The following is a 267550-nucleotide window of genomic DNA, read 5'->3' as shown; positions in this document are numbered from 1 at the left end:
TCACACCTGATGGTAGGCATAATTCAAAACTACAAAACAAAAACAAAAACAAAAAAATGCCCTAAGTTGTGCATGCATACCCTTGACACGACGTGTCATGAACGAACGTAGGTCTTTCGCGTTTCCACTTGCAGACAGACAACATATTGTGTACAAGATACTATGGAATAAATCTTGAATTCTTTTGGCAAGTGGTCCTACCCATGCGATCCACTGGTGTCCGTAATTAAATGCTGGTTATAATCGCTTGTTTACTGCTATCGTATCACAGGATTCCTGCAACTTTAATTGAAGATTCATTGAAGTACTAATGTTTATGAACTCCACCATTAATCATGATATTACGTTCCATAGAACACTTGCCAAGAACTGACAAGATCTACGGATTGCTGCTGATCTTTGAGAACTACACGTTAATATATACTTTGATATTGTCCTGATCTGCTACTGTTCTCTGTTATTGCATGATCATATTCTTATCATTTTATCATGTTGTAGGATTGTATCTTTCATATATTATTCCAGTTTGCTGTTTCCCACCTAATCGAGGTTTCAGTTTCAGACACGATTTATGTGCCGTAATAAATCGTGTAAATTCTCTTTAATACTGAAGAGAATTTTAAATCATTGAGCCGCGGGTCTCCGTGAATGCTGCATTTCGATTAGTACACATTTTTTCTTAATTGTGACCTAATTCGTAAATCTTTGAATATCTCAAGTCATTTAGTTTATACCTCTGCAAGGATTATCACGACAGACCATATTAATGAAGGTAATCGAAACTTTTAATTTAGATATCTTGAAGGATTTACTCCGTATCTTTGGCGGGAATCACGCCTATCGGCGTCTCTGATACCATATGACAAATAATCATCCGCGATGCACCACCTGGCCAGGCAACCTCTGAGAGCCTTCGAAGAGCTAAGATACAACATATTGAAGTCTAAGTTAGAGGTTATTTAGTTTAAATAGCAGGGAGGTTGTCCTGTGCTAATTTTCGGTAGACATCTTGCGTTGGATAGACGCTAGACTCCGCATGATGCTTACGTAACTAGGGGCAGCCTGATGACGCATGTTGATTTTAAACTGCATGGGATTCGCACCGGCAGTAAAGGACGGTCCAAACCTGTACATTTGTGTACAAGTCATTCGAACAAAAGAAACATCAGATCTAGCTCATGGTAATGGTGCCGCTATTAAGTGCATGGGACTCTTAAGTAGAATTTGTTTATTCTGAAATGCTTTCTAAGTCTCTCTATTGTGATTATTTACAAATGTCTAGAATGGCGGGTTTAAATCGCAAATACCTGTTTGTAATAATGTATTCCGAGTTACTAGTGTTGATTGATTTGTGTATTAACTACAATATTTTTGTCAGGACTACAATTTCTGTTGTAATTTCCTTTTAGTAGTTCATCGTAACAGAGTCAAACCTACCTTGATCAAAGTGGAGCCACAGTTGACGAAGGTCTGGGATCATAGCTGGTCGATTAGTTATCACACATTGGTCAGTCCTATGAACCAGACGCCATCCCGGATGGCTAACCAGCCGTTGGACTCAGGAACGTTTTATATAACACATGGTCATAAATTACCTAACGTTCCGCTTTTCTCAGGAAGAGTTGTCGTTAATAATGACTCTTCACTTTACTAAAATAAAGGAATGGCTCATGCTTGGTAGGTTACCGATATCAACGATGACCTTCGCTGCGGAGCAAGACTATTGCTCTAAAATGATACTCCTGTCATGGGGAAGGAACTTGTAATAGTGTTCATAAATCTGGTTAATTAAGAGATTCGAGTCATCTTGATCACACTATTCTGAAGTGGACAGTTGCCGGAGAATTAGGTGTTTAATCATTTAGAGCGACTCTCCTGTAGAGTCCTATATTTTTTTTTGTCATGTTGGGGATTCCAGTCACAGAAGAACGTCCACATTAATGCCGGGCCGTAAATGAAATATAGAGAAACTTATGAAAGGGGAAAAAAAGGACAAAGGAAAGTATTTACGAAATCTTGAGGAAGTGAAAAACCTGTCATTTAATCGTTCCAGGTCATAGTTATTGGGAAAGACATGAGAGAGTAGAGAGTTCCAAAGCTCCGAGATGTAGGGAAAGAAGTTATCTAAACGGCCCACCCTTGAGTTGCCAATGGCCACACAGTGATCAAGTGACTCAGCAGCTTGCCGAGTATTGCGTGGTCTAGCTAGTGGTGGGAGCACACAAGCAGCCAGCTCTCTGGAGCAAAATCCAAAGTAATACGTATAGAAGAGGAAAATTGAACCAATATTAAGATACAGAACAAGCGGGTCAAATTCTAAAGTTAGCGTGGAGATTTTATAATTCGGACCGCTTCGACTCGACTCTCTCAAGTAATATAAAGCTCGAACCACCCCAGATGTGAGAGCTGTACTCTATACAACTATGGATTAACTCTTTGTATAAACGGAGAAGTGTTCGGAAGACAAATTTCGACATGAAAGCAGGACTCCCATTTTCTATAATGTGGGGTTTCCAAGGCAGAGTATATGTTCATTGAGTTAAGAGGTGGAATTACAGAACCTTCTTAGAGAGGAAAATTGTTAGGGATTTTCGTTAAAGAGATGGGCAAAAACTGGGTCTTGGGGGCATCTAACTTAACCAGATTTCGTTTACCCCACTGAAATATCCAGTCCAAGTCTGAGTTTAGTGAGGAAGTTGTGTCAAGACGAGATGTAGATCGAGTGAGAGAAGCAGAATTGAAGGATTTGGAGGAATGCAGTGTTGAGTCGTCAGCAATTGATTATTTGTGGAGAGGAAATCGTTGATAAAATGGGAAAAAGTGTAGGGAGACAAGGAGAAAACCTCGAGAAACACCTCAGTTGATGGAAAAAGGGAGTTTCCGTACTTTTTTGTGTGTTAGCCGAGTCAGCACGGGCTATTGAATGCCTCAATCAAGATCACCTTATTAACTACACACGCACACACACACACACACACACACACACACACACACACACACACACACACACACACACACACACACACACACACAAACACACACACACACACACACACACACTACTCCTGAAGCAGGAGTTGTGGGAGTATGTGACAGCGTGTAAGAAAGTAAACTTTAGATTAATATGGGTGAAACTGAAAGTGGATGGAGAGAGATGGGTGATTATTGGTGCTTATGCACCTGGTCACGAGAATAAAGATCATAAGAGGCAAGTGTTTTGGGAGCAGCAGAGTGAGTGTGTTAGCAGCTTTGATGCACGAGACCGGGTTATAGTGATGAGTGATTTGAATGCAAAGGTGAGTAATGTGGCAGTTGAGGGTATAATTGGTGTACATGGGGTGTTCAGTGTTGTAAATGGGAATGGTGAAGAGCTTGTAGATTTGTGTGCTGAAAAAGGACTGGTGATTGAGAACACCTGGTTTAAAAAGCGAGATATACATAAGTATACGTATGTAAGTAGGAGAGATGGCCAGAGGGCGTTATTGGATTACGTGTTAATTGATAGGCGCGTGAAAGAGAGACTTTTGGATGTTAATGTGCTGAGAGGTGCAACGGGAGGGATGTCTGACCATTATCTTGTGGAGGCGAAGGTGAAGATTTGTAGAGGTTTTCAGAAAAGAAGAGAGAATGTTGGGGTGAAAAGAGTGGTGAGAGTGAGTTTGGAAAGGAGGCTTGTATGAGGAAGTACCAGGAGAAATTGAGTGCAGAATGGAAAAAGGTGAGAGCAAATGACGTAAGGGGAGTGGGGGAGGAATGGGATGTATTTAGGGAAGCAGTGATGGCTTGCGCAAAAGATGCCTGTGGCGTGAGAAACGTGGGCGGTGGGCAGATTAGAAAGGGTAGTGAGTGGTGGGATGAAGAAGTAATATTGTTAGTGAAAGAGAAGAGAGAGGCATTTGGACGATTTTTGCAGGGAAATAGTGCAAATGACTGGGAGATGTATAAAAGAGAGAGGCAGGAGGTCAAGAGAAAGGTGCAGGAGGTGAAAAAGAGGGCAAACGCGAGTTGGGGTGAGAGAGTATCATTGAATTTTAGGGAAAATGAAAAGATGTATTGGAAGGAGGTAAATAAACTGCGTAAGACAAGAGAGCAAATGGGAACATCGGTGAAGGGGGCAAATGGGGACGTAATAACAAGTAGTGTTGAAGTGAGGAGATGGATTGAGTGAGTATTTTGAAGGTTTGTTGAATGTGTGTGATGATAGAGTGGCAAATATAGGGTGTTTTGGTCGAGGTGATGTGCGAAGTGAGAGGGTCAGGGAGAATGATTTGGTAATAGAGAAGAAGTAGTGAAAGCGATGCGGAAGATGAAAACCGGCAAGGCGGCGGGTTTAGATGGTATTGCTGTGGAATTTATTAAAAAAGGGGGTGACTGTGTTTTTGACTGGTTGGCGAGGATATTCAATGTATGTATGGGTCATGGTGAAGTGCCTGAGGTTTGGCGGAATGCATGTATAGTGCCATTGTACAAAGGCAAAGGGGATAAAGGTGGGTGTGCAAATTACAGAGGTATAAGTTTGTTGAGTATTCCTGGGAAATTATATGGGAGGGTATTGATCGAGAGGGTAAAGGCATGTACAGAGCACCAGACTGGGGAGGAGCAGTGTGGTTTCAGAAGTGGTAGAGGATGTGTGGATCAGATGTTTACTTTGAAGAATGTATGTGAGAAATACTTAGAAAAGTAGATGGATTTGTCTGTGACATTTATGGATCTGGAGAAGGCATATGATAGAGTTAATAGAGATGCACTGTGGAAGGTATTAAGAGTATATGGTGTGGGAGGTAAGTTGCTAAAAGCAGTGAAAATTTTTTTTTTGGAGAATGTACGGCATGTGTACGAGTAGGAAGAGAGGAAAGTGATTGGTTCCCAGTGAATGTCGGTTTGCGGCAGGGGTGTGTGATGTCTCCATGGTTGTTTGATTTGTTTATGGATGGTGTTGTTAGGGAGGTGAATGCAAGAGTTTTGGAGAGAGGGGCAAGTATGCAGTCTGTTGTGGATGAGAGGGCTTGGTAAGTGTCAGTTGTTCGCTGATGATACAGCGCTGGTGGCTGATTTATTGACCAACCCCGAGGGAAGGATGAACAGTGAGATTGACTGTGGACCGATTGCCGCGACCAAGATTCGAAGCTATGCTGGCTTGACCTGTAAATGAGTGGTGGTCAGCAACGCTAGTCGCTTAATATATTTGACTTAGAAAACTTAGCGCACTTTGAGGAAGAGAACCACAGAAATAGCACACTTTGAGCGAGAGAAAGAGAGAGATCCACAGGAATAGCATACTTTGAGCAAGGGAAAGAGAGAGAACCACAGGTGTGAGGGCTGAGAAGGTCCACGTCATCCACGTAATTAACGAATGTTTCCGACTCGATTGACGATTTGTAATTGGCAGTCTAAACTTCCCGAAAGAAGTGGGAGGATTGTCTAGATCTTTTTTGATCATTATGAAAACTAGCAAGTTCAAAATAGAGCTTGGGAAGATTTTGTACAAGAATCTGAAACCTATTTGAAATATAAAAAGGTCTTTAAATCGCTAACTACAGACAGCAAGCCACAACTTCAGACTTGAAGTCAAACATGAAATTCTGATACTGATAAACTATCCAGACCAAAACTGCACTGAACACAAATTTGGAGGAGAAATTTTACACTGGTTTTACATTCGGAATTTCCTAAAGTCTTAATGTCGTCGTGGCTTTCAAGAAAGTTGCTGAGATAATTTGCCTTAGTTCCTGCTTCACAGGATCAACCTACGAACAGCATAGGAAAGTAAAAGACGCCTTGGCTATCTATCTAAAAAGTATATGCCGAAAAGGATCGAATTAAACACTTTTTCATTGACTGTTGGACATTAAGCCTCAATTATACCTGTCAGGACCTCAAGCAGCACAACCGCAGGGACTCGAGTCCAGGATGCAAACACCTTGCCTTACCCGCAGCAGCTACCTCGTCTCTCCTCCTCCTCCTCCTATAGTATCAGAGGCAGCCAGACCATGAGCTTCACTGCTATTCACATATTATTACAGCACTCTTGCGTTACTCGTGTTTTTGTATCAGACTGTCAGCCTAGATGTGTTTTTGAGATGTAACCTGCGGTGCATTTTGATGTATTCTTTGCATTTTTAATGACTGCTCACTCCCACATATATGTATTTACGTTTGTTGTTGGAATTAGTGGCTACTGAATACTGGATAGTCATAAGGTGAGAACAATTGTGCACATCCGAGTTATGGTGACAAAGTTTCAATTTCGCCTCTCGTCTGCCGCTCCTCATCAGTTTGATTTCACAAACACATAACTCGGTCTTAGATTATCGTATGTAAGCTTTTCTCTAAACTTTACACACCAGAAAACTTGATATGCTACAGACCTGTTACCCAGCGGCGAGGTATCCTGTGTCAGCCACAGACGTGGAGCGAATCACTTGCAGTTACTCAGCCAGCCGGATTTCATAGAGATAAGGCAGTGAGTTTGAAAATTAGACATTCACATGGAACCCGAACTGAAGAAGAATACTGACGTCACATTTTGTATTGCGTTTTAACTCATATGACTTCCAACAAAGGACTGGCAGTTTATTATATCTTCATAATGTACCCCGGGGTGAAATATTTGCATCATTTTATGTTGGAGTGAAGAAGTATGATAGTCACAACACACTATGTAGCAGTTCTCGGACTAAATCTGGATCTGGCCAACTCTTATTTTAAAGTCACACCTCTTGTAATATGTGCATCCATGTCCTTTAAACTTTAAATTGGTATATGGTGATTTCATATTCATTTATCATATATATATATATATATATATATATATATATATATATATATATATATATATATATATATATATATATATATATATATATATATGTATATATATATGTATATATGTATATATGTATATGTATATATATATATATATATATATATATATATATATATATATATATATATATATATATATATATATATATATATATAATATATTTCTTTCATACTATTCGCCATTTCCCGCATTAGCGAGGTAGCGGTGAGAACAGAGGACTGGGCCCTTGAGGGAATATCCTCACCCGGGCCCCTTCTCTGTTCCCTCTTTTGGAAAATTAAAAAAAAAAGTGAGAGGGGAGGAGTTCCAGCCCCCCGCTCCCTCCCCTTTTAGTCGCCTTCTACGACACGCAGGGAATACGTGGGAAGTATTCTTTCTCCCCTATCCCCAGGGATAATATATATATATACATATATATATATATATATATATATATATATATATATATATATATATATATATATATACACATACACATACATACATATATATATATAAGAGCAAGGTCACCAGGCACAGCAGGGCTGAGGGCCAAGTCAACTGGGAGGCGAGCTTGAACGGAGAAAAACTGGAGGAAGCGAAGTGCCCCAGACATCCGGGAGTGGACCCGGCAGCGGACGGAACCACGGAGGCGGAAGCCTCATCATATATATATATATATATATATATATATATATATATATATATATATATATATATATATATATATATATATATATATATGGACAGAGTTGTGCGCAGGAGGATGGATGTGCTGGAAATGAGATGTTTGAGGACAATGTGTGGTGTGAGGTAGTTTGATCGAGTAAGTAACGTAAGTGTAAGAGAGATGTGTGGAAATAAAAAGAGCTTGGTTGAGAGAGCAGAAGAGGGTGTTTTGAAATGGTTTGGGCACGTGGAGAGAATGAGTGAGGAAAGATTGACCAAGAGGATATATATGTCGGAGGTGGAGGGAACGATGAGAAGAGGGAGACCAAATTGGAGGTGGAAAGATGGAGTGAAAAAGATTTTGTGTGATCGGGGCTGAACATGCAGGAGGGTGAAAGGAGGGCAAGGAATAGAGTGAATTGGAGCGATGTGGTATACCGGGGTTGACGTGCTGTCAGTGGATTGAATCAAGGCATGTGAAGCGTCTGGGGTAAACCATGGAAAGCTGTGGAGGTATGTATATTTGCGTGTGTGGACTCGCTGTCTCCTCGCAAACGCGGGAGACAGCGACAAAAAAAAAAAAAAAAAAAAAAAAAAAAATATATATATATATATATATATATATATATATATATATATATATATATATATATATATATATATATATATATATATATATATATATAAAGAATTATTTTCCAGAAGCTCTGGTAACATTTGAACCTTATGTAGAACTAGTCTCAGTAATGCATTTATTTTTCATTTCATTTAAAGACTGGTTCATAGAGATTCATTACGAGGCAACATATACTGGAGTCACTCTCAGGAGCTTTGTCACCTGACAAGAACTTTCCCGGGCTGACTTAACCTCACCTAACGAAGGTAAGGTTGAAAAAGCTTCTGGTTAACCGAATCCTGTACTCCTCCCGTAGTGTATCACCATCTACGGATAATGTTTTACTCTTATTCATGTTTACCTTCATTCCGTTCATATATGTGTAATACTTCACTAGAATGCCACCAACTACACGCTACCCAGGTACTATATCCTATAGCCTGTGTTTTATTATGGATTTCATGATAATGGGACCAGACGGAGCTTCCAAAGATTGTGGTCTATATATAAATGTTTACACAGAATTGTGCGGCAGTTAGGACGATAATCACTCATTAAGCAAGCAGAGAGAGAGAGAGAGAGAGAGAGAGAGAGAGAGAGAGAGAGAGAGAGAGAGAGAGAGAGAGAGAGAGAGAGAGAATGAAATTAGTATTCTAAGAGATAGCGCCAGAGATCCCAAAGATTTTATGGTTATCGGTAATAACAAGAAACATGTAAAGATTGCGAGGCCAACTTGGATGATCAAGGCAACAAACCTATTTTTTTTCTTTTTATATATTGATACAGCGCTGGTGGCTGATTCATGTGAGAAACTGCTGAAGCTGGTGACTGAGTTTGGTAAAGTGTGTGGAAGAAGAAAGTTAAGAGTAAATGTGAATAAGAGCAAGGTTATTAGGTACAGTAGGGTTGAGGGTCAGGTCAATTGGGAGGTGAGTTTGAATGGAGAAAAACTGGAGGAAGTGAAGTGTTTTAGATATCTGGGAGTGGATCTGGCAGCGGATGGAACCATGGAAGCGGAAGTGGGTCATAGGGTGGGGGAGGGGGCGAAAATTCTGGGAGCCTTGAAGTATGTGTGGAAGTCGAGAACATTATCTCGGAAAGCAAAAATGGGTATGTTTGAAGGAATAGTGGTTCCAACAATGTTGTATGGTTGCGAGGCGTGGGCTATGGATAGAGTTGTGCGCAGGAGGATGGATGTGCTGGAAATGAGATGTTTGAGGACAATGTGTGGTGTGAGGTGGTTTGATCGAGTAAGTAACGTAAGGGTAAGAGAGATGTGTGGAAATAAAAAGAGCTTGGTTGAGAGAGCAGAAGGGGGTGTTTTGAAATGGTTTGGGCACATGGAGAGAATGAGTGAGGAAAGATTGACCAAGAGGATATATATGTCGGAGGTGGAGGGAACGAGGAGAAGAGGGAGACCAAATTGGAGGTGGAAAGATGGAGTGAAAAAGATTTTGTGTGATCGGGGCCTGTACATGCAGGAGGGTGAAAGGAGGGCAAGGAATAGAGTGAATTGGATCGATGTGGTATACCGGGGTTGACGTGCTGTAAGTGGATTGAATCAGGGCATGTGAAGCGTCTGGGGTAAACCATGGAAAGCTGTGTAGGTATGTATATTTGCGTGTGTGGACGTATGTATATACATGTGTATGGGGGGGGGGGGGGGTTGGGCCATTTCTTTCGTCTGTTTCCTTGCTCTACCTCGCAAACGCGGGAGACAGCGACAAAGTATAATAAAAAAAAAAAATAATTGTTTTTTACTAGAAAGCAGCGCCACAAATTTTGAGACTGAGAAATAGCATATATGGGATCAAGAATTTACCGTCACACAATTACTAACACAGATAGAGAGTTGAAGATTTTGTATACATGAGAAAAAGCGTCAAAGATGATATTGCCAAACCGGTAACCTATTTTTTTCAATATGGAATAGTTCCCAGGACTGGAGACTGGCAGACGTTACCCCTGTATTCAAAAGGGTAGCCGTAAAATGCTTTGCAATTACCGTCCAATTAGCCTTACTTCCATTAGGTTTAAGCTACTAGAGTCCATTATAATTGATAATATCGTGCTTACTCTAAAGAACGCATTCTAATCGAGAATAAATAGCGTGAATTTAGAAGGCACAGATCATGCCTTACAAACCCCTGGAATTCGTGTTATTCAATACTCGTAAGACTTAACCAATAGATATCATATTTGTGGACCTAAAAGAAGCATTTGAAAAAAGTTCCCCAAAATTAAATGCTTAAAGATAGGACCACAGAGATTACTTGTGGTTGTGGTTAATGACATAACATCCGCTCCGACTTCTGCTTCCGCGGACTTCCGCACATTTTTCACTTTCGACATCACTTTATGTACGCGAATTTCGGATGTATATGAAACAAACACTTTTAGCTGGTCTACAACAAGTATGAACTTAACCCGTCCAACCCCAGACTTACAGCATCTATTTCCACTGCTGAAGTAGCCAGGTGCTCAAGCTAACTGCAGATTATGTTACAACCAATATGATACGTGATCGGTCTACAGAAATATGTTTAAATTCTTTAGATATTTTCCCACCAAATCTAGTCGACACCTGGTAGCCTCTTCAACCGTATCAGAGCGTCAGTACCTGTACAGAAAAGGACTGCTTTGCTTTCTGGCTGAGCGCCAACGATTTTCTGTTGTTATTGCTGTTTGGAGCATTATCGCGCACCGTTATGGCTAGGTAGCGAGATAGATCTTTATTAGTGATGCAATATTCATTCAGAAACATTGTTAAAACTTCAGAGACAGAAGATTTTCTAGACCTCTGAAGATCTCGAAACGTATTAGGAGGCCGATCAGAGGCGGATTAACTATGGGGCGGATGAGCTTGCAGTCCCAGGCCAGCAAATAACTGTAGTGGGGTTGAAGCGGGATATAAGGCTTCCCAAATAGGCTTGATATTATTAACAATAGGCGAGGAAAACCAGGACCGAGCGGCACATTGTATGGGTCGGCATTTGGGGAATCTGATAGACTGCAACTTGAGCAGATCCAACAGGAACGGCCGTATGCCATGTTATGGACAGAAATGTGCATATATCAAGGAATCTGATATTGTTGTGTTACCAGAACGAGAACATAAACCTTATTTTGGTTCAGAATTTATACTTTCTTTGGTAAAAAAATTGGATATGTTTTCATAGCGCGGTTGGTTACGCAGTGAACGTATACATGATTATACTCAGTTCTTTTTGGATCACCTAGCTTCAGGTTCATCACCAGGGAGGCGACCTACCCCATTTCAGCGACCTTGAGGACGGTGTTGCTACCCTGTGACAATAGATGATGGGTTGCTACCCTGTGACAATAGATGGTGAACTGATAATCTCGGTGTCGTTTCTACGGAGATAGAAGGTATCGTTCTAAGGCTAGCATTGTAAACCCACAGTTTTATTTTACTCTATCATGATTCTTTTTTTCGTTAAATACAGAAGGCCACCCTCTTCCTCCGCCCCCCTTCCTTGTGTTCATTTGGACAAGTGGGTTAGGTCGCCGTTGTGCCCTGCAACATAATGTGCGCTGCTATAAACGTTTAAGATTAACCAGAGAATTCCATATATATATATATATATATATATATATATATATATATATATATATATATATATATATATATATATATTATTATTGTTATAACATTTAATCGCCGTCTCCCGCGTTAGCGAGGTAGCGCAAGGAAACAGACGAAAGAATGGCCCAACCCACTCACATACACATGTATGTGAGTATATGCCCACACACGCGCATATACATGCCTATACATTTCAACGTATATATACATATGAATACATACACACATATACACATGTACATATTCATACTTGCTGCTTTCATCCATTTCCCGTCGCCACCCCGCCAAACATGAAATAGCATCCCCCGCCACCCCCCCCCCCCCCATCCCCCGCGCGAGGTAGCGCTAGGAAAAGACAACAAAGGCCACATTCGTTCACACTCAGTCTCTAGCTGTCATGTTTAATGCACCGAAACCACAGCTCCCTTTCCACATCCAGGCCCCACAAAACTTTCCATTGTTTACACCGGATGCTTCACATGCCCTGGTTCAATCCATTGACAGCACATCGACTCCGATATACCAATTCGTTCCAATTCACTCTCATCCTTAGACGCCTCTCACCCTCCTGCATGTTCAGGCCCCGATCACTCAAAAAATTTTTCACTCCATCCTTCCACCTCCAATTTCGTTTCCCACTTCTCGTTCCCTCCACCTTTGACTCATATCCTCTTTGTCAATCTTTCCTCCCTCATTCTCTCCACGTGACCAAACCATTTCAACACACCCTCTTCTGCTCCCGCAACCACACTCATTTTATTCCAAAAGAAGAAACAGAGAAGGGGGCCAGGTGAGGATATTCCCTCAAAGGCCCAGTCCTCTGCTCTTAACGCTACCTCGCTATCGCGGGAAATGGCGAAAAGTATGAAAAAAAAAAATCTATCCCAGGAGATAGGGGAGAAATAATGCTTCCCACGTATTCCCCGCTTGTCGTAGAAGGCGACTAAAGGGGGCGGGAGCGGGGGCTAGAAACCCTCCCCTCCTTATATATTAACTTAATAAAAGGGGAAATAAGGAGGGTATATATATATATATATATATATATATATATATATATATATATATATATATATTCCTGGCAAATTATATGGGAGGGTATTGATTGAGAGGGTGAAGGCATGTACAGAGCATCAGATTGGGGAAGAGCAGTGTGGTTTCAGAAGTGGTAGAGGATGTGTGGACCAGGTGTTTGCTTTGAAGAATGTATGTGAGAAATACTTAGAAAAGCAAATGGATTTGTATGTAGCATTTATGGATCTGGAGAAGGCATATGATAGAGTTGATAGAGATGCTCTGTGGAAGGTATTAAGAATATATGGTGTGGGAGGCAAGTTGTTAGAAGCAGTGAAAAGTTTTTATCGAGGATGTAAGGCATGTGTACGTGTAGGAAGAGAGGAAAGTGATTGGTTCTCAGTGAATGTAGGTTTGCGGCAGGGGTGTGTGATGTCTCAATGGTTGTTTAATCTGTTTATGGATGGGGTTGTTAGGGAGGTGAATGCAAGAGTTTTGGAAAGAGGGGCAAGGATGAAGTCTGTTGTGGATGAGAGAGCTTGGGAAGTGAGTCAGTTGTTGTTCGCTGATGATACAGCGCTTGTGGCTGATTCATGTGAGAAACTGCAGAAGCTGGTGACTGAGTTTGGTAAAGTGTGTGAAAGAAGAAAGTTAAGAGTAAATGTGAATAAGAGCAAGGTTATTAGGTACAGTAGGGTTGAGGGTCAATTCAATTGGGAGGTGAGTTTGAATGGAGAAAAACTGGAGGAAGTGAAGTGTTTTAGATATATGGGAGTGGATCTGGCAGCGGATGGAACCATGGAAGCGGAAGTGGATCATAGGGTGGGGGAGGGGGCGAAAATTCTGGGAGCCTTGAAGAATGTGTGGAAGTCGAGAACATTATCTCGGAAAACAAAAATGGGTATGTTTGAAGGAATAGTGGTTCCAACAATGTTGTATGGTTGCGAGGCGTGGACTATGGATAGAGTTGTGCGCAGGAGGATGGATGTGCTGGAAATGAGATGTTTGAGGACAATGTGTGGTGTGAGGTGGTTTGATCGAGTAAGTAACGTAAGGGTAAGAGAGATGTGTGGAAATAAACAGAGCGTGGTTGAGAGAGCAGAAGAGGGTGTTTTGAAATGGTTTGGTCACATGGAGAGAATGAGTGAGGAAAGATTGACCAAGAGGATATATGTGTCGGAGGTGGAGGGAACGAGGAGAAGAGGGAGACCAAATTGGAGGTGGAAAGATGGAGTGAAAAAGATTTTGTGTGATCGGGGCCTGAACATGCAGGAGGGTGAAAGGAGGGCAAAGAATAGAGTGAATTGGAGCGATGTGGTATACCGGGGTTGACGTGCTGTCAGTGGATTGAATCAAGGCATGTGTATGGGGGTGGGTTGGGCCATTTCTTTCGTCTGTTTCCTTGCGCTACCTCGCAAACGCGGGAGACAGCGACAAAGCAAAAAAAAAAAAAAAAAAAAAATATATATATATATATATATATATATTTTTTTTTTTTTCAAACTATTCGCCATTTCCCGCGTTAGCGAGGTAGCGTTAAGAACAGAGGACTGGGCCTCTGAGGGAATATCCTCACCTGGCCCCCTTCTCTATTCCTTCTTTTGGAAAATTAAAAAAAAAAAAAAAAAAAAAAAGAGGGGAGGATTTCCAGCCCCCGCTCCCTCCCCTTTTAGTCGCCTATATATATATATATATGTGTGTGTGTGTGTGTGTGTGTGTGTGTGTGTGTGTGTGTGTGTGTGTGTGATTACTTTTTATAAGCATTAGTTGTGAGTTATGGGGAGAATTTTACACTCTTGTCGTCTCTAAACTGTAAACCTTGTATGTATGTTGTATATATGTACCAAATCTTTACACACACACACACACACACACACACACACACACACACACACACACACACCACCCTCAGTCAGATATCCATATATCTAACAGCCCGGAGCGAGGGATGAACACCTTGGTTATACGTGGGCCGAATGTTGCGCCAAAGATTCGAGTACGTGTCAGTAAAATGCAGCTGAATCCACTTTTGCAGCCACGTGTTCCTTGGTTGAGCGTTTCATCAAGTGCCGTCTGGTGGTCAGGGAGTCATCCATCTGGTGGTCAGGAAGTCATCCGTTTAGTGGTCAGAGAGTCATCCACTTGGTGGTCAGGGAGTCATATGTCTGGTGGTCAGGGAGTCATCCGTTTAGTGGTCAGTCATCCATCTTGTGGTCAGAGTCATCCGTCTGGTGGTCAGGGAGTCATCCATCTGGTGGTCAAGGAGTCATCCATCTGGTGATCAGGGAGTCATCCATCTGGTGGTCAGTCATCCATTTGGTGGTCAGAGAGTCGTTCGTCTGGTGGTCAGGGAGTCATCCGTCTGGTGGTCAGGGAGTCATCCGTCTGGTGATCAGGGAGTCATCCATCTGGTGGTCAGGGTGTCATCCGTCTGGTGGTCTGGAAGTCATCCATTTGGTGGTCATGGAGTCATCCGTTTGTTGGTCAGGGAGTCATCCGTCTGGTGATCAGGGAGTCATCCATCTGGTTGTCAGGGAGTCATACACCTGATCAGGGAGTCATCTACCTGGTGGTCAGGGAGCCATCCATCTGGTGGTCAGGGAGTCATCCACCTGGTGGTCAGGGAGTCGTCTGTTTAGTGGTCAGGGAGTCATCCATCTGGTTGGTGATCAGGGAGTCATCCATCTGGTTGGTGATCAGGGAGTCATCCGTCTGTCTGGTGTTTTAAGTAATCACTTACCGTGCTATGTTCTCCAGTTCGGCGGTTTTCGTTAATCTTAATTCTGTGTTCAATGTACATATATGTATGTTCCCTGCCGTTGGTATGGTCGCGGGGCGTGGACTGGATAGAGTGTGCTGAAGTGTTGTGGTAAATGGGAGACGACGTATTGGCACGGGCACATTGAAGCAGTGAAGATAAACCATAGAATGGTCTGTAGGACTTGATTGTGGAGGGTAATACCTGGTTTCGTTCCTAAATACATGACGGCTGGAGTGTGTAGATACGTGCAACTGAGGCCGTTGTTCTTTTGCTCTTAACACATATTGGCGAGGTCAGAAAGGCAATTAGGTTTACAAAGATATGGCTTGATTGTGGGTCGTCCTTAACATGGCTCTTCATGAAGCCTGAACGTGTGAAAAGCAACACACAATTTTGTTGTCGAGTGTTATCAGGAGCAGCATTTTGCCTTACACTTTTCCAGTGAAAATCAAAACGCAGTTACCACCTGACACATCATGTTTGAATTGATGCTTGGCTGTAATTTTTGTGTAGAACGACATTCTTGTGGTGCGGATTAATGTCCTAGTACTGTAGAGAAGCATCCAGTGACAGCCTTGAAGCATTCCTGTCTTACCTTCTGAGTGCAGTTTTCGACCGCAGTCATAACACAGAAGCTACAAGACACACAATACTGGAACGTCCTCGATTTGTTCCCAGGAGTATGCAAGACACCGGATATTAAGAGGCACTACACATTGCTAGTATAGAATATTTCCCACATGTTTTTAACTTTATTCTATGCCTTTTATTATGGCCGATAACGTGTGGTACAAAGGTTCCGCATCTTATGGTTAGTTCGTGGTAAATCTTTTGTCTTTTCTGGAGGGAACAAAAATATTTTTTGCCTTGTGGCAACGTGGTATGTCGTGCTGCTGGGTCTCATTCTGCCCCATCTCGGCTTCAGTATATATTGAAATTCCTCTTTTTTTTTCTTCTTGTCAATCTCATAACAATTTTCCTGAACAGTGAACAACTAGTAAATATAGTTCATTTATAGTGAACACGTTTTCTTTGCAATATGAGCAAGTTTCACTTTGCAATATTTGTAAGTTTCACTTTGACTGAAATACACTTTCACAAGAAAGATTTCGTAAATGGAACGTAAAATAACTTACAGTACTGTAAAGTGAAATATAACAAAATGAAATTCATTGCTGGTATTGTGTTGTGTCGATACACAAGCCACAACACTCATCGAGCAAGGCTCCAAAGTCAAAACGGTTGGCTTATCCTAGATAGGTTAGGCAGTGACGGCACGTGGGGAAAAGGGTCATGCCCTGGGTAGCGATTAGGGTCAGTGCCCTAGGTAGAGATTATGGTCAGTGCCCTGGGTAGAGAGGAGGGTCAGTGCCCTGGGTAGAAAGGAGGGTTGAGTGCCCTGGGTAGAAAGAAGAGTTGAGTGCCCTGGGTAGAAAGGAGGGTTGAGTGCCCTGGGCAGAAAGGAGGGTTGAGTAGAAGGGTGGGAGGACATTGTTTAGCTTGTGCAGACGCACGACGCCATTGCATAGGTTGTGATGAGACAGGTTCAGTAAATAGTTAGTAGGAATACACTGGCTCAGTTCCAAGCTTGTTCGGACACAATGGGCCAGTGTCTAGGCTGTGAAACGGGTCATTTCCAAGTTTGTGAAGACACATGAGGTCACTGAAGCTGTATATTCGCATGGGGTCAGTACTACTAGGGTCACGTGATACGTGGGTGCTGAAGGTTATGTTTCCTTCCCCTATTATTGACGAGTGTTGGTGTATCATGGGGGAGAGAGTTTTACATTAGTGTTGCCCATCTCTTAACCTCACATATGCAGACACACACACACACACACACACACACACACACACACAGATATATATATATATATATATATATATATATATATATATATATATATATATATATATATATATATATATATATATCCCTGAGGATAGAGGAGAAAGAATACTTCCCACATATTCCCTCGTGTCGTGGAAGGCGACTAAAAGAGGAGGAAGCGGGGGGCTGGATATCTCCCCCCCCGCTTTTAAATTTTCCAAAAGAAGGAACAGAGAAGGGGCCCGAGTAAAGATATTCCCATTTAAGGCTCAGTCCTCCGTTCCTAACGCTACCTCGCTAACGCGGGAAATGGCGAATAGGTATGAAAAAAATGGAAGTGGAGATGAGTCATAGGGTCGGTGAGGGGGGGGGGGCCAAAGTTCTGGGAGCGCTGAGGAATGAATGTGTGGAAAGATAGGTCGTTAACTGGGTGGACGAAAATGGGTATGTTTGAAGGTATAGTACTCACAACGATATTCTATGAATGAGGATGTGCCGAGGAGAGTGGATGTGTTGGAAATACAGTGTTTGAGGACAATATGTGGTGTGAAGTTTGATAAAGTAAAAGACAGGTGTGGCTAAGAGGACTAAAAAGGGTGTGCTGAAATGGTTTGGACATATGGAGAGAATTAATAAGGACAGGTTGATAAAGAGGATATATGTGTCAGAAGTGAAGGTCGATAGGAGAAGGGAAGACCAAACTAGAAATGGAAGGATATATTGAAAAGTAATTTGAGTGGTTGGGGCCTGATATGCAGGAGGGTGAAAAGCATGCACGTGATAAGGGAAACGTATTGTCACGACTGAACTAGGGTATGTGAAGCGGCCGAGGAAACTATGGGATGGTTTGTGGAGCCTGGTTTTGGACACTGCACATGACAGGTAGAGAATGAATATGTGAGAATGCGACTTTTCTTCGTCTGTTTCTGGTGCTAACTCTCTAACATGGGAAACTGCGGACAACTAATGTGGCCTTTTTTTGTCTTTTCCTGGCGCCACCTCGCCACAGTCCCCTTTCCACATCCAGGCCCCACAAAACTTTCCATGGTTTACCCCAGACGCTTCACGTGCCTTGGTTCAATCCATTGACAGCACGTCGAACCCAGTATACAACATCGTTCCAATTCATTCTATTCCTTGCACGCCTTTCACCCTCCTGTATGTTCAGGCCCCGATCGCTCAAAATTTTTTTTTACACCATCCTACCACCTCCAATTTGATCTCCCACTTCTCCTCATTCCCTCCAAGACTGACACATATATCCTCTTTGTCAATCTTTCCTCACTCATTCTCTCCATGTGACCAAACCATTTCAATGCACCCTCTTCTGCTCTCTCAACCACACTCTTTTTATTACCACACATCTCTCTTACCCTTTCATTACTTACTTGATCAAACCACCTCACACCACATATTGTCCTCTAACATCTCATTTCCAACACATCCACCCTCCTTCGCCCCCTTCCCCACCCTGTGACTCACTTCCGCTTCCATGGTTCCATCCGCCGCCAAATCCACTCCCAGATATGTAAAACACTTCACTTCCTCCAGTTTTTCTCCATTTAAACTTACCTCCCAATTTACTTGTCCCTCAACCCTACTGAACCTAATAACCTTGCTCTTATTCACATTTCCTCTCAGCTTTCTTCTTTCACACACTTTACCAAACTCAGTCACCAACTTCTGCAGTTTCTCAGCCGAATCAGCCACCAGGACTGTATCATCAGCGAACAACAACTGACTCATTTCCCAAGCCTCTCATCGACAACAGACAGCATACTTGCCCCTATCTCCAAAACTCTTGCATTCACCTCCCTAACATCCCCTTCCATAAACAAATTAGACAACCATGGAGACATCACGCACCCCTGCCGCAAACCGACATTCACTGGGAACCAATCACTTTCCTCTCTTCATACTCGTACATATGCCTTACATCCTCGATAAAACCTTTTCACTGCTTCTAGCAACTTACCTCCCACACCATATACTCTTAATACTTTCCATCTGTTTTTCTAAGTACTTCTCACGTGCATTCTTCAAAGCAAACACATGATCCACACATCCTCTACCACTTCTGAAACCACTCTGCTCTTCCCCAATCTGATGCTCTGTACATGCCTTGACCTCTCTCAATCAATATGTATATATATATATATATATATATATATATATATATATATATATATATATATATATATATATATATATATATATATATATATATATATATATATATATATATATATATATATCAGCATATATATATATATATATATATATATATATATATATATATATATATATATATATATATATATATATATATATATATATATATATATATATACATACATATTGATTGAGAGAGGTCAAGGCATGTACAGAGCATCAGATTGGGGAAGAGCAGAGTGGTTTCAGAAGTGGTAGAGGATGTGTGGATCATGTGTTTGCTTTGAAGAATGCACGTGAGAAGTACTTAGAAAAACAGATGGAAAGTATTAAGAGTATATGGTGTGGGAGGTAAGTTGCTAGAAGCAGTGAAAAGGTTTTATCGAGGATGTAAGGCATATGTACGAGTATGAAGAGAGGAAAGTGATTGGTTCTCAGTGAATGTCGGTTTGCGGCAGGGGTGCGTGATGTCTCCATGGTTGTCTAATTTGTTTATGGAAGGGGATGTTAGGGAGGTGAATGCAAGAGTTTTGGAGATAGGGGCAAGTATGCTGTCTGTTTGGTAAAGTGTGTGGAAGAAGAAAGTTAAGAGTAAATGTGAATAAGAGCAAGGTTATTAGGTACAGTAGGGTTGAGGGTCAAGTCAATTGGGAGGTGAGTTTGAATGGAGAAAAACTGGAGGAAGTGAAGTGTTTTAGATATCTGGGAGTGGATCTGTCAGCGGATGGAACCATGGAAGCGGAAGTGGATCATAGGGTGGGGGAGGGGGCGAAAATTTTGGGAGCCTTGAAAAATGTGTGGAAGTCGAGAACATTATCCCGAAAAGCAAAAATGGGTATGTTTGAAGGAATAGTGGTTCCAACAATGTTGTATGGTTGCGAGGCGTGGGCTATGGATAGAGTTGTGCGCAGGAGGATGGATGTGCTGGAAATGAGATGTTTGAGGACAATGTGTGGTGTGAGGTGGTTTGATCGAGTAAGTAACGTAAGGGTAAGAGAGATGTGTGGAAATAAAAAGAGCGTGGTTGAGAGAGCAGAAGAGGGTGTTTTGAAGTGGTTTGGGCACATGGAGAGAATGAGTGAGGAAAGATTGACCAAGAGGATATATGTGTCGGAGGTGGAGGGAACGAGGAGAAGAGGGAGACCAAATTGGAGGTGGAAAGATGGAGTGAAAAGGATTTTGTGTGATCGGGGCCTGAACATGCAGGAGGGTGAAAGGAGGGCAAGGAATAGAGTGAATTGGAGCGATGTGGTATACAGGGGTTGACGTGCTGTCAGTGGATTGAATCAAGGCATGTGAAGCGTCCGGGGTAAACCATGGAAAGCTGTGTAGGTATGTATATTTGCGTGTGTGGACGTGTGTATGTAAATGTGTATGGGGGGGGGGGGGGGTTTGGGGATTTCTTTCGTCTGTTTCCTTGGCTACCTCGCAAACCGGGAGGACAGCGAGAGTATAAAAAAAAAAATAAAAAAAATATATTATATATTATATATATATATATGTATATCTATAACCTAACAGCAGGATCGAACGGGGACCTGTGCAGAGGCAGGAATGTAACCGCTAGGCTTTTGGGGATTGTATAATAGGAAAAATAGTCATATGCACTTTATCGTATTCATGTTACCTTCCGGTATGTACGGTTAGGTTCGGTAAAACGCTATCAGCTTGGTATGTGAGTTGTTCGGGGAAAAAACAAAGTATAGACCTCGTTGCTCCCCTTGGGGAAGGGGGGGAAGGGGATTCGAGACTCAGTATTTCGAATTTGTTTTTTCCTTTTATACAGGCCCATACCCAGCGGTTAGCAAGCCTGCCTCTTGGGAAAAAGGGGTCCCAGGTTCGATCCCGGCCTTTTTTGGGGGTTTTTATGTTCTATGAAGGTTTTGGGGGTTCATATGCACTTTATTGTATTAATTTTCCCCCGGGTTTTTACAGTTAGGTTCAGTAAAACGCTTTCAGTGGGATGTGGGCCCGTTCGGAAACAACCAAGTAAAAACCCCCTTGCCACCATTTTGGGGACGAAGGGTATTTAGGGACTCAGTATTTCGAATAGTTTTTTTATCCCGTCCCCTAGCCCAGCGGTTAGCATTTCCTGCTTCTTGACAGGGGTCCCCGGGTTTGATCCTGGCTGTTGGAGGTTTGTATGTTCTTTTGAAGGTGCGGTTTTAAGGATGTGTACGTGTAGGGAAGAGAGGAAATTTGATTGGTTCTCAGTAAAATGTGGCGCGGCAGGGGTGTGTGTTGTCCCCCAAAATGGTTTTTTAATTTTTTTTATGGAGGGGGTTTGTTAGGGGGGTGATGCAAGAGTTTTGGAAAAAAGGGGGAAAAGGATGAAGTCTTTTTGGGGGAAATGGGGAAGTTTGGGGAATTTGAGGTCGAGTTGTTGTTCGCTGATGATGTTTTAAAAATTAATATATTTATTTTTATATATTAATATAATTTATAATATATATATTTTATTATATTTTAATATATATATAAAATTATATATTTTTTATTTTTCCCCTGGAGATGGGGAGAAAAAAAAATTCTTCCCACGTTTTTCCCCTGGTCGTAGGGGGGCGACTTTTAAGGGGAGTAGGGGAGGGGGGGGGGGGGGGGGAATCCTCCCTTCCCATTTTTTTTTTTTCCAAAAAAAACGAACAAAAAAAAGAGGCCCAAGAGGGAAAATTCCCTCTAAGTCTCTTTTCCTCTGTTTTTCACGCAACCTCCCTACGCGGGAAAGGGGGAATTTGGGAAGTTGTGTGTTGTGTTTTGTGTGGGATTTTAAAATTTAGGGAACCCCTTTAAAAATATTTTTATGTTTTTTTATTATTATTATTATTATTATTATTATTTTTAAATTAATTTTTATTATTTTTTATTATTTTATTTTGTTATTATTATTTATTTTTATTATCGTTATTTTTATTATTATTTTTTAAAAATTATTTTTATTTTATTATTATTATTTTTAAATTATTATTATTATTTTTACCATTTTGGGTGTTCTGTCGAAAAGCGGGAGTATATATTTTTTAAAATATATTTTATATAAAATTTATATATAATATTTATATATATATTTATGATCACACTTGTCCATGATGATAGTGTAAAGGTGAAATTAATTTCAGTGGGAAATTTCATCTTTTTTCATTTCCCGTATTTTTTTTTAAATTTACATGAGGCACACATTTTTTCGTGGCGACACCCCACCCCCCTTTTGGTCCCAGTACTTAAATTTTTTTTAAACCCCAAAACATAAACATTTGAGCCCCGGGTTTTTTTCCAACCCCAAAACTGTTGGAGGCGGGACTAAAAGTTGTGGCTATTATAAAATTATATATAAATATATATATTTATATTTATTTATATTTTATATATTTTTATATATATATATATATTTTATAATATATATGTTGTATATTTCATTTATTTATTTAAAAATTTTATTTTTTTATTTTTTAAATTTTATTTTGCTTTGTGTTTGTCTCCCGGTTTGCGAAAAAAAGCAAAAAAAAAAAACGACGAAAGAAATGGCCCAACCCCCCCCCCAATAACATGTATTTTAACAAAAATTTCCACAAAAACGCAAATTACATACCTAAAAATTTCAATGTAAAACAAAAAAAATTTTACCACAACAGAAAATTTACATATATACCCATGCACACAATTCACACGGGTCGGGCCCTTTTTTCATTCCCACCCCAAACCCCCCTCACCAAAACAGGAATACCATCCCCCCCCCCTCAGTGTCCCGGGGTTTAGGGGCTGGGAAAAAAGCCAAAAAAAGGCCTCTTTCTTTTAAAAACACTCTTTCTCTAGCTGTCATGCAAAAAATTGCCCAAACCCACACCCCCCTTTTGGGCACATCCAGGCTCCCCACAGCCCTTTTTTTTTGGGTTTTACCCCGACCTTTCACGCCCTGATTAAATCCACTGACAGCACGTAAACCCCCGGGTTTTTAAAACCACTCGATCCAATTCACCTTTTTCCCTTTTGTCCCCCTTTTCACCCCCCGCAGTTCGGGCCCCCCCGATCACTAAAAAATCTTTTTCACTCCATTTTTTCCACCCCCAAATTTTGGGTTTCCCCCCACTTCTCCTCGTTCCCTCCCCCTCCGAACATATATCCCTTTTGGTAAATTTTTTCCTCACTCATTCTCTCCATGTGCCCAAAAAATTTTCCAAAACCCAACCCTTTTCCCCTGCCCCTCTCAAACCACGTCTTTTTTTTTTTTCCACGCACTCTTTTAACCCTTACTTTTAAATTTTACTCGAATCAAACCCCCCCCAACCCCAACATTGCCCCCCAAACATCTCATTTCCAGCACACCCACCCTCCTGCGCAAAACCAAACCCCAAACCCCACGCCTCGCAACATACAAATTGTTGGAACCACTAATTTTTTAAAACCCATCCCATTTTTGCTTTCCGAGATAATGTTCTCGACTTCCACACATTCTTAAAGGGCCCCCGGGGTTTTTGGGCCCCCCTCCCCCCCCCTTTTTGATTCACTTCCCGCTTCCATGGTTCCATCCGCTGCCAAACCCTTTTCTCCCAGAATCAAGCACTTTACTTCCCCGGGTTTAGTATGAAGTCTGTTGGGGATGAGAGAGCTTGGGAAGTGAGTCAGTTGTTGTTCGCTGATGATACAGCGCTGGTGGCTGATTCATGTGAGAAACTGCAGAAGCTGGTGACTGAGTTTGGTAAAGTGTGTGGAAGAAGAAAGTTAAGAGTAAATGTGAATAAGAGCAAGGTTATTAGGTACAGTAGGGTTGAGGGTCAAGTCAATTGGGAGGTGAGTTTGAATGGAGAAAAACTGGAGGAAGTGAAGTGTTTTAGATATCTGGGAGTGGATCTGGCAGCGGATGGAACCATGGAAGCGGAAGTGGATCATAGGGTGGGGGAGGGGGCGAAAATTTTGGGAGCCTTGAAAAATGTGTGGAAGTCGAGAACATTATCTCGGAAAGCAAAAATGGGTATGTTTGAAGGAATAGTGGTTCCAACAATGTTGTATGGTTGCGAGGCGTGGGCTATGGATAGAGTTGTGCGCAGGAGGATGGATGTGCTGGAAATGAGATGTTTGAGGACAATGTGTGGTGTGAGGTGGTTTGATCGAGTAAGTAACGTAAGGGTAAGAGAGATGTGTGGAAATAAAAAGAGCGTGGTTGAGAGAGCAGAAGAGGGTGTTTTGAAATGGTTTGGGCACATGGAGAGAATGAGTGAGGAAAGATTGACCAAGAGGATATATGTGTCGGAGGTGGAGGGAACGAGGAGAAGAGGGAGACCAAATTGGAGGTGGAAAGATGGAGTGAAAAAGATTTTGTGTGATCGGGGCCTGAACATGCAGGAGGGTGAAAGGAGGGCAAGGAATAGAGTGAATTGGAGCGATGTGGTATACAGGGGTTGACGTGCTGTCAGTGGATTGAATCAAGACATGTGAAGCGTCTGGGGTAAACCATGGAAAGCTGTGTAGGTATGTATATTTGCGTGTGTGGACGTGTGTATGTACATGTGTGGGGGGGGGGGTGGGCCATTTCTTTCGTCTGTTTCCTTGCGCTACCTCGCAAACGCGGGAGACAGCGACAAAGTATAAAAAAAAAAATATATATATATATATATATATATATATATATTTTTTTTTTTTTTTTTTTTTTTTGTTTGTCGCTGTCTCCCGCGTTTGCGAGGTAGCGCAAGGAAACAGACGAAAGAGATGGCCCAACCCACCCCCATACACATGTATATACATGCGTCCACACACGCAAATATACATACCTACACAGCTTTCCATGGTTTACCCCAGACGCTTCACATGCCTTGATTCAATCCACTGACAGCACGTCAACCCCGGTATACCACATCGCTCCAATTCACTCTATTCCTTGCCCTCCTTTCACCCTCCTGCATGTTCAGGCCCCGATCACACAAAATCTTTTTCACTCCATCTTTCCACCTCCAATTTGGTCTCCCTCTTCTTCTCGTTCCCTCCACCTCCGACACATATATCCTCTTGGTCAATCTTTCCTCACTCATTCTCTCCATGTGACCAAACCATTTCAAAACACCCTCTTCTGCTCTCTCAACCACGCTCTTTTTATTTCCACACATCTCTCTTACCCTTACGTTACTTACTCGATCAAACCACCTCACACCACACATTGTCCTCAAACATCTCATTTCCAGCACATCCATCCTCCTGCGCACAACTCTATCCATAGTCCACGCCTCGCAACCATACAACATTGTTGGAACCACTATTCCTTCAAACATACCCATTTTTGCTTTCCGAGATAATGTTCTCGACTTCCACACATTCTTCAAGGCTCCCAGAATTTTCGCCCCCTCCCCCACCCTATGATCCACTTCCGCTTCCATGTTTCCATCCGCTGCCAGATCCACTCCCAGATATCTAAAACACTTCACTTCCTTCAGTTTTTCTCCATTCAAACTCACCTCCCAGTTGACTTGACCCTCAACCCTACTGTACCTAATAACCTTGCTCTTATTCACATTTACTCTTAACTTTCTTCTTTCACACACTTTACCAAACTCAGTCACCAGCTTCTGCAGTTTCTCACATGAATCAGCCACCAGCGCTGTATCAGTTTTTGTCGAGGATGTAAGGCATGTGTACGTGTAGGAAGAGAGGAAAGTGATTGGTTCTCAGTGAATGTAGGTCTGCGGCAGGGGTGTGTGATGTCTCCATGGTTGTTTAATTTGTTTATGGATGGGGTTGTTAGGGAGGTGAATGCAAGAGTTTTGGAAAGAGGGGCAAGGATGAAGTCTGTTGGGGATGAGAGAGCTTGGGAAGTGAGTCAGTTGTTGTTCGCTGATGATGATGATATATATATATATATATATATATATATATATATATATATATATATATATATATATATATATATATATATATATATATATATATATATATATATTATCCCTGGAGATAGGAGAGAAAAAATACTTCCCACGTATTCCCTGCGTGTCGTAGGCGGCGACTATAAGGGGAGTGAGAGAGGGGGTGGGGGAATCCTCCCTTCCCATTTTTTATTGTTCCAAAAGAACGAACAGAGAAAGAGGTCAAGAGGGGATATTCCCTCTAAGTCTCATTCCTCTGTTCTTCACGCAACCTCGCTGACGCGGGAAATGGGGAATGTGTGTGTGTGTGTGTGTGTGTGTGTGGATATGAAATTTACGTAACCAATAAAATATTATTATGATTATTATTATTATTATTATTATTATTATTATTATTATTAATATTATTATTATTATTATTATTATTATTGTTATTATTATTATTATTATTATCGTTATTATTATTATTATTATTATTATTATTATTATTATTATTATTATTATTATTATTATTATTATTATTATCACCATTAGTAGAGTGTATCTGTCGTAAGCTGAGTATATATATATATATATATATATATATATATATATATATATATATATATATATATATATGATCACACTTGTCCATGATGATAGTGTGAAGGTGAAATTACACTTCAGTAGGATTTCATACAATTTCATTTACGTACTTTTTTCAATACATGAGGCACGACATGTTTCGTGGCGACAGTCCACCTCATTAGGTGCCAGTACTTAAAGTTATTTAAATCCCAACATCACACTTGAGTCCCGCCGTCCAACACCAACTGTTGGACGGCGGGACTCAAGTGTGGCTATATATATATATATATATATATATATATATATATATATATATATATATATATATATATATATATATATATATATATATATATGTATGTATATATTCATTTATTTATTTATATATTTATTTATTTATTATTTATTTATTTATTTTGCTTTGTCGCTGTCTCCCGCGTTTGCGAGGTAACGCAAGGAAACAGACGAAAGAAATGGCCCAACCCACCCCCATACACATGTATATACACACACGTCCACACACGCAAATATACATACCTATACATCTCAATGTACACATATATATACACACACAGACACATACATATATACCCATGCACACAATTCACACTGTCTGCCTTTATTCATTCCCATCGCCACCTCACCACACATGGAATACCATCCCCCTCCCCCTCATGTGTGCGGGGTAGTGCTAGGAAAAGACAACAAAGGCCTCATTCGTTCACACTCAGTCTCTAGCTGTCATGCAATAATGCCCGAAACCACAGCTCCCTTTGCACATCCAGGCTCCACACAGCTTTCTATGGTTTACCCCAGACGCTTCACATGCCCTGATTCAATCCACTGACAGCACGTCAACCCCGGTATACCACATCGATCCAATTCACTCTATTCCTTGTCCGCCTTTCACCCTCCTGCATGTTCAGGCCCCGATCACTCAAAATCTTTTTCACTCCATCTTTCCACCTCCAATTTGGTCTCCCACTTCTCCTCGTTCCCTCCACCTCCGACACATATATCCTCTTGGTCAATCTTTCCTCACTCATTCTCTCCATGTTCCCAAACCATTTCAAAACACCCTCTTCTGCTCTCTCAACCACGCTCTTTTTATTTCCACACATCTCTCTTACCCTTACATTACTTACTCGATCAAACCACCTCACACCACACATTGTCCTCAAACATCTCATTTCCAGCACATCCATCCTCCTGCGCACAACTCTATCCATAGCCCACGCCTCGCAACCATACAACATTGTTGGAACCACTATTCCTTCAAACATACCCATTTTTGCTTTCCGAGATATTGAGATCAATATGTGGTGTGAGGTGGTTCGATCGAGTAAGTAATGAAGGAGTAAGAGAGATGTGTGGTAATAAAAAGAGTGTGGTTGAGAGAGCAGAAGAGGTTGTATTGGAATGGTTTGGTCACATATTATCATACTTTGTCACTGTCTCCCTCGTTAGCGAAGTAGCGCAAGGAAACAGACGAAAGAATGGCCCAACCCACCCACATACACATGTATATGCATAAACGTCCACACACGCACATATACATACCTCTACATTTCAACGTATACATACATATACATACACAGACATATACATATATACACATGTACATATTCATACATGCTGCCTTTATTTATTCCCGTTGCCACCCCGCTACACATGAAATAACAACCCCCTCCCCCGCACGTGCGCGAGGTAGCGCTAGGAAAAGACAACAAAGGCCACATTCGTTCACACTCAGTCTCTAGCTGTCATGTGTAATGCACCGAAACCACAGCTCCCTTTCCACATCCAGGCCCCACACAACTTTCCATGGTTTACCCCAGACGCTTCACATGTCCTTGTTCAATCCATTGACAGCACGTCGACCCCGGTATACCACATCGTTCCAATTCACTCTATTCTTTGCACGCCTTTCACCCTCCTACATATTCAGGCCCCGATCGCTCAAAATCTTTTTCACTCCATCCTTCCACCTCCAATTTGGTCTCCCACTTCTCGTTCCCTCTACATCTGACACATATATCCTCTTTGTCAATCTTTCCTCTCTCATTCTCTCCTTGTGAGCAAACCATTTCAAAACAGCCTCTTCTGCTCTCGCAACCATACTCTTTCTATTACCACACATCTCTCTTACCCTTTCATTACTTACTCGCTCAAACCACCTCACACCACATATTGTCCTCAAATATTTCATTTCCAACAAATCTGCCCTCCTCTGCACAACCTTATCTATATCCCATGCATCGCAACCATACAACATTGTTGGAACCACTATTCCTTCAGACATACCCATTTTTGCTCCGAGTTAACGTTCTCGCCTTCCACACATTCTTCAACGCTCCCAGAACCTTCACCCCTTCACATATATATATATATATATATATATATATATATATATATATATATATATATATATATATATATATATATATATGTGTGTGTGTGTGTGTGTGTGTGTGTGTGTGTGTGTGTGTGTGTGTATGAATGGTTGGGTCATTCTTCGTCTGTTTCCTTACGCTACCTCGCTAAAGCGGGAAACAGCGCTTAAGTATAATAGATGTATTAAGTATTATAATAATAATGATAATGATAATGATAATAATAAGAAGAATAATGATAAGAATAATAATGATAATTCATTGGTTACGTAAGTTCTATGAAATTTGTTTAGTGCATATTCACAGACAGTAATAAAACATTAATTTAAAGAGATCACATTTACGTAGGTATAAGCATTTATCACATCCCTAAGCATATAAGAATATCATAAACACATGGGATATAACTATTTTAGGTCTTCAAGCCTTAAGGAGCCAGGATTATAATGAGAATAAATGAACTTTTGATAATGATAATTATAAATGATCGAGTAGTTGCAGCAGGTGAAGGTCGTTGTGTGGCAGGGGTGTGTGATGTTACCATGGATGTTTCATTTGTTCATGGATCGGGTGGTGAGGGAGGTAAATGCAAGGATCTTAGATAGACGGGCAGGTTTGCAGTCTGTTTGGGTAGGGAAGCTTCGGAGACGTCAGTTTTTTTGTTTCCTGATGACACTGCTGTGGCAGATTCGAGAAAGAGGTTGGATGAAGTTGAGAGTAAACGTATTAAAGCAAGGTTATTAAACTCATCAGTGGAAACAGACTGGTTAGTTGGGGGTTTCATTTTGAATTGAAAAAACTCGAAGGAAATGGGAGTAAAGATGGCAGCAAGTTGAACGATGGAAGCAGAAGTGAATTATGGGGTTGGTGACGAGGCGAATGTTTTGGGAGCATTGATGAATGTATGGAAGAAGTCACTATCTGAGAGAGTGATAATAGGTATGTTTGAAGTATAGTAGTCCCGCCGATGTTGTGTGGATGCGAGACATGAGATATATATATATATATATATATATATATATATATATATATATATATATATATATATATATATATATATATATATATATATATATATACACGAATAACGGTGGATTGGTTGAAAATGAAATGTTTGAGGACAGTATGTGGTGTGAGGAGGGTTGAACGAGAAAGTTATATTAGGGTATAATAGAGGTTTGGTGATAAGAGTATGGATAAAAGTTGAAGAGGGTTTACTGAAACAGTTTGAACATATGGAGATGAAGAGAATGAGTGACGAGAGGTTGACGAAGAGGATATAAGTGTCAGAAGTGGGAGAGACAATGGGAAAGGGAAGACCGCATTGTAGATGGATGGATGGAATGGAAAAGATTTTGAGTGCCTCTGAACCTAGACATGTAGGAGGGAGAAGAACGTCCATTGGATCTGTACAGTGAATTGGAGGAATGCGATAGACAGGGGGCGACGTGCTGTTCTGGACTGAATCAAGGAATAAGAAGCCAGGGGAAACCAAAGAAAGGTCTGTGGAGTCTAGTCGTGGTAGAGGTTTGTAGTTTCGGTGCATTACACATGACATGTAGACATTGGACATGAGCAGATGTGGCCTTTCCCTTGAATGTTTCTTAGGCGCTACCTTGCTAACGCTTGAAACGGCGAACAACCATGAAAACAAAAAGAACAGACGAAATCAAGGAAAGTGAAATCTTAACACTTACGATTCTTGGTAACTATTCAGCAAATATTTTTCCTCTGAATAATAAATCCCTTTTTGTCCATCAAAAGTGCCTTCTGATTCTGTCAACCTACCTTGTTCCACCATCCGCGATATGGATTGTAAAGAAACACATCGACTCAGTGTCAAGGTTGTGAAAATAGGATGTCGTTGCTTTGGCTGTGAAACTCAAATGGTTAGACTAATGTTGTAAAGACGTGTGGTCATTGCCGAGATCATGTCCCATAGAGTAGTCAGTTAATCTTAAGTGACCTCAGGCCCTCTTCCTCTCTCCTGTGTATACAGCACGGAAATTAGTTTAAATTCAAAAGAAAGCAAAAGTAATAGTTACTCATTGTAGCCAATAGGAATCTGCCTTATAAATGACGTCATAAGTCAAGGAAGCTTACCGAACATGTTTATTACGACAATATCTTTTAACACTGTCAAATGAAAACTGGTGAATGTAGATATAAACTATATCCTCTAATGGCCTCTTCAGTCTAAGAGTTTAAGATTAAAATAACACAGACTAGAACGGACAAGATTAACATATGTACTGTCAAGAGCACAAATGTATTCTGTTATTGTCATGGGAGTGGGGAAGAGATTTGTGATCCCGTGACGACGACGACGCTGACTATCACTGGCTGGTCTTGTAAACAAACTCCACCTACCTGGGAGGAGTGAAGGCAAGGTATTGCTTCCCTACTGCAAGGGAAGAAGCTCCCTTCACACCACAGGATATGATCGAAGGTAGATAGCGAAATAACGCTGGTAATGCAGTTGTAAATGGGGGATATCATTGTGTGTGTAGGGTTGGGATAAGGTCGTCAGCTGGGGGGGCGCAAACAGGTTGTGATTCAGGCCCCAAACAAAGGTCACCATCACATGGGTTATGTTCTTTGTAAACACGGGTGCCTGTGTTCCACGTGTTAGGAACTATTGAAGTACTTTGGTGGTAGAGCTGTAGATTTTTTTTTTTTGACGATATTGGACTTGGTTCAGGTTCAGACATTTTCTGTTAAATGTTAATTGAACGAATTGCTAGAATGACGAGTGTCACTGTACTTTGAAATCATATTTCACTCTGGGTGTTACACCTGAGTAGATGTAGATTTTAGTATTTAATACAGTTATTGGTTGAATACCAGCTAAGGGTTTTTGATGACATAACCTATGCATTTTGATAGAATGCCAATCAGTGGACTCCTTACACTTCATACAGTTGTTATGAAATGGGAAGCTCATGATTCTGTCTTAAATGTGACAGGGGTAGTGTTCACAAAGTGGATAGGCTTTGAATTTAAAGGAAAATTGCAAAGTAAAATTTACCAGCTGTTCAAGTAGTAAAGAATCAGCATATACCACTTGCCTAGATCTAATTTTTTTTTATGTATGGACAGTCCTGCAAAGAGCCAAAGACAAAACATTTACCTGCCACTTGTTTAGAGTTTATAGAGCTTTATTTGCTCTGTAAATCAGTTTGCAAACCAAATGAATCTGTAAAAGGTAAGATAATTTTCTTGTGGGGTGATAAAGCCCCAAACTTGTTCATTCACACCCCCACAGTTGTTCCTCGTAATGAGAATAACAAAGAATCCCTTCAAAAATATTTGTGATTACTGTATAACACATGCAGTAACAAGTATATAATTCCTGATCAGTAAATATATTATTTTGAATACTGTTATCAAAAAGATATGATAATAAATCTCATCCATTAGTATCTGACACATGTATCATATGTATCAAAGTTGTTGTAAAACAGAATATGAATCTAAGAAGAAAAGTGGACATTTATAGAGATGCATTGCAAGTTCATAAAGAAGAATCTGAGCTATACATTTGTTTCATTTCCTGAATTAGAGGATCCGTATATATATGTGTATATATGTGTATATATACTGACTTTGATAAAGTGTGTGAAAGAAGAAAGCTGAGAGTAAATGTGAATAAGAGCAAGTTTATTAGGTTCAGTAGGGTTGAGGGACAAGTAAATTGGGAGGTGAGTTTGAATGGAAAAAAACTGGAGGAAGTGAAGTTTTTTAGATGACTGGAAGTGGATTTGGCAGTGGATGGAACCATGGAAGCAAAAGTGACTCACAGGGTGGGGGAGAGGGCGAAGGTTCTGGGAGCATTGAAGAATGTGTGGAAGGCGAGAATGTTATCTCGGAGAGCAAAAATGCGTATGTTTGAAGGAATAGTGGTTCCAACAATGTTATATGGTTGTGAGGCATGTACTATAGATAGGGTTGTGCGGAGGAGGGTGGATGTGTTGGAAATAACATGTTTGAGGACAATATGTTGTGTGAGGTGGATTGATGGAGTAACTAATGAAAGGGTAAGAGAGATGTGTGGTAATAAAAAGAGTGTGGTTGCGAGAGCAGAAGAAGGTGTTTTGAAATGGTTTGGTCACATGGAGGTAATGAGTGAGGAAAGATTGACAAAGAGGATATATGTGTCAGAGGTGGAGGGAATGAGGAAAAGTGGGAGACCAAATTGGAGGTGGAAAGATGGAGTGAAAAAGATTTTGAGTGATCGGGGCCTGAACATGCAGGAGGGTGAAAGGCGTGCAAGGAATAGGAGTGAATTGGAACAATGTGGTATACTGGGGTCGACATGCTGTTAGTGGATTGAACCAGGGCATGTGAAGCGTCTGAGGTAAACCATGAAAAGTTGTGTGGGGCCTGGATGTGGAAAGGGAGCTGTGGTTTCGGTGCATTATACATGGCAGCTAGAGACTGAGTGTGAACGAATGTGGCCTTTATTGTCTTTTCCTAGCAAAATAAAATTTTTTTATATTTATTTTGCTTTGTCGCTGTCTCCCGCGTTTGCGAGGTAGCGCAAGGAAACAGACGAAAGAAATGGCACAACCCACCCCCATACACAATGTACACACACACACGCCCACACACGCAAATACACATACCTATACATCTCAATGTACACATATATATACACACACAGACACATACATATATACCCATGCACACAATTCACACTGTCTGCCCCTATTCATTCCCTTCGCCACCTCGTCACACATGGAATACCATCCCCCTCCCCCCTCATGTGTGCGAGGTAGCACTAGGAAAAGACAACAAAGGCCCCATTCGTTCACACTCAGTCTCCAGCTGTCACGCAGTAATGCCCGAAACCACAGCTCCCTTTCCACATCCAGGCCCCACACAACTTTCCATGGTTTACCCCAGACGCTTCACATGCCCTGATTCAATCCACTGACAGCACGTCAACCCCGGTATACCACATCGATCCAATTCGCTCTATTCCTTCCCCGCCTTTCACCCTCCTGCATGTTCAGGCCCCGATCACTCAAAATCTTTTTCACTCCATCTTTCCACCTCCAATTTGGTCTCCCAGTTCTCCTCGTTCCCTCCACATCTGACACATATATCCTCTTTGTCAATCTTTCCTCACTCATTCTCTCCATGTGCCCAAACCATTTCAAAACTCCCTCTTCTGCTCTCTCAACCACGCTCTTTTTATTTCCACACATCTCTCTTACCCTTACATTACTTACTCGATCAAACCACCTCACACCACACATTGTCCTCAAACATCTCATTTCCAGCACATCTACCCTCCTGCACACAACTCTATCCATAGCCCACGCCTCGCAACCATACAACATTGTTGGAACCACTATTCCTTCAAACATACCCATTTTTGCTTTCCGAGATAATGTTCTCGACTTCCACACATTCTTCAAGGCTCCCAGGATTTTTGCCCCCTCCCCCACCCTATGATCCACTTCCGCTTCCATGGTTCCATCCGCTGCCAGATCCACTCCCAGATATCTAAAACACTTTAATTCCTCCAGTTTTTCTCCATTCAAACTCACCTCCCAATTGACTTGACCCTCAACCCTACTGTACCTAATAACCTTGCTCTTATTCACATTTACTCTTAACTTTCTTCTTTCACACACTTTACCAAACTCAGTCACCAGCTTCTGCAGTCTCTCACATGAATCAGCCACCAGTGCTGTATCATCAGCGAACAACAACTGACTCACTTCCCAAGCTCTCTCATCCAGAACAGACTTCATACTTGCCCCTCTTTCCAAAACTCTTGCATTCACCTCCCTAACAACCCCATCCATAAACAAATTAAACAACCATGGAGACATCACACACCCCTGCCTGCAAACCTACATTCACTGAGAACCATCACTTTCCTCTCTTCCTACACTTACACATGCCTTACATCCTCGATAAAAATCTAAATATTTTTTTTTTTTTTTTTGCTTTGTCGCTGTCTCCCGTGTTTGCGAGGTAGCGCAAGGAAACAGATGAAGGAAATGGCCCAACCCACCCCCATACACATGTATATACATATGTCCACACACGCAAATATACATACCTACACAGCTTTCCATGGTTTACCCCAGACGATTCACATGCCCTGATTCAATCCACTGACAGCACGTCAACCCTGGTATACCACATCGATCCAATTCACTCTATTCCTTGCCCTCCTTTCACCCTCCTGCATGTTCAGGCCCCGATCACACAAAATCTTTTTCACTCCATCTTACCACCTCCAATTTGGTCTCCCACTTCTCCTCGTTCCCTCCACCTCCGACACATATATCCTCTTGGTCAATCTTTCCTCACTCGTTCTCTCCATGTGCCCAAACCATTTCAAAACACCCTCTTCTGCTCTCTCAACCACTCTCTTTTTATTTCCACACATCTCTCTTACCCTTACGTTACTTACTCGATCAAACCACCTCACACCACACATTGTCCTCAAACATCTCATTTCCAGCACATCCATCCTCCTGCGCACAACTCTATCCATAGCCCACGCCTCGCAACCATACAACATTGTTGGAACCACTATTCCTTCGAACATACCCATTTTTGCTTTCCGAGATAATGTTCTCGACTTCCACACATTCTTCAAGGCTCCCAGGATTTTTGTCCCCTCCCCCACCCTATGATCCACTTCCGCTTCCATGGTTCCATCCACTGCCAGATCCACTCCCAGATATCTAAAACACTTTAATTCCTCCAGTTTTTCTCCATTCAAACTTACCTCCCAATTGACTTGACCCTCAACCCTACTGTACCTAATAACCTTGCTCTTATTCACATTTACTCTTAACTTTCTTCTTTCACACACTTTACCAAACTCAGTCACCAGCTTCTGCAGTTTCTCACATGAATCAGCCACCAGTGCTGTATCATCAGCGAACAACAACTGACTCACTTCCCAAGCTCTCTCATCCACAAGAGACTTCATACTTGCCCCTCTTTCCAAAACTCTTGCATTTACCTCCCTAACAACCCCATCCATAAACAAATTAAGCAACCATGGAGACATCACACACCCCTGCCGCAAACCTACATTCACTGAGAACCAATCACTTTCCTCTCTTCCTACACGTACACATGCCTTACATCCTCGATAAAAGCTTTTCACTGCTTCTAACAACTTGCCTCCCACACCATATATTCTTAATACCTTCCACAGAGCATCTCTATCAACTCTATCATATGCCTTCTCCAGATCCATAAATGCTACATACAAATCCATTTGCTTTTCTAAGTATTTCTCACATACATTCTTCAAAGCAAACACCTGATCCACACATCCTCTAACATTTCTGAAACCACACTGCTCTTCCCCAATCTGATGCTCTGTACATGCCTTCACCCTCTCAATCAATACCCTCCCATATAATTTACCAGGAATACTCAACAAACTTATACCTCTGTAATTTGAGCACTCACTCTTATCCCCTTTGCCTTTGTACGATGGCACTATGCACGCTTTCCGCCAACCCGCAGGCACCTCACCATGAATCATACATACATTAAATAACCTTACCAACCAGTCAATAATACAGTCACCCCCTTTTTTAATAAATTCCACTGCAATACCATCCAAACCTGCTGCCTTGCCGGCTTTCATCTTCCGCAAAGCTTTTACTACCTCTTCTCTGTCTACCAAATCATTTTCCCTAACCCTCTCACTTTGCACACCACTTCGACCAAAACACCCTATATCTGCCACTCTATCATCAAACACATTGAACAAACCTTCAAAATACTCACTCCATCTCCTTCTCACATCACCACTACTTGTTATCACCTCCCCATTTGCGCCCTTCACTGAAGTTCCCATTTGCTCCCTTGTCTTACGCACTTTATTTACCTCCTTCCAGAACATCTTTTTATTCTCCCTAAAATTTAATGATACTCTCTCACCCCAACTCTCATTTGCCCTCTTTTTCATCTCTTGCACCTTTCTCTTGACCTCCTGCCTCTTTCTTTTATACATCTCCCACTCAATTTCATTTTTTCCCTGCAAAAATCGTCCAAATGCCTCTCTCTTCTCTTTCACTAATAATCTTACTTCTTAATCCCACCACTCACTACCCTTTCTAATCAACCCACCTCCCACTCTTCTCATGCCACAAGCATCTTTTGCGCAATCCATCACTGATTCCCTAAATACATCCCATTCCTCCCCCACTCCCCTTACTTCCATTGTTCTCACCTTTTCTCCATTCTGTACTCAGAATATATATATATAATATATATATATATATCTTTCTTTCTTTTAAAATATTCGCCATTTCCCGTGTTAGCGAGGTAGCGTTAGGAACAGAGGACTGGGCCTTTTTTGGAATATCCTCACCTGGCCCCCTCTGTTCCTTCTTTTGGAAAAAAGAAAAAAAGCGAGAGGGGAGGATTTCCAGCCCCTCCCTCCCTCCCCTTTTAGTCGCTTTCTACGACACGCAGGGAATACATGGGAAGTATTCTTAATCCCCTATCCCCAGGGAGACAGCGACAAAGTATAATAAATAAATATATATATTGAATCAAGGCATGTGAAGCGTCTGGGGTAAACCATGGAAAGCTGTGTAGGTATGTATATTTGCGTGTGTGGACGTATGTATATACATGTGTATGGGGGGGGTTGGGCCATTTCTTTCGTCTGTTTCCTTGCGCTACCTCGCAAACGCGGGAGACAGCGACAAAGTATAAAAAAAAAAAAAAATATATATATATATATATATATATATATATATATATATATATATATATATATATATATATATTTTTTCTTTTTTTTTTTGCTTTGTCGCTGTCTCCCGCGTTTGCGAGGTAGCGCAAGGAAACAGACGAAAGAAATGGCCCAACCCACCCCCATACACATGTATATACATACGTCCACACACGCAAATATACATACCTACACAGCTTTCCATGGTTTACCCCAGACGCTTCACATGCCTTGATTCAATCCACTGACAGCACGTCAACCCCTGTATACCACATCGCTCCAATTCACTCTATTCCTTGCCCTCCTTTCACCCTCCTGCATGTTCAGGCCCCGATCACACAAAATCTTTTTCACTCCATCTTTCCACCTCCAATTTGGTCTCCCTCTTCTCCTCGTTCCCTCCACCTCCGACACATATATCCTCTTGGTCAATCTTTTCTCACTCATTCTCTCCATGTGACCAAACCATTTCAAAACACCCTCTTCTGCTCTCTCAACCACGCTCTTTTTATTTCCACACATCTCTCTTACCCTTACGTTACTTACTCGATCAAACCACCTCACACCACACATTGTCCTCAAACATCTCATTTCCAGCACATTCATCCTCCTGCGCACAACTCTATCCATAGTCCACGCCTCGCAACCATACAACATTGTTGGAACCACTATTCCTTCAAACATACCCATTTTTGCTTTCCGAGATAATGTTCTCGACTTCCACACATTCTCCAAGGCTCCCAGAATTTTCGCCCCCTCCCCCACCCTATGATCCACTTCCGCTTCCATGGTTCCATCCGCTGCCAGATCCACTCCCAGATATCTAAAACACTTCACTTCCTCCAGTTTTTCTCCATTCAAACTCACCTCCCAATTGACTTGACCCTCAACCCTACTGTACCTAATAACCTTGCTCTTATTCACATTTACTCTTAACTTTCTTCTTTCACACACTTTTACCAAACTCAGTCACCAGCTTCTGCAGTTTCTCACATGAATCAGCCACCAGCGCTGTATCATCAGCGAACAACAACTGACTCACTTCCCAAGCTCTCTCATCCCCAACAGACTTCATACTTGCCCCTCTTTCCAAAACTCTTGCATTCACCTCCCTAACAACCCCATCCATAAACAAATTAAACAACCATGGAGACATCACACACCCCTGCCGCAGACCTACATTCACTGAGAACCAATCACTTTCCTCTCTTCCTACACGTACACATGCCTTACATCCTCGATAAAAACTTTTCACTGCTTCTAACAACTTGCCTCCCACACCATATATTCTTAATACCTTCCACAGAGCATCTCTATCAACTCTATCATATGCCTTCTCCAGATCCATAAATGCTACATACAAATCCATTTGCTCTTCTAAGTATTTCTCACATACATTCTTCAAAGCAAACACCTGATCCACACATCCTCTACCACTTCTGAAACCACACTGCTCTTCCCCAATCTGATGCTCTGTACATGCCTTCACCCTCTCAATCAATACCCTCCCATATAATTTGCCAGGAATACTCAACAAACTTATACCTCTGTAATTTGAGCACTCACTCTTATCCCCTTTGCCTTTGTACAACGGCACTATGCACGCATTCCGCCAATCCTCAGGCACCTCACCATGAGTCATACATACATTAAATGTGAAAGATGTGAAAAAATGAGAGATAGGTAGTATGTTTGAAGAAAGGAACCTGGATGTTTTGGCTCTGAGTGAAACGAAGCTCAAGGGTAAAGGGGAAGAGTGGTTTGGGAATGTCTTGGGAGTAAAGTCAGGGGTTAGTGAGAGGACAAGAGCAAAGGAAGGAGTAGCAGTACTCCTGAAACAGGAGTTGTGGAAGTATGTGATAGAATGTAAGAAAGTAAATTCTCGATTGATATGGGTAAAACTGAAAGTTGATGGAGAGAGATGGGTGATTATTGGTGCATATGCACCTGGGCATGAGAAGAAAGATCATGAGAGGCAAGTGTTTTGGGAGCAGCTGAATGAGTGTGTTAGTGGTTTTGATGCACGTGACCGGGTTATAATGTTGGGTGATTTGAATGCAAAGGTGAGTAATGTGGCAGTTGAGGGAATAATTGGTATACATGGGGTGTTCAGTGTTGTAAATGGAAATGGTGAAGAGCTTGTAGATTTGTGTGCTGAAAAAGGACTGATGATTGGGAATACCTGGTTTAAAAATCGAGATATACATAAGTATACTTATGTAAGTAGGAGAGATGGCCAGAGAGCGTTATTGGATTACGTGTTAATTGACAGGCGCGCGAAAGAGAGACTTTTGGATGTTAATGTGTTGAGAGGTGCAACTGGAGGGATGTCTGATCATTATCTTGTGGAGGCTAAGGTGAAGATTTGTATGGGTTTCCAGAAAAGAAGAGTGAATGTTGGGGTGAAGAGGGTGGTGAGAGTAAGTGAGCTTGGGAAGGAGACTTGTGTGAGAAGTACCAGGAGAGACTGAGTACAGAATGGAAAAAGGTGAGAACAATGGAAGTAAGGGGAGTGGGGGAGGAATGGGATGTATTTAGGGAATCAGTGATGGATTGCGCAAAAGATGCTTGTGGCATGAGAAGAGTGGGAGGTGGGTTGATTAGAAAGGGTAGTGAGTGGTGGGATGAAGAAGTAAGAGTATTAGTGAAAGAGAAGAGAGAGGCATTTGGACGATTTTTGCAGGGAAAAAATGAAATTGATTGGGAGACGTATAAAAGAAAGAGACAGGAGGGCAAGAGAAAGGTGCAAGAGGTGAAAAAGAGGGCAAATGAGAGTAGGGGTGAGAGAGTATCATTAAATTTTAGGGAGAATAAAAATATGTTCTGGAAGGAGGTAAATAAAGTGCGTAAGACAAGGGAGCAAATGGGAACTTCAGTGAAGGGCGCAAATGGGGAGGTGATAACAAGTAGTGGCGATGTGAGAAGGAGATGGAGTGAGTATTTTGAAGGTTTGTTGAATGTGTTTGATGATAGAGTGGCAGATATAGGGTGTTTTGGTCGAGGAGGTGTGCAAAGTGCGAGGGTTGGGGAAAATGATTTGGTAAGCAGAGAAGAGGTAGTAAAAGCTTTGCGGAAGATGAAAGCCGGCAAGGCAGCAGGTTTGGATGGTATTGCAGTGGAATTTATTAAAAAAGGGGGTGACTGTATTGTTGACTGGTTGGTAAGGTTATATATATATATATATATATATATATATATATATATATATATATATATATATATATATATATATCTTTCAAACTATTCGCCATTTCCCGCGTTAGCGAGGTAGCGTTAAGAACAGAGAACTGGGCCTTTAAGGGAATATCCTCACCTGGCCCCCTTCTGTATTCCTTCTTTTGGAAAATTAAAAAAAAATAATAAGAGGGGAGGATTTCCAGCCCCCTGCTCCCTCCCCTTTTAGTCGTCTTCTACGACACGCAGGGAATACGTGGGAAGTATTCTTTCTCCCCTATCCCCAGGGATATTCATATACATATAAACATATTCATGCTTGTTTGTCTTCATTCTCGGTACCATCCCACCTCACAGGAAACACGAAAAAAGGCTATATCCACTCACACTCATTCTCAAGCTGTTGTGTAATGCACCAAAACCACAGCTCCCTATCCAGGTCCCACAGGCCTCTCCATGGTTTATTCCGGATACTTCACATGCCCTAGTTCAGTCCATTGACAACATGTCGACCCGAAGTAAACCACATCATTCCAAACCATTCTATTTTTTGCACGCATTTCACCATTCTGCATGTTCAGGCCCCAATTGCTCAGAATCGTTTTCACTCCATTCTTCCCACTCCAATTTGGTCTCCCACTTCTCCTCGTTCCCTCCTCTCTGACACATATCTTCTTGGTCAATCTTTCCTCACTCATTCTCTCCATGTGACCGAACCATTTCAAAACACCCTCTTCTGCTCTCTCAACCACACTCTTTTTATTACCACACCTCTCTCTCACCCTATTATTACTTACTCAATCAAACCACCTCACATCTCATATTGTCCTCAAACATCTCATTTCCAGCACATCCACCCTCCTCCACACAACTCTATCTATAGCCTATGCCTTGCAACCATATAACATTGACGGAACCACGATCCCTTCAAACATACCCATTTTTGCTTTCTGAGATAATGTTCTCGACTTCCACACATTTTTCAACGCTCCCAGAACTTTTGCCCCCTCCCCCACCCTATGATCCAATTCCGCTTCCTTGGTTCCATCCGCTGCCAGATCCACTCCCAGATATCTAAAACACTTCACTTCCTCCAGTTTTTCTCCATTCAAACTCACCTCCCAATTGAATTGACCCTCAACCCTACTGTACCTAATAACCTTGCTCTTATTCACATTTACTCTTAACTTTCTTCTTTCACACACTTTACCAAACTCAGTCACCAGCTTCTGCAGTTTCTCACATGAATCAGCCACCAGCGCTGTATCATCAGCGAACAACAACTGACTCACTTCCCAAGCTCTCTCATCCCCAACAGACTTCATACTTGCCCCTCTTTCCAAAACTCTTGCATTCACCTCCCTAACAACCCCATCCATAAACAAATTAAACAACCATGGAGACATCACACACCCCCGCCGCAAACCTACATTCACTGAGAACCAATCACTTTCCTCTCTTCCTACACGTACAAATGCCTTACATCCTCGATATATATATATATATATATATATATATATATATTGTTTTTTTTTTAACTTTCCAAGAGAAGGAACAGAGAAGGGGGCCAGGTGAGGATATTCCCTCAGAGGCCCAGTCCTCTGCTCTTAACGCTACCTTGCTAATGCGGGAAATGGTGAATAGTTTGAAAGATATATATCATATATATATATCATACTTAGTCACTGTCTGTCGCATTAGCGAGGTAGCTCATGGAAACACGAAAGAATGGCCCAATCCATTCACATACACATATATATACAACACTTATCCCTCGGGATAGGGGAGAAAGAATACTTCCCGTGAATTCCCTGCATGGCGTAGAAAGTGTCTAAAGGGGATGGCAGCAGGGGGCTAGAAACACTCCCTTCCTTGTATTTTGATTTTTTGAAAGGGTAAACAGAAGAAGGAGTCATGTGGGGAGTGCTCATCCTCCTTGAAGGCCTATGTTTCGGTGTCTAAATGTGTGTCGATGTAATCTTTTGTCCGTTTCCTTGCGCTGCCTTGCTAATGCTGGAGACAGCAACTTAGTATAATAAAATATATATAACTTGCCACTCAACCCTAGCGAAAGGTAGCACTAGGAAAAGACAACACAGACCATATTCGTTCACACTCAGTCTCTAGCTGTCGTGTAATGCACCAAAACCACAGCTCCCTTTCCACATCCAGGCCCCACAAAACTTTCCATGGTTTACCTCAGATGCTGCACGTGCCCTGGCTCAATCCATTGGTAGCACGTCGACCCCGGTATACCACATTGTTCCAATTCACTCTATTTCTTGTATGCCTTTCGCTCTCCTATATGTTGAAGCTCCAATCTCTCAATATCTTTTTCACTCCATCCTTCAACCTCCAATTTCGTCTCCCACTCCTCATTTCCTCCACCTCTGACACATATATCCTCTTTGTCAATCTTTCCTCACTCATTCCCTCTATGTGACCAAAGCATTTCAATACACCCTTTTCTGATCTCTCAACCATCCTTTTTTATTACCACACATCTCTCTTACCCTTTCATTACTTATTCGATCAAACCACTTCAGACCACATTTTGTCTTCAAACATTTCATTTCCAACACATCCACCCTTCTCCGCACAACCCTATTTATAACCCATGCCTCGCAACCATATAACATTGTTGGAACCACTATTCCTGTAAACATGCCCATTTTTGCTCTCCAAGATAACATTCTCGCCTTCCACACATTCTTCAGCGCTCCCAGAACCTTAGCCCCTTCCCCACCCCGTGACTCGCTTCCACTTCCATGGTTCCATCCACTGCTAAATCCACTCTCAGATATCTAAAACACTTCACTTCCTCCAGTTTTTCTCCATTCAATCTTACCTCCCAATTTTCTTGTCCCTCAGCCCTACTGAACCTAATAATATTGCTCTTATTCTTATTTACTCTCAGCTTTCTTCTTTCACACACTTTACCAAACTCAGTCACCAACTTCTGCAGTTTCTCTGTCGAATCAGCCACCAGTGTTGTATCATCAGTGAACAACAAGTGTCTCACTTTCCAAGCCCTCTCATCCCTAACAGACTGCATACTCGTCCCTCTCTCCAAAACTCGCATTTACCTCCTTGACCACCTCATCCATAAACAAGTTAAACAACCATGGAGATATCACGCACCCTTGCCGCAAACCGACATTCACTGGGAACCAATCACTTTCCTCTCTTCCTACTCCTACACATGCCTTACATCCTTGATGAAAACTTTTCACTGCTTCTAGCAACTTACATTCCAGTCCATATACTCTTAAAACCTTCCACAAAGCATTTGTATCAACCCTATCATATGCCTTCTCCAGATCCATAAGTGCTACATACAAATCCATTTTATTTGCTAAGAACTTCTCACATGAATTCTTTATAGCAAACACCTGATCCACACACATCCTCTACCACTTTTGAAACCACACTTTCCCCAGTCTGATGCTCTTTACATGCCTTCACTTACTCAGTCAATACCCCCCATATAATTTCCCAGGAATACTCAACAAACTTATACCTCTGTAGCTTGAACACACCTTTATCCCCTTTGCCTTTGTACAATGGCACTATGCATGCATTTTGCCAATTTTCAGGCACTTCACCATGGTCCATACATACAGTAAATATCCTTACCAACCAATTAACAACACAGTCACCCCTTTTGTTTTGTATAATCCACTGCAATGCCATACAAACTTGCCGCCTTTCCGGATTTCATTTTCTGCTATGCTTTCACTACCTTTTCTCTGTTCACGAAATCATTCTCCCTGACCCTCTCACTTTGTACACCACCCCAACCCAAACACCCTATATCTGCCACTCTTATCATCAAACACATTCAACAGACCTTCAAAATACTCACTCCATCACTGTCTGTTATCGCTTCCCCACTTGCTCCCTTCGCCAATGTTCACATTTGTTCTCTTGTCTTACGCACGTTATTTACCTCCTTCCAAAACATATTCTTATCCTCCCTAAAATTTAATGATACTCTCTCACCCCAACTTTCATTTGCCCTCTTTTTCAACTCTTGCACCTTTCTCTTGACCTCTTGTCACTTTCTTTTATACATCTCCCAGGCATTTGCACTACTTCCCTGCAAATATCATTCAAGTGCCTCTTTTTCTCTTTAACAATCTTACTTCTTTATCCCACCACTGAATACCCTTTCTAATTGGCCCTCCTCCCACCTTTCTCATTCCACATGCATCTTTTGCACAAGCCATCATTGCTTCCTTAAATACATCCCATTCCTCACCCACTCGCCTCACGTCATTTCCTGTCACCTTTTGCCGTTTTACTCTCAATTTCAATTTCTCCTGATACTTCCTCACACAAGTCTCCTTTCTGAGCTCACTTACACCACTCTCTTCTCCCCAACATTTTCTCTTCTTTTCTGAAAGCCTGTACAAATCTTCACATTTGCCTCCACCAGATAGTGGTCAGACATCCCTCCAGCTGCCCCTCTCAGCACTTTGATATCCAAAAGTTTCTCCTTTACACACCTATCAAATAAGACAGTCCAATGATGCCCTTTGACCATCTGTCCTACTCACATACATTTACTTTTAAGCCAGGTATTCCTAATCACCAGTCTTTTTTCAGCACACAAATCCACAAGCTCTTCACCATTTCCATTTACGAGACTGAACACCTCATGTACACCAGTTATACCCTCAACTGCCTTATTATTCACCTTCGCATTTAAATCACCCATCACTATAATCCGGTCTTGTGCATCATAGCTGCTAATACACTCACTCTACTGCTCCCAAAACACTTGCCTCTGATGATCTTTCTTCTCATGACCAGGTGCATATGCACCAATAATCACCCATATCTCTCCACCCACTTTCAGGTTTACCCACAATAATCTATAATATACTTTCTTACACTCTATCATGTACCCCCTCAACTCTGCTTCAGGGTTGTATGGAGGAGGGTGGATGTGTTGGAGGTGAAACGTTTGAGGAAAATATGTGGTGTGAGGTAGTTTGATCAAGTAAGTAATGTAAGGGTAAGAAAGATGTGTGGAAATGAAAAGAGTATGGTTGAGAGAGCAGAAGAGGGTGTGTTGAAATGGTTTGGACATATGGAGAGAATGAGTGAGGAAAGATTGACAAAGAGGATATATGTGTCAGAGGTGGAGGGAATAAGGAGAAGCAGGAGACCAAATTGGAGATGGAAGAATGGAGTGGAAAAGATTTGAGTGATTAGGGCCCAAATATGCAGGAGGATTACAAGTGTGCAAGGAGTAAAGTGAATTGGAACTATTTGGTATACCAGGGCCGACATGGTGTCAATGGACTCTTGTTTGTATTAATAATGGCTAGATATCCTAGTGTTTGTTTCTATAATGGCTGGATATCCTAGTAATGATGTTTTAGAAGTAAGTTTTAAGTGTAATGATGCATTTTTTTTAACTAGAATTGGTATGGGCTGCCTCTACTAATTTTTTTAATTTTTACAGGTTCACCATATTTATTGTTTAATGATTTGACCTTTTTTTTTTACAGGGAATTAAATTCTAAGCTGATATTAACAACTTGCAAGACTGAGCAACTATGTCTCGACATGGACACATGGCATCTTTTGGTAATATATTATTTTGCATGTTTGACTGGTGTTTACTACAGTTTAGAATAATTTTCCTTCTAGGTATCTCTCATGATGGTAGTAGTTGGTAGGCAGCCATGACTAGGGAGGTATATAACTGGTACTGCAATGGGTAGCAGGGGGATTAGTTACGGCTGCATAGTGAGCGAGCACTTCAATAGTTGTCACATTGTACTCCCCTGACCCAGGTAGTTGTCTTTTCTTTCTGCTCACCACACTTGGACTGGTTGCATTTTGTCCACAAACTTAAAATCTTTCCATGTCACACATAACGCTTGACAACACTTAACTCACACAGCTCATTCTTCTTACCTCTAGATTTTCCTGTGATGAGCACTAAGTGCTTGCCCTTCTTTTTGGCAAAAAGGTAGAAGTACAGTAATAGAATTAGTAGGTAGGAACATAATGTGGAAGTAGTTGGTAGGAAAATTAGATAGGAGCCTTTGGAAACATTGTGCTAGAGTTGCCATCTGCCAGTTGTTTGTTAAGGGTGAGGCACTAAAAGGTTAAGAAGTGGTACTGAAGTTCAGTTATGGAGACTTTTTCCTTAGCCACCCATCAGAGGGAATTCCAGAAGGGATTGGACATCAGAGATAAAGATAGATAAATAGGTATCTCTTATATGAGAATGATAAAGAAATACACTGTATTTTCAGAACTCTTTGAATTAAGCTCATCAAGGGTGATAAAGAAATACTTGTTAGTGTCTCCTGGGTAGCCATGTATGATTATAACATAGATAATTCTAATTTTATTTTTATTTTTTTTTTATTGTACTTTGTCGCTGTCTCCTGCGTTAGGGAGGTAGTGCAAGGAAACAGACGAAAGAATGGCCCAACCCACCCACATACACATGTATATACATACACGTCCACACACGCATGTATACATACCTATACATCTCAACGTATACATATATATACACACACAGACATATACATATATACACATGTACATAATTCATACTGTCTGCCCTTACTCATTCCCGTCGCCACCCCGTCACTCATGAAATGACAACCCCTCCCCGCGCATGTGCACGAGGTAGCACTAGGAAAAGACTACAAAGGCCACATTCGTTCACGCTTAGTCTCTAGCTGTCATGTATAATGCACCGAAACCATATCTCTCTTTCCACATCCAGGCCCCTTACAACTTTCCATGGTTTACCCCAGACGCTCCACATGCTGTGGTTCAATCCATTGACAGCACGTCGACCCCGGTATACCACATCGTTCCAATTCACTCTATTCCTTGCACGCCTTTCACCCTCCTGCATGTTTCAGGCCCTGATCACTCAGAATCTTTTTCACTCCATCTTTCCACCTCCAATTTGGTCTCCCACTTCTCCTCGTTCCCTCTACCTCTGACACATATATCCTCTTTGTCAATCTTTCCTCACTCATTCTCTCCATGTGACCAAACCATTTCAAAACACCCTCTTCTGCTCTCTCATCAACACTCTTTTTATTACCACACATCTCTCTTACCCTTTCATTACTTACTCAATCAAACCACTTCACACCACATATTGTCCTCAAACATCTCATTTCCAACACATCGACCCTCCTCTGCACAACTTTATAGCCCATGCCTCGCAACCATATAACATTATCGGAACCACTATTCCTTCAAACATACCCATTTTTGCTTTCCGAGATAACGTTCTTGCATTCCACACATTTTTCAACGCTCTCAGAACTTTCGCCCCCTCCCCCACCCTATGACTCACTTCCGCTTCCATGGTTCTATCTGCTCCCAAATCCACTCCCAGATGTCTAAAACACTTCACTTCCTCCAGTTTTTCTCCATTCAAACTTACCTCCCAATTGACTTGTTCCTCAACCCTACTGTACCTAACAACCTTGCTCTTATTCACATTTACTCTCAGCCTTCTTCTTTCACACACTTTACCAAACTCAGTCACCAGTTTCTGCAGTTTCTCACCTGAATCAGCCACCAGCGCTGTATCATCAGTGAACAACAACTGACTCACTTCCCAAGCTCTCTCATCCATAACAGAATGCATACTTGCCCCTCTCTCCAAAAGTTTTGCATTCACCTCCCTAACAAGCCCATCCATAAACAAATTAAACAACCATGGAGACATCACACACCCTTGCCACAAACCTGCATTCACTGAGAACCAGTCACTTTCCTCTCTTCCTACTCGTACACATGCCTTACATCCTCGATAAAAACTTTTCTCTGCTTCTAACAACTTACCTCCCACACCGTATATTCATAATACCTTCCACAGAGCATCTCTATCAACTCTATCATATGCCTTCTCCAAATCCATAAATGCTACATACAAATCCATTTGCTTTTCTAAGTATTCCTCACATACATTTTTCAAAGCAAACACCTGATCCACACATCCTCTACCGCTTCTGAAACCACACTGCTCTTCTCCAGTCTGATGCTTTGTACATGCCTTCACCCTCTCAATCGATACCCTCCCATATAATTTCCCAGGAATACTCAACAAACTTATACCTGTGTAATTTGAACACTCACTTTTATCCTCTTTGCCTTTGTACAGTGGCACTACGCAAGCATTTCGTCAATCCTCAGGCACCTCACCATGAGTCATACATACGTTAAATAACCTTGCCAACCAGTCAACAACACTGTCACCCCTTTTTAGTAAATTCCACTGCAATACCATCCAAACCCGCTGCCTTGCCGGCTTTCATCTTTTGCAAAGCTTTTACTATCTCTTCTCTGTTTGCCAAATCATTCTCCCTAACCCCTCTCGTTTTGCACACCACCTCGACCAAAACACCCTATATCTGCCACTCTATCATCAAACACATTCAACAAACTTTCAAAATACTCACTCCATCTCCTTCTCACATCACCACTACTTGTAATCACCCCATTAACCCCCTTCACTGATGTTCCCATTTGTTCCCTTGTCTTTTGCACTTTATTTACCTCCTTCCAAAACATCTTTTTATTCTCCCTAAAATTTGATGTTACTCTCTCACCCCAACTCTCATTTGCCCTCTTTTTCACCTCTTGCACCTTTTCTTGACCTCCTGCCTCTTTGTTTTATACATCTCCCACTCATCTGCATTATTTCCTTGCAAAAATTGTCCAAATGCCTCTCTCTTCTCTTTCACTAATAATCTTACTTCTTCATCCCACCACTCACTACCCTTGCTAATCTGCCCATCTCCCACGCTTCTCATGCCACAAGCATCTTTTGCGCAAGTCATCACTACTTCCCTAAATACAACCCATTCCTCCCCAACTCCCCTTATGTCCTTTGTTCTCACCTTTTTCCAATCTGTACTCAGTCTCTCCTGGTATTTCCTCACACAAGTCTCCTTCCCAAGCTCACTTACTCTCACCACTCTCTTTACCCCAACATTCTCTCTTCTTTTCTGAAAACCTCTACAAATCTTCACCTTTGCCTCCACAAGATAATGATCAGATATCCCTCCAGTTGCACCTCTCAGCACATTAACATCCAAAAATTACATAGCATTAAATAATCTTGCAAAAATGTTCACTCCCAAGTACAGGTAATAGTTAACCTGTTTTTTTTTATTTTTCTGGCTGACATGTAGGGATTAATCAGAAATAGGAAACACAAAATCAGGAAGAGAACCCCCACCCACCCAATTCAAGATTGAAGGGGAAAAAGAAGATAAACTGCAATTTCTTGATGTGTTTATAACTAGGGAATCTGATCACTTGTCTTTCAAGATCTACTGGAAGTCTACCAACTCTGAGAGCTGTATTCAGTATTTTTCATGACATGATTCATCTGTAAGAGTGTTTGTACTTTTATGTTTTTAAGAGCATTATGGATATGTGGTCCCATAAGTCTGGTAGATGAAAGACATATCTTTAGGCAGATATGTTATGCTAAGTAGTTTATGAATATGGCTTACTGGAAAGCGAGGATGACATTTTATGCATCAAGTAACAAAAATGTGGAAAATGAAGATATATCCAAATGTTTAGTGGTGCCCTATTCTAACTTAGCTAGTGTAAGACAGGTACAAAAAAAAAAAAAAAACAGACACTGCTTTTAATGTTGCCTTCCAGTACAATAACACTATCAGTAAGACCTTAATGAAAAGTAGGCCAAATTATCTGAAAATTATGAGTGTGTACACCATTAGATGTGAATCATATAAAGATGTTTACATTCTTCAGACCAGTAAGACAGTTGTTGAAAGATGCAGTTGGCACTGTCATTCAGTACAAAGGTGATGACCACAAAAATGCCATTGCTATACACTGCCATGAAGATGATTACTTATATTTTACCCCCCTTCTGATTATGCTACCTGTAACATCATAGGTAGCAACGTCATTGAAGCTTTCTTAATTGTTCCTAGGTAACTTTAAAGCACATCTTATTATCAACCAAATCATTATGAAAGAATTATCAAGAAATGATAACATAAGAATAGTTGAACTCACATCTTACCTCCCCCTCCCCCCATGACAGCTAGAGACTGAGTGTGAACGAATGTGCCCTTTTTTTTTCTGTTTTCCTGGTGCTATAGAGATACATGTATACATGTATACATATTCATACTCGCTTGCCTTCATCCATTCGTGGTGCTACCCCACCCCATAGGAAAGAGCATTGCTACCCCCTGCTTCAGCGAGGTAGCACCAGGAAAACAGACAAAAAAGACCACGTTTGTTCACACTCGTCTCTAGCTTTCACGTGTAATGCACTGAAACTACAGCTCCCTATCCGCATCCAGGCCTCACAGACCTTTCCATGGTTTACCCCAGACGTTTTACATGCCCTGGTTCAGTCCATTGACAGCACGTTATCCCTGGTATACTACATCATTTCTATACACTCTATTCCTTGCACACTTCTCACCCTCCTGTATGCTCAGGCCCCGATTGCAATCTTTATCACTCCATCCCTCCACCTCCAATTTGGTCTCCTGCTTCTCCTTGTTCCCTTCACCTCTGACTCATATATCCTCTTTGTGACTCTTTCTTCTTTCATTTGCTCCATATGTCCAAACCATTTCAACACCCTCTTCTGCTCTCTCAGCCACACTTTTTATTTCCACACATCTTTCTTACCCTTTCATTACTTACTCGATGAAACCACCTCACATCACATATTGTCCTCAAACATTTCATTTCCAACGTACTGAACCTGATAACCTTGCTCTTATTCACATTTACTTTCAACTATCTCCCTTCACCTACTTTTCCAAACTCAGTCACCAACTTTGCTGTTTCTCACTTGAATCACCCACTAGAGCTGTATCATCGGCGAACAACAACTGACTCAGTTCGCAAGCCCTTTCATTCCCAACCGAGTGCATACTCCCCCCCCCTCTCCAAAACTCTTGCATTTACCTCCTTAACCACCCCATCCATAAACAAATTAAACAACCATGGGGACACATACACAGACCGACCTTCACTGGGAACCAATCACTCTCCTCACTTCCTGCTCGTGCACATGCCATACATCCTTGGTAAAAACTTTTCACTGCTTTTAGCAACATACCTCCCTCACCCTATACTCTAAAGACCTTCCACAAAGCATCTCTATCCACCCTATCATATGCCTTATCCAGATCCATAAATGCTACATACAAATACATCTGTTGGGGAAAAGAGAGTGGTTAGAGTAAGTGAGCTTGGAAAGGAGACATGTGTGAGGAAGTACCAGGAGAGATTGAGTGAAGAATGGCAAAAGGTGAGAGCAAATGACGTGAGGGGAATGGGTTGTATTTAGGGAGGCAGTGATTGCTTACGCAAAAGATGCATGTGACATGAGAAAGGTGGGAGGTGGGCAGATTAGAAAGGGTAGTGAGTGGTGGGGTGAAGAAGTAAAGTTGTTAGTGAAAGAGAAAAGTGAGGCATAGGCATGTTGATGATACTTGCAAGAAGTAGTGCAAATGACTGGGATATATATAAAGGAAAGCGGCAGGAGGTCAAGAGAAAGGTGCAAGGATTGAAAAAGAGGGCAAATAAACGTCGGGGTGAGAGAGTATCATTTGATTTTAGGGAGAGTGAAAAGATTTTTTGGAAGGAGGTTGATAGCGTACGTAAGACAAAAGAACAAATGGGAACATTGGTGAAGGGGGCAAGTGGGGAAGTAATAACAGGTAGTGACAAAGTGAGAAGGACATAGAATGAGTATTTTGAAGGTTTGTTGAATGTGTTTAATGATAGAGTGGCAGATATAAGGTGTTTTGGTCGGGGCAGTGTGCAGAGTGAGGGGGTTCGGGGAGAATGGTTTGGTAAAGAGAGAAAAGGTACTGAAAACTTTGCTGAAGATGAAATCTTGGAAGGCGGCGGGTTTGATGGTATTGCATTATTTATAAAAAAAAGGTAGAGATTGTGTTGATGGTTGGTTGGTAAGGATATTCAGTGTATGTATGGATCATGGTGAAGTGCCTGAGGATTGGCAGAATGCATGCATAGTGCCATTGTACAAAGGCAAAGGGGATAAAGGTGAATGTTCAAACTACAGAGGCATAAGTCTGTTGAGTATTCTTGGGAAATTATATGGGAGGGTATTGATTGAGAGGGTGAAGGCATGTATAGAGCATCAGATTGGGGAAGAGCAGTGTGGTTTCAGAAGTAGTAGAGGATGTATGAATCAAGTGTTTGCTTTGAAGAATGTATGTGAGAAATACTTAGGAAAACAGATGGATATATTTATTTATTTATTCATTTGTTATACCTAGTCACTGTCTCTTGTGTTAGCAAGGTAGCACAAGGAAACAGACGAAAGAATGGCCCAACCCACCCACATACACATGTATATACATAAACGCCCACACATGCACATGTACATACTATACATTCAATGTATACATACATATACATACACAGACATATACATAAATACACTTGTGCATATTCATACTTGCTGCTTTCATCCATTCCCATCACCACACCACCACACATGAAATGGAACCCCCTCCCCCCACGCGCACGAGGTAATGCTAGGAAAAGACAACAAAGGCCACATTCATTCACGCAAATATTCTAAAAGGTCATCAACTGGAACTTTAGTGAAAAGTGAGGAAACATCAAAGCTAACTAGTTTGAAATAAAAATAGATATTGTTTAGCTTGTTGACTAAATCTACATTGTTCATGATATTAGAATTTGATACCTTACCCACTAAAGTGCTTAATAAGGATATCTTACCTTCTAATGCAATTTGGTTTAGGTATGTAGATGATGTTCTTTGTGTTTGGCCAACAAATGAAAATTTACAAATATTTCTCCCCTTAACAATTTAGTACCTTCCATCAAATTTACTGTAGAAAATGAAAAGAATGGTATGTTACCATTTTTAGATTGCATGATCCATAGACAAGGAAACAAGTTTAAGTTTAGCATATACAGAAAACCCAACAATGTATGCTCATATATCCATTATTACTCATCTCAACATGACAGAGTTAAATTATCATCATTTCAATCTGTGTTCCCAAGGGCATTACGTATTTGCAGTCCAGAGTTTATTGATGATGAGTTTGAGAAGATATATTCTATTGGATCTAAGTTAAAGTACCCTAGATCTTTCATTGATAAATCCCTTAAGTTAGCAAAGAAATCATTTTATAGAGTTGAGCCCAAACCTCCCATTGACACTGAAGAATCTTTTAGTTCTCCCTTTTAATACTAATTTCACTTTGCTTCCCATGTTGCTTAAATCCTTTAATGTAAATGTTGCCTTTAGCAACAATAATACTATAAAGAATATCTTAATCAGGAATTCACCAGAAAATTCTCTTGGTTGCATCTATAAAGTTCCTTGTGGAAACTGTGATAAATTTTATGTTGGTCAGACTGGTAAAGGATCTTTCTGTTAAACTTCAGCAACATAAATATAGTATAAGAATGGGACAAGAATCAAATGCCTTGTTTAATCATGTTAAAAACCATGATCATTGTATTGACTGGAGTAACGCCATCTCAGTTGTTAACTCTAACTCTATTACCAAGAGAAATATTGAATCTTCTATTATTAAATACACAAAGAATTATAACCTTAATATTAGTGATGGTCTGTACAAATTAGATAACTTTATTGTTGATAAGATTTGTAAAATGATAAGTTTATGAATGCTCGTTGTATGTTTTGGACAATCACATGTTTACCAAATGGTGTCCTAGCTTCGTCTCTTCGATGTATATCAACTGACTGTTGTATTTCTCTCTTGTGTCTCCCCTGATGATGTGATTATTACACGAAAGTGCACTTGGGAACTTTCTGTGTTTCATTTGCCCCTTGAACTCATAGGAATATGTATATGTGTGTGTGTGTATATATATGTATACGTTGAGATGTATGGGTATGTATATTTGCATGTGTGGACGTGTATGTATATACATGTGTATGTGGGTGGGTTGGGCCATTCTTTCATCTGTTTCCTTGCGCTACCTCCCTAACGCAGGAGACAGCAAAAAAGCAAAATAAATGAATAAATAAATAAATATGTATATATATATATATATATTTTTTTTTTCCATACATATTCACTATTTCCCGCATTAGCAAGGCTGTGCTAAGAACAGAGGACTGAATCTCGAAGGGAAAATCCTCACTTTGCCCCATTTTCTGTTCCTTCTTTTAGGAAATTAAGAAATAGTTGACGATGTCCCTAATGTTGATAGTAGTCTCTATGTGATTTCACTGCTAGTGAGAGCAAAGGCTCAGGTAGTAGAGTAATGGCCCATGCCACTGCCCAAGCAGATTTGATGTATACTTATTCATTTGACCACACTTTCTTTTGTAACTCAGCTGCCAGCTGGAGGGAGGGTTCAGGGTGGTAGTGTATTGGCCCCTCCCAATACTTCAGCTAATTAAAAGATATCTTAGTCCCGCCACTTGGAGCAGTTCCTTAGACAGTAGGCTGTTGACAGTATGGCGCAAGGTGATACTACTGTCCTGACTCTGGAACATTACAGTGGTGCCCAGAATGATCTTACACTCTCCATGTTAGGATTGTTGGTCTTACTTTCTGTCTCATCAAAATGGGACTATCTAGCTAGTCTCTCCATCATCTCCTTACAAGCACCACACGCTACTCAGACCTCCCTTATTCTCACAAAAGTTCTCTTGCCATCTCCTGTCTGCACAGTCATTTTTTTTAGGTGTAATCATGATAGAATCTAACATACCTACGGCCCCAGGTCCCTACATCATGGGTTGCCAATTATCTCTGGTTTCCTGCCTGATGCTACTGCTGATGAGAGAAAAGGCTTAGACAGTACTAGTACTAGCTTATCCCATGACCTTTCCCGCTCTTGTAGACCTGCCCCTTTCTTTATTCACTATACCAACATTCGTGATCAATCTAGCAACCTCTCTTCCGTTGAACACCATGTCTAATACCTCTTGTAATATCTCACTTCTCTCTGAGACCCAGTAGTCTAATGAGGTTCTTACTAGCTCCTTTCTCATATCCAACTATAATCTCCACTCAAGATTCTGGTTCCGTTATGTGAACACTTGTCGCATGCCTTCAGGACCGTAAGTCCCCACACTTTGAAGTTATTTGGCTCAGGGTCTCTTTCCTAGCTACAACACTTTTCATTTGTTCTGCCCACAGCTTTTCTAATTTTACAAATTTTACATCTTTCTTCAGCAGACTAAACACTTACAATGAGGTGGAGATCCTCTTCCCAGGGGATTTCAGTGTTCGCCATAGGGAATGGTTGAGTTCTTCCCATATTGATGGTGGGGGCATTGAAACCCTCATGTTCTCCATTCTCACTGATCTTGAGCAAATTACCACACATCCCACCGACATTCCTGACTGCAATGACCACTCTTCTAATATTCTGGATCTCTTTTTCACCTTTAATCCTTCACACTACATTTACACAGTCTCGCCCCCAATTAGTTTGTCTGAACAATCTCTCTTAGATGTATCGTATGTTATTGGCTTTTCCCCTTCCAGCAGCCCGTCTAAACATAGATATTGGAACTTCAACAAAGATGACTGGAATAACTTAGAAAATTTGTCTCTGACTTTCCTCGGGTAAACTGCTGTCTCTTATGTGGTAATCCCTCTATCTCCACCAAATGCATAGCACAGGCTGTTGTTGCTGGAATGGAGGCATTTATTCCCTCTTCCTCCAAAATGACCTACAATCCATGGCTCAACCATTCCAGTTCTGAGTCCAGTCAGGTGTAATAGGCTTGGAAAACTCTCCTTTCTCTGACTCCCTCTCATCATGTATCACTTCCCATAATCACTGCAAATACATTATCTGTGTGGCAGAGCATTCCTTTGTTCAAAGGAAGTGCAATAACATCTTGTCATCCACTGATAGGCTCTCTGATCTTTAGCTAAGGGCTATGCTAACGACTTCTTTCGCTCTACCTTTCCTTCACTTTTGTGGTATTATAGGTGTCTCTTCCAGAGACAAAGCAACTCTCTTTAGTCCTCTTTTTTTTGCTCTACCTCTTCCTTGGATGAGTTTAACATTGTTTCACCTCAGATGCCCTTCTAACTAATCCTACACCCCTTCCTGTAATCTCTTTTCAAACTATCCAAGAAATGGTCCTTACTCTGGACACAAGCAAGGCTTATGGTCTGGATGGCATCCATCCCTGTGTACTGAAAGTGTGCCTCAGAACTTGCACCAATGCTTGCATATCTTTTTCTTTTCTTCTTAAAAACCAGAATTTTTCATACTTCTTGGAAGCATGTGTTGATACATCCCAGCTCTGAGAAGGGTGAGCATTCTAACCCATCTAATTATCGTCCTATTGCTTTGGCATCTACTTTCCCAAATCCATTGAATCCATCTTCTGCTTCCATTTGCGTAGACATCTTGAATCTCACCGTCTTCCCTTTGATCACCGGTATGGCTTCTGTAAGGTGAGATTCACTAGTGATATTCAGATATATCTTACTAATGTCTGGTCATCATCCTTGAAACGGTTTTGGGAATCCAGTGTAGTTGCCCTTGATATATCCAAAACTCTTGACAGGATATGGCACAAGGGTCTCATTTCTAAGCTTCTCTCATCTGGCTACCCTCCCTCACTTTGCTCCCTCATATCTAGCTTCCTCTTTGGCTAATCTATCTCTGTGATGTTGATGGATTAACTTTTCCCACTTTTTTATCAGTAGTGGTGTCCCTTATGGTTCTGTCTTGTCTCATACTCTTTTTCCCCTTTGTATCAACAATTTCCTTTCTTCTCCAGATAATACAGTCACATGCTGGCAACTCAACACTACATTCTTGTACATCTTTCATTTCTTATCCTTCTCTTACTCAATTTCCATCTCATCTAGATGCAACTTCCTCCCTAGATTCAGACTTGGAGTAGATGAAATCTGGTTAAGTTTAGTGCCTCCAGGACCTACTTTCTACCCATCTCTCTTTCAAAATTTCTCACAGCTTTCCTCTCTTCCTTCTATGGTTCTGTAATTCCACCTCTTAACTCAGTGAACTTACTTGGTATTACTGTAATTTCCACTCTATCTTGGAAACCCTACATTATGGAAATAGCTGAGTCTGCCTCTAAGACACTGGGAGTCTTGATTAGATGTTGAAATTTTGTTCCTCCAAATAGTTACTCTGTGTTTGCAAAGGATAGATCTATCCTTGTTTGGGGTACTGCTCTGACATCTGGAGTGATTCAATCTCTATATCCTTGTGTGATGGAGTTGAGTCAAAATTGGTCAGACTTATCAACTCTCCTAGCTAACTTAAAACTTGAACAGGTTACTCTATACTACAATTTTGGTTCACTTTTCTTCTTTTATATGAATTAGTTTAGTTTTTGTTCCAAAGAGCAGGCTGCATGTGTACCCCCACCACTTGCAAGACCATGCATTACTTGGCAGGCTGTTGCATCATACAGTTACTGTGTGGCCATTGACAACTCGTGGATGGGCTGTTTTGATAACTTTCTTCCTCTATACCTCAAAGCTGTGGAACTCTCTACCCTTTCATTTCTTTCCCAATATCTATGACCTGATATATTTTAAAAGACAGGTTTTTCACTTCCTCCAAAATATGTAAGTACTTCCTCTTTATTTTTCTTCTTTTATTGACCTTTTGGTATTTCAGTTAAGGCCTGGCCTTGATGTGAACTTTTGTTCTGTGACTGGAATTTCCAACATGAAAAAAGAATTTTGGCTGGATAGAAAGCACTGGCTACAGTGATAATGTGTTTGCAGGGAAGTATGTTTGCGTTAAGCAGGAAGAGTATGCTGGCATTATTGGAGGGATGAAGAGATAAAATGACAGGGATGAGTAGTTACACCACTGAATAGTGCTTTCCATGGGATCAAGTAGATGAGGGTCTGAATAAGCTAATATCAATAATTTGTACTTCATTGCTGTTGGAAAGGGGTCTCAGTTTAACTGTGTATTAACCAGACTAATGTTGTAGTTAGATTTCACTTGAAAAATAATTTAGGTTCTGCTGTTGAGTATATAAAACCAAAGCATTTAGTCAAGATTCTGGTTTGACCATCCTGTTTAGAGTGGGACAAAGGACATTAACCAAAGCAGATAATTGCCATTGCCCTTTTTATTTCAGAGATGTTTGTGGACAAAATGCCTTTGATGTTAATCTGAATTGCAATTATGAAATGCTGTAAGACTTTCAGGCTATCAGAATATTATGAGATGATCCAGTATGTCATTGTATAGGAAGAGTGATAATAAGAAAAATCATGTTTGAAAATTTCCTTATGGACATCCATGATTGGTCATATTTGTACATTGGTATTGGGAGAATGTGAATCCCTTTTTATTATTCATATCTAGAATTTCAAATATTTTTGCAGTTATGCTTATTACGTTTAGCAACTACCACAAAAAGATATTTAAAATCCATAAGGAGATTGAATGTTTGTAGATTGTAGAAGGAAAAGTTATGGATTGGAACTAATGTAAAATTTACCATACAGTACTTATGTTTGTGAACCATCAGTGCTTGCATTTTGTGGATTTTTTGAGTGTAACAGTTAATGTTTGGCATAGTATTTTAAAACTCATTTTGGTTTTGCAGGGGGGCATGGAAGTATCAATTCAGTGTCAACAGATTTCTGGTTGGCCAATCACTTTCCTGGAATGCAGATCAATGGACGTATGTCAGCTGTACGCCGCTTCTTCTGTCTTTTTGTGACCTTCGATTTTCTCTTCACCAGTTTATTTTGGGCCATATGTGTGTTGGTAAGTTTAACTGTAGTTTAAAGCATGTGACTGCAGAGTCATGAACAAGGATTTATCTGAGCAGAACGTAGAATTTTGTAGCATTGGTGTTTTTAATGTTTGTACTTTTACCTCACTGCTTATGATAGTCATATTATATTCAGAATGTTCATTTGAGTTTGCATAGATACCATATTACTTTCTCTTATCAGATCTTTTATGTTTGGTTGTAATACTTTTACCATTATGATTTTGACTAGCAATATTTGAATTGAAATGTTTACATCATATGGGTGATGTAAAGTATCTTGCCAGAAAATACCAGGATAATGAATTTTGTATCAGGTTATTTGGTGATAATTGTAGTAGCAATATTTGAATTGAAATGTTTGCATCATATGGGTGATGTGAAATATCTTGCCAGAAAATACCAGGATAATGAATTTTGTATCAGGTTACTTGGTGATAATTGTAGTATATAAACATTGGCAACTTTAGTGAAGGGGGCTAATGGGGAGGTGATAACAAGTAGTGGTGATGTGAGAAGGAGATGGAGTGAATATTTTGAAGGTTTGTTGAATGTGTTTGATGATAGAGTGGCAGATATAGGGTGTTTTGGTCGAGGTGGTGTGCAAAGTGAGAGGGTTAGGGAAAATGATTTGGTAAACAGGGGTGAAAGAATACTTCCCACGCGTTCCTCGCGTGTCGTAGAAGGCGACTAGAGGGGACGGGAGCGGGGGGCCAGAAATCCTCCCCTCCTTGTATTTTTAACTTTCTAAAATGGGAAACAGAAGAAGGAGTCGCACGGGGAGTGCTCATCCTCCTCAAAGGCTCAGACTGGGGTGTCTAAATGTGTGTGGATGTAACCAAGATGTGAAAAAAGGAGAGATAGGTAGTATGTTTGAGGAAAGGAACCTGGATGTTTTGGCTCTGAGTGAAACAAATCTCAAGGGTAAAGGGGAAGAGTAAGGGAAGGAGTAGCAGTACTCCTGAAACAGGAGTTGTGGGAGTATGTGATAGAATGTAAGAAAGTAAATTCTCGATTAATATGGGTAAAACTGAAAGTTGATGGAGAGAGATGGGTGATTATTGGTGCATATGCACCTGGGCATGAGAAGAAAGATCATGAGAGGAAAGTGTTTTGGGAGCAGCTGAATGAGTGTGTTAGTGGTTTTGATGCACTAGACCGGGTTATGGTGATGGGTGATTTGAATGCAAAGGTGAGTAATGTGGCAGTAGAGGGAATAATTGGTATACATGGGGTGTTCAGTGTTGTAAATGGAAATGGTGAAGAGCTTGTAGATTTATGTGCTGAAAAAGGACTGGTGATTGGGAATACCTGGTTTAAAAAGCGAGATATACATAAGTATATGTATGTAAGTAGGAGAGATGGCCAGAGAGCGTTATTGGATTACGTGTTAATTGACAGGCGCGCGAAAGAGAGACTTTTGGATGTTAATGTGCTGAGAGGTGCAACTGGAGGGATGTCTGATCATTATCTTGTGGAGGCTAAGGTGAAGATTTGTATGGGTTTTCAGAAAAGAAGAGTGAATGTTGGGGTGAAGAGGGTGGTGAGAGTAAGTGAGCTTGGAAAGGAGACTTGTGTGAGGAAGTACCAGGAGAGACTGAGTACAGAATGGAAAAAGGTGAGAACAATGGAAGTAAGGGGAGTGGGGGAGGAATGGGATGTATTTAGGGAATCAGTGATGGATTGCGCAAAAGATGCTTGTGGCATGAAAAGAGTGGGAGGTGGGTTGATTAGAAAGGATAGTGAGTGGTGGGATGAAGAAGTAAGATTATTAGTGAAAGAGAAGAGAGAGGCATTTGGACGATTTTTGCAGGAAAAAAATACAATTGAGTGGGAGATGTATAAAAGAAAGAGACAGGAGGTCAAGAGAAAGGTGCAAGAGGTGAAAAAAAGGGCAAATGAGAGTTGGGGTGAGAGAGTATCATTAAATTTTATGGAGAATAAAAAGATGTTCTGGAAGGAGGTAAATAAAGTGCGTAAGACAAGGGAGCAAATGGGAACTTCAGTGAAGGGCGCAAATGGGGAGGTGATAACAAGTAGTGGTGATGTGAGAAGGAGATGGAGTGAGTATTTTGAAGGTTTGTTCAATGTGTTTGATTATAGAGTGGCAGATATAGGGTGTTTTGGTCGAGGTGGTGTGCAAAGTGAGAGGGTTAGGGAAAATGATTTGGTAAACAGAGAAGAGGTAGTAAAAGCTTTGCGGAAGATGAAAGCCGGCAAGGCAGCATTTTTGGATGGTATTGCAGTGGAATTTATTAAAAAAGGGGGTGACTGTATTGTTGACTGGTTGGTAAGCTTATTTAATGTATGTATGACTCATAGTGAGGTGCCTGAGGATTGGCGGAATGCGTGCATAGTGCCATTGTACAAAGGCAAGAGGGATAAGAGTGAGTGTTCAAATTACAGAGGTATAAGTTTGTTGAGTATTCCTGGTAAATTATATGGGAGGGTATTGATTGAGAGGGTGAAGGCATGTACAGAGCATCAGATTGGGGAAGAGCAGTGTGGTTTCAGAAGTGGTAGAGGATGTGTGGATCAGGTGTTTGCTTTGAAGAATGTATGTGAGAAATACTTAGAAAAGCAAATGGATTTGTATGTAGCATTTATGGATCTGGAGAAGGCATATGATAGAGTTGATAGAGATGCTCTGTGGAAGGTATTAAGAATATATGGTGTTGGAGGCAAGTTGTTAGAAGCAGTGAAAAGTTTTTATCGAGGATGTAAGCCATGTGTACGTGTAGGAAGAGAGGAAAGTGATTGGTTCTCAGTGAATGTAGGTTTGCGGCAGGGGTGTGTGATGTCTCCATGGTTGTTTAATTTGTTTATAGATGGGGTTGTTAGGGAGGTGAATGCAAGAGTTTTGGAAAGAGGGGCAAGTATGAAGTCTGTTGTGAATGAGAGAGCTTGGGAAGTGAGTCAGTTGTTTTTCGCTAATGATACAGCGCTGGTGGCTGATTCATGTGAGAAACTGCAGAAGCTGGTGACTGAGTTTGGTAAAATGTGTGATAGAAGAAAGTTAAGAGTAAATGTGAATAAGAGCAAGGTTATTAGGTACAGTAGGGTTGAGGGTCAAGTCAATTGGGAGGTAAGTTTGAATGGAGAAAAACTGGAGGAAGTAAAGTGTTTTAGATATCTGGGAGTGGATCTGGCAGCGGATGGAACCATAGAAGCGGAAGTGAATCATAGGGTGGGGGAGGGGGCGAAAATCCTGGGAGCCTTGAAGAATGTGTGGAAGTCGAGGACATTATCTCGGAAAGCAAAAATGGGTATGTTTGAAGGAATAGTGGTTCCAACAATGTTGTATGGTTGCGAGGCGTGGGCTATGGATAGAGTTGTGCACAGGAGGGTGGATGTGCTGGAAGTGAGATGTTTGAGGACAATGTGTGGTGTGAGGTGGTTTGATCGAGTAAGTAATGTAAGGGTAAGAGAGATGTGTGGAAATAAAAAGAGCGTGGTTGAGAGAGCAGAAGAGGGTGTTTTGAAATGGTTTGGGCACATGGAGAGAATGAGTGAGGAAAGATTGACCAAGAGGATATATGTGTTGGAGGTGGAGGGAACGAGGAGAAGAGGGAGACCAAATTGGAGGTGGAAAGATGGAGTGAAAAAGATTTTGTGTGATCGGGGCCTGAACATGCAGGAGGGTGAAAGGAGGGCAAGGAATAGAGTGAATTGGATCGATGTGGTATACTGGGGTTGACGTGCTGTTAGTGGATTGAATCAGGGCATGTGAAGTGTCTGGGGTAAACCATGGAAAGTTATGTAGGGCCTGGATGTGGAAAGGGAGCTGTGGTTTCGGGCATTATTGCATGACAGCTAGAGACTGAGTTTGAACGAATGGGGCCTTTGTTGTCTTTTCCTAGTGCTACCTCACACACATGAGGGGGGAGGGGGATGGTATTCCATGTGTGGCGAGGTGGCGATGGGAATGAATAAAGGCAGACAGTGTGAATTGTGTGCATGGGTATATATGTATGTGTCTGTGTGTGTATATATATGTGTACATTGAGATGTATAGGTATGTATATTTGCATGTGTGGACGTGTATGTATATACATTGTGTATGGGGGTGGGTTGGGCCATTTCTTTCGTCTGTATCCTTGCGCTACCTCGCAAACACGGGAGACAGCGACAAAGCAAAATAAAAAAAAAAACAGAGAAGAGGTAGTAAAAGCTTTGCGGAAGATGAAAGCCGGCAAGGCAGCGGGTTTGGATGGTATTGCAGTGGAATTTATAAAAAAAAAGGGGGTGACTGTATTGTTGACTGGTTGGTAAGGTTATTTAATGTATGTATGATCCATGGTGAGGTGCCTGAGGATTGACACAGTGCTTGCGTAGTGCCATTGTACAAAGGCAAAGGGGATAAGAGTGAGTGCTCAAATTACAGAGGTATAAGTTTGTTGGGTATTCCTGGTAAATTATATGGGAGGGTATTGATTGAGAGGGTGAAGGCATTTACAGAGCATCAGATTGGGGAAGAGCAGTGTGGTTTCAGAAATGGGAGAGGATGTGTGGATCGGGTGTTTGCCTTGAAGAATGTATGTGAGAAATACTTAGAAAAGCAAATGGATTTGTATGTAGCATTTATGGATCTGGAGAAGGCATGTGATTAAGTTGATAGGGATGCTCTGTGGAAGGTATTAAGAATATATGGTGTGGGAGGTAAGTTGTTAGAAGCAGTGAAAAGTTTTTATCGAGGATGTAAGGCATGTGTACGTGTAGAAAGAGAGGAAAGTGATTGGTTCTCAGTGAATGTAGGTTTTTCGGCAGGGGTGTGTGATGTCTCCATGGTTGTTTAATTTGTTTAAGGATGGGGTTGTTAGGGAGGTGAATGCAAGAGTTTTGGAAAGAGGGGCAAGTATGCAGTCTGTTGTGGATGAGAAAGCTTGGGAAGAGAGTCAGTTGTTGTTCGCTGATGATACAGCACTGGTAGGTGATTCATGTGAGAAAGTGCAGAAGCTGGTGACTGAGTTTGGTGAAGTGTGTGAAAGAAGAAAGTTGAGAGTAAATATGAATAAGAGCAAGGTTAGGTACAGTAGGGTTGAGGGTAAAGTCAATTGGGAGGTAAGTTTGAATGGAGAAAAACTGGAGGAAGTGAAGTGTTTTAGATATCTGGGAGTGGATTTGGCAGCGGATGGAACCATGGAAGTGGAAGTAAATCATAGGGTGGGGGAGGGGGCAAAAATTCTGGGAGCCTTGAAGAATGTGTGGAAGTCGATAACATTATCTTGGAAAGCAAAAATGGGTGTTTGAAGGAATAGTGGTTCCAACAATATTGTATGGTTGCGAGGCGTGGGCTATGGATAGAGTTGTGCGGAGGAGGGTGGATGTGCTGGAAGTGAGATGTTTGAGGACAATATGTGGTGTGAGGTGGTTTGATCGAGTAGGTAATGTAAGGGTAAGAGAGATGTGTAGTAATAAAAAGAGTGTGATTGAGAGAGCAGAAGAGGGTGTTTTGAAATGGTTTGGTCACATGGAGTGAATGAGTGAGGAAAGGTTGACCAAGAGGATATATGTGTCGGAGGTGGAGGGAACGAGGAGAAGTGGGAGACCAAATTGGAGGTGGGAAGATGGAGTGAAAAAGATTTTTGAGTGATCGGGGCCTGAACATGCAGGAGGGTGAAAGGCGGGCAAGGAATAGAGTGAACTGGATCGATGTGGTATACCGGGGTCGACGTGCTGTCAATGGATTGAATCAGGGCATGTGAAGCATCTGGGGTAAACCATGGAAAGTTGTGTGGGGCCTGGATGTGGAAAGGTAGCTGTGGTTTCAGTGCATTATTACATGACAGCTAGAGACTGAGTGTGAACGAATGTGGCCTTTGTTGTCTTTTCCTAGCGCTAACTTGCACACATTAGGGGGGAGGGGGTTGCTATTCCATGTGTGGCAAGGTGGCGATGGGAATGAATAAAGGCAGACAGTATGAATTATGTACATGTGTGTATATGATTATGTCTGTGTGTATATATATGTATACATTGAGATGTATGGGTTTGTATATTTGCGCTGTGGACGCGTATGTATATACGTGTGTATGTGGGTGGGTTGGGCCATTCTTTCGTCTGTTTCCTTGCACTACTTCGCTAACGCAGGAGACAGCGACAAAGCAAAATGAAATTAAAAAATATTTTCCAACACCATGACCCTATAGATGAGACACCTGCAGTTTCAGGATTGCTCCTCCGGAGTGATGATTGACTCTTTTGGAGTAAGAAGGTCCTTGACAAGGTTGTGCTTCTTTCATCCACTGACGGTGATACAGCCTTGTTGAAGGTGTCTTTTTGCTTGCAGGCAGCATCTGATAATGCATTGCTATTTATACATGTACAAAAAATGTATATTTTTGCAGTTCATGATTCTTCGATTCTTTTTTCTGTGATAATTCAGCTGTTTTTTGAGCAACTGAAATTTTGAGAATTTGCAATAATTCAGTGAGGGACTTGCTTATTATGAATCTTCCATATTAATTCACATGAGTGAGTACATGACTTGAGAGGGGAGCATGCTACTTGGGCCAGTTAATGTTGGTATCTCACTGCAGTCTGAGGAGGTCCTCCACTTTAGATCCTTTGCTAACTTTTGCTTATTCATTGATACATTGTGGCGTTTAAGGCAGGACCAAGTGACTTCAAGTGCCTGACAAGAAAGGTATTGTGAAAGCATGAGGAAATTATAAGGGTTTACTCATTGGTTAAAAGTGAAAAGTGCTGGACCACGTTTATGCTGGTGCTTCTCACCAGATTTTTATAAAAAGTTCAAGATAAGCCCCATCACATTCCATGACATTAAAAAGAGCAAGGAAAGGCTCTGAGGATATGCCAGTAAACTTGAGAACTGACATCAGTGAGGAAACAAATGAAGTCAATAAAACACAGTCAGTTGGAAACGATAGTATAAGAGTGGTATAAGTAGGAAAAGGCAGCATAGATATTCAGTCAGCAGCTAAATGTTTCAGTATTCATTCAAATTTAGGAGGATTCTGTGCCATTGCTTGTTGGCTCTAAACTGAGAAGTTAGCATCACTTAAGAAGCAGTAAAGTGGTTGGGGGAGTCAAAGTTTTGATATGGGGAGTGTTCAACCACACAGGCAAAAACTTGACTTTATCAGATGAGAGTGAAGTTTTGCTCTCTCAGATATATGATACAGATGAGATTAGACTGTATTAGAAAGTCGTGTCAAAAAGTACTTAGGCTACCAAGAGTGAGGCTAATACTTTAGACAGGAAAATGAACAAGAAGCAAGTTTAAGCACTTATTATACCACTGCTAATTATCTGAAACCCATGCTTGTTGGCAAGGATTAAAACCTTCATACCCTGAATAACATTAGAGACAATCTTACTAAAGATCTGTTTTATATCTGTTCCTATACTCAGTTGGTTCCTGAAGTGAAAAGTTTTCCAGGGAAAAATTGAAAATTCACCTTAAGAACGGTAGGGCATTTCTCCTGTCAGACAGTGCCCTTTCTCATTCTGTAATAGGAGAACTCAGTTCTCGGATGGTTAAATGAGGTGCTGGTTTTTGTCACCAAGTTACTCATTTGTTGTCCTTCCTATGAATCAGGGCACTACAAGAGGAAGCACATGGAAGAGTGCTTAGTGATGACAGAGGAAACTGGCAGTGAAGTGAGTGATACAAGGAAGCTCATGCTTTAGAAAATTATAGTAAGATGTAATATAAGAAATGCTATATATAATTGGACAGAAGGCTGGTAACAGTTCAAGGCTCAGATTCTATGCATTGCTTAGAATAAAATTTTTGGAAGACACTGATATTTTGTAGTCTTTAGGAGGTGTGGCACTGAAGATTACTTGACAGTTTTAGACAAAGTGGTGGGAGTAAAGTGACAGATGAAAATGTGGAATGATGAAGAAGAAACTGCCCACCATCATCAGACAGCAGAAGAGGATACACAGTAAACCCTCGATTTGACGGATTGATAGGGGGGGAAAGAGTGTCCATTAATGCCATAAGTGATTTAAATCAGATGTAACCTATTACTGTTCCACATTTAAGTTCACTTGCTTTCCTTTAACTCATGTATCACCATAGGCTTTAGTGTGTGGTACGATATTTGGGTGGTGGGCACCTGGCAGCATGGTATGCTTGCCGGGCAGTTGGAGGCTGGAGTCAGACCGAGATAGAGGTGATGCCACCCCTCTCCTGTGAAAGGATACTTCTTTATAATAAACTGAGGACAGACTACCTGCTTTCATTGCCTCTCTTACATGGCACAGTGATTAGGATTCAAATCTACATGTGAAATCCCAAGCTATAGCAAGGCTGCTCACCTTCTTCAGATGTGGTGTGCCTAAGGAAATCGCCTCAGACGGGGCAACCAATCTAGACAGCAAGAAGATGGAAGCTTTCTGCAAAAAAAATGGGATATCATGGCCTGCATCTCCTCAGCCCACTTCCCCCAGTCCAATGGACATGCTGAAGCAATGGTAAAGGCAGCCAAATGAATGTTGAGGGGCAACACGGGTGTTGGAGGTAGCTGGTACAACAGCAAAGCACCTCAGGTTATGCTCCAATGCAGGTGCTCCCCAACTTATGGTTGGGTTATGTTCGACAAATAGATTGTAAGTTGAAGATATCATAAGTCGAAAATCAGTTTAGTACATTTAATACTGTACATCTGACCTACCGAACATCATAGCTTAGCCGAGCCTACCTTAAACCTCAGAACACTTACAGTTCTCATCCACAGTTATCATATGCAGCTCTTCCTTAAAAGCTTCAGCTCCTTCTATGTTGGTGCTAGTTGCCTCCTGCTAAATTTACAGTATGAAAATTTGATGCCTTTTGAAGTGTTGGAACCACCATTTGTGTATAGATAGGATGATCGGTACGCTGTTTTAGTGCATCGAAAAAACTTCTTGCTTTAGCCTGGATCGTAATTTTTCCATATCTTCAATTGCCCGAGCTCTTTTCTTTGTGATGACAGTGGATTTAACCAATGCTGAAAATTTCACTGCATCACTGATTCACTTCTTATCCTTTAAGATGGTTGAGACTGTTGATTGCAAAAGTCGTAACTCACGTGTGATGGCCATAACTGGCTTGCCGCCTTCATGTTGGGCAATTATCTTTGATTTCATCTCGAGCAAATGCTTTCCTCTTCTCACCAGAGACAGGAGAGACAGATGGGCATTTTGCAAACAAGATGGGATGCAAAAACACAAAACCCAAAAAATGCCAGCAGCACAGTACACTTTAGAGTAATGGTTGTTTGCACTTGTCATCATGTGTCTGACTGTAAGCTGCGGCTCGCTGCTGCTGCACAGCATCACAAGAGATTATCGAACTGCATATTGCTACCCTGGGAAAAGATCAAAATTAAAAATTTGAAGTACAATTTCTCCTGAATGCGTTTTGCTATCACACCATCGTAAAGTAAAAAAATCACAAGTTGAACCATCATAGATTAGGGAGCACCTATATCTCAACACCCCCTTAAGAGAGAGGATAAGTCACCAGCACAGCTAGAAGCAGGAAGCAAGATGTGAGATGGTATCCTGGTGCCCCAGCAACATTATCTGATAAACCAGTGTTGGAGAACTGTGCTGCAAAACTAGGAGTGGCCCATATCAGGCTCACATGCAGGGTGGGCCAGCAAATGACACCGCTACTTTGCCCCAGCTGTTTGTAGGCACCCCTGTCTGTGTGCCGGCAGCATAATACACTGTAGAGTAACGGTTGTTTACACTTTTGATCATGTGTCTGACTGTAAGCTGCGGCTCGCTGCTGCTGCGTAGCATCACAAGAGATTATCAGACTGCATATTGCTACCCTGGGAAAAGATCAGAATTAAAAATTTGAAGTACAATTTCTACTGAATGCGTTTCACTATCGCACCATCGTAAAGTTAAAAAATCGTAAGTCGAACCATCATAGATTAGGGAGCACCTATATCTCAACACCCCCTTAAGAGAGGGGATAAGTCACCAGCACTGCTAGAAGCAGGAAGCAAGTTGTGAGATGGTATCCTGGTGCCCCAGCAACATTATCTGATAAACCAGTGATGGAGAACTGTACTGCAAAACTAGGAGTGGCCCATATCAGGCTCACGTGCAGGGTGGGCCAGCAAATGACACTGCTACTTTGCCCCAGCTGTTTGTAGGCACCCTGTCTGTGTGCGGGACATTGCTTCGAAGGTATGTGACAGATCGTGTGTGGTAGTGAAAGTGAAGCTGAACGGCAGTGGCCACCTGTGTTTGTGAAACCAATGTCTCCTATTTCCCAAAGTTTTGTCGATCCCTATGACACCCGTGGATCAAGGGAAATACCCACCAGCAGTGGCTTCACCTCCAGTTTTAGTGACACCCAGCCTGAGGCACTGGTGCCCTTGCTGTGTGAGACACCGCCTCACACACTTGCAAGATTATGTTTGTGGTGGCTCCTGTTAAGAGTGAACACACCGATATATGTGATTTTTGTTCTGCATGCACGTAAAGGAAGTGTATTGTTGCTGAGCAGTGATTTGTATATATATTTGCCTTATACCTTGTTGAATTTTAATTTTGATTTTTTTTTTTCCTTGTTTTTAGTTTTGTTTTTGTTGTAACAAAATGTCACATTTAGCTACCAAAATCTTGTGAAGGGGTGGTACAATAGTTAGGTGGCTGGCACCCAGCAGCATGGGAGCACTCGTGGCTCGCTGGGCAGTTGGAGGCAGGAGACACATCAGACCAAAACAAAGCGAGTCTACCCCCATGCCACCAAAAACAAGTACTAAATGAAATGCACATGGTGCAGCATTTGAGATTTTTTTATTTTTTAAACTATTATTAATGTACTGTATTTTTTTTTTTTTTTTTTTTTTTTGCCTGGTTGTATCGGAGTCTGTTAAATTGAGGGTTCACTGTAGTAGCAGATTTCCCAGGCATTGACGATGAACTACCTTAAGTAGACAGTGAAGACTCTGCAGGGAAAGCATTCTCAGTGAAACTCAAAGATTCAGGAAAGTATCGTCAACATCCCTCAGTGGATTTGTCATTTAGGTGCATTATGTGCAGAAACATTAAGAAACAAAGAGAAATAAAGGGGAAAATCATCATAGATAGTATATCAGTTTTGTTAGACCAAATTCCATTAATTTTTTTAACATTCTCTGTAGAGATTCATGGCTTCACACTAGTATCTACTTTAGGAAGGCAATTGCTGATCCTTAAACCTTTGACAGTAATGCAGATCACTCACTCAAAGTGCTCATTCTAAGACAGTCCACACCATTCACCTCAGACTCTGACCTGAGTTGGCTTACACCAGAATTTCCTGGTGTTCTAGCTACAAATGTAAATAGTTTGCAGTTTCAATATGCTTGCCTCTTAGAATTATAATGAGACAGTAAATAAATGCTCTACCTACAAATGTAGATAGTTTACAGTTTCACTATGTGTGTCACTCAAAGTTAGGTGTATAGTATGTTACATGAGTATTAATACTTAATGTACATTTTATTGGATTGAGCCCCCTGTACCTCATGGCCACTGCCACCCACTTCAGAAAAACTCAGAACCATCTGCTTATGGTAATTAAGTACATGGAAAGCAGTTTTTATTTATTTTTTCACTTATACCCATGTTTTTGAATTTCCTTCTCATAATTTGGTGCACAGCTTAATTCCGCAAGGGAAGGGTAGAGTCCCGTTTATGCTGAATTGTGGAAGTTTGTGTGTATATATGTGTATGTGGGTTTTACTTAGATTCTACCTGTAGTTGCACTGCTGGTGAAAGTTCACCTTCGGTAAGGTTATATCATGGTCAGTGGGTGAAAAGGAATACATTCTCATCGAGAAACTTCTTGCTCAAGGGGAGTTATCTGCTCCTGATAGGAGCATAACCCCAATGCTGCAGGAGTCCCTTAAAATGGCCCTTGGGGTCTCTCTTTGGTTTGGTGCATTTTCTGGCACAACCTTGCTAACATGTGAAATGGTAGATGTTTATGAAAAAATTATAAAGAAACCCCCCAGACTCCCCGTTCAAGGGCTCCTGCTGCTCCAAGGCTGTTGTACACTCAGTAGTAGGGGCAGGATGGATTCCTTTGAAGAAAGGAGTTCCTTGATGAGACTGCACTCTTGTTTCATCAGTTGATGATGTTACAGCCTTGCAAGAGCCTTGCAAGAGCTGACTCGTTTAAGAGGCCAAGTGCATGAGTGGTGGGGACATAGGCAGAGAAATCCTGGGTTGGCCTTCATCCTCCATACCCCTTGTACAGTCACCCTCTGAGTCACTTATTTCCTCGCATTTTTCCTTCTCTTCTTCATTTTGTCACCAGCTGATATTTTTATTACTATACTTAACCACTGTCTTCTGCGGCAGCAAGGTAGTGCAAGGAAACAGACGAGGAATGGCCCCCAACCCACCCACATACATATGTATATACATAAACACCGTTACATGCACATATACATGCATATACATTTCAACGTATACATGCATATACATTTTTTTAAATTATACTTTGTCGCTGTCTCCCATGTTAGCGAGGTATTACAAGGAAACAGACGAAAGAATGGCCCAACCCACCCACATACACATGTATATACATACACGTCCACACATGCACATATACATACCTATACATCTCATCGTATACATATATATACACACACAGACATACACATATACACATGTACATAATTCATACTTTTTTTTTTTTATACCTCGTCACTGTCTCCCGTGGTTGCGAGGTAGCGCAAGGAAACAGACGAAAGAAATGGCCCAACCCCCCCCATACACATGTACATACACACGTCCACACACGCAAATATACATACCTACACAGCTTTCCATGGTTTACCCCGGACGCTTCACATGCCTTGATTCAATCCACTGACAGCACGTCAACCCCTGTATACCACATCGCTCCAATTCACTCTATTCCTTGCCCTCCTCTCACCCTCCTTCATGTTCAGGCCCCGATCACACAAAATCCTTTTCACTCCATCTTTCCACCTCCAATTTGGTCTCCCTCTTCTCCTCGTTCCCTCCACCTCCGACACATATATCCTCTTGGTCAATCTTTCCTCACTCATTCTCTCCATGTGCCCAAACCATTTCAAAACACCCTCTTCTGCTCTCTCAACCACGCTCTTTTTATTTCCACACATCTCTCTTACCCTTACGTTACTTACTCGATCAAACCACCTCACACCACACATTGTCCTCAAACATCTCATTTCCAGCACCTCCATCCTCCTGCGCACAACTCTATCCATAGCCCACGCCTCGCAACCATACAACATTGTTGGAACCACTATTCCTTCAAACATACCCATTTTTGCTTTCCGAGATAATGTTCTCGACTTCCACACATTTTTCAAGGCTCCCAAAATTTTCGCCCCCTCCCCCACCCTATGATCCACTTCCGCTTCCATGGTTCCATCCGCTGACAGATCCACTCCCAGATATCTAAAACACTTCACTTCCTCCAGTTTTTCTCCATTCAAACTCACCTCCCAATTGACTTGACCCTCAACCCTACTGTACCTAATAACCTTGCTCTTATTCACATTTACTCTTAACTTTCTTCTTCCACACACTTTACCAAACTCCGTCACCAGCTTCTGCAGTTTCTCACATGAATCAGCCACCAGCGCTGTATCATCAGCGAACAACAACTGACTCACTTCCCAAGCTCTCTCATCCCCAACAGACTTCATACTTGCCCCTCTTTCCAAGACTCTTGCATTTACCTCCCTAACAACCCCATCCATAAACAAATTAAACAACCATGGAGACATCACACACCCCTGCCGCAAACCTACATTCACTGAGAACCAATCACTTTCCTCTCTTCCTACACGTACACATGCCTTACATCCTCGATAAAAACTTTTCACTGCTTCTAACAACTTGCCTCCCACACCATATATTCTTAATACCTTCCACAGAGCATCTCTATCAACTCTATCATATGCCTTCTCCAGATCCATAAATGCTACATACAAATCCATTTGCTTTTCTAAGTATTTCTCACATACATTCTTCAAAGCAAACACCTGATCCACACATCCTCTACCACTTCTGAAACCACACTGCTCTTCCCCAATCTGATGCTCTGTACCTGCCTTCACCCTCTCAATCAATACCCTCCCATATAATTTACCAGGAATACTCAACAAACTTATACCTCTGTAATTTGAGCACTCACTCTTATCCCCTTTGCCTTTGTACAATGGCACTATGCACGCATTCCGCCAATCCTCAGGCACCTCACCATGAGTCATACATACATTAAATAACCTTACCAACCAGTCAACTTTTGGATGTCAATGTGCTGAGAGGTGCAACTGGAGGGATGTCTGATCATTATCTTGTGGAGGCTAAGGTGAAGATTAGTATGGGTTTTCAGAAAAGAAGAGTGAATGTTGGGGTGAAGAAGGTGGTGAGAGTAAGTGAGCTTGGGAAGGAGACCTGTGTGAGGAAGTATCAGGAGAGACTGTGTACAGAATGGAAAAAGGTGAGAACAATGGAAGTAAGGGGAGTGGGGGAGGAATGGGATGTATTTAGGGAATCAGTGATGGATTGCGCGAAAGATGCTTGTGGCATGAGAAGAGTGGGAGGTGGGCTGTTTAGAAAGGGTAGTGAGTGGTGGGATGAAGAAGTAAGAGTATTAGTGAAAGAGAAGAGAGAGGCATTTGGACGATTTTTGCAGGGAAAAAATGCAATTGAGTGGGAGAAGTATAAAAGAAAGAGACAGGAGGTCAAGAGAAAGGTGCAAGAGGTGAAAAAAAGGGCAAATGAGAGTTGGGGTGAGAGAGTATCATTAAATTTTAGGGAGAATAAAAAGATGTTCTGGAAGGAGGTAAATAGGGTGCGTAAGACAAGGGAGCAAATGGGAACTTCAGTGAAGAGCGTAAATGGGGAGGTGATAACAAGTAGTGGTGATGTGAGAAGGAGATGGAATGAGTATTTTGAAGGTTTGTTGAATGTGTCTGATGACAGAGTGGCAGATATAGGGTGTTTGGGTCGAGGTGGTGTGCAAAGTGAGAGGGTTAGGGAAAATGATTTGGTAAACAGAGAAGAGGTAGTAAAAGCTTTGCGGAAGATGAAAGCCGGCAAGGCAGCAGGTTTGGATGGTATTGCAGTGGAATTTATTAAAAAAGGGGGTGACTGTATAATTCATACTGTCTTCCCTTATTCATTCCTGTCGCCACCCCACCACACATGAAATGACAACCCCCTCCCCCGCATATGCATGAGGTAGCGCTAGGAAAAGACGACAAAGGCCACATTCGTTCACACTCAGTCTCTAGCTGTCATGTATAATGCACCGAAACCACAGCTCCCTCTCCACATCCAGACCCAACAAAACTTTCCATGGTTTACCCCAGACGCTTCACATGCCCTGGTTCAATCCATTGACAGCACGTCGACCTCGGTATACCACATCGTTCCAATTCACTCTATTCCTTGTATGCCTTTCACCCTCCTGCATGTTCAGGCCCCGATCACTCAAAATCTTTTTCACTCCATCTTTCCACCTCCAATTTGGTCTCCCACTTCTCCTCGTTCCCTCCACCTCTGACACATATATCCCCTTTGTCAACCTTTCTTCACTCTTTCTCTCCATGTGACCAAACTATTTCAAAACGCCCTCTTCTGCTCTCTCAACCATACTTGTTTTATTACCTCACATCTCTCTTACCCTTTCATTACTTAGTCGATCAAACCACTTCACACCACATATTGTCCTCAAACATCTCATTTCCAGCACATCCACCATCCTCCGCATAACTCTATCTATAGCCCACGTCTCGCAACCATATAACATTGTTGGAACACTATTCCTTCAAACATACCAAATTTTTGCTTTCCAAGATAAAGTTCTCGACTTCCACACATTTTTGAACACTCAGAACTTTCGCCCCCTCCCCCACCCTATGATTCACTTCCGCTTCCATGGTTCCATCCGCTGCCAAATCCACTCCCAGATATCTAAAACACTTCACTTCCTCCAGTTTTTCTCCATTCAAACTTCCCTCCCAGTTGACTTGTCCTTTAACCCTACTGTACCTAATAACCTTGCTCTTATTCACATATACTCTCAGCTTTCTTCTTTCACACACTTTACCAAACTCAGTCACCAGTTTCTGCAATTTCTCACTCTAATCAGCCACCAGCGCTGTATCATCAGCGAACAACAACTGACTCTCTTCCCAAGCTCTCTCATCCACAACAGACTGCATACTTGCCCCTCTTTCCAAAACTCTTGCATTCACCTCCCTAACAAGCCCATCCATAAACAAATTAAACAACCATGGAGACATCACGTACCCCTGCCGCAAACCAACATTCACTGAGAACCAATCACTTTTCTCTCTTCCTACTCATACACATGCCTTACATCCTCGATAAATCTTTTCACTGCTTCTAACAACTTACCTCCCACACCATATATTCTTTATACCCTCCACAAAGCATCTCGATCAACTCTATCATATGCCTTCTCCAAATCCATGAAAGCTACTTACAAATCCATTTGCTTTTCTAAGTATTTCTCACATAAATTTTTAAAGCAAACACCTGATCCACACATCCTCTACCACTTCTGAAACCACACTGCTCTTCCCCAGTCTGATGCTCTGTACATGCCTTCACCCTCTCAATCAATACCCTCCCATGTAATTTACCAGGAATACTCAACAAACTTATACCTCTGTAATTTGAACACTCACTTTTATCCCCCTTGCCTTTGTACAGTGGCACTACGCAAGCATTCCGCCAATCCTCAGGCACCTCACCATGAGTCATACATACATTAGATAACCTTATCAACCAGTCAACAATACAGTCACCCCCTTTTTCAATAAATTCCTCTGCAATACCACCCAAACCCGCTGCCTTGTTGGCTTTCATCTTCCACAAAGCTTTTACTACCTCTTCTCTGTTTACCAAATCATTCTCCCTAACCCTCTCACTTTGCACCCCACCTCGACCAAAACACCCTATATCTACCACTCTGTCTTCAAACACATTAAAAAAAACCTTCAAAATACTCACTCAATCTCCTCACATCACCACTACTTGTTATCACATCCCCATTAACCCCCTTCACAGACATGTACATATATACACATATACATATCCATACTTGCTGCCTTTATTCATTCCTGTCGCCACTGTTCATTCCTGTCACCACTGTGCTACACACGAAATAGCATCCCTTCCCCCTTTTCTAGTGAGGCAGCGTCAGGAACGAAGTAAAAAAGGCCACATTTGTTCACACTCAGTTTCTAGCAGTCATATGTAATGCCCCAAACCACAGCTCCCTTTCCACATCTAGGCCCCACAGACCTTTCTATGGTTTACCCGAGGTGCTTTACATGCCCTCGTTCAATCCATTGACAGCACGTCGACCCTGGTATACCACATCGTTCCAATTCACTCTATTCCATGCATGTCTCTCACCCTCCTGTATGTTCAGGCCCTGATCGCTCAAAATCTTTTCACTTCATCCCTTCACCTCCAATTTGGTCTTCTGCTTCTCCTTCTTCCCTCCACCTCTGACACATAGATCCTCATTGTCACTCTTTCCTTAATCATTCTCTCCATATGTCCAGACCATTTCAACACACCCTCTTCTGCTCTCTCAACCACACTTTTTATTACCACACATCTCTCTTACTCTGTGATTGCTTATTTGATGAAACTACCTCACACCTCATATTGTCCTCAAACATCTCATTTCCAACACATCCATCCTTCTCTGCACAACCCTATCTATAAGCCATGCCTTGCAGCCATATAACATTTTTGGAACCACTATTCCTTCAAACATCCCTATTTTTGCTCTGAGGTAATGTTCTTACCTTCCACACATTCTTCAGCACTCCCAGAACCTTTGCTCCCTTCCCCACCCTGTGATTCACTTCCACTTCCATGGTTCCATCCACTGCTAAGTCCACTCCCAGATATCTGAAACACTTTACTTCCTCCAGTTTTTCTCCATTCAAACTTACCTCCCAATTATCTTGTCCCTCAACCCTACTGAACCTAATAATCTTGCTTTTATTCACATTTACTCTCAACTTTCTTTCACGCACTTTACCAAACTCAGTCAGCAACTTCTGCAGTTTCTCACCCGAATCAGCCACCAGCACTGTATCATCAGTGAACAACAACTGACTCACTTCCCGAGCCCTCTTGTCCCCTCTCATTCAAAACAGACTGCATACTTGCCTCTCTCATCCAGAACAGACTGCATACTTGCCCCTCTTCCCAAAACTCTTGCATTCACCTCCCAAACCACTCCATCCATAGAGACATCACGCACCCCTGCCGCAAACCGACATTCACTGAGAATCAATCACTTTCCTCTCTTCCTACTTGTACACATGCCTTACTTGCTTGGTTAAAACTTTTCACTGCTTCTAGCAACTTACCTCCCGCACCATACACTCTTGAAAACTTCTCTAGCTGATGTGTCTGATTAGTAGTGTCCCTCCTTATCACAGGTCTTCCAACAGCCTACTTAATTTCCCCAGGGTCACTGTATGTACAACTAGAAAGGTTGATGTATCTATAGCGGTAATTTTTGGGGTACTAAGGAGATTAGAATTTTCTTGCACCTGGTAGACAGCAGAAGACACCTCAAAAGGATATTGATTTTATTGTAAATCAGCTGAATATTTAAACAGAAGTGGGAAAATTTCAAATATTATATGATGGTTGCTATGTGAGGGTTAGTTATTTTTTTTTTTTTGAAAATGATTTATCCATTGCTACACACATATATTTTCTTTAATCATTAAGATTTGTTTTATTGGACTCCAAATATTGATACAAAATATTCATATCACTCTAACTACCACTTTTTTTTACTTGTCCATTTTATGTATCACCAAATAAGTTGAGCTTCTTTGTATCCTTTTCCTTTGTTGTTATAGTCAGGTCATTTCAAAAGCACCCGGACTTGGAACTCCGTACTGTTAGTGACAGAATTATGTGTTGCTTTTGCCATGGAGTACTTCTCTGTTTATATTGATGTGTAGTAAATAAAGATTAAGGAGAGGTTGCTGTATGTCATAAAGCACTGAGAGCTGAAAACACCATGGGGAATTAAGTGGATTGATTGTAAATATTTTTTGTAATCTGATATCTACATGACAGAAGTAAGAAAATTTTGTTTGTTTCAGATTGAGAAAAAAGGGAGGTATGAGGCGCTGGTGGAAGAAATAATATGTTATAACATACGATCTTCAATATTTGATGTGGTGGTAAGTATGTTGATTGCAGATTAATGTTGATTACCATTACACAGAATGTTTTCATAAATTGATATGTCTATAATGTAAATGATATTGTGAAAAACTCTTGACAGAAAAGATTGAATTTCCCATGATTTGCAGGAAGTTTATATGGAGTAAAAGAGTTGATAGAGTGAAGAACAGGAAAATTAGTGGATGGTGTACTATCATGGAATAGTTGTTGGAGAAATTGAAGCATTAAGGTGGTGTGAATGTTTGAGGACAGTGAACAGTGATTTAAACTGAGAAGTAGAAAGATGGAGAGGATAGCCAAGAGAGGGATTGTAGGACAAAGTGAATAAGTGTGAAAGGGATATCTTATGATAAGAGTGTGCTAAAATTGGGTGATATTCTGGTGTATTTTTTTTTTCATGTTACATTGTTACACAGCAGTTAAAGATTTAATTCCTGAAGTTCTAGATTCATTTTCTTTCCAAATGAAAACATTTTATACAATATGATGTATTGTGCTGTAAAAGCCAATTGCATTCTTTTTATTTTTCAAAAACTAAGTTCCTAAGCATAAAACAGTACATGCTATACTTGTTTCATTTCATTGGTTTTGCTTGTATGTTTCAGCTTCAGTTGTTAGGTTGGATTGGCTTGTTTGTTACCTTCATATGGTGATTTGAGGTTGATGAGATACATGTTTTTGACGATGGACCTCCTTTCCGTAATGTTTTTGATGATGGACCTCCTTGCCATAATGTTTTTGATGATGGACCTCCTTGCCGTATTGGTGAGCGTCCCTGACGGTGATGCATTCATGGGCCTCGGGTCGAGCTCATAGGTTTGAATCCTGTCTGTGACAGTCAGTCCACAGTCAGCCCTGCTGTTAATCCACCCTGCCTCAGGGTGGCGTTCGTTGCATTGCACATGACAGTAAAAAAAGTGGATGTGAGCTGATGTGGCCTTTCTTCTTATGTTCCTGGCACCATTGTGGGAAATGGAGATTAAATATAAGTATAATTTTACCCCCTTTCATCTTGTATTTCAATTTTCAAAAGAAGGAACAGAGGAAGGAGCCAGGCAGGAATTGCTCATTTTCCAGGAAGGATCAGGCTTGAGTGTATGAATGTGTGTCATGTAACCAAGATGGGAAGAGATTTCATATTTGATGCTAGATAGGCATGTAAAAGAGTGACTTTTGGATGTATATGTGCGGAGAGGGGCAGCTGGTGGAATCTGTGATAAGTATCTTGTAGAGGTTAGTGTGAAGATTTGTAAAGGTTTTTGGAAAGGGAAACAATGTCAGTGAGAAGAGAGTGATGAAAGTAAATGAACTTGGAAAAGAGACTTTTGTGAAGAAATACTGGGAGGGATTTAGTTTAGAATGGCAAAAGGTGAGAGTAAATGAAGCAAGGGGAATGGCATGCGAAAGGTGGGAGTTGGGCAAAATAGTAAGGGGAGTGAGTAGTAGCATGAAGAAGGAAAGTTGGTAGCAAAAGAGAAAAGAGAGGCATTTGTGCAGTATTTACAGGTAAGGAATGCAAATGATGGGTGGATGTAAAAGAGAAACCAGAAGGAGGTCAAGAGGAAGTTGCATTGGTTGAAAAAGATTGCAAATGACATTTTGGTTGAGTGGGTATCAGTAAAGTTTAGGGAGAATGAAAAGGAGTTTTGGAAGGAGGTAGATAATATGCAAAACACAAGAGAACAAGTAGGAACATTGGTGAAGGGGGCAAAAGGGGAAAAGGTAACAGGTAGTAGTGAAGTGAGAAGGAGATGGAGTGAGCGTTTTGAAGGACTATTAACTGTGTTTGATGATAGAATGGCAGATATGAAAAATGGTTTGGTGAAGAGAGAACAGGTGGTGAAAGCCTTGTGTAAGATGAGATGTGGTAAGGCAGCTGGAGTGGATGATACTGCAGTTTGATTTATTAAGGGGTGACTATGTTTTTGATTGGTTGGTTAGGATTTTCAGTGTATGTATCATGGTGAGTTGCCTGAGGATTGGTAGAATGCATGTATAGTGCCATCATGTAAAGGTGAGTGTTCAAACTACAGAGGTATATTTTTGTTGAATATACTTATTAAGTTATATGGAAGGGTATTAATTAAGATGGTTAGGGCATGTACAGAGCATCAGATTTGGGAGGAGTAGTATGGTTTCAGAAGTGGTAGAGGATGTGTGCATCAGGTGTTTGCTTTAAAGAATGTTTGAGAAATACAGCAACAGATGTATTTGTATGTGGCATTTATGGATCTGTGGAAAGTCTTAAGAATATATGGTGTGGAAGGAAAGCTGTTAGAAGAAGTGAGAAGTTTTTATCAAGGGTGTAAGGCATGTGTACAAGTAGGAAGAGAGGATAGTGATTGCTTCCAGTTGGAGATTGGTTTATGGTAGGGGTGTGTGATGTCACCATGGTTGTTCTATATGTTTATGGATGGGATGGTATGGGAGGTAAATGCAAGAGTCTTGTAGAGAGGGAGGGGAATGTATGCAGTCTGTTTTGGATGAGAGGGCCTCAGAACTGATTCAGTTGGTGTTTGCTGATGACAGAGCACTGGTGGCAGATTCAAGTGTGAAACTGCAGAAGTTGGTGATTGAAAGTGTGTGTGAAGGAAGAAAGTCGAGAGTAAATGTGAATAAAGGCAAGGTGATTAGATTCAGCAAGGCAGAGGAACAGGGTAGTTGGGGGTGTGAATTTGAGTGGAGAATTATTAGAAGAAGTAAAGTGTTTTATGAGCCTGGGAGTGGAAATGGCAGGAAGTGGAAGCATGGAGGCAGAAGTAAATCATAGAATGGGTGAGGGGGCAGAGGTTTGAGAGCTCTAAGAAAAGAACTTTATCTGGGAAGGCAAAATTGGATGTGCTTGAGGGAACATGCAGGAAACACCAATCAGATATAAAGGTACCAGGAGTGATGAAGAATTTGTGGAAAGAAAGAATGTTATTTCGAAGGGCAAAAATGGGTGTTTGAAGGAATAGTAGTTCCTACAATATTACATGATTGCAAGGCATGGGCTGTGGATAGGGTTGTGCAGTGGAGGGTAGATTTCTTGGAAGTGTAATGTTTGAGGATAATATGTAGTGTGATGTAGTTTGGTCAAGTAAGTAATGAAAGGGTAAGAGAGAGATGTAGAAATAAAAAGAGTGTGGGTGAGAGAGTAGAAGAGGGGGTTTTGAAATGGTTTAGACTTATAGAGAGAATAAGTAGGGAAAGGTTGACAAAGAGGATATATGTGACAGAAATGGAGGAAACAAGAAGTGGGAGACCAAACTGGAGATGGAAGGATGGAGTGAAAAAGATTTTGGGCCATTGGGGCTTGAACATACAGGAGGGTGAAGGGCATTCATGGAATAGAGTGAATTGGAATGATGCGGTATTCTAGGGTCGGTGTGTCATCACTGGACTGAACCATTGCATATGAAACATCCAGGGTAAACCATGGAAAGGTCTGTGGGGCTTGGATATGGATAGGGAGCTGTGGTTTTGGTGCATTACACGTGACTTCTAGAGAATGAGTGTTAGTGGATGTGGCCTTTGTTTGTTTCCCGGCACTACCTTTTTGACACAGGGGAAGGTGATCTGGTGTGGGGGAAGAGAAGAGCATGTTTATGTTATCTTTCTTCCTTTCCTTCATGCATTAGTGCTGTTCCCTCTGGGGTAGGGTGGTGTGGCGTTGGGAAAGGATGAAGTCAGACAAATATGAATATGTTTCCTTGCGCTATCTCACTGACATGGGAGATGGTGGTTGGGTATCATGAATAAAATGATAAATAAATAGTGGTTCCAACAATGTTATATGGTTGCGAGGTGTAGGCTATAGATAGGGTTGTGTTGAGGAGGGTGGATGTGTTGGAAATGAGATGTTTGAGGACAATATATGATGTGAGGTGGTTTGATCGTGTAAGTAATGAAAGGGTAAGAGAGATGTGTAGTAATAAAAAGAGTGTGGTTGAGAGAGCAGAAGAGGGTGTTTTGAAATGGTTTGGTCACATGGGGAGAATGAGTGAGGAAAGATTGACAAAGAGGATACATGTGTCAGAGGTAGAGAGAACGAGGAGAAGTGGAAAACCAAATTGGAGGTGGAAAGATGGAGTGAAAAAGATTTTGAGTGATTGGGGCCTGAACATGCTGTAGGGTGAAAGGTGTGCAAGGAATAGAGTGAATTGGAACAATGTCTCGTACTGGGGTCAATGTGTTGTCAGTGGATTGAACCAGGGCATTTGATGCATCTGGGGTAAACCATGGAAGGTTTTGTGAGGCCTGGATGTGGAAAGGGAGCTGTGGTTTCGGTGCATTATGTATGACAGCTAGAGACTGAGTGTGAATGAATGTGGCCTTTGTTGTCCTTTCTTGGCGCTACCTTGCGTGTGTGTGGGGGGGGGAGGGGGATGTCATTTCAGGTGTGGCTGGTTGGCGACAGGGATGAATAAAGGCAGCAAGTACGAATTATGTACATGTGTATATATGTATATGTCTGTGTATGTATATATATGTATACGTTGAAATGTATAGGTATGTATATGTGCGTGTGTGGACGTGCATGTATGTACATGTGTATGTGGGTGGGTTGGCCCATTCTTCCTTGTGCTACCTCGCTAATGCTGGAGACAGTGACAAAGTAAAATAAATAAATAAATAGATAAATTATTTTTCATACATATTCGCCATTTCCTTCGTTAGTGAGGTAGCGTTAAGAACAGAAGACTGAGTCTTAGAGGAAGTATCCTCACTTAGCCCCCTTCTCTGTTCCTTTTTTTGGATGATTAAAAAAGGGGAGGGGAGGATTTCCAGCCCCCAGCTCCCTCCCCTTTTATTCACCTTCTACGACATGCAGGGAATATGTGGGAAGTACTCTTTCTCTCCCATCCCCAAGATAATATATATATTTATATATTTATTGTATGTAGCATTTATGGATCTGGAGAAGGCATATGATAGAGTTGATAGAGATGCTCTGTGGAAGGTTTTAAGAATATATGGTGTGGGAGGCAAGTTGTTAGAAGCAGTGAAAAGTTTTTATCGAGGATGTAAGGCATGTGTACTTGTAGGAAGAGAGGAAACTGATTGGTTCTCAGTGAATGTGGGTTTGCGGCAGGGGTGTGTGATGTCTCCATGGTTGTTTAATTTGTTTATGGATGGGGTTGTTAGGGAGGTGAATGCAAGAGTTTTGGAAAGAGGGGCAAGTATGCAGTCTGTTGTGGATGAGAGAGCTTGGGAAGTGAGTCAGTTGTTGTTCGCTGATGATACAGCGCTGGTGGCTGATTCATGTAAGAAACTGCAGAAGCTGGTGACTGAGTTTGGTAAAGTGTGTGAAAGAAGAAAGTTAAGAGTAAATGTGAATAAGAGCAAGGTTATTAGGTACAGTAGGGTTGAGGGTCAAGTCAATTGGGAGGTAAGTTTGAATGGAGAAAAACTGGAGGAAGTAAAGTGTTTTAGATATCTGGGAGTGGATCTGGCAGCAGATGGAACCATGGAAGTGGAAGTGAATCATAGGGTGGGGGAGGGGGCGAAAACTCTGGGAGCCTTGAAGAATGTGTGGAAGTCGAGAACATTATCTTGGAAAGCAAAAATGGGTATGTTTGAAGGAATAGTGGTTCCAACAATGTTGTATGGTTGCGAGGCGTGGGCTATGGATAGAGTTGTGCGGAGGAGGGTGGATGTGCTGGAAATGAGATGTTTGAGGACAATATGTGGTGTGAGGTGGTTTGATCGAGTAAGTAATGTAAGGGTAAGAGAGATGTGTGGAAATAAAAAGAGTGTGGCTGAGAGAGCTGAAATGGTTTGGTCACATGGAGAGAATGAGTGAGGAAAGATTGACCAAGAGGATATATGTGTCGGAGGTGGAGGGAACGAGGAGAAGTGGGAGACCAAATTGGAGGTGGAAAGATGGAGTGAAAAAGATTTTGAGTGATCGGGGCCTGAACATGCAGGAGGGTGAAAGCGCCGGGCAAGGAATAGAGTGAAGTGGAACGATGTGGTATACTGGGGTCGAGGTGCTGTCAATGGATTGAACCAGGGCATGTGAAGCGTCTGGGGTAAACCATGGAAAATTGTGTGGGGCCAGGATGTGGAAAGGGAGCTGTGGTTTTGGTGCATTATTACATGACAGCTAGAGACTGAGTGTGAACGAATGGGGCCTTTGTTGTCTTTTCCTAGTGCTACCTCGCACACATGAGGGGGGGGAGGGGGTTGTCATTCCATGTGTGGCGAGGTGGTGATGGGAACAAATAAAGGCAGACAGTGTGAATTATGTACATGTGTATATATGTATATGTCTGTGTGTGTATATATATGTGTACATTGAGATGTATAGGTATGTATATTTGCGTGTGTGGACGTGTATATATATACATGTGTATGTGGGCGGGTTGGGCCATTTTTTCGTCTGTTTCCTTGCGCTACCTCGCTAATGCGGGAGATAGCGACAAAGCAAAATAAATAGATAAATAAATATTTATTTTATTTATTATACTTAATCGCTGTCTCCCATGTCAGCGAGGTCGTGCAAGGAAACAGACGAGGAATGGCCCAACCCATCCACATGCACATGTATATGCATAAATGCCCATACACACACATATACATACATAGACATTTCATCGAATACATATATATACATACACAGGCATACACATTTATACATATATACATATTCACACTTGCTTCCTTCATCCATTCCCATCTTCACCCCACCACGCATGAAATAGCATCCCCCCTCCAGCGAGGTAGAACCAGGAAAAGACAAAAAAGGCCACATTCATTCACACTCAGTCTCTATCTGTCATGTGTAAAGCACTGAAACCACAGTTCCTTTTCCACATCTAGGCCTCACAGACCTTTCCATGGTTTACCCCAGATGCTTCACATACCCTGATTCAATCCATTGATGGCACATCAACCCTGGGATACCACATCATTCCGATTCACTCTATTTCTTGCACGCCTTTCACCCTCTTGTATGTTCAGGCCCCGATCGCTTAAAATCTTGTTTACTCCATTCTTCCACCTCCAATTTGGTCTCCCACTTCTCCATGTTCCCTCCACCTCCGACACATATTGTCAATCTTTCCTTACTTGTTTTCTCCATATGTCCAAACCTCTTCTGCTTTCTCAACCACACTCTTTTTATTACCACACATCTCTCTTACCCATTGATTACTTATTTGATGAAACCACCTCACACCACTTATTGTCCTCAAACATTTCATTTCCAACACATCCACCCTCCTCCACACAACTCTATCTATAGCCCATGCCTCACAACCATATAACATTGTTGGAACCACTATTCCTTTAAACATACCCATTTTTACTCCGAGATAACGTTGTCTCCTTCCACACATTCTTCATCGATCGCAGAACCTTTGCCCCCTCCCCCACCCTGTGACTCACCTCCGCTTTCATGGTTCCATCCACTGCTAAGTCCAATCCTAGATATCTAACACACTTCACCTCCTCCAGTTTTTCTCCATTTAGACTTATATCCCAATTAACTTGTCCCTCAACCCTACTGAACCTAATAACCTTGCTCTTATTCACATTTACTCTCAACTTTACTTTCTGCTTTCACACACTTTTCCAAACTCAGTGACCAACCTCTGCAGTTTCTCCCACAAATCAGCCACTAGAGCTGTATCATTGGTGAACAACAACTGACTCACTTCCCAGGCCCTTTCGTCCAGAACATACTGCATACTTGCCCTCTGTCCAAATTTTTTGCACTTACCTCCCTAACCACCCCATCCATGAGCAAATTAAATAACCATGGGGACATCACCCACCCCTTCCGCAAAACAACCATCACTGGGAGCCAATCACTCTTCTCTTCCTTCTTGTATACATGCCTTACATCCTTGGTAAAAAATTTTTACTGCTTCTTGCAACTTACCTCCCGCACCATATACTATTAAAGCCCTCCACAGAGTATCTCTGTCAGCTCTATCGTATGCTTTCTCCAGATCCATAGATACTACATACACATCCGTTTGTTTTTCAAGTATTTCTCACACATTCTTCAAAGCAAACATCTGATCCACACATCCTCTACCACTGTGGAAACCACACTGCTCTTCCCCAATCTGATGCCCTATACATGCCATCACCCTCTCAGTTAATACCCCCCAATATTGTTACGAACTCAATACTTATTCGAGCAAGGTCGCCAATAACATATATATGTTACAAATATTATACTGATCCTTGTCTTTGCAGGGATGTTAGATTTGTTATGTTGCACAACACTGGATAACACTATCTTAAAGTCATGGGATTAAATCAAACACCAGCATTAAAACCACAAAAATGAAAGAACTACTGTGTACAAAATAAGCACATAAATCAGGCATGAATCATTTACGTTAACACTGAACATGAGTTTAACATCGAACATGAATTTAACATTGAACACATGAGTTTAACATTCCAGATAAGATTTCAAACCAGGAGAGCTCTTTCCTTTATGACAATTTCTTCAGTAACATTATACTTAATTAGACCCTTCTATGACAAGTTACAACTCTGTGATACTCGAAATTATGACAGAGGTAAAACAACGTAGAGTCTGTATCGTGCGCTTCACTTGGATAACGGGCTTAGTGACGGGGGACACCGCTTAACTCGCTGGGCTAGAGAGAGAGAAATCGAGGCTCAGCGGGTGTCAGGGGTATTTATTACAAGTAAGAACGAGCGTCCGCCCTGTTACTATAGCGTTACTCTTGATTGGCTATGGGCCTAAGATCCAATTGTGATTGGTTGGGGGATCGTAAGTCCATCCCACATTTTGCCTAGAGTCCAACCTCCTTTGTTCTCTTGTTTACGACAGTGGTGATGATGTACGGGATGACATACCCCGTACGCTGACTGACAACTTAATCTCATGCCTCTGATATGGGTCCGGATGCTCAAGGACAGGTCGCCATCTGACTTTAAAGCAGGATTATTAAGCCTAATGCTTGGTGGGAAGTGAGGTCCGAGCCAGTCTCAGAGGAAGACCTTAATCCTCGTCCTGATAAGAAATAACAACAACACCATACACAAGGGCACATGCACGTTATATACATGAACATGTGGGCACATGCAATGGCATTGCGCATGCATTCTGCCAATCCTCATGCACTTCACCATGATCCATACATACATTGAATATCCTTACCAACCAGTCAAGAACAGTCACCCCCTTTTTGAATAAATTCCATTGCAGTACCATCCAAACCCGATGCCTTGCCAGATTTCATCTTCCGCAGAACTTTCACTTTCTCTTCTCTGTTCACCAAATTATTCTCCCTGACCCTCTCACTTCGTACACCACCCCAACCCAAACACCCTATATCTGCCACTCTATCATCAAACACATTCAACAAACCTTCAAAATACTCACTCCATCACTACCTGTTATCACTTCCCCACTTGCTCCCTTCACTGATGTTATCATTTTTTCTCATGTCTTACGCACGTTATTTACCTCCTTCCAAAACACCTTTTTATTCTCCCAAAAATTTAATGATACTCTCTCACCCCAGCTCTCATTTGCCCTCATTTTCAAATCTTGTACCTTTCTCTTGACCTCTTGCCGATTTCTTTTATACACCTCCCAGTCATTTGCGCTATTTCCTGCAAATATCGTCCAAACGCCTGTCTTTTCTCTTTCAATAACAATCTTACATCTTCATCCCACCACTCGCTACCCTTTCTAATCTACCCACCTCCCACCTTGCTCATACCACTTGCACCTTTTGCACAGGCTATCGCTGCTTCCTTAAAAAAAAATCCATTTCTCCTCCACTCCCCTCACGTCATTTGCTCTCACCTTTTGCCATTCTTCATTCAATCTCTCCTGAAATTTCCTAACACAAATCACCTTTCCAAAGTCACTTACTCTCACCACTCTCTTCTCTCCAGCATTCTCTCTTCTTTTCTGAAAGCCTTTACAAATCTTCACCTTTGCCTCCATAAGACAGTGATGAGACATCCCTCCAGCTGCCCCTCTCAGCTCATTAACATTCAAAAGTCTCTCTTTTACGTGCCTATCAATTAACACATAATCCAGTAACGCCCTTTAACCATCTTTCCTACTCATATATGTCTACTTTTGTATATCTATATTTCTAAACATACACAAACATATACATACATATACATTCCTATGATTCCACGGGGAAATGAAATAGGAGAAGTTCCTAAGTGCACTTTCATGTAATAATCACATCATCAGGGGAGATATAAGAAAGAAATATAACAGTCAGTTGATATACAACGAAGAGATGTAGCTAGGACACCATTTGGTAAACAAGTGGCTACTCAAATGGAGGTCAGGTAGTCACTTGTTTACCAAATGGCATCCTAGCTATGTCTCTTCATTGTATATGAACTGACTGTTGTTCTATTTCTTTCTTGTATCTCCCCTGTTGTACTTATTACATGAAAGTACACTTGGGAACTTATTGTGTTTCATTTTCTTGTGGACTCAAAGGAATATACTTGATCTCGTGCACAATTGTGATCCTTTCCATACATAAATATATCATCATATACACATATACATACATACACATGCACAGATATATACATATATACACATGTACCTATTCATACTTGCTTGCCCTCATCCATTCCCTGTGCCACCCTGCCCCACAGGGAACAGCATCACCACCTCCTGCATCAGCAAGGTTGTGCCAGGAAGGCAGCCAAAAAAAAAAGAAGGCTACATTTGTTCATACTCATTCTCTAGCTGTCATATATAATGCACCGAAACCTCAGCTTCCTGTCCACATCCAAACCCTACAGACCTTTCCATGGGTTACCTTAGACATTTCACATGCCTTAGTTCATTCCACTGACAGCACATTGACCCTGGTATACCACATTGTTCCAATTCACTCTATTTCTTTCCTTGCACGCCTCTGACCCTCCTGCATGTTCAGGCCCCAATCACTCAAAATTTTTTTCACTTCATCTTTCCACCTCCATTTTGGTCTCCCACTTCTCGTTCCCTCCAACTCTGACACATATATCCTATTTGTCAATCTTTCCTCATTCATTCTCTCCATATGTCCACACCATTTCCACACACCCTCTTCTGCTCTCTCAACCCCACTCTTTTTTATCACCACAAATATCTCCTAACCTTTCATTACTTACTCGATCAAACCACATTTTGTCCCCATGAATTTCATTTCCAACACATCCACCCTCCTCCATACAACTATATGATATTGTTGGAACTACTATTCTTTCAAACATACCATTTTTGCTCTCTTAGATAATATTTTCTCTTTCCACACCTCATTGCTCTCAGAACCTTTGCCCCCTCCCGTACTTTATGACTCACTTCCACTTCCATGGTTCCATTTGCTGCTAAGTCCACTCCCAGATATCTAAAATACTACACTTCTTCCAATTTTTCTCCTTTCAAACTTGCATCCCAACTAATTTGTCCCTCAACCCTGCTGAACCTAATAACCTTGCTCTTCTTCACATTTACTCTCAACTTTCTCATTTCACACACTAGGGAAAGGGGATGCAGAGATGGGGTGTGGCAATGAGATATGGTGGCTAGTGGTAATCCTGTTTGCAGATGATACTATATTTTTTGCTGAGAATGAAGAGGAATTGGAGAAGGTTGTGTGTTTTATGATGTATGTAAGCATAAGTGATTGAAGGTAAATGCATGTAAAAGTAAAATAATGATGTTTGAAAGGAAACAGAGTGAAAGTATAGATTTTGCAAAATTGTACAGAGTGAGAGAAGAAAGTGTACTAGAGTTATGTAGATGCATAGACCACACAAACCCAGGGTCCAATCGAAGTGAATTGGCTGTAACACTTAGAAAAAAGAAAAAGCAGTAAAAGAGAAGGATAGCAAAACAAAGGCTCTCTCCCCACCTTCCACTCCCTTTGAAACATGCCAGAAGGAAAACAGGCAGAAAAATACCTTGCAGGATAAGGTAGAATGAACATGAATATGTCATGCATTCCATCACCAATGACATGCATCCCTTCACCTTTTCTTATAAAGGTAATAGTAAGGATGAAATTGAGCTCCAGTCTCTCTACTGACCATGCCTATATTATTCCTGATGTTGAAGAATTTTGCAATAATTCTCAATTACTTTATCAAAGCTGGTGACATGGGTTGATCAGTGTTAGTATGATACTGCAAAAAGACTAGAGAGAGATCAGTGGTTGAGAAGGTAACATGATATACCACTGTATTATGATAACAGTATATGAATTATTGAGTAGTGAAGAGTGACAAATGATGATCAAGCCTATTTTTGAAGATATTAAGGGTGTTGCTGTGAACATCATTTTCTGGGAGCTTATTCCGTGCATTTATAATGCCGGGAAAAAAATATTTCCTACAGTAGAGAGTAATTTAAATTTTTATCCATTTCCACTCGTCAGTGATGTTGGTGCTGCTGTTAAGAAATTATCAGTATAATATTGTTGAGTCCTTTAAGTATTATGAAACATTCTGTTAATTTGCCCCAGAGGCATTTCTTGCTTAGGGAGAACAAGTTTAATTCATGCAGTAAACTGTGTTTTGGAGATGGGGGAGAAAGATTGGATGACGTTAGAAAATTTAAATATTTTGGAGCTGTATTGGGTAAGTTTGGTGATATGGAAGGAGAGATAAGGGAGAGAGCTGTACAGGGTAGAAGAGCCATTGGGTCCAACAATGAAGGGTAGAGGTGTAAGTATGGAAGTGAAGAGAGGATTAAAGGACAGCATAGTCTTCCCTGTCGGTAGTAGTTGGTAGGCAACTTGCGACCAAGGAGGTATATTACTAGTACTACCTGCCCAGGTACAGGGAGGGTTAGTGATGGTTGCATAGTGAGCCAGCACTCCAGTGATTGTCAAGTTGCATGCCTCTGACCCAGGTAGCCATCTTTCCTTTCTATCACACCCACACATGGACTACTGGCATTATGTTCACAAACATACAATCTATCCATGTTACACATAACATTTGACAACACTCCGCTCACACTACTCATTGTCGGTAGCTTTAGATTTTCCTGCAGTGAGCACTCTGCGGTAGCCCTGCTTTTTGGTAAAATGTTATGAGCAATAGGTAGATGTAGTAGTTAGGAACATATTGGCATGAGCATTAAGTAGAAACATTAGGTAGAAGTATTAGGTAGGAGCATTAGGTAGACATATTATGTAGAAGTATTCAGTAGGAACATTGCATTAGAGTTGCTCTCTGCCAGTGGCCTAACAGTGTTAAGGGTGAGTCACTAAAGGCTAAGAAGCAGCACTGGAGTTCACTAGTAATGGAGATTCATTTGCCATGGCCACCCCCTTGATGGGAATTCTCATAGGGAATGGCATCAGAGATATAAATAGGTAGATGTAGGAAAGTATCAAGTATTGGTGGTTGGCTTGAAAAAATAGAGAAATGATGTCGTTGCCACTTTGTCAACTAAACTACTCAGAATACTTTGAGTGGTGAAGATATTAAGAATATCCATCAAGAAAGTTCAGTAAGGAGGTAAGTTTGAATGGAGAAAAACTGGAGGAAGTAAAGTGTTTTAGATATCTGGGAGTGGATCTGGCAGCGGATGGAACCATGGAAGCGGAAGTGGATCATAGGGTGGGGGAGGGGGCGAAAATCCTGGGAGCCTTGAAGAATGTGTGGAAGTCTAGAACATTATCTCGGAAAGCAAAAATGGGTATGTTTGAAGGAATAGTGGTTCCAACAATGTTGTATGGTTGCGAGGCGTGGGCTATGGATAGAGTTGTGCGCAGGAGGATGGAGGTGCTGGAAATGAGATGTTTGAGGACAATGTGTGGTGTGAGGTGGTTTGATCGAGTAAGTAACGTAAGGGTAAGAGAGATGTGTGGAAATAAAAAGAGCGTGGTTGAGAGAGCAGAAGAGGGTGTTTTGAAATGGTTTGGGCACATGGAGAGAATGAGTGAGGAAAGATTGACCAAGAGGATATATGTGTCAGAGGTGGAGGGAACGAGAAGTGGGAGACCAAATTGGAGGTGGAAAGATGGAGTGAAAAAGATTTTGTGTGATCGGGGCCTGAACATGCAGGAGGGTGAAAGGAGGGCAAGGAATAGAGTGAATTGGATCGATGTGGTATACCGGGGTTGATGTGCTGTCAGTGGATTGAATCAGGGCATGTGAAGCGTCTGGGGTAAACCATGGAAAGCTGTGTAGGTATGTATATTTGCGTGTGTGGACGTATGTATATACATGTGTATGGGGGTGGGTTGGGCCATTTCTTTCGTCTGTTTCCTTGCGCTACCTCGCAAAGCGGGAGACAGCGACAAAGAAAAAAAAAAATGAAACTGACATACATATAATGTTGTAATGAGTAGTGATTCATATGTGAAGGTAATTCCAACTAGCTCAAAATATTGGTCGAGTTCTGATGATCTATATTTTTATGTTGTATTTTCTCTTTTGAATAGTCAAAGCTATCTTGGATGAATTGAAAAAAGTAAAAGGAAAGTATTGGTAGAAAATTTCATGGCACTGCAGTGTCTGTATATCTGATTCTTAAAGGCAGAAAGGTTGCAAGAAGAGATAAGAGTAATGAAGGAAGAGAATTTTGCAGCTTTACTGTTCAAAGAAAGAAGGTTTCTTGGCATGTAAAGAACTGAATAAGACCCCATAACTTTGGTTTGGATTTTACTCGAGTTAGGCCCCATATGATAATGTGTAATTTGGAACTTAACCAGACATATGAATTAATGAAATTTCCACCTTTGGTGATGGAATTTAATAGAAATTTATTTGGTATTTTTCAAACTATATATTCAGTCATTTCTATTTCACTTATGGTAACTCCTACACTGCAGAAAACAAGTGATCTATAGAACACCCTTTAATGGTCGCATAGTTGATTAAAAAGTTTGAGGTTTTCATTGGGTTGTGTATACATGGGGTTTTTGAAGTTGATGGTTCCTTTTAGTTCACTCATATTTTCTCAATATATGCCAACTGTGTCATTGTCAAACATAGGTTTCCATGTTGTAAGTGCCTCATACTTTTTCACTTTGTATGCTGAGTTGATTCATCACGTGGGTGTTTCCAGACTGCTAGCAAGTGGTAACACCATGATTAGGAAGCCACCTTTGATGCAGCTGTCATATCAGGAAATGAAAAGGGACAACATTGTCAAGGGTGTTTCCACTTAAGGGAGACCACCATATCCTGTTCATGTGTGAAGTGCAGGCCTCTTGCATGAGTCCCATGAAATATGTCCTGAGGTTGCATGTGTTAATGATTCATTATATGAAACAAAGTTTCCATTCCTGCCTTTACCTTCATGTGCAAAACTACGTCTTTGAGTATTATGAAAAATTGTTCCTCTCTCCTCGTCTTAGATAGCTCTAGTCCGAATCAGTTCACGCTCTGCATCTGTTTATCATTTGCATTTTTGTTTTCTTCATCCTCAGTTATGTTGTTCTACCATAGATCCTAACCAGCCTTTGTCTTTTGGTCCACAAAGCCATGCCATCTTGAGGAAATTTTCTTTTCATGTGGCTTTCTAATGACTACTTCAGTTTCAGTTTCTCTATTTGGCAGCCACAGTGAGGGCATACTTTTTTTGTGTGAAAATGTATGCTATGCTTATTGTTCATGAAAGTTGCCTAATTTTATATTACAGGGATACATGCGAGAGTGCAAGGCTTCGATGTCGGAAATGAATGAATATAGTCTGTCAGTTTTTAGTTAATGGTTGTGGAATGTATACATTTTTAGGGAATGGGGCTAAATCTTGGCAGGTGAGAAATAACCTAATGATATCTTCTGTTCATATTTTCCAAATATTTTAATGTCTGATATTATCTCTTAACTTATGCCTTGATATTGTCTCTTAACTTATGCCTATTAGTTGTTTTTAAAGATCTTGATTTATATTTTGTTGCTTTCATTAATTTAAGTCAGCATACAAATTGGAGGTGGAAAGATGGAGAGAAAAAGATTTTCAGTGATCGGGGCCTGAACATGCAGGAGGGTGAAAGGCATGCAAGGAGTAGAGTGAATTGGAACGATATGGTATACTGGGGTCGACGTGCTGTCAATGGATTGAACTAGGGCATATGAAACGTCTGGGGTAAACCATGGAAAGTTTTGTGGGGCCTGGATGTGGAAAGGGAGCTATGGTTTCGGTGCATTATACATAACAGCTAGAGAATGGGTGTGAGCGAATGTGGGCTTTGTTGTCTTTTCCTGCTCTACCTCGCACACATGTGGGGGAGGGGGTTGTCATTTCATGTGTGGTGGGGTGGTGACGGGAATGAATAAGGGCAGACAGTATGAATTGTGTACATGTGTATATATGTATATGTCTCTCTGTGTGTATATATATGTATAGGTATGTATATGTGTGTGTGTGGACGTGTATGCATATACATGTGTATGTGGGTGAGTTGGGCCATTCTTTCGTCTGTGTCCTTGCGCTACCTCGCTAACGCAGGAGACAGCGACAAAGTATAATAATAAATAATTATTAATTTAGTGTTCTTTTTTTGTTACAGATGGTTGCTGCATCAAGATTTATTATCCTTTTGCTTTTCTATGCCCTCCTTCACATCAATCATTGGTGGATGGTTGCTGTAAGTTTTGTACTTGAAAAAAGGTGTTTGTGTTATAGAACAGGCTGAAAAAAGTTGGTGTGTATAGTGTGTTTGAAAGGATATGGTTGGGATTGAAAACTGAAATCAGGGTTAATACTGAACATTGGTAGTTATTTAAGAAATGGCATAGGAATTTTACCTGTTGGCAGAATATTTAAAGCTGGTTGATTTTAGATGGATAAACACTTGACATTACTTACAGAATTAAGATTGAGAGAAATTGACAGAGTTCCTTACATACCATATGGTGAAAGAAATAGTGCCCTAGGATGAGGTCTAAAAACAATTTGAAAGGTAATTGTTGGAGTTGACCTAAAGAGGTTCTCTCTTTGTGGTAGGTGATAGGCATGGTAGTGTTGGAAACAATGAAGGTTCAGAGTTCAAGGAGATTACATAGGTGAATGGATATATGGATGTTTTCAGCCCTAAAATTAAGTGATGATAGCACCTGTTCTAAGCACAAGTACATGCATGAATACATTGCATATTGGTATATATAATTCAGTGAGGACAGAAGGCTGAAGAATTTGATTGCTCTGATTTTGGTAAGAAGGAATGTAATGAATTCATGATTTGATATGTTTGAAGATAGGGACCAATGAATCTCATAAAGAAAGAATATGTAGATTAACATTTTACTCTAGTGTTCAGAAATAAAGAGGTTGAATTAACAAGCATGGTGAATATGAACTGAAAAGCTGAGAGAGAAATTGTAAAATTCAGATGTGAAGAGGAGGGGAATGGAAATAAAGAGGGATTTGCAATACACTGCATAAGATGATACAGAGGCTTCTGAGGAATGTATTGCTAGAAGTTGCCAATTATGTACTTGGAATTTCAAGGATAAGTGGTGGAATGAAAGAGGAAGGCACCATGTGGATTTTGAAATAAAGATATAAGAAATAAGCTGTGGAGAAGCTGATTCCTTTAGAGAATAGTTAGAAATGAAAAGAAGAGATTGAAGAGTACAAGGTCCTGAGTGATAGAGTTAAAAAGATGGTGACTTGGAAGAAGGGAAAAGTATTGTGGACATTAAGTGAAGCCCAAGTGAAAATATGTAAAATGATGCTTGTTATGAAAAGAGATGAATGGATGCTGGCATTGGATTGAAACAGGGCATGTGAAACATCCAGGGTAAACCATGGAAAGGTCTGTAGGGCCTGGATGTGGATAGGGAGCTTTGGTTTTGGTGCATAACGCATGACAGCTAGAGAATGAGTGTGAGCAGATGTGTCCTTTCCTCATCTGATTTTTGGCACTACCTCACTGACGCAGGGGTGGCAGTGCTGTTTTTTCTGGGGTGGGGTGGTGCTGGGAATGGATGAAGGCAAGCAAATATGAATACGTAGATATATATATATATATATATATATATATATATATATATATATGACTTGACCCTCAACCCTACTGTACCTAATAACCTTGCTCTTATTCACATTTACTCTTAACTTTCTTCTTCCACACACTTTACCAAACTCAGTCACCAGCTTCTGCAGTTTCTCACATGAATCAGCCACCAGCGCTGTATCATCAGCGAACAACAACTGACTCACTTCCCAAGCTCTCTCATCCCCAACAGACTTCATACTTGCCCCTCTTTCCAGGACTCTTGCATTTACCTCCCTAACAACCCCATCCATAAACAAATTAAACAAACATGGAGACATCACACACCCCTGCTGCAAACCTACATTCACTGAGAACCAATCACTTTCCTCTCTTCCTACACGTACACATGCCTTACATCCTCGATAAAAACTTTTCACTGCTTCTAACAACTTTCCTCCCACACCATATATTCTTAATACCTTCCACAGAGCATCTCTATCAACTCTATCATATGCCCTCTCCAGATCGATAAATGCCACATACAAATCCATTTGCTTTTCTAAGTATTTCTCACATACATTCTTCAAAGCAAACACCTGATCCACACATCCTCTACCACTTCTGAAACCACACTGCTCTTCCCCAATCTGATGCTCTGTACATGCCTTCACCCTCTCAATCAATACCCTCCCATATAATTTACCAGGAATACTCAACAAACTTATACCTCTGTAATTTGAGCACTCACTCTTATCCCCTTTGCCTTTGTACAATGGCACTATGCACGCATTCCGCCAATCCTCAGGCACCTCACCGTGAGTCGTACATACATTAAATAACCTTACCAACCAGTCAACAATACAGTAACCCCCTTTTTTAATAAATTCCACTGCAATACCATCCAAACCTGCTGCCTTGCCGGCTTTCATCTTCTGCAAAGCTTTCACTACCTCTTTTCTGTTTACCAAATCATTTTCCCTAACCCTCTCACTTTGCACGTACACTTTGCATGTGTATGTGTAGGAAGAGAGGAAAGTGATTGGTTCTCAGTGAATGTAGGTTTGCGGCAGGGGTGTGTGATGTCTCCATGGTTGTTTAATTTGTTTATGGATGGGGTTGTTAGGGAGGTAAATGCAAGAGTTTTGGAAAGAGGGGCAAGTATGAAGTCTGTTGGGGATGAGAGAGCTTGGGAAGTGAGTCAGTTGCTGTTCGCTGATGATACAGCGCTGGTGGCTGATTCATGTGAGAAACTGCAGAAGCTGGTGACTGAGTTCGGTAAAGTGTGTGGAAGAAGAAAGTTAAGAGTAAATGTGAATAAGAGCAAGGTTATTAGGTACAGTAGGGTTGGGGGTCAAGTCAATTGGGAGGTGAGTTTGAATGGAGAAAAACTGGAGGAAGTGAAGTGTTTTAGATATCTGGGAGTGGATCTGGCAGCGGATGGAACCATGGAAGCGGAAGTGGATCATAGGGTGGGGGAGGCGAAAATTCTGGGGGCCTTGAAGAATGTGTGGAAGTCGAGAACATTATCTCGGAAAGCAAAAATGGGTATGTTTGAAGGAATAGTGGTTCCAACAATGTTGTATGGTTGCGAGGCGTGGGCTATGGATAGAGTTGTGCGCATGAGGATGGATGTGCTGGAAATGAGATGTTTGAGGACAATGTGTGGTGTGAGGTGGTTTGATCGAGTGAGTAACGTAAGGGTAAGAGAGATGTGTGGAAATAAAAAGAGCGTGGTTGAGAGAGCAGGAGGGTGTTTTGAAGTGGTTTGGGCACATGGAGAGAATGAGTGAGGAAAGATTGACCAAGAGGATATATGTGTCGGAGGTGGAGGGAACGAGGAGAAGAGGGAGACCAAATTGGAGGTGGAAAGATGGAGTGAAAAAGATTTTGTGTGATCGGGGCCTGAACATGCAGGAGGGTGAAAGGAGAGCAAGGAATAGAGTGAATTGGAGCGATGTGGTATACCGGGGTTGACGTGCTGTCAGTGGATTGAATCAAGGCATGTGAAGCGTCTGGGGTAAACCATGGAAAGCTGTGTAGGTATGTATATTTGCGTGTGTGGACGTATGTATATACATGTGTATGGGGGGGTTGGGCCATTTCTTTCCTCTGTTTCCTTGCGCTACCTCGCAAACGCGGGAGACAGCGACAAAGTATAATAAAAAAAATAAATATAATATGTATATTCCCTGGGGATAGGGGAGAAAGAATACTTCCCACGTATTCCCTGCGTGTCGTAGAAGGCGACTAAAAGGGAAGGGAGCGGGGGGCTGGAAATTCTCCCCTCGTTTTTTTTTCAATTTTCCAAAAGAAGGAACAGAGAAAGGGCCAGGTGAGGATATTCCCTCAAAGGCCCAGTCCTCTGTTCTTAACGCTACCTCGCTATCGCGGGAAATGGCAAATAGTATGAAAATGAAAATATATATATATATATATATATATATATATATATATATATATATATATATATATATATATATATATATTCCCTGGGTCATAGTGATGGGTGATTTGAATGCAAAGGTGAGTAATGTGGCAGTTGAGGGAATAATTGGTATACATGGGGTGTTCAGTGTTGTAAATGGAAATGGTGAAGAGCTTGTAGATTTATGTGCTGAAAAAGGACTGATGATTGGGAATACCTGGTTTAAAAAGCGAGATATACATAAGTATACTTATGTAAGTAGGAGAGATGGCCAGAGAGCGTTATTGGATTACGTGTTAATTGACAGGCGTGCGAAAGAGAGACTTTTGGATGTTAATGTGCTGAGAGGTGCAACTGGAGGGATGTTTGATCATTATCTTGTGGAGGCTAAGGTGAAGATTTGTATGGGTTTTCAGAAAAGAAGAGTGAATGTTGGGGTGAAGAGGGTGGTGAGAGTAAGTGAGCTTGAGAAGGAGACCTGTGTGAGGAAGTACCAGGAGAGACTGAGTACAGAATGGAAAAAGGTGAGAACAATGGAAGTAAGGGGAGTGGGGGAGGAATGGGATGTATTTAGGGAATCAGTGATGGATTGCGCAAAAGATGCTTGTGGCATGAGAAGAGTGGGAGGTGGGTTGATTAGAAAGGGTAGTGAGTGGTGGGATGAAGAAGTAAGAGTATTAGTGAAAGAGAAGAGAGAGGCATTTGGACGATTTTTGCAGGGAAAAAGTGCAATTGAGTGGGAGATGTATAAAAGAAAGAGACAGGAGGTCAAGAGAAAGGTGCAAGAGGTGAAAAAAAGGGCAAATGAGAGTTGGGGTGAGAGAGTATCATTAAATTTTAGGGAGAATAAAAAGATGTTCTGGAAGGAGGTAAATAAAGTGCGTAAGACAAGGGAGCAAATGGGAACTTCAGTGAAGGGCGCAAATGGGGAGGTGATAACAAGTAGTGGTGATGTGAGAAGGAGATGGAGTGAGTATTTTGAAGGTTTGTTGAATGTGTTTGATGATAGAGTGGCAGATATAGGGTGTTTTGGTCGAGGTGGTGTGCAAAGTGAGAGGGTTAGGGAAAATGATTTGGTAAACAGAGAAGAGGTAGTGAAAGCTTTGCGGAAGATGAAAGCCGGCAAGGCAGCAGGTTTGGATGGTATTGCAGTGGAATTTATTAAAAAAGGGGGTGACTGTATTGTTGACTGGTTGGTAAGGTTATTTAATGTATGTATGACTCATGGTGAGGTGCCTGAGGATTGGCGGAATGCGTGCATAGTGCCATTGTACAAAGGCAAAGGGGATAAGAGTGAGTGCTCAAATTACAGAGGTATAAGTTTGTTGAGTATTCCTGGTAAATTATATGGAGGGTATTGATTGAGAGGGTGAAGGCATGTACAGAGCATCAGATTGGGGAAGAGCAGTGTGGTTTCAGAAGTGGTAGAGGATGTGTGGATCAGGTGTTTGCTTTGAAGAATGTATGTGAGAAATACTTAGAAAAGCAAATGGATTTGTATGTAGCATTTATGGATCTGGAGAAGGCATATGACAGAGTTGATAGAGATGCTCTGTGGAAGGTATTAAGAATATATGGCGTGGGAGGAAAGTTGTTAGAAGCAGTGAAAAGTTTTTATCGAGGATGTAATGCATGTGTGCGTGTAGGAAGAGAGGAAAGTGATTGATTCTCAGTGAATGTAGGTTTGCGGCAGGGGTGTGTGATGTCTCCATGGTTGTTTAATTTGTTTATGGATGGGGTTGTTAGGGAGGTAAATGCAAGAGTTTTGGAAAGAGGGGCAAGTATGAAGTCTGTTGGGGATGAGAGAGCTTGGGAAGTGAGTCAGTTGTTGTTCGCTGATGATACAGCGCTGGTGGCTGATTCATGTGAGAAACTGCAGAAGCTGGTGACTGAGTTTGGAAAAGTGTGTGGAAGAAGAAAGTTAAGAGTAAATGTGAATAAGAGCAAGGTTATTAGGTACAGTAGGGTTGAGGGTCAAGTCAATTGGGAGGTGAGTTTGAATGGAGAAAAACTGGAGGAAGTGAAGTGTTTTAGATATCTGGAAGTGGATCTGGCAGCGGATGGAACCATGGAAGCGGAAGTGGATCATAGGGTGGGGGAGGGGGCGAAAATCCTGGGGGCCTTGAAGAATGTGTGGAAGTCGAGAACATTATCTCGGAAAGCAAAAATGGGTATGTTTGAAGGAATAGTGGTTCCAACAATGTTGTATGGTTGCGAGGCGTGGGCTATGGATAGAGTTGTGCGCAGGAGGATGGATGTGCTGGAAATGAGATGTTTGAGGACAATGTGTGGTGTGAGGTGGTTTGATCGAGTGAGTAACGTAAGGGTGAGAGAGATGTGTGGAAATAAAAAGAGCGTGGTTGAGAGAGCAGAAGAGGGTGTTTTGAAGTGGTTTGGGCACATGGAGAGGATGAGTGAGGAAAGATTGACCAAGAGGATATATGTGTCGGAGGTGGAGGGAACAAGGAGAAGAGGGAGACCAAATTGGAGGTGGAAAGATGGAGTGAAAAAGATTTTGTGTGATCGGGGCCTGAACATGCAGGAGGGTGAAAGGAGGGCAAGGAATAGAGTGAATTGGAGCGATGTGGTATACTGGGGTTGACGTGCTGTCAGTGGATTGAAGCAAGGCATGTGAAGCGTCTGGGGTAAACCATGGAAAGCTGTGTAGGTATGTATATTTGCGTGTGTGGACGTATGTATATACATGTGTATGGGGGGGGGTTGGGCCATTTCTTTCGTCTGTTTCCTTGCGCTACCTCGCAAACGGGGGGAGACAGCGACAAAGAAAAAAAAAAATGAAATTTGACATACATTAATGTTGAAAATGGAGTAGTGATTCTTTATGGAAGGTAATTCCAACTAGTCAAAATATTGGTCGGTTCTGAGGATCTTATTTTTATTTTGTATTTTCTCTTTTGAATAGTCAAAGCTATCTTATAAATTAAAAAAAGAAAAAGGAAAGTTTTGGTTTAAAAAATTTCATGGCACTGCAGTGTCTGTATATCTAAATTCTTAAAGGAAAAGGAAAGGTTGCAAAAAGAGATAAGAGTAATGAAGGAAGGGGAATTTTGCAGCTTTACTGTTCAAAGAAAAAAGGGTTTCTTGGCATGAAAAAGAACTGAATAAGACACCATAACTTTGGTTTGGTTTTTTACTCGATTTGGGCCCCCCTTTATGATAATGTGTAATTTGGAACTTAAACCAGAATATGAATTAATAAAAATTTCCACCTTTGGTGAGGGAAATTTTAATAAAAATTTTATTTGGTTTTTTTTAAAAACTATATATTAAGTCATTTCTATTTCACTTATGGAACCCCTAAACTGCAAAAAACCCAAGTGATCTTTTAGAACCCCCTTTAAAGGGTTCCCCTTAGTTGATTAAAAAGTTTGGGGTTTTTCATTGGGTTGTGTATACATGGGGTTTTTGAAGTTGATGGTTCCTTTTAGTTCACTCATATTTTTAATAAATGCCAACGTGTCATTGTCAAACATGGGTTTTCCATGTTGTAAGTGCCTCTTTACTTTTTCACTTTGTATGCTGAGTTGATTCATCACGTGGGTGTATTCCAGACTGCTAGCAAGTGGTAACACCATGATTGGGAAAAGCCACCTTTGATGCGCTGCCCTTACCCAGGAAATAAAAAGGGACAACATTGTCAAGGGTGTTTCCATTTAAGGGAGACCCCATACCCTGTTCATGTGTGAAGTGCAGGCCTCTTGCATGAGTCCCATGAAATATGTCCTGAGGTTGCATGTGTTAATGATTAATTATATGAAAAAAAGGGTTTCCATTCCTCCCTTTTAAATTCATGTGCAAAACTACGTCTTTGAGTATTATAAAAAATTTGTTCCTCTTCCTCGTCTTAGATAGCTTTGTCCGATATCTGTTCATGCTCTGCTTCTGTTTATCATTTGCATTTTTGTTTTCTTCATCCTCAGTTTGTTGTTCTACCATAGATCTAACCAGCCTTTGTTTTTTGGCCCAAAAAGCCATGCCTTTCTTGAGGAAATTTTTTTTTCATGTGGCTTTCTAATGACTACTTCAGTTTCAGTTTCTCTATTTGGCAGCCACAGTGAGGGAAATACTTTTTTTGTGTGAAAATGTATGTATGCTTATTGTTCATGAAAGTTGCCAAATTTTATATTACAGGGAACATGCGAGAGGTTTGGAAAGGGCTTCGTTGTCGGAAATAAATTGAATTTTTGTCTGTCGGGTTTTTATTTAAAATGGTTGTGGAATGTATACATTTTTAGGGAATGGGGCTAAACCCTTGGAAAGTGAAAAAATTAACCTAATGATATTTTTGTTATATTTTCCAAAAAAATTTTAATGTCTGATATTATCTCTTAACTTATGCCTTGATATTGTCTCTTAATTATGCCTATTAGTTGTTTTTTAAAGATCTTGATTTATATTTTGTTGCTTTCATTAATTTAAGTCAGCATAAAAATTTGGGGGAGGTGGGGAAAAATGGAAAAGAAAAAAATTTTCCAAGTGATCGGGGCCTGAACATGCAGGGGGGTGAAAGGCATGGGAAGGAGTAGAGTGAATTGGAAGATATGGTTTTTACTGGGGTGACGTGCTGTTTTAATGGATTGAACTAGGGCATATGAAACGTCTGGGGTTTAAAACCCTGGAAAGGTTTTTTGGGGGCCCGGATGTGGAAAGGGAGCTATGGTTTTTGGTTTTCATTATACTTTAAAAGCTAGAGAATGGGTGTGAACGAAGTGGGCTTTGTTGTCTTTTCCTGCTCTACCTCGCACACATGTGGGGGAGGGGGTTGTCATTTCCCTGTTTTGGTGGGGTGGTTTACGGGAATGAATAAGGGCAGACAGTTTTGAATTGTGTACATTTTTGTTATATGTATATGTCTCTCTGTAGTGTTATATATCTGTATACGTGGAGATGTATAGGTATGTATATTGGGTGTGGACGTTGTTATATACATGTGTATGTGGGTGAGTTGGGCCATTCTTTCGTCTGGGTTTTCCCTTTCGCTTTCCTCGCAAAAGCGGGGGACAGCGACAAAGTATAATAATAAATAATTATTAATTTAGTGTTTTTTTTTGTTACAGATGGTTGCTGCATCAAGATTTATTATCCTTTTGCTTTTCTATGCCCTTCTTCACATCCCAAACATTGGTGGATGGTTGCTGTAAGTTTTTTACTTGAAAAAAAGGTGTTTGTGTTATAGAAAAAAGGGTGAAAAAAATTGGTGTGTATAGTGTGTTTGAAAGGATTTGGTTGGGATTTTGAAAAATGAAATCCCGGGTTAATAATGAACATTGGTAGTTATTTAAGAAATGGCCCTAGGAATTTTACCTGTTGGCAGAATATTTAAAGCTGGTTGATTTTAGGGTGGATAAAAAACTTGACATTACTTACAGAAATTTAAAATTGGGGAGAAATTGACAGAGTTCCTTACATACCATATGGTGAAAGAAATGTGCCCTAGGATGAGGTCTAAAAACAATTTGAAAGGTAATTGTTGGAGTTGACCTAAAGAGGTTTTTCCCCTTTGTGGTAGGTTTATAGGATGGTTTGTGTTGGAAACAATGAAAGGGTTTAGAGTTCAAGGAGATTACATAGGTGAAAAAGGATATATGGATGTTTTCAGCCCTAAAATTAAGTGAGGGTAGCACTGTTCTAAGCACAAGTACATGATAAATACATGCATATTGGTATTATAATTCAGTGAGGACAGAAGGCTGAAAAATTTGATTGCTTGTTTTTGGTAAAAGGATGTAATGAATTATGTTTTGATATTTAAAGATGGGGACCAATGAATCATAAAAAAAGAATATGTAGTTTAACATTTTACTCTAGTGTTCAAAAATAAAGGGGTTTAAATTTAACAAGCATGGTGAATATGAACTGAAAAGTGAGAGAGAAATTGTAAAATTCAGATGTGAAGAGGGGGGAAGGAAATAAAGGGGATTTGCAATACACTGATAAGATGAACAGGGCTTTGAGGAATGTATTGTAAAATTTGCCAATTATGTACTTGGGAAATTTCAAGGATAAGTGGGGGAAATGAAAGAGGAAGGCCCCATGTGGATTTTGAAATAAAGATATAAGAAATAAGTGTGGAGAGTGATTCCTTTAGGAATAGTTAGAAATGAAAAAAGAGATTGAAGAGTAAAAGGCCTGATGATAGATTTAAAAAGATGGTGACTTGGAAGAAGGGAAAAGTATTGGGGGACTTAAGTGAACCCCAAGTAAAAATATGTAAATGATGTTTGTTATGAAAAGAGATGAATGGATGCTGGCAGGGATTAAAAGGGCAGTAAACATCAGGGTAAACCATGGAAAGGTTGTGGGCCTGGATGTGGTAGGGACTTTGGTTTTGGGCATAACGCATGACAGCTAGAGAATGGTGTGAGCGATGTGTCCTTTCCTCATTGATTTTTGGCATATCCTGACGCGGGGTGGCAGTGCTGTTTTTTTGGGGTGGGGGGTGGTGTGGGAATGGATGAAGGAAAGCAAATTGAATACGTAGAATATATATATAATATATTATATAATTTATAATATATGATTGACCTCAACCCTACTTACCTAATAACCTTTGCTCTTTTCACATTTACTTTAATTTCTTTTTCCCAAACCACTTTCCCCAAACCAGTCACCGCTTCTGCAGTTTCTCCTAAATCAGCCACCAGCGCTGTATCATAGCGAACAAAAATGACTCATTTCCCCAAGCTCTCTCCCCCCAACAGACTTCATACTTCCCCCTTTTTCCCAAATCTTGCATTTACCTCCCTAAAAACCCCACCCATAAAAAAAATTTAAAAAAACATGGGAAACACACCCCCTGGAAAACCTAATCACTGGAACCAATCACTTTCCTCTTTTCCCTACAGTACACTCCTTACATCCTCATAAAAATTTTCACTGCTTTAACAACTTTCCCCCCAACCCCATTATTCTTATCCTTCCACAGAGCTCTCTATCAACTTATCATATGCCCTCTCCAGCGAAAAATGCCACTAAAAATCCATTTGCTTTTCAAATATTTCTCACTACATTTTCAAAGCAAACCCCTATCCACACATCCTCTACCATTCTGAAACCACATGCTCTTCCCCAATCTGATGTCTGTACTGTTCACCCCTAAATCAATCCCCTCCCATAAAATTTACCAGGAATATCAACAACTTATACCTCTGTAATTTGAGATCACTCTTATCCCCTTTGCCTTTGTAAAAATGGCATATGCACGCATTCGCCAATCTCAGGCATCCCCTGAGTCTACATACATTAAATAACCTTCCCAACCAGTAACAATACAGTAACCCCCTTTTTTAAAAAATTTCCCATGAAACCCCACCCAAAACCTGCTGCCTTGCCGGCTTTCATCTTTGCAAAGTTTCACTACCTCTTTTTGTTTAAAATCATTTTCCCTAACCTCCATTTGAGTACACTTTGCAGTGTATGTGTAGGAAGAGAGGAAAAATGATTGGGTTTTCAGTGAAATTTGGTTTGCGGCGGGGGTTGATGTCTCCATGGTTTTTTAATTTGTTTATGGATGGGGTTGTTTAGGGAGGTAAAAGCAAGAGTTTTGGAAAGAGGGGGAAGTATGAAATCTGTTGGGGATGAGAGAGTTGGGAAATGAGTCAGTGCTGTTCGTGTGATACAGCGGGTGGCTGTTATGTGAGAAACTGGAAGCGGTGACTAGTTCGGTAAAGTGTGTGGAAGAAAAAAGTTAAGAGTAAAAGTGAAAAAGAGCAAGGTTATTAGGTACAGTAGGGTTGGGGTCAAGCAAATTTGGGGGGGTTTGAATGGAGAAAAATGGAGGAAGTGAAGTGTTTTAGTATTGGGGGTGGATCTGGCAGCGGATGGAACCCTGGAAGCGGAAGTGGATATAGGGTGGGGGGAGGGGAAAATTCTGGGGGCCTTGAAGAATGTGTGGAAGTCGAGAAATTTTCCCGGGAAAGCAAAAAAAAGGGTATGTTTGAAGGAATAGTGGTTCCAACAAAGTTTTATGGTTGCGGGCGTGGGTAGGATAGAGTTGTGCGCAGGGGGGGGATGGTGGAAATGAGATGTTTGAGGCAATGTTGGTGTGAGGTGGTTTGATCGGTGAGTAACGTAAGGGTAAGAGGATGTGTGGAAATAAAAGAGCGTGGTTGAGAGAGAGGGGGTGTTTTTAAGTGGTTTGGGCACATGGAGAGAATGAGTGAGGAAAAGATTGACCAAAAGGTATTGGTCGGAGGTGGAGGGGAAAAGGAGAAGAGGGAGACCAAATTGGAGGGGGAAGATGGGGTGAAAAAGATTTTGTGTGATCGGGGGGCCTGAACATGCAGGGGGTGAAAGGGGGGGCAAGGAATAGAGTGAATTGGAGCGATGTGGTATACCGGGGTTGACGTGCGTCGTGGATTTAATCAAGGTGTAAGGTCTGGGGGAAACCATGGAAAGTGTGTGGTATGTATATTTGGTGTGTGGACGTATGTTATACATGGTTGGGGGGGGTTGGGCCATTTCTTTCCTTGTTTCCTTGCGCTACTCGAAAACGCGGGAAAAGCAAAAAGTATAAAAAAAAAAATAAATAAAATTGTATTTTCCCCGGGGGATGGGGAGAAAGAATATTTCCCCACGACCCCTGCGTGTCGTAGAAGGCGACAAAAAAGGGAAGGGGCGGGGGGGGTGGAAATTCCCCCCTCTTTTTTTTTTTTCAATTTTCCAAAAAAGGAAAGAGAAAGGGCCAGGGGGATTTTCCCCTCAAAGGCCCAGTCCTCTTTCTTAACGCTACCTCCTATGCGGGAAATGGCAAATAGTATGAAAATAAAAATTATATTTTATTTTTATATTAATTAAAATATATTATATTAATTTAAAATTTATATATTTTCCCTGGGAATAGTGTGGGTGATTTAAATGCAAAGGTGAGTAAGTGGGTTGGGGGAAAAAATTGGTATCAGGGGGTGTTCGTGTTGTAAATGGAAATGGTAAAGAGCTTGTAGTTTATGTGCTAAAAAAGGATGATGTTGGGAATACCTGGTTTAAAAAGCGAGTTTATAATAATATACTTTGTAAGTAGGAGAGAGGGCCAGAGGCTTATTGGATTACGTGTTTTTTAAAGGCGTGCGAAAGAGAGACTTTTGGATGTTAATGTCTGGAGGTGCAACTGGGGGGATGTTTGATCATTATCTTGTGGAGGCTAAGGTAAAGTTTGTATGGGTTTTCAGAAAAGAAGAGTGAATGTTGGGGTGAAGAGGGTGGTGAGAGTAAGTGAGCTTGAGAAGGAGACCTGTGTGAGGAAGTACCAGGAGAGACTGAGTACAGAATGGAAAAAGGTGAGAACAATGGAAGTAAGGGGAGTGGGGGAGGAATGGGATGTATTTAGGGAATCAGTGATGGATTGCGCAAAAGATGCTTGTGGCATGAGAAGAGTGGGAGGTGGGTTGATTAGAAAGGGTAGTGAGTGGTGGGATGAAGAAGTAAGAGTATTAGTGAAAGAGAAGAGAGAGGCATTTGGACGATTTTTGCAGGGAAAAAAGTGCAATTGAGTGGGAGATGTATAAAAGAAAGAGACAGGAGGTCAAGAGAAAGGTGCAAGAGGTGAAAAAAAGGGCAAATGAGAGTTGGGGTGAGAGAGTATCATTAAATTTTAGGGAGAATAAAAAGATGTTCTGGAAGGAGGTAAATAAAGTGCGTAAGACAAGGGAGCAAATGGGAACTTCAGTGAAGGGCGCAAATGGGGAGGTGATAACAAGTAGTGGTGATGTGAGAAGGAGATGGAGTGAGTATTTTGAAGGTTTGTTGAATGTGTTTGATGATAGAGTGGCAGATATAGGGTGTTTTGGTTGAGGTGGTGTGCAAAGTGAGAGGGTTAGGGAAAATGATTTGGTAAACAGAGAAGAGGTAGTGAAAGCTTTGCGGAAGATGAAAGCCGGCAAGGCAGCAGGTTTGGATGGTATTGCAGTGGAATTTATTAAAAAAGGGGGTGACTGTATTGTTGACTGGTTGGTAAGGTTATTTAATGTATGTATGACTCATGGTGAGGTGCCTGAGGATTGGCGGAATGCGTGCATAGTGCCATTGTACAAAGGCAAAGGGGATAAGAGTGAGTGCTCAAATTACAGAGGTATAAGTTTGTTGAGTATTCCTGGTAAATTATATGGGAGGGTATTGATTGAGAGGGTGAAGGCATGTACAGAGCATCAGATTGGGGAAGAGCAGTGTGGTTTCAGAAGTGGTAGAGGATGTGTGGATCAGGTGTTTGCTTTGAAGAATGTATGTGAGAAATACTTAGAAAAGCAAATGGATTTGTATGTAGCATTTATGGATCTGGAGAAGGCATATGACAGAGTTGATAGAGATGCTCTGTGGAAGGTATTAAGAATATATGGTGTGGGAGGCAAGTTGTTAGAAGCAGTGAAAAGTTTTTATCGAGGATGTAATGCATGTGTGCGTGTAGGAAGAGAGGAAAGTGATTGATTCTCAGTGAATGTAGGTTTGCGGCAGGGGTGTGTGATGTCTCCATGGTTGTTTAATTTGTTTATAGATGGGGTTGTTAGGGAGGTAAATGCAAGAGTTTTGGAAAGAGGGGCAAGTATGAAGTCTGTTGGGGATGAGAGAGCTTGGGAAGTGAGTCAGTTGTTGTTCGCTGATGATACAGCGCTGGTGGCTGATTCATGTGAGAAACTGCAGAAGCTGGTGACTGAGTTTGGAAAAGTGTGTGGAAGAAGAAAGTTAAGAGTAAATGTGAATAAGAGCAAGGTTATTAGGTACAGTAGGGTTGAGGGTCAAGTCAATTGGGAGGTGAGTTTGAATGGAGAAAAACTGGAGGAAGTGAAGTGTTTTAGATATCTGGGAGTGGATCTGGCAGCGGATGGAACCATGGAAGCGGAAGTGGATCATAGGGTGGGGGAGGGGGCGAAAATCCTGGGGGCCTTGAAGAATGTGTGGAAGTTGAGAACATTATCTCGGAAAGCAAAAATGGGTATGTTTGAAGGAATAGTGGTTCCAACAATGTTGTATGGTTGCGAGGCGTGGGCTATGGATAGAGTTGTACGCAGGAGGATGGATGTGCTGGAAATGAGATGTTTGAGGACAATGTGTGGTGTGAGGTGGTTTGATCGAATGAGTAACGTAAGGGTGAGAGAGATGTGTGGAAATAAAAAGAGCGTGGTTGAGAGAGCAGAAGAGGGTGTTTTGAAGTGGTTTGGGCACATGGAGAGGATGAGTGAGGAAAGATTGACCAAGAGGATATATGTGTCGGAGGTGGAGGGAACAAGGAGAAGAGGGAGACCAAATTGGAGGTGGAAAGATGGAGTGAAAAAGATTTTGTGTGATCGGGGCCTGAACATGCAGGAGGGTGAAAGGAGGGCAAGGAATAGAGTGAATTGGAGCGATGTGGTATACTGGGGTTGACGTGCTGTCAGTGGATTGAAGCAAGGCATGTGAAGCGTCTGGGGTAAACCATGGAAAGCTGTGTAGGTATGTATATTTGCGTGTGTGGACGTATGTATATACATGTGTATGGGGGGGGGGTTGGGCCATTTCTTTCGTCTGTTTCCTTGCGCTACCTCGCAAACGCGGGAGACAGCGACAAAGTATAATAAAAAAAAAATATTCCCTGGGGATAGGGGAGAAAGAATACTTCCCACGTATTCCCTGCGTGTCGTAGAAGGCGACTAAAAGGGAAGGGAGCGGGGGGCTGGAAATCCTCCCTTCTCTTTTTTTTTTTTTTTTTTCTTTTTTAATTTTCCAAAAGAAGGAACAGAGAAGAGGTCCAGGTGAGGATATTCCCTCAAAGGCCCAGTCCTCTGTTCTTAACGCTACCTCGCTATCGCGGGAAATGGCGAATAGTATGAAAAAAATATATATATATATATATATATATATATATATATATATATATTATTTTTTTTTTTTATTATTATACTTTGTCGCTGTCTCCCGCGTTTGCGAGGTAGCGCAAGGAAACAGACGAAAGAAATGGCCCAACCCCCCCCATACACATGTATATACATATGTCCACACACGCAAATATACATACCTACACAGTTTTCCATGGTTTACCCCAGACGCTTCACATGCCCTGCTTCAATCCACTGACAGCACGTCAACCCCGGTATACCACATCGCTCCAATTCACTCTATTCCTTGCCCTCCTTTCACCCTCCTGCATGTTCAGGCCCCGATCACACAAAATCTTTCTCACTCCATCTTTCCACCTCCAATTTGGTCTCCCTCTTCTCCTTGTTCCCTCCACCTCCGACACATATATCCTCTTGGTCAATCTTTCCTCACTCATCCTCTCCATGTGCCCAAACCACTTCAAAACACCCTCTTCTGCTCTCTCAACCACGCTCTTTTTATTTCCAAACATCTCTCTCACCCTTACGTTACTCACTCGATCAAACCACCTCACACCACACATTGTCCTCAAACATCTCATTTCCAGCACATCCATCCTCCTGCGCACAACTCTATCCATAGCCCACGCCTCGCAACCATACAACATTGTTGGAACCACTATTCCTTCAAACATACCCATTTTTGCTTTCCGAGATAATGTTCTCGACTTCCACACATTCTTCAAGGCCCCCAGGATTTTTGCCCCCTCCCCCACCCTATGATCCACTTCCGCTTCCATGGTTCCATCTGCTGCCAGATCCACTCCCAGATATCTAAAACACTTCACTTCCTCCAGTTTTTCTCCATTCAAACTCACCTCCCAATTGACTTGACCCTCAACCCTACTGTACCTAACAACCTTGCTCTTATTCACATTTACTCTTAACTTTCTTCTTTCACACACTTTACCAAACTCAGTCACCAGCTTCTGCAGTTTCTCACATGAATCAGCCACCAGCGCTGCATCATCAGCGAACAACAACTGACTCACTTCCCAAGCTCTCTCATCCCCAACAGACTTCATACTTGCCCCTCTTTCCAAAACTCTTGCATTTACCTCCCTAACAACCCCACCCATAAACAAATTAAACAACCATGGAGACATCACACACCCCTGCCACAAACCTACATTCACTGAGAACCAATCACTTTCCTCTCTTCCTACAAGTACACATGCCTTACATCCTCTATAAAAAACTTTTCACTGCTTCTAACAACTTGCCTCCCACACCATATATTCTTAATACCTTCCACAGAGCATCTCTATCAACTCTATCATATGCCTTCTCCATATCCGTAAATGCTACATACAAATCCATTTGCTTTTCTAAGTATTTCTCACATACATTCTTCAAAGTAAACACCTGATCCACACATCCTCTACCACTTCTGAAACCACACTGCTCTTCCCCAGTCTGATGCTCTGTACATGCCTTCACCCTCTCAATCAATACCCTCCCATAAAATTTACCAGGAATACTCAACAAACTCATACCTCTGTAATTTGAGCACTCACTCTTATCCATTTTGCCTTTGTACAGTGGCACTATGCACGCATTCCGCCAATCCTCAGGCACCTCACCATGAGTCATACATACATTAAATAACCTTACCAACCAGTCAATAATACAGTCACCCCCTTTTTTAATAAATTCCACTGCAATGCCATCCAAACCTGCTGCCTTGCCGGCTTTCATCTTCCGCAAAGCTTTTACTACTTCTTCTCTGTTTACCAAATCATTTTCCCTAACCCTCTCACTTTGCACACCACCTCGACCAAAACACCGTATATCTGCCACTCTATCATCAAACACATTCAACAAACCTTCAAAATACTCACTCCATAAATATATATATATATTTTTTTTTTTTTTTTATACCTTGTCGCTGTCTCCCGCGTTTGCGAGGTAGCGCAAGGAAACAGACGAAAGAAATGGCCCAACCCCCCCCATACACATGTACATACATACGTCCACACACGCAAATATACATACCTACACAGCTTTCCATGGTTTACCCCAGACGCTTCACATGCCCTTGCTTCAATCCACTGACAGCACGTCAACCCCTGTATACCACATCGCTCCAATTCACTCTATTCCTTGCCCTCCTTTCACCCTCCTGCATGTTCAGGCCCCGATCACACAAAATCCTTTTCACTCCATCTTTCCACCTCCAATTTGGTCTCCCTCTTCTCCTCGTTCCCTCCACCTCCGACACATATATCCTCTTGGTCAATCTTTCCTCACTCATCTCTCCACGTGCCCAAACAACTTCAAAACACCCTCTTCTGCTCTCTCAACCACGCTCTTTTTATTTCCACACATCTCTCTTACCCTTACGTTACTCACTCGATCAAGCCACCTCACACCACACATTGTCCTCAAACATCTCATTTCCAGCACATCCATCCTCCTGCGCACAACTCTATCCATAGCCCACGCCTCGCAACCATACAACATTGTTGGAACCACTATTCCTTCAAGCATACCCATTTTTGCTTTCCGAGATAATGTTCTCGACTTCCACACATTCTTCAAGGCTCCCCAGGATTTTCGCCCCCTCCCCCACCCTATGATCCACTTCCGCTTCCATGGTTCCATCCGCTGCCAGATCCACTCCCAGATATCTAAAACACTTCACTTCCTCCAGTTTTTCTCCATTCAAACTCACCTCCCAATTGACTTGACCCTCAACCCTACTGTACCTAACAACCTTGCTCTTATTCACATTTACTCTTAACTTTCTTCTTCACACACTTTACCAAACTCAGTCACCAGCTTCTGCAGTTTCTCACATGAATCAGCCACCAGCGCTGTATCATCAGCGAACAACAACTGACTCACTTCCCAAGCTCTCTCATCCCCAACAGACTTCATACTTGCCCCTCTTTCCAAGACTCTTGCATTTACCTCCCTAACAACCCCATCCATAAACAAATTAAACAACCATGGAGACATCACACACCCCTGCCGCAAACCTACATTCACTGAGAACCAATCACTTTCCTCTCTTCCTACAAGTACACATGCCTTACATCCTCGATAAAAACTTTTCACTGCTTCTAACAACTTGCCTCCCACACCATATATTCTTAATACCTTCCACAGAGCATCTCTATCAACTCTATCATATGCCTTCTCCATATCCGTAAATGCTACATACAAATCCATTTGCTTTTCTAAGTATTTCTCACATACATTCTTCCAAGCAAACACCTGATCCACACATCCTCTACCACTTCTGAAACCACACTGCTCTTCCCCAGTCTGATGCTCTGTACATGCCTTCACCCTCTCAATCAATACCCTCCCATAAAATTTACCAGGAATACTCAACAAACTCATACCTCTGTAATTTGAGCACTCACTCTTATCCATTTTGCCTTTGTACAGTGGCACTATGCACGCATTCCGCCAGTCCTCAGGCACCTCACCATGAGTCATACATACATTAAATAACCTTACCAACCAGTCAATAATACAGTCACCCCCTTTTTTAATAAATTCTACTGCAATGCCATCCAAACCTGCTGCCTTGCCGGCTTTCATCTTTCGCAAAGCTTTTACTACTTCTTTGTTTACCAAATCATCTTCCCTAACCCTCTCAATTTGCACACCACCTCGACCAAAACAACGTATATCTGCCACTCTATCATCAAACACATTCAACAAACCTTCAAAATACTCACTCCATAAATATATATATATATTATACAAATTTTTTTTTTAGTATTATTCGCTATTTCCCGCATTAGTGAGGTAGCCTTTAGAAAAGAGGACTCAGCCTTTGAGGGAATATCCTCACTAGGCCCCCTTCTCTCTTCCTTCTTTTAGAAAATTAAACAAGAGAGGGATGTATGGATGTAGGAATGCCTAATGTATGATATTTTACATGATTTTCCTTCAGTCTCTCAAAGTCTGTTCCTGTAAGTTTAGAGGCCTTCTCTGACCTTGCTGGAAGAATCTAGAGAACCTTGTATGTCTGAAGTCAGATGTTTAGAAATGAATTTTCTTGAGCGTTTTGATTTTGAGATGAAGCCAAAAACTCATCTGCTGTTTTGCTTTATCAGTGTCCTGCAAGGGCCTCTGTCACTGGGTCTCAAGATTATCTTGTTTATCCCTGTTTGCAACAGATTTGAGGTGGTTGCATTGTCTCAGTCCAAATGGGAGTTATCCAAAGTTATGGGTCATTTATGATCACAAAGCTTTATGGACATTATGTCCCCCTCAACTTTTTGAAAAAAACTTTCCCAGCAATGTTGGGTCATGGAAAAGGAGTTAATGAGATTCATGCTATACCCAGATACAGAAATCTTTCTTATTTCTTAAGTTACCCAATATGGGTAAGCATTAAATCTGAAGTTCCTTGGCAAAAGATGGGGCTAATGAAATTAATGCTATGCTTGTTATTATTGAATTTTGGAAAATTTCATCTTTAAGATATCACTCTGAGTATCCAGTGAAGACTATGATGGGTCTCTTAGTTTCCAGTATGACTTTAAGGAGAACATAATGTAAAACATAAAACATTCATGGTGACCTTACACAATCCTCAAACAGTTTCACTACACAAATCAGTGTAGTTCACCCAAACCCCTTGAAACCTTCATCATTGAGGAGCACATGATGTTGTATCAGAAGCTGGTTCTGTTTGCGCAGCCCCTGTATGTCTGTTATTCCCATGACAGGAAGGTGACCTCTGCCCTTTTCTTGGAGGAAATTAGCAAGAAATGTCTTTGGATTTCTCTAACACCCTTGTTAAACAGTGTCTTTCACTAAACTTCTTTGAACATCCTTACATGGCTTTGAAAGTCATGCTATCAAAAGATGATAGTGCTTCTGAGCTCCAGACTGTTGATAGAGTTAAGCATATCTTGATATTCTTTCAACTGTTGTTGTCCTTTTAAGTTTTTCCGTGGGTTTTTGGCTAAGCTCACCTTTTTAATGATATGTTTTTGAGGCACTCATGGGGTTCAGTGATTGAGAAATTTAGGTTCTGAAGAGTGAAGACTTATTTTTACCATACTTGAAGTCTTTTGAGCACCATTTTTTCCCTTTAACTCTTCCTATCTTTATCGTCTCTTCTTTCCAAAAACAAAATTTCTCAGTTTTGCAACAGTGACCTGTGTGAGATAGACACCAGTGATCAGCAAAAATTGAATGAGTGCCAACAGCTGAGGCCCTAGCACAGATTGATGCTGTGATGTCCTAGTCCAGAACAGTTGCTGATAGGTTGAAGAGTCCTTATGGTAGAGAACTTCTGTGAAACTACTTTCTTGGTGTTTATTGAGGGGGGGATTCTCTTTAATTCCACATTGAAGTTTAGGCATTTCTAACCCCCTTCCCCTGCAAGCTCAACACTTGGTTGAGCCACTCATGTGGCTTCATATATGTTAGAGAAATGGTTTTTCATCCTTCAAAGCCTATGTTCATAGTAGAATTAAAGCTTATATAAGAATAAAAGGTGGCCTCACTGATTTGTGTAGTGAAACTGTTTGAGGATTGTATAAGGTCACCATGAATGTTTCATGTTTTTATGTATGGAGCAGTATCTCAAATTATTGTGAGATTAGGTGATTTTGGTATATACTTGGATCAGATTGGTGTAAACTACATCCCTTGGATCAGATTGGTGTAAACTACATCCCATTTTCTGCTAATACTAATGTTTATTGAATAAGGAGTTAGTAAGAAATGATATGATGTTTATGGTGATGATGGACATGGAAGGGGAAGGCTACAACTAAGGCAAGATTCAAGTTTTTGTGTTTGAAAAAGATTGACATTTTTTGTATAAATCACTTTGATTTGGTAGACTGGAGGATTTGAAGGAGTTTATTTTCAAGATTAAAATTTAGAGAGGATTGGAGAAAGCAGAATTTGAGAGTACAGGTTGTACCTCTTTAATCTGGCAGCCTTGGGACTTGGCCATTGCTGGATCACAGAAAATGCCAAAAAACAGATCTGATCTCATAGTTCTCACACAAAATTTTTGCAGAAGTTCCTTTATCCATTTTTTTTCAGTAACTCCCTTTTCAAGCATAGATAATGATTTATGCTTATGCTTATGAGCACTAGCACTATCTTCTGCATCTCTTGATCCCTTAGGTGACATCTTAAGACAGTAAAATACAACAGAATATAAGAAATTTACAGGACTGTTTATTAGCTTGGCTACAGTGTAAACAGATTTTGGCACCTTAGTACTGCTAGCGGGGCTGCTTTCATGGCAGATACCTAAACTGATAACTAATGGTGGCAGATTCAAGACATGCTGGACCATGGAAGTTGCTGGATTAGAGAGGTGCATCCTGCAGAATGATACTAGGATTAAGAACAGTGATTCTCTTAAGAACCATTGTGAATAGGAAAAAGTGTGGTACCTGTATACATTGTGCAGGAATCCTGCATAGTGGAGTACTTTACTTACTTCAGCCCTCATAAGAATATGAAACAGTAGTTGAAATATGTACTGCTAAGTAAAAATGAGAGCAGAAGAGTAAGTCCATCAATCTCTCTATATCTCTGATGCCTGATTTTTATAATAAAATAGATGATATGAGTAGAGATAAACAAAAACTGAGAGCTTTAGACATGGGCATGCTTAATACATTAGAAATTAAGAAAATCAAATGAATATTTTTTTGATATGAGTAATTGAGATGGTGTGCATGTGATGTGTGAAATTCTCTTGGTAATATTCTATTGGCAGATGAGAGGTACATTAAAATCCACAGATGCTCCCCGACTTACAATGGGTTTATGTTCTGATAAACCCATCATAAGTTGAAAATATTGTCAATTGAAAATACATTTGACTGTACATCTAACCTACCGAACATCATAGCTTATCCTAGCCTACCTTAAATGTTCTTGAAACCTTACATTTCTCATCCACAAATATCCTATGCAGCTCCTACTTAAAAATTTTGGCACCTTCAGTATGGGCACTTGCTGCCTCACTGCAAACCTTTACATTATGAAAATCATGAAGCCTTCTGAAGTGTTCGAACCACCCATGACTTGCTGTAAACATTTACGTATACATAGTATCATCAGCAAGCCGTTTTAGCATATTGAAAAGACTTCTTGCCTTACCCTGGATCGTCAATAGGCTAAGCAGTATGTGCTTCTGCATCTGGTCTTCCATTTATGTGACAGGTAATTTTTCCATGTCATTAATCGACCCTGCTCTTTTCTTAGCAAGGACAGTGGATTCAACCGATGCTGAAGATTTCACTGCATCACTGATTCTCTTCTTATCCTTTAAGATGGTCGTGACCATCAATTGCGAAAATCCTGACTTACATGCGATGGCCATTCTTGGCTTGCTGCCTTCATGCTGGGCAATTATCTTTAATTTCTTCTCAAGAGTAATTGCCACTCTTCTCACCAGAGGCAGGAGACACAGATGGGCATTTTGCAAACATGAAAGGATGCAAAAACACAAAATCCAAAAAACGCTGGCAGCACAGTACACTGTTGAGTAACGTTTGTTTACTCTCATGATCGCATAGCTGACTTGAAGCTGTGGCTTGCTTCCGCTGTGCAGCATCACGAGAGTATCGTACTGCATATCGCTAGCCTGGGGAAAGATCAAAATTCAAAGTTTGGTTTCTGCAGAATGTGTATTGCTATTGCACTGTTATAAAGTTGAACCATCGTAATTGGGGAGCATCTGTATAATATACTTAAAGGCACAAGGGAAAAAATTGAACTAAGAAAGAGAAGGATGATATTGATAAAAAAAATGATAAGGGCTACAGACATATAAGATATGTCTGTTTAGCTTGAGAGAATGAAAAGATGGAAGATATACATGTCAAGGCATAGATAGATCACTTTGGAATATAAAGTAGATGATTGAGAAACAGTATTAGTTTTGACATCTGTTATCTATGCCTTGCTGCTTATTTGAAAATTAATGTCCATAAACAATTTATCTGCCCCATAGAAGTCAATATTGAGGTGAAGTGTGATGAAAAGATGATGGTGCATTTTTGATTGTCAAGACCGTGAAAATGGAGTCACGAAGATATACACTGTAAAATTGATTCCTTTTGAAGTATTCTATGGCAAGGTGTTATTGTTTATGTGTGATGGGTTTTAGATGAATCACATAAAGATTAAGGGAAAGCTAAAAACTGTTTGTTTGAAAAGGACTGATTGTGATTTCTTTTCATACAAGATTGCTCTTTCCCATGTTAGCTAGGTAGCATCTGGAATAGATGAAGAAAGGCCACATTCCCTCACATCCATTCTTTAACTGTCATGTGCAGTGCACAGAAACCACAGCACCTTATCCACAACCATGCCACACAGACCTTTCCATGGCATCCCCTTGGTACTTCACATACCCTGGATCACTCCATTGACAGCATGTTGACTCCTATATACCACACAACTCCAATTCCTTCTCTCCTATGCATGCCTTTCACCCTCCTTCATTATCAACCTCTGATCACTCAAAATCTCTCTTGATTCATCTTTCCATCTCCAATTTGGTCTCCCCCTTCTCCTTGTACTCTCCACTTCTGACACGTATATCCTTTCTATCAACCTCCCCTCACTCATTCTCTCTATATATCCAAACAGTTACAGCACACTTTCAGCTTTCTCAACCTTGCTCATTTTACTACCACACCTCTCTTGTACCTTTTTACTACTCAAAGCCACCTCACACAACATATTGTCCCAACACATTTTATTTCCAGCACATCCACTCTTCTACACACATCCTTCACTTTAGCCCATGCCTTGTATCCATGCAACATTAAAGGGACTGTTATTCCTTCGAACATAACCATTTTTGCAACCTCTCTTTCCAAACATTCTTCGCTTCTCCCTCATCCACCCTGTAACTGACTTCCACTTCCATGTCTCCATTTGCTGCCGTATCCATCCCCAGACATCTAAAACACTTCCTTCCTCCAGTTCTTCTTCAAACAACCCAACTATCCAGTTCTCTTCCCAGCTAAACTTTATAAACTTGCTTTTATTCACATTTACTTCCAACCTTCTCCCTTCTCACAGTTTTCCATACTCAGTCACTAACTTCTGCAGTTTCTGTGTCTTCAACAAATGACAACTGACTCACTTCCCAGGTCCTCTCGTCCTTTACAGACCGCATACTTGCCTCTCTCTCCATGACTCTTGTATTTATCTCCGTCAGCACCCCAACTGTAAACAAATTCAACTGCCATCGTGTATCACACACCCTTGCAGCAGACCAACTGTCTCTTAGAACTACTTGCTCTCCTTTCTCCCTGCTTATACACATGCCTTATACCCTTGATAAAATCTTCTCACTGCTTCCAGCAGCTTTCCTCCCACACCATATATTCTCAAGACCCTCCACAAGGCATCTCTGTCAACCCTGACATATGCTTTCTCCAGATCCATAAGTACCACAGACACATCCATCTATTTCTGTAAGTATGTGTTGCACATTCCTTAAGGCTTGGTGATAGGGGAGAAAGAATACTTCCCACGTATTCCCCACTTGTCGTAGAAGGTGACTAAAGCAGATGGAAGCAGGGGGCTGGAAACCCTCCCCTTGTTGTATTTCAGTTTCTAAAAGTGGAAACAGAAGGAGTCAAGCGGGGAGTGCTCATCCTCCTTGAAGGCTCATAGGCAGTTGTTTGTCTGTTTCCTAGCGCTCCCTTGTTGACTTGGGAAACGGAGATCAAGTATAATGAAATAAAAATGAAAATCATTCTTTAGAGTATACACCCAGTCCACACATTCTATACTACTTTTAAAACCACATTGTTCTTCCCTAGTTTGATATACTCTGTACATTCCTTCAACCACTCAGTTACTGCTTTCTTGTTCTTCCCTAGTTTGATATACTCTGTACATTCCTTCAACCACTCAGTTACTGCTTTCCCATATAACTTGTCAGGTATACTCAGCAAACTCACACATCTCTAGTATGATCCATACTTATGTTGAAAATTCTGATTAACCAGTCAAGAACTCAGTCACCTCCTTTCTTAATAGATTCAAGTGCATTACCATCCACATTTCATCTTCAGTAAGGCTTTCACCTCCTTGTGTTCCTTCACCAAACCACTCTCTTTGACTCCATTGGCTACCCTATCATTAAACACACTTGACAGCCCTTTAAAATACTCATTCCATATCCTCACATCATTACATGTTACTACCTCCTTATGTTTTACTTACTTTTGGCAACTGGTGTATATTCACAGGATAGGCCTTCTGTCAGAATTTTACATCTGCTCAGAAAATGTATGTTGTGCATTCCACTTTTCTTTTAAAAGATCCATAATCCAGTAGTTTTTTATAGTATAGGTTATATCATTTCATTAAAAAGCTTTTGCTTTGCTTGGTGGAATGAATTTTCTCTCATATTTCATACTTAACCTCCTTCCAAAATTCTTATTCTTCCTGAAGTTTACTGATACTCGTTCACCCCAGCTCTCATTTGCCCTCTTTTTCATGCTCTGCATCTTCATCCCAACCTCCATCTCTCTCTTGTATTTCTCACAATCATTTGCATTCCTACCCTGTAAGTATTGCCTACATATCTCCTTTCTCTTTCATTAGTAACTTTACTTTTTCATCCCACCACTCTACCTTTTCTCATCTGCCCATTGTCAACCCACCACTCTACCTTTTCTCATCTGCCCTTTGTCAACCCACCACTCTACCTTTTCTCATCTGCCCACCTCCCACTGTACACATGGCACAAGCATCTCTTGTGCATGCTAGCACTGCTTCCCTGAATGCCTCCCATCCCTCACTCACTCCCAAGCTTTGTTTACTCACACCTTTTGCCATTCTACACTCAGTCTCTCTTGTTATTTCTTCACACAAGTTTCTTTTCCAAGCTCACTTCCACCACTTTCTTCTCACCCGTGATGTTTCCCCATTTCCAAAGATCTCTTCAAATCCTCACCCTTACCTCCTCCGCCAAATTATATGTTATGTAGATAGGAGTGATATGAATGTTGTATAATTATAGTGTCTAGATGAGGCTCAGATGGGCCACTCAGCTGTGAACGAATGTGGATTGCTTGCATAATGCACAAAATAGATGAAATATCTTTCGGAGAGCTTTACATGGATTTTGATATATTAATAATGATCATTTGACTCTGAACAACTGGTTTGGAGTTTATAAAATGGAGGGGATGTAATGGGATGCTGCAGAACTAGGAGGGAAAATTAAAATGTTTTTGTGGCAGATTTACAGGGTTATAGTTATTTTGTTCAACAGAGTTTTTAAACATTTGATGATACAGTTAGTGAAATTCATGAATGAAATTTAAGATTGTAAGCTCTTATTTATATTTCAGATAACCACTGCTGGAAGCTGTGGGTTCTTTATCTGCAAGAGTTTAATGTATAAGGTATTATTATTATTATGTTTTGTTATTGGAAACTTTCTTAGATGTAAGGAAATGGATATTTGATTGGCTTGAATTCTTACTTTAGCAAAGTGGAAGGTCCTCAAAATGCTTTTATGATGTATTTCATTCTAATAGACTGAATATCAAATTAGAATATCCAGCATCCTTAGCAGCTTTTACTTCCTTTTGGCAACTAGTTGATATTCATAGGATAGGCTCACTGTCAGAATTTTACATCTACTCAAAAAGTTTACATTGTGCATGCTATTTTTCTGTTAAAGTCCATATTCCAGTAGTTTTTGACAGTATAAGTTATATCACTTCACTCAACAGACTTTACATTGAATGAAGATATAAATTTTTTCTTTACTTTCATGAAGGCTCTAACATCCTGCAACTTGTCAGACTTGATCAAGATATTTCCATTTTTTATCCTCAATGAGAGTTTTTATTCACATTAAGACTGTTGAAATTTCATCTGTTCATCTACTCATATTTTACCCTGACAGTCCGTAGATATAACCATTTTGCTTTTGTGTGTTCTACCAGAGATGAGGCTTACTAATGATGCATATTCTCAAGAGCATTTATAAGAGATTAGATTGCTTTGGTCACCCAGTGAAGCTCATTCATCAAAAAAATGTTTGTTTAGATTCATGCAGAAAACTCATGTAGTGATCAGGCACACAATTTTTACCTTGCATCATTTTTTTAAAGATTACTGTTATTTGTTATTCTCACCATAGTTCTTTCACCTGAATTCTGCCTTTTCTGGTGCTTCCATTTTTTTCTCCTTTTTCTTTTTATACCATATGTGTCCTTGCTAAGGAAACCCATTTCTCTTCACATCTATATTTTCATACAAGCTGATAGCAAAGGCAGCAGTTATACTATAGACCAGCTCTTTTGACATTTGATTTTCATTGAGTCTTTTGATTCCTTGTTGATTAGCACTGTCACTGTGGTTGGGGTATACAAATTAAAATTTTCCATTTTTAATGAGACACTGAATAGAGTACATCCCCCTAATTACTAAAATTTAGAATTCTTTAAACCTACATCTGAACACGTACTGTTTGAACTTAATTTGAATATGGGTTGGGTCGTCTGGTCACATCACTTAAAAGATGCTGAAAACATATATAAATGACTTATATGGTTGTAAGTTATTTACATGAGAATATTTATGACATCAAGCTTGTCAAAAATATTTATAACATCATTACACTGAAAGAGTGCACCTCTGACCTTGCACGTGTATTTGCTTGTCTGTTTCGTTTCTGTTTAGAAACCAGAACTTTCCCTTTTCCTTGGAAGCATTTGTTGGTACATCCCATTGCTAAGAAGGATGACACTTTTGACCCCACTAGAAACTTTTTCTTTAAAATCTACCATTTCCAAAATCTTTGAATCCCTTCTCAACTCCCATCTCCTCAGACATCTTGAACCTTGAAATTTTCTCTATGGCAAGTATAAAGTGAGAAAGTAAGACAGTTGAGTTGAAGAATTGTGTGAAATCTTTTGCATAATGTTGAATAGGGTTAAAAGTTGGAGACAGATCATGTTTGAAGAGCAGACATAGTATAAGGAACGGGACAAAGCCCTCAGGGATGCCAGGTTGAAAGAATGCAAGGAATTTGCTTCATCAGTAACTAACACGATGAGCAAATGAAGAGGAAGTAATGCATTAGGGAACAAAGGAAGCAGAGAGGGGAAAGAAAAGAACTTTTAGTAAGTAAAGATTTGTGCTATACTTTGTCAAATGCTTAGAGATGTTGAGGACTGCAACAAAACATTAACCAAATTTCCTAACCCAAGGATGGGTTACATGGAAGAGATCACCTGCTGACCTTTCACTCAAAAGCCATACTGGTGATCTAAAAGAAGGGAATAGGATCCTTAATGTAAAAGCCATACTGGTGATCTAAAGAAGGGAATAGGATCCTTAATGTGAAAGGAACACCAAGATGAGGAGATTTTCAAAAACTTTATAGAGGTAGTAGAAGTGAAAGCACTGGGGTGATAGGAGGGTTAGAATGATCTCTTCCAGGTGATGGGCTGGACCAAGTCATACTTCTAAAAAGAAGGGAAGGTTTTGTTTTCAGACAGAGATGAAAGAGGTAAATAAGAATTGGACCTAGCTCAGAGGCACATTTATTTTATCGTGTGTAAAGGTGTGCCATCTAGCCCATGTGTCTCGCCCACCTGTAGCAGGAAGAGAACTTGGATGAATCTGAACAAGAAAAATTTAAGAGAGGACATTGGTCCAGTAGGAGTTATGGGAGGAGGATGAGATATGGAATCACCTGAAGAGGAGTTAGAGGATGATAAGATGGTGAATGGAGAGTAAGCTACAGGGCATAGATAGATTGATGTCAGAAGTGGTGAGGAAAGTATGACTAAACAGTTGCTGGAGAGACTTATGGTGAAGGACCTTGGAGATTTGGTGATTGAGAAAGAAGTCAAGTCAGCACACTTTCTTTTTGTTAAAGATTTCTTGATTACAAATGACAACTTTACAGTGATTCATAGTAGTCATAAAGTAGGGATGAAAATCAAAAGAATGGAATGATTTCATGGTCATATATGCTTTGTCCGAGATGTGACAAGCATCATGTGATTTAGGGATAATTGTTTATTAGAAGAAAGTTCATAGGGTCCCATGCAAGCTGAGATGACTTGACTTTATATAAGTACAGTCAAAAGCAGTATGGCCAGTTAAACATTAGTGGTCAAAGGAAAGTTGGTGTAAAAGCTATGTTTAGAGAAAGTGCTGTACAGTCCACCCTTCTAAGAAAGCAGGAAAGGTGATAGAATGTAGTAGATTATGTTTTCTTCATTTCAGTTTGAGTCGTAGACTTATGCTCAGTAACCCCTTCACATGATGGTTGAAAACTTTTCCTTTTGGAATTAAAAGGAATGTGAAGTAGACAGAAGCCTCATTTATTTGCTCATTTACAGTTTTACCCTCTGGCTTTTTGGATTGACAGCATTTGAGGGCATTTTTTTCCATTGGGGCATAGCTCAAGTGCCATCATTTTCATTCAAACAATGAGCCACTTTTATGGAGTGTGCCTGAACTTTTACTGAATATATAGCTATAGAATATACTGTACATATAATATTTCATGAAAATATTCTGTTGTTGATGCTATGATTATGCTTTTATTATATCGTGCTGCAGTTTTGAAGGTGTTTGGGTACCATTTATCCATAATCATTTGTGATATTTAACACATTTTTATAGGAAAATTATATTTTCCATCATCCAGTAATGTTTTCTGGGGTTTTCAGTGTCATATATGAAAACTTCATGGTCTTTTCATATTTATAAAAGTGTTGAAAAAGATAAAGTAGCAATTTCCATTTCTTTAATGATTAAATATGACATCATTGGGAGCCGTTTATGGCATCCAAATACACAACCAAGAGTTAAACCATGGCACCTCAACTAGAGCTCTGTGAAAAATATATATTTTATACACATTATCTGGTTGAGACTTTAGAAATGTTTAGTGTTATAATGGTAGTGAAGCTCTTAGCTTGCAAAATGTTATAAGGAACTTTCAGATTTTTTGACATTGTTCGTTGGCTTCATTACCAGTTTGAGCATTTCTAAAGAATGAGTTAGAAAATATTAAGACCTTATAATGGAAGGGTTTTTAAATGCATAAGAAATAAAAAAAGATTCATTTTTGAATTATAACTGATTTGAATGCCAAGCCCTTTTTTACCCCTTTCATTTTCAGACACAGTGGCTTGGGATTTTAGACATGCAGACTGATTGTTAGGGCAAATTTCCAGTAAAGATTTTTCAAGAAAATCAAGAGTATTTTTGAGTGTCACCACAATAGAGGAACTTAGGTGTAACACCTTGTTTCATTCTTGTACTTTTCCAGTGACTGTGACACCATGGATTTAATTTTTTACATTATTCTCTGTTGCTACTTGGTATTCCTTTTGTACTACTCAAGAGTTTCAGGTTTATCACATTTACACCTGACTCATCATTGCACTAGAAAACTGCAGTGTGTCTGAAAGAGTTAAGCAGTTGCTTGACCATCAGGTTCCTCATGCACTTAGCACTCTTTTACTTCAGTTTTCTCAGTGTTTTATACATATATTTTTAAATATATCTGGATCTGGAGAAGACATATAATAGGAGAGATAGGTAGTATGTTTGAGGAAAGGAACCTGGATCTTTAGGCTCTGAGTGAACGAAGCTCAAGGGTAAAGGGGAAGAGTGGTTTGGGAATGTCTTGTGAGTAAAGTCAGGGGTTAGTGAGACGACAAGAACAAGGTAAAAAGTAGCACTACTCCTGAAACAGGAGTGGTGGGAGTATGTGATAGAGTGTAAGAAAGCAAACTCTAGATTGATATGGGTAAAACTGAAAGTGGATGGAGAGAGATGGGTGATTATTGGTGCATATGCACCTGGGCATGAGAAGAAAGATCATGAGAGGCAAGTGTTTTGGGAGCAGCTGAGTGAGTGTGTTAGTAGTTTTGATGCACGAGACTGAATTATAGTGATGGGTGATTTGAATGCAAAGGTGAGTAATGTAGCAGTTGAGGGAATAATTGGTATACATGGGGTGTTCAGTGTTGTAAATGGAAATGGTTAAGAGCTTGTAGGTTTATGTGCTGAAAAAGGACTAGTGATTGGGAATATCTGGTTTAAAAAGAGAGATATACATAAGTATACATATGTGAGTAGGAGAGATGGCCAGAGAGCATTATTGGATTACGTGTTAATTGATAGGCATGCGAAAGAGAGACTTTTGGATGTTAATGTGCTGAGAGGTGCAACTAGAGGAATGTCTGATCATTATCTTGTGGAGGCGAAAGTAAAGATTTGTAGGGGTTTTCAGAAAAGAAGAGTGAATGTTGGGGTGAAGAGAGTGGTGAGAGTAAGTGAGCTTGGGAAGGAGACTTGTGTGAGGAAGTACCAGGAGAGACTGAGTACAGAATGAAAAAAGGTGAGAACAAAGGACATAGGGAGAGTGGGGGAGGAATGGGATGTATTTAGGGAATCAGTGATGGCTTGCGCAAAAGATGTTTGAGGCATGAGAAGCGTGGTAGGTGGGCAGATTAGAAAAGGTAGTGAGTGGTGGGATGAAGAAGTAAGATTCGTAGTGAAAGAGAAGAGAGAGGCATTTGGATGATTCTTGCAGGGAAATGATGCAAATTACTGGGAGATGTATAAGAAAAAGAGGCAGGAGGTCAAGAGAAAGGTGCAAGAGGTGAAAAATGGCAAATGAGAGTTGGAGAGAGAGCATATCATTAAATTCTAGGGAGAATAAAAAGATGTTTTGGAAGGAGGTAAACAAAGTGCGAAAGACAAGAGAACAAATGGGAACATCACTGAAGGGGGCAAATGGGGAGGTGATAACAAGCAGTGGTGATGTGAGAAGATGGAGTGAGTATTTTGAAGGTTTGTTGAATGTGTTTGATGATAGAGTGGCAGATATAGGGTTTTTTGGTCGAGGTGGTGTGCAAAGTGAGAGGGTTAGGGAGAATGATTTGGTAAACAGAGAAGAGGAAATAAAAGCTTTGCGGAAGATGAAAGCCAGCAAGGCAGTGGGTTTGGATGGTATTGCAGTGGAATTTATTAAAAAGGGGTTGACTGTATTGTTGACTGGTTGGTAAGGTTATTTGATGTATGTATTACTCATGGTGAGGTGCCTGAGGATTGATGGAATGCTTGCATGGTGCCTTTGTACAAAGGCAAAGGTGATAAAGGTGAGTGCTCAAATTACAGAGGTATAAGTTTGTTGAGTATTCCTGGGAAATATATGGGAGGGTAGATTGAGAGGGTGAAAGCATGTACAGAGCATCAGATTTGGGAAGAGTAGTGTGGTTTCAGCAGTGGTAGAGGATGTGTGGATCAGGTGTTTGCTTTGAAGAATGTATGCGAGAAATACTTAGAAGAGCAAATGGATTTGTATGTAGCATTTATGGATCTGGAGAAGGCATATGATAGAGATGCTCTGTGGAAGGTATTAAGAATATATGGTATTGGAGGCAAGTTCTTGGAAGCAGTGAAAAGTTTTTATCGAGGATGTAAGGCATGTGTATGTGTAGGAAGAGAGGAAAGTGATTGGTTCTCAGTGAATGTTGGTTTGCGGCATGGGTGCATGATGTCTCCATGGTTGCTTAATTTGCTTATGGATGGGGTTGTTTGGGAGGTGAATGCAAGAGTTTTGGAGAGAGGGGCAAGTATGCAGTCTGTTGTGGATGAGAGAGCTTGGGAAGTGAGTCAGTTGTTGTTCGCTGATGATACAGCGCTGGTGACTGATTCATGTGAGAAACTGCAGAAGGTGGTGACTGAGTTTGGTAAAGTGTGTGAAAGAAGAAAGTTAAGAGTAAATGTGAATAAGAGCAAGGTTATTAGGTACAGTAGGGTTGAGGGTCAAGTCAATTGGGAGGTAAGTTTGAATGGAGAAAAACTGGAGGAAGTAAAGTGTTTTAAATATCTGGGAGTGGATCTGGCAGCGGATGGAACCATGGAAGCGGAAGTGAATCATAGGGTGGGGGAGGGGGCGAAAATCCTGGGAGCCTTGAAGAATGTGTGGAAGTCGAGAACATTATCTCGGAAAGCAAAAATGGGTATGTGTGATGGAATAGTGGTTCCAACAAAGTTGTATGGTTGCGAGGCGTGGGCTATGGATAGAGTTGTGCGCAGGAGGGTGGATGTGCTGGAAATGAGATGTTTGAGGACAATGTGTGGTGTGAGGTGGTTTGATCGAGTAAGTAATGTAAGGGTAAGAGAGATGTGTGGAAATAAAAAGAGCGTGGTTGAGAGAGCAGAAGAGGGTGTTTTGAAATGGTTCGGTCAGATGGAGAGAATGAGTGAGGAAAGATTGACCAAGAGGATATATGTGTCGGAGGTGGAGGGAACGAGGAGAAGTGGGAGACCAAATTGGAGGTGGAAAGATTGAGTGAAAAAGATTTTGAGTGATCGGGGCCTGAACATGCAGGAGGGTGAAAGGCGGGCAAGGAATAGAGTGAATTGGATCGATGTGGTATACCGGGGTTGACATGCTGTCAGTGGATTGAATCAGGGCATGTGAAGCGTCTGGGGTCAACCATGGAGAGTTGTGTGGGGCCTGGATGTGGAAAGGGAGCTGTGGTTTCCGGCATTATTGCATGACAGCTAGAGACTGAGTGTGAACGAATGGGGCCTTTGTTGTCTTTTCCTAGCGCTACGTCGCACACATGAGGGGGGAGGGGGATGGTATTCCATGTGTGGCGAGGTGGCGATGGGAATGAATGAAGGCAGACAGTGTGAATTGTGTGCATGGGTATATATGTATGTGTCTGTGTGTGTATATATATGTGTACATTGAGATGTATAGGTATGTATATTTGCGTGTGTGGACGTGTATGTATATACATTATGTATGGGGGTGGGTTTGGCCATTTCTTTTGTCTGGGTCCTTGCGCTACCTCACAAATGCGGGAGACAGCGACAAAGCAAAAAAAAAAGAAAAAAAAAAAGAATATATGTATATATATATATATATATATATTTTTTTTTTTTTTTTTTTAAATTTCCCAAAAGAAGGAACAGAGGGGGCCAGTTGAGGATATTCCAAAAAAGGCCCAGTCCTCTGTTCTTAGCGCTACCTCGCTAACGCGGGAAATGGCGAATAGTTTAAAAGAAAAGATATATATATATATATATTTTCTGTCTGTCATACTATTCGCCATTTCCCGCATTAGCGAGGTAGCGTTGAGAACAGAGGACTGGGCCCTTGAGGGAATATCCTCACCTGGGCCCCTTCTCTGTTCCCTCTTTTGGAAAATTAAAAAAAAAAAGTGAGAGGGGAGGATTTCCAGCCCCCCGCCCCCTCCCCTTTTAGTCGCCTTCTACGACACGCAGGGAATACGTGGGAAGTATTCTTTCTCCCCTATCCCCAGGGATAATATATATATATATATATATATATATATATATATATATATATATATATATATATATATATATATATATATATATATATATATTTTTCTTTCTTTCAAACTATTCGCCATTTCCCACATTAGCGAGGTAGCGTTTAGAACAGAGAACTGGGCCTTTGAGGGAATATCCTCACCTGGCCCCCTTCTCTGTTCCTTCTTTTGGAAAATTAAAAAAAATAATGAGAGGGGAGGATTTCCAGCCCCCCGCTTCCTCCCCTTTTAGTTGCCTTCTACGACACGCAGGGAATACATGGGAAGTATTCTTTCTCCCCTATCCCCTGGGACAAATATATATATACGTTGAAATGTATAGGTATGTATATGTGTGTGTGTAGACATTTATGATATACATGTGTATGTGGGTGGGTGGGGCCATTATTTCGTCTGTTTCCTTGCGCTACCTCGCTAACACGGGAGACAGCAACAAAGCATGATAAAAAAAGATATATAATTTCTCTTTTTTTATATAATCTCTCTTTTTAAACCAGATTGCATGGTGCAGTCATGGACAGAATTTAACATCAAGGCTGGGCCTTAATTGAAGTATAGTGAATTTAATGAAAGAGAAAAAGAAGGGACAAATGAAAGTATTTATGAATGTTAAAGGATGTGAAAACCCTGTCTTATTATGTGCTGGGTCAAGGTTTTTGGGAAAAACATGAAAGGGTAGAGAGTTCCAAAGCTTTGTGATGTAGGAAAAAAAAATAGTTTTCAAAATGGTTTACCTTTAAGTTGCTGAAGACCACAGTAATCATATGATGCAACATCTTGTTGAGTGCTGTGTGATTTCGTTAGTTGTGGGACCACTTATGCAGCTAGCTCTTGGGGGCAAAGTGGGTCAAGTATTAAAGGTAACCTGGGAGTGTATATAAGTTGGACATCTTTCAACTCAACTTTGTTATGTAAGTATGCAGAGCTAGAACCAAACCACCCTAGATGTGAAAGCAGTATTCCATACAAGGATGGATCAGTCCTTTGTATAAATGGAGCAGCTATTTGGAAGAAAAGAAATTTCAAAATCTAAATAGGTTTCCAAGTTTCTTAGAGGCAGACGTAGTTATTTCTGTCATGTGGGGTTTCCAAGGTAGAGTGGATGTTACAAAATATCAAGTATGTTCGCTGAGTGAAGGGGTGGAGTTACAGAGCCATCAAAGGAGGGAGGAAAGTTGTGAGGAATTTTCATTAGAAAGTTGGGTTCTTGAGGCATTATACGTAACCAGATTTCATCTGAGTCTGAGTTTATTGAGGAAGTTGCGTTGAGATGAGATACAGATTGAGTGAGAAAAGATGGAGCAGAATTGAAGGATGTGGAGGAATGCAGTGTTGAGTAGTCAGCATATTTGTGCATTTGGTTATTTGTGGAAGAAAGAAAATCATTGATGGAAAGGAGAAAAAGTTGAGGAAATGGCAAAATCTTGAGGGACATTACTGTTGATGGATAAAGGGGAAGAAATTGATCCGTCAACACCCACAGAAATAGACTGGCCAGAGAGGAAGCTAGATATGATGGAGCAAGGTGCGGGAGGGAAACCAAAGGAGGGGAATGTAGAGATGAAACCCAAATGCCACACCCTGTCAAAAGCTTTGGATATGTCAAGGGCAACTACACAGTATTCTCAAGTACCTAACATTTTTGTAATATCACTCCAATATTTATAGTCTTATTTCTTTCACTATTCAACATAGCTTTTAAACCCCCAAAAAACTTTTCCAGTATATTAATTGTTTTCAAAAGGTTGAATGAACAGTATACTGTACCCATCTTTGGTGGACTTGGTAGACAGGAGTTGGTGTTTTCATCAGCTTAATGCAGTGAAGAGCCTATAATTTTAGCTGAGTTTTATGGTGATGTGGAGAGATGTACTGGTTATGTATCGATATAATTTTTCTTTTGATACAGTGGAGCTACCAAACAAGTTATCCATTTGAAGTGACTCTAGTTCTCCTCTCGTTCTTCATTGCTTGGATTGAGGCTTGGTTTGTAGATTTCCGTGTGTTACCACAAGAAGCAAGAGCCAAGTCAATCCTTGAGGGTAGGAATTCCATATACTTTATTATGTTTTATTGTCTTTATTTAATGTGTATGTGATTTCTTATGCATGGAATTGATTATTGGTGCCTGGGGAACAGAAATTGGGGGGTGTTGCAACAATTGCCTATCTCTGAATGTGGGTGTTGCGACAATTGCGTATCTATGAATGTGGGCGTTGAGACAATTAAGCGTATACTGCGCAGTGGCAGTATTGTAACCAGTGAGGTAGGTGCTGCTGCTACTGTGAAAAGTGAGGCTTAGAATTGGGAAAAGTAGTTAAGTTTCATTACCTCAATGGGATACTCTAGTTTTACTTGAGTATCCAAGTCTCACCCCACCTTCTCATGGTGACTTCATTAGTACACTCCTCTGGGGTGGAACTAAAGGGAGAGGCATTGTGGAGCTCTATCAGGACAATCCTTTTAAATTTAGACAAACACCTGAGGTGTGCTGTCACTTTTTAGTTTTCTGACAATTTTAGAGCCTCAGTGCTTCTGGAAGTACTGTGTTGGAGTTGCCGTCTGCTAGTGACCTGTTTAGGGTGAGGCATTAAATCTAAGAAGTGGCACTGGAGTGTACCAACTATGCCAAGGATTAAAATAGATGAGCAATTAAGGGTGATACCGCTGAATATGAATGGAATGACTGGTGAGAGGTAAAGGAGGGAGCTTGTGGAGAGGTTCAAAAGTTTTAGCTTGGATGTGCTAGGGATTGGGAAAACCCATACCCTTGGGAAGGTTTTTGTCATGAAAATGGAAATGATGAATGCAAGTTAAGGGAGAGCATGGAAGGAGGTGTAGCATAAACTGGAGTGAGTGAAAATTGTTTGAGAAAAAGGAAAGAAGAATGTGTAGTTCTGCTATCACTAAGAGTATGAGAGAGTGTTACAGAGCATGGATGTAATGGATCAAGAATAGTGTGGGTGAAAGGAAAGATTGGGATTGTGAGGTATGCATAGGAATGTGTATATGTGCCCTGGAATATGAAGACAACAAGAGGTAAGGATGAAATGAAGCTTTTCTGCAGAACTTTGAATGACTGTATAAACAGTTTTGAGAATGAGAGAAACATTGTATTATTGGGCGATATGAATGCAAAAGTGGGATGTTATGAAATTGGTGAGATAGTAAATGGAGAGTGCCTGGAGTAAATGAGAATGCAAGTTATCTTGTAGATATTTATGTTGAGAGGGTTTTATTCCTTGCAGACACCTTTCTTCAGCACAAGATGATCCATAGGTATACATGGATGAGGAATGATGGAAGAGAAGAGCAACAGGCTTTGATTGACTATGTGGCAGCGGATGAAAGGTAGAGAGTTGTGAGAGGATTCGTTGGAGAGTGACCAATTTGCAGTTCTTATGGGGATGAGGACCAGGGAGAAGTGGAGGTATGGTGTAAGGAAGAATGAGAGGTAAAAGTATTGGCAAGTTGGAAGATGAATCAGAAAAAATGCGGGGAGGAGTATGAAAGGAAGGTAATTGAAAACATAGATTGAAGTGCAGTGAATGTAGGGATGCAGTTGTGTGAATGAGGTGTTTAATTAAAAATGTTTAGAGAAATACTATTTAAGGTTGTAGAATTAGTATTTGGATACAAGGTCATGAGATAATGGAGTAAAAAGGGCAGTGCATGGCAGACACAAGAAATTAGAAATGCTGTGGAAGAGAAGAAAAGTGCATATGGTAGATTGCTCAATAGAAATGTACTAGTGGAAGTTCAGCAGAGGAGGAGGGAAGAATATGAAACATGTAAGCAGAATGTTAAGAGGCTGATAGAAGAAAGCAAAGAAAGGGCAGATGAAAATTTTGTAAGGAAGTTAAGTGAAAAGTTTTGGTATAATGAGAAACTATACTGGAAGGAGGTGAAAAAGGAAAGAGGTGGATGTAATAGTGGAAATGTTATTGAGAGAAGTAAGGAAGGGGAGTTGCTGAATCAAAAGGAGGAAGTGAAAGGAAGATGGAAAGAGTATTTTGAAGAACTGATGAATGCGGGAGAAGGAGAGGCAGCAGTTGTTCCCAGCATGGTTATGGAGGATGGAAGAAAGAGGATACAAATGCAAGGGCCTTTAGCAAAAAGGGACGTTAGAAAGGCAATAATGAGGCTGAAGGTAGGAAAGGCACCTGGATTGGATGGGATGATGGCAGTAATGCTGAAGTATGTAGGAGGACGTGAAACAGAGTGGATGTATCTGATGTAATTTACTTTGGAAACAGAAGGATGTGTTTGAGGATTGGGTGAAAGTTGTTATTGTTCCTTTATTCAAATGAAAATGTGCTAAGGATGTATGTGGCAATTATAGGGGAATAAATCTGTAAGTGTACTAGGAAAAGTGCATGCAAGAATGTTAATTGATAGAGTGATGGAAGTGACTGAATGCAGAATAAATGAAGAGCAAAAGGGTTTTAGGAAAGTTAGGGGATGTGTGGATGAGATTTTTGTAGTAAAGATGAATGTGGAAAAGTATTTAGCGAAAGTTAAGAAGTTGCATGCAGGTTTTATGGATCTGGAGAAAGTGTATAACAGAGTCGAGTGGAATGCTTAATTGGATGTATTATGGATATATGGTCTAGGGGGACAACTGTTGGATGGCATGAAAGCCTTATGTGGAGGAGTGAATGCATGTGTGAGATTTGATGGAGAGTTGAGTGAAAGTTTTGGGATATATGTAGGTGTGAGGCAGGTCTGTGTAATGTCAGTGTGGCCTTTTAATGTACATGTATGTAGTGATAAGAGAGATGAAAACAAAAATAGGGAAAAGTGTTGCAGAGTTAGAGTATGGCAATGAGATATGTGGATAGTGGCAAGCCTGCTTACGCATGATACTGTGTTGTTTGCTGAGTGTGAAGAGGAGTTGCAGAGGGTTGTAAATGTGCTTTATGATGTGTGTAAGTGTTGATGATTGAAGGTAAATGCATGTAAAAGTAAAGTAATGGTGTATGAAAGGAAACAGAGTGAAAGTATAGAAGTTGTAAATCCATATAAAGTGATAAAAGAAAGTGTACTAAATTGTGCTGTGGATATGGTGGGGAGAAAGACTGAAGAAGTGAGAGAATTTAAGTACTTCAGAGTTGTCCTAAATAAGTTTGGTGATATGGAAGGAGAGATCAGGGAGAGAGCAGTACAGGGTTGAAGAGTTGTTGGGGTCTTTACTAGAATAATGAAGGGTAGAGGTGTAAGTATGAAAATGAAGAGAGGATTGAGGAACAGCGTAATTCTCTCAACCCTGACCTATGCAGCCAAAACATGGACATGGAATGAGTCACAGAGGTCAAGAATCCAGGCTTTATGACTAGGTGGAATGAAGAAAGAAGTGAAGGGATGTATGAGAGATGTGGTATGTCAGGGAATGCAAAGGGAATGAATTGTGGAGTGGTAGAATTGGTGAAACGTAATACTTTGAGGTGGTTTGGGCTCGTGGAAAGAATGCAAGACTGGTAGTTTACAAGGAGAGTATATGATAGTACAATTAAAGGGGTTGGTGTAAGAGAAAGACTACCTATGACATGGGCAAATAGGATGGAGGAATGCTTTAGGGAGAGAAATGGTATATGCAACATTGGCATGTAAGGGCAGGGATAAATGGAGACTCTTTTGCTGTAGCCACCCCTTGATGGGAGTTACTGGATGGAATGGGTGTCAGAGATACAGATAGATAGTAATTAGAGGAATGAGGAAGCTGATGTAAATGAATTTGGGGGAGAGCTTGTTGAATTGTTTGTTGAGAGATGAGTGGTAATTGGGAATACAGGTACATGATTTAAAATGACATGCATACATGAATTGATATATGTCGGTCAGTAGGATTGGGGTAAGTAGAAATAATTGGATTATTTGCTGACTAATAGTTGTGCAGGAAGAAATTGTTAGATATGAATGTGCCAAGAGGTGCATCAAGTGGAATGTCTGATCATATCATGTTGGAGTGGAGTGTAGTAGTTGGTGGCAGGTTTAGGAAAAGAGGACATATATGTGTTAAAGAAGTTGTGAAAGTCGCTAAGCCTGAAAATGTAGCATGTGAGTGGCGATGCCCACCCCACTCATCCCAGGGACTGTAATCCCCATCACACTGACACACACACACACACACACACACACACACACACACACACACACACACACACACACACTAAAAAAAATCATACCCAAGTGCACACTCTTGGGGTCCCCTCAGTATGCATACAAGTTTCAAGTTTCAGTTATTATCATCATGGAGCTGTTGTTGTGTTGACAAACACACATAGGTTATTTCATTAGTGTAGGTGACAGCTAGAGACTGAATATGTGTAAAGGAGGTCATTGGCGTGAGAGGTAATTAGGTAGTAGGAAAGAGTTGTTATAAATGATGAAACTTAAGTTTTGGTCCCCAGCCTGGCATTTCTGGGACAGGTAAATGCTGACATGAAGATGATACAGATGGAAGAATAATTTCTTTAGCTGTGGCAGTTTATCCATGTGACTTGCTTTATTGCTGGTGTAGGCCTTAACATTTTATATTATTAGTTAAAAGTATTCAGTGTAACAGTCTCACAAATGGAAACTGGAGAAATATATCTGAATTTTGATCCAAGCATGATCATTTTCAAATCTTTCTGAAAAGGTGGAGTTTTGAAGTTGCAACTTGGTAATTTTATTGATCATTTTATATGTGACTGAGAAAAATGGATAAGAAATCGATATGTGATCAAGGTTGTGCATAGTAATGATGTATATCCTTGAAATCAGGTACAAATGAGAAAACATAAATGGAAACTTTTAGATTATGATAATGCAACACTAGAATGTAATTTCCCTCCACCTTTACCGCAGAATGTATTATCTCAGATCTTCTACTGTTCATGACTCATGCAATAGGTTACCAGTTTCAGAAATTATATGAAATATGTTATTTATTATGTTTGAGTTTTGTTCTGTGAGAGAGGAATGTGAAAAGTGAGATGAGCAGGGCCCTGGAATTCAGTCACTCACTAGCTAGTAAGATGCTTTGTATGAAACTTTATACAGTATTTATGATGGTGTAAGAAGGTGCATGGTAGTAAGCAGTGTATAACTGAAAGAGCTGACCAGGTTGTTTTGAATAGTTTGGACATATGGAAAGGCTAATTTAAGAGATACATGTGTCAGAAGTCAAGGGAGCAGAGGGGAAGGGAGACTGTGGAGTTGAGTTGAAAGAGGCTGAGGTATCTGGGCCTGAGCCTTCAGTTAGGAGAGAGATGTGCTCAGGATAATGAATTGATGTGGTATAATAGGGGAATGTGTTGTCACTGGGCTGAACCAGGGTATATGGAATGTTCAGGGGAAACAGCAGAATGGTCTGTGGGGCTTGATTGTGGATGGTGAACTGTGGTTTCAGTGCATTATTCATGACAGCTAAAGAATGAAAGTGACCAAATGGGGCCACAGGACGAAAGGGCAGATAAATATGAAATGAAAGTATTAATGTATATGTACTGAGTGTACTAAATATATATGGTGTATTTAAGTGCATATTATACATATAATAGTCTGTGTTTGAAAATACTTTTGTGATGTGTACAAATTTATAGGGACTGTCCGGTGTACATAGGAAATACTTATTCTGGTACATATTTTTACTGAAGACGTATGTATGTGTACATAATCATTTAATAATAAAGTAATATTTTGATTCAGCTGCTAGTAATTGTGATCACCTGGAGACTGATCCACTTCTGCCTCAGTTAGAGAGAGTACGAGACTACTTGAGTCACTACAGTGAAAGTATAAGAGATTTCTACTCTCCAGTGGAGTCACTTATTGGTAAGAAGCATGGTTTTTCTCTGTACTGTTCTTTTTCTCCTTGTGGGAGGCTTAAGATTAGTGTTTTAAGCTTATTGATACTTGCTAAATATTTGATTCACTGGAAAATTAAAATTGTTTAGTGACCAGATGCCCAGAAGGCTTATAACATACATAGTGCAGTTTGGTAAGTGATTCTAGGTCAGACCTTTAGTTTACAGTGGCTGATCTAGAATCATCCTCAGATGATAGATAAAGTGTCTCAGTTCATTCCTTTATCATTAGATATACTCTAAACGTTTGTTTAGAAATGTTTCCACAGTACTGCAGTTTTTTTTTTTTTTTGCTTTGTCGCTGTCTCCCGCGTTTGCGAGGTAGCGCAAGGAAACAGACGAAAGAAATGGCCCAACCCACCCCCATACACATGTATATACATACGTCCACACACGCAAATATACATACCTACACAGCTTTCCATGGTTTACCACAGACGCTTCACATGCCCTGATTCAATCCACTGACAGCACGTCAACCCCGGTATACCACATCGCTCCAATTCACTCTATTCCTTGCCCTCCTTTCACCCTCCTGCATGTTCAGGCCCCGATCACACAAAATCTTTTTCACTCCATCTTTCCACCTCCAATTTGGTCTCCCTCTTCTCCTCGTTCCCTCCACCTCCGATACATATATCCTCTTGGTCAATCTTTCCTCACTCATTCTCTCCATGTGCCCAAACCATTTCAAAACACCCTCTTCTGCTCTCTCAACCATGCTCTTTTTATTTCCACACATCTCTCTTACCCTTACGTTACTTACTCGATCAAACCACCTCACACCACACATTGTCCTCAAACATCTCATTTCCAGCACATCCATCCTCCTGCGCACCACTCTATCCATAGCCCACGCCTCGCAACCATACAACATTGTTGGAACCACTATTCCTTCAAACATACCCATTTTTGCTTTCCGAGATAATGTTCTCGACTTCCACACATTCTTCAAGGCTCCCAGAATTTTCGCCCCCTCCCCCATCCTATGATCCACTTCCGCTTCCATGGTTCCATCCGCTGCCAGATCCACTCCCAGATATCTAAAACACTTCACTTCCTCCAGTTTTTCTCCATTCAAACTCACCTCCCAATTGACTTGACCCTCAACCCTACTGTACCTAATAACCTTGCTCTTATTCACATTTACTCTTAACTTTCTTCTTTCACACACTTTACCAAACTCAGTCACCAGCTTCTGCAGTTTCTCACATGAATCAGCCACCAGCGCTGTATCATCAGCGAACAACAACTGACTCACTTCCCAAGCTCTCTCATCCTCAGCAGACTTCATACTTGCCCCTCTTTCCAAAACACTTGCATTCACCTCCCTAACAACCCCATCCATAAACAAATTAAACAACCATGGAGACATCACACACCCCTGCCGCAAACCTACATTCACTGAGAACCAATCACTTTCCTCTCTTCCTACACGTACACATGCCTTACATCCTCGATAAAAACTTTTCACTTCTTCTAACAACTTGCCTCCCACACCATATATTCCTAATACCTTCCACTGAGCATCTCTATCAACTCTATCGTATGCCTTCTCCAGATCCATAAATGCTACATACAAATCCATTTGCTTTTCTGAGTATTTCTCACATACATTCTTCAAAGCAAACACCTGATCCACACATCCTCTACCACTTCTGAAACCACACTGCAGTTGTACTTAGTTATTTACAGTGCATGTTGATTTATCAAGCAAGACTAACATCACCATCCCTACGGCAAACACCCCTAATGCTCAGAGTTAAATAGATAGATAAATAAATAATGGTTTATTGGATTTAGGCAGCCAATCAACTGAAAATGCACTGTTAAGATATTGCAGAACTGGGCAATCATGACCGTATCCTGATAATTAATCATGCAGGAGTTTAAGCTTAGGGTGAGTTGGACATTTGCAAACTTTGGATAAGGATATGGGTGAGGTATGTCTAGAAAGATGGAGTGGCAGATATACAGGGATGTTTACAGTGTAACTAGTAAGATTTATACATTATGAACTTGATTGAACATTACATGATGAATATTATCATTATTATTATACATGGTTGCTGTTTTTTGCATCAGCTAGGAAAGACCAAGAAACAGACGAAGAAAGATCCATCCACTCATATACACACTTATATACATACACGTTCATAAACATACATATACATACATATAGTTTTTTATTATCATACTTAATCACTGTTTCTGGCGTCAGCGAGGTAGCGCAAGGAAACAGATGAAAGAATGGTCCAACCCACCCACATACACATGTATATACATACTCGTCCACACACACAAATATACATACCTATACATCTCAACGTATACATATATATACACACACAGATGTTGTAAATGGAAATGGTGAAGAGCTTGTAGATTTATGTCCTGAAAAAGGACTGGTGATTGGGAATACCTGGTTTAAAAAGCGAGATATACATAAGTATATGTATGTAAGTAGGAGAGATGGCCAGAGAGTGTTATTGGATTACGTGTTAATTGACAGGCGTGTGAAAGAGAGACTTTTGGATGTTAATGTGCTGAGAGGTGCAACTGGAGGGATGTCTGATCTTTATCTTGTGGAGGCGAAGGTGAAGATTTGTATGGGTTTTCAGAAAAGAAGAGTGAATGTTGGGGTGAAGAGGGTGGTGAGAGTAAGTGAGCTTGGGAAGGAGACTTGTGTGAGGAAGTACCAGGAGAGACTGAGTACAGAATGGAAAAAGGTGAGAACAATGGAAGTAAGGGGAGTGGGGGAGGAATGGGATGTATTTAGGGAATCAGTGATGGATTGTGCAAAAGATGCTTGTGGCATGAGAAGAGTGGGAGGTGGGTTGATTAGAAAGGGTAGTGAGTGATGGGATGAAGAAGTAAGATTATTAGTGAAAGAGAAGAGAGAGGCATTTGGACGATTTTTGCAGGGAAAAAATGCAATTGAGTGGGAGATGTATAAAAGAGACAGGAGGTCAAGAGAAAGGTGCAAGAGGTGAAAAAGAGGGCAAATGAGAGTTGGGGTGAGAGAGTATCATTAAATTTTAGGGAGAATGAAAAGATGTTCTGGAAGGAGGTAAATAAAGTGCGTAAGACAAGGGAGCAAATGGGAACTTCAGTGAAGGGCGCAAATGGGAAGGTGATAACAAGTAGTGGTGATGTGAGAAGGAGATGGAGTGAGTATTTTGAAGGTTTGTTGAATGTGTTTGATTATAGAGTGGCAGATATAGGGTGTTTTGGTCGAGGTGGTGTGCAAAGTGAGAGGGTTAGGGAAAATGATTTGGTAAACAGAGAAGAGGTAGTAAAAGCTTTGCGGAAGATGAAATCCGGCAAGGCAGCAGGTTTGGATGGTATTGCAGTGGAATTTATTAAAAAAGGGGGTGACTGTTTTATTGACTGGTTGGTAAGGTTATTTAATGTATATATGACTCATGGTGAGGTGCCTGAGGATTGGCGGAATGCGTGCATAGTGCCATTGTACAAAGGCAAAGGGGATAAGAGTGAGTGCTCAAATTACAGAGGTATAAGTTTGTTGAGTATTCCTGGTAAATTATATGGGAGGGTATTGATTGAGAGGGTGAAGGCATGTACAGAGCATCAGATTGGGGAAGAGCAGGGTGGTTTCAGAAGTGGTAGAGGATGTTTGGATCAGGTGTTTACTTTGAAGAATGTATGTGAGAAATACTTAGAAAAGCAAATGGATTTGTATGTAGCATTTATGGATCTGGAGAAGGCATATGATAGAGTTGATAGAGATGCTCTGTGGAAGGTATTAAGAATATATGGTGTGGGAGGCAAGTTGTTAGAAGCAGTGAAAAGTTTTTATCGAGGATGTAAGGCATGTGTACTTGTAGGAAGAGAGGAAAGTGATTGGTTCTCAGTGAATGTAGGTTTGTGGCAGGGGTGTGTGATGTCTCCATGGTTGTTTAATTTGTTTAAGGATGGGGTTGTTAGGGAGGTGAATGCAAGAGTTTTGGAAAGAGGGGCAAGTATGAAGTCTGTTGGGGATGAGAGAGCTTGGGAAGTGAGTCAGTTGTTGTTCGCTGATGATACAGCGCTGGTGGCTGATTCATGTGAGAAACTGCAGAAGCTGGTGACTGAGTTTGGTAAAGTGTGTGAAAGAAGAAAGTTAAGAGTAAATGTGAATAAGAGCAAGGTTATTAGGTACAGTAGGGTTGAGGGTCAAGTCAATTGGGAGGTAAGTTTGAATGGAGAAAAACTGGAGGAAGTGAAGTGTTTTAGATATCTGGGAGTGGATCTGGCAGCGGATGGAACCATGGAAGCGGAAGTGGATCATAGGGTTGGGGAGGGGGCGAAAATCCTGGGAGCGTTGAAGAATGTGTGGAAGTCGAGAACATTATCTCGGAAAGCAAAAATGGGTATGTTTGAAGGAATAGTGGTTCCAACAATGTTGTATGGTTGCGAGGCGTGGGCTATGGATAGAGTTGTGCGCAGGAGGATGGATGTGCTGGAAATGAGATGTTTGAGGACAATGTGTATTGTGAGGTGGTTTGATCGAGTAAGTAATGTAAGGGTAAGAGAGATGTTTGGAAATAAAAAGAGCGTGGTTGAGAGAGCAGAAGAGGGTGTTTTGAAATGGTTTGGGCACATGGAGAGAATGAGTGAGGAAAGATTGACCAAGAGGATATATGTGTCGGAGGTGGAGGGAATGAGGAGAAGTGGGAGACCAAATTGGAGGTGGAAAGATGGAGTGAAAAAGATTTTGTGTGATCGGGGCCTGAACATGCAGGAGGGTGAAAGGAGGGCAAGGAATAGAGTGAATTGGATCGATGTGGTATACCGAGGTTGACGTGCTTTCAGTGGATTGAATCAGGGCATGTGAAGCGTCTGGGGTAAACCATGGAAAGGTGTGTAGGTATGTATATTTGCGTGTGTGGACGTATGTATATACATGTGTATGGGGGTGGGTTGGGCCATTTCTTTCGTCTGTTTCCTTGCGCTACCTCGCAAACGCGGGAGACAGCGACAGAAAAAAAAAAAATACACATGTACATAATTCATATTGTCTGCCTTTATTCATTCCCATCGCCACCCCGCCAAACATGAAATAACAACCCCATCCCCCTGCAGGTGCGTGAGGTAGCGCTAGGAAAAGACAACAAAGGCCACATTCATTCACACTCAATCTCTAGCTGTCATGTATAATGCACTGAAACCACAGCTCCCTTTCCACATCCAGGCCCCACAAAACTTTCCATGGTTTACCTCAGACGCTTCACATGTCCTGGTTCAATCCATTGACAGCACACCGACCCCGGTATACCACATCGTTCCAATTCACTCTATTCCTTGCACGCCTTTCACCCTCCTGCATGTTCATGCCTTGATCACTCAAAATCTTTTTCACTCCATCTTTCCACCTCCAATTTGGTCTCCTACTTCTCCTCGTTCCCTCCACCTCTGTCACATATATCCTCTTTGTCAAACTTCCTCACTCATTCTCTCCATGTGACCAAACCATTTCAAAACACCCTCTTCTGCTCTCTCAACCACACTCTTTTTATTACCACACATCTCTCTTACTCTATTATTACTTACTCAATCAAACCACTTCACACCACATATTGTCCTCAAACATCTCATTTCCAGCTTATACACCCTCCTCCACACAACTCTATCTATAGCCCACGCCTCACATCCATATAACATTGTTGGAACGACTGTTCCTTCAAACATGCCCATTTTTGCTTTCTGAGATAATGTTCTCGACTTCCACACATTCTTCAACGCTCCCAGAACTTTCGCCCCCTCCCCCACCCTATGATTCACTTCCGCTTCCATGGTTCCATCCGCTGCCAGATCCACTCCCAGATATCTAAAACACTTCACTTCCTCCAGTTTTTCTCCATTCAAACTTACCTCCCACTTGACTTGTCCCTCAACCCTACTGTACCTAATAACCCTACTGTTATTCACATTTACTCTCAGCTTTCTTCTTTCTCACACTTTACCAAACTCAGTCACTAGCTTCTGCAGTTTCTCACCCGAATCAGCCACCAGCGCTGTATCATCAGCAAACAACAACTGACTCAATTTCCGAGCTCTCTCATCCACAACAGACTGCATACTTGCCCCTCTTTCCAAAACTCTTGCATTCACCTCCCTAACAAGCCCATCCATAAACAAATTAAACAACCATGGAGACATCACACACCCCTGCCGCAAACCAGCATTCACTGAGAACCAATCACACACATATACATACATATACATTTCACTGTATACATACATATACATTTCAACTTATACATACATATATATTTCAACATAGACATACATATACATACACAGACATATACATATATACACATGTACATATTCATACTTGCTTCCTTCACGCAATTCCTGTCGCCACCCCACTACACAGGAAACAGTATCCCTCCTCTCTCCAGTGAGGTAGTGCCAGGAAAATACCAAAAGGCCATATTCATTCACACTCAAGTCTCTGTCTGTCATGTGTAATGCACTGAAACCACAGCTCCCTTTCCACATTCAGGCCCTTCAGACACATATACATTTCAACTTTAATTCATGTACATACAGCGCTGGTGGCTGATTCATGTGAGAAACTGCAGAAGCTGGTGACTGAGTTTGGTAAAGTGTGTAAAAGAAGAAAGTTAAGAGTAAACGTGAATAAGAGCAAGGTTATTAGGTACAGTAGGGTTGAGGGTCAAGTCAATTGGGAGGTAAGTTTGAATGGAGAAAAACTGGAGGAAGTAAAGTGTTTTAGATATCTGGGAGTGGATCTGGCAGCAGATGGAACCATGGAAGCGGAAGTGGATCATAGGGTGGGGGAGGGGGCGAAAATTCTGGGAGCCTTGAAGAATGTGTGGAAGTTGAGAACATTATCTCGGAAAGCAAAAATGGGTATGTTTGAAGAAATAGTGGTGCCAACAATGTTGTATGGTTGCGAGGTGTGGGCTATGGATAGAGTTGTGCGCAGGAGGATGGATGTGCTGGAAATGAGATGTTTGAGGGCAGTGTGTGGTGTGAGGTGGTTTGATCGAGTAAGTAATGTAAGGGTAAGAGAGATGTGTGGAAATAAAAAGAGCGTGGTTGAGAGAGCAGAAGAGGGTGTTTTGAAATGGTTTGGGCACATGGAGAGAATGAGTGAGGAAAGATTAACCAAGAGGATATATGCGTCGGAGGTGGAGGGAACGAAGAGAAGTGGGAGGCCAAATTGGAGTTGGAAAGATGGAGTGAAAAAGATTTTGTGTGATTGGGGCCTGAACATGCAGGAGGGTGAAAGGAGGGCAAGGAATAGAGTGAATTGGATCGATGTGGTATACCGGGGTTGACGTGCTGTCAGTGGATTGAATCAGGGCATGTGAAGCGTCTGGGGTAAACCATGGAAAGCTGTGTAGGTATGTATATTTGCGTGTGTGGACGTATGTATATACATGTGTATGGGGGTGGGTTGGGCCATTTCTTTCTTCTGTTTCCTTGCTCTACCTTGCAAATGCGGGAGACAGCGACAAAAAAAAACAAAAAAAAACATATACATACACAGACATATACACATGTACATATTCATACTCACTTGCCTTCATCCATTCTTGGCGCAATCCCAACCCACCAGAAACAGAATTGCCACCCCCTGTGTCAGCAAGGTAGTGCCAGGAAAACAGACAGAAAAGGCTACAATCATTCACACTCAGTCTCTAATTGTCATGTAATGCACCGAAACCAGAGCTCCCTATCTGCATCCAGGCCCCATAGACCTTTCCATTGTTTACCCCAGACATTCCCCATGCCCTGGGTCAGTCCACTGACAGCACATCGACCCTGATATACCACATTTTTTTCCAGTTCACTCTATTCTGTACATGCATCAAAATCTTTTTCACTCCATCCTTCCAACTCCGATTTGGTCACCCACTTCTCCTTGTTTCCTCCACGCCTGATGCATATATCCTTTTTGTCAACCTTTCTTCACTCATTCTCTCCATGTGTCCTAACCATTTAAACACACCTTTTTCTGCTCTGTCAACCACACTTTTTATTACTACACATCTCTCTTACCCTTTCATTATTTGTTTGATCAAACATTCTCTTACCCCATATTGTCCTCAAACATTTCATTTCCAACTCATCCATCCTCCTCCGTACAACCGTATCTTTAGCCCATTCCTCACAACCATATAATATTGTCGAAACTTCTATTTCTTCAAACATACCCATTTTTCTCTCTTAGATAAAACTATCTCTTTCCACCCTATAACTCACTTCTACTTCCATGGTTCCATTTGCTGCTAAGTCCCCTCCGAGATATCTAAAACACTTCACTTCCTCCAATTTTTCTCCATTTAGACTTCCACCTCCATGGTTGCATTTGCTGCTAAGTCCGCTCCCAGATATCTAAAACACTTCACTTCTTCCAATTTTTCTCCATTCAGACTCACATCCCACCTAACTTTTCCCTCAAACCTGCTGAACCTAATAACCTTGCTCTTATTCACATTTACTCTCAACTTTCTCCTTTCACACACTTTTCCAAACTCAGTCACCAACTTCTGAAGTTTCTCACTCAAATCAGCCACCAGTGCTGTATCATCAGCGAACAACAACTGACTCGCTTCCCAAGCCTTCTCATCCACAACATACTTCATACTTGCCCCTCTCTCAAAACTCGTGCATTTGCCTCCCTAACCACCCCATCCATTAACAAATTAAAGAACCATGGGGACATCACACACCCCTGTCGCAGACCAACCTTCACTGGGAACCAGTCACTTTTCTTTCTTCCTACTTGTCCACATGCCTTACACCCTTGATTAAACTTCTCACTGCTTCAGGTACCTTACCTCCCACACTGCATTTTCTTAAGACCTTCCACAAAGCATCTCTATCCACCCTGTCATATGCCTTCTCCAGATCCATACATGCTACATACAAATCCATTTGTTTCTCTTTAAGTATTTCTCACAAACATTCTTCATAGCAAGCACCTGATGCACACATCCTTTACCACTTCTGAAACCACACTGCTCCTACCCAGTCTGATGCTCTGTACATGCCTTCACCCTCTCAATCAGTACCCTCCCATACAATTTTCCAGGAATACTCAACAATCGTATACCTCTCTAGTTTGAACACTTGCCTTTATCCCCTTTGCCTTTATACAGTGGCACTATACATACATTCTTGATATATTCAACTGCAGTACTGTCTAAACCCACCACCTTGCTGGATTTCATCTTCTGCAAACTTTCACCACCTCTCCTCACTTCAGACCACTCTTCCTGACTCTCTCACCTCGCACACCACACTGACCAAAACACCCTACATCTGCCACTCTGTCATCAAACACATTCAACAAACCAAAACTCACTCCATCTCCTCACTTGGTCGCTACATGTTATTACTTCCCCCTTGCCCCCATCACTGATGTTCCCATTTGTTCTCTTGTCTTACACACATTATTTACCTCCTTCCAAAACATCTTTTTATCCTCCCTAAAGATTAATGATACTCTCTCTCTCTCTCCAACTCTCATTTGCCTTCTTTTTCAACTCTTGCACCTTCCTCTTAACCTCCTGCCACTCTCTCTTATACATCTCCCAGTCACACCACTCAGTCTCTAGCTGTCATGTGTAATGCACTGAAACCACAGCTCTCTATCCACATCCAGGCCCCACAAAACTTTCCATGGTTTACCCCAGACACTTAACATGTCCTGGTTCAATCCATTGACAGCACGTCGACCCCAGTATACCACATCGTTCCAATTCACTCTCTTCTTTGCACGCCTTTCACCCTCCTATATGTTCAGGCCCCAGTTGCTCAAAATCTTTTTCACTCCATCCCTCCTCCTCCAGTTTGGTCTCCCACTTCTCATTCCTTCTACCTCTGACACACATATCCTCTTTTTCAACCTTTCCTCACTCATTCTCTCCATGTGACCAAACCATTTCAACACACCATATTCTGCTCTCTCAGCCACACTCCTTTTATTACCACACATCTCTCTTGCCCTTTCATTACTTACTCGATCAAACCACCTCACACCACATATTGTTCTCAAATATTTCATTTCCAACACATCCACGTGGATCCTCCTCCACACAACCCATGCCTCGCAACCATATAACATTGTTGGAACCACTATTCCTTCAAACATACCCATTTTTGCTCTCTGAGGTAACGTTCTCACCTTCCACATATTCTTCAACGCTCCCAGAACCTTAATCCCCTCCTCCGCCCTGTGACTCACTTTTGCTTCCATGGTTTCATCTGCTGCTAAATTCACTCCCAGATATGTAAGATACTTCACTTCCTCCAGTTTTTCTCCATTCAAACTTTTATTATTTTTACATTTATTTTACTTAGTCGCTGTCTCCCACGTTAGCGCAAGGAAACAGACAAAAGAATGGCCCAACCCACCCACATACACATGTGTATACATAAACGCCCACATACACACACACATATATATATATATACCTATACATTTCAATGTATACATACATATACATACACAGACATAAGCATATATACACTTGTAGATATTCATACTTGCTGCCTTCATCCCTTTCCATCGCCACCCTGCCACACATGAAAAACAGCACTCCTCTTCCCCCGCATGCATGAGTAGTGCTTGGAAAAGACAACAAAAGCCACATTCATTCACACTCAGTCTCTAGCTGTCATGTGTAATGAACCAAAACCATAGCTCCCTTTCCACATCCAGGCCCCACAAAAGTTTCCATCGTTTACCCGAGACACTTCACATTCCCTGGTTCAATCCATTGACAGCATGTCGGTCCCAGTATGCCACATCGTTCCAATTTACTTTATTCCTTGCGCGCCTTTCACCCTCCTGTATGTTCAGGACCCGATCGCTCAAAATCTTTTTCACTTCATCCTTCCACCTCTAATTTATTCTCCCACTTCTCGTTCCCTCCACCTCTGGCACATATATCCTCTTGTCAATCTTTCCTCACTGGTTCTCTCCATGTGACCGAACCATTTCAATACACCCTTTTTTGCTTTCTCAACCAGTCTTTTTATTACCACACATCTCTCTTACCCTTTCATTACTTACTCGATCAAACCACCCCACACCACATATTGTCCTCAGACACTTCATTTCTAACACACCCACCGTCCTCCTCACAACCCTATCTATAGGCCATGCTTCACAACCATATAACATTGTTGGAACCACTATTCCTTCAAACATACCCATTTCTGCTCCGAGATAACGTTCTTGCCTTCCTCACATTCTTCAGTGCCCTCAAAACCTTTGTCCCCTCCCCCACCCTGTGACTCACTTCCACTTCCATGGTTCCATCCACTGCTGAATCCACTCCCAGATATCTAAAACACTTTTCGCTTCCTCCAGTTTTTCTCCATTTAAACTTACCTCCCGATTGACTTGTCCCTCAACCCTACTGAACCTAATAACTTTGCACTTATTCACATTTACTCTTAGCTTTCTTCCTTCACATGCTTACCACAGTCAGTCACCAACTTCTGCAGTTTCTTACCCAAACCAGCCACCAGTGCTATATCATCAGCGAACAACAACTGACTCACTTCCCAAACCCTCTCATCCACAACAGACTGCATACTTGCCCCTCTCTCCAAAACTCTTGCATTCACCTCCGTAACAACTCCACCCTTAAACAACCATGGAGACATCACGCACCCCTGCCACAAACCGGCATTCACTGAGAACCACTCACTTTCCTCTCTTCCTACTCGTACACATGCCTTACATCCTTGATAAAAACTTTTCACTTAATACCTTCCACAAAGTATCTCTATCAACTCTATCATATGCCTTCTCCAGATCCATAAATGCTACATACAGATCCATCTGTTTTACTAAGCATTGCTCACATACATTCTTCAAAGCAAACACCTGATCCACACGTCCTCTACCTCTTCTGAATCCACACTGCTCTTCCCCCATCTGATGTTCCATACATGCTTTCGCTCTCTCAATCAATACCCTCCCACATAATTTCCCAGGAATTCTCAACAAACTTATACCTCTGTAATTTGAACACTCACCTTTATCCCCTTTGCCTTTGTACAATGGCACTATGCATGCATTCCGCCAATCCTCAGGCCCTTCACCATGAATCATAAAATACATAGAGTATCCTTACCAACCAATCAACAACACAGTCACCCCCTTTTTAAATATATTTCACTACAATACCATCCAAACCCTCCTCCTTGTTGGCTTTTATCTTCCGCAAAGCTTTCACTACCTCTTCTCTGTTTACCAAACCATTATCCCTAACCCTCTCACTTCGCACTCCACCACTCTATCATGAAACACATTCAACAAACCTTCAAAATAGTCACTCCGTCTTCTCACTTCACCACTAATTGTTATTACCTCCCTGTTTGCCCCTTCACCGATGTTCCCATTTGTTCTCTTGTCTTATGCACTTTATTTACCTCCTTCCAAAACATCTTTTTATTCTCCTTAAAATTTAATGATACACTCTCGCTGCAACTCTCATTTGCCCTCTTTTTCACCTCTTGCACCTTTCTCTTGACCTCATGCCTCTTTCTTTTATACATCTCCCTGTCATTTTCACTACTTCCCTGCAAAAATCGTCCAAACTCCTCTCTCTTCTCTTTCACTAACAATCTTACTTCTTCATCCCACCTCTCACTACCCGTGGGATGAAGCAGTGAGATTGCTAGTGAAAGAGAAGAGAACTTGTCCCTCAACCCTACTGAACCTAATAACATTGCTCTTATTCACATTTACTCTTAGCTTTCTTCTTTCACACACTTTACCAAACTCAGCCACCAACTTCTGCAGTTTCTCACCCAAATCAGCCACCAGCGCTGTATCATCAGCGAACAACAACTGACTCACTTCCCAAGCCCTCTCATCCCCAACAGACTGCATGCTTGCCCATCTCTCCAAAACTGTTGCATTAACTCCCTAACCACCCCATCTATAAACAAATTAAACATTGGAGACATCACGCACCCCTGCTGCAAACTGACATTCACTTCGAACCAGTCACTTTCCTCTCTTCCTACTTGTACACATGCCTTGCATATTTGGTAAAAACTTTTCACTTTTAGCAACTTACCTCCCACACCATATACTCTTAATACCTTCCACAAAGCATCTCTATCAACCCTATTTTATGCCTTCTCCAGATCCATAAATGATACATACATATCCATTTGTTTTTGCAAGTATTTCTCACATACATTCTTCAAAGCAAACACCTGATCCTCACATCCTCTATCACTTCTGAAACCACACTGCTCTTCCCCAATGTGATGCTCTGTACATGCCTTTACCCTCTCAATCAATACCCTCCCATATAATTTCCCAGGAATACACAACAAACTTCTTTCTTTCTTTCGTACTATTCGCCATTTCCCGCGTTAGCGAGGTAGCGTTAAGAACAGAGGACTGGAACTTTGAGGGAATATCCCCACCTGGCCCCTTTCTCTGTTCCTTCTTTTGGAAAATTAAAAAGAAAATGAGAGGGGAGGATTTCCAGGCCCCCCCCCCCGCGCGCCTTTAGTCGCCTTCTACGACACGCAAGGAATACGTGGGAAGTATTCTTTCTCCCCTATCCTCAGGGATAACTCAGCAAACTTATACCTCTGTAATTTGAACACTCACCTTTATCCCCTTTGCCTTTGTACAGTGGCACTATGCATGCATTCTGCCAATCCTGAGGCACTTCACCATGAATCATACATACATTGAATAGCCTTACCAACTAATCAACAACACAGTCACCCCCTATTTTAATAATTCCACACCAGTATCATCTAAGCCCGCCGCCTTGCCAGCTTTCATCTTCCTCATTCATATGCTTATGTATATCTCTCTTTTTAAACCATGTATTCCCAATCACCAGTATTTTTTCAGCGTACAAGTCCACAAGCTCTTCACCATTCACAACACTGAATACCCCATGTACACCAATTGTACCCTCAACTGCCACATTACTCACCTTTGCATTTTAATCACCCATCACTAATACTTGGTCTCATGCACCAAAACTGCTGACACACTCACTCAGCTGCTCCCAAATCACTTGCCTCTCATGATCTTTCTTCTCATGACCAGGTGCATAAGCACCAGTAATCACCCATCTCTCTCCATCCACTTTCAGTTTTACCCACATCAATCTAGAATTTACTTTCTTATACTGTATCACACACTCCTACAACTCCTCCTTTAAGAGTAGTGCTACATCTTCCTTAGCTCTTGTCCTCTCACCAACCCCTGACTTTACTCCCAATACTTTTCCAAACCTCTCTTCCCCCTTTACCCTTGAGCTTCATTTCATTCAGAGCCAGAACACTAGGTTGCTTTCCTCAATGATACTACCAATCTCTCCTTTCTTATCTTGGTTACATCTACACCCATTCAGACACCCCAATCTGAGCCTTCGAGAAGGATGAGCACTCCCTGCTTAACTCCTTCCGTTTTCCTTTTTACAAATTAAAATACATGAATGGGGGTCTCCAGCCCCCACTCCTGCACCCTTAAGTTACCTTCTAAGACACATAAGGAATATGTAGGAAGTATTCTTTCTCCCCACTCCCCAGGGATAAGTTACAGTAATACAGTTATTGACATAACACATATCCAAACTAACAGAAAACTGAATCGTTCATATGCAAACTATGAACATGTTCATAGATTGTTCATGAAGTTCACAATGGTAGGTATAGTGCTGTTCATATATCTTTCTATTTGAGTTCTGTATAGAACAAGTCATTTGTGGTGATGAATGGCGATCCATGGTAGAGGGCACTGGTGGGGAAGAGGTATCTGTGTCAGGTGTGTCAACAGTTTATTGCAAAGCTGTCATGTGAGCTGGTGATGGTGGTCGGAGAGGGTTGACAGGTTCAGCAAGAGGAGAGCCTCTTTGGAGATGGTTTAAAAAGGGCCCAGGATGATTATGCATGCTATTTACTGCATTCTTTCTAGCTAGTTGCTCTGTGCAGCTCTTATTGAGGAGGACCAAGCTGGGAAGGAGTACATGAGCTTAGGTTGATTGAAGATGGTGTAGACATTCTTGTGCTCAGTTGGTGGGACACCTTGTGATTTCAGTCTGCAGAGAAGGTACTGACATTATGAGGAAGATTTGATGATAAAGCTATCGTTACTCTTCGAGTTTAAACTCATGTATAGTGACACCAAGAAGTTTAACTGTAACTACCTGGAGGATGTCAGGGCCTAATGTAATATTAGGGGCCAGGAAGTTGTGTGTGCCCAGATTGATGTGCCTTATCACAATCTTCATATGGTTGATGGTGAAATCGTTGGTTATAGTCCATTCCTGAAGGTATTTGATATTCTTCTGAAGGGTACTGAAGTCAGGAGAAGTTTTGTTGATTGTGATGCCAAAGGTGAGGAATTCCTCCAGTCATGAGATGAGACGTTTACATAGTCCAAGGTTGACAGCTTTCTTTAGTATGATGTTATTGTTTACCAAGTCAAAGGTGAGTGCCACCAAGGTCTTGCTTTTCTTGGAGTTGCGGCTAACAAAGTCTAGGGGGTAAACAAGGCACTGATTGGTGGAGGAAGACTTCATGTTCCCAAACTGCTGAAGGTCTACTGAACTGACAGTATCAGCAAAACCGTGGTCAAAAGTCAAATGCAAAACTTTCATTAATTAGATTGGGGATTGGAGTGATCATGAAAGGGCATGAACTGTTGAGAGACTCTGGGTTGATGGATTTGGGTAGTGGTGTGACATATACTGTTTTGCAAGCTGTTGGGCGTTTAGATTGTTTGAGTGAAGCTTTGATTATGACGGTTTGTGGTGAAGCCAATTTATGGGAGATTTCGTCATACAGTTCCACTGGAAGACTTATGGGTGTGTTTAAGGGTTTTGTAATAAGTTACCAAATATGCTTAGATACTTAATATTCTTCTTTTATGTTTGGGGAGATGGTGTTAGTAGGTATGATGGGGGAGCAGATGTTGAGTTGTGGTAATTGTTAGCAAATATTGGCAAAGTGTTTGTTAATATGGTATGCGGCCTCCTCATTGCTAAGTTAGGCTACACAAGGGAAGGGGGAGAGCCTTCTCTTGTCACAGCCAGTCAGTTCTTTTATTGTCACACTGCTAGCTGTTGTTGACCTGCTTTAAATGCTGTACCTTGTTTGAGTAATAGGCCTTATTTGCAGTTCATACTTCATGTTGCACTTTATTGTGAAGTTGTTTGTAGAGGTTGTTGTTGCACTGTTGAATGCTTAATTTCATTGTTGCATAAGCCATTTAATGCAGTTGGTGATCATTAGAGCATCAGCTTGGTGAATTGTTACTGTCTTCAAGGGAAAGGGTGTTGTTAGGCCTGGCTGCAGGTTTCTCAATATTTCTCCCACATGGTTTCAGTATCATCTGCAGTGGTAATCTCAGTCCAGTGATGATGTGTTACCCACCAACTGAAATTCCTGTTTGTTGAGACAGTAAGTGGCGTTAAATTTTGATGTCTGCTCAGTTGTGTTGGGAGATGGTGGGGCCAGGGGACCACAATACAAATAAATGAGTACTGGGTTTAAAAGGGGAGGAGAGGCCTGAGTAATGGTCAGCCATGCCAGTGAGAATCAGTGCTTTGACCACATGCAGGAAGGTGAACAATCTGATATAGAAGTAGCTGTTTTTTGAGGATTGTGGTGTCTGTCTCATGGACATCCCCTGATATCACAAGCTTAGAACACAGGTACCTCATCCTAAGTTTGTCAGATGTAGAGATAAGTAGTTGTACAAGTGTCTCCGTAGTGGGGGAGTGTGGTGGATGGTAAACCATACACTAAATGGTGATGCCAATTTGGCACAGGTGTAATATGTACGAAAACTAATAGCGACTCCAGTCTCTCAGGCACATTAACTGTCAGCTGAGCTGGATGTAAGTCTTCATGACAGAAGAATGCCACACCTCCCCCACGCTTTGATGTATGAAGGCGGTAGACAAGAATATTGTCACTTAGCATACAAATTTCAGGAGGAAACTGCCAGGCCTTTGTTATTGCTATGACCTGGCTGTGAACTGACTTGGGGATGATGGTAAATTCCTCTGTTTTGTTTAGAAGGGAGGGAACATTCAGTTGTACCACTTACTTGGAATTTCAAAATGTTTTAAGTGTTTCATGTCAGCTGCTGGTGTACCATGTTTTTTCTTAGTAATTAATTTTCACTTGCTTTCCCGTGATTTTTCCTGCACTTGCCTCCGGCATGAAATATATTTAGCAACTTTAACTTCACACAAACACTGGTTAACCTTGTTTGAAACAATTGAAATACATGTTGGTTTAGATCAAAGTTGTGATGGTGTTTATGTTACACGACTGCAGCACTGACCGTGTGACTAAAGGCAGCATGGGAAACATTATCAAAGTCACTGTTCACTGTAAAGTTATCTATATCTCTCACTATGATATTTGTTGGAATTTGACAATCTTGGTTGAAGACAGATGTCCGATCAAATGTAATCCAAATTCCCTGCTGTGGGAGGGGGTAGCACAGATCACATTGATTTTTGGCAACTCGGCAGCACCTCGAACACACATCTGTCCCCCTCAAGGGTTTGACTGTATGTTAGTGACTCTTCCACTTGTGCCATCATCTGAAGCATCTCTAGCCATAGAAAATATATTTATCAAGTTTGTTATGGTCTTTCTTTGTCTGCGGCATCTTATACCTCCACCATGTTACCTTAGATACTCTTCACATTCATTCACTCATTGTCTTCTGCATGTTTAACTTGGTGCCATCATTCTTTTGCCCTTCTTGTGCATTTTTGTACATAATTTTTAACTTTAATTATCCTAATTCTGAGTGTATTGAATGAGTTTTGAGCTTTATTTTCTCTCATTAAAACAGAGATGATAAACAAGTAAATGATGTTGAGGATAATGAGGAAGATGAACACAAAAGAGGCAGAGATATCATGAATAATAATAATGGGATTAAGAAAAAACTAGATGAAAGGAAAGTTGTGAAAAATAATGAAACAGAATGATGTGACAGAAGATAGTAAAGTGATGAAACAAAAATATAAGCATAGCAATTAAAGAGACTATAGGTATGTTGTAGGAAAATGAAAATGTGACACTTGATTTTACATTTTTCATTCAACTGCAGGATCCTGTCAATAGGGCTCCAATAGCTTTAAGGCTGCACTTCATACAGGAGCAAGGAAATAATGGACTCCTCTGGAGCAAGAAGCACCTCAATGACAGTGTCCTTGCTATTTTTCACAAGGATCTCATTTTCTTGTTTGAGAAATGTATTTAGCCGGACAATTTCAGAGATGTACATAGAAATCAAATAGGTTCGTTACACATGATCTTTCCATAAAACCAAAACCAAGACCATGCTCATCTGTGAGAGTGGTCATGCAATCAATACACCCTTTAAATCTTCTTTATTAAGGTCATAATGTCTCACAGACTTTAAAAAATGTATCATTGCAGGTTCATTATTCATGAGAGAAAGCATTCCTTTGTTCAGTGGAAGTGCAATAACCTCTCCTTTACATCCATCAATAGGTCTGTCTAGTCTTTAGCTAAGGACATCACTAACAACAACTGTCGCTTCACCTTTCCTTTACTTTTTCAATCCGACAGCATTATAGCTGTCTCTCCCGTAGACAAAGCAACTCACTTTGGTTTTTGTTTCTCCTCGAACTCTGCCTTGGATGAATCAAACACTCCTTCACCCCCAGATGCTCGTCATACTGATCCCATGCCCCTTCCCTTAATCTCTTTTCGGACTGTCCAAAATGCACTTCTATCTCTCTACACAGCCAATGCTCATGGTCCTGACGGCCTCCATTCTTTTGTATTGAGAGGATGTGTCTCTGAACTTGTACTTTGGTTGCTTGTCTGTTCTGTTTCTTTTTAAAAACACATCCTGTATCATATTGGTTATTGCATTCTTTGAGTTTCTGATGAGCTACTTTCATAGAAAACAGGTCCTCTTTTATTTCACTGTTCCACCTCCCTGGTTTCGTTTTTGAAAAAGACCATCTTCTGTGCATTGATACATATCTTTCCTCAGCTGCATTGAAGGTTTTTGTGAAGCTTCAAGCTACATTCATGTCACTTTCATTGACTGTATCACCCCCAGGTTTGCCTGTCAAGAGCAATGCGAAGATCATTAATATTTGCACGTATTTTTTTTTAGTATCCCTGGGGATAGGGGAGAAAGAATACTTCCCACGTATTCCCTGTGTGTCGTAGAAGGCGACTAAAAGGGGAGGGAGCGGGGGGCTGGAAATCCTCCCCTCTCGTTTTTTTTTTTTTTTTTTTTTAATTTTCCAAAAGAAGGAACAGAGAATTCGGCCAGGTGAGGGTATTCCCTCAAAGGCCCAGTCCTCTGTTCTTAACGCTACCTCGCTAATGCGGGAAATGGCGAATAGTTTGAAAGAAAAAAAAAGATTTTTTTGAGTATGTTTTGCAACTGTCATGTTGACCAACAGTACATGCAATATTGAAAGCAGCTTCTAAGATATAATGTTGATGATCACTTGTACCAAACTTTTCTTCATCTCTAACATTATTAACAAGATCCTCGTATGTAGTAGGAACTAAATCTAATATATTCTTTTTGTGAGTTGGCTTCTTAACTAATTGGATCAGGGCACTGTCAAGCAAATCAAGGTAGAGTCCACACTCATATCTGCTGGAAAAGGATTCTCCCCATTTAGATTCTTGTATGTTAAAATCAACTATTATGATAGAATCTTGTTCATAACAAATTTATGCTAACTAATCATAATATATTTCGTCTACCTCTGGTGTATATGCATTAGGGGCGTATAAACTAGTCCTATTGTAATTTTTTATGTAATTTCTACAAAAATTAAAGTCGATAGTCCTAATAGCTATAATAGTTTTTCACTGGGATTTAAATGAGCTTTAATAGAGAGTAGGACACCATGGTCTACATTGTTTCATCTCTCCTTGTTAAACAGAGTGTATCCTTGAATTGAGTATTCATCATGGAAATCTCTGTTGCTTGTATCTAACCAAAATTCAGAAATGGCAGTCATATCATATTTTTTTCTGTTGCTGTTGTCACTAACTCTGAGACTTTATTTCTTATGCTCCGAGCATTAACCTGAAATATTTTGATATATCTTATATAGGGATGGAGTGATAGGGCGATGAAAGCAAAACTAGGTAAAAGGGGCATAGAGGTGGAGTGTGGCGGCGAGATGTGGTGGCTAATGGCAAGCCTGTTTGAGGATGATACTGTGTGGTTTGTGGAGAGTGAAGAGGAGTTGCAGAAGGTTATAAGTGTTTTTATGATATGTGTAAGCAGAGGAGATTGAAGGTAAATGCAAGTAAAAGTAACATAATTGTGTTTGAAAAGAAACAAAGTGGAAAGTATAGATTTTGTAAAACCATATAGAGTGAAAGAAGAAAGTGTACTTGGTTGCGTTTTTGTTATGGGGGTGGGGGGAAGACTGGAAGAATTGAGGGAATTTAAGTATCTGGGAGCTGTCTTGGTTAAGTGTGGTGATAAGGAAGGAGAGATAAGAGAGAGAGAACAGTACAGGGTAGAAAAATCATTGGGTCCCTTGATAGAATAATAAAGGGTGGAGGTGTATGGAAGTAAAAAGAGGATTAAGGGACAGCATAGTCCTTCCAACCCAGACCAATGGAGTTGAAACATGTATGTGGTTTGAGTCACATAGGTCAAGAATCCAGGCTGTGGAAATGAGTTATTAGAGAAGAGCATGTGGTGTGACTAGATGGAATGAAGAAAGAAATGAAAGGGTATATGAGAGATGTGGTATAGGAAGGAATTCAAAGGGAATGAATTGTTGAGTGGTAGAATGGATGAAGCATAATACTTTGAGGTGGCTTGGGCATGTGGAAAGAATGCAAGACTGGGAGATTACAAGGAGAGTATATGATCTTACAATTAAAGAGGTTGGTGTGAGTGGAAGACCACCTGTGACTTGGACAAATAGGATGGAGGGAGAGAAACAGAGGAAGAATGCTTGGAATGGTGTATGCGAGGGAGGCATGTTAGGACATGGATAAGTGGAGACTCTTTAGCCATGGCCACAGCTTGATGGGAGTTCCCAAAGGGAATTGATGTCAGAGATATAGATAGATAGATAGCAAACACATTCATATACGAGTCCAATCCTTCTCTCAGGTCATTCATATATATCAAGAAGAGCAGATGTCCTGAAACATATCCCTACAATATACCACTGGTAACCTTAGCTCCTAAGATATGTGTTCTTTGTTCCCTCCCACTGAGATAGTAATCTGCCCATTGAAATAGTCTTTTCTTTACTCCTACCCAAAGATCCAGCTTCTTTACCTACTCACCGCCGTAGTCTTGCAGTTGAGTTTCAGAAAATCCACCTAGCTTTGTCTTTAATAGAAACAGAGCTTATGCTCTTTAAATAATCTAAAAGGTTCATTACACATGATTTTCTTCTGAAACCATGCTATTTTTCACAAGGTTCACATTTTCTTGTTTGAGAAATGTATTTAGCTGTACAATTTCAGAGAGGTACATAGAAATCAAAGAGGATCATTACACATGATCTTTCCCTAAAACCAAGCTGTCTCTCAATGAGATAGTTTCTTCTTTGGAAGTAGTTATCCATATCCATTTTGCTTATCCTATTAAGTACTTTAAAGACCATGCTCATCTGTGAGAGTGGTCATGCAATCAATACACCCTTTAAATATTCTTTATTAAGGTCATAATGTCTCACAGGCTTTAAAAAATGTATCATTGCGGGTTCATTTTTCATGAGAGAAAGCATTCCTTTGTTCAATGGAAATGCAATAACCTCTCCTTAACATCCACCAATAGGTCTGTCTAGTCTTTAACTAAGGGCTTCACTAACAACAACTGTCGCTTCACCTTTCCTTTACTTTTTCAATCCGACAGCATTATAGCTGTCTCTCCCATAGACAAGGCAACTCACTTTGGTTTTTGTTTCTCCTCGAACTCTGCCTTGGATGAATCAAACACTCCTTCACCCCCAGATGCTCGTCTTACTAATCCCATGCCCCTTCCCTTAATCTCTTTTCGGACTGTCCAAAATGCACTTCTATCTCTCTATACAACCAGTGCTCATGGTCCTGACGGCATCCATTCTTTTGTATTGAGAGGATGTGTCTCTGAACTTGTACTTTTGCTTGCTCATCTGTTCTGTTTCTAAACCAGAACTTTTCCTTCTTGGTTGTATGTGTTGGCACACCCCATCCCTAAGAGAAGTGACTGTTCTTACCCCCTTCTAATTAATGTCTTTTTTCTTTGACATCTACCATTTCCAGAGTCTTTGAATTCCTTCTCAGCACCATACCCTAAGGCATCTTTAATCTCAGTCTCTTTTCAGATCACAAGTATGGCTTCCATAAGTTGAGATCCACTGATCATATTCTTTCCTGCCTTACTAATGTGTGATCATCATCTCTAAAAGATTTCGGAGGATCCTGTGTAATTACCCCTAATATATCAAAAACTTTTGACTAGGTATGGCATTGGTGTCTCATCTCTAAGCTCTGCTTTTTTGGCTTTCCTCCCTCACTGTGCTCCCTAATATTTTTGGCCCTCTCTGGCTGATCTGTGTCCATGGTTGTTGATGGATCAGCCTCTCCCCTTTTCTCCAGCAACATTGGTGTCCTTCAAGGTTCTGTCCTGCCTCCTATGCTTTTTCTCCTTTTTATCTATGATTTCCTTAATTTTTAAGTAATGGAGTGCATTCTTATGCAAATGACTCAACACTGCATTCATCCTCTCCTTTAGTTCTATTCCTTCTTCTCTCACTCACCAATAAACTCTGATTTGGACAGGATCTCACAATGGGGTAAATGAAATCTTGTTAAGTTCAGTGCCTTCAAGACCCATTTTCTGCCCACTTTCCTATTTAAAATTCCTCACAACTTTTCCCTTCTTCATTGGTTCTGTAATTCAACCTCCCAACTCCATGGACATTCTTGGTATTACTGTAACATCCACTCTATCTTGGAAGCCCTGTCCCTAAGAAACTGGGAGTCCTGTTTTATGTGGAAATTTCATTGCTTCTGAACAGGTGTTCTGTTTATACAAAGGATTGATTTGTCCTTGTATGGAGTACTGCTCTCATATCTAGTGTGGTTTTAGCTCTGCAACTTATTTGATAGAGTTGAGTTGAAAGTGGTCTGACTTGTCAGTTCTCCAAGGCTAGCTTCAAAACTTAACCCACTTGTCTTATGCTGCATTGTTGGTTTACTTTCTCACTTATGTTGGTATTACTTTAGTTTTTTGCTCCTGAGAGTTGGTTGCTTGTGTGCCCCAACCACTAGCTAGACCACTCAGTACTCAGCAAACTGCAGAATATCACAATTACTGTGTGGCTGTTGGCAACTCAAGGATGGACTGTTTTGATGATTGTTTCTTTACTTACACCTCAAAGATTTGAAACCCTAGCCTATCCTGTCTTTCTCAATAACTATGACATGACTCTTCAGAAGGCAGGCTTTTCACTTCCTCCAAAAGTTTGTGAATACTTTCCTTTGTGTCTTCATTTTTCCTTTCATTAACCTCTCATTATTTCATTAGGGTCCATCTTTGATGTGGACTTTTGTCCATGACTGAAGCATCCAACATAAAACACAAAAAAAAGAATGACCACAATAAATCTAAGCTGTTCATATTACAATGAGAATATCTCTTCAAAAGTGTATTTCCACCATTACATTGACTGAAAACTTGCAGAAATTTTGTAGTTTCATCATAGTGTACTAAAAAGTATGAAAGTGAGACCTGAAAGTTAAGTGAGTTGCCATTGCACATGTTTTATCATTTATTTAACCTTTACCAAAATATATGTTATTGATTATATTTGTTTTACCGTATGTGTTAAATCAGTTCTAGCCATAATCAGTGTGATTCACTGATTCTATGTACATAACAGCAAAACTAATAGTTTGAAGAATTACCAGCCATACCAGTCAGATGCAGTGCTGTCAAGGTCAGATGGGCACTGGGAACACTGCCTCCACTTTAGCTAGAAAACCACATGTCTCACTTTGGTCAATTTTTGATGATAAAAGAGCCATTGACTTTCAAATTGCTCTCCACTTGATCTGAAGATAGGTCATCATTCTCAGATAATTCTCAGAATTAAGTTGAAAGCCATTTAGTCTCCTTCTTAGGAAACTCATGAAAATGTACCCTCATTAGGATGGCTGGAGGATGACTAACTGTGAGGAGAAATTATTATTCATTACCCCCTCAGCAACCACCCATGCTTGGTGCACAGCCTTGTAATTGAAATGTGAAATGTGATGCATGAATATCCAGCTAGAGGCATCACTCAGCTCACATAGATATCTGTTTGAAGCATTAAGGGTTTATAGGTGGGTATGAAGTTTGCCATCTACCATTCCCTTGGCACTGCACCTTTCTCTAATGAACATAATGACATATCAAGTGGTTTGTCAGTTGTATCTGCACACATCTTAAACACTTACTGTATGGACTGTATTGAGGAACTCCATCTGGACCGTGAGCCTTATATGAGACTACCCAATTCTTTCATCTATTTCCTTGCGCTACCTCGCTAAAATGGGAGACAGCGACAAAGTAAAATAAAGAATAATATTATAAACCCAATAGTATTCTATTCATGTCTTTTCAATTATTCCGATGCTTTATAAGATCTTGTCATTCCATCTCACTGGTGTTTGGGCTGTAGTATGTAACTGTGAAAGAAGTTTTGAACTTCTCATTCAGTTCCTCGCATATCTTTGCATCATCCTCCACAGCTGCTCCCTCTTAATCTATAGCCTTACTAGCAGCCCTTTAACTGACTCTTTACTCCTGTTGAATTTACTGAACATTTTGTATTGCTTCTTGTCCATGATATTCTTTTCAAAGTTTCTTAGTTCCTCCTTCCCAATCTTGCTCATTCCTTGTTTTCTTATGCCTTTCAATTGCCAGTTATCTAGGATGCTCCCAGTCTCTTACATGTTTTGGCTAAGCTCCTTTACTTTTTGACAGTGTTTATGGATTCACTTGTCCCTCTTTCTTAACCTTTATGGTGTGTTTAATGATTAAGCTACCCATGTTACCTATTTCATTTAAAATTTCTCAGGACTCTTCACCACAGTGACCTGGTTCTTTGCAATTTAGATACTTTTACCAATTTATGTTTCCATGGAAATTGTTGAGTTCTGGGTAGTCTTTATGAGTACCCTCCCCTTTAAGTCTGGTTTCATCTCTGCTTTTTTTTGTCCCCATTTACCTCTTGATTACATTTCAGTATTACCTGAGCACTTTTTATAATTGGTGTATCTTATATGATATTCTCAAGTTCTATACTACTGTTTGTGAGGATAAGTTTTAGTAATATTGGTGTATCAGTCCTGATCGTAGTGTGCTCAGTGACATGCTTGAATAGGAACGTTTCCGACATACACTCTTCAGAAATTAACTTGTCACTATGATTCTCTGTTTCCTCATGAATCCAACTTCCCATGTCAATTTCTTTGTACAGTAAATCCTCTATGATCCGTAATTCAATCTTACGAAATGTTCAGAACAGTGCATTTTTTAAATTTTGGTTGGCAACCCTTCGTTATCCAGAAAAAATAGAAAATTACAAGATACTTAAAGTTTAGATAGTGCACAAACCACACCTCAGCAATTAGTGTACTCAACACCAGTTGTCTTGTAGTGCTGGTGATTGTTTACCATCTCCCATATACTTTCTGGCATGGTTTTGTGTGCTGGTCTTGCAAAGTTTTGTATTTTGTGCACCTGGATTACTATTGTGGACAGTGACCCCTTTCCAGCTATGTCAGCAATGGCCTGACAGCTCCTCAAAGCCATTTGCATCTTGCATGAAGTACAAGAGGAACATTTTGAGCCTTGAAAAGAAGATGGAGTTTTGCAAGAGATTAGCTAATATATGAAAAATCCTCAAATAAGCAAAAATTTTGTTATTTGAAATGGCTGATTCCCACAAGCATTTCAGATAACAAAGGTTTTATTATAATTGAAATCCACAAATATTAGTACTTTACTATCTTCAAAAAAAGTTTATTACTTCATATATCATTTTGATTGTTTCTTTATTGTTATCCTTGCATGTTTTTTCTGGTTTATTAAGATTCTTCTGAATATGTATTATCAACATCATTGTGCACTTATTTTCTACAATTATTCTTCTTTTTATGAAATGTCTAAATGGGCCATCTCTCTAATATTTCTCGAAACTTAGGAAACTTTCTCTTATTAATCATCCTTCTCTGATGAGATCTTATCCCTTCACATAGTTTTGTCTCTACAGCAACAACATTAGTTGCATTTTCTTTAATTCATTCCTTGAATTTCAGCTGTTAGCCATTTACTGCTAGTCCTTATGCATTTGTATACTTAATTTGCCAGGTACACTCAGTAAACTTATGCTGCACTTCTGCAATTCAAACATTCACTTTTTTCCTCCTTTGCTTTTATAAAGTCTTTATGGCTAGTACTATATTGGCAATCTGCTGATCCTTAGGCACCTTACCTTGAGCCATACATAGCTAACCAACCAAGCCATAAGTAACCAATAAGTAATTCAATTGCAACGCTATCCACTTCAGCCACTTTGCCACACTTCATTTTATGCAAGGCTTTCACAACCTCTTCTCTTTTCATCAGTCCACTTACCATGACTCTTATTTTGCATACCTCACCAACTCTTCTTTTTTCACCAAACTATTTACCATGACTATTTTTCATACCTCCTCTTGCTGCAAAGAGGGCAGTAGAGAGTTATGGTGAATGAGTATCAGCTAACTTCAGGAAGAATAAAAAAATGTTTTTGAAAGAGGTTGATGGTGTAAGAAAGATAAGAGAGCAAATAGGAGGAGCATCAGTGAAGTGGGCATATACAGAAAGGGATAGCTGGCAGAGATAAGGTGAAGAGGAAATGGAGTGAGCGTTTTGGAGGACTGTTGAATGCGTTTGATGCTAGGGTGACAGATATGCGGTGTTTTGTACGAGGAGGTATGCAAAGTGAGGGATTTATGGAAAGTGGTCTCATGAAGAGAAGAGGTGTTAAAAGCCAAGTGATAAATGAAGTATGGCAAAAAGAATAGAGTAGATGGGATTTCAGTATAAATTTCTTAAGAAAGGGGTTTGTGTTGTTGACTGGTTAGGTAGAATTATCAGCGTATGTATGAAGTGTGAGAAGATTAGCAGAATGCCTTAATAGTGCCACTATATAAAGGCAAGGGGAAGAAAAGTAAATGTGTTGCTGGTAAGTTGTATAGGAGAATGGTGATTGAGAAGGTGGTGGCATGCATAAAAGATCAGAGTGGGGAAGAATAATAAGGTTTCAAGAGTAATAGAGGATTGTGGATCTGGTGTTTGCTTTGAAGAATATGTGGGTGAACTACTTAGAGAATCACAAGGATTTGCAAGTGATGCTTATGGACCTGGAGAAAGCATGTATTAGGGTTGAGATACTTTGTGGAGGATGTTAAGAATTTACAGTGTTGGAGGAAAGCTGTTAGATGTCGTGAAGAGTTTTTACCAAGAGAGTAAGGCATGTGTGCAAGTAGGAGAGAGGAGAATTAGCAGCATGTCCAGGTGAAGGTGAGTCTATGCAAGGGGTGTGTGATGTCCCCATGGCTGATTAATCTATTTACGGATTGTGTGGTGAGGAAGGTGAATGCAAGGGTTTCGAGGAGTTCTGGGACTTGGTAGGTGAGTCATTTACTGTTTGATGTTACAGCACTGGTAGCATACTGAAGTGATAAACTGCAGTTTTACCTTCCCACTAATCATTGCTTCCACATACCTTGGCTTTTTCAAAGCTTGTGGTACTTTCCTTTGTTAAACTAATAATACTCTTACCACCCATCTCTCCGAAACATAAGAGGCTTGCTATTCCTCCTATCTCAGTGTCCTCCTTTAGTGTCCATAACAAAAGTAGTTAACATTTTACATAAGTACTACTGATTCAGCTAACATTATCTGTGATAGCTTCCACAGTGTTCCTCCTCGGTTCACTAATGCATCTTAGTAAAGAAGAAAAGAAAGATCAAAGTGGTGGTGTTTTAGATTATTATTTTCATGAAATCTTTGGATATGTATGTTGACCAAAGATTTCATGTTTCAGGGTCAGATGAAGAAGATGAAGAAGCTGCTCAGAGCTGTCAGAGAAAGTTATCTCCTCAAGTGAGTTTTACTTATACTAATGATTCACTATTTTGAAAATACATCTATTTTTATAGTGTTTCCTCTTGGCTCAGACATTGTTCATTTCATCATAACAGGATTGTTTTGATAAGATACCTATTACAGTGCTAACCTTAAAGTCATGGAATAGTTTGAGCTTAAAGGATATGGGGTGATTATCTAGTGTAGTTAAAACAGCTGAAGTCTGACATAGAATGCACCACTACCTTAACAAGAGTTTCAGGTGCCCAGCAACTGTTTTACCTTGGGTACCCAGTGAAAGTGCCCAGGGTTAGGAAAAATAGTATGGGCTTGTTCTAGTTATGATCATGGTGGATAGCAGCTTCAGCACCATTTAGGTCAAATGTCCTAAACTAGTATGGTAAGATGGGTATTGTGCTTTGTATTTTGAGTTGTGAGTTATGATGAAATGATTTTTATACCCGTTTGAATGAACAGAGTTTTGCACTCTAAACAGTAGTCCAGAAATCTGGCTTTTTATTAAAAGTAAAGATGATGGTTCAAGAGAAGCTTGCAATAGCTAAGGAGGTTCACTTAACTCTGGTTTTTGACTGCTGCTATCAGATTCTTCTGGCATTGCTAGTTTGATAAGGGTGAGTTAACATTCATTGGTCATGCACCCAATCCCTTTGCTTTATTATTTGATATTCTCATTCCTGATATGTTGCTTGGTAATGACGGAATTTTTCCCTTGCTATGAGGTGAAAATTGAATGGAATAGGCTAGCAGTGAAATGTTTTATTTCCTCAAGAGCCATGTAGGGTAGTTTGTCTCAGAACAATACTTATTACATGTTAAAACTGCATGTTACACATGCTTTCACTTAAGGTCATACTTTAGATTGTGTGCAGGGTAGTACCATGATTAGCAGCAAGCCAATTACTTGTAGGAAAACTTCATTGTTCAAAATTTAATTTCTTTGGATTGATTTAGAAATTTTGTTTTCAGTAGGGGTCATCCAGTTATTTTGTTAATAAGAAATAAATGTTCAAGATATTTTGGTCAGGATAGCCTCACACCTGCCCACAATTTTCTTATTACCAGTTACATGATTTTAAATGTGGTTGCATATTAGATTTTAACTACCTGTCCTCATATTTTCATAAAAGCCAGACAGGTAGGTTATTCACTTTCAGTGACCCCCAACCATGCTAGTTGGCCAGCATTTGGACTAATGTTGCAGCCTCTTCAACCCATTTTATGTGCTACCAGGCAAGTGTTTCAGCTGGTGAGAGCCTGCTTTTTATGGTTGTGGACATCAATTTTTTGAGTCTCTTTTGGCAATAACATTGTCTGGCAACTCAGATGTAGTAAACATGTAGTACATACCATTATTTCTGGATGTGGATAGGGAGTTGTGGTTTTGGTGCATTACATATGACAGCTAGAGACAGAGTGTGAATGAATGTGGCATTTTCTGTCTGTTTTTCTGCGTTACCTCGCTGAAGCGGGGGGTAGTGATTGCTGATTTCTCTGGGTTAGTGTAGCAACGGGAATGGATGAAGGCAAGTAAGTATGAATATGTACATGCATATATATGTCTGTTTATATGTATGCATATGTTGGGAGGCAAGTTGTTAGAAGCAGTGAAAAGTTTTTATCGAGGGTATAAGGCAAGTGTATATGTAGGAAGAGAGGAAAGTGATTGGTTCTCAGTGAATGTTGGTTTGTGGCAGGGGTGCGTGATATCTCCATGGTTGTTTAATTTGTTTATGGATGGGGTTGTTAGGGAGGTGAATGCAAGAGTTTTGGAAAGAGGGGCAAGTATGCAGTCTGTTGTGGATGAGAGAGCTTGGGAAGTGAGTCAGTTGTTGTTCGCTGATGATACAGCACTGGTGGCTGAATCATGTAAGAAACTGCAGAAGCTAGTGACTGAGTTTGGTAAAGTGTGTGAAAAGAAGAAAGTTGAGAGTAAATGTGAATAAGAGCAAGGTTATTAGGTACAGTTGGGTTGAGGGTCAAGTCAGTTGGGAAGTAAGTTTGAATGGAGAAAAACTGGAGGAAGTGAAGTGTTTTAGATATCTGGGAGTGGATTTGGCAGCGGATGGAACCATGGAAGCGGAAGTGAATCATAAGGTGGGGGAGGGGGCGAAAATTCTGGGAGCGTTGAAGAGTGTGTGGAAGTCGAGAACATTATCTCAGAAAGCAAAAATGGGTATGTTTGAAGGGATAGTGGTTCCAACAATGTTATATGGTTGCGAGGTGTGGGCTATGGATAGAGTTGTGTGGAGGAGGGTGGATGTGCTGGAAATGAGATGCTTGAGGACAATATGTGTTGTGAGGTGGTTTGCTTGAGTAAGTAATGTAAGGGTAAGAGAGATGTGTGGTAATAAAAAGAGTGTGGTTGAGAGAGCAGAAGAGGGTGTTTTGAAATGGTTTGGTCAGATGGAGAGAATGAGTGAGGAAAGATTGACCAAGAGGATATATGTGTCAGAGGTGGAGGGAATGAGGAGAAGTGGGAGACCAAATTGGAGGTGGAAAGATGGAGTGAAAAAGATTTTGAGTGATCGGGGCCTGAACATGCAGGAGGGTGAAAGGCGGGCAAGGAATAGAGTGAATTGGATTGATGTGGTATACCGGGGTCGACATGCTGTCAGTGGATTGAACCAGGGCATGTGAAGCGTCTGGGGTAAACTATGGAAAGTTCTGTGTGGCCTGGATGAGGAAAGGAGCTGTGGTTTCGGTGCATTATTACATGACAGCTAGAGACTGAGTGTGAACGACTGTGGTCTTTGTTGTCTTTTCCTAGCGCTACCTCACACACATGAGGGGGGAGGGGGTTGTTATTTCATGTGTGGCGAGGTGGTGATGGGAATGAATAAAGGCAGACAGTATGAATTATGTACATGTGTATATATGTCTGTGTGTGTATATATATGTATACATTGAGATGTATAGGTATGTATATTTGCGTGTGTGGACGTGTATGTATATACATGTGTATGTGGGTGGGTTGGGCCATTCTTTCGTATGTTTCCTTGCGCTACCTCGCTAATGCGGGAGACAGCGACAAAGCAAACTAAATACATATAAATAAATATATTCCTATGAGTCCACGGGAAAAATGAAACACAAAAAGTTCCCAAGTGCACTTTCGTGTAATAATCACATCATCAGGGGAGACACGAGAGAAATATAACAGTCAGTTGATATACATCGAAGAGATGAAGCTAGGACGCCATTTGGTAAACATGTGATTGTCCAAAACATAAAACGAGCGTTCATAAACTTATCAATTTACAAATCTTATCAACAATAAAGCTATCTAATTTGTATCGACCATCACTAATATTAAGATTATAATTCTTTGTGTATTTAATGATAGAAGATTCAATGATATTTCTCTTGGTGTTAGAGTTAGAGTTAATAACTGAGATGGTGTTACTCCACTCAATGCAATGATCATAGTTTTTAACATGATTAAACAAGGCATTTGATTCGTGTCCCGTTCTTATACTATATTTATGTTGCGTAAGAAAGAATACTTCCCACGCATTCCTCATGTGTCGTAGAAGACAACTAAAGGGGACTGGAGTGGGGGGGGGCCAGAAACCCTCCCCTCCTTATATTTTAACTTTTTAAAAGGGGATTTCTAAAAGGGGAAACAGAAGAAGGAGTCAGGCGGGGAGTGCTCATCCTCCTCGAAGGCTCAGATTGGGGTGTCTAAATGTGTGTGGATGTAACCAAGATGAGAAAAAAGAGAGATAGGTAGTATGTTTGAGGAAAGGAACCTGGATGTTTTGGCTCTGAGTGAAACGAAGCTCAAGGGTAAAGGGGAAGAGTGATTTGGGAATGTCTTGGGAGTAAAGTCAGGGGTTAGTTAGAGGACAAGAGCAAGGGAAGGAGTAGCACTACTCCTGAAACAGGAGTTGTGGGAGTATGTGATAGAGTGTAAGAAAGTAAACTCTAGATTGATATGGGTGAAACTGAAAGTTGATGGAGAGAGATGGGTGAGTATTGGTGCATATGCACCTGGGCATGAGAAGAAAGATCATGAGAGGCAAGTGTTTTGGGAGCAGCTGAATGAGTGTGTTAGTGGTTTTGATGCACAAGACCGGGTTATAGTGATGGGTGATTTGAATGCAAAGGTGAGTAATGTGGCAGTTGAGGGAATAATTGGTGTACATGGGGTATTCAGTGTTGTAAATGGAAATGGTGAAGAGCTTGTAGATTTATGTGCTGAAAAAGGACTGATGATTGGTAATACCTGGTTTAAAAGCGAGATATACATAAGTATACATATATAAGTAGGAGAGATGGCCAGAGAGCGTTATTGGATTATGTGTTAATTGATAGGCGCATGAAAGAGAGACTTTTGGATGTTAATGTGCTGAGAGGTGCAACTGGAGGGATGTCTGATCATTATCTTGTGGAGGCGAAGGTGAAGATTCGTAGGGGTTTTCAGAAAAGAAGAGAGAATGTTGGAGTGAAGAGAGTGGTGAGAGTAAGTGAGCTTGGGAAAGAGACTTGTGTGAGGAAGTACCAGGAGAGACTGAGTACAGAATGGAAAAAGGTGAGAACAATGGAAGCAAGGGGAGTGGGGGAGGAATGGGATATATTTAGGGAATCAGTGATGGATTGCACAAAAGATGCTTGTGGTTTGAGAAGCTTGGGAGGTGGGCAGATTAGAAAGGGTAGTGAGTGGTGGGATGAAGAAGTAAGATTATTAGTGAAAGAGAAGAGAGAGGCATTTGGATGATTTTTGCTGGGAAAAAATGCAAATGAGTGGGAGATGTATAAAAGAAAGAGACAGGAGGTCAAGAGAAAGGTGCAAGAGGAGAAAAAGAGGGCAAATGAGAGTTGGGGTGAGAGAGTATCATTAAATTTTAGGGAGAATGAAAGGATGTTTTGGAAGGAGGTAAATAAGGTGCGTAAGACAAGGGAGCAAATGGGGACTTCAGTGAAGCGGGCTAATGGGGAGGTGATAACAAGTAGTGGTGATGTGAGAAGGAGATGGAGTGAGTATTTTGAAGGTTTGATGAATGTGTTTGATGATAGAGTGGCAGATATAGAGTGTTTTGGTCGAGAAGGTGTGCAAAGTGAGAGGGTTAGGGAAAATGATTTGGTAAACAGAGAAGAGGTAGTAAAAGCTTTGCACAAGATGAAAGCCGGCAAGACGGTGGTTTGGATGGTATTGCAGTGGAATTTATTAGAAAAGGGGGTGACTATATTGTTGACTGGTTGGTAAGGTTATTTAATGTATGTATGACTCATGGTGAGGTGCCTGAGGATTGGCGGAATGCTTGCATAGTGCCACTGTACAAAGGCAAAGGGGATAAGAGTGAGTGCTCAAATTACAGAGGTATAATTTTGTTGAGCATTCCTGGTAAATTATTTGGGAGGGTATTGATTGAGAGGTTGAAGGCATGTACAGAGCATCAGATTGGGGAAGAGCAGTGTGGTTTCAGAAGCAGTAGAGGATGTGTGGATCAGGTGTTTGCTTTGAAGAATGTATGTGAGAAATACTTAGAAAAGGAAATGATTTGTATGTACCATTTATGGATCTGGAGAAGGCATATGATAGAGTTGATAGAGATGCTCTATGGAAGGTATTAAGGATATATGATGTGGGAGGCAAGTTTTTAGAAGCAGTGAAAAGTTTTTATCGAGGATGTAAGGCATGTGTACGTGTAGGAAGAGAGGAAAGTGATTGGTTCTTGTGAATGTAGGTTTGCGGCAGGGGTGTGTGATGTCTCCACGGTTGTTTAATTTGTTTATGGATGGGTTGTTAGGGAGGTGAATGCAAGAGTTTTGGAAAGAGGGGCAAGTATGAAGTCTGTTGTGGATGAGATAGCTTGGGAAGTGAGTCAGTTGTTGTTCGCTGATGATACAGCGCTGGTGGCTGATTCATGTGAGAAACTGCAGAAGCTGGTGACTGAGTTTGGTAAAGTGTGTGGAAGAAGAAAGTTAAGAGTAAATGTGAATAAGAGCAAGGTTATTAGGTACAGTAGGGTTGAGGGTCAAGTCAATTGGGAGGTGAGTTTGAATGGAGAAAAACTGGAGGAAGTGAAGTGTTTTAGATATCTGGGAGTGGATCTGGCAGCGGATGGAACCATGGAAGCGGAAGTGGATCATAGGGTGGGGGAGGGGGCGAAAATTCTGGGGGCCTTGAAGAATGTGTGGAAGTCGAGAACATTATCTCGGAAAGCAAAAATGGGTATGTTTGAAGGAATAGTGGTTCCAACAATGTTGTATGGTTGCGAGGCGTGGGCTATGGATAGAGTTGTGCGCAGGAGGATGGATGTGCTGGAAATGAGATGTTTGAGGACAATGTGTGGTGTGAGGTGGTTTGATCGAGTAGGTAACGTAAGGGTAAGAGAGATGTGTGGAAATAAAAAGAGCGTGGTTGAGAGAGCAGAAGAGGGTGTTTTGAAGTGGTTTGGGCACATGGAGAGGATGAGTGAGGAAAGATTGACCAAGAGGATATATGTGTCGGAGGTGGAGGGAGCAAGGAGAAGAGGGAGACCAAATTGGAGGTGGAAAGATGGAGTGAAAAAGATTTTGTGTGATCGGGGCCTGAACATGTAGGAGGGTGAAAGGAGGGCAAGGAATAGAGTGAATTGGAGCGATGTGGTATACCGGGGTTGACGTGCTGTCAGTGGATTGAATCAAGGCATGTGAAGCGTCTGGGGTAAACCATGGAAAGCTGTGTAGGTATGTATAATTGCGTGTGTGGACGTATGTATATACATGTGTATGGGGGGGGCCATTTCTTTCGTCTGTTTCCTTGCGCTACCTCGCAAACGCGGGAGACAGCGACAAAGTATAAAAAAAAGAAAAAGGGCCATATGAGGGTATTCCCTCAAAGGCCCAGTCCTCTGTTCTTAACGCTACCTCGCTAATGCGGGAAATGGCGAATAGTATGAAAAAAAATATATATATATATATATATATATATATATATATATATATATATATATATATATATATATATATATATATATATATATTTTTACCAAACTCAGTCACCAGCTTCTGCAGTTTCTCACATGAATCAGCCACCAGTGCTGTATCATCAGCGAACAACAACTGATTCACTTCCCATGCTCTCTCATCCCCAACAGACTTCATACTTGCCCCTCTTTCCAAAACTCTTGCATTTACCTCCCTAACAACCCCATCCATAAACAAATTAAACAACCATGGAGACATCACACACCCCTGCCACAAACCTACATTCACTGAGAACGAATCACTTTCCTCTCTTCCTACACGTACACATGCCTTACATCCTCGATAAAAACTTTTCTCTGCTTCTAACAACTTTCCTCCCACACCATATATTCTTAATACCTTCCACAGAGCATCTCTATCAACTCTGTCATATGCCTTCTCCAGATCCATAAATGCTACATACAAATCCATTTGCTTTTCTAAGTATTTCTCACATACATTCTTCAAAGCAAACACCTGATCCACACATCCTCTACCACTTCTGAAACCACACTGCTCTTCCCCAATCTGATGCTCTGTACATGCCTTCATCCTCTCAATCAATACCCTCCCATATAATTTACCAGGAATACTCAACAGACTTATACCTCTATAATTTGAGCACTCACTCTTATCCCCTTTGCCTTTGTACAATGGCACTATGCACGCATTCCGCCAATCCTCAGGCACCTCACCATGAGTCATACATACATTAAATAACCTTACCAACCAGTCAACAATACAGTCACCCCCTTTTTTAATAAATTCCACTGCAATACCATCCAAACCTGCTGCCTTGCCGGCTTTCATCTTCCGCAAAGCTTTTACTACCTCTTCTCTGTTTACCAAATCATTTTCCCTAACCCTCTCACTTTGCACACCACCTCGACCAAAACACCCTATATCTGCCACTCTATCATCAAACACATTCAACAAACCTTCAAAATACTCACTCCATCTCCTTCTCACATCACCACTACTTGTTATCACCTCCCCATTTGCGCCCTTCACTGAAGTTCCCATTTGCTCCCTTGTCTTACGCACTTTATTTACCTCCTTCAGAACATCTTTTTATTCTCCCTAAAATTTAATGATACTCTCTCACCCCAACTCTCATTTGCCCTTTTTTTCACCTCTTGCACCTTTCTCTTGACCTCCTGTCTCTTTCTTTTATACATCTCCCACTCAATTGCATTTTTTCCCTGCAAAAATCGTCCAAATGCCTCTCTCTTCTCTTTCACTAATACTCTTACTTCTTCATCCCACCACTCACTACCCTTTCTAATCAACCCACCTCCCACTCTTCTCATGCCACAAGCATCTTTTGCGCAATCCATCACTGATTCCCTAAATACATCCCATTCCTCCCCCACTCCCCTTGCTTCCATTGTTCTCACCTTTTTCCATTCTGTACTCAGTCTCTCCTGGTACTTCCTCACACAGGTCTCCTTCTCAAGCTCACTTACTCTCACCACCCTCTTCACCCCAACATTCACTCTTCTTTTCGGAAAACCCATACAAATCTTCACCTTAGCCTCCACAAGATAATGATCAGACATCCCTCCAGTTGCACCTCTCAGCACATTAACATCCAAAAGTCTCTCTCTCGCACGCTTGTCAATTAACACGTAATCCAATAACGCTCTCTGGCCATCTCTCCTACTTACATAAGTATACTTATGTATATCTCGCTTTTTAAACCAGGTATTCCCAATCACCAGTCCTTTTTCAGCACATAAATCTACAAGCTCTTCACCATTTCCATTTACAACACTGAACACCCCATGTATACCAATTATTCCCTCAACTGCCACATTACTCACCTTTGCATTCAAATCACCCATCACTATAACCCGGTCTCGTGCATCAAAACCACTAACACACTCATTCAGCTGCTCCCAAAACACTTGCCTCTCTTGATCTTTCTTCTCATGCCCAGGTGAGTTTGGTAAAGTGTGTGGAAGAAGAAAGTTAAGAGTAAATGTGAATAAGAGCAAGGTTATTAGGTACAGTAGGGTTGAGGGTCAAGTCAATTGGGAGGTGAGTTTGAATGGAGAAAAACTGGAGGAAGTGAAGTGTTTTAGATATCTGGGAGTGGATCTGGCAGCGGATGGAAGCATGGAAGCGGAAGTGGATCATAGGGTGGGGGAGGGGGCGAAAATTCTGGGGGCCTTGAAGAATGTGTGGAAGTCGAGAACATTATCTCGGAAAGCAAAAATGGGTATGTTTGAAGGAATAGTGGTTCCAACAATGTTGTATGGTTGCGAGGCGTGGGCTATGGATAGAATTGTGCGCAGGAGGATGGATGTGCTGGAAATGAGATGTTTGAGGACAATATGTGGTGTGAGGTGGTTTGATCGAGTGAGTAACGTAAGGGTAAGAGAGATGTGTGGAAATAAAAAGAGCGTGGTTGAGAGAGCAGAAGAGGGTGTTTTGAAGTGGTTTGGGCACATGGAGAGGATGAGCGAGGAAAGATTGACCAAGAGGATATATGTGTCAGAGGTGGAGGGAGCAAGGAGAAGAGGGAGACCAAATTGGAGGTGGAAAGATGGAGTGAAAAAGATTTTGTGTGATCGGGGCCTGAACATGCAGGAGGGTGAAAGGAGGGCAAGGAATAGAGTGAATTGGAGCGATGTGGTATACCGGGGTTGACGTGCTGTCAGTGGATTAAATCAAGGCATGTGAAGCGTCTGGGGTAAACCATGGAAAGCTGTGTAGGTATGTATAATTGCGTGTGTGGACGTATGTATATACATGTGTATGGGGGGGGGTTGGGCCATTTCTTTCGTCTGTTTCCTTGCGCTACCTCGCAAATGCAGGAGACAGCGAGAAAGTATAAAAAAAAAAAAATATATATATATATATATATATATATATATATATATATATATATATATATATATATATATATAGGGGATAGGGGAGAAAGAATACTTCCCACGTATTCCCTGCGTGTCGTAGAAGGCGACTAAAAGGGAAGGGAGCGGGGGGCTGGAAATCCTCCCCTCTCGTTTTTTTTTTTTTTTTAATTTTCCAAAAGAAGGAACAGAGAAGAGGTCCAGGTGAGGATATTCCCTCAAAGGCCCAGTCCTCTGTTCTTAACGCTACCTCGCTATCGCGGGAAATAGCGAATAGTATGACAAAAAAAAAAAAAAAAAACAATATATATGTATGTGTGTGTTTGTGAAACATGCTGCTTCATGTGTGGCGGGGTGGCAGTGGGAATGAATAAAGGCAGCAAGTATGAATTATGTACATGTGTGTATATGTATATGTCTGTGTATGTATTTATATGTATACGTTGAATTGTATAGATACGTATATGTGCAAGTATGGATATGTATGTATATACACGTGTATGTGGGTGGGTTGGGCCATTCTTTCGCCTGTTTCCTTGCGCTACCTCGCTGACGCGAGGACAGCGGCTAAGTATAATGAATGAATAGATAATGACATATATATATATGTGTGTGTGTATATGAGTGGATAGGCTGTTCTTCGTCTGTTTCCTGGTGCTACCTCGCAGATGTGGGAAACGGCAATTAAGTATAATAGATGATGAATAATATACTAAATTATGATAAACTGATATATTGCAAATTTGCATGTAAACCAAAAAGCTTTTGAGTGTATCATCATCATACATCATATACCTGACCTGTCATAGAAGAGATTTGATGGAGGGGAAAATATATATTTCAACCATAGTATGCATAAAGGATCAGTGAAAGATATAGACTCTTGGGATCACATTTTTTGCTTGTTGGAGTAGATGTTCTTGCACTTCTCTAGCACTGAGGAACTGACTACTGCAGATCTCCCACTTGTCATTAACAATGGAGAATGATTGTCCTACTTTAGAAATCCAAACTTTCACATTCATCAAGGATGTGTAGCCCGTATATAATTGGAGAGCATATAAAGTTTCTTTGCCAAATATTTAGTTTCATGGACCTCTGTGGTGTAGTGGTTAGCCTCGCAAACTATAACGCATTCACGTGTCACCTGGGGTGAGTGCATAAGTTCAAATCCTGGTTGCAGCAGTCGGTCCTCAGTCAACCTACATATTTATCATCCTCTAATGGTTGTTAAATGAAATGGATATCTAGTTTAGGTGGCTTTGAATTGGGAATTCGGTCATCTGTGCCATATCAGATAACATAGTAAAAAAAAAGATAATTTTAATCAAATAAGTCCTGTAAATAAGCATTTGAATTATCACAATTAATATATTTCTTGATAATTCACTGTATATTTGTTTAGGATATGTTGGCCAGAAGAAGCATTATATGCAAGCTGTACATATTTTATGTTATTGTTTCAATTATGGAAGCCTTACCTTATGTTGTATTCCAACACTGAAACATAAAAGTTATTTTTTTCTGAGAAATTTGCTGTTTCAACATAACTATTTAGCACATACGGTCTGTTTTTCAAGCTTATTATGATTCTGGGGTTGAAATGTTGTTTAGGGGTAATTTTGTCCTGTAATTAAGCATTCAGATGATTGCATGGTTAAGATATTACGTGAATAATTGCTTCACATTAAATTGGTATCTCTTGGCCTAAGCCTTTCATTATCTTACATTCTGCTTCTGAAAGGAAAAGCTTTTTGGCCAGAAAGATATCTTGAACTTGCAGAAACCTGCATTTTTATGTTATTTCTTTTAGGAAAATGTATATGCTTCAATCATGAATATGATTCTGTGTTTGATATATTGTATAGGGGCCATTACATCTTGTAATTAAGCATTTACATGATGATTACTTGTTTAGAATATTAATGGTTATATGCTCCTTTTTTTTTGGTGTGTGTTGGCTGGAGGAAGCACTATGAAGTATTGTACATTATATTTTGTGTATATAATCATTTCATTTATCCCTGGGGATAGGGGAGAAAGAATACTCCCCTCATACTCCCTGCGTGTCGTAGAAGGCGACTAAAAGGGGAGGTAGCAGAGGCTGGAAATCCTTCTCTCTTGTTTTTAATTTTCCAAAAGAAGGAACAGAGAAGGGGGCCAAGTGAGGATATTCCCTCAGAGCCTCAGTCCTCTGTTCTTAACACTACCTTGCTAATGCAGGAAATAGCAAATAGTATGAAAAACAAAATTCATTATGTACTTTCAAATTTTGACCTGAACTTTTTTATGGTGTAGAAGTGGTAGACCAAAGTGGAGGTGGAAGGATGGAGTGAAAAAGATTTTGAGTGATCAGGGTCAGAACATACAGGAGGGTGAAAGACATGCAAGGAATGGAGTGAATTGGAATGATGTGGTATACCGGGGTCGACGTGCTGTCAGTGGATTGAACCAGGGCATGCGAAGCGTCTGGGGTAAACCATGGAAAGTTTTGTGGGGCCTGGATGTGGAAAGGGAGCTGTGGTTTCGGTGCAATACACTTGACAGCTAGAGACTGAGTGTGAACAAATGTGACCTTTGTTGTCTTTTCCTAGTGCTACCTCGTACGCGCATGGGGGACGAGGGGTGCCATTTCATGTGTGGTGGGGTGGCGACTGGAATGGATGAAGGCAGCACCAAACAAAAAGATCCCAGTAATGCCTCATTCCTTCTCCAGCAGCATCATGGGATCTTGACAACATTTCTTGCTAGGATCCTATGGTGCAGTAGCAGGATGGATAAGGCATTGCTGGGATCCTCGAGAAGAGTGCAAAGCAAAGCATTTTGGTGAGGAAGTTGTAAATTATGAAAAACATGATGCTCTGTAAACCATTATTAGAAGTATAAGACATTCAAATGATTAACAAAAGTGACCTAAAATGCACAGTGCCTAGCTGCATAAATTATGCAAATAGAATATTAGGATTCATAGCTAAATATATGTTGTAAAATGAAGGATACAGTATGCTCTCTTTTATAGTACACTGGTCAGACCTCATTTGGGACCTGTTGTTCAGTTTTGGTCAAAGATGATCAAAGATAAAGGAAATCTAGAATGAATTCAGAGAAGGGCAACAAAACTAATCCCGTTTCTCAGAAATAAGCATCATAAAAAAGATTCAGGGAGAGAAAGTTATTATCTATAGAAAAAAAAAAGTGCAGACTCCAAAAGTTTTAAACACACTAAATAATTTTAACATTATATCATATGAACATTATATCATAACATTATATCATAAGAACACACGAGGACGGCGCCGGCCCATAAGACAGAGGACAAGAGGAAGGAAGCTACGAACAGCTACGGAGGCCGAGGATACAAGAGATGGACGAGACCCTAGAGACTCGTCTCAGCATGGGAAAAGCTGATCTACCTGTGTATGCCCCTACAGAATTTAGAACCATTGCAACACAAACCTCGCCAGGTGGTAGAGTGACCCGCAGTGTATCGAGACAGACTTCCCCAGAACTTTTTAAAGGGGAAGTAAATGTTTATAGTTGTGTTACTGGAGTGATAGTTTTCATAAATGGTGCTCTGACAAGAAGATAGTGAAACTGGAAAAGAATGTAGCGTAGACATTGAAGCTTATTCTTCCATTGAAATGTGAACAAATGGAGCATTTTTTTTCAAAGTGATAGAGATGGAAAGCAAAAAGGTGTTTTTCATGAATGTACTGGAAAACTTGAGGTCCAGATAAACTTTTGGTCTGTCAAGACTTTATTATGGTGGATGACCAACTACCTACCCTCATGTATCCAAGATATGGTTGTACTTTGTGTAGTGAAGACAATTGAGAAACATCATAAGCCAATATTCCAGTTTCATGATAGAGAAGATATGGACCAGGCAGTATGATACAGTGGTTAAATTGAAGAAAACTACTATTGGCGGTTGTGTAAATAAATTATACATTTCCCTTTGCCATAGCGAGAGGTTGAACCATTATGTGACATTCATTTTTTATTTCATTTCCAGCTAGAAGTTTCAGTTTTCTAAATTATTTCTTACCTTTTTCATATATATATATATATATATATATATATATATATATATATATATATATATATATATATATATATATATATATATATTATTCCCTGGGGATAGGGGAGAAAGAATACTTCCCACGTATTCCCTGCGTGTCGTAGAAGGCGATTAAAAAGGAAGGGAGCGGGGGGCTGGAAATCCTCCCCTCTCATTTTTTTTTTTTTTTTTCCCCAAAAGAAGGAACAGAAAAGAGGGCCAGGTGAGGATACTCCCTCAAAGGCCCAGTCCTCTGTTCTTAACGCTACCTCGCTTTCGCGGGAAATGGTGAATAGTATGAAAAAAAAAAAAAAAAAATATATATATATATATATATATATATATATATATATATATATATATATATATATATATATATATATATATATATTATCCCTGGGGATAGGGGTGAAAGAATACTTCCCACGCATTCCTCACATGTCGTAGAAGGCGACTAGAGGGGACGGTAGCAGGGGGCCAGAAATCCTCCCCTCCTTGTATTTTAACTTTCTAAAATGGGAAACAGAAGAAGGAGTCATGAGGGGAGTGCTCATCCTCCTCGTAGGCTCAGATTGGGGTGTCTAAATGTGTGTGGATGTAACCAAGATGTGAAAAAATGAGAGATAGGTAGTATGTTTGAGGAAAGGAACCTGGATGTTTTGGCTCTGAGTGAAATGAAGCTTCAGGGTAAAGGGGAAGAGTGGTTTGGGAATGTCTTGGGAGTAAAGTCAGGGGTTAGTGAGATGACAAGAGCAAGGGAATGAGTAGCAGTACTCCTGAAACAGGAGTTGTGAGAGTATGTGATAGAATGTAAGAAAGTAAATTCTAGATTAATATGGGTAAAACTGAAAGTTGAAGGAGAGAGATGGGTGATTATTGGTGCATATGCACCTGGGCATGAGAAGAAAGATCATGAGAGGCAAGTGTTTTGGGAGCAGCTGAATGAGTGTGTTAGTGGTTTTGATGCACAAGACCGGGTTATAGTGATGGGTGATTTGAATGCAAAGGCGAGTAATGTGGCAGTTGAGGGAATAATTGGTATACATGGGATATTCAGTGTTGTAAATGTAAATGGTGAAGAGCTTGTAGATTTATGTGCTGAAAAAGGACTGGTGATTGGGAATACCTGGTTTAAAAAGCGAGATATACATAAGTATACGTATGTAAGTAGGAGAGATGGCCAGAGAGCGTTATTGGATTATGTGTTAATTGACAGGCGCATGAACGAGAGACTTTTGGATGTTAATGTGCTGAGAGGTGCAACTGGAGGGATGTCTGATCATTATCTTGTGGAGGCGAAGGTGAAGATTTGTAGAGGTTTTCATAAAAGAAGAGAGAATGTTGGGGTGAAGAGGGTGGTGAGAGTAAGTGAGCTTGGGAAGGAGACTTGTGTGAGGAAGTACCAGGAGAGACTGAGTACAGAATGGAAAAAGGTGAGAACAAAGGAGGTAAGGGGAGTGGGGGAGGAATGGGATGTATTTAGGGAAGCAGTGATGGCTTGCGCAAAAGATGCTTGTGGGATGAGAAGCGTGGGAGGTGGGTTGATTAGAAAGGGTAGTGATTGGTGGGATGAAGAAGTAAGATTAATAGTGAAAGAGAAGAGAGAGGCATTTGGACGATTTTTGCAGGAAAAAATGCAAATGAGTGGGAGATGTATAAAAGAAAGAGACAGGAGGTCAAGAGAAAGGTGCAAGAGGTGAAAAAGAGGGCAAATGAGAGTTGGGGTGAGAGAGTATCATTAAATTTCAGGGAGAATAAAAAGATGTTCTGGAAGGAGGTAAATAAAGTGAGTAAGACAAGGGAACAAATGGGAACTTCAGTGAAGGGGGCTAATGGGGAGGTGATAACAAGTAGTGGTGATGTGAGAAGGAGATGGAGTGAGTATTTTGAAGGTTTGTTGAATGTGTTTGATGATAGAGTGGCAGATATAGGGTGTTTTGGTTGAGGTGGTGTGCAAAGTGAGAGGGTTAGGGAAAATGATTTGGTAAACAGAGAAGAGGTAGTAAAAGCTTTGCGGAAGATGAAAGCCAGCAAGGCAGCAGGTTTGGATGGTATTGCAGTGGAATTTATTAAAAAAGGGGTGACTGTATTGTTGACTGGTTGGTAAGGTTATTTAATGTATGTATGACTCATGGTGAGGTGCCTGAAGATTGACGGAATGCATGCATAGTGCCATTGTACAAAGGCAAAGGGGATAAGAGTGAGTGCTCAAATTACAGAGGTATAAGTTTGTTGAGTATTCCTGGTTAATTATATGGGAGGGTATTGATTGAGAGGGTGAAGGCATGTACAGAGCATCAGATTGGGAAAGAGCAGTGTGGTTTCAGAAGTGGTAGAGGATGTGTGGATCAGGTGTTTGCTTTGAAGAATGTATGTGAGAAATTCTTAGAAAAACAAATGGATTTGTATGTAGCATTTATGGATCTGGAGAAGGCATATGAAGAGTTGATAGAGATGCTCTGTGGAAGGTACTAAGAATATATGGTGTGGGAGGCAAGTTGTTAGAAGCAGTGTAAAGTTTTTATCGAGGATGTAAGGCATGTATACGTGTAGGAAGAGAGGAAAGTGATTGGTTCTAAGTGAATGTAGATTTGCGGCAGGGGTGTGTGATGTCTCCATGGTTGTTTAATTTGTTTATGGATGGGGTTGTTAGGGAGGTGAATGCAAGAGTTTTGGAAAGAGGGGCAAGTATGAAGTCTGTTGGGGATGAGATAGCTTGAGAAGTGTCAGTTGTTCGCTGATGATACAGTACTGGTGGCTGATTCATGTGAGAAACTGCAGAAGCTGAAGCTGGTGACTGAGTTTGGTAAAGTGTGTGAAAGAAGAAATTTGAGAGTGAATGTGAATAAGAGCAAGGTTATTAGGTACAGTAGGGTTGAGGGTCAAGTCAATTGGGAGGTAAGTTTGAGTGGAGAAAAACTGGAGGAAGTAAAGTGTTTTAGATATCTGGAAGTGGATCTGGCAGCGGATGGAACCATGGAAGTGGAAGTGAATCATAGGGTGGGGGAGGGGGCAAAAATCCTGGGAGCCTTGAAGAAAATGTGGAAGTCGAGAACATTATCTCAGAAAGCAAAAATGGGTATGTTTGAAGGAATAGTGGTTCCAACAATGTTGTATGTTTGCGAGGCGTGGGCTATGGATAGAGTTGTGTGCAGGAGGATGGATGTGCTGGAAATGAGATGTTTGAGGACAATGTGTGGTGTGAGGTGGTTTGATCGAGTAAGTAATGTAAGGGTAAGAGAGATGTATGGAAATAAAAAGAGCATGGTTGAGAGAGCAGAAGAGGGTGTTTTGAAATGGTTTGGCACATGGCTCTAGAGAATGAGTGAGGAAAGATTGACCAAGAGGATATATGTGTCGGAGGTGGAGGGAACGAGGAGAAGTGGGAGACCAAATTGGAGGTGGAAAGATGGAGTGAAAAAGATTTTGAGTGATAGGGGCCTGAACATGCAGGATGGTGAAAGGCGGGCAAGGAATAGAGTGAATTGGATTGATGTGGTATACCGGGGTCGACGTGCTGTCAATGGATTGAATCAGGGCATGTGAAGCGTCTGGGGTAAACCATGGAAAGTTCTGTGGGGCCTGGATGTGGAAAGGGAGCTGTGGTTTCAGGCATTATTGCATGACAGCTAGAGACTGAGTGTGAACGAATAGGGCCTTTGTTGTCTTTTCCTAGCGCTACCTCACACACATGAGAGGGGAGGGGGATGTTATTCCATGTGTAGCGAGGTGGCGATGGGAATGAATAAAGGCAGACTATGAATTGTGTGCATGTGTATATATGTATGTGTCTGTGTGTGTATATATATGCGTACATTGAGATGTATGGGTATGTATATTTGCGTGTGTGGATGTGTATGTATATACATGTGTATGGGGGTGGGTTGGGCCATTTCTTTTGTCTGTTTCCTTGTGCTACCTCGCAAACGCAGGAGACAGTGACAAAGCAAAATAAAATGATAATAATGTATGTGTCTCTGTATGTGTGTGTACGTATATGTATGTATACGTTAAAATGTATAGGTATGTATATGTGCATGTGTAGGCTTATATGTATATACGTGTGTGTGCGAGTGGGTTGGGCCATTCTTTCGTCTGTTTCCTTGCACTACCTCTCTAACACAGGAGACAGTGACAAAGTATGATAAATAATTTTTTTTTATTATACTTTGTCACTGTCTCCCGCATTAGCGAGGTAGCGCAAGGAAACAGAAGAAAGAATGGCCCAACCCACCCACATACACATGTATATATATATACACGTCCACACACGCACATGTACGTGCCTATACATCTCATCGTATACATATATATATGTACACACACAGACATATACATATATACATATGTACATAATTCATACTGTCTGCCCTTATTCATTCCCGTTGCCACCCCGCCACACATGAAATGAAAACCCCCTCCCTCTGCATGTGCGCGAGGTAGCGCGAGGAAAGACAACATAGGCCACATTTGTTCACACTCAGTCTCTAGCTGTTATGTATAATGCACCGAAACCACAGCTCCCTTTCCACATCCAGGCCCCACAGAACTTTCCATGGTTTACCCCAGATGCTTCACATGCCCTGGTTCAATCCATTGACATCACGTCGACCCTGGTCTACCACATTGTTCCAATTCATTCTATTCCTTGCACACCTTTCACCCTCCTGCATGTTCAGGCCCTGATCACTCAAAATCTTTTTCACTCCATCTTTCCACCTCCAATTTGGTCTCCCACTTCTCCTCGTTCCCTCCACCTCTGACACATATATTCTCTTTGTCAATCTTTCCTCACACATTCTCTCCATTTGACAAAACCATTTCAAAACACCCTCTTCTGCTCTCTCAACCACACTCTTTATTACCACACATCTCTCTTACCCTTTCATTACTTACTCAATCAAACCACCTCACACCACATATTGTCCTCAACCATCTCATTTCCAGCACATCCATCTCCTCCGCACAACTCTATCTATATCCCACGCCTCGCATCCATTTAACATTGTTGGAACTACTATTCCTTCAAACATACCAATTTTTGCCTTCCAAGATAACGTTCTCGACTTCCACACATTTTTCAACACTCTCAGAACTTTTGCCCCCTCCCCCACCCTATGATTCACTTCCACTTCCATGGTTCCATCCGCTCCCAGATCCACTCCCAGATATCTAAAACACTTTACTTCCTCCAGTTTTTCTCCATTCAAACATACCTCCCAATTGACTTGTCCCTCAACCCTGCTATACCTAATAACATTGATCTTATTCACATTTACTCTCAGCTTTCTTCTTTCCCACACTTTACCAAACTCAGTCACCAACTTCTGCATTTCTCACCCGAATCAGCCACCAGCGCTGTTTCATCAGTGAACAACAACTGACTCACTTCCCAAGCTCTCTCATCCACAACAGACTGCAAACTTGCCCCTCCTTCCAAAACTCTTGCATTCATCTCCCTAACAACCCCATCCATAAACAAATTAAACAACCATGGAGACATCATGCACCCCTGCCGCAAACCATCATTCACTAAGAACCATTCACTTTCCTCTCTTCCTTCACGTCCACATGCCGTACATCCTCGATAAAAACTTTTCACTGCTTCAAACAACTTACCTCCCACACCATATATTCTTAATACCTTCCACAGAGCATCTCTATCAACTCTATCATATGCCTTCTCCAGATCCATAAATGCTACATACAAATCCATTTGCTTTTCTAAGTATTTCTCACATACATTCTTCACAGCAAACACCTGATTCACATATCCTCTCCCACTTCTGAAACCACCCTCCCATATAATTTCCCAGGAATACTCAACAAACTTATACCTCTGTAATTTGAGCACTCACTCTTATCCCCTTTGCCTTTGTACAATGGCTCTATGTATGCATTCTGCCAGTCCTCAGGTACCTCACCATGTGTCATACATACATAGAATATCCTTACCAACCAATCAACAATACAGTCACCCCCATTTTTTAATAAATTCCACTGCAATACCATCCAAACCCACTGCCTTGCCGGCTTTCATCTTCCACAAAGCTTTTACTACCTCTTTTCTGTTTACCAAATCATTCTCTGTAACCCTACCCCACTGAGATATATTGTTCAAGTTTGAGTTTAGGCGCAGACCAAGTGAGAGAAGGAGTAGGATTGAAGGAAGTGGAGGAATGCAATGTTCAGTCATCAGTGTATAAGTGCGTTTGGTTATTTGTTTGCAAAAGGAAATCATTGATAAAAAGGATAAAAGGTGTGGGAGACAGAACAGAACATTAAGAGTAACTGCTGTTTAGGAGAAAGGAGGGAGGGTTATCCATGAGCAGCCATGGTGAGAGATTGGCTTGAGAAAAAGATAAATGTGAGGGAAGAAGTTGAGGGAGGGAAGCAAAAAGAGGTAAGGACCCTGATGCCACACCTTGTCAAAAGCTTTGGATGTGTCAAGGGCAACTGCATAGGATTCCTGAAGATCTGTCAGGAATTATGACCAGACATTAGTAAGATAGGAAAGAGTATCACTGATGGATTTCGCCTTATAGAATCCCTTCTGATGATCAGTGAGAAGACCATGAGATTCAAAATGTCAAAAGATGTGGGGGCTGTGAAGGGATTCAAAGACTGGAAATGGTAGATGATCAAAGCAACAGAATGGTAGTTCGAGGGGTTAAAACAGCCACCCTCCTTAGGGATGGGATATAGCAATGCATGCTTCTAAGAAGAAGGAAAAGTACTGGTTTTTAAGTAGAAATGGAACATGAGCAAACACAGCTACAAGTTCATAGGAACACTCTCAGTAGATGTGGATGGATGCCAGCAGGAGCATAAGCCTTGCTTGTGTCCAGAGAGAGAAGTGCTTTTCGGACTGTTGGAAGAGAGGTCACAGGAGGGGGCATAGGATTAGTAAGAGGAACATCAAAGGGTAAAGGAAAGTTAGAGTTATCCAAGGTAGAGTTAGAAAAGAAGCAGGAACCAAAGAGTTGCTTTGTCTATGGGGAAAGAAGGGATAAATAAAAAAAAGGTTTGGTGACAGAGGTTGTTAGCAATACCCTTAGCTAAAGATCAGAAAGACCTGTCAGTGGATGATGAAATGTTATTGCACTTTCTTTGAATAAAGGAACTTGCATTGATTATGGGCGATGATAAATGCTAAATGGGAGTCGGAGGAAGGAGAGTTTTTCTGAGCTTGATATGCCATATCCCTTGTCTGAATAGCCTTAGAACTGGAATGGTTGAACCATAGATTGGAAGAAAAGGTTTTCTTGGAGGAAGAGAGGATGAATACATCCATTCCCTCAACAATAATGTTTGGCAGAGGCAGAAGCATCACCACATCAGAGATAGTAATTTACTCAAGTAAAGTCAGAAAAGAATTTTCATAACTTAGTCCAGTCTGCTTTGTTAAGGTGCCAATATTGATATTTAGAAAGGGCTGCTGGATAGGGAAGTGCCAGTAGAATAGATATATTTATGAGAGTATGATCAGTTGAACTAATTCAAGGCAAGATTTTATTACAGTGGGATGGATTAGAAGTGAAAAACAGACCCAAAATATTGGGAGAGCAGTCACACTGGCTAGGAACATAGATAGGATGGGATATGATTTACTTTAGATCATTAAGAAAGGAGAATGATAGGGTTTTAATCCCCCAACATCCATATGGGAGGAATTCAACCATTTCCTGTGGTGAATGTTGAAATTCTGTAAGTAGATGATCTTGGCTTGTGGGTGAGGGATGCTGTAGCACATGTATGAATGCTGCTTCCCATAGTTATAATGTGGAGATCAATTAGTTAATGATTAACCATTAGGATACCTTCTGCTTTCCTTGCACAGTGATGCATTGTAATTATTTTTTGTCTCTAATATTATATCCTTTCCACGTTAAAGAGGCAGGTCTACAAACGCTTGAGGAGCAGTGATTAATTCATGCTCCAATTTTTTTCTCAAGTTCACTTTTCTTACCCATGATTTGAGATTACTGTGACTGGGTCATGCTATTGCTTGTTCCACATTGGCTTGTAAAAATACAAAAAAATCTTAAACATTTCTTTATCATGATGTTTTTTAGAAATGAAAATATTGGGGTTTGGTAAATCCTCCCATGATATTTTTAGGATGGTGCATTTATTGGGAAAATAGAAAAATGACATATAACTTCTTTATGTTTACAGGAAAGAGAATTTCAGATGTCTGGCCTTGAAGCAATGCAGCAGGCATGGGAAACCATTAATTCTTCTGGTTGGAAATTAGAAAAGGAGAGTTCTCATGGTGATACAATCTACTCAAAATTGGGCCCAAGAGGATCTAAAATATATAAACTTGTGGTATGTACTACTCTTATCCCACAGGATAAGGGAGAAAGAACAATGTCCATATATATACTGCATATCATAGAAGATGACTTGAAGGGATGTGAGTAAGGAGCTGGAAGTATTACCTTCATATTCATATATGTGTCTTTTTATGAAAGTAGAAGAAAAAGGAGCCAAGGGAGAATTTTTCCACAATAGCTCATTTGTCTGTTCCAGTTATTTGCTTGCTTAGGTGGGAAAGGTGACCAGGTAAAGAAAAAAGATGTGCTATAAGATATTCACCCATTGATGTATTGTACATGTGTACATTCTTCCATGTAAGTTTTTTATTTTTTTTTGCATGAACAAAAAATAAAGAAATAATCAGTCATCTGATTATATGGGAATTGGCAAATATGTATGATAGAATTTATATATAAAGATAGAAAATATATTTATTTTATTTTGCTTTGTCGATGTCTCCCACGTTTGCGAGGTAGCGCAAGGAAACAGATGAAAGAAATGACCCAACCCACCCCCATACACATGTATATACATACACGTCCACACATGCAAATATACATACCCATACATCTCAATGTACACATATATATATACACACACAGACACATACATATATACACATGCACACAATTCATACTGTCTGCCTTTATTCATTCCCATCGCCACCTCGCCACACATGGAATAACATCCCCCTCCCCCCTCATGTGTGCGAGGTAGTGCTAGGAAAGGACAACAAAGGCCCCATTCGTCCACAACCAGGCCCCACAGAACTTTCCATGGTTTACCCCAGACGCTTCACATGCCCTGATTCAATCCATTGACAGCACGTCAACCCCGGTATACCACATCGATCCAATTCACTCTATTCCTTGCCCGCCTTTCACCCTCCTGCATGTTCAGGCCCCGATCACTCAAAATCTTTTTCACTCCATCTTTCCACCTCCAATTTGGTCTCCCACTTCTCTTTGTTCCCTCCACCTCCGACACATATATCCTCTTTGTCAATCTTTCCTCACTCATTCTCTCCGTGTGCCCAAACCATTTCAAAACACCCTCTTCTGCTCTCTCAACCACGCTCTTTATTTCCACACCTCTCTTACCCTTACATTACTTACTCGATCAAACCACCTCACACCACATATTGTCCTCAAACATCTCATTTCCAGCACATCCATCCTCCTGCGCACAACTCTATCCATATAGCCCACGCCTCACAACCATACAACATTGTTGGAACCACTATTCCTTCAAACATACCCATTTTTGCTTTCCGAGATAATGTTCTCGACTTCCACACATTCTTCAAGGCTCCCAGGATTTTCGTCCCTTCCCCCACCCTATGATTTACTTCCTCTTCCATGGTTCCATCTGCTGTCAGATCCACTCCCAGATATCTAAAACACTTTACTTCCCCCAGTTTTTCTCCATTCAAACTTACCGCCCACTTGACTTGACCCTCAACCCTACTGTACCTAATAACCTTACTCTTATTCACATTTACTCTTAACTTTCTTCTTTCACACACTTTACCAAACTCAGATCACCAGCTTCTGCAGTTTCTCACATGAATCAGCCACCAGCACTGTATCATCAGCAAACAGCAACTGACTCACTTCCCAAGCTCTCTCATCCCCAACAGACTTCATCCTTGCCCCTCTTTCCAAAACTCTTGCATTCACCTCCCTAACAACCCCATCCATAAACAAATTAAACAACCATGGAGACATCATGCACCCCTGCCGCAAACCTACATTCACTGAGAACCAATCACTTTCCTCTCTTCCTACACGTACACATGCCTTACATCTTTGATAAAAACTTTTTACTGCTTCTAACAACTTTGCCTCCCACACCATATATTCTTAATACCTTCCACAGAGCATCTCTATCAACTCTATCATATGCCTTCTTCAGATCCATAAATACTACATACAAATCCATTTGCTTTTCTAAGTATTTCTCACATACATTCTTCAAACATCATAAGCCAATATTCCAGTTTCATGATAAGAGAAGAAGTGGACCAGGCAGTATGATACAGTAGTTAAATTGATGAGAACTACTATTGACGTTTGTGTAAATAAATTATACATTTCCCTTTTCCATAGCGAGAGGTTGAACCATTATGTGACATTCATTTTTCATTTCATTTCCAGCTAGAAGTCTCAGCTGTCTAGAAAGGGTAGTGAGTGGTGGGGTGAAGAAGTAAGATTATTAGTGAAAGAGAAGAGAGAGGCTTTTGGATGATTTTTACAGGGAAAAAATGCAATTGAGTGGGACATGTATAAAAGAAAGAGACAGGAGGTCAAGAGAAAGGTGCAAGAGGTGAAAAAGAGGGCAAATGAGAGTTGGGGTGAGAGAGTATCATTAAATTTTAGGGAGAATAGAAAGATGTTCTGAAAGGAGGTAAATAAAGTGCATAAGACAAGGGAGCAAATGGGAACTTCAGTGAAGGGCGCAAATGGGGAGGTGATAACATGTAGTGGTGATGTGAGAAGGAGATGGAGTAAGTATTTTGAAGGTTTGTTGAATGTGTTTGATGATAGAGTGGCAGATATAGGGTGTTTTGGTCGAAGTGGTGTGCAAAGTGAGAGGGTTAGGGAAAATGATTTGGTAAACAGAGAAGAGGTAGTAAAAGCTTTGCGGAAGATGAAAGCCGGCAAGGCAGCAGGTTTGGATGGTATTGCAGTGGAATTTATTAAAAAAGGGGGTGACTGTATTGTTGACTGGTTGGTAAGGTTATTTAATGTATGTATGACTCATGGTGAGTTGCCTGAGGATTGGCGGAATGCGTGCATAGTGCCATTGTACAAAGGCAAAGGGGATAAGAGTGAGTGCTCAAATTACAGAGGTATAAGTTTGTTGAGTATTCCTGGTAAATTATATGGGAGGGTATTGATTGAGAGGGTGAAGGCATGTACAGAGCATCAGATTGGGGAAGAGCAGTGTGGTTTCAGAAGTGGTAGAGGATGTGTGGATCAGGTGTTTGCTTTGAAGAATGTATGTGAGAAATACTTAGAAAAGCAAATGGATTTGTATGTAGCATTTATGGATCTGGAGAAGGCATATGATAGAGTTGATAGAGATGCTCTGTGGAAGGTATTAAGAATATATGGTGTGGGAGGCAAGTTGTTAGAAGCAGTGAAGAGTTTTTATCGAGGATGTAAGGCATGTGTATGTGTAGGAAGAGAGGAAAGTGATTGGTTCTCAGTGAATGTAGGATTGCGGCAGGGGTGTGTGATATATATATATATATATATATATATATATATATATATATATATATATATATATATATATATATGGGTAATATGGGTAAAACTGAAAGTTGATGGAGAGAGGTGGGTGATTATTGGTGCATATGCACCTGGGCATGAGAAGAAAGATCAAGAGAGGCAAGTGTTTTGGGAGCAGCTGAATGAGTGTGTTAGTGGTTTTGATGCACGAGACCGGGTTATAGTGATGGGTGATTTGAATGCAAAGGTGAGTAATGTGGCAGTTGAGGGAATAATTGGTATACATGGGGTGTTCAGTGTTGTAAATGGAAATGGTGAAGAGCTTGTAGATTTATGTGCTGAAAAAGGACTGATGATTGGGAATACCTGGTTTAAAAAGCGAGATATACATAAGTATACTTATGTAAGTAGGAGAGATGGCCAGAGAGCGTTATTGGATTACGTGTTAATTGACAGGCGTGTGAAAGAGAGACTTTTGGATGTTAATGTGCTGAGAGGTGCAACTGAAGGGATGTCTGATCATTATCTTGTGGAGGCTAAGGTGAAGATTTGTATGGGTTTTCAGAAAAGAAGAGTGAATGTTGGGGTGAAGAGGGTGGTGAGAGTAAGTGAGCTTGAGAAGGAGACCTGTGTGAGGAAGTACCAGGAGAGACTGAGCACAGAATGGAAAAAGGTGAGAACAATGGAAGCAAGGGGAGTGGGGGAGGAATGGGATGTATTTAGGGAATCAGTGATGGATTGCGCAAAAGAATGTATGTGAGAAATACTTAGAAAAGCAAATGGATTTGTATGTAGCATTTATGGATCTGGAGAAGGCATATGATAGAGTTGATAGAGATGCTCTGTGGAAGGTATTAAGAATATATGGTGTGGGAGGAAAGTTGTTAGAAGCAGTGAAAAGTTTCTATCGAGGATGTAAGGCATGTGTATGTGTAGGAAGAGAGGAAAGTGATTGGTTCTCAGTGAATGTAGGTTTGCGGCAGGGGTGTGTGATGTCTCCATGGTTGTTTAATTTGTTTATGGATGGGGTTGTTAGGGGGGTAAATGCAAGAGTTTTGGAAAGAGGGGCAAGTATGAAGTCTGTTGGGGATGAGAGAGCTTGGGAAGTGAGTCAGTTGTTGTTCGCTGATGATACAGTGCTGGTGGCTGATTCATGTGAGAAACTGCAGAAGCTGGTGACTGAGTTTGGTAAAGTGTGTGGAAGAAGAAAGTTAAGAGTAAACGTGAATAAGAGCAAGGTTATTAGGTACAGTAGGGTTGAGGGTCAAGTAAATTGGGAGGTGAGTTTGAATGGAGAAAAACTGGAGGAAGTGAAGTGTTTTAGATATCTGGGAGTGGATCTGGCAGCGGATGGAACCATGGAAGCGGAAGTGGATCATAGGGTGGGGGAAGGGGCGAAAATTCTGGGGGCCTTGAAGAATGTGTGGAAGTCGAGAACATTATCTCGGAAAGCAAAAATGGGTATGTTTGAAGGAATAGTGGTTCCAACAATGTTGTATGGTTGCGAGGCATGGGCTATGGATAGAGTTGTGCGCAGGAGGATGGATGTGCTGGAAATGAGATGTTTGAGGACAATGTGTGGTGTGCGGTGGTTTGATCGAGTGAGTAACGTAAGGGTAAGAGAGATGTGTGGAAATAAAAAGAGCGTGGTTGAGAGAGCAGAAGAGGGTGTTTTGAAGTGGTTTGGGCACATACACCATTCCATGCATTCATCCATCATTTTTCTCTCTTGGTATTCCTCCACTGTGGTTCTCCATTTTGCATGGGATATACCTCGCATACCAACCCTTTTAATCATACTCTCATACATTCATTTCCTTTCCACACACCCCCAAACCACCTCACAGTATTTTGTTTAACCCACTCTACTTCACTATTCATTTCCCCACATTCATTGCCATCCCCTTAATATTCTCTTCATTCCAACTAGTGATACCATATGCTCCTCTCAAATTGCTTATTTCTTCAGCCTGGATCCTCGACATTTGTGACTCATTCCATGTCCATATTTTGGCTGCATAGGTCAGGGTTGGGAGGGCTAGGCTCTACTTTAATCCTTTCTTTACTTCCATACTTACATCTCAACCTTTTATTATTCTATTAAGGGACCCAATGTCTTCTACCTTGTAGTGCTCTCTCCCTTATCTTTCTTTGCATATCACTAAACTTACCCAAGGTAGTTCCCAAATGTTAAAATTCCATGATGTCTTCCATTCTTTCTTCCCCATTATTTATAGTACTGTTTGGTACAGTTTCCTTCCTCACTCTTTAGGACTTTGCAAAATCTATACTTTCACTCTCTTTCCCTTTAAATATCATTACTTTACCTACATTTACCTTCTATTGCTTGTGCATATAAACATCATAAAACTTACAACCTTCTACAACACCACTCCATTTTCAGCAAATACCACAGTATCATCCTTAAATAGGCTTGTCACAAAACACTATATCTCACCACCACACTCCATATCTGCACCCCCTTTCCCTAGTTTTGCTTTAATCTCTCTTATCACTCCATCCAAATACACAGTGCCTTGCTGTGAAGTAGTTGTGAATGGGCCTCCAGAAAGTATATTGTCACAGGTGACATTACCCCACCTGAATTAGTGTGTGTCATCCAGTGATGTTGGCATCCTTTAGCGAGCAATGGCAAGTACTTTACATGCCAACATACCACATGAGCCTGCTCCAGTTGCAGTTTATGTGTTATAGGAGGCAGGAATGCCTTTTGTGTCCCACTTATGCTTTAGATTTTTTCCCCTTTTTGTACCTTTACTTTGGTTAGAAACACTCACCTTACAAGTGACAAATAGCTTCTGTTTTACTTTATAAGGGAAAAAGCCACTTAAGGAAATTTCTAATATTACTGGTGTGAATTTGAGTCATTACAACAATCGGTGAAGAAATTTAATGATAGCAGTGGCACCACTGCAGTGACCCGTGTGAAATGCTTTGAGAAGGTCAGAAAATCCTCTACTTATACTCTGAATATTCTTAAATGTTAATTGGATACAGATTCACTCTTAAATGCAAAAGAATTTTAAGCATAAACCCTTGACTGCTCAATGATATGTCGGTAAGTATGGTGCATTTCTGCTTACACCTCAGCTGCTGGCTGTGTCCCAAACCACTTTTGACCTGTATGCACCAGAAGAAAAGAGTTGATTTTTGCAAGAAATTTATTGTATGAGATATGGCTGTTCAGAAATGTCTTGTGCAGGGTTAAGTCCACCTTTTTTATTACTTGTGGCCATGGCAGGTATGTGTGAACTTGACTAGACGTAATCCATTTGACCCCAAGTACATTTCAAGGACTGTAAAGTTCCCTGCTTCACTAATGGTATGGGACTGTTTCAGTTACATGGTGTTAGGGACATTGTAGTGTTGCCAAAGAATGAAACTATGAGCAAACATAGTTACCCTGAACTACTGTCTGACCATCTTTCAGTTTCATTCAAAAAGTGGAAGGCCAAAGTGTTCATGCATGATGGGGCTTCCTGCCACAGTGCCAGACTAGTCACTGATTGGCTTTAGGGCTGTGCAGTGGAGTTTTTGAGATGCAGGTGTAGGAATTCACCAGATTTTAATCCAATAGAAACTTTTGGGTTATTATGAAAATTTGAGCTGTGTAAGAGGGATACTTCATTCCTACATAAGATGTAGGTGGCCATTTGTGAAATCTGGGCAAAGATGGACCCTAAACGGCTTAAAAACTTAGTAAATTCAATCGTAGTCATTCCAAGATTGTATGAAGTGGAAAGGGATACTAATAAAGTACTAGGTTGTCATGAATACACAGTTTTCATGTTTTTTTCTTATCTACCCTTGATGATTGTGCTGCAGCTGCTATGTGCCTACTTCATCATTGTGCAAAAGACAAGAGAACAAATGGGAACATTGGTGAAAGGGTTAAAAGAGGAAGTGATAACAGGTAGTGATGAAGTGAGGGTGAGATGGGTTAGTATTTTGAAGGACTGTTAAATTTGTGTGATGATAAAGTGTAGGTTGTTTGGGTCAGAGTGGTATATGAGGTGAGAGTGTCATGGAGAGTGGTTTGGTGAAAAGAGAAATGATAATGAAAGCCTTGAGTAAGATGAAATGTGGCAAGTTGACTGGAATGGTTGGTATTGTTACATAATTTTTTAAGAAAGGGGTGACTTTGTTGTTGATTAGGTGATAAGGACTTTCATTGTATGTATGGACCATGATGAGGTGCCTGAGGATTGGCAGGATTCATGTATAGTACTGTTTTAAAAAGATGAGGGGGATAAAGGTGAGTCTTCAAACTACAGGTTATAAATTTGAGTGTACCTGGTAAGTTGTATGGGAGGGTATTAAATGAAAGGGTGAAGGCATATACTGAGCATCAGATTGAGGAGGACCATGTGCCTCAAGATATGGTAGGGAATGTATGGATCAGGCATTTGCTTTAAAGAATGTGTGTGAAAAATACTCAGGAAAACAGATAGATTTCTATGTGGCATTTTTGGATCTGGAGAAAGCATATGATAGAGTTGATAGAAATGCCTTGTGGAAAATCTTAAGAATAATTGGTGGGAGGAAAGCTGCTAGAAGCAAGGATGTAAGGCTTGTGTATGAGTAGGAAGAGATAAGTGTGAATGGTTCCGCATAAAGATTGGTTCACAGAAGAGATGGGGGATGGTGGTTATTGAATTTGTTCATGGATTGGGTGGTGAAGGAAGTAAATGTGAGAATCTTGGTGAGAGGTACAAGTATGCAGTCTTTGAGGGATGAGAGTACCTTGGAAGTGAGTCAGTTGGTTGCTGATGATGCAGCACTGGTGACAGATTTGATTGAGAAACTGCAGAATTTGATGACTGAGTTTGAAAGAGCATAAAAAGAAAGCTGAGAGTGAATGTGAGTTTGAATGGCAAAAAATTGGAGGAAGTGAAGTGTATTAGATATATGGGAGTGCATATGGCAGTGAATGGAACCATGGAAGTGGAAGCTAGTCATAGGGTGGGTGAATTGGCTAAGGTCCTGTGGGTACTGATGAATATGTGGGAAGAGAATATGTTATCTGGAAAGGCACAAATGGAAATGTTTGAGGGAATGATGTTCCTAACAATATTATATGGATGCAAGGCATGGACTATAGGTAAGGTTATGGAGAAGAGGGAGGATGTGCTTGAAATGAAATGCTTAAGGGCAGTTTGTAATGTGAGTTGGTTTTATCGAGTAGCAAAAGGATAAGAGAGATGTGTGGTAATAGAGAGAGTGTGGTTGAGAGAGCAGAAGAGAATGTGTTAAAATGGTTTGGACATATGGAGAGAATGAGTGAGGAAAGGTTGACAAAGATGATGTATATATCAGAAGTGGAAGAAACAATGAGAAAGGGGAGACCAACTTGGAGATGGTAGGATGGAATGAAAAAGATTTTGAGTGATCAAGGCTTGAGCATGCAGGAGGGTGAAAGGCTTGATACAGGATAGAGTGAATTGACACGCATTGGTATACCGGTGTTGATATGCTGTAATTGCTTACAGAGCATGTGAAATGTCCAAGGTTAATCATGGAAAGGGCTGTGGGGCCTGGTTATGGATAGGTAGCTATGGTTTTGGAATATTACGCATGACAGCTAAAGAATGGATATGAGTGGCTGTGGCCTTTTTTTCATCTGTTACTGGCGTTACCATACTAATGCAGGAAATGGCAATCAAGCATGAAAAAAAGTACTTTTCTGAATAAAGTTAGTGTCTGGTGTTCCAGGATACCCTTAACATTCTCTCAGGTAAATGAATTACAAAAGTAGAGTTGTTTGGTAGACCATGACACAGTTAATGTGTAGGTCACTCTTTTGATGCTGAAATCAAGAATTCTTTGGTGTTAGTATTGTATGGAGAAGGCAATTATCACTATTATTCTTTGATATACAAAAGTCTTTAAGAAATCACTAACAAATGGAAGTAAAGGGTTAATCTATTTAACATTTAGAAATTTTGGTCCCCAGTGCTTGATATTTATGTTCCCTAATAATTGCAGTTCATGGTATATCTTGAATTGCCTTAATGGAGTATGCTTGTTCTAGAAATGGTTGATGTATATATGAAACTGCTTAGAATTACCTTATGTGTATGAAAATGATCAATATGAAAATAAGCCATTGTAGTAGTATTTTACTCCACTGTGACTGAGTGTGAATGGCTTGGCCCTGTCTCCAGATGAGATGAAGCAGCAGCTAGAAGAAAGGTGAGATTAAAGGGTAGCATTCTGGAATCCATGATTGTTTTAATCCCTTTGTATTAAAGGGGTTTGCATACCATCTAGGGACTGTGAGAGTGGCTTAGCAGTAAGGATCAAACTATCATCTGCAGATGGGCCCTACCTTGGGCTGTAATAGCTCTGCTGTCAATGTTTTAGTACCAAGTGTTCTTCTTGTATCACTCAGAAATAGAACACGCTCCTGTACTTGATGCTTGTGTCTTTTTCTGACTGCTTTCTGTTTGATTTTGTTATTGTATTGCTACTTGTAAATGACTGTACTGTGTTAGCTCTAGTTTTGATAGTGATTATTATTTTTGTTCATATTTGCATATTTTTGCTACTTTGGACTAGATTTATGCTTAAAGCACTATTATGACTTCAAGTTTATATGTTAAAACCTTTGCCAAATTTAAAAGAAACATATAAAGACTTAGTATAACTGCCAGTCACATATTACATGAAAGTCAGCCTTCAACTGGCATTAGAAATGTATTTCAGTCCAGTGTTTTACACAAAATGTTTTCAAAATAAATTTTTTTCAGGGTGTGGTTGATATTGATGCCTCTGTTTTATTCAATGAATTTACTCACAACTTTGAAAATATGCCAAGTTGGAACAAAGCAATTACATTGGGCAGAGTTGTGCAGGTAAGCAACATTATATTTTTCATATATCTTTTACTGTTTTACATCATATGATAATGAGAGTATCTTGCTTACCTCTGAAGTTCTTTATCTTCATACAGCTTTATGGATATTGATTTATAAAGAAGTTATCAAATTGTTTGGTGAGAAATGTAAGTGGAACACATTTTTACCAGAAATTCAATGTCAGAGGACTAGAAGTTAACCTGCATGAGTATTGTATATATTTTCTCATCCCACTCACCTTTTATGGCAAACACTCAATAAGGATGATATCATCATAGATAGGCTTAGTGAATTTCAGAATGATCAGTATGACTTATGTTGTCTCAGTATGGTTAATAAGTGTGAGTGGGTGTGAATAGGTAGTTTGTTGCTAATGTCAGTAAAATTATAGTTGTTTAGAACTTTTTATATATTTATTAATTGTACTTAACTGCCGTCTCCCACGTTAGCAAGGTAGCACAAGGAAACAGGTGAGGAATGGCCAACCCACCCACATACACATGTATACACATAAACGCCCACACATGTATATATACATACGTATACATACATATACATACACAGACATATACATATATACACATGTACATATCCACACTTTCTGCCTTCATCCATTCTTGTCGCCACCCTGCCACACATGAAATAGTATTTGACTCCCCCTTCCAGTGAGACAGCACCAGGAACAGACAAAAAAAGGCCATATTCATTCACACTCAATCTCTAGCTGCCATGTGTATTGCACCAAAACCACAGCTCCCTTTCCACATCCAGGCCCCACAGACCTTTCCAAGCTTCACCCCAGACACTTCACATGCCCTGGTTCAACGCATTGACAGCACTTCGACCCCAGTATACCATATCATTCCAATTCCCTCTATTCCTTGCACGCCTTTCACCCTCTAGTATCTTCAGGCCCTGATCGCTCAAAATCTTTTTCACTTCATCCTTCCTCCTCTAATTTGGTATCCTGCTTCTCCTTCTTCCCTCCACCTCTGATACATATATCCTCTTTGTCAGTCTTTCCTCACTCATTCTCTCCATGTGACCAAACCATTTCAGCACACCCTCTTATGCTCTCTCGCAACCACACTCTTTTTATTACTGCACATCTCTCTTACCCTTTCATTACTTACTTGATCAAACCACCTCATAACACATATTGTCCTCACACATTTCATTTCCAACACATCCACCCTCCTCTGCACAACCCTATCAGCCCATTCCTTGCAACCATATAACATTGTTGGAACCACTATTTCTTCAAACATACCCATTTTTGCTCTCAGAGATAATGTTCTTGCCTTCCACACATTCTTCAACGCTTCCAGAACCTTCGCTCCCTCCCCCACCCTGTGACTCACTTCTGCTTACGTGGTTCTATCCACTGCTAAGTCCACTCCCAGATATCTAAAACACTTCACTTCCCCCAGTTTTTCTCCATTCAAACTTACCTCCCAATTAGCTTGTCCCTCAATCCTACTGAACCTAATAACCTTACTCTTATTCACCTTTACTCTCAACTTTCTTCTTTCACACACTTTACCAAACTCAGTCACCAACTTCTGCAGTTTCTGACCTGAATCAGCCACCAGCGCTGTATCATCAGCAGGACAACAACTGACTCACTTCCCAAGCCCTCTCGTCCACAACAGACTGCATACTTGCCCCTCTCTCCAAAACTCTTGCATTCATCTCCCTAACAACCCCATCCATGAACAAATTAAACAACCATGGAGACATCACACATCCTTGCCACAAACCAACATTCACTGGGAACCAATCACTTTCCATTCTTCCTACTCATACACATGCCTTACATCCTTGATAAAAACTTTTCACTGCTTCTAGCAACTTACCTCCCACACCATATAATCTTAAAACCTTCCACAAAGTATCTCTATCCACCCTGTCATATGCCTTCTCAAGATCCACAAATGCTTCATACAGATCCATCTGTTTTTCTAAGTATTTCTCACATACATTCTTCAAAGCAAACACCTGATCCACACATCCTCTACTACTTCTGAAACCACACTGCTCTTCCCCAATCTGGTGCTCTGTACATGCCTTTACCTTCTCAATCAATACCCTCCCATGTAATTTCCCAGGAATACTCAATAAACTCATGCCTCTGTAATTTGAACATTCACCTTTATCCTCTTTGCCTTTGTACAACAGCATTATGCATGCATTCCGCCAATACTCAGGCACTTCACCATGGTCCATACCTGTATTGAATACCCTTACCAACCAATCAACAACACAGTTACCCCCTTTTTTGTATAAATTCCACTGCAATACCATCCAAACCTGCCGCCTTGCTGGCTTTCATCTTCTGCAAAGCTTTCACTACCTCTTCTCTTTTCACCAAACCATTCTACCTGTCCCTCTCTGCACACCATCTCGACCAAAACCCCCTATATCTGCCACTCTATGATCAAATACATTCAACAATCCTTCAAAATATTCACTCTATCGCTTTTACACTTCATCACTACTTGTTATTACCTCCCCATTTGCCCCCTTCACTGATGTTTCCATTTGTTCTCTCGTCATACGTACTTTATTTACCTCCATCCAAAAATCTTTTTATTCCTTCTAAAATTTCATGATACTCTCTCTGACCCCAATCTTTCCTTTGACCTCCTGCTGCTTTCTTTTATACCTCTCCCAGTCATTTGCACTACATATATTGTTTATATTTTGCATGTGTTTCCCATTGAGAAACACTTCACTGAAGTTGCCCTCTGCCAGTGGTCTGTCAGGGGTGAGGCACTAAAGGGTAAACAGTGGTACTTGAGTCCATCAGTTATGCTAGGGACTTGAGAGTGATGGCTTTGAATGCTAATGGGATGACAGGTGAGAGCAAAAGGAGCAAGCTTGTGGAAAAGGTCAAAAGTTATAGTATAGATGTGTTGGGGAATGGGGAAACCTATGTCATTGGGCAGGGTGTGTGGACTGAAAATAGAAATGACTAATGCATATTGTGGGAGGAAGGGGAAGAAGGAGTGGCATGGATGGGAATGAATGAAAATAAACAGGAAAGAGGGTAAGAGGGATGTGCAATTGTGCTATCACTGAGAGTATTGGATTGTCTTACAGAGTATGGATTGAATGGATCAAGAACAATTTTATTGAAAGGAAAGATTGGAACTCTGAAGTATGCATGGGTAGGTGTATATGTACCTGTGAATATGAAGACTGTGCAAAGTGAGGATTAAATAAGGTGTTTTGGAAAAATGTAAATGACTGTATAAATGGATTTGAGAGGGAGAGGAAGGTGTTTGTGATGGGTGATACAACTGCAAAGGTGGGATGTGTTGAAATCGGTGAGACAGTTGTTAAGTGTGGAGTGCCTTGAATAAATGAGAATGAAAGTTATCTTGTGGTTGTCTGTGTTGAGAGAGCTTTCTTCCTGCAAACACCTTTTTTCAACACAAAATATTTCACAGATATATGTGGATAAGAAACGATAGAAGAACAAAAGGATTTGATGAAAAATTGAGAAAAGTTGTGCTGAATGCTCGAATTGTGTGAGGATTTTTTTTATCATTTAGCAGTTCTTGTGGGGATGATTGTCAGGGGGAAGTGGAGGTTATGGCATAGAAAAGAATGAGGAGGTAAAAGTTTTGGCAAGGGAGAAGATAAATTGAAAAGAATGCTGTTAGGAATATGAAAGAAGGATGACAGAAAGTTTAGACGAGAGTGCAGTAGATGTAGGAATGCAGTCATGTGAGAATGAGGTGTTAAAATGTTTAGAGAAGGAATATTAAAGGTTATAAAATTAGTAGTTGGATGCAAGGTTGTGAGATATAAGAATGAAAGTTGGAAATGCATGATGGATGGATGAGATTAGAAATGCTGTTGAAAAGAAGAAAAAGGCATATGGTAGATTGCTAGAAAGGAATGTACTTGTGGAAGTTCAGCATAGGATGAGGAGAAAATATAAGATGTGTATTCAGAATGTTTGGAGGCTGATAGAGGAAAGCAAAGAAAGAGTACATGAAAATTTTGGAAGGAATTTAAAAGAAAGTTTAAGGAAAGTAAGAAATTTTACTGATAGGAGGCAAAAACGGAAAGAAGTGGATGTAAGATTGGAAATGTGAACTTGAAGAGTAAGGAAGGGGAGTTTCTTAATCAGGAGGAGGAAGTGAAAGTAAGATGGAAAGAGTGTATTGAAGAATGATGAATGTGGGAGAAGGTGAGGAAGTATTTGTTACATGTATTGTTATAGAGGATAGAAGGAAAAGGATGCATGTGAAGGGGCCTTTAGCCAAAAGGAAGATAAAAAAGGCATTGATGAGGCTGAAGGTAGGACAGGTATATGAAGCAGAAGGGATTACAGCTGAAATGTTGAGATATGGAGGAGCAAGTGTGACAGAGTGAATGCAGAAGGTTGTGCCATAGGATTGGGTCAAAGCTGTTAGTGTTGCGTTATTCGAAGGAAAGGTGTTAAGGATGTGTGTAGCAGTTATAGGATAAAAGTCTGTCATGTATCCCAGGGAAAGTGTATGAAAGATTTTTTTTTCAAGGCTCCAGACACTGATAAAAGTCCACATCAAGGCTAGGACTTCATTGAGTTATAAAGAAATTGATAGAATGGAAAAAGAAAAGACAAGGGAAAGTATTAATGAATTTGGAGGAAGTGAAAAACCTGTCTTTTTAAATGTGCCAGGTCATAGTTCTTGAGACTGACATGAGATGGTAAAGAACTTCAAAGCCTTAAGGTGTTGGGAAAGAAACAGTTATCAAAATAGCCCACCCATAAGTTGCCAACGGCCACACAGTAATCATGTGATGCAGCAGCCTGCTGAGTATTAACTGGTGTAGATGGTAGTGGGGGAACACAAGCAGCCAGCAAAAGCCAAAGTGATACTAGTAGAACAGGGAAAGTGAATCAGCATTATGGAATAGGGTAGGCTGATCAAGTTTTAGAATTAGCCTGGGAGAGTTTATATTCAGACTGCTTTTTTTACTTGGTCAGTTAAGGATACTGAGCTAGAACCAACCCAGATGTGATAGCAGTACACTTTACGAGAATGGATCAGTCCTTTGTATAAATGAAACAACTGTGTGGAAGAAAAGAAATTTCAATATCAAAACAGGATTCTTGGTTTCTTAGAGGCAGACTTATCAGTTTCTTTAATGTGGGGTTTCCAAGATGGAATGGATATTACAGTAATATCAAGTATTGTTTTGAGTCAAAATGTGGAATTTCAGAGCCATCGAAGGAGATAGGAAAGTTTTGAGGAATTTTTGATAGAGATAGAGGCATTACACTTAACCAGATTTTGTTTACTCCACTGATATACCCTGTATGAGTTTATAGAGAAAGTAGTGGTGAAATGAGATGCAGATAGAGTAAGAGAAGATGGAGCAGAAGTGATGGATTTCTAGGAACGTAGTGTTGAGTCATCAGTGTTTGAGTGCATTTAGTTACTTGTAGGAGTAAGGAAATCGTTGATAAGATGGAGAAAAAGTGTGTGAGCAAGACTGAACCTTAAGGGACACTTCTGTTGATGGAGAAAGGCGGAGATGCTAATCCATCAACAGCTACAGAGATAGATGGGCCAGAGAAGGAGGTAGATTGGAGGAAACAAGGTAAGGGAGGGGAGCTTGGAAGTGAGACCCCAATGCCACACCCTGTCAAAAGCTTTGGATATGTTAAAAGCAACTTCATAGGATTCCCCAAAGTCTTTCATGGTTGATTGCCAGACATTAGTAAAATGGGAAAAAATATAACAAGTGGATCTCGACTTACGGAAGCCATACTGGTGATCAGAGAGAAGACTGTGAGACTGAAGATGTCTGAGGATATGGGAGTTGAGGAGGGATTCAAAGACTGGAAATGGCAGATGTCAAAGTAACAGGATGACAGCTACTGTGGTTAGCATGCTCACCCTTCTTAGGGATGAAATGTACCAAGTTTATAAGTAGAAATGGAACAGATGAGCAAGCACAGATGCAAGTTAGAGGCAAGCTCTCTCATTACACAAGGATGGATGCCACAGGACCTTGCTTGTGTCCATAGTTTTAGACAATTCAAGAAGAGTTAAGAGATGAGACACAAGATTAGTAAGAGGAGCATCAGTGGGTTAGTGAATATCAGAGTCATCCAAGGCACAGTTAGAGGAGAAATGAGAACCAAAGAGAGTTACATTTTCAGTAGGAGACAGCTATAGTACTGGCAGAATGGAAGAATGAAGGAAAGGCACAGAGACAGAAATTGTAGATCATGTCCTTAGCTAGAGACCAGAAAGACCTGTCATTGATTTATGAGGAGAGGTTATTGCACTTATTTTGAATAAAGGAACACTTTGCTTCACAGGTAATGTACTTGCAATGATTATGGGCTATGAAAAATGCTGAATCAATGCAGGAGGAAAGAGAGTTTTTCCAAGCCTGATATGCCTGATCCCTTGCCTGAATAGCCTCAGAACAGGAACAACTGAATCATGAATTGGAAGAAGAGGGAATAAGTGCTTCCTTTCCCCTAACCCTAACAGTAACCTCTTCTATGCATTTGACAAGAGACAGAAACATCAACACATAAGAGACAGTAATTTACCTCCGGAACGTCAGTAAACAGTTTTTGTAATTCATTCCAGTCAGCTTTGTTGAGGTGCCAATATTTACGTTTAGTAGAGGGGGTGTCATTAAAATAGATGGATTTATGAGTCTTTGGTCAGATGAACCAGTTGGGGCAAGATTTGTATAGCTACAGCTCTAAGGATTAGAGGTAAAAAACAAATATAGAATATTAGGAGTGGTAACAGCAGTCAGGAATATGGATGGTGTGGGAGATGATTTGCTCGAGATCATTGAGAATGGAGAATGTGAGGGCTTCAACCTCCACCATCCGTGTGGGAGGAATTCAAACATTTCTTTGATGAACTTTGAAATCCCCTAGGTCAGCAGTTCTTAAGGGGGGAAGGGCTGCCAGAAAATTCAGGTTGGGGGGGGGGGGGGGGGGGTGAGGAGTTAGAGGAAAGTTCTGTAGGGAGCTGAACTTTTTATGTACCTGTTTATTCATCTCCCCCAACCCCACTCCTGTACATGCAAGAGGAACTGAAAGCATATTGTACTCATCTGCTCATCCCTCCCACTCATATATAAGGGCTGCACCAGGAATGACACCAGTCACGGCAACACAGCAGCAGAGTTTGTGGTAAGTTTTATAATTATTTCAGCTACAAGTATTTAAACTGAGTATTGCATCTTTATTATTTTTTTTTTTTTGCTGAATTAGAAATATTTTGTTTCATTTGTTCATTAGATATGTTGATTCCAGTCTAGCCTACAGTACTTATCAGCAAAGCCTCCTTCATTGTTGATGTTGGGCAGACAAAGGTTAATTGCGTGTAATTTTGTAAATCTAAGCTCGTGTGATGTATATGAGCAACAAAATTTCTTAAGGTCAGGCATGAGTTATCAGCTATGTGTGTATGTGTATGTGTGTGTACAGTAAATTTATTTATTCTTGTGTATAAAGTTGGGGGGTTTGGATTATTTAGGGAATTAATTTCTGAGGCTTATGATATTATTCATAGCCATTTTGAATATGATATTACTAAAAATTACAGCTTGACCATATTTTTTATTAAAAGTTTTGTCTATAATCTATTTATATTTGCTATGAAGGGTTTTGAAAGTAATAAAATGACAGTCACAGATAAGGTGTCGTATGTTTTACTTTTTTATTTACAGAACGCCTTAGGAAATGGCTCAGCAAAGGAAGACTAGGATATACACTGAAGAGTACCTGAAATATGGTTTCACATTGCCAAGTAAGGGAGATTTTGATATACTTGAGTGTGTTAAATACCACAAAACCTTGAGCAGTGATGCCATGCACCATCCAGACTTAGTTGACAAGCCAGAAGCCTATTTTGCAGCTAAGAGAGAAGGCCTTAAAAGCCATAGACAGGACACGTCAAGGACATTTTGACAGCAGTCATCAAAGATTGTACAGATGTCATATGAATTATTACTAATGACAGCTGAAGCAAAGAAGCCATGTAGCATTGGTGACACACTTGTGAAACTATGCATTCTACATGCTGCAAAAGTGCTTCTTCCAGATGAGAGCCATCAGAAATTGGCTATGATTTCATTATCTGATTCCACAGTAAAACTTTGGATTGCTGAAATGGCAGAGGACATAAAAACTCAAGTGGTGGAGAAGGTATTTGTAATACAATGTGATGAGACCACAGATGTAGCCCAATGCTCTCAGTTGCTGGTTTACTCATGATTTCTGTGGAAAGAATCTGTGGAAGAGAAAATGTTATTTTGTTGCCCTGTAAAGACCAGAACAGCTGATGATATCTTCGATGCTGTTTCTGATTTTTTCAAGAGCATGACATATCCTGGGAAAATTTGATTAGCATGTGCACAGATGGAGCTTTATCCATGTTGGGATCGCGCTCAGGTTTCATTAGCAAGGTGAAAGAGAAGAGTCCTCCACACACTGTTTCATACATTGCCAAGCTTTGGCAGTAAAGACTCTACCTTCACAACTCAAGGGACATTCGAACATCGTGACCAAGGTTGTACATTATATAAAGAACAGTGCCCTCATTACACGACTGTTTGCACAGCTTTGTCACAATTTAGGAACAGAGCATAAGACATTGCTTTTTCACACTAACATACGCTGGCTCTCAAAGTGTAGTATGTTAAGGCACTTGTATGAACTTCAAGAAGTAAAAACGTTTCTGTAACCTGAGGGAAAACAGTATCTCACCACCTTTGATTTTGATGAAGTTAACTTTTCCTTGGCTTACCTAGCATTTATTTTTCAAGTCTTAAATGACTTGAACCTGAAGCTACAAAGAAGAGACACAACTATGATTGGCTACTGTGATGCAATTAAAACATTCATTGGGAAGTTGCAACTGCAGAGGTGTTGCATACAGAAGTAGAACACCGCATCCTTTCCTTGACTGGATGAAATCATAAAGGAGAAGAAAGATTTCAGTGACAAGTTAAAAGCAGAAATTGAGGATCACCTTGAGAGACTGGATAACAAATTTCATAACTATTTTCCTAACATTAGAGACAACAGTTTTGAATTTAACCTTTGCCAAGAACCTCTTTTCCATGGAAGTTGAGGATGTTCCTGAAGCTATGCAAGAAGATTTCTTGAACTGAAATTTAATTCTGTAGCGAAGGATGATTTTACTTGTCTTGATCTAGAGATGTTTTGGGTAAGGTATCTCTCAGTTTACCAGAAAATAAGGCTGTCATTCCTAAAATGCATTGTCCTGTTTTCATCCACTTACCTATGTGAAGTAGGTATTCAGCATTGGTTAGTATAAAAACAAAGGAAAGAAACAAGCTAGATTTGGAGGATGATCTCCGACACCCCCTTAGCAACCAGATGACACCAAATATTACTGAACAAGTCGGTCAGAAGAGTCACTACCACCCATCTCATTGATGAGTACTACCTAGCTACCAAAGTCACCTTACGTAATTTACCATATCGTTTGTAACATGCTGATCTAAGCAATACCGGTGGCAAAAGTGTGTGAAAGTTTGGTTTTATTGTACTTACATTCTTCTGTTTTTCAATTACTTTTCATTTGATTGCATTAGGAGTATCAAATACATAAGCAGAATATGCGTAAAAATCATTACTCTCTATTAATGCACACAGTGACTGTCTTAAAAGTAAGAGAATTTTTGGTTTTAGCGTAATGAATAATTTCTGATTTCTACTGATTACTGCTATGGAAATAAGAGTATTTTTTTTTTAACTGTATTTACTATTTCCAATTAATATAAGTTTAATTGGAACTAGGTGCATAACAATGATAAAGTAAAACTAATATATAGAAGCAGAAAAACTTTCATTTATCCAGAAACTCAAATTCAAGTAAGGAATAAGTTTATAAATATAAAGATCCACTGCAGTAATCCAGTTCAAGCAATTTAGTATTGTATATTGGCATAAAGATCACTGATTACCATTTAATAAAACTTGAAAGGGTGGAGGGGGTTGCGGTCACCAGGACTGTGCTGAGAGGGGGCATGAGGCCAAAACATTTGAGAACCACTGCCCCGGGTAGAGGATCTTGGCTTGCTGGTAAGAAGATGGCACACTCATGGCAGAAGTTTAGATTGTTGAAGGAGGATATAAAATTTGTTGAATTAGGAGAGCAGCAGGTGAAACAAAGGAAAGGTGTGGTAGTTGGGAGACCAGCCTTGAGCCAGATAATATCAAAGTTTGGGTACTCAGGGTCCCCAAGGCATGCAATGGGTGTGTTGATGTCAAAATAATACACAGACACCACCTTTGAACTGGAATCATAATTGACTAAATAATGAAAGTGACTGAATGTAGAATAAGTGAGGAGCAAGGGAATATGTGGATCAGATTTTTCAAGAGAATGAATGTGGAAAAGTATCTAGCGAAAGGTAAGAAGCTGTAAGCAGCTTTTATGGATCTGGAGAAAGTGTATGAAAGAATTGAGTGGAGTGCTTTATGGAATGTGTTAAGGATATATGGGTGACAATTGTTGGATGGTGTGAAAGCCTTTTATAGAAGAGCAGATGCATGTGTAAGAGAGGGTAGAGAGTTGAGTTAAAAAAGTTTCAGTATACATATGGGTGTGAGGCAAAACTGTGTGATGTCACTGTGGCTTTTTAGCCCTTTTTTAGCCCTTTTCTCCCCTATCCAATAGGGGAGAAAGAATACTTCCCACGCATTCCTCACATGTCATCGAAGGCGACTAAAGGGGACGGGAGCGGGGGGCCAGAAACCCTCCCCTCCTTGTATTTTAACTTTCTAAAAGGGGAAACAGAAGAAGGAGTCACACGGGGAGTGCTCATCCTCCTCGAAGGCTCAGATTGGGGTGTCTAAGTGTGTGTGGATGTAACCAAGATGTGAAAGAAGGAGAGATAGGTAGTATGTTTGAGGAAAGGAACCTGGATGTTTTGGCTCTGAGTGAAACAAAGCTCAAGGGTAAAGGGGAAGAGTGGTTTGGGAATGTCTTGGGAGTAAAGTCAGGGGTTAGTGAGAGGACAAGAGCAAGGGAAGGAGTAGCATTACTACTGAAACCGGAGTTGTGGGAGTATGTGATAGAATGTAAGAAAGTAAACTCTAGATTGATATGGGTAAAATTGAAAGTTGATGGAGAGAGATGGGTGATTATTGGTGCATATGCACCTGGGCATGAGAAGAAAGATCATAAGAGGCAAGTGTTTTGGGAGCAGCTGAATGAGTGTGTTAGTGGTTTTGATGCACAAGACTGGGTTATAGTGATGGGTGATTTGAACGCAAAGGTGAGGAATGTGGCAGTTGGGGAATAATTGGTATACATGGGGTGTTCAATGTTGTAAATGGAAATGGTGAAGAGCTTGTAGATTTATGTGCTGAAAAAGGACTGGTGATTGGGAATGCCTGGTTTAAAAAGCGAGATATACATAAGTATACGTATGTAAGTAGGAGAGATGGCCAGAGAGCGTTATTGGATTACATGTTAATTGACAGGCGCACGAAAAAGAGACTTTTGGATGTTAATGTGCTGAGAGGTGCAACTGCAGGGATGTCTGATCATTATCTTGTGGAGGCGAAGGTGAAGATTTATAGGGGTTTTCAGAAAAGAAGAGAGAATGTTGGGGTGAAGAGAGTGGTGAGAGTAAGTGAGCTTGGGAAGGAGACGTGTGTGAGGAAGTACCAGGAGAGACTGAGTACAGAATGGAAAAAGGTGAGAACAAAGGAGGTAAGGGGAGTGGAGGAGGAGTGGGATGGATTTAGGGAATCAGTGATGGCTTGCGCAAAAGATGCTTGTGGGATGAGAAGCGTGGGAGGTGGGTTGATTAGAAAGGGTAGTGAGTGGTGGGATGAAGAAGTAAGATTATTAGTGAAAGAGAAGAGAGAGGCTTTTGGATGATTTTTGCAGGGAAAAAATGCAAATGAGTGGGAGATGTATAAAAGAAAGAGACAGGAGGTCAAGAGAAAGGTGCAAGAGGTGAAAAAGAGGGCAAATGAGAGTTGGGGTGAGAGAGTATCATTAAATTTTATGGAGAATAAAAAGGTGTTTTGGAAGGAGGTAAATAAAGTGCGTAAGACAAGGGAGCAAATGGGAACTTCAGTGAAGGGGGCTAATGGGGAGGTGATAACAAGTAGTGGTGATGTGAAAAGGAGATGGAGTGAGTATTTTGAAGGTTTGTTGAATGTGTTTGATGATAGAGTGGCAGATATAGGGTGTTTTGGTCGAGGTGGTGTGCAAAGTGAGAGGGTTAGGGAAAATGATTTGGTAAACAGAGAAGAGGTAGTAAAAGCTTTGCGGAAGATGAAAGCCGGCAAGGCAGCGGGTTTGGATGGTATTGCAGTGGAATTTATTAAAAAAGGGGGTGACTGTACTGTTGACTGGTTGGTAAGGTTATTTAATGCATGTATGACTCATGGTGAGGTGCCTGAGGATTGGCACAATGCTTGTACAGTGCCATTGTACAAAGGCCAAGGCAATAAGAGTGAGTGCTCCAATTACAGAGGTATAAGTTTGTTGAGTATTCCTGGTAAATTATATGGGAGGGTATTGATTGAGAGGGTACAGGCATGCACAGAGCATCAGATTGGGGAAGAGCAGTGTGGTTTCAGAAGTGGTAGAGGATGTGTGGATCAGGTGTTTGCTTTGAAGAATGTATGTGAGAAATACTTAGAAAAGCAAATGGATTTGTATGTAGCATTTATGGATCTGGAGAAGGCATATGATAGAGTTGATAGAGATGCTCTGTGGAAGGTACTAAGAATATATGGTGTGAGAGGCAAGTTGTTAGAAGCAGTGAAAAGTTTTTATCGAGGCTGTAAGGCATGTGTACATGTAGGAAGAGAGGAAAGTGATTGGTTCTGAGTGAATGTAGGTTTGCGGCAGAGGTGTGTGATGTCTCCATGGTTGTTTAATTTGTTTATGGATGGGGTTGTTAGGGAGGTGAATGCAAGAGTTTTGGAAAGAGGGGCAAGTATGCAGTCTGTTGTGGATGAGAGAGCTTGGGAAGTGAGTCAGTTGTTGTTTGCTGATGATACAGTGCTGGTGGCTGATTCATGTGAGAAACTGCAGAAGCTGGTGTCTGAGTTTGGTAAAGTGTGTGAAAGAAGAAAGTTAAGAGTAAATGTGAATAAGATCAAGCTTATTAGGTACAGCAGGGTTGAGGGTCAGTTCAGTTGGGAGGTAAGTTTGAATGGAGAAAAACTGGAGGAAGTAAAGTGTTTTAGATATCTGGGAGTGGATCTGGCAGCGGGTGGAACCATGGAAGCGGAAGTGAATCATAGGATGTGGGAGGGGGCGAAAATTCTGGGAGCGTTGAAGAATGTGTGGAAGTCGAGAACATTATCTCGGAAAGCAAAAATGGGTATGTTTGAAGGAATAGTGGTTCCAACAATGTTGTATGGTTGCAAGGTGTGAGCTATGGATAGAGTTGTGCACAGGAGGGTGGATGTGTTGGAAATGAGATGTTTGAGGACAACATGTGGTGTGAGGTGGTTTGATCGAGTAAGTAATGTAAGGGTAAGAGAGATGTGTGGAAATAAAAAGAGTGTGGTTGAGAGAGCAGAAGAGGGTGTTTTGAAATGGTTTGGTCATATGGAGAGAATGAGTGAGGAAAGATTGACCAAGAGGATATATGTGTCAGAGGTGGAGGGAGTGAGGAGAAGTGGGAGACTAAATTGGAGGTGGAAGGATGGAATAAAAAAGATTTTGAGTGATTGGGGCCTGAACATGCAGGAGGGTGAAAGGCGGGCAAGGAATAGAGTGAATTGGAACGATGTGGTATACTGGGGTCGACGTGCTGTCAGTGGATTGAACCAGGGCATGTGAAACATCTGGGGTAAACCTTGGAAAGTTTGTGTGGGGCCTGGATGTGGAAAGGGAGCTGTGGTTTTGGGGCAGCTAGAGACTGAGTGTGAACGAATGGGGCCTTTGTTGTCTTTTTCTAGCTCTACCTCGCACACATGAAGGGGGAGGGGGATGTTATTCCATGTGTGGCGGGGTGGCGATGGGAATAAATAAAGGCAGACTGTATGAATTATGTACGTGTGTATATATGTATATGTCTGTGTGTGTATATATAAGTGTACATTGAGATATATAGGTATGTATATTTGCGTGTGTGGACGTGTATGTATATACATGTGTATGTGGGTGGGTTGGGCCATTCTTTCATCTGTTTCCTTGCGCTACCTCGCTAACACGGGAGACAGCGACAAAGCAAAATGAATAAATAAATGTGGATGAAGTGATAAGAGAAGTGTAAGCAAAACTAGGGAAAAGAGGTGTAGAGACTGAGTCTGTTGGTGAGGTATGGTGGCTAGTGACAAGTCTGTTTGCAGATTATGCTGTGTTTTTTGCTGAGAGGGTCAAGAAGTTTCAGAAGGTTATAAGCACAGGAGGTTTAAGGTGAATTTGATTAAAAAAAAGGAATGGTGTTTGACAATAAAGAGAGCGAAAGTATAGATTTTACAAAGCTCTACAGAGTGAGAAAAAATTGTGTTAAACTGATTTGGATATGGGAGGAGAAAGACTGATTATTTGGGAGCAATCCTAGGTAAATTTTGTAATATGCAAGGATAAGTATAGGAGAATTGAGTGGGAGATGTATAAAAGAAAGAGACAGGAGGTCAAGAGAAAGGTGCAAGAGGTGAAAAAGAAGGCAAATGAGAGTTGGGGCGAGAGAGTATCATTAAATTTTAGGGAGAATAAAAAGATGTTCTAGAAGGAGGTAAATAAAGTGCGTAAGACAAGGGAGCAAATGGGAACTTCAGTGAAGGGCGCAAATGGGGAGGTGATAACAAGTAGTGGTGATGTGAGAAGGAGATGGAGTGAGTATTTTGAAGGTTTGTTGAATGCGTTTGATGATGGAGTGGCAGATATAGGGTGTTTTGGTCGAGGTGGTGTGCAAAGTGAGAGGGTTAGGGAAAATGATTTGGTAAACAGAGAAGAGGTAGTAAAAGCTTTGTGGAAGAAATGGTTGGTAAGGTTATTTAATGTATGTATGACTCATGGTGAGGTGCCTGAGGATTGGCGGAATGCATGCATAGTGCCATTGTACAAAGGCAAAGGGGATAAGAGTGAGTGCTCAAATTACAGGGGTATAAGTTTGTTGAGTATTCCTGGTAAATTATATGGGAGGGTATTGATTGAGAGGGTGAAGGCATGTACAGAGCATCAGATTGGGGAAGAGCAGTGTGGTTTCAGAAGTGGTAGAGGATGTGTGAATCAGGTGTTTGCTTTGAAGAATGTATGTGAGAAATACTTAGAAAAGCAAATGGATTTGTATGTAGCATTTATGGATCTGGAGAAGGCATATGATAGAGTTGATAGAGATGCTCTGTGGAAGGTATTAAGAATATATGGTGTGGGAGGCAAGTTGTTAGAAGCAGTGAAAAGTTTTTATCGAGGCTGTAAGGCATGTGTACGTGTAGGAAGAGAGGAAAGTGATTTGGTTCTCAGTGAATGTAGGTTTGCAGCAGGGGTGTGTGATGTCTCCATGGTTGTTTAATTTGTTTATGGATGGGGTTGTTAGGGAGGTGAATGCAAGAGTTTTGGAAAGAGGGGCAAGTATGAAGTCTGTTGTGGATGAGAGAGCTTGGGAAGTGAGTCAGTTGTTGTTTGCTGATGATTCAGCGCTGGTGGCTGATTCATGTGAGAAACTGCAGAAGCTGGTGACTGAGTTTGGTAAAGTGTGTGAAAGAAGAAAGTTAAGAGTAAATGTGAATAAGAGGAAGGTTATTAGGTACATTAGGGTTGAGGGTCAAGTCAATTGGGAGGTAAGTTTGAATGGAGGAAAACTGGAGGAAGTAAAGTGTTTTAGATATCTGGGAGTGGATCTGGCAGCGGATGGAACCATGGAAGCGGAAGTGAATCATAGGGTGGGGGAGGGGGCGAAAATCCTGGGAGCGTTGAAGAATGTGTGGAAGTCGAGAACATTATCTCGGAAAGCAAAAATGGGTATGTTTGAAGGAATGGTGGTTCCAACAATGTTGTATGGTTGCGAGGCGTGGGCTATGGATTGAGTTGTGCGCAGGAGGGTGAATGTGCTGGAAATGAGATGTTTGAGGACAATGTGTGGTGTGAGGTGGTTTGATCGAGTAAGTAATGTAAAGGTAAGAGAGATGTGTGGAAATAAAAAGAGCGTGGTTGAGAGAGCAGAAGAGGGTGTTTTGAAATGGTTTGGGCACATTGAGAGAATGAGTGAGGAAAGATTGACCAAGAGGATATATGTGTCAGAGGTGGAGGGAATGAGGAGAAGTGGGAGACCAAATTGGAGGTGGAAAGATGGAGTGAAAAAGATTTTGTGTGATCGGGGCCTGAACATGCAGGAGGGTGAAAGGCGGGCAAGGAATAGAGTGAATTGGATTGATGTGGTATACCGGGGTTGATGTGCTGTCAATGGATTGAACCAGGGCATGTGAAGCGTCTGGGGTAAACCATGGAAAGTTGTGTGCTGCCTGGATGTGGAAAGGGAGCTGTGGTTTCGGGCATTATTGCGTGACAGCTGGAGACTGAGTGTAAACGAATGGGGCCTTTGTTGTCTTTTCCTAGTGATACCTCGCACACATGAGGGGGGAGGGGGATGTTATTCCATGTGTGGCGAGGTGGTGATGGGAATGAATAGGGGCAGACAGTGTGAATTGTGTGCATGGGTATATATGTATGTGTCCTTGTGTGTATGTATATGTGTACATTGAGATGTATAGGTATGTATATTTGCGTGTGTGGGCATGTGTGTGTGTACATTGTGTATGGGGGTGGGTTGTGCCATTTCTTTCCTTTGTTTCCTTGTGCTACCTCGCAAACGCGGGAGACAGCGACAAAGCAAAATAAATAATAAATAAATAAGTATAGGAGAAAGCAGTACAAAGCAGAAAGTCATTGCTTTTCTAAGTAGAACATTGGAGGGTAGAAGTGTAAGTATGAAAGTGAAGAAAGGATTAAGGGACAGCATTGTTCTCTTCACCCTGACTTGCACAGCTGAAACATGGACATAGGATGAGTCACAGAAGTCAAGAATCCAGGCTTTAGAAATGAACTATTTGAGAGGAGCTTGTGGTGTGACTAGATGGAATGAAGAAATTAATGAGGATGGTGTTTGAGAGATTTGGTAAAGCAGGGAATGCAAAAGGAATGAATTGTGGAGTGGGTGAAATGTAATGCTTTTAATTGATTTCGGCATGTGGAAAGAGTGCAAGATGGGAAGTTTACAAGTAGAGGGACATGGGGAAATAGGGTTGAAGAGTACTGGTGGAAGAGAATTGGTGTATGCAAGGGAAGCATGTAAGGGCATGGCTAAGTGGAGACTCTTTTGCTTTAGTTTCCCCCAGGTTGGGAGTTCTTGGAGAGAGTGGGCATCAGAAATATAAAAAGATAGAAGATAAGATGACGTTCCTAATGATTATGTTATAGAAGATAAGATGAAGTTCCTAATGATTATGTTACCCCACTTTATAATCATTGCCATTGAAATGGGAAATTGGTATAATGTGTATCATGGGAAATGACAGGAAATGTCAGTAGCAGTTGAGATTTTACAATATCATGAAAGCAAGGCTACCTGTGTGAGGCCAGATCAATGGGCATTTCTTATAATCTTTTGTACTGTGTTACACTGTTATTTCACACAAAAAGTGGTAAAATACTTTTTTATATGTGTACATAGAACTCTGTGTGAAGAAGTTAATCACCTGTAAATCTTGCTTGTTCAGTAAAAGGTTGTGCTCCATGAACATATTATGAGATAAATGGAGTATTGCCACCTATAGGTGTATTGGAGCTGTCTTGTCAGAAGGAATTTTTCATGATAGTGTCTCTTAGAAATTAAGTAGGATGCCCAAGAAAACTTTGTACTTTTTTAAAGTTGAAAGTGAATAGAGCTAGTTGTATGCTATTACGTGTTGATATTGTTGTAATGTACATCCTTATATCAGTAAGATTGACGGTATATCCTTTTTCCTTTAAAAGTGATATTGAACTGTCCATATAACATGATTTCAAAGAAAGGGTTGCTCTCTGATGGTCTCACTTATTTCAGTGACTGCAATATCTTTAACCCTTAAACTGCAAAATACATCCTTTGATAGTGTATGATCAAATGTGACATGCATCACATGAGACAAGATTTTTGCACCATTGTTTAAGATAACATTCCACCATTTGTTTTAAATAACATTCCATGTTTAACTTTCACAAATCATATCACACCCCAGGAGGCCTCCATGCATCACCCTAACATTACTCATGCCCTCAATATCATCTTTGTCAGCATGGAGGACTCAACCATGTTGCCATCTCTTGGTACCATTTACATCCTATGGTACAGATTGGGCACAAGGGAAGTCTGATGCAAAGAATAATGTTAGTTAAGCATGAACTTTATATTGATTCTTAGATAAGATGTTTACTCTGTTTATTTGATTTATCCTATTAGAATGGTGTTTGGATCCTAACTGCAACACTTATTGGATGATGTTGGTATATAGTAAGTTTGACGTGCATCAGTTGAGTCAGAAGTTCCACCCACTCTTTAGAAAAACCACAAACCAAGTTCAGGATTCCTCTCACTCTTTCTCCCTCCCTTCTTTCTTGTATGCATGGCTCCCTCTTCTTGCTTCTCCTTCCTCCCTTGCTACACACAGACCCAGGTCAGCATCCCCCAGAGGCTAATTTCAAAATTTCATCATGGCAAATTATAAGTGGATAAAGGATTCATTTTCCCATTTTTCATAGTTCTGCATTCATGTTTTTAACTTCTTAAGGATATGATGTGTTTTTATTTCTTTTTTCTTGTTTTTATGCAAACAGTGGTAGACATGTTTTCTCATAACTGCAAAATGAGGATTAAAATGAATGTGCAAACACTGGTTTCTTAGTAGATGAGCAGGATGTTTTTGAAATTTTATCGTTTAAATTTAAAAGTTAGTGTCTTGGAAATAAGATAGCACTTTTCTTCAGCAGTTTCATTACCAAATGATACCTGTCCACTCCTGGAAGTGTCATGTTGGTTACATACACATGCCTTTATAGCTCATCCATGCCAAAAGTCACATTTAAAGTTAGTTTTTGTGTGAGTGAAACCAGTATAAAAAATTTCTGTTCTTTTCAGGTGTGGTGTTGGGTCTCATTAGATTTAACATTGTTAAATAACTTTGTATGAACATGATTTTCATATGTTAACCAAAATTTTCCATAAGGGGAGGAGTAAATTGAAGTAAGATTATTAGTGAAAGAGAAGAGAGAGGCATTTGGATGATTTTTGCAGGGAAAAAATGCAAATGAGTGGGAGATGTATAAAAGAAAGAGACAGGAGGTCAAGAGAAAGGTGCAAGAGGTGAAAAAGAGGGCAAATGAGAGTTGGGGTGAGAGAGTATCATTAAATTTTAGGGAGAATAAAAAGATGTTCTAGAAGGTGGTAAATAAAGTGGATAAGACAAGGGAGCAAATGGAAACTTCAGTGAAGGGGGCTAATGGGGAGGTGATAACAAGTAGTGATGTGAGAAGGAGATGGAGTGAGTATTTTGAAGGTTTGATGAATGTGTTTGATGATAGAGTGGCAGATATAGGGTGTTTTGGTCGAGGTGGTGTGCAAAGTGAGAGGGTTAGGGAAAATGATTTGGTATACAGAGAAGAGGTAGTAAAAGCTTTGCGGAAGATGAAAGCCAGCAAGGCAGCAGGTTTGGATGGTATTGCAGTGGAATTTATTAAAAAAGGGGGTGACTGTATTGTTGACTGGTTGGTAAGGTTATTTGATGTATGTATGACTCATGGTGAGGTGCCTGAGGATTGGCGCAATGCTTGCATAGTGCCATTGTACAAAGGCAAAGGGGATAAGAGTGAGTGCTCAAATTACAGAGGTATAAGTTTGTTGAGTATTCCTGGTAAATTATATGGGAGGGTATTGATTGAGAGGGTGAAGGCATGTACAGAGCATCAGATTGGGGAAGAGCAGTGTGGTTTCAGAAGTGGTAGAGGATGTGTGGATCAGGTGTTTGCTTTGAAGAATGTATGTGAGAAATACTTAGAAAAGCAAATGGATTTGTATGTAGCATTTATGGATCTGGAGAAGGCATATGATAGAGTGATAGAGATGCTCTGTGGAAGGTACTAAGAATATATGGTGTGGGAGGCAAGTTGTTAGAAGCAGTGAAAAGTTTTTATCGAGGATGTAAGGCATGTGCACGTGTAGGAAGAGAGGAAAGTGATTGGTTCTCAGTGAATGTAGGTTTGCGGCAGAGGTGTGTGATGTCTCCATGGTTGTTTAATTTGCTTATGGATGGGGTTGTTAGGGAGGTGAATGCAGGAGTTTTGGAAAGAGGGGCAAGTATGAAGTCTGTTGTGGATGAGAGAGCTTGGGAAGTGAGTCAGTTGTTGTTCGCTGATGATACAGCGCTGGTGGCTGATTCATGTGAGAAACTGCAGAAGCTGGTGACTGAGTTTGGTAAAGTGTGTGAAAGAAGAAAGTTAAGAGTAAATGAGAATAAGAGCAAGGCTATTAGGTACAGTAGGGTTGAGGGTCAAGTCAGTTGGGAGGTAAGTTTGAATGGAGAAAAGCTGGAGGAAGTAAAGTGTTTTAGATAGCAGGGAGTGGATCTTGCAGCGGATGGAACCATGGAAGCGGAAGTAAATCATAGGGTGGGGGAGGGGGCGAAAATCCTGGGAGCGTTGAAGAATGTGTGGAAGTCGAGAACTTTATCTCCTAAAGCAAAAATGGGTATGTTTGAAGGAATAGTGGTTCCAACAATGTTGTATGGTTGTGAGGTGTGGGCTATGGATAGAGTTGTGCACAGGAGGGTGGATGTGCTGGAAATGAGATGTTTGAGGACAATATGTGGTGTGAGGTGGTTTGATCGAGTAAGTAATGTAAGGGTAAGAGAGATGTGTGGAAATAAAAAGAGTATGGTTGAGAGAGCAGAAGAGGGTGTTTTGAAATGGTTTGGGCACATGGAGAGAATGAGTGAAGAAAGATTGACCAAGAGGATATGTGTGTCGGAGGTGGACGGAACGAGGAGAAGTGGGAGACCAAATTGGAGGTGGAAAGATGGAGTGAAAAAGATTTTGAGTGATCTTGGCCTGAACATGCAGGAGGGTGAAAGGCAGGCAAGGAATAGAGTGAATTGGATCGATGTGGTATACTGGGGTCGACGTGCTGTCAATGGATTGAATCAGGGCATGTGAAGTGTCTGGGGTAAACCATGGAAAGTTGTGTGGGGCCTGGATGTGGAAAGGGAGCTGTGGTTTCGGGCATTATTGCATGACATCTGGAGACTGAGTGTGAGCGAAGACTGAGTGTGAGCGAATGGGGCCTTTTTTTGTCTTTTCCTGGCGCTGCCTTGCACACATGAGGGGGGAGGGGGATGTTATTCCGTGTGTGGCGGGACGGTGATGGGGGTGAGTAGGGGCAGACAGTGTGAATTGTGTGCATGTGTGTATATGTGTGTGTCTGTGTGTGTATATATGTGTGTACTTTGGGATGTGTGGGTGTGTGTGGTTGCGTGTGTGGACGTGTGTGTGTGTGTGTGTGCATGTGTGTGGGGGTGGGTTGGGCCATTTCTTTCGTCTTTTTCCTTGCGCTACCTCGCAGGCATGGGAGACAGTGACAAAGCAAAATAAATAAATAAATAACTGGAGGAAGTAAAGTGTTTTAGATAGCTGGGAGTGGATCTGGCAGCGGATGGAACCATGGAAGTGGAAGTAAATCATAGGTTGGGGGACGGGGCGAAAATCCTGGGAGCCTTGAAGGATGTGTGGAAGTTGAGAACATTATCTCGGAAAGCGAAAATGGGTATGTTTGAAGGAATAGTGGTTCCAACAATGTTGTATGGTTGCGAGGCGTGGGCTATGGATAGAGTTGTGTGCAGGAGGGTGGATGTGTTGGAAATGAGATGTTTGAGGACAACATGTGGTGTGAGGTGGTTTGATCAAGTAAGTAATGTAAGGGTAAGGGAGATGTGTGGAAATAAAAAGAGCACGGTTGAGAGAGCAGAAGAGGGTGTTTTGAAATGATTTGGGCACATGGGGAGAATGAGTGAGGAAAGATTGACCAAGAGGATATATGTGTCGGAGGTGGAGGGAACGAGGAGAAGTGGTAGACCAAATTGGAGGTGGAAAGATGGAGTGAAAAAGATTTTGAGTGATCTTGGCATGAACATGCAGGAGGGTGAAAGGCGGGCAAGGAATAGAGTGAATTGGATCGATGTGGTATACCGGGGTCGACGTGCTGTCAATGGATTGAATCAGGGCATGTGAAGCATCTGGGGTAAACCATGGAAAGTTGTGTGGGGCCTGGATGTGGAAAGGGAGCTGTGGTTTCGGGCATTATTGCATGACGGCTAGAGACTGAGTGTGAACGAATGGGGCCTTTGTTGTCTTTTCCTAGTGCTACCTCACACACATGAGGGGGGAGGGGATGTTATTCCATGTGTGGCGAGGTGGCGATGGGAATAAATAAAGGCAGACAGTATGAATTATGTACATGTGTATATATGTATATGTCTGTGTGTGTATATATGTATGTGTACATTGAGATGTATAGGTATGTATATTTGCGTGTGTGGACGTGTATGTATATACATGTGTATGTAGGTGGGTTGGGCCATTTCTTTCGTCTGTTTCCTTGCGCTGCCTCGCAAACGCGGGAGACAGTGACAAAGCAAAATAAATAAATAAAAATAGAATATATATATATATATATATATATATATATATATATATATATATATATATATATATATATATATATATATATATATATATATATTAAGCGTTAAGAAGGAACAGAGGGGGCCAGGTGAGGGTATTCCAAAAAAGGCCCAGTCCTCTGTTCTTAACGCTACCTCGCTAACGCGGGAAATGGCGAATAGTTTGGAAAAAAAAAAAGATATATGTATACATATATATATATAAGTGAATATAGTGCACATGAATGCTTACTTTCATAGAACACGTAATACCCTCCAGTAGCCAGGATTTGAACCCAGGACCTCTTGCGTGGTAGTTGGGATCATAATGGCTAGGCTGTGATTATCCCTTAAAGGGAAATAACTGTTTGATCGCAGGCAGTCGAATGCCCTTCAGCTCACATCATGAGCAACGGGATCTACCGTACAAACATGTCCATATACCAACAAGTTTGTACCCTAAGGTTTCTGTAAAGTGCTAGCTGCTGGTAATGTGAGCCTGACAGGATTTGACCAGTGTAGACCCCGTTGCTCATGGATGTGAGACAGAGGGCATTTGATTGCTTGTGGTCAAATAGTTATTTTCCTATCAAGGACTATCATAGCCTAGCTGTTAGCGATCTCGACTGCTACGCAAAACGTAATGAGTTCGGATCCGGGCTGTTGGAGGGTATCATATATACACATATATATATATATATATATATATATATATATATATATATATCCCTGGGGATAGGGGATTAAGAATGCTTCCCACGTATTCCCTGCGTGTCGTAGAAGGCGACTAAAAGGGGAGGGAGCGGGGGGCTGGAATTCCTCCCCTCTCGGTTTTTTTTTTTTTTTTTTTTTTTTTTTTTTTTTCCAAAAGAAGGAAAAGAGAATTGGGCCAGGTGAGGGTATTCCCTCAAAGGCCCAGTCCTCTGTTCTTAACGCTACCTCGCTAATGCGGGAAATGGCGAATAGTTTGAAAGAAAGAAAAGATATATATATATATATATATATATATATATATATATATATATATATATATATATATATATATATATATATATATATGCAAGAGTTTTGGAAAGAGGGGCAAGTATGAAGTCTGTTGGGATGAGAGAGCTTGGGAAGTGAGTCAGTTGTTGTTCGCTGATGATACAGCGCTGGTGGCTGATTCATGTGAGAAACTGCAGAAGCTGGTGACTGAGTTTGGTAAAGTGTGTGGAAGAAGAAAGTTTAGAGTAAATGTGAATAAGAGCAAGGTTATTAGGTACAGTAGGGTTGAGGGTCAAGTCAATTGGGAGGTGAGTTTGAATGGAGAAAAACTGGAGGAAGTGAAGTGTTTTAGATATCTGGGAGTGGATCTGGCAGCGGATGGAACCATGGAAGCGGAAGTGGATCATAGGGTGGGGGAGGGGGCGAAAATTCTGGGGGCCTTGAAGAATGTGTGGAAGTCGAGAACATTATCTCGGAAAGCAAAAATGGGTATGTTTGAAGGAATAGTGGTTCCAACAATGTTGTATGGTTGCGAGGCGTGGGCTATGGATAGAGTTGTGCACAGGAGGATGGATGTGCTGGAAATGAGATGTTTGAGGACAATGTGTGGTGTGAGGTGGTTTGATCGAGTGAGTAACGTAAGGGTAAGAGAGATGTGTGGAAATAAAAAGAGCGTGGTTGAGAGAGCGGAAGAGGGTGTTTTGAAGTGGTTTGGGCACATGGAGAGGATGAGTGAGGAAAGATTGACCAAGAGGATATATGTGTCGGAGGTGGAGGGAGCAAGGAGAAGAGGGAGACCAAATTGGAGGTGGAAAGATGGAGTGAAAAAGATTTTGTGTGATCGGGGCCTGAACATGCAGGAGGGTGAAAGGAGGGCAAGGAATAGAGTGAATTGGAGCGATGTGGTATACCGGGGTTGACGTGCTGTCAGTGGATTGAATCAAGGCATGTGAAGCGTCTGGGGTAAACCATGGAAAGCTGTGTAGGTATGTATATTTGCGTGTGTGGACGTATGTATATACATGTGTATGGGGGGGGGTTGGGCCATATCTTTCGTCTGTTTCCTTGCGCTACCTCGCAAACGCGGGAGACAGCGACAAAGTATAATAAAAAAAATATATATATATATATATATATATATTTTTTTTTTTTTTTTTTTTTTTTTTTTTTTTATACTTTGTCGCTGTCTCCCGCGTTTGCGAGGTAGCGCAAGGAAACAGACGAAAGAAATGGCCCAACCCCCCCCCCCATACACATGTACATACACACGTCCACACACGCAAATATACATACCTACACAGCTTTCCATGGTTTACCCCAGACGCTTCACATGCCTTGCTTCAATCCACTGACAGCACGTCAACCCCTGTATACCACATGACTCCAATTCACTCTATTTCTTGCCCTCCTTTCACCCTCCTGCATGTTCAGGCCCCGATCACACAAAATCTTTTTCACTCCATCTTTCCACCTCCAATTTGGTCTCCCTCTTCTCCTCGTTCCCTCCACCTCCGACACATATATCCTCTTGGTCAATCTCTCCTCACTCATTCTCTCCATGTGCCCAAACCATTTCAAAACACCCTCTTCTGCTCTCTCAACCACGCTCATTTTATTTCCACACATCTCTCTTACCCTTACGTTACTTACTCGATCAAACCACCTCACACCACACATTGTCCTCAAACATCTCATTTCCAGCACATCCATCCTCCTGCGCACATCTCTATCCATAGCCCACGCCTCGCAACCATACAACATTGTTGGAACCACTATTCCCTCAAACATACCCATTTTTGCTTTCCGAGATAATGTTCTCGACTTCCACACATTTTTCAAGGCTCCCAAAATTTTCGCCCCCTCCCCCACCCTATGATATATATATATGTTATCCCTGGGGATAGGGGAGAAAGAATACTTCCCACGTATTCCCTGCGTGTCGTAGAAGGCTACTAAAAGGGGAGGGAGCGGGGGGCTGGAAATCCTCCCCTCTCACTCTTTTTTTTTTTTTTTTTTTTTTTTTTTTTTTTTTTTTTTTTTTTCCAAAAGAGGGAACAGAGAAGGGGCCCAGGTGAGGATATTCCCTCAAAGGCCCAGTCCTCTGTTCTCAACGCTACCTCGCTAATGCGGGAAATGGCGAATAGTATGAAAGAAAGAAAAAGATATATATATGTGTGTGTGTGTGTGTGTGTCTGTATATGTATCCTGTATAGATATACCGTGCTTCTTAATTATGTTGATGAGTAAGACTACTATGTTCATGATTTTGCCTCCACAGAAAATAGACAGTTGCACTGATGTGGTGTACCAGGTAGCAGCAGAAGGCCCTAGAGGTATTGTCAGTGCTAGAGATTTTGTTTGTGTGCGGCATTGGAAGAAGATTGACGATAGCTGGGTGTGTGCTGTTATTTCTATTATCTGCAAGGATGAACCACCTCAGAAGAACATTGTCCGGTAAGTTAATGGAATCTCACTCCTTTGTATTAGCAGAGTCAGGGTTTTACTTTTATATTGACAGTTTGAAAGGAAATTTCAGGGCACATAATTCAGAGGGAAAGTGATTGGTTCCCAGTGAATGTTGGTTTGCGGGAGGGGTGCATGATGTCTTCCTGGTTGTTTAATTTGTGTATGGATGGGGTTGTAAGCAAGGTGAATGTAAGGGTTTTGGAGAGAGGGGCAAGTATGCAGCCTGTTGTGGATGAGAGGGCTTGGAAAGTGAGTCAGTTGTTGTTCACTGATGATTCAGCGCTGGTGGCTGATTCAGGTGAGAAACTGCTGAAACTGGTGACTGAGTTTGGTAAAGTGTGTGAAAGAAAAAAGCTGAGAGTGAATTTGAATAAGAGCAAGGTTATTAGGTTCAGTAGGATTGAGGGACAAGTCAATTGGGAGGTAAGGTTAAATGGAGAAAAACTGGAGGAAGTGAAGTGTTTTAGATATCTGGGAGTGGATTTGGCAGCGGATGGGACCATGGAAGCGGAAGTGAGTCACAGGGTGGGGGAGGGAGCAAAGTTTCTTTGAGCATTGTGTGGAAGGTGAGAACATTATCTAGGAGAGCAAAAATGGGTATGTTTGAAGGAATAGTGGTTCCAACAATGTTATATGGTTGCGAGGCGTGGGCTATAGATAGGGTTGTGCACAGGAGGGTGGATGTGTTGGTAATGAAATGTTTGAGGACAATATGTGGAGTGAGGTGGTTTGATTGAGTAAGTAATGAAAGGGTAAGAAAGATGTGTGGTAATAAAAAGAGTGTGGTTGTGGTTGAGAGAGCAGAAGAGGGTGTATTGAAATGGTTTGGTCACATGGAGAGAATGAGTGAGGAAAGATTGACAAAGAGGATATATGTGTCAGAGGTGTAGGGAACGAGGAGAAGTGGGAGACCAAATTGGAGGTTGAAGGATGGAGTGTAAAAGATTTAGAGCGATTGGGACCTGTACATGCAGGAGGGTGAAAGGCATGCAAGGAATAGAGTGAATTGGAACTATGTGATAAACTGGGTTCAATGTGCTGTCAATGGATTGAACCAGGGCATGTGAAGCATCTGGGGTAAACCATGGAAATTTTGTGGGGCCTGGATGTGGAAAGGGAGGTGTGGTTTCGGTGCATTACACGTGACAGCTAGAGACATAGTGTGAACGAATGTGGCATTTGTTGTCTTTTTCTAGCGCTAATTCGCATGTGCGCGAAGGGGAGTGAGAGTGCCATTTCATGTGTGGCGGGGTGGCAATGGAATGGATGAAGGCAGCAAGTATGAATATGTACATGTTTATATATGTATATGTCTGTGTATGTATATGTATGTATACGTTGAAATGTATAGGTATGTATATGTGCGTGTGTGGGCGTTTATGAATATAAATGTGTATTTGGGTGGGTTGGGCCATTCTTTCATCTGTTTCCTTGTGCTACCTCACTAACATAGGAGACAGCGACATAGTATAATATAAATATATAATTATAGATAATTCAGAGTTGCTTTATACACTTTTATATTCACAATGCTTTCTGTCTTCAGGTAGGTAGTAGTTGGTAGGTAGCCACCTACCAGGGAAGTACATTTTCGGTACTCTGGCTTGGTTGTCAGGAGTGTCATTGACAGCATTTCACTGGTTGTCATGTTGCACTCTATCTTTTCTTTCTGCTTCACCCACACTTGGATTACTGGTGTTCTCTCCACAAACATACAATTTCTCCTTGTCACACATAAACTTGACAACATTTAACTCACAAAACTAATTCTTCATAATTGTAGATTTTCCTGCAGTGTGTTCTATATGCTATCCCAGCCTTTTGGTAAAATGGTAGGAGCAATGGATAGAAGTAGTAGGTATGAACATTAGACAGGAGCACTAGGCAGAAGTAATAGGTAGGAACATTTAGGTGTGAGCAGTAGGTAGGAACATTAGGTATGAGCCTCTGGAAACACAGTGCTGGATTTGCCCTCTGCTGGTGGCCTGTTAAGGGTGAGGCACTAAAAGGCTAAGAAGCAGCACTGAAGTTCATCAGGTATGGAGACTCAATTGCCATGGCCACCCTCTTGAGGGAGCTTCCAAAGGTAGTTTGCATCAAAGATAGACAGATATATCTTCATAGAGGGTGTTCTAAGACTTTGCTTGAAAGTGAATCTCCGTAAGCAAGAAGTCACATTCAATGACATTGTCATTAGTGGATGCAAATGGTACAACTTAATGTCCCAAAAGAGTTACCTTATCCACCTTCCATGTGGCACTCAGCCTTAAAGCTGCAGAAGCTCCATGAAAGTAGTCTGGGAATCACATAAAAGTAATAAAGATGATAATATTTTTCATATTTGTTCACAGTTTCTCATGTTAGCAAGGTAGCACCAGGAACAGGTGAAGGACAGCCCCATTTGCTCACAACCAGGCTCTGCAGACCTATGCATGGTTTCCCCTAACCACTTCATATGCTTTGATTCAGTCTATTGACAGCATGTTGTCCTCATGTATACTACATTGCTCCAGTGCACTCTATCCCTTGCATGTCTACACCCTCCTGTATAGTCTATCTCAAACACTCAAAATCTCTTTCTTTCCATCCCTCTATCTTCAGTTTGTTCTCCCTCTTCTCCTTATACTAATAATGATAATAGTATTATGATTATATTTATTTATTATACTTAACCTACGTCTTCCACGTTAGTGAGGTAACGCAAGGAAACAGACGAGGAATGGCCCAATCCACTCACATACACATGTATATACACATGAAAATGATGTTTATGTTGATAATAATAATGGAGAAAAAGAAGACTTGAATGATCAGGCCTGGACTTGCAGGAGGGTGTGTGGCATGCATGGGATAGAGTAAACTGGTTTGATATGGTATACATGGGGTAACAAACTGTTGGTAGTCAGAGGAAACCATGGAATGCTCTGCAGGGCCTGGTTGTGGATAGAGGGCCCTGGTTTTGGTGCATTTTACTTAACAACTACAGATGTAAGTGATTTAAGTAATTTCTTTGTCTGTTTCTGGTGCTACCTCACTAGCTTAGGACTTGCTTTCTTACACTTTCTCACACATATCTACAACTCCTCCCTCAGCAGAAATGCTACCCTTCTTTACCTCTTGCCCTCCCCTCATACTAACTTACATTGGCCCCAAGGCATTCCCAAACCATTCTTCCCCTATCACCTTGAGCTTTGTTTCACTCAGAGCTAGAACTTTCTAGTTCCTCTCCTCAAACATACAACTTGTCTCTCCCTCTTTCTCATCATGGTTACATCCACACATGTTCAGACACCTTAATCAGAGCCTCCAAGGAGGATGAGCACCCTTCACTTGGCTCCTTCTTATTTCCCAACTTTTAGAAATTGAAAAACAAGGGAGGAGGGTTTCCAGCCCCCTGCTCTTGCCCATTTTAATCACCCTGTACGACACAGAGAATATGTGAAGAGTACTCTTTCTCCTTTATCCCCAGGGAAATGGTAAACAAGTATGAAAATAAAAAAAAGAATATATAAAAAAATGTATGTAGCCTTATATTTGTTCAGCTACCTCAGCCATGTATATGATATTCCATATCACTTCAGTAACTGAAAAATCAAGCACATTAAAAAGTTAGAATGTTCATGAACTGACATTTTTTTTGTTTGTTTCTGGTGCTACCTATCTAAGATGAGAATAAAGCAAGCAGGTATGGAAAGAAAATTGTGTTCATAGTTAATGCAGTTTGAACACTATGAGTAGTAGTATAGTATTTTCTTATGTTTATGGACATTTTGTAAGCAAGTAAAGGCCACACAGAAATGATTTGACACAGCAGTTTGACGAGTATTTGATATCACCCCTTTCATTGCACAGTTAATTTTCTGGCTGATTCTCTAAGTGTCAATTATATACAAGAAATAAAAGTATGAATGTGTCCTTTTTATGATCTTTATTACAGTTTCAACATTAAAAGAAGCTGATGGTACCTGATGGTAAAATTCCTCGAAAATCTTACTGAATAGGAAAAATTATAATTTGATATAGAAATTACGAAAATTGATTGAAAAGTGTTATAGAAATTACGAAAATCGATAGAAAAGTGTTCTGCAGTAGATGGCTTAAATATAGGCAACACTAAGTCAGTAAAAGGTCAAAATCAAAACAGTTATTTGAATAACAGTATCTAAGATACTAAAACATTGTCTCTATATTTATGAGATCATTTGTCTGAGGCATAAAAGAATCCAGATTTAGCAGTCGTTATAGAACAGGGGGATATTCCTGAATGTTGCAATGTAGGGAAATTTCTTCTGTAGCCATTGGTAAATAGATATTTTGCAGTCGCTGGGTATAGATGCTTATTATATTCAGATTGTGTGTCAAAGCAACATTAATAGGCTAATGCTTTATTGAATGAACAGGTCTGTTCTATGAACTCTTATTACTTCGGAGATTGCTTAGTGTTTCTTTACACTAGATATACGTGATTAACTACTTGTACCGCATTGGGGGGTTACTTTCTTGGATCTTCCTTTTTGAATATTCTTTACTATCATACAGCTTTCTTAATTTATGTCTGCTATGAGCATAAACCATTTCCTCAGTCATCTTGTTGCGTCCCCCCCCCCAGTCCTCTGTTATTTTCATGTTGGAGGCTTCAGTCTCAGACAAAAGTCCACATCAAAACCAGGCCTTAATGAAATATAGAGAGAGGTTAATGAAAGAAAAAAAAGAAGGGAAAAGTGTTCATGAGTTTTGGAGGAATTGAAAAATCTGTCTTTTTAGATGTGCCAAGTCATAGTTATGTGGAAAGACATGATATGGTAAAGAGATCCAGAGCTCCAAGGTATAGGGAAAGCGACTACTATCAAAATGGCCCATCCCTTAGCTGCCAGCAGCCACACATTAATCACGTAATGCAGCAGCTTGCCGAGTATTGCATGGTCTCACTAGAGATAGGGGCACACAAGCATCCAGCTCTTGGGAGCATAAACGAAAGTAATACTTATAGAAGAGGGAAAGTGAACTAGCACTGCAGCAAGCAGATCAAGTTTTGAAGGTAGCCTGGGAAAGTTTAAAAGTCAGATTCCCTTTAACTCTCATTTAGGGATGCAAAGCAAGAACCATCCCAGATCTGGGAACAGTGCTCCACACAATGATGGACTAGTACTTTACATAAGTGGAGCAACTGTTCAAAAGAAAAGAATTTTGGCACCTAAATAGGACTCCCAGTTTCTTGGGCTGACTTAGGTATTTCATTAATGTGGGGTTACCAAGATTGAGTGGATGTTACACTAATATGAATTGTCATTGAGTTAAGAGGTGGAATTACAGAACTAGCAAAGGAGAGAGGAAAGTTGTAAGGAATTTTCGTTAGATAGATCTGTAGAAACTTGATCTTGGAGGCATTAAACATAACCAGATTTCATTTACCCTACTGAGATATCCTGTTCAAGTCTGAATTTATTGAAGAAGCTGTATCAAAACATGATGCAGATCAAGTGAGAGAAGAAGGAGCAGAATTGAAAGATATGGAGGAATGCAATTTTGAGTCATTACCATATGAGTGGATAATTTGTGGAAGACAGAAATCCTTGATAAAAAGGAGGAAAAAGTGTAGGAGACATGACTGAACCTTGAGGGACACTGCTGTTGGTGGAGAAAGATGGAGAGGTTAATTTACTTTAAAGGTACTTCTTTACATGTTTTATAGCAAGTTTCTTGCCTAATTTCATGTTATGTTTTCTGGTTGCTCTCTCCCTAAATCTCTTGAAAAAGTGTCCTCTCTGTTCATCATTAATCTGTTTTGAAACTCAAAGGTCGTGATCTGGTCACCCCTCACTCTTCTGTCTTGCAAGATGGGGAAATTTAAACACTCTAGCCTTTCCCTGTAAGTCAACTCTTTATTCTGGACCATTAACTCTTTGTGCCTCTTTAGGTGCGATGATGAAACCTAAGAAGCATATTCTAGTTTTGGCACTTATGTAGGATATGAAGTGCTTGCTGAATATTTCTTTGTTCATATATTGAAATGCTATTCTAATATTTGCCAAAAGTTATTTTGTCCCCTTGACTAGTGTCTTGATGTGGGGCTTTGGTGATAAGTTAGGGAAATTGTTGACTACCTATTCCTTCACACTCACAGAATCTTGAAGATAATTCATGTTAGATGATAATCATATTGAGGCTTTCTTTAACTCTGTCCCATCATTCTTTAACTCTGTCCCATCATCATTACTTCACATTTGCTTGATTAAATTTCATCAACCATATGTCAGACCACCTCTGGGGTCTGTTTAGGTCCCCTTGTAACTTAATGCAGTCTTCCTTGTTTTTCACCTTTCTCATGTGTGCATACCTCTGGGTGTAATTGCTTATTTGTACAGTGTGAGAAAAGAGTTTCACATTTGTGGTACTTCATTTGATGAATGCTATTTACCATCAAGTACTGTTTTAAACATTTTCTTAGTGCTGACATTCAGAGTTTCATTACTTAGTCTATTCCAGCCATCCACCACCCTGACATTAAGTCAATACTTTTTCAAATTCTTTTCAACAACATTCTTGCCTAACTTCTTTTTATAACTGATGGTTACTCCATTGCAGTTCTTCAAGAATTGTTCACTGTCATCATCATCATCATCAGACTGAGGTAGAAACTTGAAGACTGTAATCAGGTCACCCAAATCCCTTCTCACCTGTGTAGTGAGCAAACTTGTATCCCTAAGCTTCTCAGTGTAGCTCAGTTCTCATAATTCAGTTACGTTTTATTGACTCTCTTTGTTAAATCTATACTTCTTTTGATGCACAGACTAGAATTTAGAAGCATTATCCAGTTTAGGTCTGATAGATGTTGAGAATAGTTTACCAAACATTTTCTTATCCATATAGGTCTGCTAGTGATCTTCCCTATATGACTCAACCCTGTGTCTCCTCTCTCAAGGATTTTGATTGAAATGTTTGTGGTGGCCTTCAGCATCACCAAGGTATTTAACAGGAGTGGCATAAGATGGGACTTTCTAAACTACCTTCCTTTGTTTTTTCTCAGTCTCCTTGTACACTAATGCATAGTTTCCTCTCTGGTTATTCCATTGCAATGGTCCTTGATGGATTGATTTCATCCCTCCCAGCCTATCATCATGGTTATCCTATTTCCTTCTCTCTTTCTTCTCTCAGAAAATGATCTTGTCTTTCCTTCTTTTATCCCTATTAATTCATATGATGATTGCCTTTTATACACTTCAGTTTAATGTCCTTCTCCTCTTCCATCTAATGCTCATTCTCTCTTTCATACTGAACTTATTTCCTGTCAGTTGAGACCTGTGCAACATCTTAGAATGGGGAAACAGTAACTTTAAGAATCATATTTTTGGCTCTGCTGAACATCAAGACAACACTGTTCAACCTTAGAATAACATTAGATTGTTAAGCACAACCATATCCTTCACTCTGTCCAACCCCACATAACCTTCCCTGAAACTGGGATTGCTGTATAGATACCATAATTTCTTTTAAAGTTTCTCTTGTGAGCTGCTATTTCATATCCATAGCAGTTTTATATTCCCTTGTATGGAGTACTGTTTTCACTTCTTAGGTGGTTTTTCCTCCACCTCTCTCTTCAATCAACCCTTTCTCTATACTGTAGTGTTGCTGCAGTCTCTCTATTCTACAATTATTATTTTGGTCAATGTTCTCTTAAGCTATCTGCACATGTCCCCCACCTCCAAGGATTGGAGCAAAGACATTCATCTAGCTGATACTTTTCACACTTTCTGTGTGGAACCCTTTTGAGGATTAACTGTTATACCTCCTGATTCTTTTAGACAGCTGAGCTCAGGAATTTTTTTCCTCCTCTCATTGTCCCCTTTTCCTGTAACCTTAGGGTTTGCACCTGTGGAGCCCGGATTCGTTTCTACATTCTTTTTCTTTTGCATTATTTATTTCACCCAAGATGTTCTTTGATTGAATGCTGTTCTAATATTTGCCATCATACTGGTAAAAGGTTAGACTTAAATGAAGTTAGGGGAGTAGGTGAGGGATGGGATGTAGTTGGGGGAAGGAAAAGGTGGAAAATGGGCAGGTGAGAAAGAGTAATGAGTGGTTAGGTGACAAAGTAGTTGCTAGTGAAAGAAAAGTGTGGATGATTGGGAGACATAAGAGAAAGTGACAGAAGGTCATTTGGAAGGTACAGTGGTGGAAAAAGAGGGCGAATGACAGTTGTTGTGGGTGACTATCAGCAAACTAGGGAAAATATGTTTGGGAAGAAGGTGAATAATGTGAGAAAAACAAAAGAACAAATGGGAACATTGTTGAAGGGAGCAAATGGGAGAGTAGTAACAGGCAGTGATGAGGTTAAGAGGAGACATAGTGAATTCTTTGAAGAATTGATGAATCTGTTTAATGATAGGATGGCAGATGTAGGGTGTTTGGGTTGGGGAGTTATGCGAAGTGAGAGATTCATTGCAAGTGGTTTTTTGAAGAGACAAAATGAAATGTGGCAAGGCTGTTAGGGTGATTGGTATTGCAGTTGAATTTCTTAAGAAAGTGGGTAACTGTTGTTGACTAGTAAGTTAGGATTTTCAATGTATGCTGAATCATGCCTGGGGATTGGCTGAATGCAATGTATAGTGTCATTATTTAAAGGCAAGGGGTTCAAAGGTGAGTGTTCAAATTACAAAGATATGATTTTCATAAATGTACATGATAGATTGTATTGGAGAATGGTGATTGAGAGGTTGGTGGCATGCACAGAGCATCAGACTCAGGAAGAGCATTGTGGATTTAGGAATGGTAGATTATGTGTGGGTCAGGTCTTTGTGTTGAAGAATGTGGTTGAGAAATATTTAGAGAAACGGAAGGATTTTTATGAGGAATTTATGGATCTGGAGAAAGTGTATGTTAGGGATTATAGAGATGCTTTGAGTTTATGAATATGTGGTATGGGAGGAAAACTGATATAAGCAGTGAGGAGATTTAATCAAGAAAGTAAAATGTGTGCAAGTAGGTAGAGAGGAAGGTGAATGGATCTAGGTGAAGATGGATCTGCAGCAGGGGTGCATGATGTCACCGTGGTTATTTAATTTTTTTCAGTTTTATCTGAATCTTACGTAAAGTTTTACCAGAACGTTACATTATATGAATTTCTGACCATTGCTTTGTTAAGACTATGAAGACACTTTAACTTTAAAATAATTTGATACTTTTTGAAAGTTTCCTTTGACTTTGCTCCTTTTTAGGGGAGAAAATGGCCCTGGATGTTGGGTGTTCCAGCCAGATGAGGAAGCTCCAAAGAAATGTTCTTTTCATTGGCTTCTGGATACTGATCTCAAAGGCTGGATTCCACAGTATGTCATTGATCAGGCTCTAACCCATGCTATGACTGACTTCATGAGTTGCCTTCGAAGTTATGCTCCAGCTTTGAAAGCAGTGCGTTCACAGCAGCAGGCTGCTAGATAATTTTTTCCAGTGTCTTTTATTTGACGGTAGTGTAAGTAACAAAAATAAATTTTAGTATCATGAAAAGTGATTTTATGATACAGTACTTGTATAATATCATCTCAGTATATGTGTATGATTTTAACATGACATTACAATGTGATACTCATAGTTGTAGTCTTATGATTTAGTTATGTCTCTATGAGACTTCTTTTCTAATATTGTTATAAATGTATTGTTTGTTAAGAATGTGAAGAAAGTCAGAATGTGTGTACCATTATTAAACTTCATCTCATGTTCTGTTTGAGGATCACTAGAAATGAAAAAGTATGAGTTGTCTTAATATCAGGCTTGTATATAAGTATGTATTCTTTATGTGAAAATTTAAACCACTGTACTCAAATTTTTCTGTGTATTTTTTTGTCACTGATTCCTTAAAAAGTTTGCTTTGGGAGAAGGGACCTCATATCAGAAAATGTAATCCTCAGTATAGATTAATTTTATTACATCAGAGTTATTTAGTTAGGATAGGGTATGACAGGTTAAGTTCATTTAGTCTTGAGAGTGGGCACTGATTGTTCCAACCTAAAACAATTATTTTGTTACAGAAATCCACAATATGGTAAAAGTAAAGTTATTATAATCATTTTTTTGTGTTAATATTTGATAAGTATTTCAAGAAAAAACTGCTGTATGTTAAGAATATCGTTAAGTGCCACGTAATCAATAACAAGAAACCTTTATTCTTGTTGATATTTGATTGAAAGAATCTGTGGGTTTAGAAATCCTGATTTCTTGTTATTTCCAGCTCCAGGGAATATAGGCACCACTTAGAGACTAGTGGCTTCATAGTATTTTCTTCTGTATGGCATTTTCATCATAAATTGTCGTAGATATTCCTGTGCTATAGTATGTTGCTGAAATTGTGCACATATCAAAAAATATATACACTGATTCCTCACTTCAGGTTCCAGAACTAGATTTCTATTATTGTTATGTTTTTCCCAATGAGAATTACTTTAAGAGATATATTGTTGTTAACTTGATCCATTTCCAGGACTTATGTAAAGAGGCCTTTTTTATGCCTGTTATGTGATACCCTCATAGGTTTAGCAAAGATTTACCATCTGCATGTTGAGCTAAAGACTTTTGCACAGACTTTCTTGATGGTGAACTGGATATTGGATTATTTAGGTTGTCCAACTCTCAGGTTGCTCCATTTCCCTTTTTTTCCGGATATTTTTGTTCTGGATAGACTGTAAACCAAGAATATAGATGAACAGGCATTAGTTTAACCATGGTCCTGAATTTCTGAAGCAGTTTCTTAGGATTATGTTCATGTTAATTGATGTGACGTATGCCTGACGTCATAAGACGTATATCCGAGGTGTGATAACATTTCTCGTTAACGCTGAGCAATAATTTCTTGGTGTATGCATTATTATTGAATGTTTCATACAAGTATATGTCATATTTTACTCTCAGAAAAAATCTATACAGTTTAAATCCATGAATTTACCTGTGATGCTGTGGTCCCATTTTGCAGTTTTCCAAATATTGAACTATTGTTGAAGATAGTAACTTCCATATGTAGAAGCTTGTATATCCTCTGAAGAGTTTTTATTGTTTTTATTTATTTATTGTACAGATTGCAAGGGAAGTGATGTCTCTGTTTTCTGTATGGTTCACCCAGCCTCATCTTAAGGGTGGTATATGAATGGGGGCCTAGTGAGTACCAAGTTAGTGCCCAGTGGGCTGGATGCCTTTTTCTGGCATTCACTCATAAATTTGCTGGTAAAAGACTTTCAGTTGGGTAGTTAAATGAAAAGAGCTATAACACAATTTCATGCTTTGAAGATAAAGATGTTTGCAGAAAATGAAAGGATAGACAGCCTAAGATGTTACAGCAACACAAGCCAACAACACTTACTTTTAGCTGTAGAATGTGCTGCATGTAGCTCATTAACTTATTTATAAATTGTTTTACTTTTAGAGCAGTTTGAAAGGCATTTGTTGCTCCAAGATGATTATTAGTTGAATAAGCATTCATGGAAGCTAATTAGTAATTATTCATTTGACATTTGTTTTCCTGCCTTACGTCATCATCCTTTGAGACTGTGAATACAGATATTAATTGTCTTGCATATTCATATTAGAGATGGCATGAATGTGGTGGGTATGAGTGTTACTTCAGTTAATATTTTTGTTTGATACTCTTTTCAGTTTAGCACAATTAATGTATACTCATTCATTTTCATGTCTGGTTTTAACTCTTCAAATTATTCCTAAATGTCCCTGAATATTAATCCGGTGTGTCATATTATTTTGTCTGAAAACTTAATAGAATTTTAATTGCATGATTCGTTCTTATAGCATTCATGATATATGTTACAGTTTCTTAAAATTGTGTTCCACCTCAAAAAATAAAAGTGAAAATGAAGCGAGTCTGTTAGTCGCCAGATACCACATTCCAATTTATAGTTTTTTAGACATGATGACATCATTTCCTGGGCCAACTATACTGGGAATAGGAAAAATGGATGTTAGTAATGGGTCATGAGTGAGTCACATTAGAAAGAGAATTGTATCTAGTTTATTCTTATAGCATTTTGTTGGACATGCAAGGTAATCCTTGCCGTCAGTGATAAGTGAAATACAGGACAAACAAGATTTTGATTCATCTCTTTTAAGATGACTTTGCTATTCCAACACATCTCTGACATGCATGTTTTATGTTTGATTAGATGTTCTTCACAGCTTCTATAATATAACATGATAAAAAGTTATGCATGGTTGTTAGGAGTAACAGTGTTTGATGTGATACATGGTTGTTATGCCATAAATCCTTGACATTTACAGCTCAAATGATTATATATTTGACAGATGGATGTACAGTTGTGCATAACTGTTGCATTGGTTATGAGAAAGCTCTAGGCTATTTGTCAAATAAACACTTGATGTTTTATTAAAGATGAAATTTGTAAGATAATTCTTTTACCAAATGTGTGATAAAGTTTTAAGAATATTAAGATAGAAAAGAAAAGGATTGCATGAGGCTATAAGTGAATCAGAAAATTCTAAGCTTTATGGAATTTGACTTTTAGAATCACAAAAATGTAATGTTTTGAGGTTTAAGAAGAGGTTTTTGATGGTTGGATTGATGCATTCTTGTGAGAGCAAATGAATTCCTGATACAATACTTCTTTAGAGTTCAGCATGCTTATGTAACCCTGCTGTACTACATCACAAACAGCCATTTGGCTAGAAGTATGTAAATTGGTTTAGATACTGTACTATAAATTGAAGATATGAGTGTTGTGAATTATTGAAGTAGCATAACTGATAAAAAAATACCACCTTGCTCAATATTGTAATGTTTATGTGTGAAAGTGTAATGAAAGGTTATGTTAACCTTCCACAGAAAATTACATATGAAGACTAGAGAAAATGTACTATGAAACTGATGTGATATTGTCAGTTGTTTACAAACCACACACTAGCTGTCAGGCATGTTGGTCAACATACATAATATTTAGTGAACTGAGTGTGATTGCAACTCACATTTGATATGTATTATTCTACAGATTCATGTAGGACAGTGGAATACACCATCTTATGCTGCATAGTTTAGTTGATACATTGTTGTATTTCATAAACAGTATTAGATGTTATCATGCATTTTGTACTTTAATAACCACAGTTTCATGAGATGTAGTGACTAACTTGCCACTCTGTGCTCGGAAGGCATTATTTGGAGAGGGCTGTTTTTTAATGTTTATGCATATATGAATGAGCTTATATCAGACTTATCTTCAATTTCCTTCATGGATTAGATGTAAGGAATAAAGAATGTTACATGATGTTTTGCCAGTTTGATGTACATTACAGTTATGAGAAAGATAACAGTTGGCAAGCTTACAGAATAAAGGATGAATGTTAAGAGAAGCAACTGGGGCTGGAGGCATTGAAAGCTGTTTGTGTACAATGAAAGCTGTTTGTGTATGCAAGTGATCAGATTAGAGATCTTGGTTTTTGGTGACAAATCAGCTTGGGGTATAAAGTGAAAAATAAGAATGTTTTATAAATGTGGAAGTCTTATTTCATTTTAATAGTGGATTTGGAATGAGGATGTGTATGATTGTTGTTGCAGAGGCTGTATTTACCTGATTTTGCACATTGTAATTGGAACAGAGTAATGATAATAATTATATGATGTGCAGAAAATTAATGTGGAGCACATTGAAGGAATATCATAAGTGTGTAGATGTGACAAGGAGGGACATTTAGAAGCAAAACTGGTGACTTGCAGATTGGATAGAAGAGTACAATTGATGGAGGTAAGTATTTGCAATGTGATTTTAGGAACATGAAAGAGGATGGAAAGAACTGCTGTGATGAAAAGTAACATGGAACATGTGTGTAAAGTGAAATAATCACTGCAAATGTAGAGGTATGCAAATTATTACATGTATTTTTGATAGAAAATGCAGAGCATGTGCAAGTGTGAGTGCATGTAATGTTACAAACATGCAGTTACAACATCTATTGTTTGTCATTGGAGATTCATCAGGACTGGTTACTGTGTAGCATTTCTTTCCATTCCTCACCAAAATAATTTTTGTATCTTTAACTCAATCCAGTTTTAGGTTGACTTGTCTTATTACATCTTGGAGAGAGTTAAGAATTCTTTTTTTGTTTTGTAAGCTTTACTGCTCCTCTGTTTGTGGAAAAATTTTGATAACAGTGTATTAATCTTTTATAAAATCAGAGGAGATGTCAGCTTAGGTTGTAAGATTCCTAGAAGTCCATCTCTCCTATCACAATTTCTTGTGACTTGTGTCTTTCATCATATGCATTCAGTGAAAGGAATCTGTTAAATATTTGGAGAAGCTGGTGACTGAGTTTGGTAAAGTGTGTGAAAGAAGAAAGCTGAGAGTAAATGTGAATAAGAGCAAGGTTATTAGGTACAGTAGTGTTGAGGTACAAGTCAACTGGGAGGTAAGTTTAAATGGAGAAAAACTGGAGGAAGTGAAATGTTATAGATATCTGGGAGTGGATTTGGCAGTGGATGGAACCATGGAAGCGGAAGTGAATCATAGGGTGGGGGAGGGGGCGAAAGTTCTGGGAGCGTTGAAAAATGTGTGGAAGTCGAGAACGTTATCTTGGAAAGCAAAAATGGGTATGTTTGAAGGAATAGTGGTTCCAACAATGTTATATGGTTGGAAGGCGTGGGCTATAGATAGAGTTGTGTGGACAAGGGTGGATGTGCTGAAAATGAGATGTTTGAGGACAATATGTGGTGTGAGGTGGCTTGATCGAGTAAGTAATGAAAGGATGAGAGAGATGTGTGGTAATAAAAAGAGTGTTCTTGAGAGAGCAGAAGAGGGTGTTTTGAAATGGTTTGGTCACATGGAGAGAATGAGTGAGGAAAGATTGACCAAGAGGATATATGTGTCAGAGGTGGAGGGAACGAGAAGTGGGAGACCAAATTGGAGGTGGAAAGATGGAGTGAAAAAGATTTTGAGTGATCTTGGCATGAACATGCAGGAGGGTGAAAGGCGTGCAAGGAATAGAGTGAGTTGGAACAATTTGGTATACCGGGGTCGATGTGCTGTCAATGGATTGAACCAGGGCATGTGAAGCATCTGGGGTAAACCATGGAAAGTTTTGTGGGGCCTGGATGTGGAAAGGGAGCTGTGGTTTTGGTGCATTATACATGACAGCTAGAGACTGAGTGTGAACGAATGTGGCCTTTGTTGTCTTTTCATAGTGCTACCTCGCGCACATGCTGGGGTAGGGGGTGGTCATTTCATGTGTGGTGGGGTGGCGACAGGAGTGAATAAGGGTAGACTATGAATTATGTACATGCGTATATATGTATATGTCTGGTCTATATATATATATATATATATATATATATATATATATATATATATATATATATATATTATATTTATTTTATTATACTTTGTCGCTGTCTCCCGCGTTTGCGAGGTAGCGCAAGGAAACAGACGAAAGAAATGGCCCAACCCCCCCCCATACACATGTATATACATACGTCCACACACGCAAATATACATACCTACACAGCTTTCCATGGTTTACCCCAGACGCTTCACATGCCTTGATTCAATCCACTGACAGCACGTCAACCCCGGTATACCACATCGCTCCAATTCACTCTATTCCTTGCCCTCCTTTCACCCTTCTGCATGTTCAGGCCCCGATCACACAAAATCTTTTTCACTCCATCTTTCCACCTCCAATTTGGTCTCCCTCTTCTCCTCGTTCCCTCCACCTCCGACACATATATCCTCTTGGTCAATCTTTCCTCACTCATTCTCTCCATGTGCCCAAACCACTTCAAAACACCCTCTTCTGCTCTCTCAACCACGCTCTTTTTATTTCCACACATCTCTCTTACCCTTACGTTACTCACTCGATCAAACCACCTCACACCACACATTGTCCTCAAACATCTCATTTCCAGCACATCCATCCTCCTGCGCACAACTCTATCCATAGCCCACGCCTCGCAACCATACAACATTGTTGGAACCACTATTCCTTCAAACATACCCATTTTTGCTTTCCGAGATAATGTTCTCGACTTCCACACATTCTTCAAGGCTCCCAGAATTTTCGCCCCCTCCCCCACCCTATGATCCACTTCCGCTTCAATGGTTCCATCCGCTGCCAGATCCACTCCCAGATATCTAAAACACTTCACTTCCTCCAGTTTTTCTCCATTCAAACTCACCTCCCAATTGACTTGACCCTCAACCCTACTGTACCTAATAACCTTGCTCTTATTCACATTTACTCTTAACTTTCTTCTTCCACACACTTTACCAAACTCAGTCACCAGCTTCTGCAGTTTCTCACATGAATCAGCCACCAGCGCTGTATCATCAGCGAACAACAACTGACTCACTTCCCAAGCTCTCTCATCCCCAACAGACTTCATACTTGCCCCTCTTTCCAGAACTCTTGCATTCACCTCCCTAACCACCCCATCCATAAACAAATTAAACAACCATGGAGACATCACACACCCCTGCCGCAAACCTACATTCATTGAGAACCAATCACTTTCCTCTCTTCCGACACGTACACATGCCTTACATCCTCGATAAAAACTTTTCACTGCTTCTAACAACTTGCCTCCCACACCATATATTCTTAATACCTTCCACAGAGCATCTCTATCAACTCTATCATATGCCTTCTCCAGATCCATAAATGCTACATACAAATCCATTTGCTTTTCTAAGTATTTCTCACATACATTCTTCAAAGCAAACACCTGATCCACACATCCTCTACCACTTCTGAAACCACACTGCTCTTCCCCAATCTGATGCTCTGTACATGCCTTCACCCTCTCAATCAATATCCTCCCATATAATTTACCAGGAATACTCAACAAACTTATACCTCTGTAATTTGAGCACTCACTCTTATCCCCTTTGCCTTTGTACAATGGCACTATGCACGCATTCTGCCAATCCTCAGGCACCTCACCATGAGTCATACATACATTAAATAACCTTACCAACCAGTCCACAATACAGTCACCCCCTTTTTTAATAAATTCCACTGCAATACCATCCAAACCTGATGCCTTGCCGGCTTTCATCTTCCGCAAAGCTTTCACTACCTCTTCTCTGTTTACCAAATCATTTTCCCTAACCCTTGCACTTTGCACACCACCTCGACCAAAACACCCTATATCTGCCACTGTATCATCAAACACATTCAACAAACCTTCAAAATACTCACTCCATCTCCTTCTCACATCACCACTACTTGTTATCACCTCCCCATTTGCGCCCTTCACTGAAGTTCCCATTTGCTCCCTTGTCTTACGCACTTTATTTACCTCCTTCCAGAACATCTTTTTATTCTCTCTAAAATTTAATGATACTCTCTCACCCCAACTCTCATTTGCCCTTTTTTTCACCTCTTGCACCTTTCTCTTGACCTCCTGTCTCTTTCTTTAATACATCTCCCACTCAGTTGCATTTTTTCCCTGCAAAAATCGTCCAAATGCCTCTCTCTTCTCTTTCACTAATACTCTTACTTCTTCATCCCACCACTCACTACCCTTTCTAATCAACCCACCTCCCACTCTTCTCATGCCACAAGCATCTTTTGCGCAATCCATCACTGATTCCCTAAATACATCCCATTCCTCCCCCACTCCCCTTACTTCCATTGTTCTCACCTTTTTCCATTCTGTACTCAGTCTCTCCTGGTACTTCCTCACACAGGTCTCCTTCCCAAGCTCACTTACTCTCACCACCCTCTTCACCCCAACATTCACTCTTCTTTTCTGAAAGCCCATACAAATCTTCACCTTAGCCTCCACAAGATAATGATCAGACATCCGTCCAGTTGCACCTCTCAGCACATTAACATCCAAAAGTCTCTCTTTCGCACACCTGTCAATTAACACGTAATCCAGTAACGCTCTCTGGCCATCTCTCCTACTTACATAAGTATACTTATGTATATCTCGCTTTTTAAACCAGGTATTCCCAATCATCAGTCCTTTTTCAGCACATAAATCTACAAGCTCTTCACCATTTCCATTTACAACACTGAACACCCCATGTACACCAATTATTCCCTCAACTGCCACATTACTCACCTTTGCATTCAAATCACCCATCACTATAACCCGGTCTCGTGCATCAAAACCACTAACACACTCATTCAGCTGCTCCCAAAAACACTTGCCTCTCATGATCTTTCTTCTCATGCCCAGGTGCATATGCACCAATAATCACCCACCTCTCTCCATCAACTTTCAGTTTTACCCATATTAATCGAGAATTTACTTTCTTACATTCTATCACATACTCCCACAACTCCTGTTTCAGGAGTATTGCTACTCCTTCCCTTGCTCTTGTCCTCTCACTAACCCCTGACTTTACTCCCCAGACATTCCCAAACCACTCTTCCCCTTTACCCTTGAGCTTCGTTTCACTCAGAGCCAGAACATCCAGGTTCCTTTCCTCAAACATACTACCTATCTCTCCTTTTTTCACATCTTGGTTACATCCACACACATTTGGGCACCCCACTCTGAGCCTTCGAGGAGGATGAGCACTCCCCGCTTGACTCCTTCTTCTGTTTCCCATTTTAGAAAGTTAATACAAGGAGGGGAGGATTTCTGGCCCCCCGCTCCCGTCCCCTCTAGTCGCTTTCTACGACACGCGAGGAATACGTGGGAAGTATTCTTTCACCCCTATCCCCAGGGATAATATACATATATATATACATATACACATACACACACATACACATACATACGCACATATACACACACACACACATACATTTATATACATATGAAAAATGTAAGAAACAATTTAGAAAACTGAAACTTCTAGCTTGAAATGAATGAAAAAAATGAATGTCACATAATGGTTCAACCTCTGGCTATGGAAAAAGGAAATGTATAATTTATTTACACAAACGTCAGTAGCAGTTCTCATCAATTTAACCACTGTATCAATAAGCTTCAATGTCTAAGCTACATTTTTCTCCAATTTCACTATTTTCTTGTCAAAACACCATGTATGAAAACTCTCACTCCATATATATATATATATATATATATTTGTATTTATATATTTTGCTTTGTCGCTGTCTCCTGCGTTTGCGAGGTAGCGCAAGGAAACAGATGAAAGAAATGGCACAACCCACCCCCATACACAATGTACACACACACACGCCCACACACGCAAATATACATACCTATACATCTCAATGTACACATATATATACACACAAAGACACATACATATATACCCATGCACACAATTCACACTGCCTGCTCCTATTCATTCCCATCACCACCTCGCCACACATGGAATACCATGTCTTTTTTTTTTTTTTTTTTTTTTTTTTTTTTTCCCCAAAAGAAGGAACAGAGAATTGGGCCAGGTGAGGGTATTCCCTCAAAGGCCCAGTCCTCTGTTCTTAACGCTACCTCGCTAATGCGGGAAATGGTGAATAGTTTGAAAAAAAAAAAAAAAAAAAAATATATATATATATATATATATATATATATATATATATATATATATATATATATATATATATATATATATATATATATATTCTTTTTCTTTTAAACTATCCACCATTTCCCGCATTAGCGAGGTAGCGTTAAGAACAGAGGACTGGGCCTTTGTGGAATATCCTCACCTGGCCCCCCTCTGTTCCTTCTTTTGGAAAATTAAAAAAAAGAAAAAAAAAAACGAGAGGGGAGGATTTCCAGCCTCCTGCTCCCTCCCCTTTTAGTCGCCTTCTACGACACGCAGGGAATACGTGGGAAGTATTCTTCATCCCCTATCCCCAGGGATGATATATATATATATATATATATATATATATATATATATATATATATATATATATATATATATATATATATATGTATATATACCTCGCACACATGAGGGGGAGGGGGATGGTATTCCATGTGTGGCGAGGTGGCGATGGGAATGAATAGGGGCAGGCAGTGTGAATTGTGTGCATGGGTATATATGTGTCTTTGTGTGTATATATATGTGTACATTGAGATGTATAGGTATGTATATTTGCGTGTGTGGACATGTGTGTGTGTATACATTGTGTATGGGGGTGGGTTGGGCCATTTCTTTCGTCTGTTTCCTTGCGCTACCTCACAAACGCGGGAGACAGCGACAAAGCAAAATAAATAAATATGTATATACGTATATGTTGAGATGTATATGTGCGTGTATGTATGGACGTGTATGTATATACATGTGTAGGTGGGTGGGTTGGGCCATTCTTTCGTCTGTTTCCTTGCGCTACCTCGCTAATGCGGGAGACAGCGACAAAGTATATGAAAAGAAAAAAAAGTCATATGTTGTTGAAGATGTTTGCATTTCAGCTAATTCTGCGGGATTTTATTTCCTTTTAAGGGCAACCTTTTTATCTTGTTAGAATACATATTATCTGTATCATAGATTTAATGTTCATGTATGTCATGTATACATCTAATATCTGTCACAAAGAAGTCCTAATATGTGAATGAGATTACATGCAATCCTTTCATTGTATTCCAACTTCAGGTAAACTTAATTTGTGTGAGTGGATTGCTTGAGATAGGAGAATTATAGGAAGGGAAAATTCAGCCAGAGCTATTCAGCCAACTACCTCTTTGCAGCATATCCTGTTAAGTTTACATGGCCTCTTTACAACTGAAAAGGATAGTTTGATTGCTAACAAGGCAAATCTCAAGAGCTGTAGGTGTTCCATGTTTCCTACCCAGTCTATGACTTGACTTGTTCTTAATGAAGAGGGCCAAGAAAGTCTAATTCGAAACTCCTTATTCAAATTCATCTTTTTCTTGATCTGTAGATCTCCCATTTGTGAGTATTATTGAAACAATCTCAATATTATGAGACTGTTACACTGATGAAATCATTATGTGAAGCTGATGTAATAACATGTCACTTACATTGATGAAGTCATTATATGAAGGTGATGTAATGACATGTCACTTACATTGATGAAGTCATTATATGAAGGTGATGTAATGACATGTCACTTACATTGATGAAGTCATTATATGAAGGTGATGTAATGATATGTCACTGCTGTAGTTTCAGCTACTGTTAGGAAAAATTTGTCAGCCTTAGTCTTGTGGTATGAGTTCTTGGTTGTAACTTCATAAGAATGATCATATTAGGGTCTGGAATATTAAGAAGGTAACAGTTTTAATGCAATTTATTCTCACGAAAATGTATATCTTTAGCATGACATTAATTGAAAATTTATATTTTTTTCTTTCTGTTACCTGGAGGGACTTTTTATGTACACTCTTGTTTAACTAGATTTTATACATGTGGTTTGACTTCAAATATCCTGGTAATCCATCATTTGGAAGTCCGTGAAGGATAGTAGTATGTGTAGTCTTTTTATTGTATCATGATTATTTATTTTTCTTTCATTCATTGGTGAACAAATTGCCTATTCCTCTCCACCTTGCTTATCCATGCACCGTATATTGGAAGTGACCATCACATACAGAGAAAACATACTTTTAAGGAAGAGGCTCTTTTTCATTTGGAGTAGATGGTCACTTTTAATGTATATTGGAAGTGACCATCGCATACAGAGAAAACAAACTTTTAAGGAAGAGGCTCTTTATCATTTGGAGTAGATGGTCACTATTAACAGAATTTCCTAACTACCATCCTACTTATTAGAGGCTTATTTAATGAGTGAGAGTTCATGTGTTGGCTGACAGGTTGGAAGATATAGTAAGGGAGGGGAGGCTCCACCTGTCATTCTGTCCGTCCACCGTTCCGTCCCGTTGTAACACTTTTTGTTACAGCTTCATTGTATCATCTTTGAGTTCAGGAGTTGGCTGTATGTATACACAGCTGATCTAAGTATTGCCATTTTTATGGTATTTTCAGTTAGGAGGATTGCAGGGTTAAGCCCAAGTTCCAAAGCCAGATTGAGTATCCTGAGACAATAATCAGTCTGGAAAATTTATGACATTTTTCATGTTTGACACTTCATTGTGTGTTATTGATGAAGACTTTTTTATGTTGAAGGGTTATCTACACTTTTTCTTTAGACTAGGGCTTCCAGAATTGTGGGCTGTGATCTTTAATGGGATGTTAAAGTCAGTTTATTCCAAGTTTATAGATGGTTGTTCAGCTGGTGCTAAGGGTCACTAAAGGTATGTTTTGAGTTTTAGTCATGCAAGAAATTGTTCAAAAGCCCTCTGTAGACTGTACTTTAATTCAAGTGTAGACACATGCTGTTTAACCAGGTGCCCTATCTTCTTTGATGTTAGTGGGTTAGCGCCATCACCACCATTGCTTCTACCACTGTTACTATTACCTGTGTCACTTCCATCACACAATTCCTGCTGCCTCCACCACCACTACTGCTCTACCTATTCCACTGCTGCTGCTGCTGTTTCTGTTTTTGCTATTACTCTTGCTACTACACTGCTGCCATTGTTTCTCATAGCCAATTTTTTTTTTACTTTTTCTATCTGCCCCTTTCTCATTCCATATTGATTTAGTATTTCAGTCTCTAATTTGATTTTAGAAAGGGAACCACATCTAGCACGTTAAAATGAAGTTGCTGTAATCTGATTTGACGACACAATGTAACACTTTATGTGGTGCTAAGGTTGCTACAACCTGACTGGATGACAGTTAACACATTATTTTTATGAAGTATGACTCATGGGGATTAAATTGACATGATGACTTTTTATAGTATGCACTAGTTCCAGTGGCCCATGGAGATTTTTCTTCTTTTCTTTTGACCAATCAGATCTGAGTTCACTGTTAACCCTTTTGATGCTGTGAACTTCAGCCAAGTGCTATGCAGCAGATTGCTGCAATTTTCAATTAAGACAATTTCCCATCTGAAGTTGAATTTTGTGCTTATTTTAGACCCTGTTAGCTAGCCCTAGATGGTAGCCCAAACAAACGATGAGGCTTTGAAGCTTCCTGGAGGGTTTAGTATCCCTCTGGTGTAATAGTGTGTCGCTGTAAGCCATTTCTGTAACACCCAACGTCATCCAAAGTGCCCACTACCATACCCCCATTGCCAGTTTGGTAAATAATGTGTTTTCCTAAACTATGATTGTGTAACTCATGATTTGTAAGAAAAGATAATTGATTTTTGATAGATCTTATGCATCTAATCATACACGCGTAAATAAAAGTTACAAAATGTAAGTGAATGTAACTTTTATAAGTAGGATTGGCCAGGCTGATAGATAATATGATTTTGTAAAAACAAAATGATATTTTTTTTTCATGATTAAGATAAAGATATTTAATTTTTTGCGCAGTGAGGGAAAGCCAAAAAAATCAGTTGTCAATTGAGAGGGTTACATTTACAGTTACATAGCAAACAACATTACATGCATGTTTTTATTATTTACTACAAGTGTCATTATAGTTGTTTTTTTCCATTCATTAATGGATTTAGAATCTATTTTGTACACTTTCTTCAAAGTTCCTTGTCAGATGTAACCCAAGAAATGCCTTCCTCATAAGGGCCTAGTTCCACATTGAATTTGCACTGTATATTGATTAGCTTTTTGAGAATATAAGGAGGGTAATTATGTATTTTAAAGCACTTACATGGTGTATTCTTTGGAAACATAAGTTAGTGTTTTAGAAAGATTAGAAATTCCAGGTATCAAGATGGATAAGAATTTTTAGATTGTCATTAATGTATTAAATTTTCATTATTTTATGGCTCTGCATTTTATGGAAGTGTAGTGCAATGCTTATATGGTTTTTACTTACACTACTTTCTCTCAGTTTTTTCTGTATCAGGAGGTACCTCTTTGATTAATATGTTCTGTGATAAAAGTTGATTTATCAGCCAGGACATCTTAATATGAATCAGTGAAGTGAGAGTGAATGACAATAGATTGCAGTATTTTTTGAGATGTTGATATTAAGGGCATTGATATGAAAATGAATATTTAAAAGTGACATTGTAGATTAAAAATTTTCTCCAAATGAGGTTTACCTCTCAGGAGGTGGAGAATGTGGTTCAGCCCATAAAAGTGGCATAAATGAATAATCATTTCCTTCACTGTCTTTGGTTTAGGGTGCAGGCCAGTGATGGGTACCAATTTTTATTACTCAGTCTGCATTAACTCTGAAATATTAAGTTCAGCAGTATCTCTTTTTCCTTTATTGTTATCTGTTAAGCCTTATTTGTGCATGAAGCAATCTGGCCTTTGTAGAACTTTTTTTTTGTTATATCCTTGTTTCTGCAGTTTTGAAAATAAGAGATTACTGGCGACCCAGATACAAGATTATGTATGTATGAAGGGAAAAATATTAGTTCAGCTGTTGTAACATTAAGACTAAATTTATGTTTCTTTTGGTATTTTAGAAATGAAAAAGTTTGTCTGTCAGCCCTATAAAAATTAAACTGCAAATGCACCGGAGCATCCAAAGTAAGATATTTCTGAAGTGGAAAAGGAATAGGATTATCTGAAACATAATAGGACTAAGTTAGAAAAATGAAAACTATGTTATAATATAAACTATAGTTAATACAAAGGAATGATATGTCTTTGTATGGAGTGCTTCTTTCACATTTGGGGCATTTCTAGCTGTGCATCCTTACTTGACAGAGTTGAATCGAAAGTGGTCCAACTTGTAAACTCTCCGTGGCTAGCTTCAAAACTTGACTGACTTGCCCTACACTGGAATGTTGGTTCTTTTCCTCTCTTTTATAGACATTATGTTGGTTTTTGCTTGCATTCCCCCACCACTAGCTTAACCCCACAGTACTTGGCAAGCTGCTGCATCACATGATTACTGAGTGGACATTGGCAACTTAAGGATGGGCTGTTTTGATAACTTTGTTCCCCTGTTCCCTGAAGCTTTGAAACTCTATCCTCTCATGTCTTTCCCAATGACTATGACCCCAGCTCATTTCACTATACAGGTTTCTCACTTCCTCCAAAATTCATATTTACTTTCCCTTGTCTCTCCTTTTTCCCTTTCATAATGCTCTCTGTATTTCAGTTAAGGCATGGCCTTGGTGTGGACTTTTGTCCGTGCTAGAGCCTCCAACGGAAAAAAAAAAGAAGAAAGTTTTGCAAACCACTTATATTATAAATTGGAGTGGAAGGATGCAAGCCAGACTAATGTGAATGCCCAGTACTTATCTAGTTTAGAGTATTCTAACCAGAAAATGTTATGGTTCACCATATTTTATTTTCATAGAGGTCCAAATGATTTTTACTCAGCATGTGAAGTAGTAAAATATAAGTTACAAATTACAGATTACTAATTCTGAATGTGGAACACCTTTGTTATGGATAGAGGATGAATGACGAGCATCAATTTTAACATTAATTTACTTCCTAACAGCATATTATTTCTATTAGGGAATCATGTTAAGGTGCAGCAGTTATGAGATTCGGATGTTATGCTCCATATTCTTAATTTTAGAATATGGATATGCAATAGGAGGGCTGGTTAAGTTCATATGAATCAATTGTATGGACTATTTGATCAATATCAAGAAAATATGAAAACACCCATGGTATAGTTAGTAAGGAAGAAATAATGAAGTGTGAACTTAGTGGATGGATATAGGAAGGATTGTTAATGCATTTTCGGTGAGGTAAATGGTAGAGTTACATGAGCCAAAGGTGGATTAGAAATATTGAGATGTATGTGTGGGTTACTCTTATCGATTCTTGAATAACTTTTAAGGTACTTCTGTATGGGTTACTGGTTGAAATACATAAGATTGCTTATTAGATATGATGGGATTGGTAGCATAATATGGTACACATCTCGGAATGAATGCCTTAGTAAGAATTCTGAGTCAGCCATCTAACTTCCTGCATTGTAGTAATTGTAAGGGATCACTAGTATTATGAATCCTTTTTAAATACAGTCTCTGCAAAAAAATCCAACAATTACCATTTAAAATGAGAGAGCAAATCCTCTTACACACTTATGATCAGAATATGACATGTCTGGCAATGTGGTATAGCTTTAGAAGTCAGATGACGTGATTTGTAGCCTCAGTTACCCTGTGGTATTGAGAATGGAGGGATGCAGTTTTAAGTCACTGTTGACTGATGTTTTCATGATTTCTGTTCTTTGCGATGATTTTTCTCCACCAGTAATTAACCGTTGGTTCTAAGAAGTCATTCCAGGAAGAGAGGGCAGACATTCTTGCTTGGAAGTAAGAAAATGTGTCCACAAGCAAAATTTCAAAAAGCATTGGCAAGGTTGAGTTCACGTGACATCAAGACACTTTTTTTCTTACTATGAACATCATCCCTCCCTGAAAATCTTTGTCTGTTTGAACTACTAAGACCAGTAATGTAACAGATAACCTGATATGGATGGGTTTTTCAACATTTCATCCTTATCTAGTTATCAAGTCTCCTTGTTAGTCTTCCGAGGTTGACCAATCCCAGCTTTTTGGGGATGTATAATGTTAATGGGAAGAAAAAAACATGAAGGGTGCCAGTTCGTCGTGAAATTTTATTTGTAGACACATTTTTTTTGCTTCCAAGCAAGAATATGAGCCTCTTCTTCATGGGACAACTTCTTAGGACCTGTGTTTTAACTTTTTGTAGAGAAAAAACATCACCCAGAACAGAAATAGTGAAAATATCGTTAAACAGATGGAAAGCAAACAAAAGTTGCATCCCTCCACTCTCATTGAGTACCATGGGATGGTTGAGGTGGCAAATCTTGTTGTCTGACTTTTAACATTGAAATACTGTGCTGCAGTTGCCCTTTGCCAATGGCCTGTTAAGGATGAGGCACAAAAGGTGAAGGAGCAGCAATGGGGTTCACCAGTTATGGAGACTTTTGCCATGGCCAACCTTCTCAAGGGAGTTCCTGGAGGAAACAAGCATTGGAGATACAGATAGATAGTTAAATGAATAAATAGATACACAGATGCTTTGCTGCCAGACATATGATATTCCCACCTTTAATGAGTAATAGGATTTGTTTTGCAACTAAAACCTGATGAGTGAGAGCTTTAATTTGGTAATTGTTGGAAGTTGTGCAAAGATTCTATTTAGAAAATGCTGTCAGTTTGGCAAGAAATACAATTTTGCTGTCCTCATTGATTGTAAATAAGGATGATTATGATATATAATGGATGTTTGCATATTTTTGTGTCTTATAGAGGTGCTATGAATATTAAAGAAAAGTTTTTTGCCATTTATTATTTTCCATGTTCTTTGTGAAACTACTTAAACTTGTTCATCTCGATAATGATCTATAAGTTCTTTCACCAAAGATATGCCAGCCCAAATAAACTTGTAACCCATCCCCATGTTGAGATAAGCTGACGTGTTTCATGCAACGCTAATTTAAATTTTTTGTATCAGAGTGTTTTATATTATTCTCTCTCCATTATTCACTGTCATGTCTGTGAACTAGAATACTTTGCAGTCCACATTTAACATAACTGCTTATATTTTAGGTATGTCTGCATATTCACACAATCCTTTAAGGAAAACATATTGATATACATTATTTTACATCTTCTGAAAGCTTTACTGCACTCTCATTGCAAACAGTTCTTGTACATGGGACAAGTACTCACATTTAGGGAAGTTAGAGGCACAATGTTTAACTGAAATCACCCAGATTGATTGTAATGCATGTGACAATGATTTTGGAAGGTATTACTGGAGTACATCTACCTTGCATGAGTTTCTCAAGTTTTGTGTCATGTGAAAAAACTTGCCTGATATATTTTCATGTTTATATTAATTTTAGGATTTTGAGCTCATGATTCCCAAAGACAGTATCATTGGAGTGTTTTGTGATATACTGTGCATTATGAGCTTTCATACTGCAGAGTCATGAGATTTGAATTTTGTGAATTTGATACTGATGCTTGTTTTCTGTTTAGAATTTCATCACATTTTATAACTAACATTTGTATTTTGTATTTTTTATGTATTTCAATAATTTTGTTGTCCATATTTATTTGGCTGATATATATATATATATATATATATATATATATATATATATATATATATATATATATATATATATATATATATACATACATACACACACATCCACACATGCACATATACATACCTATACATTTCAACATATACATATATATACATACACAGACATATACATATATACACATTTACATAATTCATACTTGCTGCCTTTATTCATTCCCGTCGCCACCCCACCACACATGAAATGACAATCCCCTCCCCCTGCACATGCGAGAGGTAGTGCTAGAAAAAGACAACAAAGGCCACATTTGTTCACACTCAGTCTCTAGATGTCATGTATACCCCAGACGCTTCACATGCCCTGGTTCAATCCATTGACAGCACGTTGACCCCGATATACCACATCGTTCCAATTCACTCTTTACCTTGCATGTCTTTCACCCTCCTGCATGTTCAGGCCCCGATTGCTCAAAATCTTTTTCAATCCAGCCTTCCACCTCCAATTTGGTCTCCCACTTCTCCTTGTTCCCTGCACCTGTTTGACACATATATCCTCTTTGTCAATCTTTCCTCACTCATTCTCTCCATGTGACCAAACTATTTCAGTACACCCTCTTCTGCTCTCTCAACCACACTCTTTTTATTACCACACATCTTTCTTACCCTTTCATTACTTACTCGATCAAACCACTTCACACCACATATTGTCCTCAAACATCTCATTTCCAACACATCCACTCTCCTCCGCACAACCCTATTTATAGCCCATGCCTTGCAATCATATAACATTGTTGGAACCACTATTCCTTCAAACATACCCATTTTTGCTTTCCGAGATAATACTCTCACCTTCCACACATTTTTCAATGCTCCCAGAACTTTCACCCTCTCCCCCACCCTGTGACTCACTTCCGCTTCCTGGTTCCATCCACTGCCAGATGCACTCCCAGATATCTAAAACACTTCACTTCCTCCAGTTTTTCTCCATTCAAACTTACCTCCCAATTGTCTTGTCCCTAAACCCCTCTTTACCTAATAACCTTGCTCTTATTCACATTTACTCTCAGCTTTCTTCTTTCACACACTTTACTAAACTCAGTCACCAGCTTCTGCAGTTTCTCACACGAATCAGCCACCAGCGCTGTATCATCAGCGAACAACAACTGACTCACTTCCCAAGCCCTCTCATCCACAACAGACTGCATACTTGCCCCTCTTTCCAAAACTCTTGCTTTCACCTCCCTAACAACCCTATCCATAAACAAATTAAACAACCATGGAGACATCACGGAACCCTTCTGGAAATGGACATTCACTGGGAACCAATCACTTTCCTCTCTTCCTACTTATACACATGCCATACATCCTCGATAAAAACTTTTCACTGCTAACAACTTGCCTCCCACACCATATACTCTTAATACCTTCCGCTGAGCATCTCTATCAACTTTATCATATGCCTTCACCAGATCCATAAATGCTACATACAAATCCATTTGCTTTTCTAAGTATTTCTCACATACATTCTTCAAAGCAAACACCTGATCCACACATCCTCTACCACTTCTGAAACCACACTACTCTTCCCCAGTCTGATGCTCTGTACATGCCTTCATCCTCTCAATCAATACCCTCTCATATAATTTCTCAGGAATACTCAGCAAACTTATACCTTTGTAATTTGAACACCCACCTTTATCCCCTTTGCCTTTGTACTATGGCACTATGCATGCATTTCGCCAATCCTCAGGCACCTCACCATGAGCCATACATACATTGAATAGCCTCACCAACCAGTCAGCAACACAGTCACCCCCTTTTTTAATAAATAACACTGCAGTACCATCCAAACCTGCCGCCTTGCTGGCTTTCATCTTCCGCAAAGCTTTCACTACCTCTTCTCTGTTTACCAAAGCATTCTCCCTGACCCTCTAACTTCGCTCATCGCCTTGACCAAAACACCTTATATCTGCCACTCTATCATCTAACACATTCAACAAACCTTCAAAATACTCACTCCATCGCCTCACATCACCACTACTTGTTATTACCTCCCCATTAGCCCCCTTCACCGATGTTCTCATTTGTTCTCTTTTCTTACACACGTCGACCCCGGTATACCACATCTTTCCAGTTCACTCTATTCCTTGCACGTCTTTCACATTCCTGCATGTTCAGGCCCCGATCACTCAAAATCTTTTTCATTCCATCTTTCCACCTCCAATTTGGTCTCCCACTTCTCCTCGTTCCCTCCACCCAACACATATATCCTCTTTGTCAATCTTTCCTCACTCATTCTCTTCATGTGACCAAACATTTCAAAACACCCTCTTCTGCTCTCTCATCTACACTCTTTTTATTACCACACATCTCAGCATATATACATACACAGACATATACATATATACACATGTACATATTCATACTTGCTTGCCTTCATCCATTTCTGTCACTATCCCGTTCCAAGGAACAGCATAGCTACCCCTTGCTTCAGCACAGTAGCGCCAAGAAAACAGACAAAATAACACGTCGAATCTGGTATACCACATCGTTCCAATTTACCCTATTCTTTGCACGCCTCTCACCTTCCTCTGTGTTCAGGCCCCGATCACTCAAAATTTGTTTACTCCATCCTTCCACCTCCAATTTGGTTTCCCACTTCTTGTTCCCTTCACCTCTGACACATATATCCTCTTTGTCAGTCTTTCCTCACTCATTCTCTCCACATGTCCAAACCATTTCAACACACCCTCCTCTACTCTCTCTACCACATTATTTTTATTTCCACACATCTCTCTTACCCTTTTATTATTTACTCGCTCAAACCACCTCACACCACATATTGTCCTCAAACACCTCACACCGCATATTGTCCTCAAACACCTCACCCCCAACACAACCACCCTCCTCCATACAATCTGATCCATAGCCCATGCTATGCAATTACATGATATTGTTGAAACTACTGTTCCTTCAAACACCCATTTTTGTTCTCTGAGATAATGTTCTTGCCTTCCACACATTCCTCATCGCTCCCAAAACCTTCGCCCCCTCCTCCACCCTGTGACTCATTTCCGCTTACCAGATATCTAAAACGCTTCACTTCTTCCAATTTTTCTCCTTTCAAACTTACATCCCAGTTCACTTGTCCCTCGACCCTACTGAACCTAATAACCTTGCTTTTATTCACATTTACTCTCAACTTTCTCCTTTCACACTCTTTTCCAAACTCAGTAACCAACTTTTGCAGTTTCTTCCATGAATCAGCCACCAGAGCTGTATCATTGGCAAACAATGACAGACTCACTTCCCAGACACTCTCATCCCCTAGAGACTGCATACTCGCCCCTCTCTCCAAGACTCTTGCATTTACCTACCTAACCACCCCATCCATCAACAAATTAAACAACCATGGGGCATTACACACCTCTGCCACAAACCGACCTTCACTGGGAACCAATCACTCTCCTTTCTTCCTTCTTGTACACATGCCTTACATCTGTGGTAAAAACTTTTCACTGCTTCTAGCAGCTTACCTCTCTTACCCTATACTCATAAGACCTTCCACATAGCATCTCTATCAACTCTATCACATACTTTCTTCAGATTCATAAGTGCTACTTATAAATACATCAGTTTTCTAAGTATTTTACATATGCGTTTTTCAAAGCAAACACCTGATCCACACATCCTCTACCACTTATGAAGCTACACTGCTCTTCCCCAATCTGATGCTCTGTACATGCCTTCACCCTCTGTCAATACCCTCCCATATGATATCCCAGGAATACTCAACAAACTTACACTTCTGTAGTTTGAACATTCTCCTTTATCCTCTGTGCTTTGTACAGTGGCACTGCGGACACATTCCACCAATCCTCAGGCACTCCACCATAATCCATACATATCCTTACCAACAATCAACCACACAGTCACCTCCTTTCTTAATAAATTCTACTGCAATACCATCAAGACCCCTGCCTTGCCGTTTCCCTTGTTAGCGAGGTAGCGCCAGGAAACAAAGATATGGCCCATCCACCCACATACACATACGTAAATGCCCATACACACACATATACATGCATATACAAATAAACATACATACATATATGTACATATACATACACAGACATGTACATATATACACATGTACATATTCATACTTGCTTGCCTTCATCCATTTCCAGCAGTACTCCTGTCCCAAATGGAAACAGCATCACTACCCCCAGTTTCAGCAAGGCAGCACCAGAAAAACAGACAAAAATGGCCAGTCACTCACACTCAGTCTCTAGCTGTCATATGTAATGTACCAAAACCACATCAAAGCTCCACAGCCTTTCCATGGTTTACCCCACACATTTCATATGACCTGGTTCAGTCCATTCACAGCAGGTCAACGCCAGTATACCACATCATTTCAGTTCACTCTATTCCTTGCATGCCTCTCACCCTCCTGTATGTTCTGGCCCCAATCTCTCAAAATCTTTTTCACTCCATCCCTCCACCTCCAATTTGGTATCCCGCTTCTCCTTGTTCCCTCCACCTCTGACACATGTATTATCTTTGTCAATCTTTTCTCCCTCATTCTCTTTATGTGTCCAAACCATTTCAAAAAACCCTCTTCTGCTGTCTCAAGCACTTTTTTTTCCACACATCTCTCTTATCCTTCCATTACTTACTCGATCAAACAACCTCACACCACATATTGCCCTCAGACATTTCATTTCGAACACACCCACCCTCCTCCATACAAATATCTATAGTCCATGCCTTGCAACCATAAAATATTGTTGGAACTACTGTGCCTTCAAACATACCCATATTTGCTCTCCTTCCACACATTCTTCATTGCTCCCAAAACCTTCACCCCTCCCCCACTTTGTGATTCACTTCTGCTTCCATGGTTCTGTTCACTGTTATGTCCACTCCCAGATATCCAAACACTTCTCTTCCTCTATATTTTCTCCATTCAAACTTAGATCCCGTTTAAGTCGTCCCTCAACTCTGCTGAACCTAATGACCTTGCTCTTATTCACATTTACTCTGAACTTTATCCTTTCACATACTTTTCCAAACTCAGTCACCAACTTCTGCAGTGTCTCCCACGAATCAGCCACCAGAGCTGTAATATTGGCGAACAACAGTTGACTCACTTTCCAGACCCTCTCATCCCCAACACCTGCATACTCACCCCTCTCTTAAAACTCTTGCATTTACCTCCTTAACCACCCCATCCATGAACAAATTGAACGACCATGGGGACATCACACACCCCTGCCACAAACCAACCTTCACTGGGAACCAATCACTGTCTTCCTACTCATACACATGCTTCACATCCTTGGTAAAAACTTTTCACTGCTTCTAGCAGTTTACCTCCCACACTATAGAGAAGGGTGAGTTTGCTGTCTGTTAGGGATGATAGGGTCTGGTAAGTGAGTCAGTTGTTGTTTGCCTATGATATAACACTAGTGGCTGATTTGAGTGAGACACAGCAGAAGTTGGTGACTGAGTTTGGAGTGTGTGAAAGGAAAGAGAAAGTTGAGAGTAAATATGAATGAGCAAGGTTATTAGGTTCAGTAGTGTTGTGGGACAAGTTAATTGGGGTGCAAGTTTAAATGAAGAAAACTGGAGGAAGTGAAGTGTTTTAGATATCTGGGAGTGGACTTAGCAGCAAATGGAACCACTGAAGTGGAAGATAGTCTCAGGGTGGGGGAGGGGGTAAAGGTTTAGGGAGTGATGAAGAATGTGTGGAAGGAGAGAACATTATTTTGGAGAGCAAAAATGTGTATGTGTGAAGGAATAGTAGTTCCAACAATGTTATATGGTTGCAAGACATGGGCTATAGATAGGGTTGTATGGAGGAAGGTGGATGTGCTGTTAATGAAATGTTTGAGGACAATATGTGGTGTGAGGTGGTTTGATTGAGTAAGTAATGAAAGGGTAAGAGAGATGTGTGGAAAAAAAAATGTGTGGTTGAAAGAGCAGAAGAGGATGTTGAAATAGTTTCGACATATGGAGAGAATGAGCAAGGAAAGATTGACGAAGAGGATATAAGTGTCAGAGGTGGAGGGAACAAGGAGAAGTGGGAGACCTAATAGGAAGTGGAAGGATGGAGTGAAAAAGATTTTGAGCGATCGGGGCCTGAACATATAGGAGGGTGAGAGGCATGCAAAGAATAGAATGAATTGGAATGATGTGGTATACCAGGCTCGACTTGCTGTCAGTGAACTGAACCAGGGCATGTGAAATGCCTGGGGTAAACCATGGAAAGGTCTGTGGGGCATGGATTTTGATAGGGAGCTGTGGTTTTGGTGCATTACACATGACAGCTAGAGACGTAGTGTGAACAAATGTAGCCTTTTTTGTCTGTTTTCCTGGCACTACCCCACTGAAGATGGGGGTAGTGATGCTGTTTCTTGTGGGGTGGGGTGGTGCCAGGAATGGATAAAGGCAAGCCAGTATGAATGTTTACATGTATATGTCTGTGTATGTGTATGTGTATGTTGATATGTATATGTATGTATATGTGCTTGTATGGGCGTTTATGTATATATGTGTGTATATGAGTGGATGGTCCATTTCTTTGTCTGTTTCCTGGTGCTCCCTCGCTGATGCAGGAAACAGCAATCAAGTATGATAGATATAATAGATTTATTTTTTTCATACATGTTCGCCATTTCCTGCATTAGTGAGGTAGCGTTAAGAACAAAGGCCTGAGCCTTAGAGGGAATATTCAGGGCATTTGAAGTATCTAGGGTAAACCAATGGAAAGGTCTGTGGGTTCTGGATGTGGATAGAGACAGTGTAAACAAATGTGGCCTTTTTTGTCTTTTCCTGGTGCTACCTCACTGAAGCAGGAGGTAGCGATGATGTTTTCTGTGGGACGGGGTAGTGACAGGAATGGATGAAGGCAAGCAAATATGAATATGTACATTTGTATATATGTATATATGCATGTATGGGCATTTATGTGCATATATATGTATATATGAGTGGATGGACCATTATTCATCTGTTTCCTGGCATTGCCTCACTGATGTGTGAAACAGCGATTAAGTATAATGAATGAATAATATATATATATATATATATATATATATATATATATATATATATATATATATATATATATATATATATATATATATATATATATAAAAGATGCTTGTGGCATGAGAAGAGTGGGAGGTGGGTTGATTAGAAAGGGTAGTGAGTGGTGGGATGAAGAAGTAAGAGTATTAGTGAAAGAGAAGAGAAAGGCATTTGGACGATTTTTGCAGGGAAAAAATGAAATTGAGTGGGAGATGTATAGAAGAAAGAGACAGGAGGTCAAGAGAAAGGTGCAAGAGGTGAAAAAAAAGGGCAAATGAGAGTTAGGGTGAGAGAGTATCATTAAATTTTAGGGAGAATAAAAAGATGTTCTGGAGGAGGTAAATAAAGTGCATAAGACAAGGGAGCAATTGGGAACTTCAGTGAAGGGCGCAAATGGGGAGGTGATAACAAGTAGTGGTGATGTGAGAAGGAGATGGAGTGAGTATTTTGAAGGTTTGTTTAATGTGTTTGATGATAGAGTGGCAGATATAGGGTGTTTTGGTCGAGGTGGTGTGCAAAGTGAGAGGGTTAGGGAAAATGATTTGGTAAACAGAGAAGAGGTAGTAAAAGCTTTGCGGAAGATGAAAGCCGGCAAGGCAGCAGGTTTGGATGGTATTGCAGTGGAATTTATTAAAAAAGGGGGTGACTGTATTGTTGACTGGTTGGTAAGGTTATTTAATGTATGTATGACTCATGGTGAGGTGCCTGAGGATTGGCAGAATGCGTGCATAGTGCCATTGTACAAAGGCAAAGGGGATAAGAGTGAGTGCTCAAATTACAGAGGTATAAGTTTGTTGAGTATTCCTGGTAAATTATATGGGAGGATATTGATTGAGAGGGTGAAGGCATGTACAGAGCATCAGATTGGGGAAGAGCAGTGTGGTTTCAGAAGTGGTAGAGGATGTGTGGATCAGGTGTTTGCTTTGAAGAATGTATGTGAGAAATACTTAGAAAAGCAAATGGATTTGTATGTAGCATTTATGGATCTGGAGAAGGCATATGATAGAGTTGATAGAGATGCTCTGTGGAAGGTATTAAGAATATATGGTGTGGGAGGCAAGTTGTTAGAAGCAGTGAAAAGTTTTTATCGAGGATGTAAGGCATGTGTACGTGTAGGAAGAGAGGAAAGTGATTGGTTCTCAGTGAATGTAGGTTTGCGGCAGGGGTGTGTGATGTCTCCATGGTTGTTTAATTTGTTTATGGATGGGGTGGTTAGGGAGGTGAATGCAAGAGTTTTGGAAAGAGGGGCAAGTATGAAGTCTGTTGGGGATGAGAGAGCTTGGGAAGTGAGTCAGTTGTTGTTCGCTGATGATACAGCGCTGGTGGCTGATTCATGTGAGAAACTGCAGAAGCTGGTGACTGAGTTTGGTAAAGTGTGTGGAAGAAGAAAGTTAAGAGTAAATGTGAATAAGAGCAAGGTTATTAGGTACAGTAGGGTTGAGGGTCAAGTCAATTGGGAGGTGAGTTTGAATGGAGAAAAACTGGAGGAAGTGAAGTGTTTTAGATATCTGGGAGTGGATCTGGCAGCGGATGGAACCATGGAAGCGGAAGTGGATCATAGGGTGGGGGAGGGGGCGAAAATTCTGGGAGCCTTGAAGAATGTGTGGAAGTCGAGAACATTATCTCGGAAAGCAAAAATGGGTATGTTTGAAGGAATAGTGGTTCCAACAATGTTGTATGGTTGCGAGGCGTGGGCTATGGATAGAGTTGTGCGCAGGAGGATGGATGTGCTGGAAATGAGATGTTTGAGGACAATGTGTGGTGTGAGGTGGTTTGATCGAGTAAGTAACGTAAGGGTAAGAGAGATGTGTGGAAATAAAAAGAGCGTGGTTGAGAGAGCAGAAGAGGGTATTTTGAAATGGTTCGGGCACATGGAGAGAATGAGTGAGGAAAGATTGACCAAGAGAATATATGTGTCGGAGGTGGAGGGAACGAGGAGAAGAGGGAGACCAAATTGGAGGTGGAAAGATGGAGTGAAAAAGATTTTGTGTGATCGGGGCCTGAGCATGCAGGAGGGTGAAAGGAGGGCAAGGAATAGAGTGAATTGGAGCGATGTGGTATACCAGGGTTGATGTGCTGTCAGTGGATTGAATCAAGGCATGTGAAGCATCTGGGGTAAACCATGGAAAGCTGTGTAGGTATGTATATTTGCGTGTGTGGACGTATGTATATACATGTGTATGGGGGTGGGTTGGGCCATTTCTTTCGTCTGTTTCCTTGCGCTACCTCGCAAACGCGGGAGACAGCGACAAAGCAAAAAAATATATATATATATATATATATATATATATATATATATATATATATATATATATATATATATATATATATATATATTATCCCTGGGGATAGGGGAGAAAGAATACTTCCCACGTATTCCCTGCATGTTGTAGAAGGCAACTAAAAGGGGAGGGGGCGGGGGGCTGGAAATCCTCTCCTCTCATTTTTTTTTTTCCAAAAGAAGGAACAGAGAAGGGGCCAGGTGAGGATATTCCCTCAAAGGCCCAGTTCTCTGTTCTTAACGCTACCTCGCTAACGCGGGAAATGGCGAATAGTTTGAAAAAAAAAAAGAAAAAATATATATATATATATATCCCTGGGGATAGGGGTGAAAGAATACTTCCCACGCATTCCTCGCGTGTCGTAGAAGGCGACTAGAGGGAACGGGGGCGGGGGGCCAGAAATCCTCCCCTCGTATTTTTTTTAACTTTCTAAAATGGGAAACAGAAGAAGGAGTCACGTGGGGAGTGCTCATCCTCCTTGAAGGCTCAGACTGGGGTGTCTAAATGTGTTTGGATGTAACCAAGATGTGAAAAAAGGAGAGATAGGTAGTATGTTTGAGGAAAGGAACCTGGATGTTTTGGCTGTGAGTGAAACGAAGCTCAAGGGTAACGGGGAGGAGTGGTTTGGGAATGTCTTGGCAGTAAAGTCAGGGGTTAGTAAGAGGACAAGAGCAAGGGAAGGAGTAGCAGTACTCCTGAAACAGGAGTTGTGGGAGAGTATGATAGAATGTAAGAAAGTAAATTCTCGATTAATATGGGTAAAACTGAAAGTTGATGGAGAGAGATGGGTGATTATTGGTGCATATGCACCTGGGCATGAGAAGAAAGATCATGAGAGGCAAGTGTTTTGGGAGCAGCTGAATGAGTGTGTTAGTGGTTTTGATGCACGAGACCGGGTTATAGTGATGGGTGATTTGAATGCAAAGATGAGTAATGTGGCAGTTGAGGGAATAATTGGTATACATGGGGTGTTCAGTGTTGTAAATGGAAATGGTGAAGAGCTTGTAGATTTATGTGCTGAAAAAGGACTGGTGATTGGGAATACCTGGTTTAAAAAGTGAGATATACATAAGTATACGTATGTAAGTAGGAGAGATGGCCAGAGAGCATTATTGGATTACGTGGTAATTGACAGGCGCGCGAAAGAGAGACTTTTGGATGTTAATGTGCTGAGAGGTGCAACTGGAGGGATGTCTGATCATTATCTTGTGGAGGCTAAGGTGAAGATTTGTATGGGTTTTCAGAAAAGAAGAGTGAATGTTGGGGTGAAGAGGGTGGTGAGAGTAAGTGAGCTTGGGAAGGAGACTTGTGTGAGGAAGTACCAGGAGAGACTGAGTACAGAATGGAAAAAGGTGAGAATAATGGAAGTAAGGGGAGTGGGGGAGGAATGGGATGTATTTAGGGGATTCCACAAAAGATGCTTGTGGCATGAGAAGAGTGGGAGGTGGGTTGATTAGAAAGGGTAGTGAGTGGTGGGATGAAGAAGTAAGATTATTAGTGAAAGAGAAGAGAGAGGCATTTGGACGATTTTTGCAGGGAAAAAATGCAATTGAGTGGGAGATGTATAAAAGAAAGAGACAGGAGGTCAAGAGAAAGGTGCAAGAGGTGAAAAAGAGGGCAAATGAGAGTTGGTGTGAGAGAGTATCATTAAATTTTAGGGAGAATAAAAAGATGTTCTGGAAGGAGGTAAATAAAGTGCGTAAGACAAGGGAGCAAATGGGAACTTCAGTGAAGGGCGCAAATGGGGAGGTGATAACAAGTAGTGGTGATGTGAGAAGGAGATGGAGTGAGTATTTTGAGGGTTTGTTGAATGTGTTTGATTATAGAGAGGCAGATATAGGGTGTTTTGGTCGAGGTGGTGTGCAAAGTGAGAGGGTTAGGGAAAATGATTTGGTAAACAGAGAAGAGGTAGTAAAAGCTTTGCGGAAGATGAAAGCCGGCAAGGCAGCAGGTTTGGATGGTATTGCAGTGGAATTTATTAAAAAAGGGGGTGACTGTATTATTGACTGGTTGGTAAGGTTATTTAATGTATGTATGACTCATGGTGAGGTGCCTGAGGATTGGCGGAATGTGCGCATAGTGCCACTGTACAAAGGCAAAGGGGATAAGAGTGAGTGCTCAAATTACAGCGGTATAAATTTGTTGAGTATTCCTGGTAAATTATATGGGAGGGTATTGATTGAGAGGGTGAAGGCATGTACAGAGCATCAGATTGGGGAAGAGCAGTGTGGTTTCAGAAGTGGTAGAGGATGTGTGGATCAGGTGTTTGCTTTGAAGAATGTATTTGAGAAATACTTAGAAAAGCAAATGGATTTGTATGTAGCATTTATGGATCTGGAGAAGGCATATGATAGGGTTGATAGAGATGCTCTGTGGAAGGTATTAAGAATATGTGGTGTGGGAGGCAAGTTTTTAGGAGCAGTGAAAAGTTTTTATCGAGGATGTAAGGCATGTGTACGTGTAGGAAGAGAGGAAAGTGATTGGTTCTTAGTGAATGTAGGTTTGCGACAGGGGGTGTGTGATGTCTCCTTGGTTGTTTAATTTGTTTATGGATGGGGTTGTTAGGGAGGTGAATGCAAGAGTTTTGGAAAGAGGGGCAAGTATGAAGTCTGTTGGGGATGAGAGCAAGGTTATTAGGTACAGTAGGGTTGAGAGTTAAGTCAATTGGGAGGTAAGTTTGAATGGAGAAAAACTGGAGGAAGTGAAGTGTTTAGATATCTGGGAGTGGATTTGGCAGTGGATGGAACCACGGAAGCGGAAGTGAATCATAGGGTGGGGGAGGGGGCAAAAATTGTGGGACCCTTGAAGAATGTGTGGAAGTCAATAACATTATCTCGGAAAGCAAAAATGGGTATGTTTGAAGGAATAGTGGTTCCAACAATGTTGTATGGTTACAAGGTGTGGGCTATGGATAGAGTTGTGCACAGGAGGATGGATGTTCTGGAAATGAGATGTTTGAGGACAATATGTGGTGTGAGGTGGTTTGATCGAGTAAGTAGTAATAGGGTAAGAGAGATGTGTGGTAACAAAAAGAGTGTGGTTGGGAGAGCAGAAGAGGGTGTTTTGAAATGGTTTGGTCACATGGAGAGAATGAGTGAGGAAAGATTGACCAAGAGGATATAAGTGTCAGAGGTGGAGGGAATGAGAAGTGGGAGACCAAATTGGAGGTGGAAAGATGGAGCGAAAAAGATTTTGAGTGATCGGGGCCTGAACATGCAGGAGGGTGAAAGGCGTGCAAGGAATAGAGTGAATTGGAATGAAGTGGTATACCGGGGTTGACGTGCTGTCAATGGATTGAACCAGGGCATGTGAAGCGTCTGGGGTGAACTACGGAAAGTTCTTTGGGGCCTGGATGTGGAAAGGGAGCTGTGGTTTCGGTGCATTATTACATGACAGCTAGAGACTGAGTGTGAACAAATGGGGCATTTGTTGTCTTTTCCTGGCGCTACCTCGCACACATGAGGGGGTAGGCGGTTGTTATTCCATGTGTGGCGAGGTGGCGATGGGAATGAATAAAGGCAGACTGTATGAATTATGTACATGTGTATATATATGTATATGTCTGTGTGTGTATATATATGTATACATTGAGATGTATAGGTATGTATATTTGCGTGTGTGGACGTGTAAGTATATACATGTGTATGTGGGTGGGTTGGGCCATTCTTTTGTCTGTTTCCTTGCGCTACCTTGCTAATGCGGGAGACAGCGACAAAGCAAAAATATATATATTTATATATTATATTTATATTTATTATACTTTATCGCCATCTCCTGCGTTAGTGAGGTAGCGCAAGGAAACATACATACATATATATGATGCAGTTAATAAAGACCTGTTATCTGAAGCATTAAAAAGTATATGAGTAACTTAAATCCAAGTTTTATTCCACCTTCCCTGTCTTTTTTCATGTTTTCTTAGTACAAAGATGCTGGTTAGTAAATTCATGCCAAATTGAATGGTAAGTTTTTCCTCTCTTCTCTGAATCTGATTTCATTAGGTCTCTTTGGGAGCCATATTTGATGTGTTTGTAAAAAACTTTCATTAATACTTTGTAAATTTTTATTAGTGTCACAGCAAGGTACAGGTTTTGAAGGACAGGTATAACTCCAGCCCAAATTCATTGGGACTAAGCAGTGTGAATTCTTAATGTTTCAGTTTATCTATACTTACCTTCCCAGTAGGGATCTTGTTACTGTGTCTTACCAGGAAACTATGAGGGTCTACATATACATTTTCACTTTTCCTGAGCAGGTCCATGCTCTCCAGAAGCATATATACATATGTCACACCACTACTATAATTAAGCCATGGAAAATCACCTGCTAGCCTCTTGGTTACTTAAGATAAAAAAAGTGCTCCCAAGTATTTACGCAGCTATGGCTAAGCAAGTTATTGAAATTTGTTGAGGTTCTAATGCTAGTGACTGGCAAGAATCACATCTGGATATATCAGATGAAGATAGTGATTGAGAGTATATTAGAGTAACTGTAAACCAATGCCCAAGCAAAGTAAGGCAAGATGGGGGATGCTGCACTGAGTTGCTTGGTACACACAATTTAGAAATAAGGGCATTGCACCAGGATTTGAATGTAGGATCATGCCAAGGTTCAAATGTCTGTAATGGACTTGGTTTAGTTACTTGTGGCTGTTTAAATGCTTCAAAATGATTTTGATATTTCAAGCTTCATCATCTTTTGGGGAGTTCTTTTTTCTTTAGCATGTACCAAAAGCGTGTAATATACAGTATGTAACAGTAAGTCACAGAGATGCGCATGATCTAGTATTTGCTGATAACTATGAGGACTTATCGTGTTTCATTTTCCTTGTGGTTATCAGCAAATACAGTATGTAAATGTATTCCTTATAAATGATTGAAAACCACTCATTTATTTCACTTATCTAGAATTATTCCTCATCTCTTATAAATGTAATTCAAAGTTAGAGTTTGTTGATTAAATGGAAGATAAAGTGATCAGGGATGGATGCTATAGTTAGGGCAGATCAAGGGCAAAAACCACCAAAATAACAGGAGAGCTTCAAGTGCTGT

At 40.5% G+C, this 267550-nt stretch overlaps 1 protein-coding gene across 3 annotated transcripts; it reads left to right on the top strand.

Moving 5' to 3' along the window:
- Nucleotides 1-31421: 31421 nt before the first annotated feature.
- Start1 (Steroidogenic acute regulatory protein-like) lies at nucleotides 31422-237045 on the top strand. Of its 3 annotated transcripts, XM_071664911.1 has the most exons (14): nucleotides 31430-31726; nucleotides 46702-46780; nucleotides 59808-59971; nucleotides 79121-79201; nucleotides 95681-95758; nucleotides 122728-122781; nucleotides 132644-132776; nucleotides 138427-138552; nucleotides 166694-166752; nucleotides 188806-188958; nucleotides 198956-199060; nucleotides 206181-206231; nucleotides 225004-225179; nucleotides 234407-237045. In XM_071664911.1, the coding sequence occupies exons 2-14, from the start codon at nucleotides 46750-46752 to the stop codon at nucleotides 234624-234626; spliced, it is 1431 nt and encodes a 476-aa protein (XP_071521012.1). In that variant the 5' UTR covers nucleotides 31430-31726; nucleotides 46702-46749; the 3' UTR covers nucleotides 234627-237045. The 3 variants fall into 3 exon arrangements, with proteins under 3 accessions (XP_071521014.1, XP_071521012.1, XP_071521013.1); XM_071664913.1 differs by lacking the exon at nucleotides 95681-95758 and having other exon boundaries at nucleotides 31422-31726; XM_071664912.1 differs by lacking the exon at nucleotides 206181-206231 and having other exon boundaries at nucleotides 31480-31726.
- The last annotated feature ends 30505 nt before the right edge of the window (nucleotides 237046-267550 follow it).

Source organism: Panulirus ornatus, chromosome 9, assembly GCF_036320965.1.
Source record: "Panulirus ornatus isolate Po-2019 chromosome 9, ASM3632096v1, whole genome shotgun sequence".
In the NCBI taxonomy this organism is placed as follows: Eukaryota; Metazoa; Arthropoda; class Malacostraca; order Decapoda; family Palinuridae; genus Panulirus; species Panulirus ornatus.
Note: the sequence above shows the minus strand (reverse complement) of the source record. Positions and strands in the feature narration are given on the sequence as shown.

Coding starts and splice junctions, on each gene's coding strand:
- Start1 (XM_071664911.1), top strand. CDS start 46,750: ATGTCTCGACATGGACACATGGCATCTTTTG. Junction 206,232..225,003: donor ACACAGCAGCAGAGTTTGTG/GTAAGTTTTATA, acceptor TTGCCTCCACAG/AAAATAGACAGTTGCACTGA. Junction 225,180..234,406: donor CCTCAGAAGAACATTGTCCG/GTAAGTTAATGG, acceptor GCTCCTTTTTAG/GGGAGAAAATGGCCCTGGAT.